The following is a 279173-nucleotide window of genomic DNA, read 5'->3' as shown; positions in this document are numbered from 1 at the left end:
TGTTATATTGTACCAATGATTTCAGGCCTTTTTCTGAGGGAAGGGAGGGTATTGCACCTTTTTATGCTTAGAATTCTCAATTTCAACTAGCCTGAATGCAAGTGAGCTACCTGAATGCTACCTGCATTCAATATATTTCTATGTCACAATGAATAAATATGCACAGCATTTACCATAACACATAGCTAGGCCAGTGTGATAGTACTGTATTATATAAGTTGAGGGGTCACCATATTTGAGTTTAACTTTAAAATGAGTATATTTTCCTATTTTATATCTGATAACTAAATTATGGTAGTTGTGTGGTAAACTTAATTGCTTTGACAGATGGAATCTTAATGGTGCTCCATCTGATTGAAGTAGATATATATATATATATATATTTAAAGAGACGGCTTTATTATCCCTTCTTTCAATACAACAATGGCTTAATGTTAGACACTGTTTCTGCAGGATGAAACAGAGATTATATGGGTATTAAAATGTATAACCTTTTCTATACAAAACCTTCATTGGTAGAATCCACATCACTGTAAACCTGACAGATGGGTAGCTCTTGCGTTTTACTTTTAAAAAACTGAATACATCTTATTCTCGTTCTAGACTGAAATGAGTAATGTGTAATTCTGGTGGGGTCCAAAGTAGAAAATAGTGGGCAAAGATAATATGAATGGGAAGTATTTTAAACGTTAAGTAAATGTTCTGCTCTGTGAATATGTAAGTTATAGTATAAAGATTCTTCCTCCCCATTTATTCCCCTTAAAATAGTTTACAATTGGTAGATCTATATATATATAAAAAGATATATATATATATATATCCAAAATCCACCTAAATCTGCTTTATTAGCGCATACTACTCACTTAATGCTTAAACTGGACCTGGCTTTACATTCTTAATGTATTTTACTTATTCTCTTGAAACCGAATCTCCTTTTGCTACTTAAATCATTTATGTATATCTGGTAAATTATGACCAAATTTGTTGTTAGATTGCATACAGTAAATTGAAATATACACTTGGTACACTACAGAATTGTTGTGCTTTTTGTTCGGGTTATATTTTTTGGACAAAATTTTACAGTAGACATATTTAAACTTATGTTGGCCTCAGATTAATTATTTGGATCTTTGGTCAAGTCTTTTAATAGCGTGTCTCAAAGTGTTGTCTTATGTTGTTGCTTGTTTCGAAATACGCTGTCTCTTTAGCATTGTCAGGATTATTTTATTGGAATAAGCAGCCAAAACCTGAGCATCTCAGACCTCTATGCTAGAATCTATAATTCTCTTGGTCAAGTGAAATGTTAATCAAAAAGTCATTTAGAATATGTCTAATCATTTGACTTCTGAAAAAGGTTTTCTTACTACTTTTAGAAACCAGCGCAGCAGTTCTCCTCACACTTTTGGTTTTGAAGTCAATTTTAATTTTTAAATTGCTTTCTGGAAAGTGATTATACATTTAGAGTAAGGTACAAATTCTCCAAATACTTTTGGCTCTGATCATGTATAGACATCTTGGTTTAACAATAGACAAGCTAAACACCTTTCAGTCATGTATGTCATTAGCACTTTTTGTTAGAGAAGTTTGTGTATCCAGAAATTCTATGCGTGTGCTTAAAACAGTGTTTCCCAACCTTGGGCCTCCAGATGTTTTTGGCCTACAACTCCCACCATCCCTAGCTAGCAAGACCAGTGGTCAGGGATGATGGAAATTGTAGTTCAAAAACAGCTGGAGGCCCAAGGTTGAGAAACACTGGCTTAAAACATAACCTAATGACCACTTTTTCTAAAACTTCTATGCTCTTGTACATGGTATTACACTCAAGTCTTGTATTTCTTTGTCCATGTTTATAAGCCATTTGAAGAAAATTTCTGATGGCCACTAAATGGTGGGTACATGTATACAATTCTTGCTTGTGCTGTTGAAAGATCATGTGTAGAATATAGTCTAGAACTAGCATTGCTAAAGGGGGTGCCATCCATGCTCCCCTCCCCTCAGTGCAGTTATATGTTAGCACATGCCACATAACCAAAGGCCTGGTTAAAACTAACCCTCTACAGCTTCTCTAGAAAATGAAAGAATTTGATTCAGCGTATAGATTAATTCCATTGAGTACCCTGACGAAATCTACCCTCTCCAGAGTCATTTGAAATTATTTGCAGAAGAGTTAGTGTCCCAAGAGCTGCAACTCCCCTTTACCCCATTTTACATGTTTTCCAGGAACTATTATGTGAAGACAACTTGGATATCTAACTTTTTGCTTCCTCCCTCTAGAGCAGGGTGTCATTAATTTATCAACTGCTGTCCCTTTGTCTAAGGCAATTCAGTGTGGAATCATAATCTGGATGAAGGAGGTTTCTAATTTTACAATGGTAATGGAAGTTCTTACTGCCAATAAGGATACAATGCAGATTCCATTTGTTCACTTAGGACTAATGAATTCATAAAACATTTCCTGTCCACTTGTTGAATGTTGGTCACTGAAAGGGCTTTAAAAAATACCTCGATGCCATTCTCTGATTAGCTGAGGATATGCTAATGACTACTTTCTTTCTTTTTAGACTGCAACTGAGGTCTATTTTTATTCATATCTGAATATTATCTTTGTAAGAATATGGCCTAAACAAAATTTATCAAGTGGCACAACATGCAGCTTTTCAATTTGAGCAAATCTTCTAGAAATATGAGTTAAAGTAATAGCAAAAAAGAATGACTGCTTCCCAGAGTTAGCTCATTGATGCTCTGTTTGCTGTTAATATATTGGAGAATTCTTTCCATTTTTCTTTCTGCAGAATAGATGCCGTATCGACTTGAGATTGCAAACTGTTGAGGTCACAGGACAAGCTGTTAACATGGCTGTGCAGAAAACTGAATTCCTTTTCCTTTTCAGCAATCTGGATAATGGGAAAAGACATGTTAATTTTGAAACAGCAATAAAACTCTGCTCAAAAATCAGTCTTCATCTTTGACTGCTGACTGCATATATAAATATGTATAAAATGGTTGATGAGTATTTGACTCACTGAAAAGTTTGCTTTTGCAAAAACAACAACAACATGCAGTAGTTCTAGCCCATAAGGTGGTGGTGGGGATGTTTACAGTCTTGCACTACACAATCATCTATATTGAGTGGTCAGTCCAAATGTAGTTCTTCCTAAAGCGTTCCGGGTAAGTAATTGGTGGTTCTACATAAGACACATGCCTTCCTCTCCACTAAGTATCTTGTCACTTACTACAATGTAGCACCTTAAACACAACATCAATTTGTGGCATACAATGTATCTGAAGAAGATTGCTCTCACCTTTGAAAACTTACGCTACAATAAATGTGTTCCTTTTTAAAACACTACCAGAGTTGTTGCTGACCAACATAGTTACTGTATAACTCTGGAATTTATTGCCACTGTTGTAGTTACGGACTTCAGATTTTCTTTTGGGGTGGGAGAGAACTTACCAACAATGGAGTTAGTAATTTGGACATATCTCCAAAGAACTTTTAGCCTCCCAACAACTTTGTGACATAAGGGTGTGAACCAGGGGGGAAAGAGACTTGTGTCAGACTTCTCATGTTGAGCAGAATTGTAGAGTTGGAAAGGACAATGAGGCACTTATCTAGTCCAATCCCCTGCAGTGCAGAAATCTTTGCCCAATGTGGGGCTAGAAGCCATCATCCTGGTGTTAAGGGTCTCATGCTCTACTGTGTAATGACATAGGTCTGGATTCCTTGCAAACAAGGCCAGTAAGACTAACCTAGGGAAAATGAGCCTTAACAGTCACTTCACAAAGGTAAATCTCTATTCTTTATCAAGGAATGCTGAATTCTGTGACTATATGTTATGCCAATTTTATCCGGATTTTCCTAATCATGGGGAGTGGAAAAGTTAGGTACAGCACTGATGTTGATACCTCTGACACCTGGATGTCCTGTTGATTATCTGGTTTCTGAGTTTTAACCAAGTGTTGCTTACATACTTCAAAACTGGTTCAGTTTGCAGGTCCATGTAATGCAGCATTGTTTCCCATAGTGGTGTACCAGATACCTTTGGGAAGCCCGCAGCATAACATTATTTTTATGATTTACTATATGTACCGCTCCCAGTGGTTTGACTTCACCCCCAAAGGTGCACTCCTCCATTGTCTCCCAAGACATACTGATGCCAACAGCTAGATATATTGGGCACTTTTTACAGTTAAGTGTCTCAAGGCAACTTACAGAATATTACAACTAAATAAAAAAGCAATAAAACAAGTCCTAAAGTGCTTATGAAAGGTATATATAAAAAGAATAAATGCCATCCAACCCACTTAAAAGGATCAGCCATAAAAGGATGAGCCACAATGTTCCCTGCCAAATTAATGGCCAAAGGCCTGGCTAATGTTTTTGCCTGGTGGCTTTAAAGTAGACAGCCATGTTGTCTGGGAGAGTATTCCAGAAGTGGGAAGCCACCATTGGAATGGCCACTCATGTGACATGAAGGCTTCTCCCAAGTCTTTCCCAATATCTGGTACTGAGTGGCATCCTTTCTGTGGAACTTCCAGGCTCAAAGAACCATCATGACTAAGTGGTTATTATAAACTTGATGTGATTCCCCAATTTGGGGCCAGAGAGCTATATGAATAGATGGCCACATTTTGCATGTTTTCTGTTGAACAGCCATTTGAGGGGTGTTGGGCTTTCTCTGAGTAAGGAAATACATACGCCTTTGTCTCCACTAAAGATAGTGAAGGGGAGCTAAAACTTTTGTGAGAGCTGAGAGAGTTCTGCAAATAGCAGGTTCTCTCAGTTGCCAATGATAGGGGGATCGAAACCTGTAAGTAGAAAGGAAGTAAGACAGCTCCTTCGAAAACAGACTTCTCCTACTCAATATGCTGATATATTGGAGTTTAGTTCAAGGGAGAAGGTGCAGTTCCCATTAGGGCTGTAAGGGACAGTGTGCTGTGGCAGTGCAGGAATGGCAAGTCCTACAACTCTACTGCCTCCACTTTCATCCTCTCTCCCAGCCTTGATAACTAGTGGCTCAACCGCAGTCCCTCTGGCCTTAAGATGCTGCTGGTGCATGCCAGGTTGGCCAATGGAAAGGTGATAAACCAACTGTAACGTAATCCTGGAAGAATTTGCCAAACCTATGGTTAACTGATCTGGTGGGATGAAGTGATCAGTGTAAAATCTCATCGATGTGGTCAGGTGCAGCTGAGAGCCGGGGAGTCAGAGTGGCTTCGGCCTGTGACAGTATGGGTAAACTTTTTGCTCCTCCAGGTGTCCCATCAGCGCTAGCAAACAGCCAACAGGCAGCGATAATGGAAGTTTTTGTTCAACATCTGGAAGGCCACAGGTTGCCCACATCCGTGGGATAGCGCTCGGTAGAGCATGAGACTTGTCATTTCAGGGTTGTTGGTTTAAGCCCCCTGTTGGGGAAAAAGATTTGGTCCTGTCCAACTCTACAGTTCTATGATTCTTTCGGGTCCATAAGGATTCCACTACCCTTGTCAGATGCCCTGTGCCAACAGTCAGTTTTGAACCTGGGATTGGGGGCCCTAGATAGGATGGGGATTTTCTTGGCGTACTGTCCATGCTACTATCAAGTTTTCCTGCCCAAACTGATGGGCATGGTCTTTGAGGTGGTGGTGGTGAGGACTTCCAAGGCTTTAGTCTTGGGACTTGGAACATACATGCTGAGGCTGCCTTGTCCTGTATGGCATAAGATGAATACCACACACCTCTCAATATATAGACCAGTGCATGCATTGGGACATGAACTGAACTTTTATCTTCTGTACTGGTTTAGGGGACAATTATGGGAGGAGCTAGAAACGGCTCAGTAGTCACAGATTATCTGAACATTTGACCTATTAGGCACTCCTAGCCCTTGCAGGGATTTAGATGGGTTTCCTGCAGTTTAGCTGGTAGTTCTACTGAAGCCTGACCTCTGGGAATGGTGAGGTGACCCAGGTGATCAACAATCACTCCTAAGTATATTCACCCAAATTGTAGTGTCGCCTTGTTCTGAGCAGCTGAGGGATATGAAGCAATTGGGTTGACAACTAGAGCACAGGTGGCAAAAAAATAAAAAGTGTGATTAAGCTCAGGTAAGAAACTTACTCTGTGATGGTGGCAAAGATATCTTACTTCCTGGCCACCAGGAAAGCCAGCAGAGGTTTTTCTGAGGGGTGAGAAGCCTGCTTTCTAGGCTTGTGGCATCAGCTAGAACCAGCAAAAGGCCAGCTGTGACCAATTGGCATAACATTTGGTAGGCAAGATCACTTGCATTCATTCTGACTTGGATGCCATACTTTTGATGGAGAAGGAGTTAAAGTGGTTGGAGCCCTTTAATTGATGCTGGTTTTATATGGCTAAAATAAATTGTCCTGGCAAGTGCACAAATACAAATGCAGTGCTTTAATAACAACAGCAAGCCGTGACTTGGCAAGTTCTTATTTGCTCTTTTGCTTGCACACAGTCTCACAATTTGGTCAAGGTCCTCCAAAGTGAATAAATTACAGCAGCTTCCTAACAAGCACTCACACCTGGAGGTTGTTACATTATCAGTAGGCTGGGAGAATCCTTGATAAAGTCACATGTCAGCTCCTTGCCTCTCCTCCACAATGAGATCGTTTTTGTCCTTTTATTTTCCACTTCCACCAAAGGTTCACTTACATTTTGCAACTGTAAGTATAAATTACATTAATATCCTATGGCTTTTTAAATGTGTGGGGGCGGTGGTTATTGGTTTGTTTTTGTTTTATGTATTGGGGGTTTTCATTTTGTATTTTTCTGTTGTGAACCACCCTGGGATCTTCTGATGAAGGGCAGTATACAAATTTAATATATAAAAAGAATGATGATGTTGGCAAATTCTATACTCAAAGCAAGGAGAGCTCTCACATGTCTCGTCTGCCTGCTAGTTTTATATTCCACACTTCAGTTTTAACTCTCACCTATATTTTTATTTAGAATGTACCTAATGCTGGTATATAGCACTGTTTCACATGGGTGTAGCCAAGGTGGGGGGGGGCAAGGAGCAGCTGCCCCCCATCAAGTAAAACAATAGAAATAACTAACTGACCAATCATGTTGGTTCTGTCCCCACAACAAAAGTCTGGGGCCCCCCTACGCCCATGCTGTTTTATATTTTTATTTTGTAAATTGCTTTGAAAAGTTTGGTACCTTCTTTAAAGGTGGTATACAAATGTGGATTTTTTAAAGGGACATAATAGATGCTCTCCCTGCCCCTGATATAATGCAGTTGCAATGGTATCGATAGTAGCTTTCCTTCCCTGGCAAAAAAAGCAGTTAGGTGGGAGATTTTGCCAGGAGTGCAGCAGAGAAAGCGTTATTAAACACTCTGTGATGCACCACAGTCTCAATTCTGATTCTACAACCCCCCCCCCCGGCCAGCTGCTAGGAAATACAATCACACGCCTCACAAAATGGTCTCAGTTGTGGCCTAAGGTCAATGGTCATTCCCATATTTTGTGCCGGTGCATGTGTTGCATGAAGAATTAGATGGAGGTGGAAGCTCACTTGTACTGGGAGTGCAGGCTAAAAAATAAACGCTGTTTGAGAAGTGCACAGATAAACTTACCTCTTTATGCAAGTGAGCAATGTGCTCTACCAAATGAGTCTTTTCTCTTTGCATCTTGGAATTTTCCAGTTGAACTTTGCCACGTCTCTTTTCCAAATCTATTATCTGCGACTGAAGCAGCTGCCCATTCTGATCCATAGATTTCCTTTCTTGCTGGAGGTGAAGTACCTATTTACCAATGGCTTCTATTAGCATTGGTTAATGTCTAGGCATTGCTCTAATTTTAATTCCCCCTGCCCCGATGACTCACTGTAGCATCACGGGCTTCGTGTGCATGGGATTAAGCAAGTGTGTTTAGAAGAGAGCTGGGGCTACTGCTATAATGCCAACCTTTTCCTTAGCAATGGGGTGTTCTTTCAGGCTATTGTAACATTAGGACAGTTGCTTTTCTCTTAGGGTTGTACTCAACTAAGTTTTACTTGGAGTAGATCCATGGAAACCAATGAACCTAAGTCATAACCATTAATTTCAATGCATCTACTCTTAAGTAGGGTTAACAGCGGATACAATCTTTAGTTTTGGAATATACAGCCCATTTAACTATGTAACCATTACTTAGTATGTAGAACCAATGAGCTGACCAGATACGCAGTTGCTGTAGAGGGATACGTGCATGTGGTCTGAAGCACTGTTTTCATGCATCTTCCGTTCTCCTTAAATTACCTTTCTGTAGTTAATGCAGGAAACATGCTAGGCACTGTTTGGAAATTAAGATGATGTTTCACGGCCTAAAGCGTATCTTCTGTGATGAGGCATTTTGGGCCACTTGCCTCCTGTTAGAAATCTGCATGGGATTTCAAGAACCAGGTTCCTTACCCAGCAAGGCACAAAGCAGGTGTTGCCAATCTATAGTCATTCACCAGAATTACTGATGCATAGCCAGTGGCGTAGCGTGGGTTGTCAGCACCCGGGGCAAGGCAAGTAATTTGCACCCCCCTAACCCGTGGATTTTAGCACTCGAGCAGAGAGCTGCGAGTGTGAGCGCGCCCCCCCAGATGTTGCACCCAGTGCGTCCGTCCCCCCGCACCTCCCACGCTACGCCACTGTGCACAGCTTTCTCTAGTAAGACTGCATCATCAACATCACCATGATTGTGAGATTTCTTGCCTGTCCTTCACCAGAGAGTCCCAGGCGGGGTTACAACAATTTAGAAAAACAGTATTAAAAACTGTGGCAGTAAGCCAGTGACTGTGTAGATACACAAAATTATATTTAAAAGGAGCGAAGTGGCCCTTTGGGATAAAAGGGAAATGACTGGTGCTGGATTCATTGCAAATTTTGTGTCAGATCAACACCATGAGCACAAAGTTTGATCCCTGGACAATATTTGGACAAATATTGTTCTAAATTGCTGCATCCAACACAATTCTGTTTGGAAAGTTGTTGTTATATCGATAGTCAGGTCCTTTATTTTCACCTTCAAAAATGTGTGAAGTGCTCTAATTGCAGCAAACTTTACATTCTACCAATGCAGTTGACTTAAAATATATATGAGTGCAGAGACCTGCTCCTGGACCTTGGAAACTCTCTGTCTTTCGTTCTGTAGTTGTGTCTTCAAGTAGGTAAGCTCCCTCTCTAAGTGCCATTCTCTGTCTCTCCCTGATGCTAGCTCAAACGCTCTTCTTGAATGGGAGGTGCTCTCATCCTCTCTCAGCTGTTTCTCCTATAGCATTGATATGAGTTAAGAGTGTACATTAGCCAAAACAGTCATGCAGGTAATAAACGAGGGACATGGTACACATCCTTTTGCCTGCTATTTCTCTCCCACCTTACAGGATTGCTTCAGTAAACATGTCACATTCTTGTTCCTTTTCCTAGCCTCAAAGACCTACTGATTCCTTAAAGCTAAGAGTGTGCCGCATCACACTGGTGAATATAGAAAAGCTCCATGGGCAGAGTGCAGAAATAGCTTTCCTTATAGTCTAACCCTGGGGTGGGGAGTCTGTGCCCCTCCAGATCTGTGACTACAACGCCCATCTGGCTGTTGGCCATGCTGCCTAGGACTTTTGGGAGTTAAGGGTTCAACGACATCTGGAGGACTGTAGGTGCCTGCCAGGGTTCCAGTCTAAAGGAGCTGCAAGCTCTTTAAGGCTAGAGTGCCACCCATGCAGGGGCATAATGCTTTATAGTAATGCCACAGGGGCTCCATTTTGCCATCTCCTGTGAGAAGGGGGAAGAGCATGCTGTATACAAAACAGATGCAGTTTGCTGTTGTTCAGTTCAGGGCAATTGTTAACCTCTCAGCGGCAAATTGCATGCCTGTGTAAATTGGTACAATCTGAAGATATATGGGACATATCATTTTGGGTGTTTTGTGCTGTAGTTGCATGTTATGGGAGAAGTCCCATGCTATCTGCTTTTAGCACTTACCAGTCTGGGCATACTTATGCCCTGTCTTTGGGAGTTGCAATAGGTTCTCTGGTTCTGCAGTATAAACTCATTGATCTGTTGATATAGAGACTTTGCATTCAAGAGGACTACAGCCATGCAACTGCTTTGTATATGACCAGCTTTGTCCTGTTTTCTGACATTCTCTCTGCTGCTGTGCAAGCAAGTTATCTGCTTCACTGCCATTGCAGAAGCATTGATTAGTTGCCAGGTCATGCTCTAGCCAACTTGTTGAAATATTTCTTTGCTATGAGAGAGAGCACAGAGTTCTGCTGCTATTTCCAGCTACTTGGCCATAATAAGATGTATAGCAGGCACCCCCAACCTTCAGCCCTCCAGATGTTTTGGACTACAATTCCCATCATCCCTGACCACTGGTCCTGTTAGCTAGGGATCATGGGAATTGTAGGCCAAAACATCTGGAGGGCTGCAGGTTGGGGGTGCCTGATGTATAGTAAGGGAAAGCTGCTACAATGCCAATCTTGGGCCATGGCAGAAATCCAGGTATAGGCTGCACTGGCCATGGGACTTGTACATCATGTTCAATGAGCTACTGCCTTGTTCTGGTTGTTTAGCTTCTGTAGTGAATGCATTCTAGCAAAACTATTCACATCTATTTTATTTGTTTTTGATCTGTGCCTTCCCCACCCAACCAAAAACAACAACATAAAAAGCTAATATTGAAAATCTTGTTAGCTTTTCAAATCTTTTTCTAGATAGAAATTGAAGACCAAGAACTAACACATTGGATACTAGAAAAATACTTACTCTGCTCAGCTGCCTAGTCGCTTTCAGCACTTGAGCTTGTAAGAGGCCATTTTCCCTTGTCAGATGCCCACAATCTTCTGACATCTTGTCACGTAAATATTTGTCCTCATCAGCTGAAAGCTCTTTTTCCTTGAGGACTTGCCTTAATTTTTCACTCTCCTCACTAAATGCACATAATTATAAATATTGGTTCATATGGGGTATTCTCAATACAATATATTTTTTAAAATTATATATGACAATCTTATACTGCCCTTGCTGAAGACAAATCTGGGGAGTTGTGTGGCCATTTCATGCACACCAGAACTGTAAGCGAAGTCTGCTTGTACTAAACAAAAATTGCCAGCCATTCATAGCTGTAGATTATTACGAACTTTAGGGAAAATCCCACCCTTCAGTTTAGTAGACCTTCAGCATCTAGTCCAGTGTTTCCCAACCACTGTTCCGCGGCACACTAGTGTGCCGCGAGATGTTGCCTGGTGTGCCGCGGGAAAAATTTAAAAATTGAAAGTTTTTTTTTTAAGTCAAATTTTCGATTGGGGCGCCGTCACTAGATGACCCCTGGGGTTCCCTCCCTCCCGCTCTGCGCCTCCCTCCTCCTCCTCCTCCTCCTCCTCCGGGGAGGCCCTTCCTGGCTCTCGGCCAAGGCTTGGCGGCTGCCACTCACTCACTCGCTCGCCCACCCGTCCCTCCATCCCTGCACCCGGCCTCTCCTCCTCTGTCCCCGGCGCGGGGGATCCGTAGTCCCCTCGCCCTTGGGCTCTGCGCCCGCGCGGGGTGCGCGAACTACGTTTCCCAGCGTGGCCTGGCGGGCCGGGCGTTTTATTTGAAGCGCTCTTCTCCCGGCCATGGAATGAGCGCAGCGGCGGCAGCCGGGCGGGCAGGGACTCTTCCGCGCAGACCCCGCACAGCCTGCCTGCGCCCTCCGGAGATCGGGCAGCAGGATGGAGCCCGGGGATCCCCGCGGAGGCGGAGCGGCGGAGGCTGAGGCTGCCCCCCAGGTAGGGCTGCGTCGGGGGTTTTTTATTTTTGCAATGCTGCATCCGCGCCGGAGGGGACGCATCGGACCGCGGGGAGACCCCTTGGCGGGCGTGCAAGGCAATGCATGCGTGCAGGCGTTGCATGGAGTGCAGCGCAATGCAATGGCAACGCGGTGCCCTGCATGCATGCATGCAACTTCCACCGGCGCTCCGGACTTGGCAGGTGAGGGGGGTGCCCAGTGGGCGGCAGAGAGAGCCGGGAGGGCGAAGGGGAGCCGCGGGGGGAGCACCGGTGCTCCCCGAGCCGAGCCCGGGGGGAAACTTCGGCGTCATTGCGCCGGGTGTTGGAAGCGGAGGCTGGCGGGGGCCCCTCACCTGCAAAACCTGGTCACCTCTCATATATTTCGTGCATTGCATTCATCGCCCGCTTTCTCCTCCAAGGAGCTCCCGGGGGCGCGCGTGGTTCTCCCCGTGTTATCCTCGCAACAACAGCCCTGCGAGGTGGGTCAGGCGAGTGGCCCAAGGGAGCACCCAGGGATTGTCCTGGCCAGGTGGGGTGATTTGAACCCTGCTCTCTGCCCGGTCTTCGTCCTCATTTAGCCCCCACATGTGCATGACTGTGCATGACTGAGGTTTTCCCCCCTCGTCTTGGCTATGGTGTGAGTCTGTGCTGTTAATTAATGGGGTTCTGCCTTCGGAGAAGATGAGCCAGCCCTCAAGGAGGTGATTATGTAATTTGCTAGCAATTCATGTCCCTCCCGGCGTGACGCTGCGCGCTGACGTCACGGGGCTGTAATGGTGGTGTGCCTCGAGATTTTTTTCATGAAATAAGTGTGCCTTTGCCCAAAAAAGGTTGGGAAACACTGATCTAGTCCTCCGATATATTAGCCAAAAGTTCTAATGGTTCACCATCTCAAGCACACTGGTAAATCCTACAAAGATGAACCACTCTTTAATAAGTTGCACAGCACGTTTTCATACACAAGTAATTGGTCACCCAAGTGAGAATTGCAGAGGCTCAATAGTTATGAAAATATTAAAAGACAGGGAGTTGTTGTCTGCCTACCTGAGTTCTTTTGCAATGTGCTGCTGTATGGACTGGGAGCCGATAAGTAATTTCTCCTCTAGTTGATGAAGTAATGCCTGCAGCTGTAGGCATTCTGATCTGCTTTCTGTGAGTTTTTGTTCTGTAGCTTGGTGCTGCTGAATCTGCAGCTGAAGCTGAATAAAGCAGATTGTGAAAGCAAACGCTGAACATTCTCTGCCCCCACCATGTTTTATTACTCTGATCATTAGAATTAATTACTACTTCTAGTGAGAAAAAGGTTCAAATACAGAAGGGTTTTCCAAGTGATCTGTTTATAGTACAGTAAATTCACAGTTGCTACCCACTGGTTACACAGCGTTGAGATGACTTCTTCCAAGCAACACGCTGGTAACTGGGATATTGTATTTTCCTAGCACTGGATTTGTTTATTTTGTGCCTTAAAGGTAAAGGGACCCCTGACCGTTAGGTCCAGTCATGACCGACTCTGGGGTTGCGGCGTTCATCTCGCTTACTGGCCGAGGGAGCCGGCATACAGCTTCTGGGTCATGTGGCCAGCATGACTAAGCCGCTTCTGGCGAACCAGAGCAGCGCACGGAAATGCTGTTTACCTTCCCGTCGGAGTGTTACCTATTTATCTACTTGCACTTTGACATACTTTCGAACTGCTAGGTTGGGCAGGAGCTGGGACCGAGCAATGGGAGCTCACCCCATCGCAGGGATTCGAACCACCAACCTCCTGATCGGCAAGTCCTGGGCTCATTGGTTTAACCCACAGCACCACCCGTGTCCCCCATCTTGTGCCTTGGGAGCATGCAATTCTTCATTAGCTTCCTGCTGGAGTGACAGGTAACAACTTGCAGCCTTGGATGTGGTTGCACATCTCTCCCTCCACACCAAAAGTCTCCTCTAGTGGGTCTTGGATGAGCAGAAGTTGAGCTGCATCTTGACTTGCATTAGCAACATACTTGAAAAGCTCTTTTCTTATGGGGATTTAGTGCACCTATTGACTAGTTGATGTGATGTGCCATTATAGTGATGGCACATAGGTATGTCCCCTCTATGCTTGCAGTAATTTTGAGCTCTTGGAATAAAAATAATGAGGATGCAGCTCTTCTGCTACATCAGTACAGTGCTCATCTGGCATTAATTTAGCGCTTTTGTTATCTGCAAGCTAAAAAGGTACGTATATGAAAAAGCCCTTGAAGTGAATACGGCTTTCAGAATACGGTTTGAGTGAGATCCAGCAATAGTACAAACAGGGGCCTGCTGGCATGACAACAGGGCTTCGGCTTGCTCTCCCCACCCCTTAGCACACCCACAAAACCTGCCCCAAAGGGCTGGAGGACTCTCTGAAGCAGAATTGGGGGGGGCATAGGGGACTGCAGTGAGGAGGAGAGAGACTGAAAGACCCATTGAACAAGCAAATTCCTTTTGTCCCAGTTGACGGACATCACTGGACGCCACTTTGCGTTGGAGTTTGTGGTAAAGAAAACAGGATGTGTTCAGGGGTGTCACTTGATTTAGCTGGGTCCAGTGTTTTATCTCTTGATCATTCAGATGAGGAGGAGGAGTTTGGACTTGATATCCTGCCTTTCACTCCGCTTAAGGAATCTCAAAGCAGCTAACAATCTCCTTTCCCTTCCTCCCCCCCAACAAACACTCTGTGAGGTGAGTGAGGCTGAGAGACTTCAGAGAGAAGTGTGACTGGCCCAAGGTCACCCGGCAGCTGCATGTGGAGGAGCGGGGAAGCGAACCCAGTTCACCAGACTATGAGTCCACCCCTCTTAACCACTACACTATGCTGGCTTAACAGCTTCATGTGGCAGCAATTCCTCATATCCAGAACATTTATGAAAGATGGGTTTATTATGAAGTTAGAATAGCTCACCTGAGATTCCAAAAGATGGGCCTCATGCTCTTTTTCCTTCACTGAATTTGCAGTGAGCTGTATGTTTCTCTGAATTTTTAGCAGTTCTTCTGCCTTGTGCGAAACATTCTGAGTGGAGATGTCAGCCAGTTGCTTCAGTTTTGTAGCATCCTCTATTAAGGCCAGCTTTTCTTTAGCATTTTCATCTGCAGGAAATTATCAGGTTCACTCTAGCATTTAAAATCTTTACAATCTTCCCATAAACTTCAGTTTCTTTTTGCAGATAACTTTTCATGTGATACATGTTTTAAAAGGCATCCAGATATTCCAAAGGTAGTTTTTCTAAGAACCATGCTCAGTGGGGTATGCCCCATTCTGTCACGAGGTGAAACAGGAAGTGCCCCCTTGCTTTGTCACCGCTGCCACTACCTATCTCCTCCTGCTACTGCCACTGCTTTCTCTGCCACTGCAATACACCCTGCCACAGGCAATTACAGGCAATATTGCACTGATTTTGGCCTCTGGTGGAGATGGACAGGGCAGGGCACCAAAGGGCATTCCATCTAGGGGTTTTCTGCCACCTGAGGCAGCAGTCTCTGCATAATGGCTGGGCTGGCTCTGACTATACTGAACAGGAAACATGTCCCTTTGAGCTAAGGGAGGCTTATTTCCAAATAAAGCATGCTTATGATTGGGCTGTGAGATACTCTGATGCACAGCCCAATCCACAGTTTGGCGTACAATGTCAGAACAAGCAGTATTTTAGGTTGTGGCAGCTGAAGAAGCCCAGCAAGAAGTTTACAGCCTGATAACAAGGAAGCCATATACAAGTTATGCCTATTCATATACATGCAAAACCTTAAATATTTGTGTAAGCTTTCAATATCCCTAGTTCTTGAAAGAGAGCTAGGAAGATTTAAGCCAGGACTGTAAGTCAGTGTTGGGGCATGTATCAGTTTCGTTGTCGAAAGGTATTGAGGGCAGTGGTGAATTTTGCAAGGGGGGCATATTCTAGAAACTCATTCTGGAGTGAAGTTACCAGTGAAAGAGACAGACATTTGTGCCTTGATCCAGCACAGGTTGCATGGGAAAAGGGTAGTGCCACACTGTGTTGGAAAGCAATGCAGCATCTGCGCTCAAGATGTGTACAGTAAGCCTGCAACTTGCACACATTTAACTTGTGCACATACAGTTTTACACGCTTGGCAACTTAAAAATAAAAATAAAAATGGAAAGGGAGCAGGCATCCTGCAAATAAGACTTTGTCCATTCCAACTGCCATTTTACCCAATGGTTAGTGCTTAAGGTGGATGAACTGAAGATCTATCCATCATTGGTATAGTTGGATGTTAGCCTCTTCCATAAGAGAGGTACCCTAGCTGTATACAAAAGCCAAGCTAGCATCAGTTCATTATTTATGAATGTATCTTGATGGTAAGAACAACAACTCATGGAACATTTCATTATTACCTGATAGTATTTTAAGTCGTCTGTATATTGCATGGATTTCAGCTTCAACTATCTTGGTGCTGTTTTCTTTCTGTACAGTTTCTATTTGGGCTGTGTTTATTGCAGTCTCTAGTTCCTTTAAAATATACACTGTAGGTTAGCATCATGCAAATACAAATGTGGAAGACAAATGTTGAAGCCAAATAACAAAAAAATATATAGTTAAGATATTACAATATCATTTGGGGCTCCACAATGAATCTACAAATGTACATATAGTCTAGAGAGCTAGATGCAAAGATTCAGCTCTGCCTTTAATACATTTGTTGTGCTTGTGACTTCCAGTCCGGCATATGCATTGCTCTGTCTGGACTGAGGTAATGAGGCTGGAAGTATTTATGTATTTTTAATGAATTTTTATGCACAGTGGTGCTCTGAAAGACTGAGATTGCACATCAGTGGACAAATGGTACATGTTCAAAGTAGTTCAAATGCTGTTGTGTTGAGCATACTGACTGCACTGAAACTTGCACCGCATCTAATCTGCAAGTAAACTTTTAAGTTTCAGTTATGTGATTTCTGATTGTCTCTCTGTCTAGTCAATATCTACTTGTTTTAAATACTGGTAGAAGTATTCTGCATTTTATTCCTAAGAGCCAGCTATGCTGCCTTGCCAAAGTGAAAATGGCTAGAAGCATTTAGAAGGTTTAACTGGAAGATGGGTTATGTCAAGACTGCCAGGTTTATTTTGAATAGGGTATTTGGTCCATAATGGGAGGTTTTATGCTTACATCTAACACCTCTGTATACTATTAAAGGTAAAGGTAAAGGTACCCCTGCCCGTACGGCCCAGTCGTGTCTGACTCTAGGGTTGTGCACCCATCTCACTTAAGAGGCCAGGAGCCAGCGCTGTCCAGAGACACTTCCAGGTCACGTGGCCAGCGTGACAAAGCTGCTCCGGCGAGCCGGCACCAGCGCAGCACACGGAAACGCTGTTTACCTTCCCGCTATAAAGCGGTACCTATTTATCTACTTGCACTTAGGGGTGCTTTTGAACTGCTAGGTGGGCAAGAGCTGGGACTGAAAGACGGGAGCTCACCCCGCCACGGGGATTCGAACCGCCGACCATGCGATCGGCAAGCCCTAGGCACTGAGGTTTTACCCACAGCGCCACCCGCGTATACTATTAGTGTACAGTTAATACCTATTCCTAAGTGACGTTTCCTATATAAATGCAGTGACTATGCAACTGAAACAAATGTGAGCCTGACCATGCATCAAAACTAATTACCATATTCTGTGTAGTAAAATGGACTGAAAAGACACTGATTCAAAGAACCATGTATGCATGCATGAAGTGCTTCTGTGCACACACAAAGACTTCTCATATCATTTTACTTGAGCTGGGCAGCCCCTCATGCCTTCCTAGATCTCACACTGGAAGGGTCTCTAAGTCTACATAAAGTGGCTTTCTGGAAGACACAGGGACCTTCTGTAGGAAGGCTGTTTCAAAAAAGCCCTGTTAAAGCTGTCCAGGCCTGTAGATTAGCTCCTTGAGTCCCGATGACAGTTGACAGATTACAAATTAGCAGTTGTTTACAAACAGAATTCATCCAAAGGCAAGAAAACTTTGGGAGTTACCTTTATTTTTTGCAGCATTTTTTCAGCTTCTCTGGTAACTTGGGGTTGGACGCTTGTAGCCTTTTTCGCTCTCTCCCTAGTTTACAATGGATAATTAAGGAGCATTTGTTTGAGATGTTGGAAGGTCAGTTCATATGTTTTGGAAATACCAATCACATTAACAATCCCACGCTGTATGCAAATTTGCTATTGGTTTGAGATGCCCTCTAACAATTTCTGCAGTGCTAATGAATGCACCCCCCCAAGAGAAAATAGCTGCTTTCCAATTCAGATTTTAAGAAATTTGAGGGGGGGTAGCTGAGGAATGGGTACAATCCTAAAGTAAGCTCCACGGAGCCCAATGGGAGAGTTAAACATCTCCCACTCTAATCACTCACATAAATGTCTTGCTATTTTCCTAGTTTACTTTATAGGTATTAAAAGTTACATATAACCCTGAGTGAAAGGAGAGTTGTGTATCGTGAAATAGATGTTAGTCATGACATGTGGCCTAGAATAAGTCAACAAAGTGTGAATCGTGGCTGTCCTGACTGGCAAAAGCAGGAGACTGCTTTTGTGCCTCAACTAGCATAATTGACATATTTATGTAAGAAGCCTTTCCTGGCTAGTGCCTACTTTAGCAGGTACGTAAAGGGTTAGCCTCAGAATAGCAGACACACATATAAAGGAGTATAGAAGACATAACTACTGACAATAACACTTCACGCTTATGATGTACTGGCATATTCCAGGCCTGTTCTGTGCCTAGTTTTCACTAGAGGAGGGGTTCCCAAATGGTGGTCTGTGAGCTTCATTCAGCTGGTCCACAGTATGTGGTAGTGGTGCCCTCCCTGTGGAACACCTTCTCTTCAGATATCAAGGAAGTAAACAACTATCTGACTTTTTTTTAGAAGACATCTGAACACAGCCCTGTATCGGGATGTTTTCAACATTTGATGTTTTAGTAAGTTCTGATATATGCTGTGAGCTGCCCAGAGTGGCTGGTGAAACCAGGGTAAAAATAATTATTATGTCTGCATTAAAAAAACAGTACATATTTTAAATCGTATTTTAGTGCTTCTTTTATACTGCATTTTGCTGCATTACAGTTTGAAAATAAATTATAAAACAATAAAAGAGCTACAATTTTCAAAGGGGGTGAATGGCCAATTCCTCTTCCCAGGGAGCTCTGGAAACTGTGGCTCTGTGAGGGGAACAGGGTTGTCTTAACTACTCTCGGCACCCTTCACAAGCTACAGTTCCCAGGAATGGCGCTTGAGAGGTGTGCAAATTTCCAGTCATTCTTTTATTAGGATAATGAAAAAGGTTCCCTGTAGGATAAAGTTAAACATAAAGGAACTGCCTTCTCTCTCCTTGCATGGCTTTCCAGTGGCACTGAAAATAATTCTGGCAGATACGTTGTGGCCTGTTCCTGAATAGGCAGACAGAGACCTGACTTCAAGCTGTCAGTATAAAGAACATAAAAGGAATGCAGTACTTTGCCCCTCAAAGGATGGCCCTTCCATATTCCTGAGGTAAAGTAGAGATGAAAGACTAAGCTCTGGTTGCCAGAGATTTAATATGCTGCCAGCTAAGCTTACAGCTAAATTTCTTGTCTGAGATAAACTGATGTTAAGAGAAAGGGTTTCACAGTCTCTGTGAAGCCAAAAGCACACACAGTTGGTTGCAATTTGCCTCTCACAGAGGGAAAAGTCTGTTACTACAGTCAACCCTGCATATGTTTTTGGATGCATTCACTTATGGGATCAAGGGCCCAAAAGCAGGGTCCATTTCACATGCATCATCAAATTGTGGTAGGCATTACTCCCTCCTCTAGTAATACGCTTTTAAATATGGTTAATGCCACCATTTACTGCTTGTGGCATTAACCATATTTAAAAGTGTATGTGAAATAACACTTTTAAATTTACCACGGGTTATTTAAGATGTGGATATTTATTTTGAATAATTTAGGCTGGAAACCTGTGCCAACTTACTTGGAACTCGGAGGGATTTACTTCTGAGTAGACATGTATAGGATTGCAGTGTCATAGAACTGTAGAGCTGGAAGGGACTCTGAGGATCATAGCTGGGTTTTTCCCTGCACACACATCCAGGGTGGATTTGATTTAAATCAAATCAGTTTAAATCACGATTCAAATCACTAGTCAGTAAGACTTGATTTAAATCATTTTTTTACAGAAAGACTCATTCTTGCTGATATAACCTTAATATTTACAACCAGATGAAGGTTTCATTTTTGGAATATTAAATTTTCAGAGTAGTTTTTACAGTTATATCAAAAGTTACTGATTTGGTTATACTATTAGAAATACATAGACAGATAACTTATTTCATAATTAACTGCTTATATTTGGACATCTTTTCTGCTGTACTTTATTGGAAGGAGAAAAATGATCACTTCCTTAATAACAATTTAAATGATTTATTTCACTAAAATGACAACATTATAGCATATGTATCCATGTTTGTTACTTGATGTGGTTAAACAATTAAAAAAACACACCTTAGACTGAATTTTAGCACACATGAAAAACTTGAAACAAATCCTTATTTCCTGATGAATAACCTTTGGACTATAATGTATCTTAAATAGAAAACTATCTTTAGAAAGATTTTCCCTTCAAAAGCATTTTATTTTTAAAATCTGATTTAAGGCTTCGTGAGGTCTGGCAACACCCGAGTAGGAGGCAGCTGAGTCACTGCTGAGTCGCCCCGTGTTTTCTGCCTTGTCAGCCTGGGCTCCGGCAACAAGATGAGTATTGGCGTCTTGGATCAGAATGAGGAGTTCTACCAGCAACTGTGGCTGCAGGAGCTGTACGGCAAGAAGAACGAGGAAGGCAGTAAGGACCCTTTCACATACATGGACCCAGCGGACGGGACGCAGTATGAGTGGGATTGTGACAAGAAGGCCTGGTTCCCAAAGGTTACTGAAGATTTCCTGGCAACGTATCATGCTAACTACGGCTTTCCCACTGAAAGTTCAGATAATTCACCTGTATCTCTTGCAAACACTGAATCTAAAACTCCTGCAGACTCAAAGACTACCAAGGTCCAGCAGCCAACAGATCCAAAAGCATCTCAGGCAACAGATCTTCAACCGAAAGGAAAGAGAATAAAACCTGACGCAGGATGGTTTCATGTTGAAGAACAGAGAAACACGAATGTCTATGTGACAGGTTTACCACCGGACATTACAAAAGATGAGTTTGTGCAGGTTATGTCAAAATGTGGTATTGTTATGCGTGATCCGCAAACGGAGGAGCCTAAAATTAAACTTTACAAAGACAAAGAAGGAAATCTGAAAGGAGATGGGCTCTGCTGCTACTTAAAGAGAGAATCTGTTGAACTAGCCTTACAACTTTTGGATGAAAATGAAATTAGAGGCTGCAAATTGCATGTGGAAGTTGCACAGTTTCAACTGAAGGGGGAGTACGATGCCAGCAGGAAGAAGAAGAAATGCAAAGACTACAAGAAGAAGCTGTCTCAACAACAAAAACTGCTGGATTGGAGACCGGAGAAGAAAGATGGCAGCGTTCGAATGCGGCACGAGCGTGTTATCATCATCAGGAACATGTTCCACCCAAGCGATTTTGAGGAAGATCCTTTAGTGCTAAATGAGATAAGAGAAGATCTTCGGACAGAATGTGAAAAGTTTGGACACGTAAAGAAAGTCATTCTATTTGATAGGCACCCAGATGGTGTTGCTTCTGTGTCATTTAAAAAAGCAGAAGAAGGAGATGTCTGCAAACAGGCACTCAATGAGCGATGGTTTGGTGGACGTCGGCTCTCTGTGGAGACCTGGGATGGTGTAACAGATTACCAGGTTGAGGAGACTTCAAGAGAAAGGGAAGAGAGACTGAAGGGTTGGCAGAAATTTTTAGGTGATCCAAATTTAGAAATGCCGAAAACAGCATGTGACACAGATTGTGGTGTCCAGCTTCCAGAAGGCGTTCAGCCATCTAAAGTTAACAGTGCATCTGAGGGTTGCCCAAAGGGAGAAGCAGCTGAGAGAGGAGATAATGGCAAGAGTACCAACGAAGATGTCACAGCATCCACAGACAGCAGCGTTGCAGGCAGTGACGAGGAAGCAGAGACATCTTTAACTCATTTGTAAAAGCATCTATGTAGGGTAACCTCTAAACCTCAGTTATCCTGTGCTTCAAAGTAACTGCAGGCAGCATTCAAATGAATATGTATGCATTAGCCTATTGAGATATCAGTGTGTTTTTGAGGTGTTTCATTAAAAGTTACATTTAAAGATCATCTTTAGAAACATATGTTCATATCTGCTGCTGTCCAAGCTGTGTGTATGTGTCCATAAGTTGCCAAGAGCCTGCTGAACTGACCAGCTGTCTTGCATTATATCTTTGCTTGCCAGTGTTCGAAGTCCGTAAGTGTACGCAGGTACAAACATGCGGTTCCTATTAACTACACATGGACCTTTAGAATTAGAGGTATGAATGCTTATAATTTTTAGCTCCCAATTTTCTAAATGCCCCAATCTTTGGGTGTTCCAGTACTTATTTGGATGAGCTGGATTTCCTGATACTACACACTTTTAAAATAGCAGATCACTGAGAATATATTACAGTATTGGCATCCTGTGCATGTAGCTGGGGAGTGGGAAAAATAATTATCACCTGCAATTAATAAAGATAAATGTTCTGAAAGTGCTCTCCTTGGATGCAAAGTTTTAGATGACTGAAGATCCCCATTCATTTTAAATCCTGATGAGATTAGATGACAAATAGGAAAAATGTGTAAATAAGACTAACTCTGATCTCTGTTTTTAAGTTTTTGATGATGACTTCATATTGGAAGCTAAGCAAGAGCTTGTGTGGTGGAAATGTGATATTTTTCAAATTACTGGTTTCAAATGTAGTTTGGTTTCAGGCATTTATCAAGGGTGATAAGCATATGGAACCTGTTCTTTTTGTATACTTGGTTTGATTACAGGAGACTACAAATGAAATTTTGAGATTCCCTCTCAAAATTGTTGCTCAATTTTTTAAAGGCAGGCCTTTGTTTACAGATACAAGCCATTCAGAACTAGCAAACATTTGTCTTCAGGTTTTAAATGTACAGTACCTGCCTTTCCAAATGTTGAATATAAAATTATTTTCCACTATCATTTTTAACAAGATCTATCAAATCAACTGCACTAAAAAGCACCAAACAGTTACTATTTTTAAGCTCAGATCAGACATAATGAGAAACCATGAACTTCCATGATGAGAATGAGCAGCAGTGGGCATCTTCCTCTTAATATTTTATATTTGGGAATATGGGATTGTGTTTAAAAAAATTAGAGAGATTAAATTTGCATCACACTCAAAAAAAAATCTGATTTAAATAAAAAAAGATTTAAATCAAAAAGATTTGATTTTTTTTATTTTTAAAATTTTCTTTGATTTTTATCCACCCTGCACACATCTCATTCAAAAGTAGTCAAAGCCTAAAAATGGAAGGATGGAGACTCAAGCTTTCCTCAAAGGTATTACTTCAGTGCTGTCCAAACTTTTTTCAAAGACGGCCAGATTTAATGAAGTGAAGGGCCGTGAGGGCCAACCAAAGGGCCGACCAAAGTTGTTGACTTTTTTTTTTGAATTGAAGTGTTGCGCTTTTTAATGATTTTACCCCAAAGTTGTTGAGGGTTTCTTAGGATTTCACCCCAGGAAATAAACTGCCACAGAGGCTGGATTGAACCAACCAGCGGGCCAAATTAAGCCCTCAGAACAGACTTTGGACATGCCTGTATTACTTAAAAACCCCACTTCCAAATTTCAGCAACCCAAGGCACTCTTCCGTTTTGCCACTTTACAACATCCACAATGAGGGATCTTGTATTCTCATCTGATTCTGAGCCCTGTTCAGCTTTCTTTTCATTTTCTGATTACTAGATTTCAGAGGATAGCATGCTTTCTGGAGTGGCTCTATATCAGGCTTCCTCAACCCCTCCAGATGTTTTTGCGCTACAACTCCCATGATCCCTAGCTAGCAGGACCAGTAGTCAGGGATGATGGGAAATGTAGTCCCAAAACATCTGGAGTGCCGAGGTTGAGGAAGCCTGCTCTATTGGGGCTGAACAAAGAACTGTGCTGCAATCTGTGCTGCTGTAGAAAGAACTTTCTACAATCCCACATACTACGTGAGTTACAATCTAGCAGGAAGTTGTCTTTTCCATTCCTCTCACAACAAATAGACACCATGGCTATTCATACACAAGAATGGATGGACCAATGTCTTAGTCTAAGACAGCTTCCAATATTCCTAACTCTACCTAGCTGAAGCTGCTGCCTCTCCAAACATACAACAAAAATCGCGTTCAGGTTACAGCAAGAAAAATTGCAAATTTGTATACTGTCCTATTAACAGAAGATATGACACGTGTTTTCAAAATAAAGGAACATGCAAATATTTTTGAACAAGTAAAAAAACAAAAAGGCTTACTGATGTATAAATAAAACCAATGAATGACAGTTTTCCAAAAAAAGAAAGACTGCGATTCACAATATTCCAATTTCCTAAATATTGTTTGTGGGGTGAGTGTGTGTGAACAGTTCAGAGTTTTCATAGCTACTTCTACTAAAACAGTATTACTTCAAAGGATATAGATATGACGTCTCACATTCCAGTAAGCAGACTTGTTTTTGCAAATTCTTTATGTACTCTGCTTCAATCGCGCCCAGAGAGTCCATTGTGCTGCTGGTGGGGGGTGTAAAGGTTAAACAAAGCATAATTTGAAACAGCACAGGTAAGGAAAAAACAATGGGTGGTATCATCCCATCAGTGCAAGAATTTCCATTTGAGTAATGAGACTCCTCCTCTCCCATGCTCCTCAAATCTGGTCCAGAGGTTTAAGGGAACTCCCAGAACAGATTTAGGGGGCACACAGGACAGCACATTTTTAACATACAAAGGGGGGGGGAGTTCCTCCCTAGTCCTCCTGAATTCCCCCTCTTCCCAGTTATGCCTTTTCGGTTCTGCTTGGTCCTGGCTTACATCTGGACAAAACAAAATGCAGATTTCAATTCTGTTTGTGTTCTCCTCTAGACTCTGTGATTTAGGATTTGTCCCTCGGTTTTAAGCAAATCCTGTGCCTGCGTAGCCCATATGGCATAAATGGGCCTGTTACTTTAAGAAGATTCAAGCATTCAAGCTCTTGGGTATGGACTTGGGTGGGAGGAGGGGAGGCTGGGCATTGGCTTTGAAGACCTGGTAAGGCAAATCAGAATCATTCTTCAATGAAGTATTTGTGTCCCTGCATTATCTTATACTGGATGACAGTTACAGCACAGCTAGTTAAAGCACAGCTAAACATCGCTCTGAATAGGATCGGTCCAGCCTATTATGATCCCTGGCCTGCTGTTGTCCACTTTTTTTCCAACCAGGGACAGGAGACAACGTCAGCCTGTTCCAGAGATTTATGTTAAGCAGGACTTTTGGAGTTCTTTATATTTTTAGTTAGATTTTAAATGCCAAGTTTATTTACGTTGCAATAATTCACTATTAAAGTACATGCTTCATGGCATTAATTTAATGAAGATTCAGAATCTTACGTTATTCTATAGTGTCCATGCTGAGAGCCAGCATGGTGTAGTGGTTAAGAGCAATAGATAATCTGGGGAACTGGGTTCGCTTCCCTGCTCCTCCAACATGCAGCTGCTGGGTGACCTTGGGCTAGTCACACTTCTCTGAAGTCTCTCAGCCCCACTCACCCCACAGAGTGTTTGTTGTGGCGGAGGAAGGGAAAGGAGAATGCTAGCCGCTTTGAGACTCCTTTGGGTAGTGATAAAGTGGGATATCAAATCCAAATTCTTCTTCTTCTTCTTCTTCTTCTTCTTCTTCTTCTTCTTCTTCTTCTTCTTCTTCTTCTTCTTCTTCTTCTTCTTCTTCTCCTCCTCCTCCTCCTCCTCCTCCTCCTCCTCCTCCTCCTCCTCCTCCTCCTCCTCCTCCTTTGGAGTTGATTCCTGCCAGTGAAATTTCAATTTATAAAGGCTTGAAATTGGGGGAATGCAGAGGGAGTCCCAGTGTGCAAGCAGAAGTCCTTGTGCTGACAGGAGGCTTCCTTTAGATGCAACCCGCTTTTTATTAATTTTTACACCTTCTGCAATCTTAGGAGTTTTGTAAAAGCTTCCAAATCAATTTATATTGCCTTTCTTCCCCCAGCCCCCAGTGTCACATTAAAAAATGGCAAGCCAAATGTCAAAGGTATTATTAATTAATTAATTAATTAAATTAAATTAAAATTTGTATACCACCTTGCATTATTGTCGGGGGGGGGGGGGGACTTACTTCCAGGAAGAAAGGTAACAAAATTCAAGGTGGGGTTTTTTTTTAATAAAAAAAAAAATTGAAGCCAAGACACAGGTCTGTTGTTTGTTTGATTTTATCTATTTTAGTAAGTTTACATCCCACTTTATCTTCAAAAAGAAACCAAAGTGGTTAACAATAAGGAGAGGATACCAAAGATCAATATACAAAAATTAATCAAACTAATGTGAAGAGGAGTGATGTGTATTTGTGTGTTTATTAAGCAAGCTGAAAGAGATGACTGCAGGGTCATGCAAGAAAACAATAACGACATGTTGCATATTGTATAATGAGGCCATCCCCATCTTCCAGTGTAGATTGGGATCCTGAAATTCAGCAGTTTTCCCATTCAGTGGCAACAACATGTGCTTGTTGTAGCAAAGCTGATATCGTAGTAATAGCCAGTAATTGTTTTCAGAGTGCTACAGTGGGCATTTTGCTGAACTCTAAATGAGCCAGATCAAAAATAGATTTGGGTAGAATTTTCATGTTATCTTGTTGAAGCGTTGTCTTATCTTTATATTCCAGGTAGGGTGGATAACAATCTTTAATGTATTAATGATGCTGCAAAATGCAGGGTTCCAGTCACTACTAGCCCGAGGCTTCCCTCATAGGTCTCAAGGTAACTGCTTTATTTTATACTCACATAGAATCAAGTAGAAATCAGCTTCTTTGCCAGAGACTGAAATGTTACAAGTATATTTAAGCATTTTCAATAGTAAATACAGATAAAATGTCTAACTCAAAGGAACCCCTGTTCTCACCTCCCATGTGTATATATTATTCACACTGAAGCAAGTTATTAGACCAATATTGTATAAATATTGAGATCAGTTGTAGGCATTAAGCGATATCATGTTCACTCTAATAGTCTTGATTATTTAAAGCTAGTCCAAGTCCTGTATAATGTAATGGGTAAAGTGTGTGTGTGTGTGTGTGTGTTTTGGGACACCTTTGCTTCTACCTGCTGTGCAAATTCTCCACTCAGCATGATTGGAGAACTGGTTAGAAGCAAATCCTATAATCTATATTTGGGGGGAAATGAAGGTATTATTATGACTGCATGACCATTCCTTTTGAATTTGCTCTTACCTTGCAATTAGGAAGCATTGTTGATGCGATTATAATTACTGTTGGGGTGAGAAGCTGAAATGACTGTTTTGTTTTAATTAAAAATATATTTAAAAACATGGTCCGCTAAAAAGACCAGCTGCATAAAAGTTTAATGTGTTAGGCAAGAACCACTGTGCCCACTTTCCCTGGTCCAACTGAACCCACTGGGACTCGTGGCTGAGTAGACAGGCATTGGATTGCACTATTCATCATTTATCCACAAGATGTGCCTTAAAAACCATTTCAGCTTTGCCAACAATGCTACTGGCTAGGTGGGTTGGTGATGTCACATTTACAGCTGGGAAACTGAGGCAGCAAGCTAAAGAAATGATTTAGAAGATTTCTCTGATGTCCGACTTGAGGGGGATGGGAAAACGACCCTCAAGAGTTAAAGAGGCGTGTCGTGTGGACCTTTCAGCTTCGCTTTCTGCTGGCCAGTCTCTGCAAAACCCATCCAAACTCCTTGCCCCGCGGGGAGGTCGCTCCCTTAGAGCCAACCCTCTCTATATGCAGAGCATTCAGATGCAGATCAGCCCTGCCAGATACACTTACCTGCTCACATCGACGACTCCTACGAGGGCGAAGCTACTAAACGCTGTGAAGCCCAACTCTTGGTCCAAGTTCAGCGCTGTTTGCTTGCTTGGCTTCTGTCGCTGCTATAGAAACCTTCCCTCCTCCTCCTCCTCCTCCTCCTCCTCCTCCTCCTCCTCCTTCTACGCAGACTCTTTGAGAGGCTCGTCAATGCAGACGCTGTCCTCTACTAACTCCCTGGTTCCCAAACTTTTCAAGCCACCCCGCTCCCCCAGTTACACAAACAGCCCGCAACCCTTCCCTATAAAGAAACCACCATTATTCAGAATAGCGGGTTGCACGACTCACTAAAGAAGATAATAATACAATGAAATGCAAAACAGGAACTATCAATTGCAAATTTATTCAAAATCCAGTTAAAACTAGTGTTATTCAACAGAACAGATGAACTTTACCTAGCGATACCAGCTTTTTTTTATAAAAAAAATTTAAGATAAGGATAGAAATATAACTGGAAAAGAGAGGGGGGTTATTGGTTAGTTTTTTTGTTCTTGTTTTTATCATGTATTTTGTGTTTTTATATTCTTACCTTGTGAACTGCCCTGATACCTGCTGATGAAGGATGGTATGCAAATTTAATAAATGATAATAATAATAATAATAATACATGCTTATGATTGCTGTAAAAAGACGCAATCATATGAACATTATCTGGAAATAAGCTTGCAAACATCTGGCTTGAGATTTCCATCATGTTTATCATTCTCTGTTTTCCCTTCCAGACTGGTTAAGAGCTTTGATGCACTTGACAGCTTGCATTAGTTCTTTGTGACTGTTTAATTACGCCAAATAAAAGCATTAACTGCTTTTATTACTAGAGTAATGTGCATATTTTAATTGTTAGAAATTATACTTATTAGTCATTTTAAAATGAAAAGTAAAAACAAAGAGACTTACAACGTAATACCAAAATGAAAGCCAATATTAAAGTGAAACAAAATAAAAGCCAAAAACATTCAAGAGGGCTCACTTTAGAATATGACAGTGGAATTTTATGCTATTTTAAAACTGTGATGTGCAACTCCATAACATTTTTCTATAAGAGGAACTTTCTTTTGGAGTTGGGAAAAGCAAGCCGCCCTACACAAAATTAGACCATTGGACTGCCCAAGTCAGTATTGTCTAAACTGATTGACAGCTCCTCTCCAGGGAACCGTTCCCTGCCCTGGGGATGGCAGGGATCAAACCTGGGGCCTTCTGCATGCAAAAGAGATGCTGAATTGCCCACTTAAGATCAGTGACAAAAGGCCTACAGGAACACAACTTGTTTCCAACTGATCAAGTTGTTTGCATGGTTTACATTGGCATTGGGTGGCAAGCAGGATTCTTGCACCTTCCACAGTTGTGTGGCAGGCAGAAATTCAACAGGTTAATCCTGTTTTGGTATGGAAACTCAATTAAGGGGAAAACCTCTATTTGTTGATACTCTGTCACACATATTATTATTTGTGTGTGACCCCTCCACCTCACTTGTAAAAGAGGCCATAAATTTGCACATGGTATGTCTTCTTTTTGCAAGTGGGGTGGAGTATGCCATCCACAATAGGGTTCCAGGCCCAGAAAACCCTGTTCCTACCCATTGTTCCCCAAGCTGTTGTTGTTTAGTCATTTAGTCATGTCCGACTGTTCACTCCTGTCTTCCACTGCCTCCCGCAGTTTGGTCAAACTCATGCTGGTAGCTTCAAGAACACTGTCCAGCCATCTCATCCTCTGTCGTCCCCTTCTTCTTGTGCCCTCAGTCCTTCCGAACATTAGGGTCTTTTCCGGGGAGTCTTCTCTTCTCATGAGGTGGCCAAAGTATTGGAGCCTCAGCTTCAGGATCTGTCCTTCCAGTGAGCACTCAGGGCTGATTTCCTTAAGAATGGATAGGTTTGATCTTCTTGCAGTCCATGGGACTCTCAAGAGTCTCCTCCAGCACCATAATTCAAAAGCATCAATTCTTTGGCGATCAGCCTTCTTTATGGTCCAGCTCTCACTTCCATACATCACTACTGGGAAACCATAACTTTAACTATATGGACCTTTGTCGGCAAGGTGATGTCTCTGCTTTTTAAGATGCTGTCTAGGTTTGTCATAAACGTAAGTAAACGCTTTGCTGTTGAAAAGCATTTTGAAAGTGCTGCATCTGTTTCCAGCTTCACATTCCTCTTCTGGTGAGCGTTTGTGTCGAAAGGTGCCCAGGGTATCTAAGAATAATGGAAGTAAAATGAAAAACCTTCTAATGTTGTGGAACATAGTGCCATGCGCCTCTCACTCCCTTCCTCTCCTGCTAGAAGGAAGCCCCAGAAGAAACCTGGGGCCAAGGCTTCAGCAAGTTTATTGTTCACAAGGCATTTGGCTGGCCTATAAAGGAGCTTTGTGGGTAGTAGAAAAAGGGGCCCCCGTTTCCCCTTTGTGTCAGCACAGCACAAGGAGATACAGCAACGTGGTTAAATATAGGTCTCAGCAGCAGGCAGGGCAGTGTTGATCTCACTCTGCTTTAGCTGCGGTAAAGCTCTAGATAGGATTGGTCTGCTAGGCTGCAGTGCAAACGGGAGCATGCTCTTCCACTTTTCTGAAGTGATTAGTGGTTTGAATTCCAGCCCAGGTTACCTAACCCCTCACATGACTTCAGGGGATTTTGGCTCCTTTTCTCCATTCTACTGTCTTTGCTGTTTTGGAGGCTGCTGTTGCAGCAGCGCTGAATTTCCCAGTGACATCTGCAGCTGTGACCCCTGCAGTGAGAATCCACTAATTCCTCCCATCTGTCTAGATGGGCCACTACAGCAATGGCTGCAATGTTTCAAGAGCTGAGTGCTGAGAATTTCCCCATTGGAGCCTCTACTTGAGCCATCCAGTCTAAGCAGGAATATGTGACCCGCCTTCAAAAAGTGGTGCATCTTTCTTTCTGCACCTTCCCCCTGTGGATCAATGCAGCCCCTGGGAGTTTTGCACGAGAATTGTGACCTGTTTTCTGTGCAAATGATTACAGGACAGAGCTAAAGGGCCAGTGGGGCAGGGTGGGAGGAGGAGACTTGACCTTTTGTTCTATTATTAACGTTTTCCCCTGCAAGCTTTTCCTTTTTTGTTTTCTGTTTTGCATTGGTTAGCAGCCTTTCCCAAGCTTCAAGGTGTTTTACATAATAAAACTATGCAGCCATCCTCATATGAAAAGATATGTGTTACACCCCATCTAAAAATCTTACCACAGGTGGGAAAATCTCAAAGGGGAAACCCATAGCCTTAGGGCAACAATTCTTTTAGGCTCCTCCTAAAATAGTGTTATTCAGGCAGGTCTTTGAAATGTTAATTTATTCTTGCCAACCAGTATTTATTGATGTTTTTACCAATGTTTTCATTGATCTTATTATAATTTTTGTATGTTGTGGGGTTTTTTATGACACTGTGGTTGATAAATATTTAAACAAAGAAATTACTTTTAGCTGCAGGGCTTCTAATCTCACAGGGAAAGTAGCACATAAAAGTTTCTGGGAAGGCAACTGTAGCAGGACAAGCAGAAAGGCACTGCCTTCCCACAAAGCGGGACAATTTGTTGTGATTTACATCTTCTCCTCACACCAGATATGTATATTGACCCCCTTAGAGGCAATGGCTGTCAGTGTGCAGCTGCCAGACTAGAAGAAGTCAAGATGTGAAACTCAAAAAACTGGAATCCGTGGTGGAATGCAAAAAAAGCTTGCTCACCCATTAGCTTGTATCTGTGCCCAGTGTAACATGTAAGTGTTATTGTGAATAAATGTTACTTACTGAGTTGTACAGCTCAAACATTTGGTGCACAAATTGTACATATGTTTTGCACGATGGATAAACTTGTTGCCACTAGTGTCTGACTTCAATAGGCCTTTTATCCTGATAGGCGTACTTATTCCCTCAAACCAAGACACAGTGGTACCTCGGGTTAAGTAATTTGTTCCAGAGGTCCGTTCTTAACCTGAAACTGTTCTTAACCTGAAGCACCACTTTAGCTAATGAGGCCTCCCACTGCTGCCGCGCCGCTGCAGCACGATTTCTGTTCTTATCCTGAAGCAAAGTTCTTAACCTGAAGCACTATTTCTGGGTTAGCGGAGTCTGTAACCTGAAGTGTATGTAACCTGAAGCGTATGTAACCCGAGGTCCACTGTATTAAGAACTGAGGTGTAAAAGCTATTGTTTCATGATTTTTTTTAAAAAAATTTCTGTACAGGTCTGTACAGCTGCCTATCCCTGTCATAAACAGGGACACATCCTTCTGTGGCCCCCAACCCAGGTGCTGGTAGGACAATTGGAGAGCTCTACATCACCTGTGCAATATCTTAACCCCCCTTGCATCATATTTCTTCATTATATTTTTCTTTTAATTTAGATTTTTATGTACTAGGAAGGGGAAAGGGAGAATAGGTCAGTTGATCCTGTTTTGTTAGGAAGAAATAACAGCATACAAATTAATTAAAAAGGATAGCTTTCCCTCTCTGAATCCCTTCCATCATTAAACTGCTGAACTGTTTCATTGCCTTAAAGCAGGCATGGCCAAACTTGGCCCTCCAGCTGTTTTGGGACTACAATTCCCATCATCCCTGACCACTGGTCTTGTTAGCTAGGGATGATGGGAGTTGTAGTCTGAAAACAGCTGGAGGGCCAAGTTTGGCCATGCCTACCTTAAACTGCCAACCTAGCAGTTCAAAAGCACATCAAAGTGCAAGTAGATAAATAGGTACCGCTCCAGCGGGAAGGTAAACGGCGTTTCTGTGCACTGCTGGCCACATGACCCGGAAGCTGTCTGCAGGCAAAAGCCAGCTCCCTCGGCCTATAGAGTGAGATGAGCGCGCAACCCTAGAGTCATCCGCAACTGGACCCTAACGGTCAGGGGTCCCTTTACCTTTACCTTAAAGAGAGAGAGGCACAATCTCAATCCTTTCTGGAATTGGCATCTTCTGATGTGGTAGTCCTCCTCCTACAGCCCAGAGGCATCAATATCTGAGACACTCGCTTTCATTATGACGTCACAGGCCCTGGAGCTGAGCTCTGACTGTCCAAACAGATTCTGAGGCAGAATCCTTCTGTGCTCTTGCTCCAATTAATTTAGTGAGAATGTGACATTTAATAACATTTAATTTATTGAGAATGGATGCAGATGTTACTAGGCTGCAGTTCCTATCAGCAGCACCAGCACTGCCAGTTGTATGACTGGAAAGACGACAGGCATTAGCTGCTTTGTAAATATCAGTTTTAGGGATTTTAAAGCTGCAAACACACTTTCTCACCACAAGAGGGCAACCTATGATAAAGATTTGCTCAACGAAGACACGTACGGTGTCTAATAAGATGGGTTTTCCAGCTGGTTTTGATGTCTTTCTGTTCTAGGTGCTGTTGAGCTGGATATAGAGACGCCAGTTGCAGGGAATCCATGCTGGTGTGTGAGGCGACAACCAGGACACTTAACACTGGGCTGACTCAAAGTCCCTCCTCTGGGGCAACACCAGCAGATGCCTGTGTGCAGTATCATGCCAGACTGGTAAAGGTGCAAAAGTCTTGTGTATGGAGAAGATTCTTGCAGGTATATTTTACTCCAATATATGGGTACCATTTTGAATAGGATACACAGGGCTTAGCATCTCATGGTGTCATAGGTGCCAGGCACCCACAAATTTAGGTGTCAGGGCCATGCAACCACAGCTGTGAGGCCAAGCTGGCACTCCTGCATGGTGTACACCACGGGTCAGCAAACTTTTTCAGCAGGGGGCCAGTCCACTGTCTCTCAGACCTTGTGGGGGGCCGGACTACATTTTGAAGAAAAAATTTGAATGAATTCCTATGCCCCACAAATAACCCAGAGATGCATTTTAAAGAAAAGGACACATTCTACTTCTGTAAAAACACGCTGATTCCTGGATCGGCTGCAGGCCGGATTTAGAAGGTGATTGGGCTGGATCCAGCCCCCGGGCCTTAGTTTGCCTACCCATGGTGCACATAGTTGAGCAAAGGGAGTTTTTATTACAATAGTGGTCTTCACTATAGCTGTACTTAGGCAAGAATTCCAGTTACAGATAGGTAGCCGTGTTGGTCTGCCATAGTCAAAACAAAAAAAATTCCTTCCAGTAGCACCTTAAAGACCAACTAAGTTAGTTCTTGGTATGAGCTTTCGTGTGCATGCACACTTCTTCAGATACACTGAGTGCTACTGGAAGGAATTTTTTTTGTTTAGGCAAGAATGTTTGCTTCTTAGGACTATCCGAACACGAAGGAAAAGTGTGTATCAAAATATTTAAGTCTTGCATCCCTTCCACTAGGGAAATGGGTCTAGTGTATATAAATTAGAGTTATCTCAAATCATTATAACAGATGGACAAACATTGGTGTTTAAAATTATTTAAACACTTTGGGGTTTGTTTGCTTTTTTGGTCTTGTCTTCATATCCATCCATCGTTTTGTAATCTGTTCCGAAGAAGAGCCATCACTTCAAAAATGTGTTGGACTTTTGAACCCTTTCAGTTGCTTAAATTCCATGTTTCCATAAGTGGATTAGTACATTAGATTTGGCTGCATGTTCCCCTGCCTTTGCTGGTGTCCTCCCCCAATCTTTTTGTTTCAACACAAAAAGAAGTAGCCTAAGGAAAACAGGACCCCCACGACAAAGTTTATACAACAAATGCCTTTATTACAGGAAACAGTTCAACATACTGCATGGTAGTAAATCAATTATAAGTGCATTTAAGTAATGTTTCTGGACATCATAACAGTCTCAATAGTTCCGCAAGACTTCTTCTGAGTCTTCTGACTCAGTTCAAGCAAGTGCAACTAATGGAATAGCCATTAACAGTAAAATACAATAAAACAATGATATTTAGACTAGATAAGCAACAGCATATTTGTCACAACCAAACATCACAAAGCAGAGCTCACATACTGAAGACTATCACTAAAATGATTTGTTTTTTAAAATCAACATACTAATCTATTCCAAACAATCCGTTCTTGAACAATGTTACTTCAGTAACTCAGATATTTGTTTGCTTCCCCCCCCTCCAAGAGGAAATATTTTATTTTTTTGCAATTATTATAAAGGAAGGGAGGAAGAGGAGGGCACAAGAAAAGATGTAAACATGTTGTGGTCTTTTGTTTTAAAGCCCATTGAGAGCAAAATACATTACATGCCACAAAGAAAGTGCATTTTATCTGGTGCCATCCATCAGAGCCAGCTTAAAAATCTCAAATTCCGCTTCTAAACTCAATGTTGTGAATTTACATAGGATTAGAGTTATTTATCAACTTCTGGTGTAAAATAGCTAGAAAACATTTTGATCAATGCATAAAGCCTTTTGTAATTAATTCATAAAGTAATACAAAACACATTTTATTTCCTTAGAGTACAGCGATAAAAACACAAAACATTGAACCTTACAGACCTATTTTTATATATCTTTATAATGTATATAGATATATTTATATACAAACACACAATATACCAAAAACTAGCAAAGCACTTCAAAACAGTCAGTTCCCCTGTCCTGTACCCCCTGGGTTTTGAAACCTGAACTAGTTTTTTGTTTTTTGCTTTTTTGCACTTACAGTCTGATAGGAATCCACAGAAGTAGTAATCAGAGTATATGTATCTGGCTAAAAATTATATAAAAAGACAGAACATTTTGCTTTTCAAATAACCTTCTAAATATATATTAAAAGTATCCAGTATTTCCATTAGTGCCAAAATTGGAAGCTCTCTTTTTCAAATATTTATAAAGTGAATTCCCCATATTAAAACAGACAATAAAAGAAACTCCTCCTGAAAACCAAAGGATGACTCACTCTCATTGCATTCTTTGGAAGGAGCTCCACTGATTCCAGTGGAAGTGAAACCGCAGGCATATGACATAGTCTTACAGGTTCTGAAACACATTAGTAATTTTTGCAGCATTCACCTAGGGATAAGTTGCCTCCTGTCCCCGTGTCAGACTAGAGGTAGGCTGCAGTTATTCCCCAGATAGATTCGTGCTAAATTTTGGTGGATGAAATTCCACTCCCTGCTCCGAGGTACGCTTGACTCTAATCTGAGGCTAACCTAAAGTCACCTCCTTGGCACAGGGAGCACAATATACTACTGTGAAAAAGCCCTCTAGTATTGTAGTAATTGTAGCTCTATCTGCGCATTGTCCAAGGCTCAGCCGTTCACTATGGTGTTTGCAGGCAGATTCCTCCAAATCTGCATAGTTGTAATAACATCATATTGTATAACTGGAGTCTTAGGAGACTAGCAAGAGACTTTCATCCTGTATTGGACGGATGCTAGTTTCCCTAAAATTCTATTGTTAATCAGGCAAAAGGAAATATTTGGCACTGTGTTTACAATAAAACATGGCAGGATTTTAACTCATTAGCACTACAGTAAAAAATAAAATTTAACAACGCCATTTTTACTCTGCAACTCTGCTCCGTTACAACTGCATATTCAGAATCTTGACTAGGTTTTCAAAAGTTACTTCTTAAATTGGCTGGTGGTATTTGAAAAGATCAAAACCACCTGATGACCTAACCCAGACTTCCTCAACTTCATGCCCATCCAGATATTTTGAACTATTACTCCCAAATCAATCCTACCCAGCACAGCAACACTAGCTGGAGTTGACAGAGGTGGTCATAGTCTAAAATATAATGAAGGCATCAGTGTGGGGAAGACTGGCCCAGTTTCAAGTAACCACTCACAGGGCTGAATGTACACAGTCACTGGTAGAGCAGGATGTAGAATGGACAACTCACTGCAAGCACCACTTAACCTGCTCACAGTTAAGGCCCACTGACAAACACCCACGTCTCCTGCCTAAAAATAAATGGGATGTGAAAGCAGTTCAATTGCTTTCCCTTTCTCTTAAAACTGCATTACCTACAGCAGGCTTCCTCAACCTTGGCTCTCCAGTTGTTTTTGGCCTACAACTCCCATGATCCCTAGCTAGCAGGACCAGTGTCAGGGATGATGGGAATTGTAGTCTCAAAACATCTGGAGGGCCGAGGTTGAGGAAGCCTGACTTAGAGGGAGAGAAATACACATTTCTTCCGCGACGCCATTCCTTTTCGTCCCTCTAAAGCAGAATTTGAAGTGTGCCAAGAATGGAAATTTGAGCAATTCACCATGGGCGGCATTTAACCATTTTAGTAGACCTTTAGGAAGATTTCTGAACAGGTACAATGTAACACATGTTCTTATGAAAAATGCATAGTTTTACAGTTACAGATACATTCATTAAAATCCATAGATTCTTCTGGGAGCAGACATAAATCAAAACACAGTTTTCCTGCAAACGTTAACTGTGGAAGCAGTAATTCTGGGGCAGGGAACCTCAGATGTGGGAGCCAAATGTGGCCCTCAGGACTTTCCACAGGCTACCCCCTGCCTGCCTTGAAATGCATCCTTGAACTCTGATAGTGATTCTTGTTTGCCTGGATTGAGACTATAGGATGTGGAGTGTCTGCGTAGAAACTAGCCTATTGTACAAAGGTAAAATTCACATTTGTTGCTCTGCCTGCTTTTTGCCTCAGATCCCATTCTCCCCTGGGAACTTTCCCAGAAGGGGACAGGGTCCTAGGTCTGGAAAAGGTTCCCCCACCCCTGCAGGAACTGAATAATATTAACTACATTTCCTTCTTGAAACCTTTTTTTGTTATCAGAATCCACTAGTTCAATTTAAAGTGATATTCCTCAAACTAATTAGGGGATTCCCAATGAGCCTTTTGTTAACAGGTTGTTTTTTTTCCTTTAGTATAAATATGCTGCAGTTTTATAGAACTCTGCAAGTAATCCCTAGAAAACCAAACTCAACACATGAATTAAATATTTAAGATTGACATATTAGGCTGCAATCCTAACCTGGGAATAGGCCCCATAGAATTCAGTAAGTTTTACTTCTGAGTAGACATGGTTAGGATTGTACTGTCCATTTCTTAAATATAAACTAGTGCTTTTGCGCTTACCAAGTGTGCTTGATAACATGTATTCCATGTACACTTTGGAACTTAGCTTTTCCCCCCAAAAAAGAAAGCTTATTATTGTACCATGTGCCTCTCCAACATTCACTAAAATTATACATTTTCAGCAGCAATACAATCTTGACAGGGAGAAAAAGGGTATGGAAATCTCTTACACTTCTCTTCTAGAAAGCTCTGAACCTGACGAACATGCATATTAAAACATAACTTCTCACATGTGAAGGCTAGGAGCATAATTCACAAATAAGTCAAAGCTTCTATAAGCTGCAACGGAGCTCAGAGATGGACACGAGACAGAAACGGGAGATAAAAGTTGAATTAGCATAGACATTCAACAGTGATTGCAGCTATAAAACTCTGCTAGATATCCTTTACTCCAGAAAATCTTAGAAAAGTTCAGCAAAAATCTGCAAGAGAGCTTCAGAAAATTAGTTCTGTAGACTACAGCCTAGGTTTCCAGGCAAACTTTCCCCTCATAGGCTAACCTTCTCACAAGCTGATTTGTTTAGTGAAGTTTACACACTGAGCTGGCCTTGAGAGAGGTTGAACATATGTACAGCTTGCAACTTTGCCATGTCTGTCAAAAACCAAAAAGTAGGTTGGATTCAGACAGGTTGCCCAGGGTTGTCTTCTGATTTAACACCTCTGTTAGTAAACTGATATTAAAGCAGTTTCCTGTTTTGGACACCACAAGGAGCTCTGATTTAAAAGCAAACCAAGATCTCCACATTGAAGCCAATGCTCAAGAGGAGGGGACAGGGAAGAGTATGCAGGCCTGACCCTTGTTCCTGTCTTCACAAACTATGGTTTGTAAAACAGGCGACGTTGCATTCAAACCGAGCCTATGCCACCTTAGTCAGAACCATGATATTTCCACAACATCAGAATCTGATTAAAACATCTACATCTAAACACAATCTTGATTAACTGTAAGAAAACGGAAATCTTGCAGTTCAGGTTCTTAGCCTCAACTTTCTAACAGTCTACAGTTTGTCTTGTTGACATTAAAGCATATATTTAAATACTTATTCCCAGCAAATGACAGGAGCTGCAGCCCTTACCAGTTTTGTCTGAAAATCAGCTCTACTATTTCATTTGAAACTTATTTCCAAATATGAACTTAGGATCCCAGACTTCAGATACATATTATTTTCTAAGAACAAAATAGTTTCTCCCCTACCCTCCACTTTTAAAAGAAAATGACCACCTTTCTGGAGCAAAACAAAGTTCCTTTTTTTTAGGATGGGGGGGGGGAATACGCTGTAAATTATAATTAGCCATGCTACTCTTTGTCAAGATGGACTGGTGCCATTATTGCAACCCGAGGAAGGTTTTATTAAAGTATATTCAAATATTTAATCAGAGCTTGGCAATTGCGACAGATCATGTTCATTAATTTACTCTACCTGTGTAATTAAGCCACAAGCTTGATTAGGGTGGTATTCAGCTAAATAGCTGTGCAACTGGAATGACTTCTTGTCTTCCCCCTCAATAATGGACCTTGGGGTCTCAAATTTAAGCGGATCCCTGTGCAACACCAATATTTGGTGCCCCCACCTCTCACCTTCCATTCTACATCATAGCTGTGGCACTGCCTCCAACTCTGCCTCCAATGTGACCGACCCAGTTGCTCTCCCCTAAACCCACCTCTGTCCCCCTGGTGTGACCTTCGTGCCATTCCCAAATCTGCTCCAGTGGGTTGGGGGAACTCCCCAAACAGATTTAGGGGGCCTGTGGGGAAGAAAGGGGGAAAGTCATCTTGTGCAAGTTGTTCTGCTTGTGCAGTTATTGAGTTGACCACCACCCATAGTGATTGGCATGAAAGATTTAGTGTTGTATTCAGTGGTGATTTTTCATTGACAGAAACCCCTTGGATCCAGCACTGGCTTCTATTAATGGAACAGGAGAGGGAGGTGGTTTTTGCCAAATACATCCAGCAGCTCCCAGGTGTCACCTCCCAGGCCGTTCTGAGGGGGGGGGGTGTGTGTCTCACAACCCCCAGGAGCAGATTTGGGGGTAGGTTGCAGGGGTGGAAAAGGAATTGTGAAAATATCCTTCCTTTCGGACGTGCTGAGGAAAACCTTTACTGGATCAAAGAGGCTTCTGTCAAAGTGTCTACTAGATCTAATATATACAACCCACAGAAGCTAAGAGTGAAATTAATTCAATGCATTTCTTCCAGGTTCTCATTTTATATCACATAAACACAAATCAACAAATACCACTAGGATCATTCAACAGTAGATAAAAAGTTCAATTATTTTGACATGAGAAGACATAGGGGAAGGCAGGAACAATCTGCCATCTACCACTGCTGTATTAATTTCAATGTTGGATTGTGTAGGACCCCTGCACAAGCCCCAATGAAATGAATGGAGACTGTGATAATACTAATGCTTTGCTAAATGTAGTGGATTTTTAATGTACGTTAGCCTCTGTTCTCCACCCCCACCAGAAATCTGTTCACCTGATGCAAAGTACTGCCACCTCTGTACAATTTGAGTGCATTTTAAGGTATATGATATTGATAGCCTGAATTGCATGACTACTGTATCCCTAAACAGGGCTTTCTGATATAGCTTGAATATTTGTCTTCACACTGACTTTCCTCCAGATCCGTAACAATAAAACATCAATGGTTAAAAAAGAAAAGAAAAAGCAAACGACAAGATAACCTGCTCCCTGGATCTTTTAATCTTTGGCTAACTTTGGGGGTTTTAGATAGCAATTTTTCTTTTGAAGAATGTAAGGGGGGGGGAGATCATTCCTTATGATGTTTGAAAAGCTTTCAGTCTTGTGGTTAAAAACAAATAATCATTATCTAGGACTGTGGGTCAATTCAAAGTATGTTTTGAAACTAGCAGATTTGAAACCAGCAAATTTTAAGCTACCTTAATGTTGTTTAAATGCTGGAACTAGGCAGAGACCAGTTTATGACATACAAGACAAGACTTTTTCAGGACTAGAATACTAGTTAACCTTCCTTTCCTGTGGGACATATGGCCCTGAGAATAGGATTCAAACTGACAATGACAAGAAAATCCCTCTCTGAAATGGATTTTCAAACTACATCCCTATTCAAATTTATGTACCCTCAACACATTTTGGAAACCTATTAGATTGGCTAAAAGTTCTGGCTATACAGACTTGCTAGTAAGATGCTGCAAAATTATTCTTCACAGTGGCTTATACTTTTTTCTTCAACAAGATAGCCCTTTGTTTAATAGAAAAGCAATATTGCACCATTCAGTAAGGCTGTTGTTGCTTTCCTTTTTTATTTTTTGCTATAACTACTGCATATCTCAGATACTAAGACCACCACGAGACAGGTTAATTTTACAACATTTTGTAAAGAGCCAATTAAGCTTGCTATTTCTTGGCATATCTTTAATTACTTCTCCCTTTTATATATAAATTGTGGGAGAAAAAAAAAGCTTTCTGGATCTATACAACAAATGGCATGGCACCTTAAAAAAATCCAGATTGTCGTGCAATGTAAATGTATAAATACAATATTAGAAATATAATGTCACATTCTAGCACCCTAATAGTGTAAGGGACTCAGCTTCATTGTTAAGTAGTCCTAATTCAAAAAACATAAGCAAGTTAAATTAAACATGAGCTTAAATGTTTTGCTGAACTAGGGACTCCTAAGACAGAAAATCACACAGAACGACGACGCTCAAAAACCTCTTTTCCTCAGACAATCCACCTGACTCTAATTTGTCTGCCAATCAACTCCTACTCTTTTGTCTGGTGCAATAGATTCTGGAACACCTGCAATGCCTAGCAGCTTCCTGGCCATTACTATATTCACACTGGGGCACCCCAAATTTCCAAGGAACTGATTATAATCAGTTTCTCATTGGCATCTGGTTGGCAATTTTTAATTATTTTTTTAAAAAAGACTCTGAATTGGATGGGTCATAGGCCTGATCCTGCAGGCTCTTTTTATGTTCTTAATATACAGAACAACACCTCTCTCTGTGTGTTTCTTTGGGCAGACTTTAACTTTTGCAAAAAGTTTTGTGGAAAATGAATACTAAAGTTCTCGCAAGATCAGCATCCCTATGGGAGCTCTGATCACGAAAAGGAATCATGCACTATATACTGGACTTGAGGGCCAGGTGTTTTGACAGAATGGGACTATACAAAAACAGTATTACATTATGCTCAGATAAAGGATTGGTGGCCCCTCATTCACATACAAAAGTACTGCCTTTTGTTGGGTTTCTTGTATGTGTAGCCACAAAAAGGCCAATTATGCCATATTTTCATATGCAGGAATATGAATAAATCTCATTTTTTATTTAAAATTCTATCTTGCTGACATGAAGTAAACACAGAGGGAGCTTCATTAAAACAAATCTATAAAGAAAAAATAAATAACAATTTTAAAAAGCTCTGGTAAGAAGATCCCATCTGAACACAGATCAGAAGGGAAACAAACCTCAACCTGTCTTACAGCTTCTTCCTTGCCTGTTTTCCCCCAGCACAATACTGAGTTTTCATGCACTTGGCACCCCCTTGAATCTGCTGCCTATTTTGGGACTGAAAAGATGCCTGAAAGTGGATTCTGCAACGCCTTGGGTACAGATAAGACCGGTATTGCCTGGGAAAGAATTTAATTTCTCCTTTGGGAGAGGATCACTGGGGAGCAAGTGGACGTCCAATGTTGATCCACTCTAATACAGGGCATAGGAATGACTGGCTTGACAATGTCCAAATACCTTTTTGTCTTTGAAAGACACACTATTTGCACATAATAAACTTACTTTTTTTAATGAATGGTCATTCTGTTGCTGACACTTGAGCAGTGTGATTGTAGAAAGAATGGTCAACTGCCAATTGAATTAGAGTCCACTGGAATTCAATTCCTAATATAAACACATGTCACCTTTCAAAACCCGCATTACTGAAGATACACAAGATTAAGATAAATGCTTGTTTCTATAAACAATTTCAAGGGACTAATTTTTCAAATTTTATTGAATAAATCTGGCTAGAAAACAAAAACTTTTTATACTTTACATCTCTCTCTGTGCTCAACCAATTCTATTTAAAACAAAACTATATTGCTATTCTTTTTGTTTTCCTTCCCTGAGGGAAATAATTTATTTACATAATTTTAAGAGTCAATAGGGCGGGGTGGGGAGATAACAATTAGGGGGCAAGCCTATGGTAAGATTCACAGTTTAGGATGGGGTGGATCTTTAGAATAGGGATCAGGTTGACAACAGCATATTCCACATTTCAACTAGAATCAGAGACAAAGAACCAAAGAACCAGAAACAATTGTGTGAGTTCAAGAAGCATCAGATTTGTTTTCTTCCACTGCATGCTCAACTTCTTTTGAAATGAAAGAGGCGGTTTTTCAAAGGGGCAGTAGAATAAAAACTTCCACTGAGCTACAAGTCCCGTGCATATTTTTTTTTGTGGTGGAGTAATTTTCATGTATAACACTAACCACAAGACAGTTATCAACGGGTTAATCCAAGAAATGGCTAACTCTGACATGGTCAGACATTCAAAACTGGGCTGTATCCAAATAAACTTCACTCAGAGTAGACCCACTGAAATGAATGGACTTCAGCAAGTTTTTTTTTTAAAAAAAAGCCTTTAAATAATTCACTGCAGCCACCTGTGGTTCAGTGTAGCCTTTTTCTCACCTGACGAGCTGGCATAATTACAATTCTAGCTAATGACCTACTTTCTGTGGTTTTCCAAACCCTATTGAAATTCTACAACAATAAAAAAATGTTATTTTGTAAGCAATTTTAGAACAAGCAGTTACTATGTACAACAAGGCAAGCTCAAGCAGTTCTATTGTAAAATTATGCTCTTCTCTTCCTATCAGAGATCTAGTAGAATCACTTATAAGGTGGTTCAGTCATTGAGTAAACAACCAAATCCTATCTTAGGGCAGCTTGGCCTTAAACCTAGCTATGGCAAACAGTAGTCCAAACAAACAAACAAACAAACAAACAAACAAACACTATCTCAGTGTTGCCACATGGAACACTCCCACCGTTCGAGACTTGAACCATACACAGTATAAGAAAGCTTTGCAGAGCAGAGAAATGGAGATGGGAGAAATAAGTTGTCAATGCTGATTAATTTTTATGAACGCTATCACATTAAGACAGAGTGTCATGGGCAATATTCAGCAGGCACTATCCTGGGAAGATCATGTTTCAGTGTTTCTAGCCCTCATGAATGCAGAGTTAAGTTGAAAATGCCTGACAAAAATGCTAAAACGTTCAAGGGTCAAACATTGGTTTTCAACTCTTGTGAATATTTAGATATGTCAAGGGCTGACTTCAGCTCTGAACATTTGAGAGCACCAATAATAATTTGGTACAGTCCCTATCATATGCAACCATCCTGAAACAGAATTTCCAATCATATCCATAAATACATGCAATGAAATACCAGCTATGGGTTTCTAGTTTATTATGTATTTCCAATACCTGCCCCGGCCCCGCCTGTCAACAGCCTAAATATTTACCATCCTCTGCCCTTACACTTTCTGGTTTTGTGACCTTGAGTCATATTAATGGTTTATTTGAATGTGAGTTATCATTCTGCAACTTGTATGGCAATATTGTCCTGTGAAAACGCCACAGAACTAGAACAGGACCATGTGAACTTCAGCTGGAACATTTAATTGATAAAGAATTTGTTCTTTAGTGCAAAATATTTCTGCGGTACTTCATTCTTCTTAAAACATGTGATTGCAAAGTCAAACTCTTGGTCTATTGATGCCAATAACATCTATTCCAAATGGTAGTGGCTCTCTAAGAAGGCCTCATGCAGAGGTCTTTCATAGTCCTGTTTAAGGTTTTTTAATGGAAATGCCAGGAATTGGACCTGGGTCTTTTAGCAAGCATGGCTTCTACAAACATTGCAACATTAGGAATGAAACTGTGCCTTACCTTTTCTCCCCCTGAACATTAAGGAAGTAGGTTAATGTTTGTACTCATCTCCAAGCAACAGGTCCAAACAGAGGTTATGGGTGATCCCTATTCAGTGAACCTCAAACAGATCATTGTGAACACTCAGAGATATATGGCAACACAAAAGTATGACTGCAACCTAACACATTACAAATTAAAGCATGAACACATGGAGGGACTGTTACATTACGTATACAACTCTGGAATTAGCAGTTAGCTTCCTGATCACATAAACACTATGCATTGCTGGTAGTCTTGTCAAACACCGCTTACATTTGAAGATGCAACTAAAAACAAGGCTTCACTCCTCTGCCTCTCAAATATTACTTTTTCTTTAACTTTAATGGTCAGGCTAGATCTAAACAGTTGCCATGTAGAGTAACAAGACTATTCATTGTTGTTTTTTTTAAATGTCATTTTGTATCAAACTCATGCCTTCTGTTATTTCACTGCCACATCTCCAGGAGGGCATGACCCTTATCCCGCAGCTGTTAAGACTGACTGCATCAGCTCAAGATCTGTAGGATTGTGTTCTTTGGAGGTGTTAGAGAAAACTGCTTGAATTTCTTTTGAGGCTGCTTACATGGGAGAACCCTATGGATGCAACTCAGTCGTTTCCCAAATACGCTTGTTTTGGAATCTTAGGCTTACCTGTACAGAACCCTACAAAGGAAGAGGCCTATTATTAAAGCTATTTTTTTTAAAAAAAGTTTGCATGAGGACCAACCCTAGCTATAGATTCTGTGCTCCAATTAAATGTTGTGCTGCCCCCCCATAGCCATCGGTAGACACCAGTATCTGTGGTCTTACAAAAAATAAAATTTGCCTATGACTTGTAGTCATGCAATAGTTGGACTGACATCCACATAGGCTTCCATTCTTGCTCTTGTTTTCCCAACTTGGGATACCATTCTTTTTCCACCTGAGTCAATATCACAGGACAAAATCCACCAGGACGTTTTAAGAACAAGCACCCCATTGTGCTATTGCGCCAGTCTCATTTTGTTTTAGTAGGGCCTGCCCAGGCAAACAATTTCTATCTACCTGTATGCATTTTCCCCACTGATTTTCAAAAGCTCGCTCAGCCACCACCCCACTAATATAATCTGTGCCTTCTAATGGACCCCAACCCGATACTAAATTACACTCAAGCACCAAGACCTATCAAAGTGCAAGGCAGCTTGAAGACCTTTTATTTCTGACCTTGAAACAACTTTACCCTCTAAGGATTTTTTTATATACACATATAACTGCTATGCTACACTCATATTTTACTTATTGGAAAGCATTTAAGTTGTTGTTGTTGAGCTGTTTTCCTCCATGTAGCCTTTACCCCCAGAAATAATGCCTTGTATTTTAACTGATCTGTAAATTTCAGAATGTCATATAAAAAGGCAGGGAAGGAAGCTGCTGGTTTGGATCGTCACATCCCTGAATAAATGCTGACAAAAGTCCACATGGCTGCCCAGGACCTTTAGCACAAAGAATTTTCCTGCAATCACTTCTAGGAAGATCATATTGGAACCCAAGTTCTTATTCTTATTTTAACCGAAGGTCGTTTAATGTTATTGACTCCCTTCCCACTTGTGGTTGTACTTTTTAGTTTGGGTGTGCTGGTGATTCCCCTGCCCTCTCCAGGTATCCTCCTTTAGCACAGAAACAAGACTCGTGCTTGGGCTTCAGGTTTGAGACCTCTCACAAAAGATTCTTCACAAGGATGCTTGTCTTTCCAGCAAAGCCGCATCCTAGTACCTCTAAAGGACACTTCCCACCTCTGAAGCAAGACTTGCTCTCATTATAATTATTCACCACTCCCGGGAGAGCTGCTCTTGAGAAAACTGTAGCTTATGTTATGCATTTGGGTGCATAAACATTTTAGGAAAAGAAGTATCACTTGATTCCCCACCCCCCCACCCCAAAGTTCACAACACAGACAATAATGCAGTGTGAAAAAACACATGGTCCCGGCAGGCAAATTGTTCAAGGTTATTAAAGAGTTCTTTTCTTTTTTTTCTTTTAAAGAAAAAAAAGACATATAGCTGCTCCTGCTTCAAAACTTTTTGAAGGTTTTGTTTTTGTTTGTTTCCCACTATATTGCTGCATGTTGGCTTCGAAGAAGTCCTTCTCTTGGGGTATAACTACTTCACCTTAGAGTGCAAAGTAGAAGCCAGCACTGAAGGAAGTGGACAGAAAAAGAAGAAGAAAATCACACAGCCTGGCTGTAGCGAGAAAATCCTGCCATAAATCACTCCATACCCCTCCATCGTTTTTTCCACACTTTAGTCAATGAACCTCTGGCAGGCCTTCTTCCATCGACAAGCTGTGCACCACATATCTCTGTTCTCCATCCCATACACTTTGCGACATTTCTTCCCCTCTCCTCTCGGTTTTCTGTCAGAATAATGAGAAGGAAAGCTGGTTTATGGTTATTTCATCTAAAATACTGACATGGAGAATTTGCTATAAGTATTACTGGAAATCCAAAGATTACTTTGAGCCCAGTTATCTCAGACTGGAGTTGAAAAAGGATGTAAAAGACAACCAAAATGGGAAAGTGCTTCAAGGAGCATAGAATCAGGAGAAGTCTATCCAATTGAGACTAGTTTTGTGGTGGTTGGGGTGAATGGAAGGAGGTTTTTTTTGTAAACCAATGAAAAATTTCGACAGAATGGAATACTTGGTTTTCTTTCCATAGCTATTTTAACATGAATAACCAGCTATTCTACTACTCCATAAATTTTCTTTGAAGGGTCAAATATGAGGCAACTATTCTGCTAGGAGTGCAATTCTATGAGTGTCTACACAGACGTAAATCCAATCAGTTCAGTGGGGCTTACTCCCACGGTAAGTGAATATAGGATGGCAGCATAAATCTTTACAAGTGAAGTTAGCAAGAATCCTTCATCCTCATTTGGTAAAACAAAAAGTCACTCCTTCAGACCCATTTCATTAAAAAAAACACACCCTCTTCACATGCCCTTTATCAATCTCCTTTCAACTCCAAGAAAGGAGCAAAGTTATATTCTCTGATATTTCAAGGATTCCCGCCCCCCCCTTTCCCCTCTCATTTCCTAGCCAAGGAGCAAATCAGTGGACACAAACTTTTCTTTAAGAAGAGATGGAAGATGGGCTTTGTACTTATTTTTCTGGACTGAGAAAGAATTTAATGGGATTTGTGAACAAAAAAAATGTTTCAATAATGATTTTAAAAACATTTTCAATATTATTTTGCTGTCTAGTTATATTGAAAAGAATTTCATCGAAACATATGTAATGGAGGGGAAGCAAATAATTTACAGTCATACCCTCAATTAATTTAGTGATTTGCTGTCAAAAGCAAAACGTCTCTTACCTTAGTCCAACTGACAGTCTAGGAGGGGATGACAGAATGGTCTGAATCTGCTGCTTCTGCTCTCCACTCCCTGCAGGACGTGTGTGAGTTGGTGAAATCTAGAAGCAGAGATGAAAATACAATTCTGATTACAGAATTTCAATGGGAAGGGACACAATGGATTATATGTACTGCATTTCCTAAAGGCTCCTCTACCCCATTGGCTCTCCAACAGCCAAGCCAAGCATTCAGCGGAGCACATGGCAGAACTGAATGCGTCTCATGTTAAAAAAAGAGAAAGATTCAGCCTCCCCGCCTCCATATGCATGGAAAGAAATGTTAAGTGACAGGGAACATCTGAACATGCAGTGTCCCTCGACAAATATCTGAACTAGCCTGGTTCCATGTAGGACTATACTACATTGCCCTGCTGAACATTTATTCCAATTCCTCTGCCTCATCCCTCTTCTACTGCATTTGTCTCAAATTCTCTGGCATATCCAACATCATAAAGAAATGAATGGTGGTGCGGGAGAAGAGATGGGGACTGGCATACCCACCAGAACCAGCAGCTATGGGGCCAAGGGGAAGTTTAATAGTAGACTTTGCAGTTTGAACGAGCCAGCACTACTGATCCCTAGCAGGTGACTATTTGGACTTCCCTTTAAAATGCTCAAGGAAGACTTCATGACTTATGCACAACTGTTATGTCTTCCCTAGGTTTAATCAGAACCTTCCTGTAATTCAAAGACGCTGCTTCCTGCACTCTCTTAGTACCAATATCTAGTTGCAACAGAAGCAAAACACACTTTAATCTTCCATCAGGGCACTGAATCTCTGGCACTTGGTCCTAAAGGTAAAGGACCCCTGACAGTTAAGTCCAGTTGCGAACGACTCTGGGATTGTGGTGCTCATCTCATTTTACAGGCCGAGGGAGCCGGCGTTTGTCCGCAGACAGTTTTTCTGGGTCATGTGGCCCACATGACTGAGCCGCTTCTGGCAAAACCAGAGCAGCACACGGAAACACCATTTACCTTCCTGCCAGAGCGGTACCTATCTACTTCCACTTTGACATGCTTTTGAACTGTTAGGTTGGCAGGAGCAGGGACCGAGCAATGGGAACTCACCCCGTCCCAGGAATTTGAACCGCCGACATTCTGATCGGCAAGCCCAAAAGGCTCAGTGATTTAGACCACAGTGCCACCCACGTCCCTTTGGCACTTGGTCCTATGACATTCCAAATCACAGGGTGAAAAAGACAAGACATTCAACACATAATAAACAAGGAGGCTGCTACTCAAGTGACAGACCATTAATGAGTCTGTTCCAAGAAAAGCCTACATAGCTTCATCAAGACTTCATCAATGTTTGGCCAATGCAGTGAAATTTTAATGCAAACTGCAAAGAGATTTCTGCCTGCAACCATCCTGGTATATAAAGTTAGGGCAAAAGAATCGACTGCTATCAGACACTCCAGAAAAGCCATTGGAGGCACACCTGTATATTCCAAGAGAAATTCAGGATTAATGCTTTCATTATTCAGCTTCAACATTTTATTAGCTTCTGGGATAATATATGGACTCATCTAGAGAACTACAGTGAAATGGGAAAATGCTCCAGACAATGATATTGATTCCTTATAATCTTTCATCCGTATTCAACTAAATTGTTATGCTAGTGGAAGCTACGGCACCTTCCCAGGAGTTAAGTGTAACACATGTCAAAATTACATAGCTGTGATTTTAAAAAGTACTTTGAAACAATACAAATTTGAAACACACGGAATTATGTTCATCTAAATATGCATTTCGGTATTGCTATGAAAACTGGAAAATCCTTTATATTAAACTGTTTTGTTGCATTTTTAATTTTAAAAATCATGCACTTTCTAATTCACTTGAACTATTTACTTGGTTTAATTTTGTTGGGAATAGTAAGTCATTATAGGCGAAAGATCACTGGCATTGCATGAAGCTCTGTGAATACCTACACACCTAATCCAGTTGCCTGCAATATCTGGTTTATAGAGTGACTAATAAGATTCTTGGATTTCTTGTGCTACTTCAGCCAATTTTCTACAGCGCCACAGAGAACAAGCCACCTTTATAATTATTCTAGATCAACCGTATTGTCATGAAATCAAATTTTGGGAGTATTTTATGCGCAGCATGTTCTGTTAAGAGTCTCTTGTTCAAATTGCTACCAGCATGATGCCTTTCACCGCTAGCTGTTCCTTGATAGAATTTAATAAATATTCATTGGCAGAAAGCAATGTAATTGATTCAGCTACTTTCATTTTTTATCAGCTCAGCAGGAGACCACAGACTCCACAGAAAACCTCCAAGACATGCCAAAGGTTGACAGTAAGAGGCTTTTGTGATTCACTTGGTGAAGAGAGGGAAGAAGCGGGCAGTACCTTATCGGTGCCTAATTCACACTGTCAGTAAGCAGAGGCTTTGTACAGCCAGCGTGCATTTGCAGGAAATGGAAAATTTGGAACGTGTGGCCTTAGGTAAAACACTTTGATATGGAAAAGGAGGGTTATGCTCTGATGGCAATCATTTAAATGGTGGAACAATCATTTTAATAAAAATTAGAACATAATTTACTTATAGGAGCCATTTGTGTTGGGGAAATGCAAGGCAGGGAGAAATGGCAAACAAAGAGGCTATAAGCAGCTGGGCAGAAGAATGATAGAAAGCAATATGGGATTACAATGGATCACATGTCAACAAAAATAATGCAGGGAAGGGAAGAGGAGAAACCATCAAGCCAGTGTCCTATGAGGCTTACAAATCCAATGGACTGGAGGACGTCAGAATTAACTGTTGTAACTTTAGGGAGTATCACCTATTCAGGATCGTGGTGCCAGAGGAGAAACACTTTGATACTGCATGTTACAGTAAGAAGCATCAATGTAAGGTCCAGAATGCAAGCAGTTGGCAGCGGGGACTAGTTGATTCACAGCTGGAATACTGTGTTCATTTGCCAGTCTTTCTACTCAGCTCCCACTAGACTCTCTTGATCTCAACAAGGCACCCACAAATTACAGATCTGGGCAGGGCAGGCGGAAGAGGACAGAGCACTGCTACAAAGGAATGTTCACCTGGACAAAGGACAACAGTGCCTGCTTCCAGGCATGTACCGCAATATAAAAGCAGGGATAGTGAACCTGTGGCCCTCCAGATGTTGCTGGACTGCAGCTCCCTTCTTCCACGACAATGGTCCATATGCTGGCTAGGGCTGTTGGGAGTTGGAGTCCAGCAACATCTGGAAGGACGATTCTGAATCCCTGGTATAAATAAAACCTCCCGTTGTTCTATTTTGTTGGTTTTCTACTTACTGGAATGCCAGTGAAGGTAACTGGGGGCGATTGCCAGGAGATGCTAAAGCTATTTCCATTGGGAGTGAACTTTGTTGTTCCTGGAATGTTCACAGGAGCTGTGGCCTGTTTCAAAAAACACCAGTCAGTTAAGGAGGAACATCTCTGTTCTACAGAATTATGTTGCAAACTGTCTTATACTAAGGACCGTAAATTGGGTATCAAGTTTTGGAAAGAGATTATTTTGAACATAGGAGTACAGTGTCACAGCACTGGTCTGCCTAGGTTAGTACTGCCAACAGTGACTGGAAGAGGGTTTCAGGTGGAGGTGTCTCCCAGTTAGCTGGGCACTAAACCTATGACCTTCTGCATGCCAAGCAGATGTTCTTGCTACTGAGCTATGGCCCTTCCCTGTCCACTGTACTTTTCATGCAGTTCTCTGAGGGATACAGGGAGGATGTCTAATGATATGTATTGCAAGCAGAAAGAAGAACTGCATTCACAATAATTCATGAGCAATGAACGGTTTTCCAATATATGCAGACCCAATAATGTTTTTTTAAAAAAATCAGATCTTACAGAAGCAGCACTTTAGGGGGCAACAAACACCAGAATGGGTGGGAGAGAAAATGACATTAGCTAGTTTCTCACAGAAACTATCATGAAATGGTGAAAAGAAGAGTTAATGAACATGAGCAAGCCCATGGTGCTATCTGTCACCATTTTGAAACAAGTCAAAAAGTCAGGGCTTATGCAGCAACTGCAAGGCAAGAATGGGGAGGGGAAAAGAGGGGAGGCAGTATGCAGCGATCTTTCAGAATTTAATTGCAATTGCTGAAAGAAAGGAAAAATGAAGTCAAAATAAATATCAGTAACACTATCGTCTTGTGTTTGACTTGCAGTTTAATTCTCTGAGAGGCTGCAGATCTTTCCTCTGCAAGACTTGCACAGGGATGGGAAGCACGTGTATAGGAGCAAACGGTGATGGACCGATTCTCTCATATATATATATATATATATATATATATATATATATATATATATATATATGTTTTGGTGTCCTCGGGTGTCTTCCCGTGTAAAAGTTGGGGTGTCTAGGCGACGTTTCGACGAGGTCTCACTCGTCATCTTCAGGCTGGTGCTTTCGGCTTCTTGTTACTGGAACAGAGCAGGATCTCAGTGTTTGAGTTCCTATAAATACTGTTGAGGGGGTGTGGTGTATAGCCTCCAATGTTCTGGGCAGAGAGGAAGTTCCCAGGCTAGTGTGCCTTTTCTTCTTTTGTTCCTTAATTACTTGAGGGATATCTTGAGTGATTTCTTGAGTGATATCCTGAGTACCACTTAGGTGGGTCATTAGGTGTGGATTAGTTGCTAAAATCTTTGTGTCTTGACCTCTTGAACTTTGTGAAGAGTTTTTCTGAGAAGATGGCTGTACTGCACTTAGTTGGGCTCTGGCTTGGCTTCGTGTATAGGGGCGAGCTGTGGTTTTGTGGCCTGTGTCAGCCAGATCTGTGTAGGGATTGCAGGGGGGTGCAGCATCCGGAGGTGCCACCATGGTTTGGCTACTGGATGGTGTCTGTAATTTATCTGTGGAGAGGGTCTGGGTTTGGGTCTGGTGTGGTTGATTGGTGATAGCGTTCTGTGTGCCTCTGGATCTGGTGTCAGTTTTTGTGGGGAGGGCTAATTTCCAGATGTCTGGCAAGCGGGATGTGTCGTCACGCTTGTTCATGTTGTGAGGGTGTTTCTCTTTCTCGATGGCTTCCATGATTATTCTCTTGTGGTGATGTTCCATGTTAAAGAGCAATTTGGAATCTGCAAAATTAATTTCGTGTCCTGTTTCTTTCATGTGTTGGATGTTGTATCTCTCTTCACACAAGTGCCCATTAATGAAGCCTTGACAGCCATTCAAAACAAATACAATCCCCCCGAATACATCTTGGACCTGACCAACCACTGCCTAACCAACACGTACTTCATCCACAATGGACAAAGATACAAACAGATAGAAGGAGCACCTATGGGATCACCCCTCTCACCGGTCATCGCAAACCTGTACATGGAACACTTTGAAACCAATGCTTTAGACAAGTCAGAACACAAACCCAAACTTTGGCTCAGATATGTTGACGACACCTTTGTAATTTGGCCACACGGGAAGGAAAAACTGGATAGCTTCCTCACACATCTCAACAGCCTACACCCCAAAATACAATTCACTATGGAAATAGAAGCCAACAACCAACTTCCCTTCCTTGACGTCCTAATCTACAAAAAACCTGATGGCTCCCTAGGACACACTATCTACCGGAAAAAAACACACACCAACCGCTACTTACATGCACAATCACACCACCACCCTGCACAAATAAACTCCGTAGCCAAGACTCTCATCTCCAGAACCAAACGCCTGGCTGACAAAGACCACTTGACAACTGAGTTACAGAATCTCTCAAATGTGTTAATTGCCAATGGATACCAGCAAAACAGGGTTACGAAGCTAATCCAAAAAGAAACACCCCCCAAAAACCAAGACACAGAAGAAAACAATGGCATGGCCCTCCTTCCTTATATCAAGGGCACTACAGATAAAATTAGCAAAATCCTCCATAAACACAATATCAAAACAGCCTTTTGCACCAACCAAAAAATAGCCAATATCCTCAGAAACCCCAAGGATAAAATCCAGTTGGAAAACCAAGGGGTCTATGAAATACCCTGCAAAGTCTGCCCAGCCACGTACATTGGACAAACAAACAGACGAATAAATGCACGTATCGCAGAACACAAGAATGCCGTCAAAAAAGAAGAAAAAACTTCCTCTCTTTTCCAACACATGAAAGAAACAGGACACGAAATTAATTTTGCAGATTCCAAATTGCTCTTTAACATGGAACATCACCACAAGAGAATAATCATGGAAGCCATCGAGAAAGAGAAACACCCTCACAACATGAACAAGCGTGACGACACATCCCGCTTGCCAGACATCTGGAAATTAGCCCTCCCCACAAAAACTGACACCAGATCCAGAGGCACACAGAACGCTATCACCAATCAACCACACCAGACCCAAACCCAGACCCTCTCCACAGATAAATTACAGACACCATCCAGTAGCCAAACCATGGTGGCACCTCCGGATGCTGCACCCCCCTGCAATCCCTACACAGATCTGGCTGACACAGGCCACAAAACCACAGCTCGCCCCTATACACGAAGCCAAGCCAGAGCACAACTAAGTGCAGTACAGCCATCTTCTCAGAAAAACTCTTCACAAAGTTCAAGAGGTCAAGACACAAAGATTTTAGCAACTAATCCACACCTAATGACCCACCTAAGTGGTACTCAGGATATCACTCAAGAAATCACTCAAGATATCCCTCAAGTAATTAAGGAACAAAAGAAGAAAAGGCACACTAGCCTGGGAACTTCCTCTCTGCCCAGAACATTGGAGGCTATACACCACACCCCCTCAACAGTATTTATAGGAACTCAAACACTGAGATCCTGCTCTGTTCCAGTAACAAGAAGCCGAAAGCACCAGCCTGAAGATGACGAGTGAGACCTCGTCGAAACGTCGCCTAGACACCCCAACTTTTACACGGGAAGACACCCGAGGACACCAAAACCTGCATTCCTGTACCCGTGAAAATCTACGAAAGCATATATATATATATATATATATATATATATATATATATATATATATATATATATATATAAATAACCTTGCATAGCTAGTATGCTACTCTGGGTGCCCTTGTAGACTGAGGTTTGGCAAGAGTATATCAGAAACAGGTCCTTCAATCATGGCGTAAAGTTTCTGAAATATTATCCTAGAGGGAGGGATACCTAGTTCCATTACTTTATGCCTTTTAGACCCCAGGCAACCCACCCACTTTTCAGACCAGCCTTTGTTCTTTTGTGTTGCTAGGTGCTTATATTTTCTCTCTGCTTGTTTCTGATGTTGTGTTTGTTTGGGGGTTGGTAGACTGTGTCATTGACAATTTGAATGTTTTAATTGATTTCAGCTGCCTTGAATTCATTTATAAAGAAAGGAATGGTAACATTAGAAAAGAATAGATTCTAATAAATATTCTGGATCCCCCCCCAAACAGATCAGTAGAAGGAAGCCACAGTTTGAACAAACCACAGTTCCTAAAATTCAGACATCACAATGAACTGTGGTTTGCTTAATAATCAAAAGCTTCTTGTCCGTGAAAGAATAGAAAAGGAGGGGAAGGGGAACACACAAGACTGATGTTTGCCATGGCTCATTCACATTAGAAACCATGGGGTTCCCATTACACTGAGCCAGTATCCCTTACGGAAAAAAGAATCTTACCTGGTAAGCATGGTCAGAGTGAACGAGGTAGAGATTGGTAGGAGCCGAGCGGCTTAGAGGTGTCATCCCTTTCACATCTGTTTTGGCACATGACAGGTCACATTTGCTCACATCTTGTGATGGAAAAGGAGGAGGAGATGCTAGAGACGGGGAGACGGGAGACAAGCTACTTAACCCATCAGCTACGGAATCAGTGTTGAGGCGTATCTCTGTGTAGTAAAAATCTTCCTCTCCATCACTGTAGTCAGACTCTCCCGCACGCCTAAATCAAGTGGAGACCAAGAAGTTATTTGTAGCATATTAAATTAACTGCAGCAAAGGAGAATTGTGATGTTAGTATATGGGCAGATGCAAAGAAGTTACATCTCCCAACTTTTATAACTGATGTGACATAAAACATTTATAACTGACAGTTGGACCAATATTAAGATACCTTCTTCATTTGGCTGTGGGCTTTTGGTGCCATTTTGTTGATGTGTGCATGCAAGACACATATGCCTCAGAGGCAGATAAAGGGGTCACGATAAATAGTGACTTATTATGAGTCACAGTGAGGCTCCACTAGACAAACCACAGATTTTAAACCATAGGACAAACTTCGGTTACAGCTCGTGGTTTTTCTGGAAAGAGCAAACCACGAGCACATTCAGATAGCACACACGGCTTAGCTCACATTTGCTTATTCATGTTAAGCCACTGTTTAGCTTTAGCATTATGCGAGTACTAGACCTGCATGTCATCTCCACAATCACTTTAGAAACAACTTTGATACAGGTGAAAATATATCCCGACATAATGTGGGAACCAGCCATAGAATTTTCTTCAAAATCTTTATCAACCTGAAAGCAGAGAACTGAGATACCACAGATCAGCGGTTGATTCTAAGCAAGCTCTGTTGCTTAGGGATATAAATCCTAGCGAAATCAATTAGGGTTATTTCTGAGTAAAATGGATTTGGGTATCTGTCTTTTCCCAGATAGAAGGAACAGTCGTTTTCTTACCCAAGGTGAATGGTCCGGATGTGTTTCTGAATACCGACGGCTGTGCTCAGTACTTTTCCGCAGTTTTTCCAAAGGCATTTAAACATCACCTTCATGGAATTCTGGAAAAACAAACAAACAAGAGAGAATACAGATTAATTAATTTGTTCACACATCTGCTTGACTTCTATGAATCATAAATTGGACCATTTTGTAAATTTCTGCTTAACGCTAATACAGCTTTAATTAGTATGGCATCTTTTTCCAAGTGATCCTCTGCAAGGGGGAAATACACTTTGTTTGAAGGAAGCCCCCACAGCTGCACTGGGGAGTTTACAGGAATGCAGCTAGAGATTGTTTAAAATAAGATGACATCCCTATTGGCATTACATGCAGTTACATATAAACACACACACACACACACACACAAATGTAACTTGCAAAGTGAAAAGGGAGAGATGTAATATTCCATTCCACTCCAGTGTGGAATCTCTGTTATTTCAAAAAGACAAGTTATTTTCTGTGCTCAAACTTTTCGCTGTAACTTAATTTAAATTTGATAGTGCCTTTGACTGCTTATCTTTGAACTAGATGGTAAGAGGCCTACGTTGATGTGGCAGAAGAGAGAGGATAAACTATGACAAGTTGGCACTTTGTCAATAAACCCCAGGGTTGGACACTTAAAAGCATGCCAACATCCTGGAGCAAACAGTGAATGTACTATCCCGTAAGAAACAATGCAGCCCTCAGGTTCGTAAATTAACCCCAAGAGACACAAACTTGAGTCTCCTATGAAGTCAATATTGGGCTCACCTTCCTCTTTCTAGGAATGGGCTCGTCAAAGAGGAGACTACTAGTTTCAGCTTCGTCGATGCCGTCGTCTGTCTGGGAGGGCAGTCGAAATGGTTTGAAGCTGTCGGCAGAAAGAGGGGGCGAAGGGGTGGATGGGTTTGACTGGTCGCTTGGAGCACTCCAGCTCCAATACCCGCTGCTGCTGGTACTCGAAGGCACGAATCCTCCTTCCTTCCAAGATCCATTTAAGGACTCTAGAAATTCGGAAGATCAAAAAGGAAAGTGAATTAAAGTTGAACAGCACTGGATAAAGCAGGGGCAGTCAACATGGTAGCACCCCCCCGATGTGTTGGGCAACAATTCAAGGATGATGGGAACTGTAGTTCAACAACATCTGGAGGAAAATACGCTGTTTACCCCTGGACCAAAGCAACTCAATACAGTGGTACCTCGGTTTTCGAGTGTCTCGGAAGCCTAATGTTTTGGTTTTCGAACACTGAAAACCCAGAAGTAAATGCTTCTGTTTTCAAACGTGCCTTGGAAGTTGAACAGCTTCTGCTGTGTGTTTTCAATTTTCTCAATTTAACTTGCACCCAGCCCTTTGTGCCTCGGTTTTTGAACGTTTTGGAAGTCAAATGGTCTTCTGGAATGGATTATGTACGAGAACTGAGGTACCACTATATCAGTTACTGTGTTTTTTAGAAGAGAATGTTGGCAACAGTCCTGCAGCTATAAATGTGCGAAGAGTTTCTACCTGGGAGTACTGCAGTACTTTCACTAATTTATAGACACATAGCACATCTGGTATCAGAGTTGTGTGGGTTTTTTTACAATCAAGCAGCATGTAAATTTTATGTAATAAATAAGTAAGTCAAGCATAGTTTTAAATGCTGTTTGTTCACAGGAGCTAAAGGGGTGAAAAAAGCACCTATCATTCAAATGTAATGTTCAGTCATAATTACGGCATTTCTGTGTTCTCTGGCTTTTTAACTTCTCTTTATCTTTCTTTTTTTAAAAAAGAAAAGATTTATACATGAACAAAATTTTGAAAAGAGAAGAAAGCCTGATAGAATGAGGCTGAAACAAACAAAGAGAGAGTAAGTCTGATTCTTGTTTTCCTGCCATCTTCCTTGTTATTCTTTGTCTTATTTAAAGAAGAATGTCAGTTTGATCTTATGTGCTACCTGTTACACACAGCAGCAAGTTTCATGCCCCCTTCTCTTTTTGTTGTTGTTTTTGTTTGTAAATCAAAAACTGCCTAGATGCTTCTGCCCAGGGAGGAAGAATCAGGGAGGAAAAGGAGTGCCTAAATTTCTCCCTCTCTGCTGTTTATCTGCTCAAAAGTACTCCCCCACCCCCTTGTTCAGAAAAAGTAACTCATGATCATTGATCACAAGGTCCAATAATGCACTGGTGGCAGGTCCCCTAATAGCATAATGGTTTATAGGATTTATTTTTCTGTATGTTCCCAGTGCAACAGATGGATACTTACTATAGTTAGACATACATGCTTCATGAATTGCAACCATTGATGAAATTTAAGTTCAAGATCCCTACTACTTTTCACAATCTCTTGTGATACAGTGCTTACCGTTGGGTCGGACAGGAGGGCTGCGGACCAAAGGGCTGGTGGATAAACTGGTTAGGACCATAGCTGCTGTGACTTTATCCATATCCAGTTCTTCCAAAGATTTTCTGAAATGGAAAGTGAAGGAAAAGAAAGATCTAAATCAGCAGCAAACGCAGGCTGGTGAGGGAAATAATAATGTTGATATTCCAAATTCTTCCTGCTCAGAAGCTCTGTAAAGAGCAGAAACCTAAACTTAAGGTTACAAAAAAGAATTCAATGAATTCAGGGACACTTTTCAACTTCAACTGATTTTGTATGGGGACTGATTTGTAAATCCGGGGACTGTAACCTTACCTAAACTGTTTTGACAAAAGTGGATAAAACAGATAAGCCAAGGCCTCATTAGCATCCACTTGATCCAGGGAATGCCGACTTGAATACACGGAAAGTCTTGCAATACCTTTGAAAGCGTCTCTTGACTCCGATTTAGATGTGTTTCCAGCGCAAAAGAGTACCAAAGATGTAGGACCATCACCAAGAACTTTTTGGGTGGCAATCCAACACAGTTAGGCATCAAAGGGACTTAGCAGACAAGCACTGAAGTTTTTATGCATTAACACAGTGAAGGATGCCTTTTATGTCTGCTTGAAGTCTCAAGGTGCTATGGTGTCTCTATGGTCATTGCTCAGTGGCAGAGCATATGTCTTGCATACAGAAAATTCCAAGGTTCAGTAATACTGGCATCTCCTGGTAGGGAAAGGCACCCACCTGAGACTTTGGAGATCAGCTGCCAGCCAGTGTTGACAGTACTAAGCTAAATAGAACAATAGTCTGGCTCACTGTAAGGCAACTTTCTATGTTACTGTGAACTGCTCAGAAGAAGAAAAAACAGGCAGCCTCTCAATCAAGACCAGATTACATGATGCACTGCAGATATGTGAATACATCACCTAATAATTTTGGGTTTTAATTGAAAAGGAGGAACAAAAAGCATCAGGTTTGATTAGAACAGAAGGAGGAGATTGTTAACAGACTTCCTGAATAGCACAGAGTTCAGTCCTGATTTCAGCATAAAGAACATTACAAATAGGCAGCAGGTTTTATCCTCAAGTATCTGTTAAAGCAGTAGCAGAATTTACTCTGTAGCTGAAGAGTTGTAACAACATGAAATTCATAGGGGGGAATGCAAAAAACACAACAGCACCTTCTTAATTTCCCATGAAGCTAATTAGACAAAGTAGCCTCAAGGCAAACATAGTGCCCTTTAACACAGAGTTGACTAATGAATGGTAATCATTTTAAGCATAGGGTAGAGAAAGGAAAAACTTGCTTCACTTGGTGTTACGATGTAGGGAAGCTTCTATCTTTCCAAAGCCCGAGAGTTTAAGAGAAGATCCCTACGGGACTAATGCCTTTCAGACACAATGTTTGATAATGTACTTAAGTCAAGGTTGATGGTTGCTTTCAGTATACCCTTCCCATTAACATTTACTGAATTATCAATACTGAGTTGGCTCACAATGTGGCAAACATTGTATGCAAATCTGCTGAGTGGCAGGAAAATTCATAGTGCACTGCTGGGAGTATTAAGACTAGGTTGGAAAAGCTGTTTACAATCTCAATAGGAGTTGGGATTAGGCTACTGCAATGTGTTGGGCATTGGGACTGCCTTTGAAGACTTGAAGTACTATTGGCTCAGATTACAAAGCAGAACTAGTCGGCCAGATAACATCTTTAGCACAGATTCACTGCTTCCCTGTCTGTTTCTGGGCACAGTTCAAAGCGCATAACATTCAAAGCCCTATATGGGATGGGATGTGGGTATATGAAGGACTATTGACTTCCACATGAACCTGCTTATCAACAGGAGGAGAGAAGTGTCTGTGTAAGAAAGAGGGAGAGGGGAGAGTGCCCCATCTTACTCTGGCCATGCAGCCCTCAACCACTTCACCCTGATCAAATGTGGAGCTTGACCCTAAAAAGTTTGCACACCCATAGGCGAAGAAAGACTGCTGCTTTTATATAATTTACTTTGAAAGATAACTAAAATCCAGACAGAACAGCAACAGAAGGTTGCAAACAGATTTTGTTTCTACTGTTTTTAAAAATTGTGGTTCACACTTTGAATCAAAACAAATATTAGTCTTCCTAGAAAAAGATGCCTTTAGCCCAGTAGTCCGGATTATAATTTTGCTCCAGAACATTAGCTTGTTATTTTTTTTTTAAGAATGGAGGGATGGATCATCTATAAAAAGCTGTTTTTTCCATTTAAAAATACTTATTTTTAAAATACTTGCCAACTGTTGAAAATGACAATAGTATTATAGCAATTAAAATGGATACTAGCGTAATGGCTTTGTTCTCCTTTCGCGGTGAGAGGCAGTGTGTCTTTGAGCGCCAGTTGATGAGAATTAGATATTATGAATAAAAAATGGGGTTCCCACCCTATCCTGAGCTTTCCTCAGAAAACAAATGCAGGGATGGGGAAGAAATACTTGCAAGGAGAACTGGTGGTGCTGAAGGAACAGGGCAGGAGAAGAGCGTTAGATGGGGCTTACTCCAAGGAAGGCTTTATATAAGATTGCAGCATTAATTCATGTTCTCCAGCTGAGCTGGGCTGGGTTGGGTTGGTGTTAAAAAGAGAGGCACATTTCAAAGGAGACTTGCACATGTTCAGGAAAGATTAAGCACCTCACCCTCTCACCCACTGCTTTTTCTCTAAAAACAAAAACAAAAAATAAATAAAGTAAAAACAGCATGGGCATGTGTGTATGTTCAACCCTTTCGTATCACTTTTCTGCACTCCAAATGACCCTGTCGTCAGCAGCTTACCCTATCCCAGGGTTCAAAATTCATTTTTCATGTTAGGAAGCATGGAAACAGCGGGGGGGGGGGGTTTAAGGTTAATAATCTCACCACAATTTCTCTGCTCCAAATTGCTTTTTCTCTTCCATATAACATGTACAATCAGGTTGCTGTTGTGTGTGTAATGTGTAGTTTGGCCTTCGTGAACATGCTTAAGAGTCTTACTGCTTTGTGGTAAATAAAAGAATGTGACACCACTAGTTCACTCAGGAAACATGCAAACTGTAACATACACTGTTTAGGCTAGATTCCAAGACAGGTGTATATGGTTGTTTAAGATGCAACTATGTCTGTCATTCACACTTTACAAGTTTGTTGAGGGAAGCCTAAGTGTACATAAAGCCATCATACATGTTTACTATCTAAAATGTGGAACCTCCCTCACTAACAGACTGGAAAAAGTCTACCTTCCTGACAGAGATATCTGAAAACTACAACGTTCTATCCCCCTGCCGATCCTAAAAAACCTCAATAGTTCCATTTCTATAAAGATTATAAATAAAACAAGCAAAGGGACAATTATTTGAAAAGTAAATTATGCTTGTTCTGGAAACAGTGTCTCTAGGATGAACGTATCTGCCCTCTAGGAGTTTATAAACAGCATCCCAATTTGTGAATAAATCAATTTTCACTGACTTCTGCTGCTCTGTGAACACCAGTTTCCTCTCTGTTTCTTTTGCTGTGGTACCTTTATAAGCTGAAGCTACTTCTCCAGATCCAGATTTACCCCGGACAACCCCCTGGACCCCCCAAACATCCTTTTTAATGTGCATTCTTGATGTTTCGTTTTCATGATGTTATCTGGGCAGTTATAAGTAATCCCACTTTGTTTGCAAAATTGGAGAAGCATTGCAGAACAACTACAAAGCAGAATGATGGTGCAGTGTAAATCCACCACGAATGCACTATTATTGCATCAGTGACATGTTGCAGAAGAAACCCCAACCCCCACCAGTCTAGAGGGGTCCTCAGCCTCTCCCAAAAGCCCTTACAGTCATCCTTCAATATAGTACTTCTCTGTCCATTTCAACTTCCCTTTCTTATTTCTAGTTCCTGATTCCCCCCTCTCCTACTTCCTTGAAACACTCCTCATTTTCAGATTCTGTTACCTCTCCCCCCCCCAATCCAAATCAGTTTTCTTTTTAATGCTCAACACACTATTACCTTCCATTACATAGCTTTTAACACTAAGCTATTTGGGGGATCTGAGACACCCATATTCACAGCACACACCATATTTCAGATGCACTGGGCTGGGAGCCAAGCTTCACTGGTTACGAAATCCAAAATGTAATCTATTTTTTCCTTCTAAAAGGGTGGGAAAGAAAGATAATTTTAAAAGTTCAGGATATCTATCCAGTAAGATTAGCATATCGATCCGGGGGGGGGGGAGGGGAGAGGGAAGAAGAGCAATATAAATGATAGGCCTCACTGTACCAAGAAAATCACGCATATCAGTAGTTGGGGCTGAAAGTTGGGTACAATATACAGGGCTCAGCTTTCTTCCTCTTAGTGACAGAACTCAATCCTTTCCAGCCTATAGTAACAAGAAAAAGAGTTGCTCGAATCATGTTCTTTTGATTGGAAATTTGAATCTGTTCTGGGTTTTATGATTACTTAAAAAACACACACACTTATCTGTAGGTTTTTAAATAATTTATAATGCAGTCTCCCTTTCCCTCCTCCTCCTCCTCTTTATTCTGTTCTGTTGGTGAGCGCAGAGAATGCTAATCACCACAGGCTGAACTGGCACAGCTGCGAATCACGGAGGCTCCTCCCCAATGAGCTCATCCTCAAGCAGTGCAAATGAGAATGACATAATGTTTCTCCGAAGCCTGACACGCGTAAAACTAATTTCTCAAGCCGCAGCCGCTCTCCCCTCCAATACAGCTTTCTCCCCTCCCAAGATCATTCATTATGAGGAGGACATCATTAAAGCTTCAGGGTGTAAGGGGATAGGAAAAACAAATGCAGTGCTTCAACATCATCAGATTAGCCTGTTTTCCCCCTCCTTTCACTCCCACCAATTTTTAGGTCAATAATACCACCAGCACTGCCATTTCTTCTTCTTCTTCTGTAAAATCAATGGAAGCTATGTGTTTCTGGAGAGGGCAGAAGAAAGGACGAGGAAACAGAATTATGGAGGACAAAGCCTTTGGACAGAGAATTTATCCTCATTCATTTTCCCCTATTGAAATCTGCCGGCCCCCTTCTACTTCCTATAACAGTTTTGTCTGTGTGATGTTTAAAAATCAGTACCGGTATCTTATTAGTCAGAATGTTTTCAATACAGACAACTCCCACTTAATGCAAGGGTTACGTTCTGGGTGAAATCGTGTAAAGTGGGGAGCACCCTCTAAACACCCTCCTTGCCACTCTCTCTCCAATCCAGACCAGAAATACTGTATCCCATTCAAGTTGTGGATATTTTCAAATGGGTGTTAAGAGTTGCCTGAACACAGAATCCCTTCAAGTTCCTTTACACAGAAGCACCTGAGTATGTGAGCACAGAGTGAGTGGGATCTCTTGTCGGGATCTACACATCTTTAATGCAGGAGCAAAACATTCAAGCCATCCCCACAGAGAAGCTGGCTTTCTTCAATGACCAACCAATCTGCCCTGGCTGAAGCTGCCAACGATACCTGATCGAAACAAACCGCTCAATACATAAGGACATTAGACAGGAAAGGAGCAGGATGTTCAGTCTTAACACCTTGAGAAAGTCACCAAAACACCTGCACAGTGAGACATGCACACACACACCTTTTGCAGTCCAAGGGGCACATTCCCTTCTGGGCAACCTTCCCTGATCAACAATCCTGGTAGCTTGGGATGATGGCTACTAAATGAAAAGGCTGCAGAGCTACTGGCTAGGAAGCTGGACCAGATTCCTGGCTCTGGGCCTGGTGTTACCTGATCAGGGGCCCAAGAGAGGCGCAGCACCTAGGCCCACAGAACCAGAGGCAGGACCCTCACAGGTGCTGTCCTTGGGCCTGATGAACGGAGTATTGCCCACGCCACTTTGCCAGTCCAATAGCTGAGGGAGCACACCAAGTGGAAAGGCACATAACAAAGGAAAAGCAGCCCAGTGAGCTGGTCCTTTAAGAATCTTTAGGGCTCCAGTAAAGGAGGACTGGACTGGATGCAGAGGCTCAAAAGCACTCTATTCATTTTAGGCCTCACTGAAGGATGTTGATCACAAGGACCTCTCCATGGTGCTGCGACATCTAACCAGACTGGCTCCATGGGCAGAAGCAGGAGTCCTACTCTCCTTGCATCCAGGGGAAGTCATACGGCAATTCATGGCCTCCTCTAAATTAACACAACACTGCAACACCAGCCAAAGCTAGCCTTAGCTGAAAACAGATATAAAGGATGCCTTAACTGCAGGTACTGTCAAAATCAAATAGCTAACATCCATAAACCCCCACCCCCTGCAAATGATTTATTTTAATTTTTGGGAAGACCAAACAAATTAAACACATACACAAAGATGCCAGCTTTTCTCAGCCTTGCTTTAGTAAGCACAGATGTCTGGCACTTCAACAGATATTTTTGTACATTACTTAACACAAGCTACAAAGCTGCTACTTTTACAGAGGATGCTGCCTGCTGGTTAACAGTTTCCTGAAATTTCACAGCTATTTCTTGAGCCCCTTGGCTAGAAAATAAGGCATATCCTCACTTCACGATCATTTACAATGGGTATGCAGTACTGCTCTTCAAGCAAAGGCTATTGGCTTAATCACTCTACAGTATATATAAGCTTTATTGGTGCCAATATCATATAAACATATGCTGATTTAATTGAGAATTTATGAGCTCTTAGTTTTGTTCCCACAAGGAAGGGGGCAGAACAAAAATTAACGGGATACAGAAAAGCTACGTACAAGCAACAACACTACCATTAGCATTTTCAACAGGTATGAGCCCAGCCACAATAATAATAGCATAAACCCAAAATGTCTAGCACCATGTTCTATGCACAACTGGGAACTTTCACATAGGACTTTCTTCTACCTCTTCACACTGCGGCCAAAACCATGGATTGGGGCACACATCATGTGGGTGGGAAGTTTTTAATGTCCTCCCCCCCCCCCCAGTTTTAATGTATCTATGTGTGTGTTTTTGTCTGGTTGCTTGGTTGGTTGTAAGCTACTTTGGGTTGCCCTGGGCAAGATAGGTAGGTAAGTGGCTCGCCACATGTTGAACTACAACTTCCATCATCCCTGACCAGTGACCCCATGCTGGCTGGATCTGATGGGGGTTGCAGTACAACAACATCTGGAGGGCACTGCATTGGCAACCCCTTTCCTAGAATAATGTGTGAATGTATTTCCTCTGCCCCCCACCGCCCCTGCTCAATTGTGATAATGTAAGGAACATATTAGGGATGCGGGTGGCGCTGTGGGTTAAACAACAGAGCCTAGGACTTGCTGATCAGAAGGTTAGCGGTTCGAATCCCTGTGATGGGGTGAGCTCCTGTTGCTCGGTCCCTGCTCCTGCCAACCTAGCAGTTCGAAAGCACGTCAAAGTGCAAGTAGATAAATAGGTACCGCTCCGACGGGAAGGTAAACAACGTTTCCATACGCTGCTCTGGTTCTCCAGAAGCAGCTTAGTCATGCTGGCCACATGACCCGGAAGCTGCACGCCGGCTGCCTCGGCCAATAAAGTGAGATGAGCACTGCAACCCCAGAGTCGGTCACGACTGGACCTAATGGTCAGGGGTCACTTTACCTTTACTTTTAAGGAACATATTACCAACTTATAATTAGCCACTTCACATACCTTAGAAGATACTGGCATTAATTCAGGCATTTGCTTGTGAAAGATGAATGCACACATGTCCCTTAGAGTCTTTGTAGGGAGCCCCTGTGTGTACGTCTGTACCTGTACTGTAAGCTTACATACAGATTTTCTAATGAATGTACAAGGGGGGAGGTGGAAGGGCCAGAGTCTGCTGCTGCAATACTGTCCCACCACATGCTAGCTGAATACTTATGAACACCTGAGAAAAGAGCAAGAGGCCTTACCAACGTTACCCAAATGATTTGATGGAGACTCTATACAGAGCACTCTATGCATCCAATTTCATTTAGAATGCCTATTATTTGCTTTATAACCCTGAGAGGCTCTTGAAGTGGCTTACAAAAAAACCCCGTCACAATCAAAAATGGTATCGAATAAATGCCCCTAGGGCAGGCATGGCCAAACTTGGCCCTCCAGATGTTTGGGGACTACAATTCCCATCATCCCTAGCTAACAGGACCAGTGGTCAAGGATGATGGGAATTGTAGTCCCCAAACATCTGGAGGGCCAAGTTTGGCCATGCCTGCAGCTGGATCTCATTCAGCCTAAGATGGAAGCAAGTCTCTTGCTGGAATTTGCCAGCTGCCGGGCAAAGAAGAGGGGCTGATCAGCTGTAGGTCGTTCAGCCCATAATGGAAACAGGCTTTTCCTTAATGGAAGCTGGTGCTAGAATCTGGAGTTGCATCTGTAACTGAATGACTTTCCTTGTTCACAACAACCAATGCTCACCCCTCTTTGCTCTGCCTCTCCCCTGCGTTTCTTAACATCTGGTTCCCTACTGCAAGAAACAGGGTGCTAGACTAGGTGGTCTGATTCAGCAAGGCTCTTCTTTCTCATTGTGCACATCCTTTTTACACAAGCGGCAAAAGGAGACAACAGCAGTACAAAGGAGACAACCTTTGCATGCAACTTTAAGAAAGCCGACTTCATAAAACTTAGGGAAGTGCTGGGTGAGATCCCATGGACAGTAATACTAAAAGGAAAGGGAGTTCATGATGGCTGGGAGTTTGTTAAGAGGGAGATAGTAAAAGTACAACTTCAGGCAATACCAATGAGATGGAAACATGGAAGGTGCCTAAAGAAGCCAGGGTGGCTATCTAAAGAACTTTTAACTGAGTTAAGATTAAAAAAGGATGTGTACAAAAAATGGAAAAGGGGGGAACCACCAAAGAGGAATTCAAACAAATAGCCAGCACGTGTAGACACAAAGTTAGAAAAGCTAAAGCACAGAATGAACTCAGGCTTGCTAGAGAGGTTAAAAGCAACAAAAAAGGCTTTTATGGGTATGTTCGTAGCAAAAGGAAGAACAAAGAAACAGTGGAGTCACTCAGAGGAGAAGATGGTGAAATGCAAACAGGGGACACAGAAAGGGCTGAACTCCTCAATGCCTTCTTTGCCTCAGTCTTCTCCGATAAAGAAAACAATGGCCAACCTGAAGAATTTGGAGCAAATGATTCAGCAGAGGAAACACAGCCCAGAATAACTAAGGAGATAGTACAAGAATACTTGGCTAGTTTAGATGTATTCAAGTCTCCAGGGCCAGATGAACTGCATCCAAGAGTATTAAAAGAACTGGCAGATGTGATCTCAGAACCACTGGCAGTCATCTTTGAGAATTCCTGGAGAACAGGCGAAGTCCCGGCAGACTGGAGGAGGGCAAATGTTGTCCCTATTTTCAAAAAGGGGAAAAGAGAGGACCCAAATAATTACCACCCAGTCAGTCTGACATCAATACCAGGGAAGATTCTGGAGCAGATCATTAAGCAAACAGTCTGTGAGCACCTAGAAAGGAATGCTGTGATCACCAATAGTCAGCATGGATTTCTGAAAAATAAGTCATGTCAGACTAACCTGATCTCGTTTTTTGACAGAATTACAAGCCTGGTAGATGAAGGGAACGCAGTGGATGTAGCCTACCTTGATTTCAGCAAGGCATTTGACAAGGCGCCCCATGATATTCTTGTAAAGAAGCTGGTAAAATGCAGTCTTGACTATGCTACCACTCAGTGGATTTGCAACTGGCTGACTGACCGAACCCAAAGGGTGCTCATCAATGGTTCCTCTTCATCCTGGAGAAGAGTGACTAGTGGGGTGCCACAGGGTTCTGTCTTGGGCCGGTCTTATTCAACATCTTTATCAACGACTTGGATGATGGACTCAAGGGCATCCTGATCAAATTTGCAGATGACACCAAACTGGGAGGGGTGGCTAACATCCCAGAGGACAGGATCACACTTCAAAACGACCTTGACAGATTAGAGAACTGGGCCAAAACAAACAAGATGAATTTTAAGAGGGAGAAATGTAAAGTATTGCATTTGGGCAAAAAAAATGAGAGGCACAAATACAAGATGGGTGACACCTGACTTGAGAGCAGTACATGTGAAAAGGATCTAGGAGTCTTGGTTGACCACAAACTTGACATGAGCCAACAGTGTGACGTGGCAGCTAAAAAAGCCAATGCAATTCTGGGCTGCATCAATAGGAGTATAGCATCTAGATCAAGGGAAGTAATAGTGCCACTGTATTCTGCTCTGGTCAGACCTCACCTGGAGTACTGTGTCCAGTTCTGGGCACCACAGTTCAAGAAGGACACTGACAAACTGGAACGTGTCCAGAGGAGGGCAACCAAAATGGTCAAAGGCCTGGAAACGATGCCTTATGAGGAACGGCTAAGGGAGCTGGGCATGTTTAGCCTGGAGAAGAGGAGGTTAAGGGGTGATATGATAACCATGTTCAAATATATAAAAGTATGTCATATAGAGGAGGGAGAAAGGTTGTTTTCTGCTGCTTCAGAGAAGCGGACACGGAGCAATGGATCCAAACTACAAGAAAGAAGATTCCACCTAAACATTAGGAAGAACTTCCTGACAGTAAGAGCTGTTCGACAGTGGAATTTGCTGACAAGGAGTGTGGTGGAGTCTCCTTCTTTGGAGGTCTTTAAGCAGAGGCTTGACAACCATATGTCAGGAGTGCTCTGATGGTTTCCTGCTTGGCAGGGGGTTGGACTCGATGGCCCTTGTGGTCTCTTCCAACTCTATGATTCTATGATTCTAATTACCATTTACACTTGCATGCCGGTGCAAGTAGATAAATAAGTACTGCTGTGGCAGGAAGATAAAACGTGTTTCCATGCGTTCTGGCTTCCATTACGGTGTCCCATTGCACCAGAAGTGGTTTAGTCATGCTGGCCACATGACCCAGAAAGCTGTCTGTGGACAAACGGCGGCTCCCTCAGCCTGAAAGCGAGATGAGCACCGCAACCCCATAGTTGCCTTTGACTGGTCTTGACCATTTACAACAGTGCATTCAGGCATTAACTTGAATAGAACTAGAACTGTTATCTGTTAATTAGCCATGCTAAGTGCTCCATGTTTGGCAGGATGCAAATCTCAAAATAACAGACATATTCTCTGAGGCTTTATGTATGCACATGCTAAGCACTCCATCTCCTTTAAAAGCAGTATATAGACTATTTTTCATTCAATCGCCCATTTAGAATGGTGTAAAGAAGACAGGAGAGTGAACACACACTACGAAAACGACCCATCTATTTGTTTCTCAGGCTAATAATTCACCTTTTTTAAAAAAATAATACAGTGGGGGGGGGGTTGGGTTCCATCATTGATTGAAGCCCTTTACTCTAGTCACTTTTCCATTTCTTACATTAGCAACGATCCAAAAACTTGACTGTTTTACAGTCTCCTGTCTCTTTGGTGCATCACACATGCAACTCTGAACATTCAGTATTCCGTTAAAAGGATGGTTGGGAATATACAGTGCCTTGAAACTAGAAGATGTTAACACATATTATTTGCTCCTTGTTAGCCTCACACCTTCCTCTCCTTTCTTTTGTCTGCTTGTTATCCTTGCTCCCTCTTTTCCTCAATTTCTTTTGTTGTATTCTCCTCTACTAAAATTTGATAGCAATTTTGGAAAAAAATCATGTCTCACTGCTCTGAGGGCATTATATAAACCAAATAAATAATACATTTAAAATAGAGCTGCAATTTCTGACCACTGGTCATGCTGCCCGGGGATGATGGGAACAGAGTCCAGCAGTAGCTTCTGGTTTAACTGTTCCCCACCCTTGACATACTGTATATGTACACATGTGGAGATTCAGTTTGTATTAATACATCTCTCTGATTTCCACTGAATTTGTAATTGCAAGAGACTACCTATGGAGACAGGGATGCAGGTGGTGCTGTGCGTTAAACCACAGAGCCTAGGACTTGCTGATCAGAAGGTTGGCGGTTCGAATCCCTGCGATGGGGTGAGCTCCCATTGCTCAGTCCCTGCTCCTGCCAACCTAGCAGTTCAAAAGCACGTCAAAGTGCAAGTAGATAAATAGGTACCGCTCTGGCGGGAAGGTAAACGGTGTTTCCGTGCGCTGCTCTAGTTCACCAGAAGTGGCTTAGTCATGCTGGCCACATGACCCGGAAGCTGTACACCGGCTCCCTCGGCCAATAAAGCAAGATGAGCACCGCAACCCCAGAGTCAGCCACGACTGGACCTAATGGTCAGGGGTCCCTTTACCTTTATCTTTACCTATGGAGACAGTATAAAAAGTTTAAAGATGTTCATACAAACTGGTGATCTGACAAACCCTAATTGAGCTAAATAGTTTTCTTTTTCTTTCTTTCCCCCGATTTTGGAGAAATCAGTGGGAGGCTACCTATTTATAAGCAACATATGTGAATTCACTATTTTTCTTAAACTACACACTTATCTGAAACAAGGATGAATTGCAACAAAGTCAGGCTGCAGACTTGGATAAAATCCAGCAACATGAATTGCAGCTGAACTACAGTCTTGAAGCAGATCTGAAGCTTTCAGTGTGAGTCGTGTTATGTATGTATTATACCTGCACTGTAGATATGGCGCCAGCACACAATTCATCGCTTTAGTTTTTCCACAAGCATGGTTCATGGGATACTAAGCATCTGACTTCTTTTAGATAGATTATTACACTTACACGTTTCTTATGTCCCTGAACAGCACCTGAATGTTTTGAAGGAAGAGGCTTGTGCATATTTAACACAGCATAGTATCTAATGGCATTAAGTGCTGTATTGTCATGAGTTAGTTTTGCTTCGGTAATTGCAGATATCATCAGCACTGTGCATAATTCATATCAGTTCCTTTCTACACAGGTGCTCACTCTTATTTCCATATCAGTAATTAGTGCTTGACAATGAATGTTATCTAACCTGTCTAGGTGAAACAGACAAATCTAGTCACAATACAACTCTCTAGGTGACTGATTTAACTGTGCAGACAATTGGGACCAACCGTTCTGAAAGTAAACTTAACAGCTCTGTTGTACATTGGCCAGCCAGAATGCACATTTCGTCTTGCAAACCTTACTCATATTTCTGTTGGGGACTCATAGCACTACTTCCTTGCCAATAAGCAGAACCATGTTCCATTGCATGGCTGCTCCAGAACCAGTCCCAGAAATAAAGGGTGGTATCCAACTAAGCTATATTGTACTCAGATTCGACTCACCTCAATCACCAAGATCCTTTGAGGGGGGCACCTCTGGTGGGTCTCATGCCTCTGAAGTTTGGCTGGCCTTCACAAGAGACGAAACCTTTAGTTTGACAGGCACTGCCCTGTGAAACTCCCTGCTAGCAGAACTTTGGGCAGGAAGTTCTCTCCCTCCCTTGAGATGTCTTTTGAAAACTATACTGTTTAGCCACACATTTGCAATTTGAATTTTCTCTTTTAAACCCACCAGCATTTATGGATTTTTAAAATTGATATTGTTATGGATATCTTTGTTCACTTTAATTTTATATGCTGCAAATCTACCTTCTTAATTAATATGCAGATTATAAACACACAGATAAATAGATTAAAGAGAGTTGGTGATATGCCTGCTCCTAATTGGAACTTAATGGGCCAGTCCCTTTGGGCTTCAGATCAAAGAGAAAGGACGGCCAACAACATAATCACTGAGGAATACAAGAATAAGCAGAATTTCATTCTGAGACAATTTGTCAAGTACAATTCATTTTTGAAATTGACTGACTCCTCTTTTTATATGGGGATTTGTATTGCTCTGAGCCAGGGGTCAGCAAACTTTTTCAGCAGGGGGCCGGTCCACTGTCCCTCAGACCTTGTGGGGGGCCAGACTATATTTTTTGGGGTGAAATGAACGAATTCCTATGCCCCACGAATAACCCAGAGATGCATTTTAAATAAAAGGACACATCCTACTCATGTAAAAACATGCTGATTCCTGGACCGTCCGTGGGCCGGATTTAGAAGGCGATTGGGCTGGGTCCGGCCCCCGGGGCTTAGTTTGCCTACCCATGCTCTGAGCCATGCAAGGAATTGAGACAAATGCATTTTTTGACAACTAATACATTTGATTTTCACCAAGGTGAGTATTTTGACCTACAACAAAGTGATCTCTACTTTAAAGTAATTCAAAAGTGCACAAGAAATAGTAGCATTAACCTTAACTATTGTCCAGAAGCGCTGATGCATTTTTAATATCAGTTAATAAAACTAAATAAAAATTAGGAGAGTTTGTTTTGCTGTGATGATGTTTGACAGGATCACCATCCTATTGTATGGAACACCCTTATTCTTATTCTTATTCATTTTCTTTGTAAAGAATTTTGAAACTCAAATTCAAACTCGTAAATAATACAATTACCTATAGTAAACAATATTTGGGGATTTTTTTTTAATCGCGAGGGACAATTCTCATCCATTTTCCTGTATCAAGGCTGCAAGAACTCTCTAGTGACACCTAGTGGCTGTGAAGCAAACATGCTCTTATGCTGTATTTTATGGTGACTGGATTGCGTTGCATAACCTCCGAGGTTATAGGCACAGTCTAGATAAATTTAGGGCCAATGGAATTAATAAAGTTAAGCACACAATTAAGCACTGCTGTGTCATTAGAATTAAACAAAGAATGTAAATAATAGTTATTTTTATTAATTGTGCATGTTAATATACTCAAGATGTTTTAATTAATTTTTATTAATTGTGCATGTTAATATGGTCCTAAGCTAACACCCGAATGAAGACAATGGATTGTATCCAACTAAGACATACCCTGTAGACTTGAGTTAATCATGGCTATCCTAAGATATTCCTAAAACATGCAATAATTTTAAAAATCTGTTTTTTAAAAAAACCCACTTGATGGATATTATTTTTATACTGCAGAATTTTCTATCAAGTTCTCTTATGTTCATATATTTCTAGATGAGAAAACTGTATTATTTTTATTCACCCACAAATATTTCACCTACATTTTAAGAAGCAAATACCCAAAGAGAAAAATAGGTTTTGTGTAGGAGTGTCAAAAAGCAAATTCAACAAGACACATCACAGATTCAAACAAATCCTTCTGTTCATGGGCTGATATGCAAAAAAAACGAAACAAACAAACAAAAAAAAACCCCCCACCATCAGGCAAGGCCTAGTGCATTGAGTCCTGGAGTGTTTGTGCCTTTGTACAAGACCACTGAGCTTCAACTGGTGGCTCACACAAGCTCAATTAAGGCATGCTGTGGCTACCACCATTTTGATAAAATTTCTATTCCCCCTTTTGCCAATGGAACTGGGGTGCAAAAAAATTTGTGGGGGGGACGCTGAAAAATGAAAGGGATGCCAGAGGGCATTTATGTAGCACAGGGGTCTGCAACCTTTAAGACAAAAAGAGCCACTTGGACCCGTTTCCGAAGAAAATAAAACTGGGAGCGGCAAAACCATTGCAACATTTAAAACAAATATATCTCCGGAGCCGCGATCTGACAGCAGGCGGGAAGGTGACGTCAGGACGGTGCGTGACTAACGCACGCACCGCCCCCATGCGACGTCACAGCCAGTACAGCGACCGCCACAGTGGGGAGTGTTGGGGCGCACAATGCGCCTCCTCCCCTCGCTAGTATCTGCCCCGGAGCTGCGGCAAAGGTGTAAAAGAGCCACATGCGGCTCCGGAGCCGCGGGTTGCCGACCCCTGGTGTAGCAAGAGCCAGCGTGCAAAAGTCTTGTGTTAGGCTGTAGAAGCAGCAGAAAAAGAGAGCAAAAATATAAATTCACTAAAAGTATAAAAAATACACTAATAGTAAATACCACATCAGAGTTAAACTTGAGTCCTATGTCTGAAAAGACTTTTATCGTGCTAAGCTACCAAGAATATTATTGGGCAATGTTAGCAAGGAGAATGTGAGCCATGATGTTGGCTGGTTATTACATCTGCTGCAATCTTTGATGAGGTTTAGGGTACAGCTTGATTCAAATTTAATAAGCCATGGCATACTAGCCTGAAAACGAGCACCTGGGGCACTTCAGCTTTGATGCTCCCTGTCATTGTATTAGACAACAGTGAATGCAGGTGTAATTGACTAGCTCAGGATTTACTGCTCTCAAGGTTCCCTTCTATTGTCAAGGGAGAAGAGGGGTAACTAGAGACTGGGCTGGCATTAAAAGTTGCCACAACTGAACCCTGATATGGCAGATCATACCAAACAGCTAGATTACGGTCTTGACCGTTTTAAAAACAAACAAACAAACAAATCTATCCCCTTTCAATAAACAACAACCATTTAGTGTATGTCCTTTGCTTTCTGTAATTTCCCACAAAATTGCAGTTGGGGCTCTTTAGTTGATACCCCATTTTTATTCAGCATCATTGTAGTTACGGTATGGAACTTGCCCTGAAGAAATAGCCATTACTACCCCTGTTCTTACGATGCCCATTCAACAGCACCACATATATAAATATAAAAAAAGAGTCTTACCTCCCTTCTTATACCTTCAGCTCCCTTTCTTCCTTTTGCTATTTCATTAAAAGCTCCCTAATGGCTGCAGCACCAAGCAATTAGTGAAGGGGTTCAGGATATCAAATTCTAAAGCTTTTCCAAGAGGTCTAACAAGCTGAGAGTGAATGGAGGCAGAATCAAAGCTACAACCCAGTGCCATAACGTCCAACAAATTTCCACAGGAAGTCCAGTAAGTGACCAGAACAAAATCATGGGTGCCAACTACCTCAAACTCTGGGGAAGGTTTGTATTACACAGGAGGTTTCCATAATAATGCAAGCACGCTTATGGTAAATATACTTTATGAGTCTTTTGTTAATGCCCCAAGGCAAGCACTGAGGGAAAGAAGGAGAAGGAAGGAGGGAAATGGGAGAAAACACACAGTCCTGCCATTGAGGATAAGGGAGGGAAAGGTAAGTCTCCTGAATGAAACTTGCAGCAGTCAGTACAGATGCGGGGGGGGGGGTGTCATCTGGGGAATCAAGAGGATTTAAGGTGTTGCTGAGCTCTGGGAGCTGTACTGCGCCTAAGATTTCAGATTAAAACTGCACAGTGGAAGGAAAGGAGGACCTTTTTCTGCCTCCTCACTTCCAACTACTCTCTGAAGACTGGAGAAGAGACCCTCTTAAGAATATTAGGGGGTGGGCAGGGGAAGGACTAGACCATGTGAAAAATGAACATAATACTTTAGCTGCAGTTCATTCATTTTCAGCTTTGTATTCTTGTTGTTAAAAAAGCACACCTAGCCATTCCATTGTTGCGCCCATAACCTAGGTTCAAGGTGCCATTTAGCTCCTAGCTTTCTAACACTGCCTAAGGGGTTGTGGGTTTGATTGCTCTGCCTCTTGGTTTTATACCCATCCTTCAAATTCAGTTTCTATTCTATTCCACTGCAGCATGACAAAGAAAGAAGAGAAGATGGAAGCAAAGTCACAATGCTCATTCTTGGTTTAATGAAATATTGGTTTATCAGACTAAACCAGACTGGAATTATTATAGCTGAATCAGGCCTCTGACTATAGTTTAGAGCAGCCTTACCTAACCTGGTGCCTTCCTGATGTTTTGGATCAGAACTTACACCAGCTATGAAATTGTCTCACCTGTCATATGTGTGGAAGGATCTCTGCTTTAGTATATTCCTTGCTGGCATTGCTCACATAAGTTTATATTTCATTTTAAACAATTTACTATTATTGATACCTATTTTACAATGATAGGACTGGAGTACTAGCAACTGGCCAAAGGCTGCCCAGTGAATCGTATAACCCAAGTGGTCCATATCAAACAATGACCACTAACCTCCACAACACACACACACACACACTCAACCTGTAGGAAGCGCCATATACCATCTTTTTTGCTCCATAAGACACACTTTTTTCCTCTTAAAATCTAAGGTGAAATGTCTGTGCGTCTTATGGAACAAATGTGTGGTCCCTGGGGCTGGGGGGGGACCCGGGCTTCCCCCACCAGCCCCACAAGCTCTGGGAGCAGCTCCCTGAGCTACTTTTGGGGGCTGGGGGGGGAACCCAGGCTTCCCCCACCAGCCCCGACAAGCTCCTGAGCAGCTCTGGGGTAGCCCGCGAAGCCTCCACAGGGCGGCTGGGATCAGTGACGGGCTGCCCTTCTCCCTCCTCGGGGAAAAGCCTGCAAGCGCCGCACACACACTCCACGGGGCTCATGAAAGGGAACGCTGAGCAGAGCCTGGGATGCATACAGGTTCTGCTCAGCACTCCCTTTAAATAATTTTTTCCCCCTTGAATTCCCCCCCCCCAAAAAAGTAGGTGCGCCTTATGGTCAGGTGCACCTTATGGAGCGAAAAATACGGTAGTTTATATCAGAAAAACCCAACTTGCTGAACTTGGAAATGACTATTTTGCCACCCTTTCCTGCTTTTCAGGTTTCCCTACCTTGCAGGAGGCACATCAATATTTGAAGACACAACTTTGCGTTTCTGCTCGAGAAGGCAGATGGAGCGGGTGCTTTCTTTCTCGTGCTCATGGACTCTGCCAGGTTTTTTGGTGTCTGCTGTTTTCGAATCCTCTTCCTTCATCGCCAACAGAAAAAAATGTTGGTCTGACAGTTTTTGATTCAGATCACTTTTTAGCTCCTCCTGCTGAAACGCTGCGAAGGTCATTTCACGCTTTATGCTGGTTGCCTGAAAAATTAAAAGGGATTATTAGATTTCTTGCAATTCATTTGCATCATTTTAAAAAGAGGGGGCAGACATAGCCTCTAGGCATCCAATTCTATTTAGCAGCTCCGACTCACATTACCAACCACTTTGCTTCACAGGCTTCAGACAGAAACCTCTTCATTTCCTTTACTACAGGTACCTGCAAATTGTCATGAGCACCCTATTGAGAGGGCCATCCACATATCAAATAAGAGCAGCAAGGGCAAACAGAAAGGTGCTCTTGGTGGGCAGCACCCAGCCTCAGTTCTAGAACTACCTTGCTCTGTGCGCCAGGGGAGGGGAACTTGTGGTCTTCCAGACGCTTATTGGACCTCAGCTTCCTTCATTCCTGACCACTGGGCATCCTGGCTGAAGCTGATGGGAACTGAGTTCAACAACCTCTGGAGGGCCACAGCTTCCCCACCCTTGACAAAGAGGAAGGAAGACCCAGCATGCTCTCACGGCAGGACCATCTTGGCTGTGAATCCTGGAAGACTTGCTCTCTGCCTTGCAGGCCTTTTCCCCCCTGGGCTAACTCCAGCTACAAAAGCTCTTGGGCTAGGGTATTGTTGAGAGGATTTTGTTGAGGGGGGATGGTTTGCGAATGTTACTTATTATTTTTTGTATCTTTATTTTATATCTCATTATGATTTATGTGGAAATTGTTCAATATGTGTACTTTCTGATGTTTCACTTATTGCCTACTATGACTTTTGTTAATCTTTGTAATTATGCATGTTGCAAGCCACCTTGAACATGACTTACACATTCTTAGATGGGCTTAAGTGTTCGAACTTATTTTAAATTGCAGTTGTCATGTTTTACTGCTTTGTCATGTTTTGCTACTTTGGCTTCTTGGGGAGGAAGGCTGGGACAGAAATTGAATTAATAAACAAACAACAAATATATTAGTGAAAATAGCATATAAAATGTGTTATATTAGGGGAAACTGCTCTCAGAAAATGTTGTATTAGGAACTAATTCTGTTATGTTTTTCTAATAAATAAAAAATCACAAACTGACGTGGAAATGTACTGAAATGAATTTAAAACTGGAAAAATGAGTAACTGAAACAGAAATGGGTAGCTTCGTACAACTTTGCTTGCATCTAGCCACACTATGACCATGTGTGTGTGTGTGTGTGTGTAAGGTAAAAGACCCCTGACTGTTAGGTCCAGTCACGGACGACTCTGGGGTTGCAGCGCTCATCTTGCTTTCTGGCCAAGGGAGCCGACATTTGTCCGCAGACAGTTTTTCTGGGTCATGTAGCCAGCATGACTAAGCTGCTTCTGGTTAAACCAGAGCAGCACATGGAAATGCCGTTTACCCTCCCACTGGAGCGGTACCTATTTATCTACTTGCACTTTGACATGCTTTCAAACTGCTAGGTTGGCAGGAGCAGGGACCCAGCAACGGGAGCTCATCCCATTGTGGGGATTCGAACCACTGACCTTCCAATCGGCAAGCCCAAGGCTCAGTGGTTTAGACCACAGCGCCACCCACTGTGAAAATAGTCCTGTGCAAAAAAAGGTGCAGCTTCAGTCCATGTGAAACATGAAGGTTTTGGTTAAAAGTTAAAATCTTGATGCTTCCAACAGAGTTTATCAATAATAAAAAAATAAAATAAATGCAACAGATGCATAGTAGTTTGAATACATGGATGGGGAAGGGAGTTCAACATGGGTATTATCGGGAAACACTGCTGGTTGTTGCCCAGCGCCAGTTTATTTTTTTTAAACTGTAAAACTAATTACGCTGGTATAAGGTTACTGTAAAATACAATGAAAAATTACAGTGCAAGCCCATGCACACACTTAAAATGATTAGAGGCAAAATATTTAAACACATTTCCCATTTTGTAGTTTCCTTGGAAAGCCTTCTGGCACTTGTTTCAAGAGAAAAACCAGAATGATTACTTTAAGAACACAAATGGTATCCAAGCTGAAAGCATTAGTCATATTATACTTCTCGACATGCAGCCAAATGACATATTGCCAAGAAAATATGTTTCCCCTGTGTTTTGCAAAGCAAAAAGCTCACAACACAACACAACCAACAATTGTAAACAAGTATACTTTTCACTTTAGTAATAAAGGTCATGCTTGAAAGACAGATGAGATTTCCTGTTTTGAAAGTTGATTTTTAACCAATTATCCTGAAGAAATCAAATACTAATTCTGGGACAATTCAGAGAACCACTGTGTGCATGGCACGTACCTGACATGTATGTGCATAGGTCAACTGTCCAACCATGGTGCAGAATTTGGTGGCCAGGATGCTTAATGGGGCATGACGGCTTGAGCATATTACACCAATCCTGGTCAGACTGCACTGGCTGCTAATTAGTTTCCAAGCCCAATTCAAAGTCCTGGGTTTTTTATACCTATAAAGCCTTAAATGGCTCAGGACCACAATACCTCAAGGGCAGCCTCTCCCCATATGAACCGACCCAGACCCTGCATTCATCATCTGAGGCCCTTCTTCGTGTGCCTACGCTACAAGAGATTTAGAGGGCAGCAACATCATAACGGGTCTTTTCTGCAGTGGCTCCCTGTTTGTAGAATGCTCTCCCCAGGGAGGTTTAGCTGGCCCCTTCATTATACACCTTTAGGTGCCAGGCAAAAATGTTCCCTCTTCAACCAGGCCTTTGGACGATTGACATCTTACACCCTTTTGAAAGTGTATGTGGGAGGGGGGTAAGGCGGTGTACTGAAAATCTCCCACAATGTCCCTTTCAATGGTACAAATGGATGGGTCTGCTAAGGAATGCAGAAGACTTCACATCTGCTGAATTCATGGGGAGTGATAATATGGGTAACAATAATGGGTAATATTGTATATGGCGAGTAAATAGGGATAAAGGCAGCAGAGAAAAGAGTGATGAAATGAAATGCAGCAGAAGTGATGGCCAGGAGTTTTTGTTATGTCTGTTGAAGCCTGTGTAGGCATTTGAGGAGATGCAGCAAGTTCTCACGGTCCAAGCTGCAGGCCTATGTGTGATGGAAATTTCCCCTTTGCAAGTTCAGTTTAAGAGAACAGACGCACAGCACTCCAAATCTGCACATGCAATAACATGTATGGGGTTCATGCAAAATTGGACTCAAATTCTAATCAACAGGTTCAATTAACTTTGTCTTACTATCCCCCCATCAAGTTACCATGTATCAAAGACCATTTTTTTTACACAGCCTTCAGATTTTGTCTGGCTAACCTGCTCTTTATAAAGGGTAAGGAAAGGGGATGGGTAATTATAATTTTAGACTTGGGTAAAGAATAGAAATGCAATGTTCCAAGTTTGACACATATTCTCTCTTAGCCTCATTGCTCTGCACAGACACCATTCCTAAGTCAAAAAAAATCAACAACTCTATCCTGCCATTGTGCTAGTTGCTTCTCCAGTCCATCACATGATGCCTCTGACTCTGCCGGCGGCTTACAAGGCAGAATGGTACAGATAAAGTAAGTTTGCTTTGCTGCAACCCACTATGACTCAACTCTACTTATCTGCTCTTCTTCACAGACCCGTGATAGGGATTTCCAGTAATTCAATAGCTATGCGGACAGAAGCCTAGTCTGTAGCAAAACTTGCTTTATTAGACCAAATTAAGTTTCAATCCATGACTTAATTTGAAGTGGTACTATTATGGGATGCACCTTCCCCCGCCCAGCTTCAGTGGAGAGATTAATGATTTGGGTAGAAGAGTTCTAGACATAAATGAAAGGACTAAGGTGCATAAAGGGAAGGATGGAAATTTGCAGTAGCCAAGACAAGAGATAACCAGAACATGACTTGTGGAGTCTGAAAAAACAGCTACTGGGTTTTTGTTGTTGTTGTTTTGGTTTTTGCTATGCTATGCAGAAGAAGAGGAGGAGTTTGGATTTGATATCCCGCTTTATCACTACCCTAAGGAGTCTCAAAGTGGCTAACAATCTCCTTTCCCTTCCTCCCTCACAACAAACACACTATGAGGTGAGTGAGGCTGAGAGACTTAAGAGAAGTGTGACTAGCCCTAGGTCACCCAGCAGCTGCATGTGGAGGAGTGGGGAATCGAACCTGGTTCACCAGATTACGAGTCCACTGCTCTTAACCACTACACCACACTGGCTCTCACTTGGTGACTGAGACTGTGTGTGTGGGAGATAGAGAGGAGATTCTGAAACAAAAACCTAGATTTTATTAAAATTATTTAAACACGGCTTCCCATACAGGGGTCCTGAAACAGCTTACAAAATAAAATTCAACACTAAAATGTTTTAAAAGTGACTATTAAAATATACATAAAATCTAAATAAAATCAGCAATGAGCAATGCCAATAATAGAGTGCTCCAAAGAGTGGGCACCACTATAAAGAAGGCCCTTCTTCATTCCCCCACCCCGAGTGACATGCTTAGATAATGTGGTACCACTAGCAAGGGTTTCTCTGATTATCTTAACACCCTAACATGTCTGCATAGGAAGGGGAAGGCAATCTTTTCAGTATTCTGGTCCCGAGTTGTTTAGGGCTTTATACACCAGAAACAAAACTCTGGACATTGCTTGGTAGCTAACAGCAGCCAGCCTGTTTGAGCACTTTTAGCTCTCCACTCAGTACCTTCGCTGCCATCTTCTGCACTAGCTGCAGCTTCTGAAATAATTCCAAGGGCAGCCCCACAAAGAGTGCATAAGGACTGCCCAATTCCAGGACATCATTGCTACACTAGCTGGTAATAGGTGCTCCTAATCACCAAGGTTATTTTAGCCTCTGGTGACATAAGAAGAATTAATGCCTGGTTAACAGGGAAGATAGTATCTATAGACCCTAGTCAATAGCCACATTAAGAAGTCTTCAGTTAAGCATAATTTTGCACTATGTGCAACTGGGAAGCTAGTTAATGGCTTCAGAAGAATCCAGGATATGAAGCCAACTTCAAACCATGGTTTGATATCCTACCTTATTCTCAAGCTGCTAACCATGGCTTCCCAGTTTGGATACAACATGAAACCATAGTTAACTGAAGACTTCTTGGTTTGTTTCCTGGCTTTCCTGCAGGGGCACAAGGCTCATTCATACCTCAGCTTATTAGGCCAAAATATTATTGTCTGAATGTAGCCAAAGAGAAGGAGGCTTAGGAGAAGCAGTTCAATCATGCATGTACCGCATTTAAGATGACAATGATACATCCATGAAAAAAATATATCAGGAAGCTACTTGGAGATGCAGGACAAGATATATGGAATGGGAGACTTCTGGATGTAGAAACATTACGCAAAACCTTTTTAGAAATACTTACAATGATAATAAAAGGAGACTTACAGGAATGCTTAGGGTGCAAATTCTTCCTCAAAGCTTTTACTAGCACCAATAAACCCTTTCCGTAAGTCTGAAATATGCTTAATAGCACACCATCACTGGAAGCAACAGGGGCCAGACTACACCTCATGCTGTTAAAATATCAAACATCTAAAAGACTATTTAAAAACAAATCTAATTGATTTGTATTCTTAACATACAACTCCAACCTCAAGTTCTCTTAAACATTTTTTTTGTGCTAGCCTGAGGATAAATCAATTTGAAAAAAGAAGAATTATATTGCACAATCTATTCAGCAAGAATAATATTCACGGAGGAGCACAATGAGGTAAGAAAGATTCTTCTATCAATATTTGGAAAGGTGCTGCTCTGAATCTTAATGTATCGTTACATTCTAGGCTACTCTTTGCATTTATTTACTCACTCACCTTGCCAATGCCTGCTTCTTATAAATAACCTATGCTAGTTAAGCCTAATCATTCAAAGTGTCTGGAAATAGCTGTGCTGAAGAACACTACCTGAAATAATGCATCAGGAATGCCATTACAAGCACCACTTCTTCTAAATCAGCATTATATTAAAAAAAAATAGTACAAAGAAAGAGAATTCATAGCTTTGCTATTCAACAGTTGAAGAACTAATATTCCACTCAAATATCAGTTTCTCCAGAACAAAAATGTGAATGGTTTTATTGTGGTCAAGAAATTACATGACTACTACTATATATTGCACAGTTTCATCCAAAAGGGCCAAAAAAAGGAACAGTTTTCCTGCATTACTCTTGACAATTCAAAGGCTAGCCAGTCAGCTCAACACAGAAACAAGTCACATTTAGCTATACTTAGCTTACCCTGCCTATTCTCCCTCCCTTCCATGTTGCATGAAATACAACATAACGGGATACTAATCTTCTGCTGCCCAAACAGTATACTATATTTAAAGTTACAAGAAGCAAAATGATAGTTTACACATGCAAAAACAAACAAACAGTGAAAGAATAAATGGAAGAGACTGGTGCACCTTTTTGGTACTTCTGTGCATATACAGCAGGGCTGGCCAACATGGCACCCCCAGGTGTTTGGACCACAGCTACTATTATTCCTGAATCATGCTGGAATGGGATGAGAGTTGTCATCCAAAACATCTGCAGGGCACCTCATTGGTTACCCCAGAATTGTGCACAGTCACCAAAAGGGAAGGATATACATTTTTCTATTAACAACACATATGGCTGTTAGTCCCAGTAACTGCATATTCTATTTGCCGATTGAAACTGGCATATTTATGTAAATTTGTGTACTTTTTATTTGATAGGACCAACACAGCAGCTCCTCTCTGCTCCATGCTTTTCTTAAAAAAAAAAAAAAGAAGCAATGGCTCAATTCGGGTAATTTTTCAAACCATAATTTTAAGAAGCAGGAACATGCCATTGCCCTTCAAATTATGACCCAGCATATCAGAAGAGAAGTACAGCATCCAAGCTGGGACATTGCCAGAGTAGTCTTTTTTTAAAGTTTCTCCATAGTTTTGGCCAGAGTTTCAAAAATGTGTAACATTAACTGATGGTGCAGCTCTTGGCTTCATAGCACAGTTACTTTTTAACCCTCAGACCAATGTGTTTATAGTACAACTACTTCCAGTATTAGTCATAGTACAGTACACCATTCTTGGTTTTACCAGCAGATTATTATTATTTACATTATATCAATGCATATCACCTGATGATAAAAAGTTAGGTTTTAAAAATCTCAAGTGTAAGCATTTTCCAGGCCCAAATGTTAACAATGCAAAACTGTACTCCTCAACAGCTTCCTTCCCCCATATAAAAGAAATATAATACTTCCCCTTATGCTGCATGTTTCTGAACAGAAGTGTTCTTGTCATACACAGCAAACGTCTTTGATGTTTCTTGTCTTAACCAAGCTGAGTTTATTTGTGGCATCAGCAACAGGTTAGATCTCTTTGCATTACAAGCCAACTATCGTGTGTCAAGTGTTTGTCAGCCTCCATTACAGTTATAAAAACATATCACATTAACCATCAACACAGTTGGATCTTTGAGAAAAGCCTTTCTGGAGTAGTCAGTACACAATGTGGTTTCAACTTGTCCATTCCACACCTTTAACAATGTTGTTAAGTAAGCATTATACAGTTTTAGATATGGGGCTGCATTCAGATGCAATGCTATTCCATGATTTAGCACTTCATGAAAGACTTGTCCTCCTGAGTTTGCAACCTCCCTAATTCTTTTCCTAGAGGTGTTTGAAATGCCCCCTCCCCCTTTTAGTTGTTTTGTTTTATCCAAACTAGAAACGGTGTTTGAATGCTAGCTGTAGTCATTTTCAAAACATTCCAATTTCAAACCACCAATTATGAAGCTGAATGGTTTGAACTAACTATAATGGCCGTTACTTATTTATTTAAAGTATTTACTATCTACTTTCCAAAGAATCCAACAGTATAGTACATTAAAACTAAGGCAACAATGTAACAAAAAGCAGAGCACTAAAATGGCTACAACTTAATCACCAGGAGGAAACATGATACAATATTAAGCCATCAAGATCAGGGACTAATAATGTTCTGTGAGAGTCTGAGTGAACAAATGAGTGTTCAGCTGAAGAGGGAACTCTTCTGGGTCAGTGTCAGCTGTACCTCAGTGGTGAGTGCGTTCCACAGTCAAGGTACAACCACTGAGAAGGCCCTTCCTCTGTATAGTGGTACCTTGGTTTACAACCATAATCTGTTCCAGAGGTCCATTTGTAAATCATAACAGGGTGTAAATAAGGCGTGAATTTGCCAATGGGGCCTCCCAATAAAAAATTGTTCATAATAAAAAGAAATGGGTCGTAATAATAATAATAATAATAATAATAATAATAATAATAAAAGGTTGTAAACCGGGACATGCACTTCCAGGTTTGACGTGTTTGTAATCCAAAACGTATGCAAACCAAGATGTACGCAAACCAAGGTAGCACTGTATTGACACGTGGTTTATATCAGCTGCCTGCAGGAGTGCCAGCTTGGCCCTGAGAATGTGGGTGCCCGGGGCCTTGGGTGCCATGCATTGTGCATGGCCTTGGTACTGAAATTTGTGGGTGCCCAGCCCCCACAATGGAGTTTTGTGGGTGCCAAGGCACCCCAGGAGCCAGCACTGCAGCACAGGCAGGAGGGTTTCCCTTAAAGATCTTAACACACAGGCAGGTCTATATGAGAAAAGATATTCCTGCAGGGAACCAGATCCTAAGTTGTTTAGGGCACCTTGAATTTGGCTCAGCAGCTAAAGTTCTTTACTATTAATCACATGGTTCACACTGTTTAAAAATATCTAAGGGCCACGGGTTCCCATTTCTACTTTACCCTATCAAACTCTCTTCTCTGGCAGATATTGGGTTAAACTAGCATGTATTCTTCACTGTACAGCCAAAAACATTTCCAAGCATGCAGCACAGTTCTTAGGCTGCCAAATTTCGACAGGGAACATGAAAAATGACAAATACATATACTTTTAAATAGGTTTAAACTGTAGGTCTCCAATCACCACTTATTATCCCACTGCCTACAAACACTCACAGCACTGCAGCCACTGGTTCCATCACTGGTACATCTACCAATTAATGAGCCAAAACACCAGTGTTGAAAATCTCAGTTTTCCATGTCAACCATAATCAAGAAAGAGAGACACCTGAGACACAAACATATTCTTGATCATGGCTTGCATTAGTGGTGGTGTTAAGACTGCAGAAGGAAAAATCCAAGCTAAGGTCACTTTTACAATACCTGTTTATCAGAGCATTCATCCCAATTTGTTTGCAGTGAGCTTATACAACATCATGTCAAGCAATTTCCACACTTTCCAGTGCATTTCCCCATCACTTTCCTTACCGCAAAAGTCCAAAAAATTGTTTACGTGGGTTTGTTGTACCAGAGTGCCAAATCCATTTAAATAGTGCCATCTGCATTTCATAGTACGAGACTCAATCCTACCTGCAAAATGGCAACAGTTTGGAAGTGGCCAAATACAATTTTAAGGGAGATGGTAGGACATCAGAAGATACATCCTCCCAGTGGCGTAGCGTGGGTTGTCAGCACCTGGGGCAAGGCAAGTAATTTGTGCCCCCTAACCCGTGGATTTGCGCCCCCTAACCTTAACCCCCAGATGTTGCGCCCGGTGCAGCCGGCCCCCCCCTGCACCCCTCACGCTACGCCACTGCATCCTCCTGTCAACCTGTTGGGCAATGCAACATTTCTCCATGCTTTCTCAGCCAAATGACAATTGGCTGTGGTGTTGTGTGGACATGGTAAATACTGATAATGATTAATAATAAGCCTTGCATACACTTCATACTGTATTCCACTGGGCAGCAGATAATACATTTACAGCATAGACTTCACAGGGTTAAATATGTCCCTGTTAACTCAGGGAATCTATCAGGTAGCTTTGTAATCTGGACAACTGCAAAATGTCATATAGGACAGCCCCACATAGAACCATTCAGATGTTTTAGCTTTACCAGAACAGGGACCTAGTTCTACAGCAGTGACAATGCTAAGGAGATTATGAAGCATAGAAAACTCTATGTAAACCTCTATGTGGGCAAGCAGAATAGAAGTATAAGAAATAAAACAGTGACAGACCACCTGGACTGATTTCCTATTTGTCTTCTGGGCAAAAGAGAGGAAGTGGGGCTACCAGGGAGGACTTCTTAGTGGTGGCACCCCAATTTATGGTTCCCTAAAAAGTACCTCCTTCAGTCAACTTTTATCCTTTGTTTTCCCAAAACCTTTTGTCTGATTTTTGCTCTGATTGTTAGCTTCCCTCTGACTCTTTAGATCTTGATGCAATTTCGTGTTTTTCTGTTTTAATTGTTTCTCTGTCACTTCTGTTACTATGTTTCTTTGTATACAATGCACCTTGCAAATTTTTTTAAAAAACTGATGGGCAATAGAAAAATATAAATTATGAAATGCCATGACCCTGCATTATGAACGTTCTTTGTAAAATTGAAACTTGTATATGAATGCATTGAAGATAAAGTAAATGCATAACAACAAAATAAAAGTTGACCTTTAAGATCCAAAATAGCCTTAGGTACATACTGCCTGCCTTCCCTAAATCCCACTGCAAACCTGAAGATCACATAAGAAGCATCCTGTAGTAGAGTCACAAATGCTTGTTTCAGAAATTTTAGAACCATTTCTTCACTGGTCACAGGGGACTCTGGTCACACACAGTGCAAAGATTGCAGTGCAGTCCTTTTGCTCATCTACTCAGAATTCAGTGGGGGTTACTCCCAAGAAAGTCTGTACAGGGATGCAGCCTTAATTGCTCCAACTACTTTCCCAATATACCTGCCCATTACCCATTCACACACACACCCCCCAAACACTTAATATCCCCATGGCTCTCTTCACTGCCTCATTATGTTTTACCATTATCTCCCGTTTCACTGTTGCTGCTAAGCCGGCTTCATCCTTTTGCAGCAGCGTGGTTCAGATGCATGCACTTCAAAGCCTACACGCACACCCTAGAACCCAACAACGCTGATCCCTATTATCAATGGTCATTCCAGCATTGCCCTCTACTGTCAGAGGGCACTTCCTTTCATGTTATTCATTCTAGCACAGCACACCATCCCTAACCCTGCAACAGCAAAAAGTTCTGCAACACAGCACAACAGAAAGGATCCTTGTTGATGCTTTTATTAAAAAAATGTAAACAACAGCCATCTTTATTTACACTATGAGCTAACTGTCTGAGATGGGTAACAGCAATCCCAAAGGGTCCTTGCAAGCCAGTAGATTATGCTACATTTGCTTGTTTAAATCCACAATGTTTTGGTTTTTTTAAATGCACTCTACCTCCCCACCCTTATACCTTTTCCACACAGAACGGTAGATGTACACCTGATGCCTTTGTCACACATTACATGCACCCAACCTCTTCCCTGCAGACAGCTAGATTTCCCTCGCAATAAACGGGGGGGGAAACAGTTATGCAGCGGGGATGGTATGCGGCGGTTCTCCCGTCCACTTTGGCAGGGAAGTCAGATGTGCAAGCCTGCCTTGCAATGGAGTCGGTGCCCCGTCCCTCCAGCCTCGTGCTGGGAAGGCACTCTGCATATGCCCCGATGCCCCCTTCCCCTTTCTCAACCGCCCATTCTCTTCCTACCCAGGGCTGGAATTCGGGGTTGCAAGCAAGTGGGGGCGCAAGCGAGGCCCGCCTCCCGCGCAACTTCCAAGAGGTCGCCCTACGAAGCCCCTCCGGAACGCAGCCCGGAGACTAGAGCAGCGACCACCCCGCCGGCCCAGGCAGGCGGCGGCTTCGACGGCGCTTTTCCCGCCCAGCGACGCCGACGCACCTTGAGGCTCCCGCGGGCGGCCGCGTGGCCCTTGCCCGGCCCGGCGTGCTCCAGCGCCGGCGGCGGCGGGCTGCCGCTGCCTGCCGCTTCTCCGCCGCCACTCGCCTCCGCCTCGTCGGCGTCGTCGTCCTCCTCCACGTCGACCACCACGTCTTCCTCTTCGTCCTCCTCCTCGAGGGCGGCCGCCGAGCCCTCCCGCCGGGGCGGCCTCCACGAGTTGTCGAGCTTGGGCAAAGGCTGCGCGGCCGACGGCGAGGCGCTGAGGCGCCGGCTCCCCAGGCTGGAGCGCTTGGCCAGGCGCCGCGCTTGCATGGCTGGCCGCGCCCAGCTCGCCTCAGCGCGGCGCGCGGGAAACAGCAGCAGCAGCGGGCTCGCTGGCTCGCTCGGCGGCGGGGCTCGGCTAGGGGGCGGCGGCTGAGGAGGCACTCACGGCGAGCAGGCGAGAGGGCAGCTGCTGCCGCCGCCGCCGCTCGGAAGGAAGGCCGGCCGCCGCGCTGCGGCCATGAGGGCGACCCGCGCCGAGGGCGAGCGGCTCCGGGGCCTCGGCTGCCTGCCTTCCCGCAGGCCCGGCGGTGGCGCTCCCCAGCTGCGGGGAGGGACGGGCCGAGGCTCTTTTGCTAGTCTCTCTCTCCGCGCGGCGCGCTCGCCCCAGCCTCAAAACCCGGACTGGAATCGCCTTCCCGCGCAGCACAGGCGGCCGGCGCCGAGGAGCTGCCGCTGCTGCTGCGGGGCTCGGGACGCTCTCTGCTCCCTCCTGCTTCACCTAGCAAGCAATAACTGGCGGTAGTCCGAGGTGAGGTGGGCAGGGCGGCAAAGCCAAGGCCCGGCGGGAAGGGGAGCTTTCCCCACCACGCCACCCCGTCCGGACCTGGCGCGAGGAAGAGACGCTGGAGGTGCAAAAACAAGCAGCAGGTGGAGGATGGCGCGCGCCTGATTGCTCTTTGGGAAGGGGCAAAAGCGAAGAGGTGGAGAGAGCATCCTCGGGGGAAGAGCCCATCTCGTCCCTCCTCCGGCAGTTCTCCGGATGATTATGGAAAACCCGTAAGCAGGTAGGGCTGCAAAGACTTCTTCCCGTCAGAATCCTATAATTGTAGAGTTGGAAGGGACAATCTTCTAGTCCAGGCACCCCCAAACTCGACCTTCCAGATGTTTTGGGACTACAATTCCCAGCATCCCTGACCACTGGTCCTGTTAGCGAGGGATGATGGGAGTTGTAGTCCCAAAACATCTGGAGGGCTGAGTTTGGGGGTGCCTGATCTAGTCTAACCACATGCAATGCAGGATTCCCACCCCCAAATCCACATTAGGAGAGCTGCTGTCAGTTAGTGTGGACGTTGCTGAACTAGGCAGAGCCACAGGGTAACTTGGTATAATGTCACTTCCTATGTTCCTAACCTTTTCAGCCCAAACCAATGCGGGTTTACATAGACTGTACTGTTAAATGGGGCTTATTCTGAAGTAAGTCTGTGTAGAATTGCATCTGAAGAGTCTAATCCTAGGAGCTGAGCTGCTCCTAAGCTTATTGAAATAAATGGGTTTAGGGAAACTTAGCTACATTGGATGTTGTTGGGTATTAATGCTGTTTGTCCTTATTTCAGCACCTGGTTTTTCACTGCCTTTTTCTGAAGCTTTGTTGTGCATTTGCCCAAACTTGCACCTTAGTGGTGGTTTTCCTGGGGGAAGGGCCCTCTGCTGCTTTCTCTTAGTTGTTGCTAAAGGTGATCCTTGTGTTACCGGTAATTGATGGAGCAGTTAATCAGTCTATGCCGCAGAGCCCTGAGGTCCACTAATCAATAAATAAGTATTAAGCACACCATAAAAAGTTCTGAGCAATGTATAACCATATAAATGAAAAATAACCAATATTTTTAAAAAACAAACAGACAGACAGACAAACCTGCTCTTCAGACTGATATCAGTGTGGTATTAGGGTAGAAGCCCACCATGTTGCAGCTAATTTTCAGATTAACCCTTCAGAACTTTTTTTTTTTTAAATCTCAGAGTCCATGTGTTCCAAACAGAAGAAGCATGGTCGAGAATGCAGGCCAGTGTGACAACAACCCAGAACAGAGACCAGAATAATCTCCTCTGTTACATAATTACCTTTTGTGCCAAGTGGAATGGATAAAGGAAGGAAAACAATGTAGCATGAATACAATAATTATTTATTTGTATGCCATGCAGATATATTCGCTACAAAACACACAGCCTGTTCAGTGTACTTACAGGGGCAGACCTGAGTTTCCAAAGTCGGATAAATGGAACAGCATTCAGTTTGCAATTCTGGGTTTTGGCAGAGGGTGTCCATGACACCCAGAAGCCAATGTTTAGGGACAAAATTCACCTGGCACCCATCATTAGCTCCTTCTAACCCTGTGCCCATTCGTAGCACAGAGGGAAATTTCTGCTGGCTCAGAGCCATCATCTCTGTACTTAATAGGAACAGCGTTGGCATGGTTATCCAAACCATATTGTTCTTACTCAAGGCTTCTTCCTGCCTGCTTTTGCTCAAGCACTAGAGCACCAAAACAAAACCTTGGGAAACAACCACACAGAAGCTTCCTTTGTTTTCAGATCATTGGGGCCTTCAGACCTTTATCAGCTCAGTAGCAGCATCAAGGCAACTTGTTTTCACAATGTTTTAGGAACTTGCCATTTGGGAATCGGTGACCTACAAATCAAAATGAGTTTAAGATTGTTCCCTTTAGCACTGTGCACAAAATCTCTTCCACCTGTTAAGAGGCTTGTCACTCTGAGATGCCTTCAAGGCCAAGCAAGTTTAACTCTATAACATCCTTAGTCATTTGTCATGTTTGACAAATTATCTACAAGATGAGCGATATTGCTGACAACCTTGGAGGATTGTTGGTTAAGATGGCACTGGATGTAAAGCTGAGGACTAATCTCTACCTGGAAGAAAGAGCGTAAGGGCTCCAGGTGCTTGAAATAAGATTTTAGCTTTATCTATTTTGGAACAAAATAAATCCTTCATTTTTAGCAGCATTTCTCAAATGCAAGTAATATAGAACACAGCTGCCAAAAAATGTTCCCCCAAGGAAGGATTTATTCCTAAACATGTTGGGTCTGGAATAAATCTTATTTCACACACCTGGAGCCCTCCACCCCTCCTGCTGTTGGTGCTTTCCTGATTTTGTGGTTGGTTATCCCAAAGGCAGCCCTATTCAGGGAAGTTTTTAGTGTGTAATGTTGTATTGCGCTTTTAGTATTTTTGGTTGGGAGACACTCAGAGTGTCTGGAGCAACCCAGTCAGATGGGCAGCATATAAATAATGAATTATTATGGTTATGATTGTCAAAATATCTAATTAGCCACACAGTCACCTTCCACTACTTTTCAGCCTATTTGTAAAAGGGAAGGGATGGGGTGGATCATCTTTGATGTGGCACACTGCTTTCAACATAGACAGAATGGATAAAGTATGTTTTTGAGCCAGCTAGCCTATCCCTGTAGGTGCAGCTTCCCATTAGAGTAGGGGCTGCAAAATGCACTCCTATTCCCAAAAAATCACCTCAAGGGAAGCAGTGCCTGTAAATATGGTCTACCACATCAGACTGCTTTCAGACTGTTGCCATTTTGCAGGTGGAATTCAGGCAAATTCTGGTTGCACAATTAAAGTGGATTTGGTACACTTGCATAATAACATAACAGTCCAGCTCTGGATTTGTGTGTGCGTGCGCCTGTGCATATGTGGCAAGAAAAGGGACAGGAAAATGCACTGGAAAGTGTGTGATAATGATTGCAGAGAGATTAAAAAGTATCATATCAACTAAACAAATAGACTTGAGGAGTTCCAACTGCCAGATGAACTCAAAGTCACCCACTTTATAGGATTGTTAGAAGGATGCACAAAGTATGAATTGTAAAACACTTTGCATTTGAAAGTATTAGAAGTAGAATAGAAATAATACTGTGGTTGTGAGAGAACACAGTGTACTAGGCAATGTCTAGAGCTGATGTGATACAAGGTCACAAAGTTTAATTCTTGTAGGCCTTGTAGTTTGTTATTTAGTCTACAAAAAGGTTCAGGGGCTAGGAGGAGCTAGAATCTCCTGCCCCCCAAATTGTCCTGCTTCATAATTTAACGGGACATAGCTGTTGCATTTCATGTGGTTTCAAGACTTCTGTTCTAGTGAATCTCTGTTTCAGTTAAACGCTAGCTCGCTCAATGGCTTGTGGGCCGATACCTTGAACTGAATTAATCTAAGCTTCTGCTGAAAAATCCATTACGGCTTTTCCATCAGACTCTTCCTCCTACCGGCGGAATGCAGTCTGTAAACATGTGTGGCTCTGTTAAAAAGTCAGCCTCTCATTGGTAGAACTACTCCAGGCCTCCACTAAGCTACACATCTGAGCTGTCAGTTACTTTTACAGTGTGCACTAGATTTTGGCGCCACAGCTGGAAGTGAGGTTTTTGTTCCATAACAAAAACATGAGCCTGAATGGCAGTGTGCAGAGGAGAGGAAGGCAGACGCTTGGAGGGAGCCTGAATGCTGTCAGGGGAGCTTTTGGGTTTTCAGAGAGAGCATTTGGATTAACTTAGTATGTTTTGTTTGTATTCTCAGTCATTAAATGTGTTAGGGTAAAAATGAAAAATAATGAGCCTCAGTGTTGCACAGTCTTATAACTAGTTCTGTAACCCCATGAAGGTGTTGAAGACAAGATCTTGTTCGTGATGAAAAATGCAGTCCTGTGCATGTGTGCTTAAATCCCACTGAGGTTGGTGAGACTTCCTCCCTAGTGTGTTTAGGGTTGCAACCTAAGGCTATGGGCTTATTTGGGAGTCCTGATGAAATCATTGAGACCTGTTTGTTAGTAAGCACCTGCACAGGATTGAATTGTAGGTGCCAATTCACATGACTGTTCTTATTCATTTATTTATTTATCTGGCTGAAATCAATACAATTTGTCCTTTTTATGTGTGTGAATTGGACTGGTATTGTTCCCTTTGATGCAAGTTTGCAGAGTTGCAACATACAGTCATACCTCGGAACGGGTTACTTTCGGGTTTCGGCGCATGCGCAGAAGTGCCGAATTGCAACCCGTGCGTGCGCAGACACGGCGCTGAGGGTTGTGGACGCTGCAGGTTGCAAACGTGCTTCCCGCATGGATCACGTTCGCAACCTGAGTGTGCACTGTAATACATTCTGGTTCAGCTATTTTTAGACTACAGTGGTACCTTGGGTTAAGTACCGGTACTTAATTCGTTCCGGAGGTCCGTTCTTAACCTGAAACTGTTCTTAACCTGAAGCACCACTTTAGCTAATGGGGCCTCCTGCAGCCACTGTGCCGCCGGAGCACGAAATCTGTTCTCATCCTGAAGCAAAGTTCTTAACCTGAAGCACTATTTCTGGGTTAGTGGAGTCTGTAACCTGAAGCGTATGTAACCTGAGGTACTACTGTATTTCCCAGTCAGTGTTAGGAATTGTTGCCACAAGAAAAAATATATTCCAAGCAACAATGTGTACTTAGTCCCTGGCAATAATACTTTATTAGACCCCTTTTCTGTACCCCATCTTTAGTCCTGCCAGATTACACCTGCTTTTCTACCTTGCTGTGCATACATTACTCACTGAGAAGTGAAAGCAATTCTCAGAATTGTGATGTGTTGCTACAGTATGTTTGTGGGTGCTATTTCTCCCTATGAGCCTTACTCCAGTTTGCTATATAGTAACTGAGGGTAGATGAAAACAAGGCAATTGTGTTGCTGTGATCTGGCTACTTTTTGCTTCCTTTGGTCTCTTGTTTGAATTAGTTGTCACTCACTGAATGAAAGGCTCCTAAACTGGAAGCTACAATTTCTAAACAAGCTTTGAGCTATGGCATTTGCTTGTTTATTATTTGTTTCATAAAATTTATATACCATTTGATTCTTTCTTGGTCTTGTTGTGGACACAATGGGAAATATTTTTATTCCACTAGGTATTTGGGAAGGGAATTTTTAATAATTGTTGTATAATTGTATATGTATTTAAAATACATGTTTTATGTAATCCACTTGGGAACATTAGTGTTGAAAGGCAATACTGAAATAAATAAACAGAGCCATGCAGTTTGTGAGCAGCGCATTCGTTACTTGAAGTAAACTCTGAGCTGGTTTGGACACCATGATAGTCATGGTTCATCATGACATGTCATAAACCATGGTTGCTGTGGTGGGAAGTAGCCACAGCAAGTGTCAAGCTTGTGTACTCCCTTAGCCTTTTCTTACGGCATGGCTGCAAAGAGAACAGATGCATTGTAGCTATTTTTAGACTGTACCAGACAATATGTGGTTAATTTTAACCCTGGCTTATTTGAAACAAGCCATCTTCAAAACATAGTTCATGAAGCCATCTTATTTCAACAAACCATAGTTAAGATTAACGGTTTGGGGTTTGAATGACACACTAAACTGCAGCTGATATGAAGCAGAAACTTTGGATATCAGCCACAAATAGGGAGAAAGGAAGTGTGCAAGTCTGAGCTTTGTTCCTGTCACAATGCACTATTGTTCCTTCCTGTCACAATAAACTGACCACAGGCCACAGTCAGCAGCTTTGTAGGGCGCAATGGGCCACTATTGGCTTCTTATATACGGTAATTTAATCCCACATGTCACTTAATCACTTAATTAAATACAGTCCCATCCTCTAACCTTTTAAAATGGCAATGCGGAGGTGCAGCAGAACTTTAGCCAGCAGTTTGCAAGTTGCCTTTATGGAACAAAGAACAAAATGTCCCATCTTCAGAGTACCTGGTTCGAATCGAGTCTCCTGCATCCTTCCAGAAGCTTAGAATGGTATTCTGCTTTAAAATCATCAAACTTTTCCAACAAATAAGGTGTTTCATTTCTTATAAATCTCACCTGATGGGTCACTCTTACTTTAATATTAATTCTGCTGGCAAACCTATGGCAGATCTCATCTCTCTTGCACATACTTCTGTGTATGCATAGGGGCAGGGTTGTTAAACATCCCTGTTTGAGTTTCTGTGAGATTTCCCAGGGAATGGCTTGTCTGTCCACCTTAAGGCCCACTTTGTGGGAGAGGATGGGTTCCTAATTAATTCTTTCAATTTAAATGGGAGAGGGAGAGCATCATAAGTTCTAATTTAGGCCAGTTAGCACAAAACCCATCACTTTGATTGGTTTAAGAGATGCGCTTTCTACAGGGATTTTGCCATTTTATGACACTAGGTTTTCCAGCTGGCATCTATTCGCTCTGGAACACTGGTAGCTCACTGGCATTCATCCACATAGCTGTAACTTTTTGAATACAGCAAATTCTTTATTGTGATTCACAGAGAGCAGCTCTCTGGTTGCCTTTTAATCTCAGCCTGGTCATGGAGATTAGTTGATTTCAGCAGTGCCAACTCACTAAGTATAGCTGCTCCACTCAACTCAGAAGTTATTTGTGAAATCGATGCATGCAGCATTCTTTATTTGGCTCCCCCTCCCTTAAAAAAAAGAAGTAGTAGTACTGTTTTAGTCATGGTTAGGATTTTAGTGGCTGTGCCACTTAGTATTGTTACAGATCTGGGGTAACAGAATTTGCAGGTGCAAGGGCAGCCAGTAGCTGCTAGAGCTAGAGAATGTTAAGGGGTTGAATTTAGCTGATTTTTGGAGTATTGAAGGGAAGATGCTAGGCCAGTGGAGAAATACAGGCTAAGCTCCCTTCCCAGGAGAGGGTCTTATCTGGGATAGCATGACAAAAAGTGTTGATGGCCCATCACACAAGAATCCTGGGGTCTGTGCCAATGGAGGTTGCCAAGCTTACGCTGACCGATGATGGTACGTTACAGGAAAATTTATATTTATTATTATTTCGGTCACAGACCAGTTCCAGCCCACATACAATATCAAGGAAGTCATAAAACACGGTAGGGATACATTTGAATTTTCAATTAGGTATAACAGGAACAATACAGATATAGCAACTGTTAAAAATATATATAAATGAAAACTTAGTCACTAAAATGTAACCTAAAATTATCATTTAAGGCCTTAATCATTATGATAGCACAGCTTGTTCCCTACGTTTTATGGCAATCACACAGAATTTGGCTACCCTTTATGTGATCTCAGGATCCTTGTCCTCTACCAGGGATTTTAGACATTGAAGTTCGGATTCATTTGGAGATTTTTGCATAGCAGGGGTAATAAATACCGAGTGTATATCCCCATAGAAACGGCAGCGTAACAAGGCATGAGAGACAGTTTCTACCTCCATCAAGCCGCAGGGGCAGACTAGTTTCATGTATGGTTTACCCTCGAATCTGCCCCGCAGTAAGGCAGATGGCAGCACGTTGAATCTAGTGAGGGTAAATGACGGGTTTTGGAATCTTGCTACCGGTTAGCAAAGATTATGGGTGGCATGCAACCTTAGTAACAATATTATCCTGCATGTCAGTAGGTACCATTTATACCTATTTTGAATTTAGGCACCTGTCCCTTTCTATTGGCTATAATCAGACATTTCTCTGCATCATATGGGGAATGATTTTATACATTGTATAAATCATTGTATCGTTTTTCCTCACTGTAGCAATTTTGCTGTGTAGTTTCCATGCTTCCTCCCCTGCCCCATAGTGAAACTGTTATAATCGGGGGAAAGTTCAAACATAGCTCAAACTCATACATAACTCAGTTTGCCCTCAGCAGATTACAGTGAAGTTGATGATTGGCAGCTCAAAGTATCAGCTGATTTCATTGAAAAGCACTGTTTTTTGAGGTGCTTGGAAACTTCTGTGAATGGGACTATTACTGTGGGTTGCTTTGAGGCAATTCCTGACCAGAGTCAAGATCTTGACACAGGAGCATTAATATCCTGGAATATTCTGGTCTGTCAGGTTGAATAATGTTGTGCAGACATCAAGCTTGTCGGACCTGCTTGGTTTTTTTAGTAGAACCCTAAGACTGTAGATACAGTGTGCCTCTGAGCACATGCTGAATCTAGGAATTTGTTTTTAGGACCAGAACTCAACTGAGCTCATGGTCCTTTCACACACACACACACACACACACACACACACACTTCGTGATGGCAAAAGTCTTTTTGTTGCTGCACTAAAACAACGAGGAGGCAGAAACCCTAGCTAATCTATTGCAAGCCACCCAAATAATCTACTTGTAGTGCCAAAAACTTATCTGAACTTTGTGATGCACTTCTCCAACCAACCAGTGTTTACATAAGTGCATATATTAGGGGAAAGTGTGCATAAAAATGAATGTATTATTGCATGTTTTCAAAACAGTTTAAAAACCCAGTTTATTAGGAGAAATCTGCACTAAAATGCTGATAAATGTTCATGAGGTGATTGCAAATTGCTGCAGAAATTTGGAGAGGTAGATTTTAGATTGGGGGAAAAAGAAATGGAGAGAACAGAGATTGACAGATCCTTCTAGCTCTAGTTAGGAACAATATTCTCTATACCTTGATCTGACTCTGAATTAAAATACCAGATTTGGTCTAGGTACTTTGTTGATAAATGTGAAAGTTCATAAAAGTTGTTGAAAGTTGCACAAAGGAAACCTCACTGCTTTGGTAATTTAGAGGCAGATGCACAGACATTACTGTTGTAGTAGGTTTCCATAATGGACCTGCTTGAAGTGTGACATGTGGAGAGGTTCTGAGATGACTCTGGTGGGGAAGCTTGTCTGATCAGATTTAAAACAACTGCTTAAACAGAAAGGAGTCACAAAATGCTTTCTATTTTGGGAGAAAACATGCAACTAACTTCTTAAGATGTAGCATTAATATTAAAAAAATACAAACACAGGTTAGCTCACTTGTTATCTCCAGAAATGAAATACAATAATTAAAATCTTCTGTTTTAAAAGCCCCAGGGGAAACTAGGATATCTGCTTAATAATGCAGAAACATTTCTCAAGTGTTTGAAGCTAAAGTTGGGCACACAGACATGCAAATTATCTGTTGTTGTCCCCTCTGTCTAAAGTTTAATGTACAGAAGGATTCAGAGTTCCATGGCCGCCAATTCAAATCAGAATTGACCATTTCCATTTTTGTTTTCCTTTCCAAGTAGATCTGAAGTAATATATTGAATTATTTATCCTGGTGTTGTGACTTTGCTGAACTGTTGTACTTGATGTTCTAAATGTAGATGTCTTCCATGGATGCCATGCTTACCTATACATATAATAAAGATACAAGATTGTCATCACAGTGTAGTTCGTATGGCCACCAACAGATGGTACTAGTTAGGCAAACTACAGCATGATGACTGTTAGAAGGAGGAGGAGGAGGAGGTAATGACAATGAAGCACCACTGTAGAAGAGGCTAGGAGGAGGAAGGGAGGCTGCACAGACCAAATGGCATGGCAGAAACTGCACCAGTGGATCCCTAAACTGGCCACAGCAGCTTCTGGCTTCTTTCCTACTCCCCACACTGCTTCTGCTTGGCTGTGGCAGCAGCAACACATGCAAGATGAAGAGTCAGTCTGAGTTAGGTGGCAGTGGCAGAAAGCGAGAGAGGTTATATGCAAGGATGGCACGGGGTATGTGGATAAGGGAGTTAAGGGAAGTTGTGGGTGGGGGAGAGGCATGCACCTGTATGTGTGAATGATAGTCTTAGTCATCTGGTGAAGGGAAGCAAAAGGAGAGAAAGAGAAGGTCCCGTGTGTTTGTGTGATCTCTGGGCTGGGAGCGCAGAAGGGTTGTGGGGGCAAAGGGGTTGGTGAGTGGAACTTTATCCTGGATCTGTATAGAACCACTTATTGCACTCACCATATAAGATAAAACCGTTCAACCCCCCTTGTTCTAGCAACAACAACATACGACGTCTGTACCATAAATGAATGGGGGGGGGATACAAACAATCCATGCCCGTTTAGTACAGTGTATTCCTGAGGATCAAAAGTGACATATGAAGCAACCCTTAGGTGTCAAGGTTTTATTCAGAAGGAGATGTTCTCTTCAGAAATCTCCAGAACCTTCAAACACAAACACTGCTTAATGCAGAGGAAGAGCCTGGGCCCCTTGCCCAGCTCCTTTCACCGAGCAAGCTCAAAGAATTTGCTGCTGTTCCCTTTTCCACAAAGTGCCAAGTGAATTCGTAAAAAAGGGAATAAAAGTTTAAAGCTCTGCCTGTACAATAAAACTTTTATTTGGAAGAGCCAAACAGATGGCAGGCACTTTGGCACAATATGAATGGGCACGATACAGGGCTCTTGATGGCAGGGTTGTTGCTGGCTCAGACTCTGGAGAAAGCTCTTTGGAGGATGATGGCCTAGGGCCCATGAAGAACCCTGCTTTCACTGGAGACATGGTGAAAAATGCATGAGCTTGAGGGCAGCCTCAAGAGCCCCATCCTGGGGATTTTGGCCTAAGCACTGCAATGACCCCATCCCAAGTCCTTTCTTGGTCCCCAATTCTCCCCATCCTCCCTCTTGGGCTTCAGGAGCCCAAAGCCGAGAGACACAGTCGGAACACCTCTTTGGTTCCCAGACAGCTCTGTTGGTAGGGATCTACATGGGTGTGGACTAAGTCTCAGCTTTAGAACAGTTACCCAGCAGAAGACCAGGTATGGGCAGTGACTGTGTAAGCCCCTGGTCTCTTCTGAGGAATTGGACTTTATATAGAAAGGGAAACTGCTGGAATAAAGGAGATCATGGAGATGCATAACCAACTTCCTACAGCCCCAGCAAGCATGGCCTATGGTCAGATATGATGGGAGTATGTGTATATATAAAGACACAATACAGTGGTACCTCGGGTTACAGACGCTTCAGGTTACATACGCTTTCGAAGTTGGAAACGGAATTCTTAGAGCCTAAGACTAAGATACTTTCAAGAATGTACAACTTGCTGTTAAAATGGAACACACAAGATGAAACGGTAAAATCGGCCATGATAAAGTGGGCACAGGACATTGGGCACAATATCATGTTTGAGGACTGGGAAAGGTTGTGGACTACTGGGTTGAATTTCACTGCATGTAATGCTTTGAAAGAAAATGTAATGAAAATGATATACAGATGGTACATGACCCCAGTCAAACTTGCAAAAATATACCACTTGTCTGATAATAAGTGTTGGAAATGTAGAGAAAATGAAGGAACATTCTTTCACCTCTGGAGGACCTGCCCTAAAGTGAAGGCTTTCTGGGAAATGATATATAATGAACTGAAAAAGGTATTCAAGTATACCTTCTCTAAGAAACCAGAGGCCTTCCTTTTGGGTATTGTCGGCCAAGGGGTGGTAAAGAAGGACCGAACATTCTTTATGTACGCAACAACAGCAGCAAGGATACTTCTCGCGAAGCATTGGAAAACTCAAGATTTACCCACACTGGAAGAATGACAGATGCAACTGATGGACTATATGCAACTGGCTGAGATGACCGGCAGAATCCGAGACCTGGGAGAGGAGACGGTAGAAGAGGATTGGAAAAAATTTAAGATTTATTTGCAAAAATATTGTAAGCTGTATGAATGTTAAGCAGGATGCTTGATTATAAACAATTTGGCACCATTAAAATAGATGAAGTGAAGTAGGAAGATAAGTCAAAATGTAAGAAAAAACAATTTTTTTGGATAACTATTTGGCTAAATTTAATTTTTTATGGAGTATAACCAAGGTACCTAAAATTTCAGATATAACATTGAAAACTAGACAGTAAGGATGGAAGCAAGGTGATAATTTGCTGGATTAATTTTTAAAGTGGAAGGTAGGGGCGGGAGACGTGAGGAGGTCCTAAGAAGATAAGAAAATATGTCATGTTATGTTATAACTTTGTTTGTTTTTTATATTGTAGCTTAAAAATTTCAATAAATATTTATTAAAAAACAACAACAGGTTGCATACGCTTCACGTTACAGACTCCGCTAACCCAGAAATAATACCTCAGGTTAAGAACTTTGCTTCAGGATGAGAACAGAAATCCTACTCCGGCGGCACGGCAGCAGCAGGAGGCCCCATTAGCTAAAGTGGTGCTTCAGGTTAAGAACAGTTTCAGGTTAAGAACGGACCTCCGGAATGAATTAAGTACTTAACCCGAAGTACCAGTGTTCTGTGGAATGTTGTGTCCATGTTTAACGATGAATATTTCAATCATGATTGTACAAGAATGTGATTGTACAAAAATGCATCTGAGAAACAGTGCCTATAATCATAATATACTTGCTGTTTATGGGTGCAGTTGTAATTCTATGTAAGCAAGTTAAGCATGTATTATAGACATAATTGATAGACAACACATAATTTTAGGATTGGGTTGACTTTGGTAAAATAGACATTGAAACTTTCATAATGTGCATTGACTTTTGAGAGCAAATATTGTTGATTGGTGTTGGAAATCATTTAAAATCTACGTTATAGGGAAAGGGCTACGCTGACTTCAGTTTGTACCAATGTACAGTAATAAGAAATGGAGTCATGTCTAAAATCCTACACAAAATTGACAAAATGGGAAGTCACTCTCAACACATTTTAAAATGTATCTGTTTATGTGCCATGACATCTGAAGGCTGTTTAGGGAAGCTTTTAACATTTGATGAATCATTGTATTTTAATATTCTGCTGGAAGCTGCCCAGAGTGGCTGGGGAAACCCAGCCAGATGGGCGGGGTATTAATAATAAAAATTACTGATGCCCACCATCAGACATATTTGGATTTTAGCCAGCAGAAAACCAAGCTGGTTTTACAGCCTGTGAAGTTTGATTTTGCTAGGCAGATTACTAGGCTGATTTTTAATGACCGAGCACCATCTTTGTTTTAGTTCACTTTTTGTCACTTTCCGTTCTGAAATGATTTTCCTCTGGGTGTCTTGGGTGCCATTTAAGAGGGGGGAAATAGCTTTGTCCCATTAAGTCTGTAATCCTACGCTAGGCTTGCCCTATTTCAAAAAGTGACACAAAAGTTGTGGAGCTTTTTTATTTTTTGGTTTTTTTGCCAAAGTTGTTGAGAAGTGCATGGGATTGCAGTGCATGTAATACAGTATGTGCTTCCCCACGCCTATGAAATGATAAACTTGAGCAGCCAACCCAGGTAGCTCCTATCTTTCCCCTTACTATAAGAAGTAGGCTGAAAGTTCTTCCCTACAAAAGAAGATCGCAATATATTCTCTCTGCTGTGTAGGTACTGGAGTGGGGGTGGGTGGGGGGAAAAGTCCCAATGGGATGCATTGTCCAAGCTTTATGTCCTCCTAAAATACATATGCTCAAGGCATTACAGTGCAGCGCAGCCCAGATATACTTGCATCCATCAACTGAGCTTAGGAACATAAGAACCCTGCTGAATTAGGCCAAAAGCCAATCTAGTCCAGCATCCCGTTGTCACAGGATGCCTGTAGGAAGCAGGCAGGACCCGAGTGCAATAATGAATCCCAGCAACTAGTGTTCAGAGGCACAATGGAGGGACAACATAAACATTATGATTAGCAGTCACTGATAGTTTTTATTTTCCATGAATTTGGGGCCATCGCTATGGCTTATGGGAGTGAATTCCAAAGTTTAACTATGCACTATGCAAAGAGGTACTTTTTTTTTGGCTGTCCTGAATTTTACGACATTCAGTTTCATTGGATGGCCCCGAGTTCTAATACTACATTGAATTGCATTTTCCATTTAACTCCCCATTCACCCAGTTCGGAGAGATCTTTTTGGAGTGCCTTACATCTCTTTTTTTTGCTATAACTACCCTGAACAATTTACAATCATCAGCAAACTTTGTTAACTCACCACTTACCTTTCGTTCTCGATTAAGAGCATAACACTTCTTGCTTTTATTAGTGCAGATGAAATATTAAACCTTTAAATAAACACACTCATGAAAATGTATTTATGAATCCTCTTATTCATGTTCTATAAAAAGGAGTCAGAAGAATTGTGAAAACTCCTAGCACACCAAGAAAAAGATGCATGCATTCCATTAAGCAATTTTTATTGTACTTTATTCCACACTATTAAGTGGGTTTTAAATATAGTTTCCATAGTGGGGTTTTGGATATGTGTTTCATCTCTGTACAAAACCTTTATCCCTTTAAACACTATTTACATAGATCTCTAACAATCCACAAGTCATATGCCTAGGGCTTTTTTCCCAGCTGGAACTCAGTGGAACTCAGTTCTGGCACCTCTCTGGTAGGCGCTATTGCAATTATAAGAGAACAAGACATTCACGGTGAGTTCCGGTGCCTCTTTTTCTGGAAAAATAGCACTCCATATGCCTTATGATCTGCCTTTTGAAATGGGAACACACAAAGACCTTTTGCAAAGTAAGAAAATGAAGGGATTTATCCACTGATACGATAGGGCGAGGGTACTGCAATACATAAATAAAGTGTTTTATATATATATATATCACTGAACTGTATTTCTTAAGCCACACTTTCTTGTTCCAATGCAGTTATACAGAAGTTTGTCCTTATTTACAGTCAATAAACATGATTGCCTACTGTGCTTTCAGCAGCCAAATGTTAAATTGGCTAGGAATACTAAATGAACAATATTAGGAAAACAGAATCGCTAAATTACATCAGACTGTACATACAATTACAAGAAATATTTAAGGGAACTTCATTGCATTTATCCACTGATATAACCATACCTTAGTCATGATGATGAATTATTTTAAAAGTAGAACAAGACCTAGAATTATTCCAAGCTGCAATTTGTGGTGTATAATTTCTGAAAATGAAACTACTTTACTGCCTGCTTGCTCAGTGTATAAAACTCTATAGATTATAAAACCATAACCAGACAGGCTGTGAAAAAAGCCTCACCTATTGTATAAGAAATTGCTACAGTAGTAAAAATGATTAGTGATTTCTATTCACAGCAGCTGCGATTTAGCACTTAACCCCCATTACAGTCAGTGATGCAAGTGGGCAATTGTTTGCAATCCCAAAAGCTCAGCTGTAAAACCACTTCTTGGGTTGTAAACCATTGTCCACCATTCATTTGAATGGAGGAAGCTGATAGTGAATGCATTCCTTTGGACATGCATTTCTATCCCATCCATCATAACGAAAGGTAGACTGCTCATTCAGCAACTCCTTGTGTGTATCAACATGCACAAAGAACTGTAGGCAAGACTGAGTTCATTGACCAGTTCAGGAGATTGCTGGAAAATTATTCTCAATAAAACTGGTTACCGAACTCTAAAGCATCACCTGTGGCTGTAAGTGCACAACACAATTTAAAATACATAAATGCACTATTTTTAAAAACTGTACCTTATGTGGCATAGTACCTTTCAAAAGCAAAGAACAGACAATTATTTCCATGCTATCTCACTGTAAGATAGTATTAAAAAGTCATAAAATACTGGGGACGAAATGTGTACGCACACAGACGACTTCTTGATGACTGCTAACATGATGAGATTCTTGAGTGATTAACTTAACATTAACTTTGTATGTAGCAACAAGTTGACCCTTCTGTATTTTTGCTAAGATAAATGTGGTACTTCTTATGAGACTATATATGTTAATTATACATATATATGTTAATTATACCCTCCAAGTGTCCCTGTTTTCCAGGGACAGTCCCAAGTTTACAGAAGCTGTCCCAGTTTCTGATTTGATCCTGGAATGTCTCAATTTCCCATAGGACACCCCTATTTTTATCAGATAAATATTAGAGGGTATGGTAGGATGTCCCTAATTTCAACGGAGAAAAGTTGGATAGTATGGAGTTATGCAACCCTCAAGCCAAGGAATAAGTAACTACACAACCTTTAGAAGACATCTGAAGGCAACCCTGTATAGTTTTATTATGTTTTTATCTATATTGGAAGTTTCCCAGAGCAGCTGGGACAACCCAGTCAGATGGGTGGGTATACATAATAAAATTATTATTATGGAATAGGATGTCTCTATTTTCATCAAAGAAATGTTGGCGGGTATGAGAGTCAAACTGTTCCTTCATCTAGCCTGGCACTCGCAGTGGTTCTCCCAGGTGTCAAGTCTTGCCCATTCATGCTAGAAGATACAACTTTAATGTTGTGTGTAAAAAGAGCTCTTTCAGAAATGTTTCTGTAGAGGAGCAAATTCCTGATATATTATGGAAAATGCAGCAAGTACTACATATACTGCTAAAGCTGGCTTTTGGCATGCAGCTGGCAAAACTAACATGGTCTCAATTCAGAGCATCAAATGGAATTGAGTAGATCTAATTCCTTGAAAAAACTTTCGCACAGATATCGCTAGTGTAAGTGTGTGTGTGTGTGTGTGTGTGTGTGTGCCTGCCTATTCAAAGGTTAGTTAGGTGGCTTGTTCTATCTTTCTCTTACACCAAAACATTACTCCACACAATTAATACAAACACAGAATGACACATTGGCAATATACAACTCAACATCAGGTGGAGAGAGATACAGTAGTCAGTTTTCAACACAAAAAAATCTGCCTCAATTGGTTCAAGTCAGTCATTCCAGCCTGTTGAGTCCATCTTGAGCATATGGGATTCCAAGCTTAAGCAAAGTAGAAATTTCTAGAGGAAACAAAGTGTTCCTTCTAGAAACATTAGCTTCCAGCAACATATACAAGGAAGTAGCTTTTCAGGATATTTAATTAAGCACCTTAGAAAAATTAAAGAGAAAGCACCTCGTATACTTTTGATGAAGAGAAACTGTCCAGGAAACCAGAAGACTTCATAGAAGGTGGATTTCTAAAGGCACAGTGTTTTATGTCCTGAGCAACACGGTGGCTGAAACACACCTACTTGCCACCAGAGAAGAGCTAGCCTTAACAAAAGAGAAGTTTGAATCCTGGAACCTGGTATTACAATCCCCACAGCAGGGATCTTCACTGTCACCTTTTTTGCACATACCTTACTAGGGCTTCCAGGAAAATATTGTTCTAATCATTCACAAACAAAGATTCCTAAATTCCAAATAGATAAACAGGCATATCTATCTGGAATGCCACAGTAATTGGTTGAGTGATGCTAATACCAGGCATTGGTATTCAAATAAATTTTACTCAGGGTAAACCCATAGAAATTAGGGGACCTAATTTACGGCTTACCCACACTTACCTTTCCTCTGCAATTTCCAGGCACAGTCCATGCTTTAAAGCTCCACATGAGTGCTCTGTTTCCTCCCACCCCCAGGGCTTTCCCTATGAAAACCTGCTCTCTAATGCTGAATCAGAGCAAACAGCAATCCACAGAAAACTCGAATTGCTGTTTGTGGCACTACAGCTTAAAAGAGCAGGTTTCCACAGGGAAAGCTCTGGAACGAGTGCTCAGTCTGGATAGCTCAATTGGTTAACAAGCCTGGATAGTGCAGTTGGTTAGAGCACAGTGCTGATTACGCCAAGGTTGCAGGTTTGATCCCCGTATGGGACAGCTGCATATTCCTGCATTGCAGGGGGTTGGACTAGATGATCCTCAGGGTCCCTTCCAACTCTACAGGTCTATTCTTATATGAAAAGCAGAGCTTTAAAGTGTGCCTGGAAAGGATAGGGCAAAAAGTAAGTGTGGATAAGTCATGTTCCTTAATTTCAGTGGGCCTCCTTTGAGTAAAACTTCACTGAATACCATCCTAAGGGCTTGTGTGCTTGTACTTCAAGTTTTGTTTAAAGGCTGGTATAAATATTATGACTGCCACATGAAACAGCCTCCACATAAGAGGTATTCTAGACAATAGTGATGACATGTAGTGTTGGCTTAGCACATAGATCACCACCAAAGCAGAGAAAGTCCACTTAATGGCATGCCACTGTAGCTGATACCAAAAATATGATAGCAATATGAAAACTCTTTACTTCATGGGGACAATTACTGCTGCTGCATAAAGCATTTGAAATGGCCTCTACTTGAATGGGTACCCAATTCATATGGCAACAACTTGTGATAGCAGGTTAATGTAGCTAAGCTATCACATGGCAATTGATGTTATAATTAGTGCTTACACAAAAACTTGAATGGGTGCTAAGGCTAAGGCTGCAAGTCAGCTACAAGGCATCTTCTGGAAATTTGAACCAGATGTCCCAAACAATCTAAATAATGGATATGCATTTTAAAAAAGCAAATCTTTCCAAGTGCCTGGAAACACTAATTACTTAGGGCTATTTCACCCAGTTGCAGCTGTCTAAACCAAGTCCACCACACGCGTCTGAATGTTTGGAGATGTGTGACTCACCTTAACGTTTTACAGCATAGCACCACAAATACTATTATAAATGCAACAATACATTTGCAGCTACTCCTTTTGCAAACTGAATGAATCAAGTGAACAAAGCATTAGGGAGGATGCTGTATGTATACAAAAGTTAAGCGTAGTGGTAAGGTAATAGAGAGGGGGTGGTAGAAAGAGGATCAGCAAGAAAGACATGCAACATTTTGGAAGTTGACCTCTGTTTGTTTATACAAAGCATGTTTTCTCATGGACAGACACTTCACACATTGTATTTTTCCTACATGGGTCTAGGGAAAAAAAAAACATAAGCAGCAACACATGTGAAAAACAAATGACTCTCAGCGGCCTGTTTAAAAAAAAAAAAACTTCTTGCCGTGTGCTCTGGTTGCTACTTCAAAACTTTCCAGTCTTGCCTGAATATAAAGAAGTTGGCTTCTGCTTTAAATTGGTTTAGCGAGTGTGAATGTTGTCCAGAGTAATTCTGAGAATAATGGAAACTGTAAATTAGTGAGAGTAATCTTGAATCTGTAAGGATTATTTTTCCTTGTGTGCATTAACATTCATCTTAATTAAACAACAGTGTTTACAGTTTGCTTTAAACTTTAGTATACTGAATACTCTGAAGTCATCTCTGAACCTGCTCATTAATTAACTCCATGTCTAATGTTTTACTTATCCCCTTTCATTTGTTAAAAAATGATATTTCTTAAGATTGCATCTAGTACCTTTCTATGTGGGATGCACACTTGATGCAAATGTTGCCACCTATTTGGGTAAACAATGAAATGCAGTACGTTTCAAAAGCAAAGTGATTGTGAGTGAAAGGTAGGATGTGTACGTGCATTAAATCCTAAACTTTAAAGCATTATAGTTGTATCTCCATTAAGAAAATGGAGGTTCTAAATGCAAATAAATCATAGTGTACTTTTACAGGGGATAAGAAATGGATTCTACAAGTTTTATTCAATCATTGTGGGAATAGATCACTTGTGAATGACAGTACCATACTATACTCCAGGGACACTCCCTACTTCCCAATGTTGTTGGACTCCAGCCAGCATGGAAAATGATTAGGGATGATGGGATTTTCCAGTCCATCACCATCTAAAGGGCCACATGCTGTCTGCAGTACAGCAAACGAAAAGTGCAAACCACCTTCAACAATATTTAACTGTAGTTCCTCAAAACGTGATGTGCAGATTCCCCAAAATACCATCTCCCTGCCCTCTCCTAGCATTTTCCCACCTCTGCAGAGCAAGACAAAAGCTGAAGCATAAGATTAAGGTCAGGCTTCCTTGTTGACTTACAATGACAAAAGTCTCCATGGTTGTATTAAGCATGTTGCTGCAAATTAGCTGTTTGGAAGCTGGCATGTATACACGGTGAAACAATACGATGCATGCCAAACACTTCAAATGGTGCATGTGTGAAAATATCCTAAGAGAATTTACAACTTGTCCACTCCCCCCTCCCATAGATGACAAAATACCCTTTTAAAGAAAATTAAAACCTTGTGTGTGTTTGTGTGCTCACGTGTGTGCATATAACACAGGCATGGGGACATACACACACACACACACACGGCAAGTGGCAAACATTAAACTCTTTTTACCAAATGCTAGCTCTCTCTATGGAAGCCTTTCCAGTACCGTCAGCTTTGATTATATCTATACTTTATGGTGGTAACCAGTACCTACAAGAGCAGTCAAATGGCATCACATATCTTGGCAAAACATTCTATGGGTTGTGTTTTTAGTTTGTTTTTTTAAAAAAACTTTTTTCTTCCCCTTTGCCTTTCTCTGATTTTCAGAAGGAGCAATATCCCTTGCTTTCCCCCCATAGTGAGGCTACATCTAGAAGGTGATTTCCATGTGTAAAGCAGACAATAGCTTATCAAACATTTCAGGCAGAGCTTTCATTTCATTTGACATGAAATACTTTTTTTTGTTTTCAGTGGAGATAATTTTGTATGCTAAGCTGTCAGTCAAGCTTGTAAGTGATAAAATGTTGACTGTGAATCCACCTTGGGTCTTCTGAAATACAGCCAATCACCAGTTCCCAGAGTCTTGCATCTTACACAGTTAAAGCCTAGTGATGTCCTTGGTCTGTTGCAAATCCCCAATACTCTCGTAGTCATTCTCTTGTGGGATGATTGATTGGCTGTTGTTCAGTACCAAAACATTTCTGTCTTCCTCACGGTTTATAGTCTGAATCGCTTCATAGTCTGGCTCTAATTCCCCATTTAGTCTGTCTGTTGACTGAGGCATGGCGGTAAGGTTTGGGGTGTTTTCCAAGTCCTTCACACTGGCATAAAGACCACTGCAAATAGATGGCGACTTCTGAGGTACAATTTCAGGAATGCAGGTGTATGTAGACTCCAGCGCTCTGGTGGCCTGGCCTGGTTTATTTACAGAAGAGTACATTGCTGAAATCTAGAGGAGGGTGGGAAAGGGGAAGAATTAAATCCATGAAAATAGCAAATCGATTGTTCATACTATGGCTTCATTATTCACTGAGAAATATGCTATGGCATATAGGCTGAATCAGTCATAAACATTTATGGGCCAATAAACCATGGTTTGTTGGATTAAGGATGAGTACCATGTTTGTGGGCTTCCTCCAAGTTTTGATATCATGGTTTGAGGTCAAGAGATTAAACCACAGTTTCCTGGTAAAGTGGTAGACTCTTTCATCGGAGGTTTGTAAACAGGGGGTGCATGGCCATCTGTCAGGGATGCTGTAGTTGTGATTCCTGCATTGCAGGGGGGTGGATTAGATGTCCCTTGGGGTCCTTTCCAACTTTCCAATTCTATCATTCTGTATCAGGCTGATGCTTCTTAAATTGCGAGAGGTGAGTCCCTCTTACAGAGAATGCCTTGCTTCACTATAAAACACAGTAAATGCTACAGCTTTCAGATTTCCATGTGCGCCCAACAAAAATAATCCTTTACATTGGAGGGGGGGCATCTTTTACTGCACAGATTTGCCCACCATTCTCAGACCTTCTTAATGATACAGCACTTATGCAGAATTATTAAATTTCATGCAAAAAGAATCTCACCTCGTCTTCTGTAAGAGATGGGTCTTCTTCTCGAGATTTGTAGGACAGTGAACTAAGCCTCTGAAAGAGACAGGAAAATAAGCTTTATTAACAGATAGCAGTGATAGGCACCCTGCCTCTAGGAATTAGTACATAATAAATGGTCACTTTCATACTCACGCATTTCAACATTAGCTAAAACCCACACTGCAGTTTCAGAGATAAACAGCCTTAAGGTAAGTAGAGCTTTTAGATGCGACAAAACGTTAGTTATGAGCTTGAGTGGCATAAGGAGGGGTGAATGATCAGCAACATTATAGACTCCAGTCCAGTTCTACTATATTTTTTTAAAATTTTACTGAAATATGTCTATGTCAGTAGAAGTCCATGTATGTACACAATTAAAATGAAGCTGATTGGCCAATCAGAATATTTTCCTTTGGATTTTTCAATGCATCATACCAATACACCTACATTCCATAACTGGGTAATTAATATATATTTTATAGTTTTAGAAAGATTGGTAGGTTCGGTTCAGTTACTGAGGCCTACAAGGCAACACATAAAAAACTCTGAAGAAACAATTAGTTGTTTACTGCAACAACTAATTTATCTCACCATAATTTGCCACAATTTTTCTTTAGGATTTCTACCTTGTGCAGCATAAAAATAAAACCAGCTGTTCAAAATAGGCCTTAAAAATATGTTGTCACTTAAAAACTATTATAAATGTTCAGTTAAAACTTTGAGGATGGGTCAACATAATTTAAATTTCAGTACTGTATGTCAGGCAACATACAATACTCAAAACTGGCAAATTTGGAAAAACAACAATAACCAAGGGCATTTTTACATAAAGAGAGTGATTACCTACCACATCTTAGCCTCATGAGATATATATTCCAGGGATGGGGAAGAGCTGGTAGGTCAGAGCCCCAATTAATTCCCCCAACCCTGTGGGCAAACTTTGACTGGTGGGTGTGAGCACTCATCTGGGAATCACCTGACAGCAGATGGTTGATGGCTGTCAAAGTTCAAAGAAAGTAACCTCATTTGAATGCACACCTTCACTGCCAGTCAGCTGACAGGCACCCAGAGAGTGCAGCTTCAAAAGTGCTGTGTAACTGCCATTCAGAGGTTACAGGAAGCCCCGTTGAAGTCAGTTTCAAGGAAGTGGTTTTTTGGACAACATCTGAAAGGAACACAGGCTGACAGGCCTGAGAGAAGATTTGGAAGATGGGAAAATAAAAAAATCTATTTAATTTGAAACGATGTCATAAAATGCAGCTGGGCTTTTCTGGGTGGAAGTGGAGAAAAACCTTTGGTTTGTCTCAAAATCAGAATGAAGCCAGGACTTTCTTGGATCAGGGGTTTGGAGGCCAGGATTGTTGTTGTTTTTATTCTACTTTTTGTGTAGAATAATGCATCGGATGTAGCAGACGTTGATGAAAAATAACCATTTACATTTCTGCAAACACATTTACGAATGGTTGTTTTCATACTAGCAAAATAACAGTAAAATGCATACAGTCACCTACATTACAGCACTATCTCACTCTTGTGTACATGCATGAACATCCATGCATGCGCACAAACACAATATTGAATCAAAAGTTACAGTAAATGCCAGAAATTTATTGAATGGTCCTGTTTGCTGGGAAGTCTGATTAGAAGGTCAGCAGGAAACACCTGAAAACTCCTATGACTCCTATGACTAATGAACATATTTCACCCTTATTTCCATTATTTATTAATATAGGACAGCATGTCCTATGACAAACACATAGGCATCATGAGCAGGTCTCAATACAGTGGCATGCTCTTCTGCAAATGATTAAGCAACATAAGGTATACCTTGTCAGGTTCACTAGGCCCTTCTGCCACCTCTTCCTCCTCCTTGGCTCCTTTCTCCTGCTCATTCTCATTCTCATCAAGGAGTTTCGCAGGCACTGGAGGCGGAGCTTCATCTTCCAGGTCTGGAGTGTTGCTAAGAGGACTCTCCGAATTAACACTCTGGCGGCTTTTTTTATTCCTGTCCACGGAGGCATACTCAGCTGATTCGACTTTACGCTCGGCAACATGATCAAGGTTCCCGTTAACCACCACAGCAGCTTTGGGCTTGCTGTTACAGCTCTTCTCTGTGCTGGCTGTTGCTGCCAGCTCCTTTATCTCCTTCACAGTCTCATACAAACAGTCCTCAACTATATTTTCTTGGGAGGAGCTGTCTTTCAGCACTTCGTAGGGGCCCTCCATACCTAGACCCTGATCGTTTTCTGTATTTCTTGTAGACAGAATAGTTCCTATGGCATTGTTGGGAGGAATTCTGGGTAGCTCCCTGCTTTGATGACATTTTAAGGATCTTCCCTGACTGTCCTGTTGATCCAGGAGGTCAGTAGCAGAGGTTTGCACTTCTTCATAAGGCTGGATGCAAGCAGTTGTGCTATCTTCTGAGAGAACTAAGGAGGGGGGAATATACATAATATGAGCAACATGAGCCTTTAATGTAAGTGCAGAATATAACATCCATTGTAGAAACCAGAAGGGTCACACCTGAAAAAAGAATAACCTGTTCCAATAAAAAAAATATCCACCAAGGTCCTCAGATACACTGGATTATGTCTACTAACCAGCAGTGACTGGTGCTCACTGGGGCTGCTAGGGTGGAAGGGAAGGAGACTAACAGGACCTGGAATCAACTGATTCTAGTTGTTGTTGTTGTTTATTAGATTTATATACTGCCTTTCATGTTAGGGGACGCAGGTGGCGCTGTGGGTTAAAGCCTCAGCGCCTAGGACTTGCCGATCGAAAGGTTGGCGGTTCGAATCCCTGCGGCGGGGTGCGCTCCCGCTGCTTGGTCCCAGCGCCTGCCAACCTAGCAGTTCGAAAGCACCTCCGGGTGCAAGTAGATAAATAGGGACCGCTTACCAGCGGGAAGGTAAACGGCGTTTCCATGTGCGGCTCTGGCTCGCCAGAGCAGCGATGTCACGCTGGCCACGTGACCCGGAAGTGTCTCCGGACAGCGCTGGCCCCATGCCTCTTAAGTGAGATGGGTGCACAACCCCAGAGTCTGTCAAGACTGGCCCGTACGGGCAGGGGTACCTTTACCTTTACCTTTTCATGTAAAGCTCTCAGGGCAGTTCACAAGATAAAAATACAAGATAAAAGCACAAAAAATAGTTACAACAGAAACAACAAAACAATACCTCTCACAAACACATTTAAAAGGCTGTAGAATATTAATCAGCCCAAGGGCTGGTTGAAGAGGAACATTTTCGCCTGGCTCCAAAAGGTGTATAATGAAGGCACCAGATGAACCTCCCTGGGGAGAGCATTCCACAAACAGGGAGCCACTGCAGAAAAGGCCCGTTATGATGTTGCCGCCCTCTAAACCTCTCGTAGAGGAGGCACACGAAGACGGGCCTCAGATGATGATAGTAGGGTCTGGGTTGGTTCATATGGGGAGAGGTGGTCCTTGAGGTACTACGGTCCTGAGCCATTGAAGGCTTTATAGGACAAAACCAGCACTTTGAATTGGGCCCAGAAACTAATTGGCAGCCAGTACAAGTCAGGCCAGGATTGGTATAATATACTCAAACTGTCTTGTGCAACCTGGCTGCCAAATTCTGCACCAGCTGCACTCCATCTTCCTCCCTGCTGAGTTCCAGAAGTACAAAGCTAAGATCTGGCTATATATTAGAAGGGAGGCAGATGGGGACTGGCTGAGAGCAGGCTAAAGTTGGTGGGCTGGTGCCCCATTTGCCCTAATGGGCCTGCCTCCACTGGTGCTTAACCTTTCAGTCTAGTATTTAAGTCAAGCAAAGATGAAAGCAACAACTATACAAGATCCTCTCTTACTCCTACCTACAACAAAGTAAGCCCCTTTAATAGGGGTTATGCACAGAAAGTTTGATCTCTTTGAAGCATGTATTAGATAATGTCTTGATTAACTAAAGGTGGTGATTTTCTCGTCAAAAAGAACCCTCAGGAAAGAGAAGAGGCAAGGCTGAAGAAACACCCCTTCCTAGACATCTTAATCGTCTTTAGGCTTTGCAATTTAGATACAGCATCACTTGGCAAGAAATGTGCATAAAATTGTCAGAAGACAATGGTTTATTACCTAAATAAAGGAACCTTTTGTGTTCAGATATTATAGAATTCGAAGTTATTGTGACTTCTATGCAACTACCATCACCTAGTTGGCCATGCTACTGCAATTAACAAGTGTACCACTTGTACATTTGGGAATTGTAGCTCTGTGAGGGGAATAGGGGTTTCCTAACAACTCTCAGCACGCTTAACAAACTACAGGTCCCGAGATTATTTGAGGGAAGCCATGATTGTTTAAAGTGGTATGATACTACTTTAAATGTATAGTGCAAATGTAACCTCAAATCAGGGGTGACTTTGTTTTCTCAAGGCAATTTTATTCTCTTAGGCATATATTTAATGTTTTAATTGCTACTTCTGTTTTTATTTGCTGTTTGGCCTGAACTTTGTTGTTAATGTATTATTATTTTTAGTTGCCTTGTATTGTTTTGTGAACTGCATTGGCAGGAAGGTCGTGTGTTTGAGAGCTGAGGAACGAGCCCTTGAAATGAATACAATGTGAAGAAATAATCACACAATCACATCACTTGTTGAGTCACATTTTGAAAGTAGCAATGAGTCTCCCTGGCTCCCTACCCCAATATCCTGAGAATATGCACCAAGTATAGTTATCTAAGCTGGGGATACCCACAAATGTAGGCTTCCACAAAATCTGAAACTCTTGATTGTACAGCTCCCATGGAAGCCTACGAAGACATCCATTTCAGCTTGTATACATAAGGGGTCTAGTGCTGTGTGAGCTCAGAGGTGGGGCCAGTTGCTCAGCTCCACTGTCCCTTTCAATTTGTGGAGCTCATTCATGTGATTAATTACTAGTGCAGAGGGAGAATATCCTTCTACAAGAGATCTTCAATGGCATGGAAGTGTTGAGTTTCCAGCAATGGTTGTGGAACCTGAGAAGACAACAAGTAACTAAAAAGAGTTACCAGTGTGCAGTTCCTTTTCTGAAAAACAAAGTCTTGGCAGGCCTTGTGCATGGCACTGATTTCACTGTCTGGCACCTGTTCCTCCTTTCTTTCAAGCTATCATGTATCTTTAAAATTTAATAGTTAGAGGGAGGTCAGTCCAATATACCAGGCTGTGGAAGACACAGAATATGAATGTATTTATTTTGTGTTTCTAGTTTATAAAAGCTTTCAGCATTTTTTTTTAAGTTACACTCATTTCAAATGTTTAGCCAAGCAGGAAGACTCACTCACTTTTCAATTACCTTCACAATGATTGAACTGAATCATTAAGGATTTTTATAGCTATCTAGTTCACCAAGAATATAATGTGTTAATTTTACCTCAGGATAGCACTGCAATTATAATTTAGTAGTATGTTTCAGAGACTGAAATGTAAGAGCACTTGTGTACGCTGGCATTTCTTATCTTAAAACATATGACCTAGAGGTACTAATTTAAAAAGCATATGATAAATTACTACAATTGCCAGTGAAATGTATACAGGTTATGCAAACAAATAGATGTCTCCCTGAATATTGTTTTCCCATACCCAATCACAACACAATTACCAACAAAATCCCTATCTTTTTAAGCATAGTTGGTTCATTTATTTATTTCAACTATCTGTTACTCTCTCTTGGCTAATTCACATATTCATGTTTCTTGATTGATAATGGAAGCACCAAATGATAACCTAAATAAAAGACTGAACAACACAGATAGAACTTTAATGTTACCTCCACATTATCTCTCACTAAGCATGGTGCCCGTTTGCTGTTGTGAGTGCTGTGAAATCAAATAAATGATAAGTCAGTTCTTACCATCACCATTACTGAGTCCTCCATTTTGTTCACTGCTGGCAAGTGGATCTGTAGCCAGACTTGTGACGGAGTGGCTAAATGCCTCCTTATCTGAAGGCTGCAAAGCAAAATGAATGGATTAGCATATCATTTGAACCAGCTATGGGAAGAGTTATTGTTCAGCAATTACTGTTATGGATCACTGTTAAAACTGTGTTTATGGAAGACAATCTTACTTGGCTACGAAGGATCGCTGAAGAAGAAGACTGTTATGGAATAAATTCTAATTCTCATGCCTTCTATACTGTTTTAGACACCTGTGAAAAATTTAGTTGGCTACATTTCTTTGTAATGGTTGTGGTTTTAGGTATATTTGTTTTTAATTGGTTTGTGGATTTTAGCAGTGTTTTATTTACAATTTTATTTATACACTGCTTGGAGATTTCTTTGATCAAGAGGTTTATAAATTTTCTGAGGTAAGTACCGTATTGGCCAGAATATAAACCACACCGCAAATAAGCCGCACCTTTAAAAACCAAGGCTTATTTGTGGATGCGGCCCGCCTCCCGGCACTACGGCATTCCTGGCACTACCACTCCAAGCCGGCGTCGGGGGAGGCTTGGGAGTGGAGGGCAGGCTGTGTGCCATTGCCCCACACACCCGGGCTGCTTCCTGAGGGGGGGGGGGAGCCACACCACTTTGCCAGCGGCGTCCTCCCCTTTCTCCTTCTTTCTGGTGGCTGGGAGCGGCAGGCGGGCAGCACACTGCTGCCCTGTGCTCCCAGCATGCTTCCGGGGGGGGGGGGGAGCCACACCGCTTTGCTGCACTTTAACTTTTCACAGCCCGAATTTAGAAAAAAGTGTGGCTTATATTCAGGCCAATACGGCAAATAAGGTTCACATATGCTGTAACGCTAAACTATTGTTTGTTCAAACAATGATAAGCAAATGAATAGATTATTAGTCTTAAGGTTCACTGTTATTATAGCTAATAGTATAGACTATGCTAGCCTTCCTCTTATATGTTATGAACTACAGAAAAAGCACTTTCAATAATAAGTGACGGATTCATTTTTACCACATTCATCAGATTCTCATGGTCCCCATTCTGGTGTTTGGGTCTCTTCTCCCTTTAATGTAAACAGAGATTTAGGTGCATTGTTAAAATAAAATAGCAGTTCAAACAATAGTATTGGTGATGACTACTTGCTGGTCCCAATCCAACTAACACCTTCCTGAAATCAACCGGACATGTATATAAATACCAAAGGAAGTTGTTGCAAACATACAGGGCACCAAGTTCCCTTCCATGAGAGTTTCAGAAGCAAGATATTTACATTTCACCACCCTTCTGAACTCAGCGGCAAATCCCACCTCAACTGTAGCTGCACTTCTAAAAATTTATTTCGCTGAAAGCAGACTAATTATGCCATTTAAAATCCACGATGCTGCCCATGCAATGCACAATATGATTCATGTACGCAGTAACTAATTTGCTCCCCGAAGCTTTTCTGACAAAGCATCTGCTTTTAATGTCACCCATTATTATATCAATAGCATCAGTGTAACTTTTCTAGGAAGGAAGGGATTTAGTTTAATTGCACTTCTCAGCAAGTACCTGCTCCACAAATATCCTGGCACCAAATCCAGCCTAACAACATGCTAAATTATTAAAGTATGATTGCCAGATAATGTCTGGCATTAGAATTTGCATAGCTTGTTAGAAATACCCAGCAGACCGATTCTTACAAGAATGTCTTTAGTTTTCATCCTCTTGGAAGTGTCTTAGAGACTTCAGGGATAGAGCATGCAAATGAGGGCAGGAGTTATCAGTCACAAACTTTGGTAAGCATTCTTCGGGGTTATTTTAGTCAGTTCCAATTCAACAGCAGCTTCAGAGTCTTTCCCCCCTCTTGCTATTTTATGTAAACAACAAGGGAAAGGGCAAAGCTATTTATTTTAATGGATATTTCTAGTTGAACATAGCCTCTGTTGTTTGAATAATCAGCAATGCAAAGTGGGCAGCCATAATTAATATGCATGATGAACTATATGCTGGTCTCATTAACAGGCAAAATTGATTGATATTAATTCTGGTTCCAATTCAAACGTACAGCAAAACTGAACTTTGTCTCTTGGATTTGTTCACGAAAACATAATCATTCCTTGATTTTAAGACACTCATTTTAGACCCCCAGCATCCAATATTAAACACATACACTTGTGTCTTATGAAATTATAACCACAATCTTTATTTGGTGTGGTTGCTGCCTGAGCCCAAGCTGAGGGTTTCCATCCTTTTTTGGGGGGGGGTACATTTTGAATTTGGAGTGTGTGCTGAAACAGCCAGTCACAAAACAGCTGCTGTTGGGGGCAGAAGGAGGATGGCAGAACACGAAATGGCTGCCATGGGGTTTGTGGCATAACACAACATTAGACAGCCACCCCTGACAATCTTACATTTACCATGGGAGGTTAGCTATGTTCCGCTGGTCCTGATTTTGTGTAGGTCACACGCTATTGATTTTACACACACACACACACACACACACACACACACACACGCTGTCACTGTCTAAGGGGTCCAACATCACAGTTCCTGTTCATGTCTTTACTGCACCCTGACATTGTATCCTGAGCAAGACCTTACCTATCACAGCTAGAGCATAGGAAGAGCAGGAAACTGAAGACCAGGAGCATTGCCATGGCTGCCAGGCTTCCCCATATGATGATGTGAAGCAGCCCTGTACTTAAGAAGCTATCACCAGGCCCCATGATACAGAAGGGGGGCGCCTTTGGATGGAGGGCAGCTAGTCCTCACAAGACCTTGGCATTTGCGCAGATAAGAGTTCTTCTTTCTGTGGAGCAAAAAAGGGAGGAGAGACATTACAAAGAAGTCCAGTTTAAAGGCTGGGTGTGTTCAAACTCCACATTTATAGCACATTACATTCCCCAAAGAATCTGTTGTTTATCCCTCTCCGAGCTACAGTTCCCAGCATCCTTATCAAGTTACATTTCCTAGGGGGGAAATCATGTGTTTGAAATATATGGCGTGACGGAAGTTACAATTTTAATCCTGCTTTTTTATATTTTCAGAACTACTAACATTTCAGCTACGTTAACCGTCATGAGGTAATCGGAGGCACCATTCTGAATCTAATAGAAAAATGGGAGAGTTTGTTTAAGGTTGCACAGGTGTGTTGCTGTCGGATTGAACTGGCAGCTATCTTGGCCACTATTTCTCCTCACCGATGTGCCTGGAATGATGCTGTATCACAACATAGCACCTGATGAGTTCATGGCAGAGTCAATAAGCAAAACCAGTCACTTCCTGATTAGTAGCTACGTCTTTTAGCCCACTATACTACCCCTAGCAAGGGAGAATGTCTGCATGTGAACAAATTTAGAGAGGGAAATGATGGTATTTCATAGCAATGAATCCAGACTAAATTTGTTGAATTTAAGCCCCAGTGGGAACCAAGCCTGCCAACCATGTTTTCCATGTGGATTTCGGTGGGACCCTAGTGCAGCTAACTTAACAGTGCAATCCTATGCATATCTACTTAAAAGTAAGCCTCCGTAATTTCAGTGGGACTTATTTCTAGGTATGTTGTAGAGGACTGCAACCACAGTCTGGATCCCCCTCTTTAATCAAAAAGAGGGAAACCAATAGGATTATGGGGCTTGAATCAAACAGTAGTTCTACTTATAGGAGGCCCATTGAAATTAATGGGTATGACCAACTTAGACCCATTAATTTCAGTGCATTTAATCTGGGGAGGACTTAGTTGGCTACAACCCTAGAACTGGAAATAAATATATTTTAACAACTCTGGATAAAAGCTAGAAAAGGAAAAGTTGTAAGTATAACATCAATGAAGATGAATTGACACATCTATTTGTCTACTAATTTGCATTAATTGTCTATACAACAGCCAATTTTTTAAGGTTCAGATGTACCAGTTGGATAGTCATACTCAGAAATACTCATTTTAAAAAGCCAAATTGTGCTGCAGTACTGTATTTATCCAGCAAAGGAGCTTTAAAAGCAGATATTCAGGTTGGGTGCTGAACCACACCATGGAAAAATGAGATATACCCATTTGAAATAGCTGCATGTTAGCCAGGGGCATCTGTGGTGATCCTGAAAAGCTTGGCAGCATTTTCATACAACGGTAGTGAAACAAATGTTCTGTTCTGTTCTGTTTTTTAAAAATACAATACCTGTTTCATGTCAGTAAAAGTTCAAGAGTGCCGGCACAATATGATCTCACTCAAAGCTTTTAGGAATAAGACAAAAGTAACAGACTACTGCACAAGTTTACAATACTACACAAGTGATTCATTTGTCCAAAATCACTATGTATCGCCTGGATTTGCCTTCATTTGCCACATGCATGAAGGGATTCTATGCAGTTAAAGTGGCAGAAAGAATGTGCTGCTGTCTGCATCCCAAGGTCTTGTGGTTACCTGAGCCCTGACACCCGTGCATTAGGCAATAACATGGATGACTTCCAAAGAGACAAATTCATGGAGGATAAAAGCTATCAGTGGCTTCCAGCCACAATGGCTACATTGTACCTTCACTGTCGGAAACAGCATGCCTCTCAATTCCAGGTGCTGGAATCACAAGTGGGGAAAGTGCTATAATGCTCATGTCCTGCTTTCAGGCCTCTTATACAGGCATTTGGTTGGCTACTCTAAGAACACGTTGCTGAACTGGATGGGCCTTTTGTAGGCTCTTACATTCTTCATATGGCAGAGAGTAACCTTATGACCCCACACCGTAATGAGCAGTTCTGCTCCTGTGGAAGCAGGCTCTCGCCTTGCAGATGTCCATTCTGAATGCATGGGGGTGGGGGTGGGGGACAAAGATGGCTCAGAAGTTCTGAATAACCAAGGGAACTGAAAATTCTCCATCTTTGCTATTGAAAAAAAACAAGCCTCTCAGAATAAATATTAATTTGCACCAAGCTCTACCTATTTGAAATTAACTGATCTGAAATTCATGAAGAAACAGGGATACAGTGGTACCTCGGGTTACAGATGCTTCAGGTTACATACACTTCAGGTTACAGACTCCGCTAACCCAGAAATATTACCTCCGGTTGAGAACTTTGCTTCAGGATGAGAACAGAAATCGTGCTCCGGCAGCGCGGCAGCAGCAGGAGGCCCCATTAGCTAAAGTGGTGCTTCAGGTTAAGAACAGTTTCAGGTTAAGAACAGACCTCCAGAATGAATTACCGTATTTTTTGCACCATAACACTCACTTTTTTCCTCCTAAAAAGTAAGGGGAAATGTCTGTGCGTGTTATGGAGGGAATGCCTACGGGTGGCATGCCTACGGATTTTCCTCCTCTAAAAACTATGTGCGTGTTATGGTCGGGTGCGTGTTATAGAGCGAAAAATACGGTAATTACTTAACATGAGGTACCACTGTATTTGATTTACAGTGAGCTTCACTCCTAAGTAATTATTTTGAGCTCAAGCATACAGAATTTTCTACTCTCATAGGTAACAAAAGTTTTTAATAGTTCACAAGCTTGTTAAATTTTAAAACTAGAAGTGTGAGCTTAAAGAACAATTCTGGTTGTGATGTTGGAGCAGTTATTGCCTGTAGATGTGCTTGTTCAACTCTTGGGCACAAGGTGGCAGCATTAAACCACTGTTCCCTTTGAGTGCTCCAAAGCAATCACATTTTTGTAGACTCCCAATGCATTGTAACACAAGCCACTTTTTGCACCTCTGATTAACATTTCACAGACATTTTAGTACAATTTAATTGTGGTCTTTTGCACAGAGTTCTGCATGTGATATTAACAAGCACATATTTGTGTCTTGAATGCAACTTCTGCACACGTAAATGCTGTTAACGCGAGAAAATCTATGTGTGAAAATGCCAGAGCTTAGCTTAACCTAGTTGACTTACAGTGGAGTCCCAGTCCAGCACTTCTACACAGGAAGGGGAGTTTGGTATTGTGTTATAAAACCAATATTATCTACATTTTAGTGGATTATTGTCCATATCTGACGCTTTATCCCCCCCTCCTCCCCGGCATTTGTCATATAAGTGGACGGATTATGATAAGATGGCTAACTTGCAGATTCTGGATCTGCAGTTTTTAACACCGATGCTTACTTATCTAAAATTTCATTTCACTACCAGTAACTACCCTACAGGAATGTATTGACAACTTTTAATGCTATCCAGTCTGCTCACAAATGCATATTGTTGCATGCCACCCCAATCTATGAGAAGTGCAAGATTCTAGTGGTTCCCAGCACTTACCCAGGATTCCTTTTGGAATGAGGCATAGCAGAGACTGTGGTATCTTCATGATATATGGCTTATTTACACATATATACATCCTGAGCCTACAATGGAGGGCCTCACAGCATTAGTACCTCAAAAGGGTCTTGTTTTTCTCGTAGCCGCAGCCTTGGATTCAGACAGAAATCAAACATTGCTCTCTAATGTTTTACAGTCGTACATCGGCTCCCAAATGCCTTAGGAGTCAAAAGTTCCGGCTCCCGAACAATCGAAAACTGGAAGTGAGTGTTCTGGTTTCCGAACGTTCCTTTGGAAGCCGAACATCTGACAGGGCTTCCATGGCTTCTGATTGGCTACAGGAGCTTCCTGAATCCAGTCAGAAGCTGCGCTTTGGAAGTCGAACATTTTAGAAGATGAACGGACTTACAGAATGGATTCTGTTCGACTTACGAGGTATGACTGTATTTCTAAGTAGCATCAATTCCCTGCTCTCCACTCTGGCTTTATCTGTTGAGGAAGAGGGGCTCCGTCTGGCACTGAGTTCTTTAATCCCCATCACTTCACCAAGGCTATTTCTTGGAATTAGAAAGCTTGATTAGCTTTTAACACTTCCTGGATCCAGGGAATGGAGAAGGCCGGCACCCTCTCCTCAAACACATAAAAATATATAGAGAGATTGCTTGCATATTAATTGCCACAGCAAAGTTTTAGAGCCATGATAAAAATCCTAAATATAACGAAAAGGCATAAATATACAAGCTTACAGAGAGATCTAGAAGGTGGCTGTGTGAGTCTTGGGTATCTGATTTTAATCCATTCCTGATACCCTACAAGGGAAAGGGAATTTTTTCCCCAGAAGGAGTGTTTAGAGCTTGTCAAAAGGTCCACATGAGAATGTGAACTTATCTTAAGGAATGGAATTTTGCTGGCTGTTTTGCTTATTATTATTTTGGACTAACTTAACAATAATACTTCACTCCAGTGGAAGCTGCGAAGTCATGAGAATTCCACACTTACATCTTTCAAAGCTAGTGTCATTCTGATTATCTGATCTTGAGAGAAGCTTGCTCTCACCACTGTTTCTGCCCTGTCAAAATATGGAAACACTGTACTGCAAAAGGATAATATTTTTTTAATATGTGTCAGGAAAATCCATACAAAGGAAGGACTCCACCATAAAGCCACGGATAAGCACAAGAGATGTGCTAAAACAGGATCAGTCAGTCCAAAAGATTATTGCAAAAAGCATGCATGAGATAATCAGAGATGCAGATGCACTCAAGCTGTCAAAGCTCAGTTTTAACACCTTTTCTGTTTATTAGGGTGTTGCCGTTATTTCTAATCCAATTTACAATGTTCAGTGAACATGTGTGAACTGTAGCTACAAAGATGCTATAAATTCCATCTTTTTAAACACCCCCTTGCTTGATACCAAGGTAAATGAGGCGCGTATGCATAGCCAATTACATTGAATATGGGTATGTGAACACATATGCACACATATATTTTTCAAATGCAAACATGCTGGTAGGTTACGATCCTTTCATTTTTATCTTTTTCAAGGAACACACAATCAGAGAGCTGCTTTTTATTTCTTTTTAAATATGCAATTGGGTCTCCAGGAAAAATAAAGCTGATCATTAATAGTCATTTAAATAAGAACAAATGGTGCCCTTTTCTTATTTTGCCTCTTTACTTATTTTATCATCCAACAATCTGTTTCAGACAAGGAATTTCCTCTTGTTTCCTCAAATTCCTAAATTATCCCTTTGACCTCTGCAACCTGGTACATATTCTTATCATTCCATTGGATTTGCTCTCCCCTCTTGAAGATTTCTGGCAGCTAAGCTCAGAGCTCTTTCCGGTGCCCATTTGTCACGGATGAACTTTGTTCCACCTTTGACAGTGTCAATCAGCCCCTTCTCATGCTCTGAGACATTTTGCTTTTGGAGAATTGTTTGATTTCTTCCCCATTCTCCTCCCTTTCCTCTTGCTTCTCTGGGTGCTGTTTGGCAGGACTTCTGGTCCTTGTTGCACCCCAAGAGTTCTCTTTTTAGGACTCCCCCCCCCCCATATCCCTCTGCTTCTCCTTCAGGACAGCCGCTTTCTTGTCTACACTGGAAATCCAGTCTCATGACTGCCAGGCATACACTTCTGCACTGGAAGTACAAAATGTCCTCATCAGATTCCATTAGTCCTGAGAGAGCACTTCAAATGCCACCCATTTTACCACCATCTCCTTATAGCTCAACTGAAAATCCCAACCTTTGCCCCTCAAATATCCTCCAACTGTTGCATTGCCTGACGGACCCACCGTGGATGGTGCAAGATTTACTGCCGCCTGAAAGAGAATTGCCACTGCTTTTTCTCCAAATCCTGCCTCTGTGTACTGACCTCCCCCTCATTTGCTTTTGCCCCCCCCCCCCATACAGAAGTGTCTTAAGTCCTGGGTCTCCAAACCGACAGTCCCCCACTCTGAGGAAAGACCCTAGGAAATGCAGGGTCCCTAAAGAGTTGAGATGTTCTGGGAGAGATTTCAGCCACCCTACCCAGACAGAATACAGTGGTACCTCGGGTTACATACGCTTCAGCTTACATACACTTCAGGTTACAGACTCTGCTAACCCAGAAATAGTACCTCGGGTTAAGAACTTTGCTTCAGGATAAGAACAGAAATCGCGCTGCGGTGGCAGCAGGAGGCCCCATTAGCTAAAGTGGTGCTTCAGGTTAAGAACAGTTTCAGGTTAAGAATGGACCTCTGGAACGAATTAAGTACTTAACCCAAGGTACCACTGTATATATAAAGTTGTGCAGATCGTAACCTGCATTTTATTACATACATTGCTTAAAGAGAGTTTTCTGATGAAGGTGTCTACGACTTTTTGCCAAATAAAAAGAAACCTATTGTGACCATATTTCAACACAGAAAAGAAAGGCCATGGGTCCACGCAAGGTCTCCTGTGCTCTGAAAACTAGACCTTATGTTTCATTCTGAGCTCATCATGACTTCAAAACTATTGACCTGCAAAGCTGTAGACAGAAAAATCCAAACTGCTTGCTGCCCCCGCTGAGGGTCTCTGAAGCAGCAGAGCTGCCCGCTCACCCACAAACGTGGTTGCAGAAAGTTGGAGGTAGGCAGACTGGGCCTAATCCCTGGGACACCTGCAGTTTAAATAAGGAAATAAATAATTGAGCCCCACTCAGGCCTGATGATGGCTGTGAGAGCCATCATTGGCCACCTTAGCCCCACCATTGGAGCAACCTAATTTGGGAACTTTCATCAGGCTCTACTGGCAGGTATGTCCCATTTGGTGGGTGGAAGGGGGGAGGTCTACAGTCCAGCAGAGGGATGCAAGTGTTACTCTGACAGCAGCCAAGAGGAGGCTGCAAAGTGAGTGGAGGGATGTGCCCGCACAATTGAAACCCCCCACAGTCTGGCATAAGGCGAGCTTGGATTACAGCCTGAGTTAGCCACGCTTCAGATGGAAATTAAATGGAACAGTAGTTCAAATTGCACAGCACCTATCTTGCATGCCAAGGGAACCCAAAAATTGATAGCAGAGGCATCACGGAAGTGTTCATGAATAGTAATAAGGTGATGCGTTGTTTCCTATGGGCTTCACTAACTACTTAATTAATGTCTATAGTGTAGTACTTAGGGAATGCAGCCTTACCTAATAAATGACCACAGCATACATTATTGCCTAATTATGGTATATCATTCTCTCTCTCTCTCTCTCTCTCTCTCTCACACACACACACACACACACACACACACACACACACGAGTTTCAGGAATGTAATTACAGTGTTTATGCATTAAGAGCTTACTGATGCAATCCCTGCCTCCCCTAGTTCCAAATTCTCAATGGTTTCCTGGATATAATATACAGCCATGATCACTTACACTTAAAGAATTCAATTGTTTAGACCTCCACCAGGATTAGAAAAGGGTGATCCGAGTTTGGAATATGTGAGCTTTGGCATCTGCCTGTCAAAAAGAGAAAAAGAAGAAAAAAAACCATATAATTTTTAACATGCAACAATAATTTTAACATTGCATATGTCATGTACTTTGTGAATTTGTGTGCAATGACTTTTGACATACTATATTTGGTTTTTTAGTTTGTTTTTATTGGAGTGATGTAATTCCAAAATGTATCTGCAAGCGGTATATGGCGAAATTTCAATTAAAATGGTTTCAAACAAGAAAAAGAAAAGAAACAGCTGAGGATTGATTTCCTAGCAAGAAGGTAAACTGTATTCTGGAGTCCGGCAACCAAACCAGTCATAAAAGCAGAATGAATTTGGATGCATTTTTTTCACCCTCACATTTACTTATTTTTTGACACATGGTGTAAGGCCAGTGCCACTTAGGCAGGGAAAATGCACGCTGATAGCTTTTTAGCTTGATGTATGTGTGGAGAAGCAATAAAAAGCCCAGAAATTAAAGCTCTCCTCATGAAATGCGTTTTTCAGTTGTGACACCATAAATTTGTGACAGCTGACAGTTCCAGGAGAGGCAGAGCTAATTCAATTTTAAAAACGTTGTTTGCAGAAGCACTTTGACTGTACATAATTTTACCTTGCTAATTAAAGCAGTTGAAAAGGCTTTTAATGTGTCAGTGCTCCAGCCCTTGCTGTCCTTGACAATATTTTTCACTTCATCTTGACTACACATGCCATCCATTCTCAAGATTGCATCTGTTTCTCTGACCAATTTCTCCATTTTCCCCTTGGGACATCTCATGCCAGTAGACACACCATAGTCTTGGGCAGTTTCCTTGAGGAAACTGAGTAATACCTGTAGCTTCCTTAAGCTGTAGAATACTTTTGCGGAAAGTGTCTGTATATGAGCAGAACTGAAACCATGATCACCACACCAGGCATCTTAGAATAATAATAGAATTGTAGACTTGGAAGGGACCCTGAGGGTCATTTAGTCCAACCCCAATGCAGGAATTGCAGCTAAAGAATCCATGACAGATGGCCATGCAACCACTGCTTAAAAACCTCCAAGGAAGGAGAGTCCACAACCTTCAGAAGGAGTCTGATCTACTGTCAAACAGCTCTTACTGTCGGAAAGTTCTTCCTGATGTTTAGTCAGAATCTCCTTTCTTGTATCTTGAAGCCATTGCTTCAAGTCCTCCCCTTCAGCTCAGGAAAAAACATTCTTGTTCACTCTTCCATGTGACAGCCCTTGAGATATTTGAAGATGGATATTGTATCTCCTCTCAGATTCCTCTTTTCTAAGCTAAACATACCCTGCTCCTTCAACTGCTCTTCATAAGGTTTGGTTTCCAGACCCTTTATCACCTTAGTTGCCCTCCTCTGAACACATCTTGTCAACATGCTTCTTAAGTTGTGGTGTCCAGAATTGGACATAGTATTCCAGGTGTGGTCTGGCCAAGGCAGAATAGAGTGGTACTATTCCTATTACTGACCTGAAGACCATACTTTTGTTGATGCAGCCTAGAATAGCATTAGCTTTTTTTTTGCTGCTGCATCACACTGTTGACTCATGTTAAGCTTATGGTGTACTAAGACCCCTAGATCCTTTTCACATGTACTACTAGTAAATCAGGTGTCCTCCATCTTATATTTGTGCATCTAGTTCTTCCTGCCTAAGTGTAGAACCTTACATTTGTCCCTATTTAAACTCATTTTGTTAGTTTGTGCAGAATTCTCCAATCTGTTAAGGTCCTCTTGAATCTCGATTCTGTCTTTAGTGGCATTAGCTATCCCTCCCACTTTGGTGTCTTCTGCAAATGTGATGAGCATCCCCTCAATTCCTTCATCAAAGTCGTTTATAAATATGTTGAACATCTGAATTACAAACAGATGGAATTTAAAGAAACAAAAGACTCAGAAATTTCATTTAATCCCTCCATATGTTGCTGAACTACAGCTTCATTCATCCCTGATAGTTGGCCAGAATGACAGGGTGTGAGCTTTCCAATATTTAGAAAAACAAACAACTGAAGATTTCACTTCTTATGAACTCAGCACAACTGAAAGCAGCAGTTTACAATCACTTTAGGTAATCTTCCAGATGCATTTTGAAACACACTGCTTTCCGCTAGCATATGCATGCCACAGGTACATTATGACTTGTTTTACTTCTGGAACACCCATTTATAATAAATAAAACACAAACTGAATTTGTGTTAAATTGTTTATATTTGCACTATGTTCAGTTTACTGGCCTCCCTCCCTCCTGCACAAGCAGAAATATAAAATCACACATTCTGCCCAAGGCATTGAAGCAACGAGAGCTATCCCATGGCCCTGGGAGAACCATTTAAAAATTAGTAGGTTTCCTTTCCCTTTAATCTGGCAGGATAAATATAATTATAAGATCTAATAATCTGCTACTAATATAATATTGGAAATCTTCACAGCTAAAGCATCACTCCTTCCAAACATAACTGGGTTAATTTTCTTAATAATTATGAAGAGGGGACATGGAGAGACTTTTCATAACATTTTGCATGGCGAGTGAGTTTCCAAATCTGATAAACCCAAAATAGCAGCCACACACATATCCTGTCATACTTTCTTAGAAGCTGATTGAATCTTACATGGAACTGCACTTAAGACTTCTGTTTGGATAAGGTCTCCTGATAAGTATGCACATCACCAAGTAACATATCATATGCTAGCTCACAGTCAGACTCACATGGCCCAAAATGAGAAGGGTCTGGAATTTTGCAATCAAACATTTAAGAGAGATCCCCACAAAACTTGAGGGAGGAAAAAGGAATAAGCATGAACAAATGTTATAAACACTCAAGACACAATAGCCCCCTGACTTGGGTAGCTGCAGCCAGTTAATACTCAGTTTCAAACTCATCATTGCTAAGGCCCTCAGTTCTTTTCTGTTCAGACTGGCTAAATTTCTACATATTCCAACTTTTCAAGTAAGCTAGCCAAAAATAAGCGCTGCATTTTAAAAAAAATAAGGAAGGGAAACATAGAGCTTGATAAATGGCAGATGCTCCTACAGAACAGGATGAGCAGGGTTCCGCAAGACACTATTAGCAATCGTGTCCTGACCCATAGTTAGATGCCCTGGAAGATGCTGGTTTACACAGAATGTATAAAGAACTACTTGAACTACTAGGCACAGTGGCTTTGTTCTACCTCCACTATACCAGTTGCTGAATCACAGGTGGACAGAGTGCTGCTTAGCTCATGTCCTGCTTGCCGACATTGGCTACTGTGAAAACAGAATGCTGGATGAGATGAGCCATTGGCCTGATTCAGCAGGCTCTTCTTATTATGGTCTTACCTTCTTATGTTAACCTTTTCTCAGTATGGTTGAGAAGCTCTACCAAGCTTGGTCCTTTTAGACTAGCTCAGGGAGTGCACAGCTTGCATTATACAGATCTTTTTCGACTGCCTAGTACCCAATATTTTGACAAAAGTTAGAGGACACTCTCTCAAGTGTATAGCAACTCGCATAACCTGCTAGCCTCCCCAAAGTCTGAGATGCAACAGGAAACTTACAGAAATTTGGCTCATCTTTATTAAATAATGTGCATGCAAGGCTTGGAATCTACACTGACACTATATAGCTAGAACATTACTTGTCATTTTGCAAGCGACACTTCAAACATCATCTTGACAGTTAAAATATCCTTCTGTCTGCTGTGATTAGTTTCAAGGCCATTTTACTTTATGGTACTTGCAAGGTACCTTTATGGTACATTTGCTTCTCTTGAAGTATTTTAATTGGATGGCAAGCTGGCTCCACTGTAGTGACTTTAGCTATCTAAAGCAGTCCAGCAACCTGAACTGTATGTCAAAGATGCTCAGGACTGAATCACTAGTTGCTTCTGCAGGTGCCTGGAGACATGACTTGTTCGCAGTGTTTTAATTATGGATGTTTCTGTTTTAATCTTTGTGTAACTGACTTTTAAATTTTGTTAACCAACTTAGAAGCCTCTTGTGCCATTAAGTGGCACACAAACCCACCCTGTAATAAAAGGGAGGCGGTAGTCTCCCCCCCATTTGCCTGAGCGCTTATGTGCTGCTTTCAGACATTTTCAGTACAACTCAGCAGACTCGTCATGTGATAAGCAACAAGTATCACTATTTTGTGTGGGATAAATGGAAGTGCAGTTTGACCTTAGGGCTTAGTCGTATTATTAGAGCAAACAATCTGCTATGCTCTTGTACAGCAGCTTCTGTAAACAGACAGGCGGCAAACAAAGGGGGAGCTTTACAGAGTTTAAAATAGAAAATTGCCTTTGCATTAACAGGCTTATGGCAAGGTTACTTATGGCACATTTGCCTTTAGGACTCAGCAGGCGTGCAGTGCAGCATATTGTGTCAAGCCATCTGCTGAACAGGCAGAATCGATCTCAGAGTCTGTGTGTCCTGCTTCGCTTGCAGATTTACCCACTGTGACTAAATACACCCACAGAACTCAAGTTTTTTTTGGGAGGGGGGGAGGAACTCCTCCAAACAGTTGGATTTGACCTTTCCAGGGCTGGGTGGCAGAAACTTAACATTTTCTATTTTCAAGGGAGAAAAGAGATAAGCTCTGAACACATTTCAAGGAAAATGCAGTTTGAAAGCTTTGCTCTTTTCCAAATCTGAGCTTCAAACAAATTTCACATGGTAATTATAATAATTGAGATGTCAAAAGCATTTTATATTTACATGGTGCTGTATAAATACTGACTAATTAAGGTTCACCATGGTTTTGCTGGGAGAATAAAAGACTGCATCTTTTTTTTGGATCTGAATGAGAAGGTTGAAACAGAGACAACACTAGTTGCACACATGAAACTGGGATTAGAGGTGGGTCCTGAAGGGTTTTCTTTTCTATTTTTTAACACCTCAAGCAAAAAATATATATAAATTACACTCCTCTGCTCTAGACTGGAATTCTTTTTACAAATTACACCCACATACATCCCATATAAAGAAAACACACACACATATTGCTTAGAATTTGCCACCTGAGGTAGACTGCTTCACATTACATCGTGGTGAGGTCAACCCTGAATTTGTCACTCCTAGTCCGTTTCAGTCTGCTGAAGAAAGCTGGGAAGAACTTGGCAGCCACACAATGTTCCTGTTCCAAATACTGAGTGACAAGAAATCTGCTTTCTGAGAAACCCTTTGCCAAACGTCTATTACTCAGGAAGAATCATGCTGACTTCTTGTCAGAGTCAAATCTGCCTCAGATGCTCATCTAGCTCTTGCTACATTGCTGCACCCATCTTTGGACTACTGTAATGTGTTCTTCATTGGGATACCTTTTAAGGTGACTCAGAATCTCAACTAATCTAGAATGTGGCTGCTAGACTGCTGGCTGTGAGTGACCGCTGGAACCATATGACACCAGTCCTAAGGGATCTACTCTGGCTCCCAGTACATTTCCGAGCACAATTCAAAGTGTCAGTGCTGTCCTTTAAAGCCCTAAACGGCATCGGCCCTGTATACCTGAAGAAGCGTATTCAACCCCATTGTTGAGTCTGGACACTGAGGTCCACCTCTGAGGGCCTTCTGGAGGTTTCCTGCGAGAAATGAAGTTACAGGGAACCAGGCAGTGAGGGTCTTCTTGGTAGTGAAGCCTGCACTGTGGAACACCCTCCAGTCAGATGTAAAACAGATAAACTACTATAAGACACTTAGAAGACATCTGAAGGTACCCTGTATAGGGAAGTTTTAAATGTTTGATGTCTCGTTGTGTTTTTATATTATGCTGGAAGCCGCCCAGAGTGGCTGGGGCAACCCAGATATAAATAATAAATGATTGCTATTATTTGTTGGTGCTACAGAATGTGGGGAAACCCAGTCAGGAAGACTCTGCCAGGAATAATGCTAAGGCAGGCTTTCCTAAGGGGAAGGGATGCAGCTCAGTGGTAGAACAGCTGCTTTGCATGCAGAAGGTCCCAGGTTCAGTCCCAGGCACCTCTAGGTAGGGCTGGGAAAGAATTCCGTCTGAAACCCTGGAGTGCCATTACCAGTCAATGTAGACAATGTTAAGCTAGGTGAATCAATGGCTTGATTCAGTGTTAGGAAACATCCAGTGTTTTTAGATTCCTGCTAAGTTTCTGATCCTAAACCTCTGATGGATCTGATGGATTCCTGAAAGCTCTAAGGGGTTTTCTAGTGGTTAGAATTGGTGATTCTGCTCAGGTTCTGATCTCATTGTGCAATGATGAGACACAACAGGCCACTGACAGCCCCATCAACTCGGACTGGTTATACAGTGGTGCCTCGCAAGACGAAATTAATCCGTTCCGTGAGGCTCTTCGTATAGCGGTTTTTTCGTCTTGCGAAGCAAGCCCATTGACAGCTTAGCGGATTAGCGCTACAGCTGTCAAGCGGCTTCCAGCGATCAGCTGTTAAGTGGCTTATCAGCGGAACAGCTGATAAGCGGCTTAGCGGCTTAAGAAAAGGGCGGAAAAAGCGGAAAAAACCCGCGGGGGGATGCAAGATTTTTTTCGTCTTGCAAAGCAACCCCATAGGGGAATTCGTTTTACGAAGTGCCTCCAAAACGGAAAACCCTTTCGTCTAGCGGGTTTTTCGTCTTGCGAGGCGTTCGTCTTGCGGGGCACCACTGTATACCCTACTATATATGTTTCATCCCAATGCTTGCGGTTTTACAAGTGCTGCAAAACTGGCCAAAGACTGCAGCATACTCAAGTAACTTGCACTAAGATTAGAGCAACCTGGTTGCCAAGCAACCTTTTTGTTTAGCAGAACGTAATACACAGCAGCAGCTTGTCAACTGGGGAAGTTGTAATCAGGTACAAGGACTGGCTTAATGGCTCGTGAACACTTAAGTCATCATGCAATTTGCTGTGCTTTTCTCCTCAGGAGTTCCCATGGGGAAGAAGCACTTGGTGGAGCTTCTTAGATGAAAAACTTGTAGATGGACCAAATCAGGCCATTAGACTCTCCACCACTTGACCTTTGAGAGTACCTTTCCCACCAAGAGCAGGCGAAGGTGAAAGTGAACACCCAAGCTTACAAACATGGATCCATTATATTGGAAAGGGTCACAGCTCAGCGGTAGAGTATTTGCCTTGCAAGATCCCCAGGAAGTGATCTCAAGGAAGGGCTGTGAAAATGCCTACCCGAAAAACCCTGGAGAGTCACTGCCAGTCAATGTAGACAATTCTCAGCTAGATGCATAGCTGTCAACTTTACCCTTTTCTTGCGAGGAATCCTATTCAGAATAAGGGAATTTCCCTTTTAAAAAGGGAAACATTGACAGCTATGACTAGATGGCCCAATGGTCTGACTTTAATAGAACTGTAATAGAACCCCTGCATGCAAAGTGCTTTACTATCCACAGTCATATGAATAAATCAATTTGTGGAGTGGGTGAAAAGGGGAAGCGAACCTGCCTTGCAGTCATAGCTGTTACGGGGTTTGAATTCCATCACTGGAGCTCTGAAACAAACACTCTCCACTGATCCACTTCCATAAGCGAAAACATATGGTTAGTCAAAGGCCTTCATTCAAGAGTCCCTTACTTCAGGATTAGGGGCTTAGAACTGAGGCACTCCTAAGGCACTAGAAGACCTGCAGTAAAGTTTCTGTCGGATAACATTCACCCTAAGAAACCTCAGCCCTGTATACTTGCACGAGATAGCTAGCAGCCTTCTGAATGCTGCTTTTTCAGGATGAGCAAACCCAAAGCACTAACTTCAAAGCCTGAGGCACTGGCAGCTGCTTTAGCTAGAGGTTTCTGCGTATCCCTAAATAACCTCACAGATAACAACCATACTTCTGTGGTTGTAAATCTCACCATTATTGTGATCTGTGTATTGAAGAATGCCTATGAAGTATGAATATTTTAGAAAGAGAGATCTCTTCACTTATAACTATGCTGCCAGTTATTCAAAATATTGTTAAATCCCTGTCTAGACCTCCCATTACCATGTCTTGAGCCTCAGACATGCATAAAATGGATTATGAATTTAAATGAAGTCTAGCAGTACTCCTAACGCTGGACAAAATAAATATAAAATGCACACTTGATTCCTGCCTTTAGAATACTTCTGTGCGGTTAGTAATCCAAACAACACTGTCAAAGGCCTCTATAAAAATACCAACAGTGTTTTTAAGTCTTCCAAGAGCAAATATTTGGAGAGATTGCTATCCCATTTCTATTATTCTACTGTAAGGTATAATAAAAGCAACTCACAGGAATAAGAGGATTATCCTTTTAGAGTCTCAGTTTGTGGCTTTATTTATTTATTTATTTATTTATTTATTTTTAAAGCTCACCAACTGTTCTATTCCCTGACTTTGTAATTAACTATATCTGCACACACAAAAATAAATAAATAATAAAGACTGTCTGCTTATTGTCAGGTAGCTTACAATGTGACTCATGTAACACACATGATTTAACTGTGTGCAAAATATGCAGGGTGATGGCTTCACATCTGTTTGTGGTTATTTTGCTACTACTTCTACCCTCCTCCACCCTTCCTGCTTTCAGTTGCATTTTTTTAAAAAACCCAAACCCTCTATCATAATTTCTGAACGGAATATCTTCCATTAATCTTCTTAAACACACAGTACAGTCCATCCAATACACTTAAGTCACAGTGATCATAATAGAGTTTAAGCATGCGCAATTGTTTCTGGACTGCAACAAAACAAGAAAGAGTAGTCAAAAGATGGGGGGGGGGACCTTCCCTGCATCACTACTGAGCAGCACCTCTTTCTTGAACAGGAGATTGTAATTTATTTACTGCAAAGTGAGAAGCCTTTCAAAATTAAAAGAAGACCTTGTGAATAAATCGGTATGTTTCCTCAGTGGCGGAGGAAGGGAGTGTGTGTGTGTGTGGGGGGGTGCGGTCCACCCTGGGGGTCATCCCGGAGGGGGCTGACAAAATGACAAAAATGTGAGTTTTTTTTTTAAAAAAATGGGCTCACGAAACTTTTTAGTTCAGTCAACAAATGTAACAAAATGCGGCTGGCACTGGGCACCACACTGCAGAGGCCAGTACTTACCGTGTGACCTGCAGCGTGCCTGAACCACGTGTCTCTCCTGGGAGTGATGTGGTGGCTTGGGCGCCTGCAGGCTCCACACTGCTTAAAATAGCAATGTGGGACTTGCATCTGCCTTCCACCACAGCTGAGGGGGAGGCTCCACACAGCACGCCCTGCCCCCATGGGAAGCTCGCCCCACCCCGGCTGCAGGACGCGTTGCTGTACCCGGCACCCGAGCGGCTAGCTACACTGCTACACTTCATCAAATCATAGAAACAGGAGGACCTGTCTTATGCCAAGTCAGAAGATTAGTCCATCTAGCTGTGTACTGTGTGCACTAACTGGTAGTGTGATGGCCTGGGATTCGGATGCTGAACCTGAAGAATCCCAGCCTGCACAGGATTCCCCACCTCCAGAACCAGTTGAGCCGGGGCTGGGACATGAGCCTGAAGGGTCCTCACCTCTGCTGGATCCTCCGGTGCAGGCACCAGCTGAGTCTGCTCTGGCCCCTGAGGCGATGGAGGACCCATTGCCTGCAGGTGCTCCACTCTGAGCCCTGGCAGAGGAAGCTGAGGTTGCCTCTGGGCCCAGTAACCCTCCAGTCTCTCCTAAGCTGCAGAGGCTCAGGGCAGAGAGGCGGAGGGAACTAAGTTCCCGCAGGAGGAGTGCTCACCTCCAGGCCAGGAGAGGTGAGTCACCTGAGGATCAGGGCCGCCCTGTGCCTCAGGGCAGATAAAAGCCAGCCAGCCCCAGTCCCAAGTTGCGGGAGCAACTTCATTGGTTGACAGTTCCTGCCTGAACCCTGTCCTGCCGGAGCTCCTGACCTCACCCAACTACCTGCCCTGCATCCAGCTTCAACTTTTACAGACTGCCTCCATACTGCACCTTCAACCTCGGACTGGACTCGGACCTCGCCTCTCGGTTAGCCCACGGGACCAGCACAGGTAGTGATTTGCCAGGGTTCATGAAAAGAGTCATTTTCAGCCCAGGAATTGAACTTGGGGCATTCTGCATGCAAAGCAGGTGCTATGGCCCTTGCAAGTCAGCAGTGCGTCATGTTAGATTGTAAGTCACCTTTGAAGCACAAGAGAGATTCCAAAGCAGCTCATGCAGCACATAAGGGAGCAGCTGTTCCATGGGTAAAAAAACAACAAGCAAATAAATGGTGCAAGTTCAGCTGAGTTCATGGCCGCTCCTACATGTACCTGAATTTATCCTCTGGATCACTTATTTGCATCACAAAACTTACTGTCTTTCCAATTTGGCCAAATTTATCAGCTGGAATTTGTACTTGAATTACACTGGACAAAACGGGTTTTCATGAAGCTAATCATGTTTCTCAGAGGAAATGAAGGTTCACATTTGTTTTGCAATGATATTTCCTGGCAACCTTTCTAAAGATTAATATAATACCCCTGGGACCCATAACAAAGTGCTCACTGCTAAGTGTTCCTGTTCAAGTTCCAGCCAGCCAGCTAGCCGGCCGTACCTTCTTCCAGAATACTCCAACTCATTCCCCCTGTATCTCTGTTTTTCTGTCCCCGCCCCCTGCCCCCTGCCCCACAAAGTCATTCCACACCCAATGAGCATGCTTAGTACACATTGGGCTGGCTTGGGTACAGTGGTATCTCGGGTTAAGAACTTAATTCGTTCTGGAAGTCCGTTCTTAACCTGAAACTGTTCTTAACCTGAAGTACCACTTTAGCTAAGGGGGCCTCCTGCTGCCACCGTGCCGCCACCGCCGCCGCATGGTTTCTGTTGTCATCCTGAAGCAAAGTTCTCAACCCGAGGTACTATTTCTGGGTTAGCAGAGTCTGTAACCTGAAGCACCTGTAACCTAAGGTACCACTGTATTGCCCCTCACCTTAGGGTTTTCTTACCCTAAAATTGCTTGTTACTCCTGAAAACCTTGGGACTCTCCTCTAGCATGCCTGCAAATACCTCTCTTTTGCATGGATGGCACCATTTTGACTATACAGGCTGCCTTGCTCCATCTATCACAGTATTTCCTATATGATGTACTAATAGAATTTCAAAGCCGCTAAATTTACAGATTGTGTCATCAATTGTGCAATTTTATGTTATTTTAGAATCAGATCTCTCTGAAACTTCCTTTAAAACTTTCCATTGTGTAAAATAGAGGAAGGATTGTTTCAAAAGTTTCCCTTTTCCCCATCTTTGCTTTACATTACTATCCCCTGGGGTAAATAAGACATCGGAGTAAACCAGGGCACAGAATTATCAGAGGTTAAGCAATCCTTTTAGTTCAATGTAGCTCCCCCCCCACACACACACATTAGCAATCATGTTCATTTAAAAGAAGATCATGAGTCATGGGGATGGGGAAAATGTGCGCATGAATTCAACAGTGCTTAGTTTATTTATTGGTTGCTATTTTGTTAATGTTGTTAATGTTGTTTTATAAATTATGGCTGCTGCAGTACTTTGTGAATTGTAATTGTGCTGTTTAGCTTATTTGTTTTGTTAATAGTGTTTTGTAGACTTTAATTGTTTTACTAATGATTTGTTACTTATTCTATACAATTTATGTTGTATTTGTGATGTTCTATTGAGATGGTCGGACAATGTTCTCAAAACTATGAACATGAGTTTGACCAAACTGTGGGAGGCAGTGGAAGACAGGAGTACCTGGCGTGCTCTGGTCCATGGGGTCATGAAGAGTCAGACACAACTAAACAACAACAATTATGTTATTGTTATTTATTGTTTGTAATCCACTTTGCAATTTGTGTGAATGAAAAGAGGCATAGAAATATAATAAATAAAATCAATCAATCATTTTAAAACTGGCTGTATGAAAAACCTGACATTTATCAAAGAAGACTAATCTTTCTTTTGTCCCATGTTCCCCAATTTTAACTCTTCTCTTCTCCTACAAGGAGAATGACAAAATCTGGTATTTCTTTTCCCTGGGAATTTCTTGTTTTTGATTAAGTGAATACAAACAACTACAGCTATCAAAACCCAGGCAGACGGCAGTGTCTCTCTTGGGTAATAAGAGCAAGATCTCCATTCCGATTTCCCTTAGTTATTTCAGCCAAGTTATATGTACTTGGCAATAAATTTGAGAAGCATGGCAGAAATGAAATTGCTCTACAGTATTTATATATTAACGGGGGGGGGGATATATCCCGATGCCATTTTCTTTACTACCACTTATATATGGGGAAGATTTTCAATTAAGTTTTCATTTAAAGGTAGACCTACCTATTCAATATTTTCCAAAACAATAGGTGGACGAAAACACACCCATCCTTTGAAATTTGTATCTCTTTGACTTTTGCAGTACAGTTCTGTTTCCAAGCAATGGGTATAACATTGTGTATAAAAATGTATATTCTAGAGCAAAGTGTAAAAATGGCTTTGCAAAAATAGGCATATTAGGCAAAACTACATACAAGAAAATTAGGAGAAATTTCATAATGATTTTTTTTTAATTACAAACTGCTGTGGACAATTGAACTTAAGTGTAGAAAATTGACAAGTTTGTCCATTCCTGCTCTTTTGTAATGAAATTCTAACCAGATAATAGAGATATTCCAGTAACCTCTGGATAAGTTTCAACAACTGAGGTGCAATTCTATTAAAGTATAATGGAATCCACCCCCATCGTCTCCACCCCCATCGTTCAGCCCGGACACTGAGATCCAGCGCCGAGGGCCTTTTGGCGGTTCCCTCATTGCGAGAAGTGAGGCTACAGGGAACCAGACAGAGGGCCTTCTCGGTAGTGGCACCCGCCCTGTGGAACGCCCTCCCATCAGATGTCAAAGAGATAAAGAATTACCTGACATTCAGAAGACATCTTAAGACATGTTCAGGGAAGTTTTTAATATGTAATGCTGTACTGTTTTTAACACTGATTGGGAGCCGCCCAGAGTGGCTGGGGAAACTCAGCCAGATGGGCGGGGTATAAATAATAAATTATTATTATTATTATTATTATTATTATTATTATTATTATTATTATTATTATTATTATTATTATCGCAAACACAGCAAAACCAGAACACCCTATGAATAAAACTCTAACCACATTTACTAGAGAGTATGCCTGACTGGACACAGTGGGACTTTCAAGAAAACATTCATAGGCTTTCTTTGTAAGTTTAATTTCTTCGGAACAAGGAGATTAATAGCAAACACCTTAAAGTTCTTGTTCTTAACAAAATCTTGGAATATGTATTTATTTAATTTTTATCTTCCAAGTTGCTCAGAGTGGCATGTCTGTTATCTCTCATCAATTTTATCTTTATAACAAATATGTGAGGGAAGCTATGATGGAACTGATGTAAGATCACTCAGCAAATTATATGACTGACCACTGATCTGAACTTGGATTTCCCTGATCCAAGTCCACCACACTCCTTGGCAGCAAATTCCACTGTCGAACAGCTCTTACTGTCAGGAAGTTCTTCCTAATGTTTAGGTGGAATCTTCTTTCTTGTAGTTTGGATCCATTGCTCTGTGTCCGCTTCTCTAGAGCAGCAGAAAACAACCTTTCTCCCTCCTCTATGTGACATCCTTTTATATATTTGAACATGGCTATCATATCACCCCTTAACCTCCTCTTCTCCAGGCTAAACATGCCCAGCTCCCTTAGCCGTTCCTCATAAGGCATCGTTTCTGGGCCTTTGACCATTTTGGTTGCCCTCCTCTGGACACGTTCCAGTTTGTCAGTGTCCTTCTTGAACTGTGGTGCCCAGAACTGGACACAGTACTCCAGGTGAGGTCTGACCAGAGCAGAATACAGTGGCACTATTACTTCCCTTGATCTAGATGCTATACTCCTATTGATGCAGCCCAGAATTGCATTGGCTTTTTTAGCTGCCGCGTCACACTGTTGTGACATAAAAGGCAAAGATCAGAGCCACATTAATTTGGGTAAGCTTGTGTAAATAGAAGTGCTTTAAGCTGTCATCTAAAACTAAACACAAAGAGTGCCTGCCTATGAATTTCAGAATACAAATCAATGAATTTCAGAATACAAATCAAGTCAATGACACACACACACACACACACACACACACACACACACACACATTTTGGGTCATAGGTTATTCCTTTGGATTACCTAGAATTTCAGCCCAGGGTAAGTGTGATGGTTATGGCATAGATTTAGGTAGGTAGCCGTGTTGGTCTGACACAGTCGAAATAAATTTAAAAATTGTGAGGTTGATGGACTTCCATTTCATGCGGCTCTGAAGAGGTGTGCATGCACACGAAAGCTTATACCCAGAACAAACTTAGTTGGTCTCTAAGGTGCTACTTGACATTTTTTAAAAATTTATTTCGGTTATGGCATAGATGTCTATACAAATTAATAATAATGAGCATGATGTGTGGGTCATCTTAGGCCCTTGTAGGGAGACAGAGGGTCTTAGCCAAGAGTGTTCTCACTAACCAGACACTGAAATAAACAACCCAAAGTTTTTGAACCCCTTCTTTGCTTTCTTATTTAGAGCACTTGAAGTCACCCAGCCTAGAACTACTACTGCGGAAATTTCATATGTTTGTACATACTGTAATAGTGAATAGAAAATCAACTTAGAAATCCCCATTAGCTTTGACAATTCAAAACTTGTCACATAATTTAATCCTAAAAATGTGCAGTAGTATATCCACTTGTATCAATGGCATCACAGACCGTGCATATTTATGTTTGTCACACAGTGTTAATGCAGCTGTCAGGGTGCGGCCAGTTCTAAGCATTCATTTGTGAGCCCAGCAAACTGAGGAATCAAGATGTTGATTCTGGTGCAATGAATGTTCTCTTACATTTGATTATCCTCTGTGAATACTTTGAGCTACACTGATACAACACTGAAAACTAGGCAGAGCAAGCATGGTTTAAATAAAGAAATGAAAGCTTTGCAACCCCTGGAGTCTTTGGGGAGTGTGTTTTAGTTCTAACATTTTGTAAGTTAATTGCTTTAAAAGTGGTATAGAAGAATTGACTTAGCAGCTCTCATGACTCTGAATGGAGTTAAGTAGGAAAGTTGGAAAAGTGGAAAATGCAGACATTCCACAGTATATCTGGTGTTCTTTACAATCTGCCAAAGTGGGTGATCAGGTAACAGGGGACTTGGAGGAAAACTACACTATCTGAACCATGCTTCTTTCTGCAAATGAAGAGATTCTAGCATGCCAACTGGCTGGAGGACAGTGGGGAAAAGAATGATGAGTGCAGCTAAAGTTATTTAATGTTGTTGCCTTGCAGTTCGCTGAGCACCGAAATATACCAGCATTAGAGGACAAGGTCAAAGCAACAGCAAAAGAGTATTTTCAGGAAGCTACCGGTATTTGTTTTGAGTTCTCCTGCTTTCAAGACTGTAATAATAAGATGGACCAACCTATTTGGAAATGAAAGGACAGAAAACCTGGAGAATCAATTAACACTGCTGAGAATTTAAAGATCCATCAAAGTGGAAGAGAGAGAAGCAAGTGAGAAACTGATGGGATCCAAACACACCGACTTGGACATTTCCAAAATAGAACTCTTTGAAGGTTAGGGAACCTTCCCAAGCAGCATCTGATACAGGATGATACACTGCAGCCAGAAGGAAAGATCAGCAGAGCCTATCAATGGACAAAAGAACGTTAGTCCTATGCAAGGAGTCCTTCGGATCACAGCCATATGTAGCAGTTGATGAAACACAAAAACATCACCTGTGGTCTTTAGTTATTTTTCTTTTCTTTTTAATAGCTACTTGCAAAAATAGAGTGATGTCACAATAGCCATAGACAATGCTACTGTATGGAAATGTTTAGGGAAATATTGCATAGAAGTGGCATTCTATGCAAATGGCAGGTCAATTGCTTTCAAAATGCAAAACTGCACCCAAATGTGTATATTATGAGAAATGTGTACAAAAAGAATTTTCAAGAGGATGTGGCAAATGTGGAAAGTGTATGGGAAATCGAGAAACTGGAACAGACAGATTTGTCCTTCTCTATAAATCAAAATTGCATTGTTTTTGCACACAGAGCAGCTTTGGATGTAACTGTTCGCCTGGTACCCATAGGCAAAAAGGGACTGCATGCAGGTGAGTGCATGGAATTCCATATCAGTGAATGAGTGGGATTGCAGAAGACAGATGGATATACCTGACCAGAAAACAAGCTGGTTTCCAGGGGAGATAAGCACCTTCCTCCACATCCAGAACATAAATGCAGCAGGGTGCTGCAGGGAGGAAAGAGCTCTTTGTCTTTCTACAGCATGGTCAGCCCAAGACATTTTGCTGTCTGAGGTGAAGTACAAGATAGCTCCATGAACAAAAGTGTCCAGACTGCCATCTGAATCTTACCTTGACACAGGTAATAGAAGAGAGATTTCCATTGCACTCGAGAGTTACCTTTCTCAATCTGTGCGTCCCCAGATGTTGTTGAACTACAACTCCCATCACCCCTAGCTAGCAACGCCAGAGCTCAGGGATGATGGGAGTTGTAGTCCAACAACATCTGGGGACCCACAGGTTGAGAACCGCTTGCTTAGAGGGAACAGGACCTGTTGCATTATAGCTCCCCTCACTCTACTTCATTGTATGGCCAGCTGTGCTCCACTGCCAGCCCTCAGGAAGCTAAGAAACACTTTTGCTGGTAATAATGTTCACAGACTTTTTACAAGGCTGACCCAGAGATTCCACTCCGTTTATTTAGCTGAGTCTTAATCTACTCTTTTGTAAAGCTAAAGGAGTGGTCATCAGCGCATCTTGAGTTTCCATTAGTTAATTACTCATTAGGAAATATTTAATGGGCAATACTAGCTGTAGTACAACATCATTTCATGTGAGCATTCGAGAAAAGTAACAGAACAGATATTATATACCTGTGCCGGGTGTTAACCAGAAAGTTGGTGGTTGGAGCAGGCTCCTGCATTGCAGAGGGTTGTACTAAATGACACTCAGGGTCCCTTCCAATTCTATGATTCTATGATGTGGAATTAGGAGCTACTGTTTTGCACACCATAAATGAATTGCAAACTTAAATATGAAAGAGGCTTCCTTCTTTACCCATTAGCTGATGTCATGCACTTTCAGTGAGGAAGCAGCAAGATGCATGCATTTTTAAAAAGGGAACATGGACGATGGGCAAATAACATGTGTTTCCTAACATAAATAATGCCAGAGACACACATTTTGCACCTGATGTATCAGTGTAAACCACTAATTTTACAAGGAAATGCCCTCTATTTTATAACCTCAGAAAGCACCATTCATCAAAACTTTAATGTAACATATATGAATGTGGCAGATCCAGCATCTAGCAATTAGATTTAACATAACACATTTTAAAACTGAACTATGCTATTTACCAAAAAGTAGTAAAGAAAAGTATATATGCATTTGATTGACCAAATTGAAGCAGTGTATTGGAACAATTTTATGAATGAAATAGGATCAAGAGGGTTTCCCGCTTTCCACCTCAGTTGTGCCATAAATACACAGAAGATGTGAAAGCAGGATAAAATTAAGCAGACCTTGTGATGAGAAAGGCAGCCTGGTAACTTCAAAGCAGAAGATTAAGGTGTAGCTACAGGTTACTTTGCAAATAGTAGTGTGGTATTTGGAAGTCATGGGACGCGGGTTGCGCTGTGGTGTAAAAGACTGAGCCTTGGACTTGCCGATTGGAAGGTTGGCGGTTTGAATACCCATGACAGGGTGAGCTCCCATTGTTCGGTCCCAGCTCCTGCCAACCTAGCAGTTCAATAGGTACCACTCTGGCAGGAAGGTAAACAGCATTTCTGCACGCTGCTCTGGTTTTGCTAGAAGCGGCTTAGTCATGCTGGCCACATGACCGGGAAAACCATGTGCGAACAAACGCCGGCTCCCTCGGCCAGTAAAGTGAGATGAGCGCCACAACCCCAGAGTCGTTCGCGACTGGACTTAACTGTCAGGGGTCCTTTACCATTACCTATTTGGAAGTCATTTGCAGAGCTGAACAATAGCTGGGAGGCAGCAAGCTTAACCTTGACCCAGGTTCCTGATAGCCTTTTTATGATATGTATTTTATTGATATTTATATGTAACAAAACAAATACAACAAAGGAAATACGCAACCGAGGAAAGGTCTGTTTTTCAAGACTCTGTATTTGACATGAGGATACCAGTTCTGATGAATATCTTATTTCAGTGCCCTGCCATAAAAATCCATGTGTGGAGGGAGATTGGTAATTGCGTTCCTTTGTAGCTCTCTATATAATAAAACTATACCAAACCTCATTAACATTGTCTGTTTGAGCATTATATATTTGTACGGTTCTTTGTGCAATCAACTGTCCCATTAGGGCCAAGAACCAATTTTTTGCTACCAGTTTTCAAACATATTGGAAGTTGGGGCTTCCCAAAACTTGGCAATAATCAATCTTACAGCTGTAAGTAGAAACAGAAGAAGAAGAAGAGTTCGGATTTGATATCCTGTTTTATCACTACCCGAAGGAGTCTCAAAACGGTTAACATTCTCCCTTCCTCCCCCACAACAAACACTCTGTGAGGTGAGTGGGGGTGAGAGACTTCAAAGAAGTGTGACTAGCCCAAGGTCACCCAGCAGCTGCATGTGGAGGAGCGGAGACGCGAACCCGGTTCACCAGATTATGAGTCCACCGTTCTTAACCACTACACCACACTGGCTCCCTATGAAGCAGATCCCTATGAGTTAATTCAAGTCCTTCTCCACTAAAAATGGAAAGTAATGCCATTTGAGAGTTCATAGGAATTTGAAGAAGCTAATGTAGCAACAGCCCAACAAACATATTTTTTGCCCAAATGGTTTAAGAACTGAATTGTGGGCCCTTCATTGCTGTCACCAGTGTTAGAAGTTAGTGTCTGGTGTCAAAATATTTATTAAATGATAGCTTTTCTTAATCCACGAGGGCTCTGGGTCACATCCCACTCATTGTTTGGGGGGGGGAGTTCAAATGTAGACATAAAAATGAGTGGTTGTGTGTGGGAGAATTATCTAGGTTAAGGGGCAAGATCAAATTAGGCATCCATCTTGGGTGATTACATCACTGCCCCCAATGGTCTTTTATCCCCTAAATGTCCTGCTGACACCCCCCCCGCAGTTGATTGCTCCCCCCACCACTTTAGTATTGAGTAGCAAAGCAGGATTTTAGAATTCCACCTCTGCTGCATATAATATATTTCTGCTTTTACATCACAACCTGCACACCCAATTCTTCCAATTATTTTGGACATCAGAACATGCGTAGTCCAACTGTTAACAGCTAAAATACATATTGTAGGTCATAAGGCTTGCAATCCCTCCTACAGTTGCCCTTGTAGAAGTTACATTAATTTCAGTGGAGCTTCTGCGGAAACAGCTGTATGCCGAATTGCAGCCCATGTGTTTTAATAAATAAAGCAGCATAATATCTATGGGAATGTTTAATCAGGCATTCGGGGTATTTCCAGGACACCTCACCCTTAGGGTACAAGAGCTTACATGAAACACACGTAGCATCTTAACAACTCACATTTTTAAATCTTCTTAAGCACAGGGAAGTTGACTGAGTCAGTGAGACTCTTATTACATTTCAAGTAAACATAGAGAGAAAGATACAAGAAGGAAGTGGTTTTGTAATCTCAGATAATCAGATGTGCGCTTAGTGAGTTTACTAGAAACTGACTAGCTGAACATATATCTAGGGCATGTGAACAGCTACTCTCAACTTACATTAGTATATTTTGATCACTTCTCCCCATATGAATGCAAAGGCAATTAAGTCTTGGGGAGGTTCCTATTTCACCTTCACCAGCTCTCAAAAGGCAACAAGCTCTTGCTTTAATTCAAAATGAAGGTGCTGTATTAGACACAATTCAGATAGCTTAGAAGCCATATGTGTCCCACTGTGTATATGCCCCATAATACCCCTCCCCTGTTTTGAGAGCTAACAGGGGGCTGAATTTAATACAATTTAGAATTTGCTGCTCTGAAATTCACAGGTGGGGATGGGATAAAGCCAGTGGGTTTGATGCCTCTAACTCAGCCTTCTAAAAAAGTGATGCATGCTGAAACAAAAATTTTACTTTCACATATATACCCATGGTGTATGAATTGTTGGTGACTGACCTGGAAAAAGACCTTGGGGTTGTACTGGATAGCTTGATGAAGATGTAGACCCAGCTGTGAAAAAGGCATGTTCCTAGAGATCAGTAGGAAAGGAATTGAAAATAAAACTGCTGGTATCAGAATGCCATTGTATACAAATCTATGGTGCAACCACATTTGGAATACTGTGTATAGTTCTGGTCACCTCAAACAAGTTGGAAAACGCTCGGAAAAGGGCAATGAAAATAATCAAGGGAATGGATCAACCGTCCTGTGAGGAAACATCACAGAATTCGGGACTTCTTAGTTTAGAGAAACGGCAAGTTAAGAAGTGAAACAATAAAACGGTGCAAACATTTTATTCCCTCTTCTGTAACACTAGAACTAGTGTACCGTGGTACCTCAGGTTAAGAACTTAATTTGTTCTGGAGGTCCGTTCTTAACCTGAAGCACCACTTTAGCTAATGGGGCCTCCTGCTGCCACCGGCGCACAATTTCTGTTCTCATCCTGAGGTAAAATTCTTAAACCGAGGTACTATTTCTGGGTTAGCGGAGTCTGTAACCTGAAGCATCTGTAACCTGAAGCGTCTGTAACCCGAGGTACCATTGTACATCCAATTGAAGCTGAATGTTTGCAAATTCGGGACAGATAAAAGAAGCTTGCTCCCACAGAAGACAGTGATGGCTGCTAACTTGGTTGGCTTTTAAAGAGGATCGGACAAATTCATGGAGGGCAAGGCTATCAATGGCTATTAGCCACAATGGCTACCGTATGTTCTGCCTCCACTGTTATGCCTCTGAACACCAGTTGCTGGGGAAATACTGCTGCAACTCATCTCCAGCTTGCAGGCTTCCCCATGGCATCTGGTTGGTCACTGTGAGAACTGGAGGCTTTAGCATTTAGGTGAATTTAAAAAACAACAATGCACATCTCATGTAATACTACAAAGGTACCATGTAAATAGGCTTTAAGTGTCTTCTGGCACAAAGTAATCTCTAAGCAGCCCATAACACAGATTTGAACCGATTGATTTAGGCCAGGAAACATCTTTTAGTTGTTCACCAACAATGACAGTTGAAATGCAGCTGGACAGCTTGCTGCTGCTCTTAATCAGATAGCAGTTTCCAAATGAGATAGGCAAGAGCTGCTGTTGTCATGCAGCATGTTTCCAGAGTCACATACACAACACAGTGTGTTTTGCTTCTTAGAGCAGTTGCTCCCTGGGGATTAAGACACCTCAGGAGTACAAAGTAGCAAAGCCCCACAAGATCAGAACTTGTGAGCAGATCCAAAGGAAGCATGAGCAGGGTTCTCTGGAATAAAAGCCTGGATGCTACTTTGATGCTATGTATCACTCCAATTTCTGCTTCCCTTTAGGTAAATTGTGAGCATGGTTTCTAAAACGTTCCATTTTCAGCCCCCCCCCCCCAAACCACAACTTGGGAGAAGTTAAACAAGCAAAGCCACTCAGCTCCCTCCTCAAAAGATTAGATATTTTTAGACTACTTCTCAGAAAAAACCCCCCTCTTGTTTACAGTTCACTAATGATGGCTGTTGAACCCTGAATATTTTTCAGAGCACAGCAGCAATTAAAACAGCCAGAAGACTGATAAGCACTCAAATGTGTGCCTGTTTGTGCATGTGTGAAACATTCGTGATTTTCTTTTTTAAAAAAGAAAAGAAAAAAAGAAAAGAGACAAAATAGAGGAGATCGATGTTACGAAGGAATAATCACTGAGATGACCAGGGCAAACACACGAATTACTACTTAAATGTCAGCTTTGACACAGTTTGCAATCCATTACTCATAGTGCTTTAATAAATATTGCTTAATAATATTTAATAATGCATGCTTGTTTCCATTTTGTTGTATGATGTGGAAATAATATTAGCTTCACAATATTGTTCACAGCAGCTTTTGCTACAGGAAGTGACCAAGAGGCAAGGAACTATATAAGTGTGCAAAGCTATTTAACCTCATCTAGTGGCTTTGCAGAAATGCATTCCTATTAGCAAGATCCCCAAACCACACTGCATATAAACATTAGCTGCTGGCTAGAATGCAACAGCTAAAGCAGCCTAAATGGCCTTTTCTTCTTCACACAAGTTCTCTCATTAAATGTTAATCCAGTCGACATAAACACAGTGGGGAGGCACCAGCGCTGAACTTAAATGATCCTCAGAGTCAAAATAAGGCTGCAGATGTTCAATGTTTAAATTTCTGTGTTAAGGTGATGGCTTATTAGCAGTTTTAATTAATCACTATAAAAGCAAAACAATTTTTTAAAAAAATTACCTTTATTCTTACATGCTTCTTCATTCAGAACTGTACAGATTGTCATGCAAAGGCAATACCAAACAAGCTATATGCACAGCATGCTATGAAGTCCTTCCCAGTGATCTGGTTCTTGGAATTTTCAGATTCTTGCCCGCTCTGCTACTTTCTGAATCTGTATGCGCAGCACAGATCCCTACCTTATTTGGCTGCCAAGCCTATTACAGTGAGCAAACAATGCCTTCTCTGTCAGAACAGAGAATGAATAGTATCACAAAGACACTCCTCTCATGTACAGCTCTGGACTTTTCCCTCCTCCTCCTTTCAAAGCAATCTAACTAGGGTGAGAACGGATGACAGGAAATCGCTAGTATATTTTAGTGTGTCCCCTTCCTCAGTGCCAGTCATCATTATTAAAATGACAGCAAAAGAATATGATTTTTTAATTATTATTCAATAGCATAGATTTAACAATGGAATGCATCAACTGGCTTTATACTTTCTATGTGACTGGATGTGAAAGCAAACATCTGGAACATCCATTTTCTGGGTATGGAAAGTCTGCTTCAAGCCATCAAGAGCAAAACAAAAGAGCAAGAAGAAAATCTCACAGATTGTCAGCTGAGTGTGGATAAATCTTCCGGCTACTCTCTGTTTCGAAACAGATTTGGTCTTTGAACAGAGACCGGGCTTCGGGAATTGAGAACTTGTATTATGAATGATAGAGCAAGAGTTTGAAGTGGGATTTGTGTGATGATAGTGGATGAATAAATCTTTGGGTGACTGGGGGCTCACTTTGCTCCTTCAAGGCAAGGAGACTAATTTCAAGAAAATGCAAAATGATTCTGCGGATACTGAATGCCTGCTGTGCAGTGATCATATTGGTGCAATGATCTTTCGTGCATTAGAGCACCTAAATGATAAAAATATTAAAATGATATAAACTTGTGGTTTATAGGCTAAGCAGTTCCTCTGCTATCAATAACATTTCACTATAGAGCCATATAGTACACTATTAAATTAAGTATCCTTCCAGACAGTGCTGGAAAGATACCAGTGTGTCTTGCAATGAAAGGAATGTTTTTTAAAAACCAAACCTTTCTGTACATAGCCCATTCTGATTTTATGCTGTCTGGTAGCACATGTATTTGATTAAACCCATGCAGTGGCGGCTACTTGACCATATCTGGACCATCCTCCTACATTTTCCTTCAAAGACTGCCAGAGGCTGATTGAGAGTCACCAGATGCTACAGATAAATAGACGATGGCTATTCGCCATCATGCCCTACTTGAGTGTTTCCCAGGGGCATTTGGCTAGCCACTTGTATAGACAGAATGTTGTATCAGGTGGACCATTGGCTGTATCCAGCAAGGGTCACAGGAAATCAGGCAAAGTTCTTCCAAGTGTAACTTCAGACAACTGAATGCACCCTTAATATGAAACAGATGAGTTGAGTGCCATATACATTAATTTTGCAGGATCCCCACAACTGCACAAGTCTGACACAACAACACAGTCAATACAATTTCCAGATGACACGTCCCAATGCAGTAATTATGTAATTAAATGGCAACTCACTCACAAGCTAAATGGAGGCCCTTTTATTTTCCCCAAGTGAGTTTTGAACAGATTGAGGCTGACAATGTCCATGATGAAATTTTGTCATGTTCCTACTCATTATAACAACATATTAACTATATAAAAATGAAGAGCTGTGGCCTAGAGGAAATGGCCTGTGCTGCCTGACTGATAGAAGATTGTGGGTCTTTTTACTCCTTTAAAAGCCTGCTTCAATATTTATTCTAAAAATGAATAAAACCAAGTAATGCTACAAGGCCAGCACTGTATGTACATTCAGTACTTGTAATGCTACTTGTACGATCCAATAAATGGCAAAAGGGAAATAACACATAAATCTTATGGAGGTTTTTAAAAACATTTATTGCTTGAGGCAAAGCAGAGCTAGTTTTTCTTTTTTTAAGGTCAAACTGCATCAAGGTAGTGCAGCACTTTATTCTCAAATGTAGCTCAAGGTTTAATGTGCCAGAGCAGCTGACGTGGTCTTGGAGACTGCAGAACACCAGCTGTTTTGGATCCATCTTATTGCAGTTAATAACATAAAAATGAAAGATTACCTATCAAAATGAAATCTTACTTCACGTAGGAACAGTGAACTACCATGAGTCCAGACCCAGAATAACCTTTAATTCAACTAAGCATTATTGAATATATCCATATGGACACAGAAGTGGCCCAGATGAGGAACAATAAAGTGGAGCTGAATTCTCCTAAGACAGACACACTACTGACAAGTAGCTCCCAATTCTGAGAACTGGAGATTTTGCCTGTATCTAGCAGGGGGCTACCCTGCCTCTCAAAGAAGTATGCTGTTTAGGAACAATTATGGTCGTACCTCAGAAACAGAACGGAATGCGTTCCAGAAGTCTGTTCGACTTCCAAAACATTCGGAAACCAAGGCGTGGCTTCCGATTGACTGCAGGAAGCTCTTGCAGCCAAGCAGAATCCGTGTCGGACCATTCGGGTTCCAAAGAACGTTTGCAAACTGTAACACTCACTTCTGGGTTTGCGGCATTCGGGAGCCAAAGCGTTCAACTCGCAAGGCATTCGACTTCTGAGGTATGACTGTACTGGAATGTTCATGGAGGCCCAGGTAGCAATAAAAGTCTTGCCCAAGTTGACTCTCAGTCTTTTCAACCCAAATATTTTTTTTCAGATATTGATAGTAACAGGCCAAGAGCAAACTCAGTGGATAGAGTAGATTCATACAACCACCCTGCTGTAGCTCTAAAGCCAATACCAGTGATTCCTTTCCCTGCAACATCAGGTGCAGAGGTGGTTGCATGAGGAAGTCTCATGCAAATTACAATTGTCTTCTCTTGAGCAGAGCTCTAACCTGAAAGCAATAAAACTCTCAATGGTTTTACATACATTCAGCTAAGCTTGTAGACTCTTGAACACATGTCCTGATCATGCAAACGACTATGTGCCCTGAAATAGCTTTGATAATTTGGTTGACTATAGAGGTGTTGTGATGTGGACACAAGAATACATGGAGCTCAACTGAAAAAGTGTCAACCCAGAAACCAAATTAGAGTATTGTATCCTCAATCCTAGGCCTTTATTTTATTCCTTGCTTTGATATGCATGCCTCTTGTGATTTGCATGAAGCAATTTGTAGCTGATGAAAGTCTCAACAGAATGATAGCCATTGTTAAGTTTTGACTCGCAGTGATGATAGCCAGCAAAATATTGTAAATCTTATAATACGCTTGATGTTTCATTGATAGCAAGCTCTGATTAACCTAATAGCAATATTGTGTGTCCTCCACACTCATTTCAGTATTACCCCTCACAACTTCATCCAAGATAAATTGAGGGGTCCCACCTATGGCACCCACTGCCCACCCGAAGCATGCATGAAATCCTATTGCTTGTGCATATTCTGAATAGGCATTTGAAGGAAGGCTTCAAAACTGGAGCCTAGCAGGCCACTGAAGAAAAAATTCCAAGTGCATACTTATTGAAAATAGTCTTTTAAACATTTGCTTTCCTTTTTTATGAAAGGGACAAATAAATTGCATATTATTTATTACATTTATTTTATGTCCTCCGTCCCATAGAAGCCAAAGGTGGCAATTCAACAGAGCCTTAGACGCACCACTGACTATTGCTCCTCTAGCTGTATTCACCCCACACCACTTGTTAATGTCTACATATGGGGGGAAATGCAATGAAAAGTAGAATAATAATGCACGTTTCTAGTAAGTATTTCAGTTGTTGGACATCTTGAACTGCCTGTCATACCATTTCATGAGTGCTATTCTGTGCCTCATTTAAGAAGATGAAATAACTGACAGGCTTAGTGGTCTTTCATGCTGTTATTTTCATTTCTTAATTAGATTTCCAATCATGCCTTCCCCCCCCCCTCCATACTTGCGACTTTCACATGCATTTAAAGTAATATGGCTAGGAAAATGACAAAAACCAATCATTTTACCATGTTGTCATGACCGAGTAATAAGAAATCCCTAGATATAGTTTGAATTATGCAGAATATTTCATTTAGCTAAATGAAATTGCTAAGCTCTCAAAACACAAGGGAATCGTAATAAAAACACTTTTCTGACATGCCAAATCTGATTAAAAAGCATGTCAAATAATATGCCAAGTCACTGGATGTCAGCATAATGGAGGACTTTGGAAATTAAATATTCATGAAACTAAAATTATGCCCATCCACCAGAAAGGGAAACCATGCAATATGACTGCACATTAACAGATAATTAATCTTAAGATTTCCCCTATAAAAATACAAAGAGGAAAGACTGACATCTTGTTGCCATTCGAGTGACAACACTAGGCAAAGTAATTAGGAAAAAGAGCTTTTTTTAAAAAAAAAATCACCAATCTGGTGTTCTTTTTGTGAAACAGCAGCACTGTTTTCTGTCCACCTTTTGAAAGTGGCCTGTGTTCCATTAATGTCTGGAAACTGCTGAATTTCAAAATATGCTTGCTGTAGAAAACCTTAGCTCTTGAACTTCAAAGGTGTTGACATCTGCTTCGGAACTGATTAATGAAATATTCAGCATTAGACTAGGGATGCGGAACCTATGGCTCTCCAGATGTTGTTGTCTCACAACTCCCTCTATTGCAAGTCGAGGACCCGCACCCGCGTAATGGTGAATAAGGACACAAGTATTTAGGTTAACGGGCTGAAAAGGCCACAACTTTTATTGATTACAGCATGTGAGTGGTATTGGCTTAGGCATTGGATAACACAACCTATAGAGTGGTACCTCAGGTTACATACGCTTCAGGTTACATATGCTTCTGGTTACAGACTCCGCTAACCCAGAAATATTACCTCGGGTTAAGAACTTTGCTTCAGGATGCGAACAGAAATTGTGCTTTGGCGGTGCAGCGGCAGCAGGAGGCCACATTAGCTAAAGTGGTGCTTCAGGTTAAGAACAGTTTCAGGATAAGAACAGACCTCCGGAACGAATTAAGTACTTAACTCGAGGTACCACTGTAGGTATAAAATAAATGTATCTAAGTTTTGAAAAAACAACAACTTGGTACGACTTTGTTACAGTATGAACAATGAGACAGGACCTGCTATGAAATATGGACAAATGAGGAAAGCTTAATCTTACAATTGGATTGTTTACTGAAACAATGAGATTTTATTTATCATTTTGGACGCTCAACACAAACTGCCTCTGCTCTTTAATTAAAACTATGACTGAAGAGAAATATCACGTATTCAGGGATAAATACTAATACGGTATTCATTTCTATGTATGGTGTAGTTTGATCATTTGTTGGAATATATTACTGTAATGAATAAAGTGAAAATTGCAGTGGCGGGGGGGGGGAGGGAGAGGGAAGGAGACCAATATTTTAATCAGTTGCCTGTAATGCTTTTCATCACTACAGCCATGCACAAAAGACAGAGTTAACATTATTTCCTGAAGTTTCTTTCCTTTCTCGCATTGGATTCTTATGAGAGAAATTTACCGCAGCAGCTGCAGACAGCTGTGAACTTTCCCAAGGGGCATGCAGCTGCCTCTGCTTCTGATAAATCAATGATAGTTCTATGATGATGGTGAAAAGAACTTAGCTACCCCTGAAATAAGATCATTTGCTGGTATTGTGGGAACTCAGGCAGCAAAACTGCTATTACATGTATTCAATGCAAAGAGTGTAAATTAATATCGGAAAAGCAATTGACTAGAAACAATGTGGGGGGAGGGAAATAAGATGAATTATGCAAAATATTTCTGGCTCTTGAAATGGAAAGTCTCGAAAGAATCTGTGGGTCCTTGTACTAGTCATCTCATCCTTTCTTCCTAGTCAAACAATTAAGCAGATGAATATAAAATACTGAATATTGTGAAATGTTCCTAAATATATATCAAGTTTCATAATTACTTGTGGTGAAGGATTTGCTGTGACATCAAGCACTATGAAAAGGAATGCATTCAATTCTGCACTTACACCTAAAGTGAATTTTCAGTCTTCAGGACCAACAGAAACCTAGACATCTTCAGAACCTTTGCAGTATGATATGCAATGCTCTGGAGTCTACTTACTTCATTGCAAATATATTTTATTCATCAGCATTTTGGTGGGAATTTCTCCTAATAGACACATTTTTTGGTATGCAATTTTGCTTAATATAGTCATTTTTGCAAAGCAATTTCCTCTAATATAATGCATCTGTTCTAGACTCGGGTAGGTAGCCGTGTTGGTCTGACACAGTCAAAACATATAAAAAAATTGTCCAGTAGCACCTTAGAGACCAACTAAGTTTGTTCTTGGTATAAGCTTTTCATGTGCATGCTTATAGCAAGAACAAACTTATATTAAAAAACTTGTTTTTTAATATATTTTTTATATAATACATTTGTGTATGTTGTTTTCACTAATACATGCATTTGAATAAAATAAAATAAAAATACTACTAGCTGCCATGGTAAACAACCCCCTCAACTTTAAACTGTTAGGACAATTTCAGGTACCACATTTAAGAAGAAAACCACCACCACCCATTTCCCATGCAAATAAGGATAGTAAATTGGATTAGAACCTAAGTTATTAAAAATATAGAACTCCAAATATAGAATTCTGCAACATGCTGGTTCTGTCAAGTTTCTTTTTAGCAAGACTCGGTCAACCTAAGGAGCTAAAAAGGCCACTTGTTTTTCTTTGGCACCCTTACTATTACAAGAGACCTGACTTTGCAAGCTGTTGGTTACAAGCAAGGCTGTGGGGGAGAAGAATAGACCTCTCATGTACAGGACACTCATTCTTCCTCCTCCTCCTCTTACAATGGCAAATGGTAGAAGTTGGAGGAGAAAATGTAGAGACAGTAAAAGGGCCAGGCAGAGCAAAATAAGAATTGGGGTAGAGGGGGGAAAGCAGTGGCAGATGGGAAGCACCAGAGCCCATGCATGCCTCTTCCTAATTATTTTGTGTGCTTTTCAAGCCATACTAATTCTGAAGCTGTGGAGAAGAAGCCAGGAAATAAAAGGCCTTTTTTTTTAATGGGCTAAACTAAATCAATACAAGAGCTTCCAAACACCACCACTATATTAGGACCATCAAACAAACATACTCAATAATAGCCCAAGACATAATTTATGACCTCATAAACGTCTCCCATGAATGAGCACCCTTCACTGCTTGGGTCCCCCATCCATTTACAGCTCTGTATCCAACTTCCTCCTCCCTTCAGCCTCTTATTTATATATATATTCCAGCTGCGTCTCACCAACATTTCCTCTCCAAGAGCTGATCCCGTTTTTTCATTCAACGTTCCCAGTAAGTGAAGTGTTAATATGACCCATGCATATCAGCTGATCATATCTCCTCTGTTTGAAGCACCACTGAATTAAAACAGCACAAATCCCCTCTGCCAACTATCAAAAAAGGGAGAGAATGCATTAGCAGAAACCCCTGGTTTTTGAAAAATGGCTTTTAAACTGATTCAGCTGAGCCACAGTTTTGCCCTCCATTAGGGAAAGGCCAAAATGCTGATACTGCTTTTCTAAACCATTAGCAAAGCTACACCTCTGTTGTCATAACCATACAGGGCCATCTCTTACTAGCATAAATCTAAAAGCATTTAAGTATCAGCACAAGAGTACATATAGTAAGTCAACTAACTTTTACTCAAAGTAGACCCTTTGGGTGGAATTCAAAGTTGTGCTATGCCAGATGAAATGATTCCCCTTCCTTTGTGTGCTGTTCTGAGGGTTCGCTCACTGAAATTAACAGACCTAAGTAACAGTCAGTTGAACACAATAATAAAGCCCTTTGATTTCAATGATTACGAGTTAGTCGGCTACCACCCCAACAGAGCATGCCATAGGATGTTTTAAAGTTTGAGCTGAGACTTCATTAGATTTTAATTTTAGTGCTTTCCATAATACTGCTTTGGTAACTGCCGTTGCCCAAGAAGCATTTCCACGACAGTGTCAATAATGTACCGGTATTTGTTTTCATTTGTCATAGTTTGCTCTTTAACACAGTGTTATTGATGAGCAAACAAACAAACACAAAACCAAATGCCTATAGGATTTGCCTTTTGTCAGTGGCATTTCCCTCTCCATTTAAAACAAAAGTTGCCATATTGCCGTTATTAGGACTCAGGTCTTAACAATAGGCACACACAGGCCTGGAAGTAAATTCACAAAAGGAAAAAAAACCACAGTTATTTCTAAGCGAAATACACAGCCTAATCATGCTTTGATTTCCCGCCCTCCCCCACCTTCCTTGGTGCCAGCTCATAAGAACACAGAGCTGAAAGGCTTCAGGAACAGGAATTATATCCAAAGCTATCCGAGTTGAATATTATGCTCCCTCATAATGCAGTTTGATACAGAGCTGTAAGCAATGCTTCTCTTAACCCTTATTGCCTCAGGGGCTGAATCCACCAAATTGCTTCTGAACTGTGAAATCATCTAGCTGCCTTACATAGATTATCTATTGGCTTTATATACCTGCTCAAACCTTGAGATCATGACTGAAGGACCTTCTCCAGGCTCTTCTGCCTAGAGAGGTGAGGTGGGTGCTGGGGGGGGGAGCACCCCCTTGCCCCCTCCTATTTCTGAACTCTTGCCATTAACATAGGCTACTTTTCTTTCTCACCAACCTATAAATATACAGTGGTGGTGGTGGTGGTGTTTAGTCGTTTAGTCGTGTCCGACTCTTCGTGACCCCATGGACCAGAGCATGCCAGTGGTACCTCGGGTTAAGAACTTAATTCGTTCTGGAGGTCCATTCTTAACCTGAAACTGTTCTTAACCTGAGGTACCACTAGCTAATGGGGCCTCCCGCTGCTGCCACGCCACCGCCGCGCAATTTCTGTTCTCATCCTGAAGCAAAGTTCTTAACCTGAGATACTATTTCTGGATTAGCGGAGTCTGTAACCTGAAGTGTCTGTAACCCGAGCTACCACTGTATTTTGCTTTTTCTGTGCCCTCCCTGATTCCCACCCCTTGGTATTGCCACCAGGTGTGTGGTTATTAACAAGAAGGGTAGAATGCCCTCCCCAGTGAGACATTCCAGAACTTTTCCACACCTGGTGAGGACTTTGCAAAGTCTTAGACCTTTTAGAATGTTTGCCCTTGAAATACATTATTTATGCTGTGGCTTCAATGCTCCTTGTTCTGGTCCTTAGGCAGGAAATGGATTGATTAATGTAAATGTTCCAATTATGTATTTTAATGTTTTAATTGTTTGAACTGTGTGAACTGCCCAGAGGACTTTTATTGATTGGCTAGTGAACATATGGTCTAAATAAATTAATTACAGAGATAAAAAGCCACTTTATAATGGTTTGGACCACTGGTCTATCTACCCCAAACTCTGGCAGCAGCTCTCCAGAGTTTCAGCAAAGGCCCTTTCCTGTTGCTGAAGGTATTCCCTAGTATTTCGAGTTAAAACTAAATCTGAAAAACCAAGTATTCCAGGACCAATAGATATAAAAAAGCAGAATGGTACTTTAATGTGTGTGCACTTTTTAAAGAGTTAGCTAACCAATGCAAGACTGTTGGAGATCAACTGTTAGATCAGGCATAGGCAACTTTCAGCCCTCCAGATGTTTTGGACTACAATTCCCATCATCTCTGACCACTGGTCTTGTTAGCTAGGGAGCATGGGAATTGTAGGCCAAAACATCTGGAGGGCCAAAGGTTGCCTTTGCCTGTGTTAGATTATCAGTTCTGGGGGCCAAGGGCTATAGGAATCACACTTGACATTTATGGTCTTTTCAGCCAGGTTGCTTTGATTGACAGGTTAACTGGCAAATCATAAGCAGGAGAGCATTTGTTAACACCATTTGGGAGCAAAAAGATGGGGCAATCAAGGGGCAATCAGAATTCAAAAGGAGGTCTCAGAGATTCAGAAGTGGCAAGTGCTACATGACCTGGCTGCTTTGGCAGAATGGTGGACTTGAGAAAGTGTGAATCTAAAGGAGCTATATGATTGCAGGGTAGGTCGTGTCACATTATATACACTCTAGTTTACTAGCTTCTAGGGGACACATCATGTGTGGCTGGGGTCCGCAAACTTTTTCAGCAGGGGGCCGGTCCACTGTCCCTCAGACCTTGTGGGGGGCCAGACTATATTTTTTGGGGGGGGGAATTAACGAATTCCTATGCCCCACAAAGAACCCAGAGATGCATTTTAAATAAAAGCACACATTCTACTCATGTAAAAACACGCTGATTCCTGGACTATCCGTGGGCCGGATTTAGAAGGCGATTGGGCCGGATCCATCCCCCAGGCCCTAGTTTGCCTACCCGTGGGCTGGACTCTCTTCTTAGGAAAACGCTAAGTGGTTTGTTGAGGTCAGAACATGCAGCATTCTAAATTAATGAGTGATAATCCAGTGGTGACAGTCTGCCGATGGAAAAGAATCGATCAATAGAACGCAGAGCAATGCAACTTTTGATGACTCTCTTCTGAACCCTCTGCACAACACCTCCCATATTTGAATCAGCTCTTGGGGTGGCGTCCCCTAACCCTCTGGATCAGATACAAAATAGGATAACTGAAAACTGTCCCCCTCCCTATTTCATTCCATCAGAATTCCCTTCCATCAGTGGACAGTCACTACAATGGCTAGGTGGGATATGTTTAAGTACACTAAATAATTTTGAAATATTTTTATAAAAAGATATATGTTTTATGGCTTCTGGTTACAGATTATATTTCCCCCTCAAACTACTGACCTCTAAAAAACAGCCTTGGCTATGATTATATGGTGTTGTTTTCCTAATTAGTCTCTGTATAAAACATTGATGTAGACATTGCTTGAAGTTGTGAAAGAACAGACTTTTATCTTACAAACCTTATTCTCTTAGATTATTTTGAAATCAATATATTGGACAGCTTACACAGGCCTTTAGCGATATGAAAGTAAGTATTCAAGTCTCCTTTGAAGGCCATTAAGAGTTTGAAATTACTGTGGCCTGAAGCAACTGTTATAAACGCAAACTCATTAAAAAGAAGAAAATGTATTAGTATCTTATGCCCTAATCATAAAGAATGGTCTCTGTGTCACAATCCAAGAGCTTCTTTCAACTTCTGATGTGAAAGGGCAAAAATTCCATTATTTTCTGCAATAAAAAAGAAGCATTTATTTAACAATCCATTAAAAAGTTGCCAAAAAATGAGAACTGAGCTTTTTATTTAGCTGCTTCTTAGTATGAGTTCAATTTAAAAGGATAAGCATCACTCTCCATCAAACATTAGTATGTCTGAAAAATGTTTTCCTGGCCTTTATGAATAAAGGAAAAGAACTTTATCGTTTCCTTTTTGATGTTCTGAAAAAATGTGGCTAAATTAGCGAAAAGTGATATCTAAGCAAGCTCTTAAGACTTTCTTCTCATTTTTGGCAAAGGAAGTTCACAGCAAGTTACATAATTCAAAACAAATGCTTAGAAGTAGCTACTGCTGCTGCATTTTGAATTACAAAATGGGTAAAGAAATATATTTCAGTGGACTAACTTTTATTGGTGCAAGGTTAGGCAAACTGTTCACTTAGTTCCCTCTATAGTTAAGTGGGAACTAGTGGGAACTTTAGGGTGGTATCCAACTAAATAGTTACATTAGAGCAATGACTTTTAGCTGTGCAATATAGCTTCCCCATTCTCTCTTCTTCCACTTTGCCCCCCAAATCTGCTCTGTAGATAACTCTTCAGCCTTGTATTCAAAGTCTCGCTGCCATAAAACTCACCGGATGGCCCTGGACCCAATCACTATCTCCTGGCATAACCTACCTCACAGCTAGGGATGGACAAATCAGTTTTGGTTCCCCTCAGTTTCTCATTCTTCCAGTCTTAAAATCAGTTTGTCACATTTCTCCATCTGTTTATTTTTTAAAAAATAGTGCGCACACATGCTTGCAAGCAATCCTGCCTAATATGCACATCTTAGGAAGCAATTTCTCCTAACAAAATGCGGTTGAATGCTATTTTCATATGCATTTTAATGCACACATTTATCTAATACATGTGTTCTGTTACACATCTTTCGGTTGTGAAACTACCTTCTGCCTTTGCAGAAGGCTATAGCAGTGGTTCCCAATTAGCTAAGTACTGCAAAACCCCCCATTTTTCAAAAGCCAAGCCATGGACTCCCTACTTTTGAAAATTTTGATAGATATATGGTAGTTTTTGTTACGTGAGTGGTGGCACAGACCCCCGGGATGGGTTATGTGGACCCCCTGGGGTCCACGGACCATCACTTGGGAACCACTGGGCTAAAGTATTATTTCTGACCAAGTTGATTCCTCATGGCTCTGCAAGTTCTCCTTAGCACCCAATAATGTTGCATTGCAGACAACACACAAATTAGACCTAACTTTTCTAGTGCAACATTGATCTTGTAGGGGAGTAACGAGGGGACAGAAAACATGCTCAAATTGCTGTAGAATTCAGCACAATTAACTGCATACAGTGGTACCTTGAGTTACAAATGCTTCAGGTTACAAACTCTGCTAACCTGGAAGGGTTACTTCGAGTTGAGAACTTTGCCCCAGGATGAGAACGGAAATCGTGTGACAGCTGTGCAGCGGCAGCAAGAGGCCCCATTAGCGAAAGCACGCTTCTATTTAAGAACAGTTTCAGGTTAAGAACGGACCTCCAGAACGAATTAAATTCATAACTAGAGGTACCACTGTATTATATTCAGAAGCACAGAAACACATCCCAACCCAATTTTAAAGCAATGAGGAGGGGGGTTATTTGGGGTGTTTTTCTTCTCAAAATATCCCTCAGTCCCCCGCCATACAGGATTCAAAATGCAAATTTTGAACCTTCCATGGGGAGAAGCTGCTTGTGGCAATGTTTTACAGGAGAAGAGTTATTCCCTTTCCCTTCAGAAACTGCTTTTCTTTTTTCTTTTTCTAAAAAAGAGACATCATGGGTCCATTAAAGACATCCTCATGTAAATACAATTTGCCTCCCACCCTCCAGCATCAAGAAATATGTCACACCTCATTAGAAATACAAACATTGCTATGGATTAAGTATCTATTACTCTTTGGTGCCTGTGTTTACATTTCAGTGACTGTGGAGTGGACTTTCAATGAGCTATACATGTGTAAAGCCTTCAGCTTCACAATTATCCTTTGGTTCTCTACGGAGGTAATCCACTTTCACAGACTGCTTCTTTCTTGAATTACTTTAAGAACAAAAAACATTCAGGTCCAACCAAAATGTCACAAAATAGTGTTTCAAGTTATCAAGACCTCTGTATCAAGTGAAATGTTCTGTAAAGCAGGATGGGGTGGAGGGGGAAAATAGGCTGGATCTCCAAACCTTGAGGTCTGCATTTGGACTTATTCTGATGAAGGAGATTGTGAACTAATTTAGGATGCTTCTGGGTGGGGGCTTTATGCTGTTTATTATCCCCCCTCCCCTGCCTCATATGAACACAACTGTCCACACAATCCTTTTCATCTTAATTTTTCATAGGGCATTCTTCACCTTCCCATCTATGCCAGAGGGCAGTTCTCAACAGAATATAGTATTTGTGCTGCATCATTTTATCCTTCCCCTTACCCACTCTCCTCAATTACTCTGCTACCCTTTTCCACTCTAGGATGCTGTTTTTGTACTTCTGTTTGTGAACCTTTAATTTATTTTCCTCCCAAGTGTGCAAGAGCAAATAGGAGTGATCCCTAGTTATACTGATATTTAGCTGTGATGAAATTCTAATAAATTGGTCTTGGGCAAGACTTTTCAGTTCTATTTTTAAAGTACTGATTTATGTGTGGCAATTACAGGTATTGCCCCCATGTGAGCAGATCTTGAGCGAACAGTTTCTCTAAACTTGGTTGCTGAAATTACTTCGTACCTTCAAGCACGAGGCAATCAGTGCAATTCCTAAATATGGTGTCAGAAACCACCAAATTTCACCGTCACAAAAGGATCTGCAGATATAATTCAGCCTCAACTATTTGTAGCAGTGCTTTTTTTCTGGGGTTACTTAAGGGTACACAGTACAGGCCCAGCCCCCTCAAATATTTTAGGGGGCGGGGAGAAGCGACTTCGACCCTTGGGAAATGGCTCCTATGCTTGGCATAAACCTTAGCAAAGATCTCATTTCAGCCATTTATGGATTATGGTTGCTGGACTGTTTCTTTTACCTTTCTTGAAATTAAGAACAATATCTGGTATGCATCCAGAATAATTCACAGAAGCCAGTTTGCAGGAACCAGTCATTGAATGTTGTTTTTGAATAATTCAATTTAGATCCCATCTTGTCCTGGGGCTAGATCAGGGGTCGGCAAGGTGTGGCCCATGGGCTGGATGCGGGCCCATGAGCCGCCCATGAACTGACCTGCCTGCTTGATGAGTCCCCCACATGCTGCGCTAAACCAGCACAGTGCGGTGCGGGGAGTCGCCAAGCGGTGCTGGAACTTGTGTCTGCACATGCGCAGATACCAGAAATCGCATCTGTGCATGTCCAGACGTCTAAAATCGCTTCTGCGCAGGTGCGATTTTCAGCATCTGGGCTTGCACAGAAGCAATTTCCGGTGCCGCAGACATGCACAGATACAATTTCCGGCATCACGCTGCACCAGTCTGGCTGACGGACATAGGCGCCGACTCCATGGGGCTTGAGGGGGCCCGAGCCCCCTCAAAAATTCGTTTGGGGGGCTCCGCCCCCCCAATAATCTCCGGCGCCCCTCCAGCAGAGCGCCATCGCCACCCCTCCCCCAGCCCAAAATGCACAGGGAGGGGCGGGCTGCATGCCTCCTGCCCTCCCTCCCGAGCAAAAGCTCCACCCAATTTCCTTTGGAGCTGATTAATAGGCGCAGCACGCTCTCCCCTATTCGCTCACGAGGAGGCGGCGCCACTTTATTTGCATATTCATGAGCTTATTTATTATTCATGAGCTTTCCCGGGCCCCCCCAATATTTTTTATAAGTCCGCGTCCCTGCTGACGGACGATCTCCGTGGGAGTGATCCGGCCCATTGCCGGTAAACCTTGCCGACCCCTGGGATAGACAGTATTAACCATAAACTGCAGAATTAAGATCAGTATTTCTCTACTATCCTAGCTATTTGGGGGATTGACAGTGACAATCTTCCCATGTATTTGTCAATACATGTTTTGACAAGATTCATGTTCATTGCACATCTACTATTAATTAATCTCCAAAATGTTTTAGGGCAAATATCCAAACAAGTAATATTCTTATTACATTTTTTATTCAGAGTAGTCCCATTAAAATCAATGGAGTTCACCTATAAAATCTCTTATCTTAGCGTTTTCAGTTGAAGTCCAAACAGATTTCTGATTAGAGTATTTTTTCCTACCATTAGCATTTTATACTTATTTTTCATTAAGGCTTCAATAACTTTCCACAAACCACAGTTTCTAACTGCCTTTCAGCTTGCTTAATTGCTCTGTGGCAATGTTACATTCCATGTCAAACCATATTGCACTTTCCCCAAGAGCTTTAAAGGATCTAAAAATAGGCATCAAGAGTGGTTTAACAAGATTAATAATTTGGAAGAATGCACAACTTCTGTTGGAATTGCTATTAGCTGCTTTAAAAAAGAAAAGAAAAGAAAGCTCACTAATGAGCTCATTTTGATTATTGAAGTTTATCTGCACTAGCACAACAACCTTTAATTCCTAGCAGTTTTGTGGCTACCAGTCATGCTATACAATCAATCTAGAGTTAGATAATGGAACCATAAAACTAGCCTTAATGGACTTGGTGGTCACTACTACCAAATGAAAGCACCTCTTTAAAACAAACAAATGAAAAACAATTAAGTGGAAGAAATGCATATGTAATCTACCACACTTACTTGAACAGAAATAAAAGTCAAATTACCCTTATAAGCAAACAGAAATTACCTTATAAAATCTGAGAAGATGCAGATAGCAAATATTACAAAATGCAAGCCTGCAGACTTATCTGAACCAAGCAATGTTTTTAAAGAGCCTTGACTTTTTCATATTAAACACCCATGGATAGGCAAAAAAAGGAGTTGGATTCGAATCAGAATACGAATTATTCATATAATTTTCTTTCATGTTTCCACCATGTTCCCAAGTTTGCCTATACCCTCCATGTGGCAGGTGGAGGGCTTGAGTCTCCAGGTAGGAGAAAGCACCCTTACGTGTTTCTATTTTTTATTAAGAATATTGTGTATGCAGCTTGCAAGCTTCAGCTCAGCAGGAGCCAGGTGTAAATTATTGCATAGACACTCAGGCAGGGCCTGCCCTTCTCTATTCCCTTCATCTATCTACCAATTAACCTCCATCACTGCAAATTATTGTATAGACTTTCAACATAATCTGCCCTCTTCTCCTCTCCCCATTAACCTCTGTCTCCAAGACTGAGTGGTGGGAGGGAACGCAGAGTAAGTAAAAGAACTGGGCTGGGCTCAAAAGGAGGAGGATGGGACTATGACGGGGTTTGGAAAGTCGGCAAAATGTCCTGGAATTTGAGGCTGATTGCCTAAAAAAAAGCTCAACAATTTCCGTATCCTGAATTTCACTTCTAGAAATATGGCAACCCAAGGAGTATGCATGCACCCCTGGCACAAGGTGTAGGGCTGCAGAAACAAGCAGAACATGTGAAGGAGGAGCCAAGTCCTGGTGTCTTCATGGCCTGCAGCAAGTCCTGGATGGCCTTTTGATCTTCTTGAGGAGACAAGGAGGAAAATGGATTGAAGGAGACTGGAGTGCTGAGAGACAGGAATGGAGACTGGAGAGTCTAAAGGAGGTGTTTTATTATTTTCATTTGAAGTGGAGTGGGGAAGTGGTTGGAGTGTGGCAGGGCTGCTTCTGAGACAGAAGAAAATAAATGCTAGATTGAGACGTTCCCAATCCCATTTCAGGTGTGTTATTTCCTTCTACTTCTAGAGCAGTCACCCCACTGCTCTCCCCTAAAAGTGGGGGAACCAACTGGTAATCCTAGGAACGGGCATAAGACTCTGGATATGGAAAGGAATGGAGTGATGGCTGTGGAGTAAACTCTCCAAACTAAAACCTGAATTGGAGACAAGAGCTATGTTGATTCACAACAGGGGCCTCTGCTAGCCCAGTAGTATTTTTTTGGCTTCCCCTCTCCCTGCCCCATGAATTAAACACAGAACTTGGGGCATAAGTGTTATGTTTGAGTGTAATACAGAAGTTTGAAAAGGCCTGTTCTTGGTGTGAAAAGAGGATCTTTGGTGGACTAGAAATCCCATCACATCCTGTGTCTTACACAAAGAACTTGGGGAATAAAGTGTGTGTGTGTGTGTGTGTGTGTGTGTGTGTGTAAAACAAAGGCTGGGAATGTAAATCTGCTTTGTGCTAGTGGCCCCACTCGTGCCAGATTGCTTCTGCCAAATTGCCTTATATGCCAGACAGGTGGACCTATATGGGTGATGTTGTATGTTATGTGTTCCTATGCACTGTTAGATATGGGTATGTGGGTGTGTTCTGAACAAGGAAGGATGCCTTGTGGCACCTTAAAGAGTAACACATTGTATAATAGCATACGTGTTGGAGAAGGGAGTGTAGATAATGAGATCAGAAGGAAATTAAATGCATATAGTACTAACTGGTGATTGCACCATTAACCCTGGCTGTTCACAATAGCAGTTCACAATGAGCATAGTAACAAACCCTTTACCTAAGGTGTCCTCCTTAATTTACAACCAGTACCATATTCACTCATATGTTGTCCTTGTTTTTTATTTGAATGGCACGCCCTCAGTGACTGTGGTTAATGCTCAATGTGCTTTGCTTAATGACATCTCAGGAGCCTGGCCCCTAGGTCTCAGATTTCAGTCCTGAAATCAAGGTCTGAGAAGTTTCTGACCTGGCAACTGTATCACCAATAGAGTCAACATTGTGAACCTTTTTTGGGGGGGGGGACCTGGAATTTAAATAAATATACCTCAAAGCTTTTTCAGTATTTAAAGTTGTAGCCCTCAATATACTTTCTTTAACAGACTATAGAAATTTAAGATGCACACTAATAAAATAGTACTACAGAGAAATGATGAAAAATGATTTCATTGATGGAATTGGAAGAGCTCTGGAGAAACAGTTGTGTGTTTTGAAATTAATATGAATTATAACAGCAGCTGTTTCTCCTGGCACTCATGATGTAATTGATGTTAAGATTTTTAGCCTCTCTCATCTTGAGAACTTCTGGATAGCTGATGAATAACAACATTTAAAACAAACAACCAAGAGCCCCAATGAGATAAAATAAAGGGCATTCAAAAAGTAAAATTACCATATCGGTTTTAACAAGAGCAGCTAAAAGCTGATCTAAATGGGAACATTTTACAGAAAGCTTTAGAAAAACGTTCAAGCTTGGAAGTTTGTACATCTGCAAGAGGGCCTCCCAGTTGTGAAGCAGCCAACATATGTTTTAATAATTTAAAAATAGTTTTGCAAGCCTAAATCCATCACCCTGTCAAATAAATTCTTCCCCTATAGTGCAATTTATTTAGTGGCCCTGAAATCTTCCTGCTTAATATATGCTGGGTATATAGATACAGCACAAAGACAGAAAACAAACTTGTAGTTCCAAGATATATCTTTATTAACTCATACACGTGGTTGGGTATCTCCTGAAGGGTTAGCAGAATGTCAGTGCATACCCTATACTACAACCTTCTCACCACATTTAATTGCATAGTTCCCACAGATAAAGCACATAAGGCACAAACTGATTGTTTTCATTCTTGCTCAAAGATCACAAGAGTTCACAACAGCAAAACTTCCCCGTTAAATGTACAGCACAGCTGAGAATTTCAGGATAAACACACAAATCTGTTTTCTAAACCAGCTATATTAAAACCACAAATTGTTGGCAAATTGCTACATTTTTAATGTTAAGTTATTTTGAAACAATCCAGCCTGCTATTTCTAAGGAGTAAAAGAACCCCATTCTGCACAAACTGTTTGAATGTATCCCCGTGTATTTAGTTTCCTTTGCAGATCAAAGGATGTCACTCATAGCTGCCCTGGGCTCTGGTTCATTTTCTCCACTTCCACCACCCTTCCATGGAGTTGAGACCAAGGCTGGGAGGATAGATGAAATTGGAGGAAGCAAGAAGACATTAGACACACAAAGGGGTGCATGCATGGAGGCTGCCTAGGTGGAATTTTGAGATGTTGATGAGGCTGGCAGAAGCTCTGCTCTGTTCTGATTCCTTCCCCACATTTTATATAAGGAACAACAGCTGCCTCTCCAAAAAAATGTAGTTATTCATAAAAAGGAATAAAAAACGGGTAACTCAAATGGGGTACTAAATGTAAAATAGTAAATACTGAATTTTGTACTGTTCTGTTTCATTTGGAACAATTTGCTTGTTTGATACTTGTAACGGGTTTATCTTTTTTACAATTGTATATTGTTGTAACCCATCCTGAGACCTTATGGTGGAAGGGCAGGCAAGAAATCTTATAAATAAAATTGTTTCTGTATCTATCGTATCATCTGTCATTCTGTCTATCTCTATCTAAACAATGGACTTTGTGGACATGGGTGTTGAGAGTGGACTTTGAATCTACAAAATTAGAGAAAAAATAGAGAAAAAGCAAGCTTATCTTACTTGACTACTTGTTTAAAACATTTATATCTGCTTCATCCTACACTCATAGCAGCTCACAACTATAATGAAAACCGCAACAAGGCTAACACTTACTTCGATAAAAACCAACAACATCCCAAACCAGCAGCATCAATAGGACTTTATCCAAGAAGGCATTTGGGAACTGATGGAATTAAGTCTTTCAGGCAGTGCTCAAGGACACCCACAAAAGTGAACATCCTTCATAAAGCCATTTAACAATTCTGGGCTGGTTACCAGAGAGGCCATGATCCTTTCTGAGGCTGCCTTGACCTCCCTGACTGATGTAACTTGGAGCAGGTCATCTGAAGCATATCTTAATTGCGGAGATGAGAGCCAGTCTCATGGGAAGGTGGCCCTCAGGCCTTGACAGACTTTTTGTTGTTGCTGCTGAATGAGAAAACGTCGTCCATCTAGCTTAGCTGTTACTCTTCACCAGTTGCCTCAAGGAGGTTTTTAAATCAGGCCACAATGTGGTAATACATTAACGTGGTTTTCAAAACCCTCCACCTTTCAGGGAATGTTTTCTACATCAGCATCTTTGCTTTTAGACCACACAATCCCTCCTCATGTGCACAGACACTACTTCAGGGATGTAGAACTTATGGCCCTCCAGATGTTGTTGGGCTACAACTCCCATCATCCCTGACCATTATTCACATTGGATGGAGCTGGTGAGAACTGGGAGTCCAGCAAAATCTGGAGGGCCACAAGTTTTCTGTCTGTGCATTCGATCATCAGGCACCTACAATTTCAATTTTTAGCATGCCAAGGGGAAATATTCATGTTCTCCCTCACTTACACAGCACTTTTGAGGTAAGAAATAGTGAAAATATTGTCACCATTATCTGTCTCAGTTCCCCAGACTCCTTTCCTGCCAAAGTTAGTTCAGGCACAGGGATCTGCCTTATATCATCTGCTGTGAAGACAATTGCAAGGAATTTCTCCAGCTTCTCTGTAATCTCTTTTTCCTCCTTTAGCACACCTTTGGGTCCCTTGTCATCCAACCACTTCCCTGGACTATTGCCACCAGCCAGAGTCCACTGCGCATTAGAAGACATGGGATAGGAGAGTGGCTAGTATGCTAAGCTGATATTTGCGGATCTCTAAATAACATACATTTGAGCTGAGCATTATACAGCAAAGGACCTTTCCTGCCATTACTGATTTTCTTATTAAAGAAGACACCCTGGATAAGCTTAGGAGAAACTGAATCCAGTATATTGGGTGGTAGCCAACAATGTTTTACTCACAATAGACCCACTGAAATTAATGGATCTAACGTAATCATGTTCATTAATTTCAATGGGTCTGCTCTCAATAAAACTTTGTAGAATACCACCCAGTGACTCAGATTCAACTAACCTGGTGTTTGCAGAAGCCATCTCAAGGGATCCTATTAGCACAACAGGGTTTTCTCCCGTCTCCTCCCCACATACCTCCCTCAAACCTGCTCCAGAGAGTCAGGAGAAACCTTGAAACTGTACACAGGGGGGAGCAAAGGGAGTGGGACTGTTCCATTTAGCAAGGGGAATGCTTCATCTAATGGAACAGTCAGAAGAATATGCCACTGAAATCTTCCCGCTATTTCAGAAAAATGGGAATTGCTGTCTTGGCTTTCACTAATGGGCACTGAAAGACTCTTTGACATAATGGTACATACTAACCAGAGATAATCAATACCAGAAGTATCTAATAGCTTTATGCTGAATATAATCAACATCCTTGCTACCTTCCTTTCTTATTCTGTAATGGTGTTAGGAATAAGAATGTGTCTTAAAAGATAAAAATAAGAATTTACAAAGTACACAACAATTACTTGCTCACACCACTTCCACACTAGAAAATATTGAGAAAATAAGCAACCAAGCTTCAAAAATGAAGCTGTCAGTAAGATGCTGCAAATGCAGAAAATCATTACCATCTTACACAATTGGATTTCAAACAGTGAAATGTTATTCTTCAGAATTATAAACAATTATGACCGCAGGAGTGTTTCAAGTTAATTTCTAATCTAATCTTGTTTTAGCACCACTGTCAAGGTACAGTTGCGGGCACAGAGATTATTATATAACAGGAATGGAATTCCAGTTGCTAGTGACAACGGAAGAGAGTTAATAATGATTTTTTTTTTAAAAAAAACCCAGCAGCTACAAAAATATAGACAGCATCTGCAACAATCAATCATTAACATATCTAGAAATCAGAGGTCATTTTCTGCAAAGTGTAGCAAATTAGGAATATGAATGCAATAATTTTGAAGTGCTTTTTCTTTATTTCTATGGCAATTTTCTAGGCTTACGCTTCATTTTCATTGCACTTCCATTAAGCATTTTCATCTTTGTGTGATTTATGTGCATTTTCTTAGGTAAATAAGGAAGAGTTGCATTGAATCACAAATGCTTTAAAACCAGGAGACCACCCATCAACAGCATTTCATTATTTGATCAAAAATCCTATTGTGCCAGCTGCCACAAAGCTAACTAATTCTCCAGGTCCTACTAGAATTCATACTAACAGTAGTCCACAGAGACACAGAAATGGGCCATAAAAAATAGAACAATTAAATAAAATGCCTTTAAGAAATGGATATATCATCACATTAAGGGTGATGTATAGGATTAAGGTGGAAATTTAATTAGCTTATATACTTCCAATTATATTTGGAGGAACAGAAGGGGGTATGCTTTCATTTCCTTCTCTTTATTTTGCATGGGTTAGTGTTGTACTTTCAGAGATTTCTTTTCCTGATGCCAAGGTCAGCTGAAAAAGAATCATTCCAGCACCCGCCTATAATCAAAAGGTAAACTGAGCAAGCTCTCTTTTTAAGGCGTGAAATCTACAGGATGTCCCTTTGGAATATAGTTCAGTGGGACTGTAAATGTACTGAATTCCAAGAGAGCCAAAACTTGTACAGTACAGTCATAGCTTGGTTTTCGAACAGCTTAGTTCTCAAACGTTTTGGCTTCCGAACGCTGCAAACCCAGGAGTGTGTGTTCCGGTTTGTGAACTATTTTTGGAAGCCAAACATCTGACGGGGCTTCCGATTGGCTGCAGGAGCTTCATGCAGCCAATCAGAAGTCACGCTTTGGTTTCCTAATGTTTTGGAAGTCAAACAGACTTCCAGAACAGATTCCATTCGACTTCCAAGGTACGACTGTATTTGCAATTTCCCATTTGCAAAAGAAGAAAAGAAAAGAAAGTACATGTGTGGACATTTCCACTGCATTGCAAAGAACAGTTTACAGTATAGTAATAAGATGAACAATGTAATTAAAATGAAGTCATAACTGTTACTATATCATACTACCCACATATGCTGAAGTGGAAAATAACTAGTAAAGGTAAAGGGACCCCGACAGTTAAGTCCAGTCACAAACGACTCTGGGGTTGCAGTGCTCATCTCACTTTACAGGCCAAGGGAGCCAGCGTTTGTCCACAGAGAGTTTTTCCGGGTTATGTGGCCAGCACGACTAAGCCGCTTCTGGTGAAGCCAGAGCAGCGCACGGAAACGCTGTTTACTTTCCCGCCAGAGCAGAACCTACTTATCTACCTGTACTCTGATGTGCTTTCAAACTGCTAGGTTGGCAGGAGCTGGGACCGAATAAAGGGAGATCACCCCGTCATGGGGCCTCGAACCGCCGACCTTCCGACTGCAAGTCCAAGTGGCACAGTGGTTTAAACCACAGCGCCACCCGCGTCCCGCTTGGAAAATAACTACATTACAACAGATAAACAATCAATTGTTCTACTACAGGTAGTATCCACATATGTAGTCATTTATATATCTTTCAGATATCGTTGGCACATCAGGAATTCTAAGCCATAACCAAAGACTTACACTCACAAATGCATGTAGTGACAGCATTGGAATAGCACTTTCCAAAGGCTGCTCTCCGAACAATCAAATGTAAAGCTGTGCAGATAAATTCCATTAGACAAAAATAAGGAAGACGTTTTCAGCCTAGCTAACAGTGGTGGAAAGTAATCATGCCTATATGGTTTTAAATAAGGGGTGAAAGTGTGCTGTTACCATTGCAATGACACTGGACAAACATAAATAAGTAAATTCTTGAAGAGTTACTATGCTTCAGTTTACATTTTTTAAATAATATTTTTTTACAAATGTCAACAAGAGTAATACAGTTTAGACAGTGTTTAAAATATCCAGGGTGATGGATAGGCTATGATTTAAAAATTTAAAACCCCTTTGATTAATCAATTAATAGTATTTACAAACAAGGTATCGCACACTATTCTGCTTTTTGAACCAAACAGGCAGCTTACAGCATTGGCTTGGATCCTGACTTAGTCATGCTTAGTCTGTTCTAAACATGACTATGTCTGGATCCAATCCACTGCAGTTGCTGCCATTGTTAACTCACCTCTCTCCATATGAACTGCTCCAAGCTCTGAAAACATCATCTGATACCCTTCTTTCTTTCCCCCTGTCCACAAGAGCTCCAGAGGGTTGCAACATGAGGCCTTTTCTGTTGTGGCTCCCATTTGTGGAATGTTTTCCCCAGGGAGGCCCACCTAATGCCTTCATTACGTATCCTTAGTTGCAGGGGGGTTGTTCTTTTGTTTGTTGTTATGGGATGTATATTTGGGTTTTTATATTGTAAATTGCCTTGTGATCCTTAAATTCAGCTGTTTTAAGAGCAAATTTAGTACGGTAGGGGGCTAGGATGTACAAATAGATCAACACGGATTGCATTACTCCCCTTGTGGAATGTTTGATCCAGCACTGTAAAGCCCTTAACTACCCTCCAATATATGAAAATATTCTGCACCAATCTTTTAGAATATTAATTCTATTTTCTACTAGTTACCACTTACTTAAGGAGATGTGGCATCTTCAAGTCTGAAGTCTAATATTGTTATCGAAATGCTGGATAATTTGAAGAGCTGGGGACCCCTGCTCATTCAAATGAATAATGTGATGCTAATGTCATCACCCATGCATTCTGTCAGGAGTAACTATGCAACAAGCACGCTGCGCTAAAATCCTACTGCATAACACAAGTTTTCACTCATTTTATGCATGCACACATGAAACATTTACATCCATAAGATATCTTAATGATCCTCTCCTCCTCCTCTTCTCTGTATTGTCCAAAGGAAGAGATCTATTTAATGAAATGCATGAAGTCATCTTTCTGTGTTTAATTTCAAATCCCAGAGCACTGTTATCTCGGTAGTTCATTTTCATGAACTAATTATTCTTTAATAACTCTTCAAGCATGTATTTACAATAAATTAAGCTTGAAATAGAAAAGACTAATATAGATAAAGTCGTTATCAACCATGCTAGTATACGAGTTTTGTTTCTTCTTCTCTGTATCCTGCCCTGAAGCCTAACATTCTTCCATGTATATCCAAAGCCATATATAAGATTTCTGCGTGACAATGAAGACAAATAAAATGTGCCATTTGATGCATGCCAAATGGAGGAAGCAAACTTTCAGATTGTCCTGTGACCATTCAATGTACAATTGTACCTTGGTTGTCGAATGCCTTGGTACTCAGACGTTTTGGCTCCCGAAGGCCGCAAACCCAGAAGTGAGTGTCCCAGTTTGCGAATGTTTTTTGGAAGCCAAACATCCAAAGCAGCTTCCAATTTAGTGCAGGAAGTTCCTGAAGACAATTGGAAGCCGTGCCGGAAGTCGAACAATGCCGGACGTTTGACAACCAAGGTACCACTATAGTTTGCATACTGTGTTTTATAAGAGTTTTGAGGAAGGAGGGACATGGCTGATGCCACCCCAGTTCCAGCGATCATGCATTCAGGAAGATGTAGCCATGGGAAGCTAATAAGTTAAAATGGAAGTTCAGAACAATGCTATTTACAACTTGTTCCTAACTCCCACCCCTAGCATTTCTCTTTGAGAGATACAGGGTCAAATTCTAATTTCCCACCCCCAGGGCAAAATCATATGCCCTATCTTTGCACCCATGTGCGAGAAAGCATATTGGGAAGCAGACGAAAAGGCAGGAGGGTCTAAGTAGCACCTCCTACCATACTGTGGGGAGGGGGGATGTGGAATGGCTCCCAGTTGCAAAAATCAAGCCCTATACATTATCCTCTCAGCTTACCCAGGCTCAGTTCAGTAATTAGTAATATAATAAGATAATCATAACTAATGTGTGTCTGGGGTAGAGACAACACAGGTAAACTATGATGTGTGGGTCTGCTGCCAAGCAATCTGATTTATTCATAGGATGGAGGCAGCCCCTTCTTTTGCAATTGCAAATGTACCTATCAGTGGGGGCAGTGGAGATGTCAGCGCAAGATGTGTTCTTGTTACCAAGTACTATAGAGGAAATAAGGCTGTCACTGTCTTGCTACAGTCAAGAAAGCAGTATTCAAATTTCTAAGTGGGGATAGAGCAGAGAAAATTACTGTAATCAGGAAGAGAGGAGATAATGGTTAGAATATAAGTTTTAAGTAGGCAAATGTCTGAACTAAACTTGGATTAAGGCAATTTTTCAAGTGCTAATGGAAAGAGATTTCCACATTCTCCACATGAAAGATTCTATTTGTAAGGAAAAATTGCTGCTGAAAGAGCTGCATTTGTATACTTTATAGCAGTCACAGGGTGATCAGTGAGAATACGTTTGAGGAAGGATGCAGAAATCATCAGTTTCCATCAATTAGTAGAGCACAGAGTATTAAACGAATAAATGAATGCTGCAGATAAGTACAGCTTAGCAGTTCAGAAAATACATGTGTTAATAAGAATTATACTTAATTCTCAGCAAGCAAATACACTTAATGCTGTAACTGGCTATAAATTAAATGATCTCTAAATAAATTCCTTTTGCTATTACTAATTTTTTTATTTTACCACTGATTTTCTACCAAACTGCTGCTTCCACCGCATAACACATGACAAGCTAAAAGTACATTTTGTGAGCGGAAACATTTTCGCTGACTGTTAAGGTCCTGATTTTTATCAAGGGCTTAGCTATACAGATCAACCAGCATCAATGGAGACTGTGAAAGTATGTCTGGAGCAGCGTATCTGGACTCTGCTAACTCCCATGCCGCTGCAATAACATTCAAAGGAGACCTCAGACATGTACTAATCAGAGCACAGATACTAGTACATCTAATTGCACATGGATGGGCAACAATCATGCAAACCTATATGTGGGTATGTCGTACAAACAGGCACCATGATAGCACTCTGAAGAAACTACTCAAGATGGTTAACAATATATTCTGCATACCTTGATGCATCTTGCAGAATGACCAAGTCCTCAAAAACACTTCTGCTTACATGGTGTACAGTCAGTAGACACTGTGCTAATAGTGTGAATATATGCACAGACATTAGCGTGAAATGAAATATTCTTATGGTCAAGAGAAGTACTCAGCATGCATACTGAAAATGTGTTTAGGCTGACTGAACGACGACGGAGAAAGTTTAAAAATTTGATTTGCAGAAAACAATTTCCCCCCTTAAGGGGGTCATGAACACGATTATCCTATTAGAAATAAAAGAGAAGCTGTCTCAGAAACTGAGAGGGGGATGGGAAACTCTTGCTTCACCTGAATACCAATAAGAAAAACGAGCTAAAAATGTTACAATTCAAGCTTTAATAATAGCTGGTTCTTTCTCCAAATGAATGAATGATTGCAGAAGGGAGTGTATGTTTAGAGTGAAGCAGGTAGGGAGGCTTGCCTGCACAGATTTCTTGGGGTTCTGGAATAAACCTTCTACAATGTTATCTGGATTACAGATTTACACCTCTGTAAAAGCCTCTCAGGCATCTGTTCTGTCTTATGAATAAATAATATGGTGCCCTGGAAAGCATTGATCTAATGGGGGAAATCAATGTGTGTCTGGCATGTGATAGACTTTCATTCAGCTGAAGTCTGTCTAAAATTTATAGACCAATTTTAATGACAAAACAAGAAAAAAACCCAACACTTTAAAAGGGATGCTTTAAAAGCCTGCTGCTGGGGCTGCGCTATCTGCAAGAATAATTATTATTTTCAAAGTGAATAGATACACTGATTGCAGAGTAGTCTGTGAATAACTGGTGGATAGATTTCTAATACTTAGCACAGAGTAAGTGATAGTAAATGGATAGTAAATTCTCTTGACTCTTGGATTTGTTTCAGCGAACATCAATGTAATAAGCTGATTGTCACTGCATATGGCTCGGATGAAAACTAAATCTGCCAGCTAATGCTAAAATGGTGTAATTTTTCAGTGAAAGGTCTGTCCCTTCAATAAAGTGAAACAAGCCCACCTGAGATGGCAGAAAGTGAAGGGTATCAGATTCATATTTTTAAATATATATATATATATTTAAACTTACATGTACTTCAGCGTTTCTAAAATTCTTCACCAGCAGCAAATACTGCCTCTTTCAAGATGGCTCTCTGGATGCCACTATATTATGCTTGCAAGCATCATCTTAGGAAATGAATTACCCAATTATCTTTCTCCCTTCCTTCCACATGCTGCACATACAGGTGTTGTGTTAATGATGCAGCACCTGGAACAGCCTTCCAGATGCATCTCTTCTTGCCAATCTCGACGGCTATTCTAACAGCACAAGCACTGACTCTGGCAGAGAGGGATAAAGAGATGGGCTTTAACTAGGCAGCACACATGTGTGCAACTAAAGCTGGAGCAAGGTTGTAAATGAATATGGCAATGGTAGTGGGTAAGGGGGAGGGGGAGAGATGTGCTTGCGAGAACATGTGGCAGAACTACTTCTAATGCATGCACCATAGCAACTCTTTAGAGCAAGAGTGGAGAACCTGTGGCCCTCTAGATATTGCACTAGAATTCCCATCATCCATGGCTGTTAGCAATGCTGGCTGGGGCTAATGAGCGATATATAACATGATCACTAAGATTGCACTAAGTGCAATCTTTCCAAAGAACAGGTAAAACACAAAGCACAGAAACAGTCCTATGATTACAACTAGAACATGTCACAGTACTCCCATCCCAAAATATATGTACTGCCATAGAGCTCCCTGACAAGCGCCTCTAACGTAAAGCCTTACACCCTAGAAAAAAAGTGTTATCAAGAAGCAGGCAGAAAACAGCCGCTGACATGCTACAGCAGCTCAGGCAAACAGACTGTAAGAGATCGGGGAGATTTTTTTCCATTACTGAAGCAGTTCTGCTGATGTGGCAATGATTGCTTAGATCTACTTGGCAAGATCAGGCAACTGATATGATAACACGTGAGACTTGTTTCTAAACAAAGAAAACTGAATGATTACAACGGGACAAACTTTTCCATCGTGTCCAGAACTTAGATGTTGACGTTATTAGCCAGAGCCTGACCCCAGACCAACTAACAACTGGGAATGGCTGGACCTTATTTCCAGGGGGTGGATCCTGATCTGCTGGACCCAGTCCAGGAGGTACCGCCTCCAAAGTGGAAGCACCAAAGGGGAGCCACTTCAGGACGCTGACTCAAAGGCCACCCTTCCAACATTTTTGCTGGGATTGGATGTTTTGAGGTTTGCCTGGATTTGTGTTTTATTGGAGGGGGCGTGGAATATCTGGAGACAGGCTTTGGTAGGTTATCCCCTGCTCTGATTGAGTATATGGCAGGCATCCCCAACCTGCAGCCCTCCAGATGTTTTGCCTACAACTCCCATGGTCCCTAGCTAACAGGACCAGTGGTCAGGGATGATGGGAATTGTAGTCCAAAACATCTGGAGAGCCGAAGGCCTGGGATATGGGATCAAATGGGGGAAGCTGGTGGGTCTGAATTAGTGTGGTCATGAATAGGGGAGTATTGATAGAAAGTAGTCCAGGAAAGGGACCCTGGCTCAGATGGTTAATGTCTATATGCCATGTTTCAAAGTTTCTCCCACTCTCGGGTTTACTGGCTGCCCTACCAGTCTCTGGGTGCCGCTTTTGAATTCCAGGTTAATGCAGAATAACATATCTCTTACTGATGATTTAACTGAGGCTGTGGAAGCTAACCTGGCATGTATAATCAAGATGTGAGTGGAGAAGACAGTAGCTGCCTACATCCATAATCCAACCTGCCTCCAATGCCCTATCATTCCTCACCTATGTGGCATCCCGACATCTTAGGGACAGGCACAGAACAATCCCTGTTGTCTTCTCTCAACCAACTTCAGAACCTCTTTATTAAGTCCCAGCCACCACCTTAAAGGCAAAACCTGTAAAAATAAAATCAATGCACATTGACCTTTCGTGTGTGGAGGGGAAGCTGTCATGCTGTGCTCACTGTATATAAGAGACACAAGTACTGTACCAACAAATTTGATTTTCAGCCATTTCATATATTTTGAATAATGAAGTACACACATCTTTTCAAAATCTGGTCATTTCTTCTTTTCCCCACTTCCAGACAGATGCTATTGCAGCTTCGCCCCATAACAACTTCCTTCCTGCCTTGCTATTTACTCCTCCTTCACGTTTATTGAAAGATGTGAAGTACAAGGCAATTTCTCTACAGCTATGTGTCACTTTGATAAAGGTGGCTGGTTTCAACCAGCTCCGAAGTCAGAACCCAATATCTATATCACAAAATGAAATGATCTTTGCCATTCTTACACTCAGCACATTTCACTGAAATCCTGCCCAAAATCTCAACAGAAAATAAGAGGCATTCATTTCTTCTTGGTTGTAATGCGATTTCTGTTAAGCTCCTTGTGGGAGACAAAAAAGCTCCTTTCATCAACAATGCTTTTTAGTTTCTGATAACAAAACCATGCGCTAATTTCATTTTTTTTCAATTAGCAAACCAAGAGCTTTACTTGAGCCTCAGATCAAAACCCAGAGAAAAGCGTAGGTCGTGGTCTCCTCCATGGGTAAATGATGTACTAATGCAGAGGTCAACACCTTTCTATATTTCTCCCCAGAGGAAGGGGGGGAACATGATTAAAATGCAAATGCAGAATATTGATACCCCTAGGACTAATGTTTGCTAGCTAAACACGTTAATTGTTTAAATGTGATGCAAATAGTGAAAGTACTGAGGAATACTGAGTGGTAAGGAAATGACCTCATCCACATATCCTTACCCTGTTCTTCTCTAACTCTCATACCAAGGGTGGCTAACCTGACACCATCCAGGACATTGGGAAGAGAGGAGTGTCTGAAATCCCCTCAGACCCATATTAATACTTGTGTGATTCTTTCAATTTAAGCTTTTTTTGTGGAAATGTGTTCTATTGTTTCCAATGTGACACCATGTAATACTTGTGAAGATCAAGACAACTATGGAACAACTTTGCATGGAACAACTTTGAGCTACTCCACCAAAACGTTTTGCTCAGTACCGTGCTGCACTGCATACTGTTTTTGATTATAACTGGTCAGACTTTTTGACCTGATTTATGATGTGTGTGATATGTCCAATTTCTTGCAAGCACATGTATCATTTTCATTGCACTACCACCAAAATATTTAGGATTAAAGTGTTTGTGAAAGGGCTTGGTGGTGGTGTTCAAAGGCTGATGTTAAGCTTTCGTGGTGTTTTTTCTTTCTTTCTTTCCTTCTTTCTTTCTTTCTTTTTAGTGTAAGTTAACACAGCACATGAAGGAATATTAAATCATAAGATAGGTTCGATAAAAGCCACAGGTAATTTTGTTGCTGCATTTAATTGCTCAGAATAGGAGCCTCCATAAATTGTAAATGTCTATATAACAGACCCCCAGGTTGACCTCCAGAGAAAGTAAAAAAGCAATTATATAAATAATCACAGAGCAGTCTCTGTAAGTTGTTGTGATGTTGAAATTGATCTATAATACTGAAAAATGTTTCTTCCTGGCAAGAGAATGGGAGGTTCTTACAAACCTTGTCACGTGAATTAGTAGAAATGGGGAAAGTGGGAGTGGGAAAGAAGAAGGGGAGAAACAGTAAGTCATTTTTTTTTCAAAATCCAAATCAAGGCAATACCTTTATTAGGTCAACCAAGATATAACACAATAGTGGGTAAGCGTTCAAGTTCTCTAGGAGCCAAGCAGTCTGCATCTGATCAAGATGGAATGTAGAAGAGCCGCAGCACTTAATGGAGTCTCATTTAAATGTAAGTTGTATCGCCCCACATTCCATCCTGAGACTCCATCAGTGAAGTTTTTTTCTCCCACAAGGTTTTTTTTAATAATCATCCAAAAACTAAGCACCTTTAAAGTCCTAGTGATTTCAATAGAAAATATTTAAGGGCAAGTGTAGCCTTCCTTTAGAAATCAATGGAATTTTATAGTGCCCTCCATGTTTTTAGAAAACAAAAACTCCCTAGCTTGCATTAGCACAAGTTCATAAAACTTGCAATTAATGCACCTTCTGTATTGATGAAATATAGTACTCTAGACAGATTGGAGTGTTATCTTCAGTCCCATATGAAAATTACATTTCTCTTCTACTTACATTTGCTATGCACTGCAATAAAACATGAACAACTCTGCAAAATTAAATCAAATTTTAAAATAAACCCACTTGAAATGGTTCCAAATAGTGTAGATGGAACAGGCTCAGCCTTCCCTGTGAAAAGGGCTACAAATAGACTACCCTCCTAGAGGCTCTAGTACTTAGCTCAGCATCTGGGGTGAGGGATGAGTCCTGCTTTCAACTCTGGCCCAGGTTAAAGCTGATTGTAAAGTTCTAATATTTCATCGGAATCAGGACAGCCCCATACTGTCACATTAATGCATTCTGGGCTTTTCCAGAGAGTATCCATATTTTTGGTTATACAATATTGCATGTCAAGGTCCCATGACCATCCCGTTCCTTGAGGATTACATAACTAGAGAGTACACAGTACGCTGGGTTTATGGGATCAAATAAGGCCACAACTTTATTGGTTAAAGATACGTAGGCTTTGGCCATAGGCCATAGGATAAGCCACTGCATATTTCATTCCAGCCCATCTACTGGCAGTATCTCTAAGGGTGAACCCATCTGACGGGGAACGCCCTATGACCTATGTCAAATTGGGGCATCCCCCAGGTGGTTCCTATCAGAGAGGTGGAATGGCCCTGGCCCCTATCTGGGACAGGAGCCAGTCCTCATGGATCCTTTCAACAGGATACCCTTACCCATGGAGGGGAATGTGAAGGCTACAACCTCCCCTCCACTCAAGATCTCAGCTTACCCAATGCCTATCCACCAATCGAGCCGTCAGCAGCTTGCCGCTCATTGGGCAGTTGACCCGCACCCAGGGGAACGCCCAGAAGGCCCTGCCACCATTGGTCAATTTGGCAGCGGGGAATGAATTGGCCTAAAATACGCAAGAGCAGCTATGGGCCTGCTTACAAAGCTGCCTGTCGGGGAAGGGCAAATGGAACTGCCCTTCATCTGAGGATCACAGGATGGTTTAGTGTTAGGAATGAGAGTGGTCAATTACAGCACACAGGTTTCTTCTAAGTCCATCGGGTATAGGCTCCCGCACGTCAGATACAGCATTAGAACTCCGTTCTGGTGACACTATCTAAATAAGACATCCCGAATGCTTTCAAGCCCAATTCAAAGTGCTGGCTTTGACTCACCAAAACTCTTTATGGCTCAGAACCCCAATATCTTCTGAACACCACTCCCAGTATAAGAACTAAGGGTCAAGTTGGTTCATACTGGGAGTGGTGTTCGGAAGATATTGGGGTTCTGAGCCATAAAGAGTTTGGTGAGTCTAAGGCCCTTCTCCAGGTCCCTTCTTTGAGGGAAGCTTGGAGGGGGACTCTTTAGTTGTGGCTCCTCATCTGTGGAATGTTTTTGCACTGAAGTCCTCTGGCACCTTCACTGACATCTTTCTGGCACCAGGTAAAAGCCTATTTCTCCCCCTCTCCCCCGTCAAGCTTTTGATGGACCGAGACAATTATTTTTGCAGACAGTATGGTACCAAAACTCCCTAATGCTGTCATTGGAGGCAGGTTGATTTACAGTGTATACTTTTATGAATTTTCTGTATTACAATGCTAATATTACAAGGTATCTGTGTTTCCTTTTCAGTTTTTAAGTATGTTGTAAGTTGCTTGGAGACCTCTGCATGACCAAGCAACTAGCAAGTCTAATAAATAATAATAACCCCGACTTGATCTATGTAATAGGAAAATTTTCAAGTACTGCTTCAATTCTGCAATATGTCAGAATAAACAGGGGAAGTGTGTCTGTGTTTAGATCTTTAATGGCATCTATTCTGATCACATCCTAGGAGACAGATGAGGCTTCGGAAGTACAGGTTCTGCTCTTTCAGTGAGCTTTGAAAGCACAGCAGCTCTTCAGCTAGACTCATCTTACATGTGTATATTATATTTTAACAATTCTCTCTTTTATACTGAGATTACCACTGGTTTAAAGAACCATGGTTTTTAATCACTCACTGAGATGCTTTTCCTATCAACATTTCCTTCAGGATCTCTCCCACCCCACCCCCCATTATTTTAAATAACTTAAGTGAAGAAGCAGTAAATCCTTCTAAACAATAGCATCTCAACAGGACATGCATCTTTTATTCCAACATCTAGTTTCTATGGTCTAGGAATTGCATTATAAAATAGAGCAATACTGCCAACACCACAACTGATTACCTTATATTTCCTTACCATGAGACATGTATATACAGATCAGTTCTCTGTTTGTAGCTGAAAAAGCATACTTAGTAACAATTATTCGCGTGGAGTGTGAGACCACATAAGTGCATATATTGGGGATGTGTGACACAAATGCTATGCTATTTTATTAAGGAAGCACAGATTGCTTTTGCCCTTTTGTATCAACATATTGGGGGCAGGGGAAGGTGGATCACATCTAAACAGCAAAGAAAACCTGGCATGAGTGTTTTGATTAGAGCTGGGGAAGTCAGCTGTTTCACACATATCAACATCATCACCTGCCATTCTGAAAGGAATAGGTGTTTGAGCAATAGCTCACTGTAATTATTTCAGGCCTTTTACATTCAGAGGCGTCTCATAACTCCTCCTAGAGTGACTCTCCATCTGTTGCAAAACAGATCACACAGAACTAATATAAAAACTCCTGAGCCAGATGGGAGCACCATGAACATTCCCCTTCTACTGTTTGTTGCTTAGATGTAGTTCAAACACATATCTTAGATGCGTATTAAACTGCCATTTTGTGCTTTTCCCTCCAGCAAATATAAAAGGCAAGACATTGGAGACAAGTCATTCCAGTACATTCCAAAGAGCTAAAAAAAAACCCTGCAAATTTTTAACTTAACAAGCAGTTTCTGACATACACGAAAGATCACTTGTGTTGTTTCAGTAGGACTCACGCGTCCTTGCTCTACAATATTTTGGCTCAAGAAAAACAATTCCTCCATGAAAATGACAGGATTTTCTTAAACCTCCCCTTTAAGCAAAATCATACATGAGTGATTTGAACGCAGAAAGTACACCACTCTCTTTTGGAAAACTTGCTTGGAGTCAGAAATAACTTCCTTTCCTTTCCATACACCAGATTACAGACAGAATTAAGAACAGTACATCATTAAATATTTTCACAGTATCCCACATCCATTGGGCAGCTACAGGGTAACTACACCCTAGAACTTTGACTGTCACATCAGTAGAAGTGTCATTAGGTAAAGGGACCCCTGACAGTTAAGTCCATTCGCGAACAACTCTGGGGTTGCGGTGCTCATCTCGCTTTACAGGCCAAGGGAGCCGGCGTTTGTCCACCTCCGCAGGCAGATTTTCTGGGTCATGTGGCCAGCATCACTAAGCCACTTCTGGCGAAGCCAGAGCAGCGCAGGAAATGCCATTTACCAGTACCTATTTATCTACTTGCACTGCGTGCTTTTGAACTGCTAGGTTGGCAGGAGCTGGGACCAAACAACGGGAGCTCACCCCATCGCGGGGCCTCGAACCGCCGACCTTTTGATCGGCAAGTCCAAGTGGCACAGTGGTTTAAACCACCACACCACCCACGTCCCTTAGAAGTGCCTTTACTTCATTATATACCAGGCTTCACCAAAGTAGGGCCTTCCAAATGTTTTCCCATCAGCACCAGCCGGTTTGTTCTTATTTGCCCTTCCTCCACTACTAATCACAGCTACAAAAGCCACTTTCTGCTAAAATAATATGCTAGGGGGTCAGCTACATGTAACTCTGATCCCTAGACACCTGCACTACAAATGAGCACAACAGAAGAATGATGCCCCTTATATTTATCAACTGAATGAACTCAAGAAGACACAACATTTAGGAGATATTGCAACCCTCAGGCTGGTAGTTGTTACTACTTTTTAATCCTCCTGACAGAGTCCCCATTCCTCCCCCATACCTTCTCAAACTAATGGATGAGGGAAAGCTGTTTGGCATTGTGAAACAGAATCCGCATTAAAATTCTCTGAAAATGAAATGTGGCAACACACAATATTCCCATTAGACCAGTTTTGGATTTAACAGATAAGCTACTCCATGTAATCAGCAGGGATGGATGCAATATACCATTGCTCTAGTTTTTCATGGTATAGAAATAATAAAAACAGTTGCTAGAATGTTAAGAAAGAAAGAAAAACACCACAATGTAACAGATTAATGCATCATCAACCAGAAAGAGTAGGAAAAACAAAGTTGCTTTAGCAAAATCAAGTTGCTTAGCTCACAGGCAATTTCTTTAAGGCATCACAAGAATAAAATGAACTATATCCCCAGCTACATAAAGCTTAGCAAAAGCAAATGGACAAATATGGCAAAAGAATGCAGCAACAGCAAAAGGAATGAAGTTGGACAGTAAGTGAATATTTACATTTCATCCAGGAATGATACATGGAGCACCCCAACTACCATGTGTCAGGGAACATAAAATACACCATCTATTATTGATAACATTTCATTCCTAAGCTATCTATAGTTGTCTCAGCTGTGCTGAGGTAAAGCTAGCTTGAATTATTATCTGTTACAAAGGAGCAGCGATAGCTTTATAAATGTTTCTCAATGCAGCTTATCTGACTTGCATCACTATAACAGACTCTTACAGAGACAAAGCTACTCTATAATTTCTGTCTTTCTGAGACCTAGAAAGTAGTCATTAAAATAGCTGACTTGGCAATTGTGTGTGTGGGGGGGGGGGAATCCAGGAATGTTTGCATTTTATCACCAGTATAAGATGTGTCTCATCAAAACACTGTCATCATCACATAGAACACATAAGGATTCCGGGACACAGTGGAATTTTTTGGCATGCACTGAGAGCAGCCATTTTACCACTGAATGTTGTTCTGTCGCACAAACTTGTGTTGCTCTTATGTTTGCTGTAAATATACTATCGCCATGAAAGGCCAAAAAAGCATTGAAAATTATAATTAGGATTTCACCTAACAAAGGTAGGGTTAAAGAGAGGGAGGAAATTATGCTTAAATGTGAAAGTGTTTAAGTTACATATGTGTACACAGAGAGAAAAATGTACAGTGGTACCGCAGGTTAAGTACTTAATTCGTTCCGGAGGTCTGTACTTAACCTGAAACTGTTCTTAACCTGAAGACCACTTTAGCTAATGGGGCCTCCCGCTGCTGCTGCGCCGCCGGAGCCCAATTTCTGTTCTCATCCTGAAGCAAAGTTCTTAACCTGAAGCACCATTTCTGGGTTAGCAGAGTCTGTAACCTGAAGCGTATGTAACCCGAGGTACCACTGAAAGTACAGATGAGGAGAGAGAGAGAGAAGAGAGGAGGAGGAGGAAGAGGAGAAGCCCTCACTTGAGTACTTACAGAACTATGTAAATCTTACAAAAACTGCACTTGAAAACACTATGCTGAATGCTAAGATAAAGTTTCTGTGATACCTATTTAAATAACAGAATGAAAAATCACTGCAACCTTTCCAGCACTTTGCACATGTTTGGGAGCAAATACAAAAGTTCTGACTATCCCAGGAGCTATGGAGATATTTTGTTCCTAGATTAGATTGTCAGCATGATATTTCATTCCTAGGGCAGATTTCTGTCATTCTTTAAAATTTTCATTTAGAGAAAGGGAATAATCCAATCTACAGACACATGGGATTTCATCACAGTAATTTTCCTTAGGTATCGTCATCTTGAAGAGAAGGGCTAGTGGGAAATAGCCTTTTCTAATCAACATCTGCTGCTTTGCTCTCACATGTTTATTTATAATACAGATAGTGGGTGAACAGTGTGTACCCTAAAGTCAAGATTTCTGAAGCGTTCGTTTTAGTGGCAGTTTTAAAGGACATAATGGGTTTAAAAGGGTGAAAATACCACAGCTGTTCATTCCAGAGAGGTAGTTATATCAGTCTCTTGCAACAGGAAAACAAAGACAAACAAAAAGAACATAGTACTGCAGCATCTCCAAAATCAACAGGTATTTCTACACATGCTTTTGTCCACTTGAACTCTGATCTACACAAGTTTATGTTACAATAAATCTGTTGGTCTTGAAGGCTTATGTAGATGACAGGGGATTTATTCATTATCCCAAGTAGGTACTGTATAAGACGGATTTCCAAATTTGGAACCAATTGCAAGCAGAAAACTGTCCTACTCTTGAAGATGCCACAACACTGTGCCATAATCAATAGTGTGACAGAATGCCTGCTCTGGAACATTTCCAGAAGATATAACATTTATTTTCCCCAGCTCGAACATATGCGTATGCACAAATAAGTCTCTGCAAACAATCACATTTATCAGCAAGGTCCAAACCAAAGGATAGAAACGGGAATTTGCACAGCGACTCATGAGACAACTCATATGGGTAATTTAAGGTAACTCACGCTCTTCAGTTCCACAAGATAGGGAAGGAAGGAAACATGCCTCAAATCAAAAGTCATGAATATTTTATAAATACCATCATGAAATATCCAGAAGAGCAATTCCCATTTTTTCCACCACTCTCTATCACTCAAGTCAGACTGCAGCAACCACCAGACTGCTGTCTGCAACCATGACATATGACAGATCATATTATGCCAGTTTTGTGCAAGCTTCAATAGGTTTTCTGGGTTCAGTTCTGGGCAGGTTTTAGCCTTTAAAGCACTAAATGGTATGGGATGCGGGTTTCTTAAGGAAATTCACTTCTGGGATCCCTCACAAGACTTCACCAATTCAGTTGAATTATTTCCCCCCACTTTTGTGCTGATGTAGTAACTGAGGTTCTCAGGAGGGCTGGTGAGAATAAGACAGATGCCTTGCCAAGGTGGCTTACAATGATTTTACAGCATTAAAATCAGTTAAAACAGATTATGGTCAAAAGTATAAAGTGGGTCCCAAATTATAGCTATATATCATTGATATCAAAGGTCAAGGTAAAGAAGTGTGCCTTCAGCATACAAGGAAGACTACATGATGAAGATGCTAGATGCATCTTCTCTCACTCTGTGGGGAGAGATGTTCATAGTTTAGGGGATGCCACAAATAATGTTTTGTCCTGAGCTGTTAGCTCTCAAGTTTCTAGGAGCAGTGAAACTATCAAGAAGGCCTCCTCTGTCCTAGAGGGTCCATAAAGAAGGAGACAGTCTTTCGGATATTTGTGGCCTATGTTATCTAAAGCTTTAAACACTAACATGAGCACCTTGAACTGGGCACAGAAGCAAACTAGCAAACAATGCTGCTGTTATAACTCAGGGGTTATGCGTGTCCTAAATGGATCATCTAGTAGATATGGCTCAGAAGAGAAAGAGGCAGATCTACATTCAGTACAGTAGCATTTCTTGCTAAATGTGGAATATATATTGGATGCAAGCATATGAGAATCTGTCCAAGTACTAAATTTCTCTTTTATCAAAGAATGGGAAAGTTTGTTGTTTTGCAAAAAAAAATTATTTAAAAGGTTATATACCCCATACTTTACATCCTATATGGATGCTAGATTGCAGCAGTTATCAATAAGATTCTAAAGCAATAAAAACCAGCAAACCATAAAACAAATCAGCAGGACAGCAGTATAGTAATAAATACAAGCAGCCATGTAAACAGACATTAAACCTGTAGATAACTCAATTCAGAAAGCTTTTCTAAACAATGTCTTCTTTGATGCTTTAAATGTGTTTAGAGAAGTAGTCTGTGAGACCTCATGGGACAGAGAATGCTGTAGTCCAAGCACACAGTGGAGGCACATGGAGCAAGACCATCCCCAAGGACCATAACAAGAGGGTACAGGTTCATGTGACGGGAGGTGGTTCTGGAGGTATCCAAATTGCAAATCTTTTAGAGCTTTGAAAGGTGAGAATCAGAACTGGTTCCAGAATCAAACTGGGAGCCAATGGAATTGGTGTCATATAAATGTAACGAGATCAAATAGAAGGTATCCCATAAAAACAGCCTATGGTGTTGTCTCTATTTTCTTCTGTGTTCCCCAAGATTTCTCTAAAATGCACATTTCACTTTAGAGGCTATTCCAGTTGCCAAAGTAGCTTCGAGTTCTTTTCAAATGCTGCTGCATTTGGGGTTAAACTCATTAACTCATCCCCCCCCTTTTTTACACACACATGGTTTCCTCCTCCTCCCCAGTTCCAGCCTTTTGCAGACATACACACAAGCACCACAATCCACTTGCTAGGGGATCATAGGTTCTGCAACCACTGCCATACTACAATGGTCCAACTATAAGCCTTGACTGACTGTGAAGTGTGACATGTTCCCATTACCATTACAGTGCCATCATCATCTACAAGCATTTATGCCCAAATAGTCCCACTGAAATTAATGGTACCCAAGGCGCTTACAAGTAAGCACTTAAACTAAATGGATGGCAGGCTGTGGTCTATGCATTTTGTTACAAATATCTGTATTCCCTTTGTCACAAACAAATGGGTTTTTAAATCATGTTTGTATCTTTATTCCAGGAAGTCAGATTATATTTAAAGCTATCATTGGCTGACACTGAGGATGGAGATTTGAAAGCTTATCTACACAAAAGAGAAACATGAAAGGCTGAAGGATCACCATATACAAGTGTCATTTTATATACAGTCTCAGGCTGTCAGGAAAGCCTATATAGGATTTGACAATGCCACCGACACTAAAAATTCTTATCTGTATCACAAAGTTATCGGGATCCAAGTCTTTTCTAGCCCTTATCTGACAAGGCAAAGCACCCAAGGCAACCTGAGTTTTTCCTTGGGGAAAAAAATAATAGACCATACATAATTTAGAAGCTCACATTCTGAATAGAGCTGTAAGTGCTTTCTCCATTTCTAAACTGGCTAATGTGTGCATAATTGGAATTACTGACACATACAGACTTTTAACAAGCTTTCGTAAGAAGCTTCCTTAGTTAATACTCAGGATAGTTGATCAGAAGATAGAATCATCTGCTACTAGTTATTTTATAATAAAACAAATTTGGCATTGAGAATTGTTGCAGTAATGGTAAAAGGTTTTATGATGTGTAGGGTTTTTTTTTTTGCAAAACCTTTATGAAATTCTTCTAATTTTTAAAAATAAAGTTAGAAGTAAATAAAATTAATTTGTTATATCTCATCCATCTATCAAAAAGATGCCCAGATTGGCATACAGCAAAATCAATAAAAATGCAAGTACAGCAACCAGCTTCTAAAAACAAATAACATAATACAACCAAAACACACACACATACCCTTCCAGCAGTAAGGGTAAGAAAAAACCAGTAAGAATAAAAGTTCATTAAAAGTGTGCTACTTTCTGGTGAAAGACACATAAAGAGGCAACCTGGCAAATTTCATTTGGGAGACCATTCCAGTGTCACACCGCTGCCAGAAATAAAGGGCTCGTCCTTCACGTTTATATAGGAGAAAGAGGTCTCAAAAGTAACGCCGTCCTAAACTGTTTAGGGCTTTAAATCAGCATTTTGAACTGGGCCTGGAAGCAAATAGTGGAGCTGATGTATGACTGGATATAAAATTGGAGTTATATTCTCTGACCTGCAAGCACCAAACAAAAGTATAACAACTATCTTTGGGACCAACAGAAGCTTCCATGCCATCTTCGAAAGCAGACCCACATAGAGTGCATTATAGTAATCAAGCATGGATATAACTAAAGCATGGATGCTTTGCTCAAGCAAAGTCTGCCTTCTCCAAAGGCTGCAGCTGGCATATCAGCTAAAGTTAATAAAATGCACTCCTAACCACGGCAGCTATCTAAGCATTCGGGGAACATGATGAATCAATGAGTATTCTTCTGCTTTTTTGGAGATGTACTACCTCACCTAGATCGACAGCATTCTTGTATGGACCTCCATCTTGTCTGGATTAAGTATCAGTTTGTAACCCCCATTCACTCCTGATCTGAGGCACCAATTCCTAGAGTTAAGAATAGAAAGAGTGGTTTGTAAAATATCTATACTTGGAACAAGGAGTTTGCACGAACTGCCTTGTAGTACAGATCACCAGGCCTCCAAACCTCAGTCAGTTTAATTAATTGACTGAAGTTTTAATCACAGATTAAAATTTGCATCCCAATTAATCAGTGGAGCTGACTACAAGTAAGGTCTGAGACTTGAGACTCTTGAAGAACACACAGGCCCTGCAATACACAGAATGAAGAAGTGGAGAAAGCTTAAAATAAAACAAACAGATTTTCTTCCAGTATATACAAATAGCCTGACAGGAAAACAATGTGCTTTCCTGCATCATTCTGTTACAACAATATAAATCCCGGGCAACTTTTAAAGCAGCATCTTCTGCCCAGTTGGTGAGAGGGAGGGAAGCTCTTACAATAAAGCAATAATTACACCCATATTTACACTGAACCTCTAGCCTTCATGGATTTTCACCTGAAGTTACCCAAGTGGCCACCAGTCTGGTCAACCACCTCTGATAGCTTTAATCAGCCCAGAAGGGCAAGGGTCCAGAACATAGCTGTCAACTTTTCCTTTTTCTTGCGAGGAATCCTATTCGGAATAAGGGAATTTCCCTTTAAAAAAGGGAACAGTTGACAGCTATGGTCCAGAGGGCATACAGTCAGAAACATTCTGGCCCAGCTTGCCACCAGTCTGCATCACCTATAAGTGGGATTTGCACTCAAAATATCAAGGTCTGCAGAGAGATGAATGATTTTATCTTCAAAGCACTTCCCAAGAGCCAAGCACAGGGCTAGCAAAGCCTCTTGCGCAATACTTCCCAAGCACCCACAACTAGCTTTGACAGGTGTCGATCACCTGACATCATCATAATATCAGATGATTGACCAGTGTGTACCCCTGCCTACCCATCAAAGCAGGCCTGCAGAGTTGATGGGAGATGAAGGTCTGGGTTGCTGAGTGAAAAATATTCCCTAGCCCTGTTGCATATTCACAGACTTCTGAGGGTGATAAGTATAGGAAGCCATACTGAGAAACCTCTGGACCATGACAGTAACATTTGCTTATGTTTAAAATGCAAGTTTCCCACAGACATCTGGTTGGCTGCTATGAGAACAGGATTCTGGACTAGCTAGGTCATTGGCCTGATCCAGCAGTCTCTTTTTATTTGTGCCTTTTTTCAGATCCTCAGGAAAGAAAACTTGACTGAGAATTTGCATTGTGTGCACTTATTTTACTAATTTATCATCCGAAAGGTACTCAACAGATCAAACACATTTTCTACAGGCTGCACTCCTATATGTCAATGAAGGAATTTCAATTCTAAACAATGTATTTAAAAAGAAACACTTGTGGCAATGACTTTCAGTTAATGTAAACTTACGGGGATACAAGTGACCAAAAGTTATCTCAGTTTATTATCATGTTGTCCTGAAGTGCATGGACTCATAAACAAACAAACAAAAGGATTACTGTGACTTCACATGCAAAATATTTTCCTCTCTTTTCTCCAAACTTTTATTTTGTTATTGACTAAAATAAATCATACACCAATTATCATAAGCATATTGCCAAGTAAAAAGAACACTCAGAAAAAATGCCTGCAATGATAGCTATGCGGACTTCAAGGAAACTTGACTACTGATCATCAGCTATGGTCCTAAATTCACCAAGTTTTAACCAACTTCCCCTGAAATGATCAAAATGATGCACTGGCTCATTTAAAATGTGGCCTAAAGAAACTGTTGTCTGCCGCTTCTAATTGAAAAATTCAAGAAATAAAATTTCCCCTTGCAATTTTCCAATCGTTCTAGTGTCCAGGTTTTCTTAACACTCTGATGTGTGAATGGTGTGATTTCCTGGGAACAAACAGCACCTGAATACCACCCACAGCCAATAAAGAGATTTCAGTGGAAGCCTCTTGTTTGAGCAAAACAAAATCACAACTCTCTTAATATTTTCTCCTTACATTATGAATTGTTTTCCCCTTAAAAGGCAGACTCCAGATGGTGCCGTCTACCAAATTAAAATCATTTTAATGGCTGGTTAAATGTGGAGCTTAGGTTACTTAATGGAGTCCTTGGGAAACTGATGCAGGAACTAACCCTGCCCCTGCCCCCACATTGTCATTAAAACGCCTTGCAATTAGATTTATGCAGAGCACTGGGTTTTGAGATGCATTAAGAACTAGGCTGCAGATTAATTTTTCATTATATGATTTTTTTTTAACAAAAGGAATTAGAGAAAACCATTTATGTGCATTTTTTGGATTAAAAAGATCTTTCTAGCTTTTTAGTCATGCAAGCAGTTCTTGTGACTTACTTTGGCTCACATTCTTTGCAAGATCTATTGACAGCTGGTTGCACAGCAATGCTCTGATGGGAACATTTAGGTGTTTAAATTCTAGAACTTCAGGTGTAGCCAATTCTGCTTACAGAGCTGAAAGTAACCAAGACTTTTATCACTTTAATATTGTGTTTTCCTGAAGTGCGTGGACTTGTAAACCATAGGAATAATTGGCTTCACATGGGAAATGTTTCCTTTCCTCCATTTTTAGTTCTATTTCATTACTGACTAGAACTAAGTATGTATGGTTTTATACTGTTAGAATAAAAATCTTCTGGGACAGCTTTTTGTAATACACATATTAATCGTAATGACAAACACTAATTAAATAAATAAAATGGAGAGTTGTTAATGGCATTGGACATTCTCCAAAATATATCCTTGCCTAGGCAAGAGAAGCTTTAAAAGGTATTGCTAGAACACTATGGCAACAACAAAAACGCAGCAGAATTTGATACAGCATGTCTACGGCTGATTACAGTAATACCTCTGGTTACGAACCGTCCTCCTTGCGAATGCTTACGAGCTCCGCTAACCCGGAAGTAGATGCTCCTGGTTGCGAACTTTGCCCTGGGATGCAAGCGGAAATCGCGTGCCAGAGGCGCGGGCACAGAGGGAGGCCCCATTAGCGAAAGCGCGCCTCAGGTTAATAACAGTTTCAAGTTGAGAACGGACCTCTGGAACGAATTAAGTTCATAACCAGAGGTACCACTGTACAGTAAAGGGGAACACTGTCTTGATCCTAAGAACAGTTGCTTGAAATGCTATGAAACCATTATTTCGAGTGTGATGTTTTGAATTGCTTGACCACATAAGTCGCTGCAAAAGACTAGGCTGCAGGAGGTACACATGAAAGGAACCCTTGTGCATCCTTAGAGGTACAGTTTCGTGATAGTATTATACCACTACTTCACCGCTGTGTTTGCTTGGTCCCAGGGCTGTTATCCCTGCATTGGCAGAATCCCAATGTGATACAAGGTTATTAAGGTGTACTCATAAGAATTTCACCATTATCAAGTGGAAATAGCAAATAATATTCCGTAAGATAAAAAAAACAAAACACAGAGAAAGCCCAAGCAGATCAAAATGATACTATGGCATTAACTACAAAATGTATTTTTTTAAATTAAATATATATATAACAAGAAACAAGTGTTTTCCTGCTTTTGTTGTTCAGTTGCTCAGTGTTACATATTTAATCAGTTCAAGTATTCAGCATCACTGCTGATATATTACTGTGCTTAAAGCCAGATCCCTGGGTGACAGATCAGAATGAAAGGTCAAAGAGCTCTACTATTCAAAGCATTACAGTTCAACCACTTATAAATCACTGGCTGTGTGTATAGATAATTAGGTCTATTAGTGCTGTGCAGCTGAAAAGCTTTTCCGTTGCATGAGTTGCTAAGGGTTTGCCACTCAAATAACAGTGGGATTATTTACCATGGAGGCCTCCACATGCACACATATGCCTCCACATCGGAAGCGGAAGTGGCTCTACTCGTGTGCACACAGAGAGGAGCAACATTCTTCCAGTGGCAATCCCCAGTGCCTCATGGAACTTAACCTTGGAAAAAAGCATGTGAGGGATTGTAGCTGAGAGGGAAAGTGAAAATTCTCTCTAGCAGCAACTGTATGTGCTGGTTAGATACAAACAGATAATGGTCAATACATGGCAAATGTGTCTTTCCGTCAACTCACTGGCTCAGTGCATACAACACACACACAACCACGGTTAGAAGTGCAAGCCATGATGTGATGCTTTAATCTGTGTCAAGTTCCAAGTCTGCACACTAATTTGGCTTGAGTAGGAAATGAAAATCCTAATTAGGGAGGGACAAAACAGATCAATTTCTGTTTCTCTCAGATTCTCATTTTTCCAGTCTTTAGGTCCAGTTCTCCAGATTTCTTCATTAGCTTCAATTTTTTTTAAAAAAAACTTTTAATGAAAATTTCTCTGCATTTTTGCGATTTTTTAAAAACTATATATATTTGTATATGCATTTTTCCCTAACATAATGCATTACATTTTTTTTCATTAATATATTGTTGCATGCTGCCCCAATCTCCAAGTGGTGTGAGATTCCTGAGGTTCCAGGCACTTACCTAGGGTTTGGTTTCCTCAGAATGAGGGACAGCAGAGACTTCTCCCATAGTCACAACTGTGGATTCAAGCAGAAACCAGGCATGGCTCTGTCTCTCAGTTGCCCAGCCTGCAGCTTCTAGTTCACACACACAACTCAGTTCTTTCATTTGAACTAACAGACGTTTGAGGGATTGGAGTCCCCCCATTTGTCGTTTGGCACAGAGCCACTTCCTTTGTTACCTTAATGACCCATGCTTGGGCCATTACCAATAAACTTACTTGGCAATTAGAATCCCTGCTGAATCCAGAAACTGGACAGACATACAGCCTATCCCCAACACTCAAACTCACAATGCTGTGCATTTATTTGCACACTGTAGTTTACACGTTTTTGTGCATATGGCTGGAGAGATGCATTGCAAAATTTAAAGTAGTACAAATTGTCCTTGCTGAAGAATGAAGGCTCAAAGGAGGATTCTGTGTAATGTTCAGACTGCTGCAGTACATATGCAAATCACTAGCTTACGGCACTTCAGGCAATACACATAATTGATTTCAACAACAAATATCTAACTCCCAGAGTTTCAGATGTTTATCCAGCACTGAAACACACCCTTGCTATCCCATATAGAGAAATGGGGCAGGCTCAACTTAGTGCAGCAAGTCTTACTACAATTTCTCACTATGCCTAGTAGGTGGAACCATCTGTTCTCTCCTCCTTTGGTACCTCTTGGTGTCTCTGCCCCTTGAGAAATGGGTGGGCATCTGACAGCACCAAGGCAGGTGGCACAACAGGTACCTAAACGCTGACAGCTGTGAAGAGGAAGACGGGGATGGAGAAGGAGGTGGGGTTCATGGCTCTCATCATGGAGTCAGGTAAGGTGAGAGACCAAGTTGAAGGGACTCCCCCCCCCAAAAAAAACCTCACTATCAAGTTGCCCCAATTCCAGCAGATCTCTGGTCCCTGCTGGAGCCCTCCCCTGGGTCCTCGGCAAACTCCCCACCCTAACTCTGCATCATCCAAACTCGGCCAGCCCACAACAGAAATGACACAAATCTGGAAGGTCTGTAGTGTTTCAGTTTTTATATTGTTTTAGAAATTGGGCAAATTTGCCTTTGAAGGAGCGTCTCCACCCCCATCGTTCTACCCGGACACTGAGGTCCAGCACAGAGGGCCTTCTGGCAGTTCCCTCACTGCGAGAAGCCAAGTTACAGGGAACCAGGCAGAGGGCCTTCTCGGTAGTGGCACCTTCCCTGTGGAACACCCTCCCACCAGATGTCAAAGAGAACAACAACTACCAGGCTTTTCGAAGACATCTGAAGGCAGCCCTGTTTCGGGAAGCTTTTAATGTTTGATGTATTATAGTATTTTAATATTCTTTTGGAAGCCGCCCAGAGTGGCTGGGGAAGCCCAGCCAGATGGGCGGGGTATAAATAAATAATAATAATAATAATAATAATAATAATAATTTGAATGCAAACTGAATCAAATTTCTCCACCATCCCAAAATCCTGAGCACACTTAGGATTAGTTAACAAAAATGTAAAATGGGAGACTGGTATAGAAAACACCCGAACAAGGAGAGCTCCTTTGCAACTGGTTATTCAGACTTGGCAGCAATCCATTAGGTGCCACATGATCTATGATCAGATAATCTGGAAGTGAATAATCCCACAGTGCTAGAGTAAATTGCACAGGCTGGCTATGTACACCCACTTATTCTCATCACATGCTCCCTTTCTCGCTTCAGTATGGATTTTCGTCCTTACTAATGAAGTCTCCGCCCCATCCCAACTTCCCAGTTTAAATGTCACTACAGACCCCAGCTGCTTGTACCGCAACCGACAAACTACTCAGAGATAGTTCCATTGAAGCTGATTGCATTGCATGAGATCACAGACAAAAACTGCTATCAAACAGCTGACACCCCAATGCATAACCACTACTGCTACACCTCTCATGTTGCTACTTCCAAGTAAGAATGCAAACTTGGAAAGCTTAAAGGATGCAATCTGATTTTAGAATTTTGATACTAATTTTTGGCACCTAAACAAAAACAGAGACTATGAGACCAAGCAATCTGAGGTTGGTCAGCTAGTTTCTGTAGATATTGTGCCATGCATGCCTCTCATCCAGTGGAATCCTGTACATGCCTACTCAAAAGTAAGCCTCCCTGAGTTGAATTCCTGGTAAATGAAAATAGCTTTGCAGCCTGTTTCTCTCCCCTTGACTACAGTCACCCCTCTCACTGCAATATTATTATTCCACATTCCAAAGTGCCTCTCAGCCACAAGTATGTTTACAATTCTTATCTCATTTATCCCTTCCTTCACTTTAATTTAAACTGAGATTTGCCCTAGACCACCCAGCGAGCTGAGATGGAACATAAAACCACTACACATAGTCACACACAGCCTGCTGCTACCACAAACGCTAGCTGATGTCGATTACCCAGCACCACAATCCTAAAACACTTCTAACTTGCAAGCTGTCACAGTTATTTCCATGGAACTTTCTTCAGTCCAAGTAATGCTGCTACAGTCCTAGGCAGGCTGACTTGGGACCGCAAATGCCGCTTCATATCATGGGAGAGGCTTCTCAAAAAGTATAACTAGGATAAGGCTGCACCTGCTCTTTGAATCACAGCCTAAAAGCTGCAGTCCCCTAAACACTGGTTTAGAAACATTATCACGCAGCAGAAATGGCAAATCCGTGAGATTCCTTAGGAATGAAGTACACTGTGGATCTTTTATCAGTCTGTTATTCCCAGGCTATTTGTGCTCTCCTCCTGCCTCTCAGAGTACTGCTCTTTATCCCTTCCACCCTCCATTTAGGAGCTCAGCTCACCCTTGAAAGTTGACTATCTCCCCTTCCACCTGTTTTAGGGCTTTAATTTCAGCAGAGATCCATTCCTGGGTCCCTATATTCACCGACAGAGTCACGTCTGCCAAACCATCGTAAGGGGGGAAAAGCAGTGCCTCTGAGCATCTGCAGAGTGCATTGTCCACACTGCTAGGCACCAGCACCACCTCCTCTCTCCCCTACACTTTCGGCTTTTCACGAAGAGTTCAGCGTTGCAGTTTCTCCCGCATCACACAATCAAGGCTGCGACCCTTTTTTTCTCCACTTACCAGAGAGGCAGGTCCCCCGGGCAGTGGCGGCAGAGTCTTCCCTCTCTTTGGAGCTGGGGAGCTTTTTCTGATCCTTCCAGGTGCCGCGCCCCCGCCGGCGGCTTCGCGCACTGCAGCTCTAAGGCTGAGTGAGGACCCCACGCTCCGAAAGGCAGCCGGCTGAGGCGCCGAGTCCAAACGAGCCGGTCCTGGCAGCAGCGTCGAGCCCACAGCGCCCCACTTTCCTTCTCCTCAGCTTGGCTGAGAAGAGAAGAGAAGAATGGGGAGCGCGGGCGGGGAGGTGGTGCGCGTGGGAAAGCGCAATGGAGGGAGGGAGGGGGGGAAGCAATACGTCGCAAAGAACAAACACAAAAAAGGCTTCCCGTGGCAAGGGAGGCGCAGGGCTGAGGGAGAAAGAGGCAGCCCCAGAGCGAGCAGCTTCTAGTTCAGGGAGTCCCTCACACAGGCGAGGAGGAGAGAGAGAGAGAAACAGCAGCGGCAGCAGCGAGAGGAGGAGCAGAAGTGGCGCCGGAGAGGGCAGCGCGCGAGCATCGCCGGCAATGCGCATGAGCCCAGCAGCTCGGCGAGGCTCAACACCACAGGCGCTGCTGGCGGCGGCCAAATGGCGAGGGAGGAGGCATTCCAGCCGAGGCTGCAGGCACCTTTCTGGCCCCCCCGAGAGGATTCTGTCCGATTCCCTGGCCCGCAGCTTAGCCGGCCCCTGCTCTCTCGCTCGCTCGCTCTCTCTCGCCGGTGTCCTGCCTGCTTTCCTCTCCCTCTTCACTCAACGGCCCCCTCACGCTGCACCGTGTCGCCTTCGATAACGCGAGTCGCCGCGTTCAGACGTGCGCGGAGGAGGAGGAGCGCTGACCCTCTCCTCAACTTTCAGTCGGGTCAACGTTCACAATGCCCGACGCCTGCCAGAGACGGCTGCTGTTGCTGTGGGAGGGCGGTGGGCGAATGGAGCTCGTCTGACGAGAGCGAGGCAGGTACACGCACACACACGCACACCGAAGGGATTGCCAGGTCCTCAGCCTGGCAGACAAGAGCGGCGACGGCATTTAGTGGGTCAGTGGGGCGAGACGTCGGAGGAGTCGTGGTGACCTGCGGATAATCCAGGGTCACGTGCTTTTAGGCATTATTCTCTTTATACTGTACATTTAGGTGATTAAATAGAGCAGGGGCGATCCCAGCCAGGCAGTGCTGCTGCGTCCCCGAGTGACGTGAAGTCAATGGAGATCTAGATTGCACCGTGCCTCGAGAGAACATATGGATTACTGCAGTCTCCCTAAATGCAGTCTACCTAAATTGCTTTTGAATTATGGTGCTGGAGGAGACTCTTGAGAGTCCCATGGACTGAAGAAGATCAAAACTATCCATTCTTAAGGAAATCAGCCCTGAGTGCTCACTGGAAGGACAGATCCTGAAGCTGAGGCTCCAGTACTTTGGCCACCTCATGAGAAGAGAAGACTCCCTGGAAAAGACCCTGATGTTGGGAAAGATGGAGGGCACAAGGAGAAGGGGACGACAGAAGACGAGATGGTTGGACAGTGTTCTTGAAGCTACCAGCATGAGTTTGACCAAACTGCGGGAGGCAGTGGAAGACAGGAGTGCCTGGCGTGCTGTAATGTGACACGACTAAACAACAACAACAACTTCAATGGAAAAGGCACTGCCTGTCATTCCTCAAGCAGTGGAGAGGCCCTGTTCCCCAACTGGGAGATGGTTTAACTCGCTGTGAAAAGAAAAAGTTCAAACTCTGTCCCCAGCAAGCTTTCTCATAGTTATGGACAAACCTCCTGATGCATTTATTCGTATTGTCATCACAAAGCACCTACCATTTTGGAAGTGTTGCACCTATGTTAAAAACGAGTAGAGAGAGTAGAAGAAAGCAAGCATTACAGCAGTTGTTCCTCCCATAGCCTATAGCTTGGGGCCATGTTGCTCTATCCCCTTGCCATGATGGGAAGCAGAAGGTGCCTCCTCCCAGAGTAATTACTACAGCGTTTCAGTACTGGCTACAGGAGGAACATGGTGGTGTCCCTGTTGATCATTGATAGGTGAGGCTGGAAAATAAGAAAATCATCAGCTCAGAGTAGCAGAGTTCAGAAGACTGATGTGCAAAAAATGTGCCTCTGCCACTAGCTGATTTCCCTTTCTTCTAGTACATTTTTCTTCTCGGTCTCCAGTATAGTACCATGGGACTACGCCAGCCATGTTACACTGCATATTTGCTACTTGATCTTGCAGCCATCAAACAGCAGATGTGGATTTAAGAACTTGCCATGAGCCTTTCTCAAAAGTGAATTCACAAGGGTGTGAGAGAGTTATACACAGATACAATCTGTAGGCAGATGTGAGAGTGATTCCCAGACCAGCAAAATGAATCATATAAATAATGTGTAATTAATAGCCTTTAATAAGTAACATTTTAATAAAGCTAGATGGACAGTTGGATCAGCAGCCATACAACTCGGAGGTGCTTAGTAATTCTGAGTAATCATGCTAAGGATTTCTGTGTTAAACCTCTTTTGGCTCTAATTCAGAAGAAAAGCCAGGCGGCAAAATGAAAGAGACCTGTTATTTTCTAGCTTAACTGAGGCTACGATTTGAAAATGCTACTGGGCTGCTTTTTGTTGGCAAGGTATTCCAAGGTGTGTGGCTAAAAATAGAACTGGATATTTTCTTTCCCTTAGGCAATTCTGTGCATGGCAGAGAGCACCACCAGGGAGAAAATGAGCCCCCAACACTGAATGCAAAATTGCCCTGTTTCACAAGCCAACTGTCAAATGTTTGGAATTCTGCCTCAATAAAAATAATGAGTTATCTAAAGTACATGCACTTTGGTAGAATTTGTTTCAAGTTTATTACATTCCAATTTTTAAATACATTTCCAATAAAATGCAAGCAACTATACAGAATTAAAGAAGCCATCCATCCATCCTGTACCCTAAAATTAATCCTGCATGCACATTTGCACAATTAAAATGGTTATTGAATTTCCACATGTGTTTTCTTAAAGCAATTGCATCACTATGCTCTTCAGCATTGCAAGTCTATACATTGCAAGCATCAGAAGTAAGCCTGGTTTAGTTCAATGTGGATCACTTCCCCCCTGGTAAGTAGGCATAGGGTTGCAGATCTAATGACTTTTTTGCCTGACACTGCAACTACACCAGCAGCCGCACTGGGACTCACTTAAATGCACAAAGCTTTTCTCCAACTAGCTTTAGCTCAGCCTGCAATTTGTCACTCCCAGTGGTGTAACAGTAAATGTTGAAGTGCAGGACTCATCGTGACAGCTCCCACAGTCATACCCCCAAAGAGAATCCAAAAATGCAGACGTCTGTGTTGATCCATTATTATATCATCAACAGCAGCAGCATGTGGCATAATGCCCAACTTATTAAGATAATCATGACTGCAATCTTATGCATATAGTTTCCTGGAAGCAAGCAAGCAAAATAAATTCACCTTTGAATCGACTGCATAGGTTCAACTTGCAAAACATACTGAGATTTAACAAAAAATATTCAGCCAGATGAAATGCAAGTTCAGTTTTTTAATTAGAAATGCAAACAAAACAAATGCAAGTGTTATCGTTTAAACAGCGTAAAGCAGGAACGCCTTAAAAGAAAAGACATATGCAGCCTCTGCTTGCTTTTCTTACTCATTCTCCAGTTTCCTCTGTGCTCAGGGTGTGGAAGCTTTGGCCTCCAGATTTTGCTAAACTACAATGCCCATTATCCTGGGCCATTGCCCAGGCTTGCTGGGATGGGTGGGAGTTGTAGTTTAGCAACATCTGGAGGACCAAAGGTTCCCCACTCCTGCTCTCAGCTTCATTTTCACCTCCCTCATCTGCCAGATCAAGGAGGGCTGATCAATCATCACCCCAATGCTTCAGCAGCTGACACCATCATGTCTCCTCTGAAAAGCATCCCAGAGCAGCACTTTCCTGTGCCTTGCCTTCCAGGACACTGGTCATTCCACTCCCTTGGAGGTTTCCCCATTGCTCCTAGATGAAAGCCTGAGAAGAAACAATACAGTGGCACCTCTGTTTACAAACTTAATTCATTCCGGAGGTCCATTCTTAACCTGAAACTATTCTTAACCTGAGGTACCACTTTAGCTTATGGGGCCTCCCGCTGCTGCCGCTCTGCCAGCACGTGATTTCTGTTCTCAGCCTGAGGTAAAGTTCTTAACCAGTGAACAAAGGATAGCAATGTTAGACTAAACTGCAAATATGGGATCAGCCTGTCCTCTCTGCTTACCCTGACTCACTTCATACCATTGAATTATATCATTATTGCTTATAAGCAATCTCCCGGCAGTATGGCATAGTGGTTGGACTAGGACTTGGGAGTTGTTGTTTAGTCATTTAGTCGTGACTGACTCTTTGTGAGCCTATGGCCCAGAGCACGCCAGGCACTTCTGCCTTCCACTGCCTCCCGCCGTCTAGTGAAACTCATGCTGGTAGCTTCGAGAACACTGTCCAACCATCTCGTCCTCTGTCGTCCCCTTCTCCTTGTGCCCTCCATCTTTCCCAACATCAGGGTCTTTTCTAGGGAGTCTTCTCTTCTCATGAGGTGGCCAAAGTATTGGAGTCTCAGCTTCAGGATCTGTCCTTCCAGTGAGCACTCAGGGCTGATTTCCTTAAGAATGGAGAGGTTTGATCTTCTTGCAGTCCATGGGACTCTTTCAAGAGTCTCCTCCAGCACCATAATTCAAAAGCATCAATTCTTCAGCGATCAGCCTTCTTTATGGTCGAGCTCTCACTTCCATACATCACTACTGGGAAAACCATAGCTTTAACTATACGGACCTTTGTTGGCAAGGTGATGTCTCTGACTTGGGAGACCAGGGTTCAAATCCCCGCTCAGCCATGAAGTTCACTGGGTGACCTTGGGCTAGTCACTGCCTCTAAGCCTAAACTACCTCACAGGGTTGTTGTGCGGATAACTTGAGGAGGGAGAGAACCATGTACACCACCTTGAACTTGGAGAAAAAAGGTGGTATATGGATGCAATAAATAAATATTATAATATGCATACAGTGGATAAGATAAATTAAATTTGCATGCTGGTGTGTTCCATTGGGCATGTGCTTCTTGTACCCATCAGATGCTCAAGGCTCTCTGTGACAATCAGTGCGCCGGAAACATGCCTGAAGTGGCAAAGTTCCCTTGTATGGCATTAGCTCACATACTATTGTGCTATGTAAGGCTTTGCAAGCACTTGGCCAGCACCTCACCCTTGCCAAAATAAACAAAAACAAAAAGCCTCCCTATGAGGGAAGGTGAAATCTTTGCTTCCCAGTTCTGAGTTCCATGGACAACTTAGGGATAAAATAAACACTACTTGGAGGTGTGTGGGTGTGTTTTTTTACACCATCCATCAAGGGTCACTACCATTGTGTCTCCCAGATGTTGCTGGATGACAGCTACCATCTGCAACATACTCTAATAGGTATTAAACTCCAGCGACATCTAGAAGATAGCACAATGGCAAGGGTGGTAGTCAACGGAGTTCCATTCAGAGTAGACACAATGAAATGAATGGACCTTAGTCATAATCATTAAATTCAGTGGGTCTACCCTGAGTGGGTCTACCCTTAGTTGACTCCCATCTACAAGCTACCAAATGACACAGTGCAGGGACAGATTTGTGCAGTTCTCTGAGGTTCTTTTGCTGGAAAGCGACCGACAACACGTGCTTGCTTATGAGGTTGGAAATGTGTGTTTATATCTGTAGAAGGTGCAGAAGCCTACCATATGGCCCATCTTGCATAAAAGCTGTTCAATGTTCTTATGAATATTCTAGCAGCCCAGCTATTCTCAATTTGTGGTTAATTCCCAAACGACTTGCTAGCACAACAATGAAGTAGCACGTGTGCTTCTGTCTGTGCTGCAGAGGCTTATTCCAGAGCAGTGTTCCTGTTTTAGCTGTTCTTCTGTGGTTGTTGTGAAACATATCAAGGACTGGGACATCAGATTAAGGATTCTTTTCAGAGTTATGGCCTGGTTTGCACATCACGCTAAGCTAAATCCATTGCTTAGCATCAACATGTAGGCTCCTAGAGAGGAAGTTGCAGTCACTTTCCCCCCTCCCTAGTTGTTCTGCTGTTGAGCTAATCTAAGCCATAGTTTGGTTTAGCCCGTCATTCATACCTGGTTTTGTGGTTTAGCTCTCTCCAGGATAGCCATGGGCTGTAGCCAAGATCTGTCCTGTGGTTTACAGCTAATGGTAAATCAATTCTGTGAGGAACCAAAAGATTTTCACATCCCTTTGCACGAAGGGCTCTAATCTGGGGAGCAAGGGTGCACATTTTGATCACATTTTTGTTTACACACAAGGAGATGTCCAATGTTCCTCTGCAGAAGAAGGGTTATTCATAGAGCTGGAAACTGGTATGTGGTGAAGGGTTATGAAATTTTCTATCAAAGTATGGGTCTAGCAGAGCAATAGCATTCTAGCTGTAAAAAGTCCCATGATCACAATTGAGGAGTTTACTGAAAGACCAAACCATGAGTGTTTTTTCAGCTTATGGCTTAAATGTCTTAAGGTCTTATTTAAGTGTGTTCATAGGCCAAAGATTTTTAAACCTTTGTGGCTTAGTGAAGTGATACAGGATGGAATGGTCTCTTATGCATTATTTTTTTAATAAAAAAAGAGGTAAAGGAATAGGAGATCTGAGGCTTAGGACAAAAGTCCCTAACAGAACTCCTGACAGGAATCATTGGGGAAGAGAGATCCCTTTTCTGCAGCTTGCTAAGGACAGAGTTGTATAAGCATACAGTGGTACCTCGGGTTCAGTATTTAATTCGTTCCGGAGGTCCGTTCTTAACCTGAAACTGTTCTTAACCTGAAGCACCACTTTAGCTAATGGGGTCTCCTGCTGCTGCCGCACCGCTGGAACACGATTTCTGTTCTCATCCTGAAGCAAAGTTCTTAACCCGAGGTACTATTTCTGGGTTAGCGGAGTCTGTAACCTGAAGCGTATGTAACCCGAGGTACCACTGTACTTAGAACAAGGCACTCAGTGCATGTACAGAATGGAATTCAGTTGATAAAACACAGGGCACTCACCTACATACACTTGCCCTCAAAATCTGCTCTGGAGGCTTGAGGGACCCCCCAAGCAGATTGTGGGCATGCATTTTGGCAGGGTGGGGAGAGGAAGGTGAAGCCCCGTTGTGCAAGCGAAAGTCAGCTCACACAATGTTAGATTCCTTCCAGAATAAAAGACCTTCCATCCAACATAAAGTCTGCAACTGCTTTATCTTACTGAGCTTTATACACTGTGACCAAAGGTGAATGCATGATTGGTGATTGATTATTTATTAATAATATCCATGATGAAATTGTTGTTGTATCAGGATGCAATTTTCCATCATCACCAAAGCCAGAGTTCTATTATTTTTAAAAACTCTTTAAAGCAGGTGTGGAAATCCTTTGGCATTTTGGATGTTGCTGAACTATAAATCTCATCATCTCTGGCCATGGGCCATGCTTGACAGGGCTGATGGAGTTGTAGTTCTGCAACAACTGGAAGGTCAAAGGTTCTCCCACATCTGCTTTAAAGGTTGGTCTTTAACACATAAGTGCTCAGATACTCCTTTAAAAGTGACCAGCATGAGCATCTTGCTATTTCCAAAATCAACAAATATTTTCAAAGGTCAACGGCCTTTGCTTTCTCTAGCAAGGTTCCCACCAAATCTATTATGTCTGGACAGCTGATGCCATAATGCTACTGCTGCAAGATTAGAGCTAGAGAAATAGGGGAAAACTCTTGGCCATTTTTATTAAAGCTTATCCATACAAGTGATTGGTGAATTCAATGGGCCTTGGCAAAGACGTGCAAGTTGTTAGGAGGGACCTGCTTCATTGTACCAGAATGAAATTGCCACTGGCAAATATATCTTATACTGTATAGCTTTCTTGCAGCCTTAAACAAAGGAAAAGAGAAAGAACTTCAGAAAAACTGGATAGCTTCATGCAGGGCAATTCATTTCTCAAATCAATGACAAAGTGCATTATGGCTGATATGTGCAAAATAAATTCTGCCAGACAAGACTGGCAATCTAAATGAACCAATCACTGTTGGCTCTTTGTCTTCTTTAATGCCAAGTGCTTATGGATTGCTAAATTTAGTATTTCCATTTGAAAACTGGCCTGCCTTGAGGCCAAGCCCTTCAACTGTCAAGATTTATCTTGAGAGCTTCTAGCATCAAAGTTAAGTTTCAGAGAAGCCTCACTATTGAATAGAATACCCTAAGCAGCTTGGGACCGAGTTACCTGAAGTTATGAGAGCCCATCTTTTCATTAAACATCAGCTGTTGGGACAGCTATTTTTTACTGGTATATAAAGGTATGGGAAGCAGCCCTACTACAAAAAGTAACGTATAAATTGAGATCTTCTGGAAGTCGAAAGAGTAAAGACAAATTTCTGTCAGTCTAGGACAACTTTATTGCTTATGAATATGGTAATGATTGCCTCCCACAGCCTTTATAATGTTGTGGTTAATAGAATAAGGAGAAACTCACGGAGCTCCATAAGCTTCTGTCTGTTGACTAAACACTTCCCCTGCAAAATGAATAAAGGGTATTTGCGTTAGCATTGTCTTTTAATTCTTTACAGGTTTGATGTGACTCCTTTTTATGCTAACTATACAGAATGTACTGTCTGTGCTTATTTACTAATGTTGTTTATTTTAAATTATTGTTTATATTATTCTTTACTGTTCCTAATTATAAAACTTTATAACAATTATACATACATACATGCATGCATGCATGCATACATACATACATTCATCTGCTGCACCCCTCTTGTATGCACCTTCTGAGGCACGGTTTGATGACAATGGGCAAGAGGGTCCTCTCAGTGGTGGCACCCCATATCACTTGCCCAAGACATTAGATCATCTTCCTCTTTATTTGCATATTGACAGCAATTCCATAAAAAATTGAACGTAGGTGCTACTATTTGTGTTTTGCTTTTGTATTTAGTGCTTTAATGGTTTGATTATTTCTGTTTGTAAACCACTTTGACCAGCTCCTTTGTTGGAGGGGAAAAGCAGGGTATACATTTTTAAAATAAATAATAAACATTCCAGATCCACTAAGTTGAAAGCAGCCTACCAACTATCTCCTGTGATCTACCAGTTTCTGGGTAACACCTTGTTTTTAAAACTGTCAGAAGGGAAGCAAAAACATTAGTTTTATTAAAGTTTGATGGGCCACCACACTTGGCTTGTGGTGGCATGTGGCATGCAAGCTGTAAAAGTCTATCCTAACCTGCAGGCTGAATTATCTGAAGGCTTGTCCAGACTGGAGTTTATTGTGTGATTGTATCTGTTTGACTTCCTATTTAACTTGCATGATCCACATGACATCACTCTCAAAAAACACCAGTTTCACTTCTCCCCCACTGTAAATTTGGGTTAAACTAATACAGAGATAAACCAGAAAATTGGGGGGAAATGGGTTCCAAACTACTCCACTCAGGGTCAGTGTTTCTGAGTGAGTGGCTCAATCTTTAGCAGTACAGTGGTACCTCGGGTTAAGTACTTAATTCGTTCCAGAGGTCCGTTCTTAACCTGAAACTGTTCTTAACCTGATGCACCACTTTAGCTAATGGGCCTCCTGTTGCTGCTGTGCCGCCGGAGCCCGATTTCTGTTCTTATCCTGAAGCAAAGTTCTTAAGCTGAAGCACTATTTCTGGGTTAGCGGAGTGTGTAACCTGAAGCGTATGTAACCCGAGGTACCACTGTACATTGAGAACATACATAAATTTTATAAAACTACTCAGAAAAACCTAGAAACTTGAATTAGGATTTAAGTGAAAGATGCAATTCTGTACACACTTAGGAATAAGTCCACTCAGCTTGGTGCAGCTTGCTTCTGTGTAGACCCACACAAGATCATGCTGCAAGGATATAATCCTATAACAAACTCACCTGAATAGAAATCTTACTGATATCAGCGTTACTTCTAAGGAAATATTTTTAGGCTATGAATATTATTGTGATGTATTAATATTTGAGAGGCTTTAAAATAAGAGATTCTGAGAGGATGAGCTCTACCTTTCCTTTCCCATTTGCCTTCCATTCCCTCAATATTTTTCTATGGAGCCATCACTGGCATTCACTTTGTATGAAGGATTTCATTTGTTCCTTCCCTTTATCCCTCCAAATGTTTCCTTCTTTTGACAACACCCTTTTTCCAGAGATGTTGCATGGGCTAATAAACTAAGCCTATCTATAGTTATACATTTTCTGCTGTCATTTAAGGCAAATTAAAAATAAACGACAGAATTACCTTGTGTAGAGAATGCTGAATTGCTGACAAGTTGTGTGCCTGTTTTGTTTTTGTGTCTGTTTATGTGTGTGTGTGGTTTTTGTGTTTGTTTGTGTGTGCCTTTGAACAGAGGAAAATGGCTGTGATGCGAGTCCATTATAGCAGTCTAGCCAGAATACTTGGAAACACATCAAAGTCTGCCTGAGGGGCAGATTAAAAATAGATCTTCAGAATTCCTATTTCATATTTCAATTAATGGCCCACCTGCCAAGTGAAATGAACCCAAACTGATTGTGGCCATTAATGTTCAGATGTAGCTTTCTGTGGAGAAAGACAAGAAAGAAAGAAAGCATTAAAAAGGGGAGAAAGCAGTAATGCTGCCATCTATCCCACTCCTGGGTCTCTCATTTGCTGAGCCTAAAGAGCTGGTTCTTATCAAACAATGGAAAGAAACAACCTTGCTTACAGACTGGGTAAGAGTGGAGTGGTTTTTTTTATTATCAGAGAATGATAAATAGTAATCCATTAAAACCAGACAGCCTGCTCACAAACATCTGATCTGTCAAGCAGTAAAAAAAATGCTGGAGCAAACTTACCAACGCTCCTAGTCACCTGCTGTGCTACTAATCACAGACTAGGTATAATTCTAAAGGGATTTGCACCCAACTATTTAAAACAGCTTTATGGTGCCCTCCAGATATTGTGGACTAGCTCCCTTTAGCTCCAGTCCGCTTGGTCAATAGTCAGGGATGATGGAAGCTGCAGCACAATTGCATCTGGAAGGCATCAAGATGGGATGGCTGTTTAAAACCCAACAGGTGGGGAAAGGCATTGCAACCTATTCTTTCCTACAGATTAAATTGGAGGCTCCATCCCTTCATGTAACAAAATGCCTTTTGTCTAAGTGCTTGACAAGACAAAAGAGGGAGATGTAGCCGGATTACCTTGCCCTCTCTGTTCCTGTCCCAAAAACGACCCAGTTCAGTGGACTGCATGTTACTGGTTTGTATGTCTACATATTTCACAGCTCAGCTTACATATACACACTCGGCTTCAAAGTTCACAATGACATAATGACCTTCTTTCATAGAAATAAAGTATTTAAATGTATCTAAGGAACAGGAAATGTATCTACATTTAAATGTATCTAAGGCACTAAATGCGGTGATTGGATTGCTTAAAAACAGTCTAACTGTGGGTTTTATTGTTTTGATGCCATTACTGTTGAATTTTAAAGGTTAGGTCCAGCCTTAGTCATGCTTACTTAATCCACTGAAATTTACTGGGTTTACTCAGCCAGGTTGTGTATCCTCAGCAATGATCAGCAGAGGAATGGCCACCTGGAGAAGCTCAGAAAGAAGAAGTGCCATGGTACATTTGCATCAGCACAACCATACTCCTTCATCTGTCCCAGCATTTTCAGTCTCTACAGCCACAGCAGGTGCTGTAACTCCCCAATGGCTTGACTTCACCCCTGAAGGCACACTCTTCATCTCCTGAGACAGACGGGTGCCAACAGCAATTCTAATCATGACTTAGTCTCAAGCCAACCCCAAAGCTGCCTGATTTTTACTTTCATTAGTCATCTTGAATGTTTTTCCTTTTTTGGAAACACAGAAATGAAATAATGAAAATAATACTTTTAAAGGGGGGGAAAACTAGTGTCAAGGCTTTCTACTGGAATCCCAAGCGAAGAAGATAGTGGTAGTCTTTTAAAACTGAGAATGTCTATATGGATTTGCAAAGCTCTATGAAAACAAATTATGAAAACACAATTTTAATTTGTGTTTTTTTAAAAGGTAAATAAATAAATACACCCAATATTAACACCTAGCCAACCTTTTCCTTCAAATAAATAAAAACTAGTTTTGCCTATCACTTGGGGGGGGGGGGAGAATGAAAAACTCAACAACTTTTGTGTCTGGATCTTCACTTTTTGAAGTGAAGTGATCTTTCCGGCAAGATCTTGTTGCATTTTCACAAGGTATCACCAGAAGCTGCCACCACCACTGCTTTTCCAGCAGAAGAAGAAGAAGAAGAAGAAGAAGAAGAAGAAGAAGAAGAAGAAGAAGAAGGGGCAAACAGTGTGCCTGCAGGAGAGCTGCCCATGGGATACTGCCACCTGAGGCAGCTGCATCAGTTTGCCTCATGGGCAGGCATGATGTTAAGGTTTGTGACTTCAGCATGTCTGTCAAAACCTCACTCTACTTAGGATACATTCTTCTTTAGTGACTAGGCAGAAATTCCATGTTAGCCCAGCATGTTATCTGATCATGTCCTAAAAGGGGTAGTAGTCACACACTTCTAACCAGGACCAATGTCATCCAGTGGAATAAAGCATTGCCCGTGATGTTCAGCAGGCCCAGGGGAAACACACTGGGTTCAAATACTCAAATACTATTGCAGCTCCACAGCAATATGTTTGGATGGCAACTGTGTGGTTCCAGGCATGTGACACCAGGCTTGTGAAGGTTCTGGGTCTGTTTAGTGCCTTGAGGGTGGCAAATTGGCCACTCCATGTATTCCCCCTTCAGTTCTGTCGAAGAAACACAGGCTTTGAATGAAAGAAATAAACATGTCCCTAGTTCGATACACAGGGAAGCGGGTGGCGCTGTGGTCTAAACCACAGAGCCTAGGGCTTGTCGATCATAAGGTCAGCAGTTCAACAGTGAGCTCCTGTTGCTCGGTCCCAGCTCCTGCCAACCTAGCAGTTCAAAAGCATGCTAGTGCAAGTAGATAAATAGGTACTTCTCTGGCGGGAAGGAAAACGGCATTTCCGTGGGCCGCTTTGGTTCACTAGAAGCATCTTAGTCATGCTGGCCACATGACCCAGAAGCTGTCTGCGGACAAATGCCGGCTCCCTTGGCCTATAAAGCAAGATGAGCACCGCAACCCCAGAGTCGTCCGTGACTGGACCTAACGGTCAGGGGTACCTTTACCTTTAGTTCCATACACACAAGTGCTTAATAATACATATGCATATGCCCTTTGTCACACTTTATGTGTTTGCTGCAAGAAACACTTCTCCACTGTTGGGAAGACAGCAGATGTGTTTGTTGCATAATATGCGGCCGTTGCTCTCCTCAGCCTGGCTTGTGCATAAAGATAAATCACAGTCAGAAATAAACAGTCACTTCCCACAATTGGTGCACATTGATCCACTGCCCTGCTCTGCCTCCAGGAGAAACGAACGGCGAGTGTTACCTGTCAGCTGCTGCTCATGCTTTCTTCCTCTCTTCAACAAACCACAAGAGCAAGCCAGCAAGGTTTGTTCTTGGCTTTAACTGTTTGTGGTTGTCTGGGAGGAACAAGCCACCAAGACTGCTCTGCATGTGATGCTAAGTCTGGCATTGTGGCAGACAGCACAGACAAAAGACAGCACGTCTTCACACAGTAGACCTGCTGCCACTAGAGGCAGTGATGGCCGCCATGTTGGATGGCTTTAACAGAGGTTTAGACAAATTTACGAATCAGGTGATCAGTGGCTGCAGTGTTTGGTGGCTATATGCTGTCAGAGGCTGTATGCTTCTGAATACCAGCTGATGGAAAACATAGGAGGGGAGAGTGCTATTGTGCTCAGATCCTGACTGTAGGCTTCCCGTAGGCTTCTTGTTGCCTATTGTGAGAGCAGAGTGCTGGACTAAATGGGCCATTGACCTGGTCCAGAAGGCTCTTCTTATGTTTCTTCAGGAGACATTTTGGGTCTGTAGTGCAGTCACCTCACTTTGCCTAATGGTAGGGCTGGTCCTAGCAGAGCAGGAGCAATTGAGCAGCATACACACTGCTTATTAACAGTACGTCACGGTTTATTTCTGAGCACGGCTTACTGCTCAAAAGGCCACTGTGTGATCTTCAGCAAGTCATGCACTCTCAATCTTCCCCTCCCTATTTGGAGTATAGGAATAATATAAGTGAACTGCCACATGAGTTTGCCGTGAAGGCGACAGCACTAAAAAGACCGAAAAGCACTTTGCATGTCTTAATATGCTTATTTCAAAATGTATATCCTTTCTCATCTCATCATGCCTAAGCAGCTTACAAAACATTAAAACAGAAAATGCTATAGAGAAATAATTAGTACTAATTAGCCACCTGCCAGTGAATAAGCCTGTGAAAGAAAAAAAATATTGGCAAGCTGTACAATTTTTTTTGGAAGAATATTCTATTTTTGGTGTGCACGGCAAATAAAATACTTTAAAGGACCCGGTTTGCATACATAATTGTGTGGTAGTAAGGCTCTAAACTTACAAGGAGAAATTTGAGGACTTTTTTATACAGCAAGCATTGTTGTGCGCTATCAGAGCCCATGAAATACAAGCCATTAAATGTTATTAAGGATCAGCCTGAATAATGAGCCTAGCCTTACATTAGAGCCTCTCCCAAATGCATAGGCTATGATTACTCTTACATTTATCAATATTTTTTTCTAATCTAATGTATTGATAATCTCCAAGCTGGCAAAGAAAAGATCTCAGCAAGGATTAGGATGCAATGTTTAAAGGAACACTGGTGGTCACATTGACAAGAGGCTAAGGAGGATAGAATTATTATGAACTTTGTCAGCCTACTAGAGTAAATACATTATACTGCTGGCTAGCAACCTCTACATCTTCAGGAAACCCTTCTGCACTGAACCCCTACATAGCTATAATGTAACTCTTGCACATTGCAGGAAAATTCTGGTGCATGTTCCAGGGTGTGCAGAGTTCATTTGACACCCTGATGAGGTGCACTAGACCTTATTTTGGCCATACATTAACTAAAGGTTGAACCTTAGAACATGCACAACCAGAAATGGCTTGCCAGATGGGGCAGAGTATGGTAATATAGGAAGCTGACTTATACTGAGACCCTTGGGCTATCTAGCTCATTATTGTTGACACTGACATATAGTGGCTCTCCAGGGTTTCAGACCTGGAGTCTTTCTCTGTCTTACCTGGAGATGCCAAGGATTGACTTTGGAACCTTCTACATGCAAAGCTGATGCTCTGTTCCTGAGCTATGGCTCCCGTCCCAACAGGTGGATTGCTGTTCCATACCAGGAGAGGGAAGCAGTGAGGAGGTTGGCATGGGGCAAACACACTGGCAGAGCCAATCTGGCACCTAGATTGGGGATGGAGGGACCTTTTCAGCCTGGCAGGCCAAGTTCCTTATCTCCACAAGCTCCGTTGACCAAGCTGGACATTTGCAAGATGGGACTTCCACTGCTTGCAGGGAGTCCATTCTGTGCAGAAAAAGAAACATACAAGTTGTACAAGAAAGCAGCTATATTTTTGCCATGGTTCATTGAATTAAGATGCAAATGCAGCCTGTAGATCATGCTCTGTTAGGCATATAGGATAGTGTGTCTAAAAGAAAACCACTGATTATCCAGGTTTACCACCAACGTTCCATTCACATAAATTGAATTTCAAGAAGTACATAGCAAATATTCTGAGGTTTCAAACAATCAAACACCAGACTAGAAAATGACAGAGGCTCCACAATTCAAACACAATTGTCAGTATCTCAGAGCATTTGAGATCATTAAGTAGTCTCTCCCTTTATTTGGGAGCCATTGTGAAGATCAATCTCATTGTCAGTTAATTGCTACACTGTTTGGTGCCTGTACTCACACCATATGGAAAGCCCCATTTAAATGTGCAAAGAAATGCTATAAATAAGTCAAAGCTGTTGTTAAATGGGGTCTCAAGCTGCAGCCAAGGCAGCATAAAGAAAGGGTGGGGAAAGGAAGCAATTTCTTTCAAGATCAGATGCTTTAAATACCCAGTTTCTCTTCTGCAAATAGAACAGCACTAACCACTTGGAACGGAAACGTTTTTGACTGCTGATTAGTAATAATGAAACCCTAAAAGTTGCCTTTTCATAGCAATCAGTATTATAAGTGGCATTGCAGCAGGAAGTGTCAATGCTCTTGTTTCAGTGCTTTCTGCAGCACATAACAAAGGTACATTGGCAGGAGTGTCATGGACTTCCTTGGTCCTTTCAGCCCATTAGAGATGCAGGGACCCTGTAACCCAACCTTACATAGGGGACAACCTGTGGTTCTAGCATGGGTAGTCCAGCATTTGTATGTTGCTCTGTAAACCCAAGAATGTGTACCAAAATATCAGGCAGAGGGAGGAGAGATGGGTAACTTCAGAATTGGGGTTCTATGGAAGCCTATACAGTAATACTCTTTTCAGACAGTGTTCAGTCACCTTTTATATCAGCTAATGAAATGCGACTTCTGCATTACAGTACTTGATTTTTTTAACTGTACCAGCAGAACTGCACATTTAGGCCTGCTTGCACATTAAAATGGACTGGACTTTCTCTGAGGTGAACCTGTCCACATGCATTGAGGAGAGATAGAAGTAAGTCAAGAACATTTTGAGTTCTGTAACATTTATGACAAATTAATAACATTTCCTACAGTTTTCTTATTTTTCCTTGCTGGTGTGCACACAGGTGGAGAAATATAATCTCCTATATATATTGTTACTTCCTTAATTCATAATTTTCAAACAGCCTAAGGGCTGTGTGATTAAAATGCACCTAACCTCAATAGTGCACTTAGCTCATTTTTTACTCTGAAATTAGTACGTTTTATCCAGTGTTAGCCCTACCTAGAGCAGACTCAATAAAATTAATGGGCATGACTAAACTAGGTGCATTGATTTAAATGGGTCTGCTCTCAGAAAAACTTAGCTGGGTGCATCCCAATTGTTCTTCTCAGCAGATAGTAGTGTGTATTATTTAACTCACTTAAAGATGTGATATACAACATTTGAGGGACTCCTCCACATTATACTGAGTGGGGCCAAAGACTTCTGCCCTAAAGTTCTGTTCTAATGGCCAATATTGTCAATTGTTCTCAGTTATACAAACTTTCTCATATCTTAAGGAAATGTAGCTTGAGGACTATTCTCTCCCTCCCTCTCTCCCTCTCTCCAACAGATTGGTTTTTGGCAGACATTTGAAAAATGCTCCTGCCAAACTCTCTCGTTGGCAGATGGTAACAGCTGGGTTGTGACTGACTTGGAAAAAGTGCTAAAAGAGCTCTTCTCAAGGGCCCATTGTGCTCTCCCAATGGCTGTTTCTTGCTTGGGACATCTCATTGTATCAATGCATAATTTACTCACGCAACTGGCAAGGGGTGGAGACAGCAAGAGTGGAAAGACCTCCATTTGTTATAATTTGGGAGTTAAACTGAAGTTCTCTAAATGCATCTTATGGGAACAGATTTTTTTTTTTTAATAACATGGGAAAGCCACCATGATGCATGGGACAGTTAGTTATTATTGGGGACTTGGGTCTGATTTGTGAGAATGAACACCTTACTCTGAAAGTGATCAGAGCAGTTAGCAGTTATGAAAACTGTACTGTCATGGCTTTGTGAAATTATTTTCAAAAACCACCTTGTTCCAGGTTTCCCCTTTATAGAACTGGTGAGCAAAGGTCAGCAATGAATTAAAACATCTTTATAGATGGATCACTTTTGGGTGCTATAGTGCTTGTCTTTTAGAACATATGGTGGCGGGGACAGCCATCGACCCATAAAAGCATTTCACTTCAGCATTAAGATTAATTTTCAGCATATGTGCAATATAGACTCCGGCCTTATATTTAAATACCACAAACATGTTGTGGATCAAGTATGATCACATCAGATTTAAACTGCAGGACTTTGTTGATTCTTCAAGACGTCACTTCTGTATGTGATCATCAGCCTGCTAAGATGAGGTCACTTGGCCTAGTGCATTTTTAAGAAGGTTGCTCTTCATCTTCCTTTTTCAGCTAGGTAACTCCTAAATTATATCGAAATACCAGTGTGATCGCCCTAAAACTGTGCCTGTATGGTAACATGATGTGTCTTAAAAACAAGGGAGTAGAATAGTTCAGTTGGTTAGAGTGTGGTGCTGATAATGTCCAGGTTGTAGGTTTGATTCCCATATGGGCCAACTGCATATTCCTGTATTGCAGGGGGTTGGGTTAGCCAGGCTTCCTCAACCTCGGCCCTCCAAATGTTTTGAGACTACAATTCCCATCATCCCTGACCACTGGTCCTGCTAGCTAGGGATCATGGGAGTTGTAGGCCAAAAACATCTGGAGGGCCGAGGTTGCGGAAGCCTGGATCGGATGATCCTCAATGTCCCTCCCCACTCTACAATACTATGATTCCTGAAGATTTAGAAAGATTTTAAATCTTAGATATACGGTATTTGTTTAAAACACTCTGTTTAAAAACTCCCCTAAAGTGTTAACCCTCAAGAAGCAAGGCCAGCCTTTGTCTGCAGACAGCCTGTCATACCATACTGAGCAGATCTGAAATCTATTTAATCCCAAGGGAGAGAAAAGAGGATTTAACCTAAAAACAACTAAATACTACAACTTTGATATAAAAAAATGGTTAACTGCTTCACTGCTGATCCAGAGAAGAAGAAGAAGAAGAAGAAGAAGAAGAAGAAGAAGAAGAAGAAGAAGAAGAAGAGGAGGAGTAGTAGTAGTAGTAGTAGTAGTAGTAGTAGTAGTTTGGATTTGATATCCCGCCTTTCACTCCCTTTAAGGAGTCTCAAAGCGGCTAACATTCTCCTTTCCCTTCCTCCCCCACAACAAACACTCTGTGAGGTGAGTGAGGCTGAGAGACTTCAGAGAAGTGTGACTAGCTCAAGGTCACCCAGCAGCTGCATGTGGAGGAGCGGAGACGCGAACCCGGTTCTCCAAATTATGAGACTACTGCTCTTAACCACTACACCACACTGGCTCTCAAGGATGGATGACTTGAAGAAGGATGACTTGAAGTCACAGGGTGCTGCTCTACTGCTGAAGCAAAGCAGGTCAGGCTTTGAAAGTTACCTGGATGGAAGCAGGACCTCTTGGAAACCATCCGTGAGCCGCTCTGAGCTCTTCCTGAGGAATGTGGGGAAGGTGTCACAAAATACTGATCCAAACTACATTACAAGTTCAAGTTGCAAAATCAGGGATTTCCCACCTTGCCCCAAGCCATAACATCTGTTATTTTTGAGTGGTGGCTACATCAGGACTGAAACCCTTCTAGCCCAGCAGCCTTGACTGGTAGTCTAATAAACAGGATGCAATAGGATAGCAGAACTGAAGTCTAGTAAGAAATAGCAGAGCTGTTCTATTTCTCTGAATCCTGTTTGTAGAAGACAAATGCATCATCTTCCTAACATAGGAAGCCGCTTCTTCACAGAGCCAGATGGTTGGTCCATGTACCCTCAGCAGCAGGAACTCTCTAGGATTTCAGACAGGGTCTATCCAAGCTCTACCTGGAGTTGCTAGGGATTGAACCTAGGACCTTCTGCATGCAAAGCAGATGCTCTACCATTTGCCTTCCTACAGCTGCTGAAGATGCAAGCTGTCATTGTTTACTACACTAACAGCATTTCCCTCATAGAACCTACACTAACAGCATTTCCCACATTGAACCTTTTTCTAAAGAAGACAGCAATTTATCTAAAATCTTTCTTTCTTTCTTTCTTTCTTTCTTTCTTTCTTTCTTTCTTTCTTTCTTTCTTTCTTTCTTTCTTTCTTTCTTTCTTTCTTTCTTTCTTTCTTTCTTTCCTATCTGCCTGCCTGCCTACCTACCTACCTAACTACCTACATTGGAAAATGCCCATGACAGATTTCAGATGAGGAAGAGCATCTTTCCAAAAGCATAAGCCAGGAATAACTTTATCTGTGTCTGACTGTTGTTCTAGACACTCAGCAACATAGCTGAGATTAAGATTTGACCTTGGGGTTTTACAGTGAACATAGCATTAACTTGCTTTATTCCAAGAACATCTATTCTTGATAATTGTCCAAAAGAACAGTACAAAGGAGGGATGTAATAATCACCCTTCCCTTCATTACTGTTCAGCAAGCTCCAACATCTGCCAGCTAGGGATTTGTCATTATCCAGACAGCAACTGGGATTTCTCCATTTGCCACTGTCCATATTCCCTCCAGGCCTCTAATCTAGCCATTGGGAGGCTCTCTGCAGTAGCAGTTTCTCCTTTTTGGGAGATATCCTTGAACTGCATAAATCTCGACCCAAATAATTCTGCTCTGAAATATGCACTGCGTTTATTTAACAGCCTCTTGGGGGTTTCCTCTCCCAGTTTCAGTTGATGGTTTCTTGCTTTTAATCTACTTGGAATTTCTTTCATATCCCGAAACCTACCTCTTTGGGCAAAGATGGATAAATACAGAATGACAGCCTGCCTGGTTTAGACACAGCTCCCTTTCAACCACAGCTGCACAAGACACTTATGCCATCCTGCTCAAGCACCAGATGAGAAAAGGAAGATCTGCACTGGCCATCTATGCAGATCGCATGAGAGTTTGATTTAATTACAGGTTGTGATGTAATTAAGTACATGAAGCTCAGGAACAGATGGTATCAGGAAAGGATCACAGAACAGACTCACGGCTTCCCAGCAGCAATTTTTGTTCAAGTGTGCTTATTATCAGGAGCAATAATGGAGATGGAGAATAGTCTACATACAATGGTTTCAATACCAGTTAGTCTTGTGACTCACTTTCCATAGATTAAATCAAAAATTTGTAGGTAGTAAACAAAAGGTAGCCAGAACCCTTTTTGCTACTCAAAACAATGGAGCAAAGCATCCAGCTTCATCATGAGATGATAAGCAAATCCCATTTCATTCGAAGTAAGCATGCACAGGATAAATTTGGTTGATTTTAATTGTACTGGAGCACAACCCTAATCACTCTACTGTTGGTTGTGGAGATGCGGCTTAGGATGGTGAATGGTCGTTCACTTTTCCATTGACCTCTACCAGCAGAGAAGACTACTCTGAGATTCATCCTGGCAGGTAGGAAGCCACTGTCAGCTGGTAGCCACTGCTAGTAGCCAGGAGAAAGTCCTGAAATGGACTGCTTTGGGGCAGGGGGGCAGGAAACATGGACTGCACTAGAGCCAAAGCCCTATGGGGCTCAATTTTCAGGGCAGTCAGGTAGGCCACCATGGAGCTAGCACAATGGGGGGGGGGGAGCCCCAACAACTCTACCTTCTTCCCTAGCCAGCACCAGCAAAAGGGCTTGGAATGCAGGGCTTTGCCCTGTTCCTCCAGGTTAGGGCTAACCTCTAACCTGTCCTCATCATGCTGTCCTCATCATGACCAGCCTTTGCTAGATTGTGTCCACTGTGTGCAATCTAGAGGAAGTGCACCATAGAGCCTCTTTGTGCAGCCTTGAAATCAATGGGAATTAAGCATGAAACAATATTTAATCCCCTTTGAATCCCTCCCAATGGTTGCAAGAGTGCATAATTTTAGAGCGTACTCACTATTCTAAGCCACTTTAAATACTCAACCAGGCACATGAATTAGTATTGATTAAATCCAGAGCTTCTTTTCAGCCAATGCTGCAGAACCTGGCATCAGTGTATGGCAGTCGTGTGGCTGCTTGACAGAGGACAACCCTCTCTTTGAAGCGCTGTCCAATTTGAAAATAAAGACACATAAGGAGAGAGAGAACAGGAGCCTTAAAGTTGCCCATCAATGGTTAGCCCCTAGACAACAGACTGAGCACACACCCAGATGATGTGGTGTGATATCTTTGGGCTAGCAACATCCTAGCCGCGGTTGTGGCATACATAAAGAGTCTCTTCTTCTCTTTTGGCAAATCTTGTCCTGAAATGCCTAGTAAGAAAGCTTCTTGTCTCTTAACAAAAGTTATCTTAAACATTTTTTTCATTTCATTATAAATCATTTCCCACTAATATTTAATTATTTTGCAATTCCACCACATATGAAAAAATGTGCCCTCTTCTTCTTTACATTTCCAGCACATATTGGAGCCTGTTCTGTACATCTTTGCTATTTTTACAGTCTATACATCATTTTCATAGAATTCTCCTTTAACAATATGCAATCAGTAAATTTTAAATTCACTTTTCATGATTTTCCCCAGTCTTCCATTTGGATATTATGTCCTAAATCTTTGCCAAGTGGGTAAAATTTGGGCTTAGCTTTAACAAGTCCTCTCCACCTTCCAGAGGGGAGGGGTTGTGAGTGGGAGCCGGCTCCCGCATCAGCGGGGGGGGGGGCGTATTCGGCCCCCCTGCATCAACCTCTCCCTGCTGCTGCGCCAAGCCCTTCAGTCAGCCAATAGGGCTGGCTTGGGGGCAGGGGGCAGCGGCACTGGGGCCCCATTCGGCTTCCTGTTTTCATCGGATCACCCGCCCACCCACCCTTTAAGTCAATTTTATGCTTTTGACCTTACTAAGGACTTCGGTTGGTTGCCTTGGTTGCCCAAGGGGCCTGGTAGGAATTTTTATCCATTGGGCGAATTGGCACCTGCTTCTTGGTTTTTTGCCTACCTGGTAGCAAGTCGTCTCAACTTCCAGGTATTGGTTAGGCATTGGAATATGCGTTGTGTGTTGGAGGGCAGGTTGTGGCCATCACCTACCCTTCCCCTTTTGGGTATTCCATTAAGGGAATCCGGCAGTCGTGGATCCTGTCCGATGCCCTGCTGGTGGCTAGGGTCATGGCACGACCCCCGGTGACATCAGGAGAAGCTTCCAGCTGTATTTGCACCAACAAGCTCCTCCCACTGGCTATTTAGCCTCAAATGACCCCCCCCCCGCAGAGCTGGGTGGGGTCATGCATAGATTGTTTGATCCAATGCCTAAGCCAATACCTCTCACATGATGTAACAAATAAAGTTGTGGCCTTATTTAGCCCCTTAACCTAAATACATGTGTCGGTGTGTCTTATTTATCCCTATGCGGGTGGCAGGTCCTCAACTCACAATGATAATTGCCTAATGTGGCAGCCCACATTTTCAGTATTATCTATAGAAGGAAAAGTGCAACCCTGAAGAAGTGCCATGCCTAGCCTTGACGTGGTACCAGACATGTTCACAGAGGATGAACTGGACACTCCACTGGTTGAGGAACTTGAGGTGCAGGCAGGTCCCTTGAAACCAGGGCTGAGAGTCCCCTTGAAGGGCCCTCTGGAGAAAAACCTGCTGAAGAACCCTTGGAGCTGTCAGAGGAGGGGGCGGAGCCACCACCACCCAGTCCATGGGGACCCTGGAACCAAAGAGCAATAACCTAGCTTTTTAAAAGTGTGCTAAAAAAGGAGAACCCCCCCCAAACCACAAACCGTCCCTCCCCTCTCATTATGCCAAGCTGCAGTTCCTCAAATGGGCCTGTTAGCCGAATGACCACCCAAAAATCATATGATAAGATATTGTGTCATTCTGAGTTTGTTCCTGATTCCCAGACTTCATTGAGTGGCTGTAAGCTTCTGGGTGGAACTTCATTACAGCAAAAATAATGAAGTAGGCAGTTCACACTTCATTTTTCTTTTTCTTGCGGAGAGTTCAACTTTATAGTATTTTGGGGTGGTTTTTGTTACTGATTTCTTCTTTGTGGTGCAATGACTGCACTTTACAGTAATTAAGGCAACTTCTCATTTTGTACATTGCTCCGAGTAATACATACTTCTCTCTATCTTTTTCATTTCCTAAAACAAACACAACCAAAGAAAGAATGTGCATCTGGAGCAGCCATCTGAAAGCAGCTACTGCTTTTGAGCGAGCCACCGATGGTGCATAAACCAAGGTGAAATCTACACACATATAAAAAAATGCTTTTTAAAAAAAAAGTTTTGAAAAAGATATTGAATTTGCCATAGCTCACCACTGCCATATAGTGTCACATATGTATACTGCACTTTACAACACACTTAAAACATTTTATTTGCAGCGGTATAGCTGAGTCCTAAACAGTTGCCTAGGGTGCTTCCAGTCTGTCACTATTTTCAGGCAGAATTCAATCACATCCCAGCATATTCAGTTTGTACAATCAAAGCTCTTGTACAACAAAATCACCTCCCACAAAGCTCCAGACTTTTGCAATAAGGAAAGTGACGGGGAAAAGCATTGGGAAGTGTAGGCTAGCACTTGCTTGACATAACAGTCATCAACTGCCCCCCCCCCCAAGAAAGGATGAATGCTTATTAAACAATGATGCTCTTCAAGTTTCTTTCGGTTTCTCTTTTTTCCAAATGTAAGTTCAGTTCTCCAAATTTCCAAGTCGGTTTTTAAAATCTTCAGGAAAGTTCACCAGTGAATATTTTTACTATACACATTTTGGTATACAATTTCCCCTAATATGATGCATTTTTTATGTTCTTTTTAATAATGTATGCATTTTATGCACCCTTTGCCCTCACACGTGTGCTTTTGTACACATTACTTGACTGGAGGACTTTAGAGAAGAGCACATTTCAAAGGATAGCAGGGTCTCAAGTTGTTTGTTTCAGAAAATGTGTAGTGCCTTTAAATATAAAACGAATCACAGTTCTCCTCCTGTCTCTACTTTGTACAGCTCTTTTAAGAGAAGTGTACACAACGCTTGCTAGCACAGGTGAAATTAGCTGCTTTGTTTATGTCTGGAAGTCCTGCTCATAACAGCGTATGTTTACTTTTTCTGCATCTGGGCTTATTATTAAATGCTAATACTTACAGAAGATTTGGATGTCTTTACATTTATTTAACTGCATGCTCAAACAGCAGACAATACAGTAGTAATTATAGGCTATGCTCCAAAGAACAATGCAACCAACCAGCTCTGTGTGCGTGAATTTTTCAAAACAGCAGATCTCTGTGCCACATGGCAAAGAACTTTCAAATTAAGCGAGTTCTTAAAAAACAGTTTTTTGATGGGTTATAGGAACATGTACAAAAGGTGGTGGGGAGCAAAATAGAAACTACCAGGACAATGTAATACATTGGGTGCAGCTAACATACTGTAGCTCTTTAAATCCCAGTCGTAATCTTGTTCATATTTTAGCACATCTCAGAGATGTTTCTATGTTTCCAGTGGAGCATCAATGATGTGAAAACATTTTCTTTAGAAAGGCTTGTTGTGGTCCAGCATAATTACTATGTTGCAATTGTATTTATCAGTGTGATTACTTGTTGTATCATTGTGCCTGGGATATTTGCTTTACTGAAGGGTTTTAAATACACAAGCATTCGAAAAAGCGGAAGAAAAACCACAACATATACATTAGAGGTGGCACCACTGAAATTGCACACACCCCACCCCAAGAAAATATCCTGGCACCTGTTTACCCATCACAGAGCTACAATTCCCAGCACCCTTAATAAACTGCAGTTTCCAGGATTCTTTTTGTTGGCCAGGTGAGAGATGTCCTTTAAATGTATGGTATGCACACAGTCATAATCTAGGGAATGAAGGTGTTATAAAATGATGGAAGTAGTGCAGTCGTAGAAAGAAGTGTGGAAAGAAAGCAAAATATGGATAACATTCAGAGACATTTGGGCTTACACTGGACTTGATTAGACAAGCTCTTAAGCCGCACAGTATTTCATCCAGGCCACAGTTCTATTAAAAGCTAGACACAACAGTGGTCACAAATTAAACATCAGAAGAAGGGAGACTACAGAATCCCCATTTGCAGGGACTTCTATTAAGACCAGGTTTCCTGTCAGTTGTAAAATTTATGGATATTGACTGAGCCCTGAAAGGTCCAGGAGGACAGCCGGCAGAAAGAACTTATTAAGGTAATGAGAAACACCTGAATTAGACCTACCATAACCAAACAGCAGGAATTGATAAATCGAAGCGAATCCATTTGTATACTCCATTTGTATCTGAATATCATTGGCAAAGGGGACTTGACCTTTGACCTGGCAATGCCCCCTTGCCCCCCTTGATTGCAGCACACTGTGTGAATTACAAGATGGAACAGAGCGACTGATCAGGCACACAGTTGGTCTTTGTTACATCGCCCCTCTGGGTTTGATTCCTCCTAATAGCATCTGCCAAGTTCCATAAGCATCAAATTTTTACTGAGCTAAAAATTGCGCTCTCCTGCTCTGCATAGTTTGGTGCATTTTGTTTATTCCCCCCCTCAGATCTGATTTATTCATCTGCAGAAGCTTAAACCTGTTCTATGAATAAAGGAATAAACACTTTGCTTTGGAGACAAATCTCCAAAGTTTTGTAAGCAGTTATTGAAATAAATGAGTTTGCCATGCTGGCAGGATACTCTGTGAAATATGACCCAACAGCCTGGCCCTAAAACACAGTTGCTTGGAAGAACATCCCATTGATTTGCAGTTGATCTGCCTGAGGTCCCAATAGACTGAGCCACCATTATTTATTCTGATGCTTAAGAGGAACCTAGGAGCCACACTGTAGGGATCCTTCAGAAATATAATACTCATTCAGAGAAGTTTACAACTGTGGATGTATAATTGTTTGCAATTAGGAAAATCCTACCTGTCGGAAGTGATTTGTATGTTTTCTTCCTGTGTATTTTATGTTCAGGCTGCAAAAGACAATTCAGAGCAGGGTGCTTCCCAAAGGGGGCCTTATATCACAAACATTCAGGAAGGTATATTTTTCCCCCTGTATTTTCGCTCCCACACATTCCTCCTCTTTCAGTCATGAATATTCATTGCTATTCTGCTGCTTGCTGTCCACATCAATGGGCAGAGCTTGACTGAATGTATCTTGGCAGTGAATTTTGTCCCTCCCCACATCAACCCCTTCCTTGATCTCCGCTATTTTTTTCTGTTCTGGACACGCTCACAGGTATTTCTGTACCTGTTTCTGTGTGCACCTTAAAAAAGAAATCCCATGGAGTGTGCAAGAGCAAAAGTGATCAACCTCATAATGAACAAAATGAAGGCTTGCATTTTATTTTGTGGGGGGAATATCCATTTTCATCTGGTAAATGTTTTGTATGTTGATGCAGGAGAAGATAGGTAGAAAAGGAGAATTCCTGGATGCTAAGATTCAAGTTTAGGCAAGAACTCTTTGGTGAGAGAACCCCAGCAAAGATTTAATATCACAAAATACGCCGCAATGTAAAGCATGGAAATATAGACTGTTAGAACTTTAAAATATACCCTTCTAAGTTCCTTTCAAAGTTCCCTTCTTCTCCCAGCCTAGGAAAATGAACTTACATGTTTGGTAAGTTTTTAAAAAATGGCTTACTTGCAAACTTTTCAAAGGTCTGGTTCATACGCTTTTCCATACGTAAGTCAGAAAAACTGCAGAGACAATGAAACTTGACTTACTTACAGAGTGGTAAAGGTAAAGGGACCCCTGACCGTTAGGTCCAGTCGTGACCGACTCTGGGGTTGCGGCGTTCATCTTCCTTTATTGGCCGAGGGAGCTGGCGTACAGCTTCCAGGTCATGTGGCCAGCATGACTAAGCCGCTTCTGGAAAAGCTAGAGCAGCACACAGAAACACCGTTTACCTTCCCGCCGGAATGGTACCTATTTATCTACTTGCAGTTTGACGTGCTTTTGAACTGCTAGGTTGGCAGGCGCAGGGACCGAGCAACGGGAGCTCACCCCCTCACGGGGATTCGAACTGCCAAGCTTCCGATTGGCAAGCCCTAGGCTCAGTGGTTTAGACCACACTGCCACCCACGTCCCTGGTCTGTACCAAGCCCTAAATGAATCAGCACTAATGCAATGGTGGGTATTCATAGGGGAAATTACAAGTATGACCAGATTCCTTACAATCTCATTCAGTGGTTAGACCCCCACCCTCAAATTGTGTTTCTCTAAGGAAATGACCTCACACAAACAAAAGCATTGCACCACAAAAACTGTTAAATTGGTTTCTTAAAATTGCAAAATGGTAAATGTGCTTAATTGGTATTGATTTTCTATGGCTTCAGTAAGACTTTTGAAATACTGTATAGTCACCTTCAATAAATCAGAAAGCAGGGAGCTCAGCACTATCAACATCTTTCCAAGGCTTTTAGTAGCTAGAAAACAAAGTATGAAAGTCTTTTGAAATATGCTACTGATCTCTCTCTCTATATATAAATGTATGTTATATATCAGGGTGGTTTGTTTTATTATTGCAGCTTGCAGTATTGAAGTCATGGCACATTTTCCTCATGAGCATTAACTAAAACCATTAAGGCCTTCATTTATTTAATGCAACTGAAAATTCTTCTACTGTATTTCAAGGGGAATTTATTCAACCAATTAATACACCATTTAGGTTTCCTGCAGTTTCTTATAATGCCGCACAATGCAGCAATTCTACATTTTCCCCCTTCAGTTATATCAGCATAAGAGCTAGAGGAGACGGGATGCTTATTTTGTTAATTTCATTTGTGAATCGCTTCCCATAAAAGCGATTTAGCAATAAAAGCATATATAAAAACAATTTCAAGTCCAATACAGATACGGAGAAAAACCTTCACTTAAAAGTCCTGTTGGGACAGGAAGGTATTCAATGGGCATCCCGAAAACAGTAAACGTGAAGCCTGTAACTGACATATAATGAGAGAGTATTCCATAGGGTAGATGCCACCACAGTAAAAGCCCAAACACCGGCTCCCTCGGCCAGTAAAGCAAGATGAGCGGCGCAACCCCAGAGCCGTTCACGACGTAACTGTCAGGGGTCCTTTACCTTTTTATAGACCATGGGTAGGCAAACTAAGGCCCGGAGGCCAGATCCGGCCCAATTGCCTTCTAAATCCGGCCCACGGATGGTCCAGGAATTAGCGTGTTTTTACATGAGTAGAATGTGTCCTTTTATTTAAAATGCATCTCTGGGTTATTTGTGGGGCATAGGAATTCATTCATTCCCCCCCCCTAAAAAAAATATAGTCTGGCCCCCACAAGGTCTGAGGGACAGTGGACCCGCCCCCTGCTCAAGAAGTTTGCTGACCCCTGGTATAGACAGTGGTTGCCACATCCATTCTAAATTTAGCAAGTAGAACCAAGTGTTATGATACTTACTTTACAGGGCTGTTGTGAGAATTCCAACTTGGTAATTCAGCTGAAATGCTTTGAACATGCAAAAGCACAACAAAACATTGGGTTTTTAAAAAAAATTCTACTCCAACCACAACTACATTTATTTACTGCTTTCCACAAGATGTCTCAAAGCCACTTAGAAGCCCATGAAATACAAAACAACTTGATAATCAATTAAAAACCAAGACACATAAAAATACAATAAAACTAAGTTCCTGAATATTCTCATCCAACAATCTCTATAAAAAGCACAAATCCTACCCCACACCACTGAATGATAACCGCCACCATACGGTTAAGTTAAAACATAGCAGGACCCAGGTTAATGGTTCAAAGTTGTGGGTAAACAAAAACGTTTAAGCCTGGCACCTAAAAGCTGACAATGTTTCCCTGGAGAGAACACCCCACAAGTAGGGAGCCGCCAATGAAAAAGGGTGTTCTTGCATTGCCACCTGCCGCAGCTCCCTTCACATGCAGAAGCCACTGCTGCTGCTGATCACAGAAATATTACAGTGGGAAGGCCGGGTGGCTGGGAGAAGGGGAGACAGCCCGTCAGCAATGTGCAGAGCTGGTATCTGCTTCAAACTGACAAAACTGTTGTCCTCTTCTGTACAGTGGTACCTCGGGTCACAGACGCTTCAGGTTACAGACGCTTCAGGTTACAGACTCCACTAACCCAGAAACAGTACCTCAGGTTAAGAACTTTGCTTCAGGATGAGAACAAGAAATCACACGGTGGCAGTGGGAGGCCCCATTAGCTAAAGTGGTACCTCAGGTTAAGAACAGTTTCAGGTTAAGAACGGGCCTCCAGAACGAATTAAGTTCTTAACCCGAGGTACCACTGGACAGGAAATCCTGTACACATCTGCATAGATGTACACAAAATCCTGGACAGGATTTTGGTTAAATGCAAAGTGGCCTCAGTACAGTGGCACCTCAGGTTAAGTACTTAATTCGTTCCGGAGGTCCGTACTTAACCTGAAACTGTTCTTAACCTGAAGCACCACTTTGGCTAATGGGGCCTCCTGCTGCCGCCGCACCGCCGGATCACGATTTCTGTTCTCATCCTGAAGCAAAGTTCTTAACCTGAAGCACTATTTCTGGGTTAGCGGAGTCTGTAACCTGAAGCGTATGTAAACCGAGGTACCACTGTACTCTGAAACTTGGGTCTTCAAATGGGATCACTCTCCTTACCGTCTGTGAACGCAGGAAGCTGGCTTTATCGTTGTCCTATCTTGCTTGTGTTTGCTACACTGATTAGGATGGGCTTTATTGGGCTTTCGCACAGGAGTCTCTTACAGCCCTACCTGGAGATGGTGTGGATTGAACCTGCATTCAAAGATGATGCTCTGCCATGGAGGTACGGCCCTGGGCCCATTAATCAAGTGCACATAGAAAGACTTGCTTGGAGTGTGTAACACAGCTGTGGCATTTTCCCTGAAATCACGCGAAAAGGAGGAAAGGAAGAAAATCAATTATCGTAAGAATTCAGAAGCATTTTAAAGCTCTTGTATTCTGGAAAACACCATGGAGTGAATTTATTGGTCACTTCCCAACATTCCATGGACCAAAGACTTTGGAATCCATGCTCATGCCAGGAGCACATTTTTGAAAGTGCTGCATACCAAAAAGAAAGTCACCATCATTTCCAGAATTTCTCTGCCATTATGCCTTTTGAAATCCTGCACTCGCAGACCACAGAATACTGGAACAGGCAGCCTGATCCTCTGCACATTGATTTGCAAGCAAGTCCGCCTGAGTTCAGTGGCGCAACAGCTCACCATTCAATGTGCCTAGCACTGAAGCCTCACAACTTTGCTGACTGCAACTTCCTTAATGCAATCATTGCTCACAAAAGTGCTTTCTTCTAAAGTCCCAAAGTCCAATTCCTTGATTTAGAGCAGTCCATATATCTAAATATATAACATTTAGCAGCACTGATACCAAAGTACAGCTTAAGGGGATGAAAACCAACAAAAATAAGGCAATATTCTTCTTACTTTGTTGTAGAATCTATGATTAGGAAATCTTTTGCCCGACTGTGATGCGGAGAATTTCTAGAACTCAGGGGAAAGGGCAAATAAGACACATTGGCATTTCTAACTGATGAGAATACGTGAAGCTGCCCATATACCAAGTGAGAGCTTTGATCTAGCTCAGTATTATTCTCACTGACTTGTTTTCTGATGCCATCAGGAGATCTCACCTGAATTCATAACTTTTGGGCCATGTCTCACCTCGCCTCTTTGCAGTATTGATAGTCCCAAGGTGACATATATCTTATTCAGAGAAGGGCCAAGCAAGGTCATAAATAAGTAATATCAAATGATACATCTCAGGCCAGAGAGACACACTTGTAACACAACTCGTCATCAACAGAACCAGCAACAAGCAGCAGGGCAGCAATTTAGTGAAATGAAAAATGGGAGACTGGAAGCAAGCATAAGGCAAAATCAATTGTCAGTGTTGCAGGAACACAAAAGCGTTCCCAAACACGTCAGCTGAGAAGTCTCACTCTTCTTAAGCGTAGTAGATTAATTAACCAGACCTGAGAGAAAAGTAAAGCAGCAATGCCAAGAAAAGATGTTCCCAAAGATATAATAAGACAGGCTGGGATTTAATATATAAAAAGTCCTGGCTCTTTACCTGACATGGGCGTGTGAAACAATTATGAAGATTTGCTAATTGCAGCATCACACTTCACCTGTGGAGTTCTGAAAGAAAAAGAAAGTGCAAAACCAGGAAAGAGGACCACAGGTCTTCAGTGGGACACACCTGCACTCACAAGCAAGATTGCCAGTGGAACACAAACTCTCCATGAAAAGGGATGGAGGAAATGTAGTCTGAGAACTGTTCTATTTCATAAATGGGAACCTTAAGGCCTACACCAGGGGCGCTATCCCAATGTTGTTAGACTACAACTTCCCATAATCCTTGCTCATTGTCCAATGCTGACTGGGGCTGATTGGAGTTCAGCAGCATCTTTATTTTTTATTTATTCAAACAATTTATATGCCACTTAGCTACAATAGTCTCTAAGCAGTTTACAAAGGGACAATAAAGAAAACAGTCAAAACTTTTAACAAAATCAAGCATCAATTAAAATATCTGCTGGAATAAAAAAGTATTCAGTAGGTGTCCGAAGTTCAGGAGGGAAGGGGGGTCTGTCTGACAAACTGGGAATTCCTTAAAATAGGGTCCACAACACTATATGCACAGCTTCTGGAGAATTTTGTGGCCATCCCTGTTTTACTTGTATGCTGGCTATCCTGCCCCAGACACCTCAGAACCAGGTTATCTGATTAACAGGTTAATTTATTAACAGACCACCTTCTCTCATCTAAGTCCTCCAGGTCACTGCAATCTACTGGTGATGCAGTAAATGCTCTAGACAGATTACAGCTTCCCATCTCAGATGCATATTTTATCTATTTAATTATTCGTCCTCCTTAAAAATAATAATTCTGCCTTTCAGAATAAAATCTCAGAAAGCTGCTATTTTTATGTATTGTGGCGATCGATTGTATTATTTTTTTATTCTACAATACCTAGTACAACATCCACTTTTTTGGGAGGGGGGAATGACAATAATTGCAATAGGTCATATACAATATTCAGGAAGGAAAGTCTGTAAAGCTTTTCTCACTCAGAAATGCCCCCTGCTCCAATAAACAAAAACTACTGAAGTACATTGAGCCATTGTTTTAATAACTTGTGGAGGAATAGCCATGTTAATCTGTTATAGCAAGAAAAGCCAATAGATTTAATGTGGCCTAAGCTATCATGATCTAGAGTCACTTCATACACCTGATTAAGTAGGCTCTAACGCCAAGGCTGCAAGTTCGATCCCCATAAGGGACAGCTGCATATTCCTGAATTTCAGGGCGTTGGACTAGATGATTCTCAGGGTCCCTTCCAACTCTATGTTTCTATGATACAGTCCAAGGAAGTTTATGTCACAATAAAGCTATGCATCATAAGAGCCTTCATCATTTAGCAAATACATGTAGAGTGGGTCTTCTGCCATCTTGTGGCAGAAGGGTTACATGTGTTCAATAGATGCTCATCTATTTCAACTGGAGCCATTATTTAGTAAGTTCAGAGTGCAAGGGTTTGTTTTTTTGGTGGTACAAGCAGCTGTGGTACATGATTCCAAAGCTGACCCCGGGATCCTTTGCAGTGAAATAAACCATTGGTCTTTCACTGGTGGGTCAGGACTCCCTATTGGGCTGTGGCCTTGTCTAAGGCAGGTTGAAGCAAGCCACACTGCCACCATACAACATATATTGTAGAAAATGAAGAAATGAGTCCACAATTGCACATAGGGGTTAAAGGTGGGTCCCAGGTCTTTAGAAGTTGAAGACTGCTATAATATAGGATGATGGAGCACAGCTCACAATCCAACAGTTGCCCAACTTGCACATTTCCTCACACAGTCCAAGCGCTGCTCAGACTGGTTTACTCTGGGACTTTGGAGGGAGTCCTGGCATCCATCACTTGCAATGTGTGCTGCTACCTCAAGTGACTGCTTACATACAATTAGAAGGGCCCTGATTTTTATTTTATTTTTTACAAAAAGCTTTCTGGAAAAATGGTAGCATACATATTATTATTTTTTAAAAAACTCACTCAAGTATCCATGTTCTCATTCATCAAAGCCTGTCTATCCTCCCTTTTCTATAGAAATGTACTGACTCCCCCCCCCCCTCGTATATTAGCTATTTTCCAAATCCTTAAAAACCAGTTCTGTTTTCTAGGCATTTATGACTATGACTATGCACAGTTTTGATGCTACAATAACAATAAACACTGTACAAATCCCAGTTTGGTTATTTAATTTTCTTCTCTATTATAATCCTCAATGTGACTCCTGGGGATTAATTCTCATGGAACTCAGTGGATTTACGTTTGAGTAAACCTGTTTAGGAATGCACATAAGCTTCAATAACACTACCATTAGGTCTAGAAGAAACCTGATAAGTAGACAGGTTTGCCCTGAAGAACGCCACCCTCCATACTAGTCCACAAAAGTTTACATATTGATGAAATTGTCAGATTTCAACAATTCTTTGTTGGTTTTTGCTGCAATGGACAAACAAATTACCCCTCTGGAAATGCCAACGTATTAGGTGTCTGTGGGTTTTGTTTTTTAAATGAAGAGTTATTCATGGCCCCTCTTCCCAGGGGAAGAGCTGATTCGGCTGATTGAGGCGAAGAAAAAGACGCCCCACTACCCCTCCCATTTGATGTACAAGTTGGCTAGAATAGCTGAAACTTATCGATGCTGGAGGGCATCCTGCTCTCACAGTGGCCAACCAGATGCCTGTGGGAAACTGCAAAAGCAGGATTCGAGCACAAGAGCACTCACCTCTCCCATGGCTTCCAGAAACTGGTATTAATATTGTTTTATTTTATTTATTAATTTTGTATCCCACCCGTCATTCGGAGATCTCAAGCATGGGGTTGGCCACTGCGAGAGCAAGATGCCGGGCTAGATGGGCCAGCACGTTTTTATTTTCTTAGCTTCACAGGTGAGAAACTCTGCAGTGTATGGTCTTCGCTCACCTGCTGACTCCAGGTGAGAGAACTCTAAGAAGTAAGGATCACGGCGTGCGAAAACTCCTGATCCAGCAGGGCTTTCCTTTTGTCATGATGCTCCCTTGACCCCGCTCTTTAAAGTTATTCTCAAAGAACCGAAATGCCAATTCTGGGCTATCCCGGCGCAACAAAGAGCGAAGTTCAACAGAATTCCCACGGAATGGAACAAACTGTAAAGCCCAGAGCTGCTTGACTACATTTCCCGGCAGGCCGCGCGCGCGGGGAGGAGCCCTCGTGCTGAACGCGGCGAGAGGGTTTCTGGGAACTGTAGTCCTTCCGGTCGCTCAGAGGGCAAGGCGCTTGCTCTTACCGATCCTACCGGAGGGAGGGAGGAAAATGTCGTTCGTGGTGCCGAAAAGGGCAGGGGTGACGCTCAAGCAGGTGAAGAGCGTCTTGGTCGCCTTCTGCCCCTTCGAGTCCAACGTGGAGAGCACCAGGTGAGGAGATGCCAGGGGGTTGGGATCCACTGGATCCGAAACAGGACTCCCCCACCCCCGGAGCCATTCATCCCAGGGCACTGATGGGCAAGCCATGCACACAACCTGCACGAAATACACGTGGCATCGTAGGCACGTTTTGCCCATTCTGATGGTAGAATCTGGCTCCCAATGCTGGGCTGCGGTTCCTTAGTACTGGGGGTGCAAAGTACTTTTATATACTTTTATAGGCTGAGAATCGGCCCTAGCCTGATTTTTTTAAATAAACGATTAGCAGGACTCATATATTTCTGACCGTTTTGCTGCTGTGCCTTTGCCCTGCTGCATGGCAGGCAGTAATTCAGCTGGTGTAGGATAGGGCCTTTTCTCCTAAGCAATGCAGGAAGGAGAGAAAGAGAACTTCTGTTGAATTTCTACCTGAGATCATGCATAGCTTATACAAAAAACAAACAAAACAAAACCCTGCCATGCCACTCCTAAATTATTGTTAGACCTAACAGAAGTATGATGTTGGGCATAGAAGGTAAACTTTTGTACCCTGTGCTACTCACACCTTGTTTAAGTTGCTGCTTCTGCAGTGTTGGCATGCTAGCATTCCACTCCTCTACTCCATGCCCCAGTCCAGGCTCTTAATGCCTGGTATGTTGACTCTGAACATGCATTTTTAACAAGGTGCGTGCTTGATATGCTATACAGATATGTTTCCTTATATGGCTTGCATCCTGATTAAGTCATGTCCAGTACTAATAATCACACTCTGTCTTAATCCAAAATGACTGAGTTAGATATTTGCCTCCTTCACCCTGAGCTCTTTCAAGAAGGAGGGCAGGATATAAATTCAATAAATAAAATGTAAATAATTCTACACCGGAGTGCTTTGAGCAATTGGTATGGCAAGCTACTAAACTGCAAGGATTTTTTTGTTTTTATTTGTTTTTGTAACTTGTAAGACTGTATTGTCTGTCTTATGTTTCAGAGCTTTGCTGTATGTATATTTTTGATTTTGGCAGCTGATATTATTACATTGTTCCACTCTTATTCTTCCTATGAAGTGTTTTGTGGATTGTTGAGATAAAATCTTTAGACTAAAAAAATTGTTCATTGTATTGTATACTTCTAACTGCTATGTTGTTGATAAAATATGCTATGATCTATATTTCTGAACCTTTTCAGAAATTTCCTACAGTGTCTGTATACAAAGAAAGCCTTTTTATCCAACAGCAACTGTGAGGTGAAAACAGATGTAAAACACGATGGGTCTGAACCAGTAATTGACGTCGTATTTGGTAAGGAAGCATTCCTGTTTTGTAAACCAAAGCCGAGATGGTCAGCTGGTAGCCTTTTGGCCAGATGAACCCCCTCTAAATAATTTTCTGCTCCCTGGAAGCCTCCCTATTCAAAAAGCTGTAAAGCTGTAAAAAGTTTCCGCTATTAATGTGGCGTCTCCTTTTTGGATTTTGCATATACAAGCAGGTCCCCCTTTACAAACCCAATGCCTTCCCTGGAAATCGTTTGTCAGGCAAGTGTTTGCATAACCGAGTCCATGGTTTCCAGTGTTTCCCATGGAAACTTGTCTAATGTCTGCTCCCTTTCCCCGCACTCTCCATAATTTGTTCCTGAAATGGCTGTAACCAATCAGCAGAAGAGAGGCAAAGGAAAAAAAATGGATTTGCCCGATCTCTCTCACTGTCTGATTTATCAGATTTTTCCTGCACTCTGACTTGTCTGCGTTCACTCCCCTGTCCAAAAGTGGCTACAGCTGACCAAGCAGGGGAAAAACCAAGGAAGTCGGATGTTCAGATAAGTGAATCTGTGGAGCGTTTAGCAAGGTTTTGGCATAATTCTGCAAACATTATTATGGAACTGACCACTCTCAGTTCCTAAAACTACAGAGGCTAGCCATCCCTGTCCTAAAGAAGTTGGGGATCTTCTGTGGCTTTCAAATTCAGAAAAATGGGTCCAAACTTATTTTACTTGTGGGATCTTAATGGAGGAAGAGCTCAACATTTTACCCAGTGTTTCGGACCATTTATGCCTCTTGCCTCAAATGCCTTTACTTGAAAACCTTTTTATTTTATTTTAACCATCTTTGTTGCTATTCTAGGAAGTACCTCTGATGTGTAAATACATTGGCTTGGTGATCAGAGTATTACTTTCTTTCCCTTGGTTTCTGCAAATTCCCACCTCACTCCTGAAGCAGTGCTAGATGGCAAGAACTCAGTTCTGCAGGTTGCTTCTGGCAGCAAGGTTGTAACAAAGTTTGGAACTACTATCTGCCGTATCTGTGCATTGTCAGTTAAGCCAGGAAGATAAAAGGAACTGAGAAAAGTATACTTCCAATGGCAGTGTGCTTTGACTCCACTAGATGGCTCATGGTAGCTTTTGGAAAAAACCAGTAGCCTCACTGGATGCTGTTCATTCATGATGAACCACAGTAAGCTAGCACATCCACACCATACAGTTAAAGCACATGGCTTCCTTCCAATAATCGTGGGAACTGTAGCTTACTCCTCTCATAGATCAATTCTCAGCACCCTTAACAACCTGCATTTCTCAGGCATCTTTGGGGGAAGCTGTAGGCGCCAAATGTATGGCGATGATGTGATAAAAGCCTGGTTTGCCATCGCATTCAAACCTGAGCAGAGTTCTATTACAAATTAAGCTGCTCTAATGGGAAGGTTAGTGTGCAACAACACACCATAAAAAACCACGTCACTGACAGATAGGCATGCAAGGTTAGTGAGGGAGGAGGAGGATTTGACACAGGGTTGTAGTTTGCACATTACTAATCTTTGAAATGTGAAGTTCTGCCCTTATATATAATACATGTCTATTCGAAAGTCCGTTGAGTTCAGTGGGGCTTACTCGTAGAAAATTATGTTTGCTCTTCACCCCTTTCCAAGACCCTTAATTCATGAGCTGTGTGGTCACTGTAGCTGGCCATCTGTAACTTCCATTATCAGAAACAGTGAGAATAGCTTTCAGATAATGGAATATTGGGGCAGCCGATTTCTGTCATTAACTGTCTCACGTTATATTTTCAATAAGTATATTTTATTGTTCCAGCCAAAGGCCATGACAAGTACATACTGCAACAAATCAGTAATATAATACTAAGATATACAGTGTGAAAGGAGGCACCTAAAATATGGGGGGGGGGCAGGAACATAATTAATGAATAAGCTCTACCTCCCCCCCTTTAGTTCTATCTCTGTTCTATTCGCAAAGTTAGTAGCCCTTAAAACCTAAGCACCAGTTTTTCATATGTCCATGATCTTACTTGCAAATTTAGACTGTTTTCATGTCAAACACTTGATGCAGACCCAGGCAAGATCCAGAGAACTGCAAGGTTGTTTCCATATAGACCATTTGGAAGGGATCCACATTCCTAAAGCATCTTCACCCCAGATAAATCACTCAGGAGAGTCTGTGCACTTCTGGTGAACAAATGTCAAAAAGCAGGAGAGCGCCAATGTTTGCTGTTTTTGAGTCCTGTCAAGGTTCTTTAGGTGTAGACTTGGGAGTTCTGTGGTGCCAGCCAAGTTCTCTCACTACTCCGTTTTGAAGGGCATGGTACAAAGAATGATCTGCAGCCATATATATGTACACACACAGTATACATATGTAGTGCTTGTGGCGTTTTAATACACCTGTAATGTTGCTTTCTAAAAATCTGGAACATTTAACCAAGAACATTCATCTGATGTTGTCATGTAGAACTTGGTTGATTGCTTTTTGTTTTCCTTCTGTTCTAAACTATGTTACTTCTTTTGCAGCCGACGGTGACAGACTGATCATGAAAGGAGCCAACTTAACTATTAGAGAAATGTTAAATGCCTTCAACTCTAGGTGTGAAGCCAAAGAGAATATGGCACAAGAGAAAGCTCAGAAAAAGAGTGCCTGAAAGTCAACCACGGAATAGTTAAGATGTTTCATGTGAACTCGTGAAAACTGTGGTGCAACTTCTTCCCTTGGAATGACAGCCAGGACTTTACCAAGGTGGATGCAGTCAGAATGCAGATTGGTCCTGACAAATTGCTGAATGATGTCTTTGACCTTTTCTTTAAAGATAAAACTCCATGCAAAAGAATTGATTATGCAGTAGTCTCATGTGTTGTTCGTGTTATTCAGACTTCTTGGAGCAAGGGGTTTAAGAATGATAACATTAGCTATGAGACAGTAGACATCTGCTGTGGCACATAGGAATTGTAGTAGCCTTTTCCCGACAATTTGTTGTCGCTAAGAAAATTAGTTTCCTTCAAGACTCCTACAGCTATAGCAGAGAATGTATGTTGTTTCCATTGAGCGAAATCTCTTTCAGGACCAAAAGGGAGTAATTGCACAATTTGCAGAGTGATTAATTTTAGGTAAAGCAATAAAGGTATGCAGAGCAATCAAGCGCCAGGCTGGGCAGCAGTACGACCTGACAGGGTAGCGGAGCCACCAACACACACACACACCCCAGCCCAATCGTTCATGCCAACCAGGGCAGAAGGCAGGGAAACAGGAAGAAACCTGAACCTGGCGAAGCAATCAGACTCAGATTGGGCCCAATTCTGTCAAGGGGCAGCAACGGAGCTGGATCAGGACTTTCTGCAGGCTGCTGACAGCGTTACCTCCACCTACCTGAACCTTTGGACAGGATGGGGTGCTTCACACTTGCAGAGCTGCTGTGGGCTGGAAAAAGGTAGATTTACCCCATTCTCCCCACCCACCCAGTGTGACAATTTTGGAGCCTGGATTGTGCCCTAATTATTCTTTCTGCATACATCACAACCAATTTTGCTAGAGCGACTGTCCACAAAGCCAAGAGTCGCTGCTTATTTAGGGTATTTTGAAAACACTGTATAGGCACAATTCTGCAGCTTCAGAAAATTCGGTCACATGGAAGTGTTTGGTGTTTGACCATACCAAAATAATAATAATGGTGAGTTCTTTGCTTGTTTTTCTTTTCTTTTAAGGATTACAATATAAAGCTAAATTGATTCATACAGTTTTCACAGCATTATACAGCTCAGTGGAAAAATATTTAGAGGAAGAAAATTGTATGGAATTGGAGGACTGCCAAACTCAGGTTCAGAATACTACCTGGCCTGGTAATCTCTGCCCCACAGTGTGTGCATGCATGAGAATGTTTTGGCTTCTGCCAAGAGCAGGAGTGGGGAGCTGTTTTCTGTCAGAGGGTTGTAGTTTCCCTCTGGACAATTCCCCTTCTAGGTGCCATGGGCCAGTGGTGGGTGGGGCCAGAAGCAAAAGTGGGGGGAGCAACAAATGTAAACACTGCTTTTCGTTCTGTCAGCTAACTTCTACACAGACACCTCCCTCTCTCCTCCATCCAGGCAAGCAAAAGGCATTATTGGTATTCAAGGACACATTCCAGCTAAGGAGAAACACTCAAGGAGGGTGTGAAGCAAGGCTGGTGAAGACGGTTGCCTTTGCAGAGTGTAATTTGTGGAGAGAATGTAGAGGGTCAGAGAGAGGGAGAGAGAAGCTTAGAGGGTCACATTTGACCCCTGGACCTCCTGATTTCCTTTGATAGCCTACAGGTAAAATACAGGAAATGGTTGGTACCTGAGATTTGAGCCTGTGTATATGCCCCTTGAAAAATTGCAAGCATACGGGGTTCAAGTGCTTCCCACTCTCTTCCCCCGATTCTGTTATAGTAGGGCAAATATCTTACTTGCACCTCCCTTTTGTAGGCTTGTCCCCCCTCTGATCACTTGTGCTCACCTGGCCTTAGTATCCTCTTTCTGTTAATTTGCTTTCCCTACACTAGTAAATTAGGACAAAGAAATGATGTTGTGTTTCTGAAAGACGAGGTTTGCTCAACTTCTTAAAAGTTATTTATAAAGCTTGACAGTTGACTTTTATACATCAGCTTTAAATGACTGCAAAGTGTTGCAGCAAACTCATTGTGCAATACGTAACTAAATAGGGCAAGAATTTTTGGGATTTGGCAAGCACACCCTGACAAACCCCAGTGACTGGGTTTGGGGGCAAGAAAAAAAAATAAGCAACAAAGCAGAGAAATTAGACTAGGTATTACAGCCATGAGGTCTGCTTTACAGAGAGCTGAGAGGGATCTTGCCATATGAAATGCTTTCATAAGATTTTCATTGACCTGCTATATATAATTATAACAGGTTATGGTGGATTCCAAACCTACCCCTATCCATACAGACAAACTACCTGCCAGTTGCCAATACCCCTTTTGGGGGAAGTTGAGAGGGTAGTGGCAGCAGAACTGCTGGCACTCTTGAATAACACCAATGTTCCTGACCCTTTTCAATTGGGGTTGAGGCCTGGTTTGGAGACCAAATCGGCTCTGGACTGATAACTTTCATTGGGAGGGAGATGGAAGGGGGAGTTGATTCTCCCACACGGTGTCCTATTGGATCGGCTTTGAGAGCTGAGAGTGAACAGGGCAATGTGTTATACCTACATGGAGGAGCAACTGGGTGACTGATTGCCTTTTGACCCTCTGTGAGTTGCAGGGCACCACTTTGTCCCCAATGCTATCCAATAGCTGTATGAAACTGCTGGGTTCGCAGCTTTGGAGCAGAGTGTCATCAGTATGCAGTTTACACAGCTCTATTCTCTGTAGCATCTGAAGCAAAAGGTGATGTGCAGATCCTGCACTAGTGCCTAAACTCAGTAATGAGCTGGATGACAGCCAAAAAGCTGAAGCTGAATCCCAGCAAGACAGAGACCCTGTGGGTGAGAGGTTCCCTGTTCCAGAAAATGGGTCAGTTGTCTGTTTTGCATGAGGTTCAGGCCCTCTGAAAAAGCAAGTGTGTAGCTTAGAGGTACAGTCCTTACAGACTTAAGGGTGACCTGCTGCCAGTCAATACTGAAAGAGTGTCATGTGAGTTTGTATAAAGCAGTTTCCAATACTCCTAACCAATGCCAGCTGTTGGGACACCTCCAGTTTTCTGGTAAACAGCATTGTGAAGACAAGGGACTGGTTCTGTTGCTCCACCACACTACTGAATCCGAGCTGAGTTATTATCGCAATAGTATGTTTCTTGGATTAGCAGCCTCTCTGGAGGAATGGCAGAGGTCGAAGATTTCTTGGGAAACTTGTGACATTCATGTCAAACTGGCAAGGAAGATTTGGGAAAACACAGTAAAAGATTCAAGTGTACAGTAACTATATTTGCAATGACAAATATAGTTGCAAATATAGTATTGCAACTATATATTGCAATGACAAAAACTCCAGTCTTTAAATAAATTGAATTTTCAAAAGTACAGAAATACGAATACAACCCACCCCGCCCCCAGAAATGAGAAAGCAAAAGGTAAAGCTACAAAGCAAAATAAAAAAATATTTATGAATCTGATCTTTCTACAGGTTCATAGTTTACTGCTTATGACATTTATTGTTTCAATTTCCAACAAACCGTCTAGGATAAGGAACTGCCTCTACTCTCAACTCCACAAAAAGCAGGAGAAAACATGCTTGCTTCATGTGACAGCCCTTGAGATATTTGAAGATGGTTATCATATCTCCTCCCAGTCTCTTCCTTTTCCAGGCTAAACATACCCAAATCCCTCAATATCATGCTGGGAGTTTTCAAAACACCTATTGGCTGAGGTAAACTTGATAAAATTAAACGCATTTTAAAATTAAAACAAACAGAATGTTTTTTGGGGAGCTTTGTACATAAAAAAGTGGACTCTGTGCCAGCTTCTCTGACATTCCTAAGAACTCCTGGACCTCATAGAATCATAGAATCATAGAGTTGGAAGAGACCACAAGGGCCATCAAGTCCAACCCCCTGCTATTGCTTGAGGTTCTGGTGGCACCAGAGGTGCAAGTATGCTTTAAAAATGCAAGAGATTTTTACTGGTTTGTAATGCCACCTATAGATAGCTTTTAGCATTGCTCCCCAGATCTGGGCAGATACGAAGAGTGTTGGTTAGGGATGTTTGAATATATCCATTTTGGTTTCTCATTTTTCCAATTTTAAGGTCAGTTCTCCACATTTCCACAGCAATGTATTGGTTTTTTAAGCCCTCCTGAAAATGCATCAGCATTATACTCTGAATGTCTCCTCATATAACGTTGTTAGGGAATTTCCCCTAGTATACACATTTTTACATAGCAATTTCCCCATATAGCACAAATAGCAGACTTTAATATGCTGTTTTCATTAATATATGTAGTTATATGCACACTGTACCCTAGTATATGCATTTTTTTGTACACAGGTCTTGGCTGGAGAACTGCAAAATTGTGAATTTTGTGTTTCAGTTTGCACCTTATTCTGGAACACTTGCATCAGGGAAGCTAGTATTTAAATATAAACTGAATTTAATTTATTTCCATCATGTTATGTTGCTCTGCCGTCCCAAAGCTTGTTCATTGAAGTGGCAACTTCAATAAATGTCTTTGTAAGCCCTTTCCCCCATACTGTTACATGCCCTGTCATTTCCCCATATCCATTGCTAACCATAGCTAACTTGGCCTCAATATCTTATATAAAAGTTCATTAACTTTAGTTCAAATTCAGTGAGGCCTCTCGTGGTTTGCTCTTTCACTTTTGGCTTCATTGTGAAGGAAGTAAAAAACTTCAGTCTTTGAAGTGCCATAAATAAAGGGTCAGCTCCACACACTTTATAGACCTTTCTGGGTGCATAAATCTCTCCCCCCTCATTTGCCACCTGTTGAGATGGGTATCTTGCCATTGCTTACAACTAGCTTTTATTTCCATAGCCTTCAATGCATTATCTTTTAAAAGCATGTCTTCCTTTGAAACAGGCTGATGCTCATGCATGTTTATTCAGAAGGAAGTCCTACTGAGTTCTCTGGGATGTCTTAGAAGTGTGTATTTAGAACTGCAAACCCAAATAGTTTTAAATCTAAGTAATTTGACTTAACTGGGTAGAAAACTGAGCACATATTTTCTCAGTAAGATGTAATATTTTTTGAATGCAGCTGTGTAAACTCCTTCCTACTTACTGAGAAAACAAAGAATAATTTAAGAGGTCCAAGTTTAATATTTTGAAGATGCCCTGGTAATAATAAATGGGCCAAAGGATAGCATTTCATCACAAAGGACATCAAAGCCTTTGTTACAGTAATCTGAAGTGAACCTATCAAGAGGACCACCTAGAATGTGTAGCCTGGCTTTCTTCCTGGGCATCTCCCTCTCATAAGGGGACAGGTAAGGCTTTCTGGAAACCAGGTATTATGAGGACCAGTTGGCAGAACTTGGTGTGTTTTAGCATGGAGGAGAATTGGAGATGCAATGACTGTCTTCCAACATCTAAAGGGTGGTCATGTTGTTGGAGCAGACTTATTCTTGCTTGTCTCAGAGGACAAAATTAGACCCAATGAGTGGGAAATGCAAGGAAGCAAATATAGGCAAAGCATTAGTTCAAGTAAGAGCTGTTCAAAACCTGTAAGAAAGCACATCTTATATTATCACTAGGAATCTGACATTTGAATCTAATAATCTGTCATGTGTTCAGTGCTTTACATGCAGTATTTAGCTGCGATCCTTACAACAATCCTGTAAGTCAGTATTACTATGCCCATAGTTCAGAGGCAGAGAGATACTGACTTGCCCAAGAGCACCTACCAGATTTGTGGCAGAGGCAAGGTTTGAGCGGAGGACACCTTGATTCATAGCTCAGCCTCACTGCCACCATGCCAAACCTGCTCCTATCAGATTGGAAGGGCACCCAAGTGCCTCCCACATGCAATGCAGAGGCATTTTTAATAACTGTTTTGAATGCACTAATAACAGGGATCACCAGCCATTATGTTGAAAGCATTCCCACCCTTGATGTAGCCAGACTGGCAAGAAATGTCCCAGTGTCCACATTTGGACTGATCTTGTTGCCAGTTCGCCCTGCTTCATGGACCTTCTTCATGACCCAATTGCATGTGAAATGTGCAATGTAAGGGAAAGTCTTTTCACTCAATGATAAGCGAGCTCGCAGAACGAGTACGGTCATAGTACGTGACGTGTTGTTGGGATTTGTGGACCTCTTATCTTGCCTTGTTTGTGCTCAGCTGTTACTCCCTAGGTTTCTAAACTGCAGGGAAGGGCCACCTGGGGAGTAGGAGGGATGGGTGCAAGGAGATTGTTAGTGCCAGGATTTGGGGGTAACCTGCCATGGCAAGATGGATAGGTATTGCCCTCTCCCCATACTCCCCCAGGAGCAGGAGGCCATGTTTGCAAGCAATGGGTTGAGGAAGAAGCTTCTTGGCTAATATCTTAAGAGATTGCTGCATTTGTAGGGGGTCGGACTAGATGAGCCTTGGGGTCCCTTCCAACTCTACAAGTCTATGATGTAGGCCTGGGTGATATATCCAGATATGTGGGGGCAGACCGTGATGACAGCTTCACTCAGCAGTGTATCGCTGGTGAAACCATCACCAATCTTGACAAGCAGAGCCAGGCCAGGGAGCCCCATGTCTCCTGCGTGCGAGTGGCAGAGGACTCAGGGCTGGATTTGCTGGCCAGCGGCGCCTGGCCAAGGGGCCTTGGGGCTCGCTCAACTGGGGGCAGGAGCAGGCCCAGACAGGCATATGGGCCACTTGGCCTGGGCCTCCGATTCCAAAGGGGGCCTCGGTCAGCATGCATTCCCTATGTATTTTTTTTTTTAAAGCACTATTGTATATCTATATTTTCCATTTTGTCTTTATATGCAGATAAGGTTCAAGCAGGTGGCGCTGTGGGTTAAAGCCTCAGCGCCTAGGACTTGCCGATTGAAAGGTCGGCGGTTCGAATCCCTGCGGCGGGGTGCGCTCCCGCTGCTCGGTCCCAGCGCCTGCCAACCTAGCAGTTCGAAAGCACCTCCGGGTGCAAGTAGATAAATAGGGACCGCTTACCAGCGGGAAGGTAAACAGCGTTTCCGTGTGCGGCTCTGGCTCGCCAGAGCAGCGATGTCACGCTGGCCACGTGACCCGGAAGTGTCTCCGGACAGCGCTGGCCCCTGGCCTCTTAAGTGAGATGGGCGCACAACCCCAGAGTCTGTCAAGACTGGCCTGTACGGGCAGGGGTACCTTTACCTTTTACCTTTTAAGGTTCAAGCCTTGAAATAAAATTATTTGTCAGCATAACTTTTGTGAAAATTATTTATATACTTACTTATAAGACTTCAGTTATCCCCAGGGTAAAAAAAGGGGGGGCACATTATCTACCTGGCCCGGGCCTGTGCCTGGCTCTGCAAGGCCCTGGGCAGGAGCCTTTCTGCTTGCCCCCCAGCTGTATTGGCCACAGCCAATGAGGCGCTGGGGTAAAAATGTCTCAACTCACAATATGAGAGCTGTGGCAATTTCACCCGACATCTGGCCGGCTGGGGTCCATGCAGCTTTTTTCAACAATATGGTACATCCAGGAACACGTCCAAGCTACCGACCTGTTGTTTCCAGGGGTGTTCACTCCCACTGAGAACAGTCTGTCTCTGTAACTTCTAGATTTGAGAACTCAGAGCACATTATACCTCTGTCCTCAAAGGATAAAGATTCAATTTCCTGGTCAACAACCAGCCTTTCACCACTTCTAAGCACTGGTCCAGCACATGAATTGTGCTCTCCCAATTAAGATAGAATGGGGGGGGGGTACAATTTACACATAGGTGACACTTCATTCCAGCTTTCCTGATGAGAGCTCCTAGTGGTTTCAGAGGCATGTTAACACACATAGCAGACAGGTATTTAATTGATTGCCATTTCTACAAATGGATTCAAGTGCAGTGTCTACACTTCAAATGTCTATCATATTAACCATTGTGGCTTCTCTAAAGGAAACCTTGGAATTGTAGTGAAAGGCCTGGGATTTTTGTTTAATTTGATTTTTATTGTACTTCATGTGCATCCCTTTTCCTGAAATAATTTACAGGTTCCTAGGGCAGAAACCATGACTGTTGTACTGGTTCAGATTTAGGGTTCATCCACACTTCTTCTTGTCCCGTGTCTAGAAAGCATGGGTCCGAATGGTTTTACCTTTGCCCCACCACTTTGCCCCAATTTAGCACTAAATTGGAACAATGCACAGAAAACCCAATTGCCATTTGTGTCAATTTAGTGCTAAACCACAGGTTCCGCCGGGGAGAAAGTGACAGAGCAAACAGAGGTGTGGATAAGCCCTCTGCTTAAATTTGTACTTAACATAATGGAATAACCACCCTGTTATAATGATGGTAAGAGTGCATAATTTCTGTGCTCCAACTCCAGCATTGTAATTAGACCAGCCTTTCCTAATCTGGTGCCTTCCAGATGTTTTAGACTATAAATCCCATCATTCCTGACCATTAGTCATGTTTCCTGGGGCTGCAATCCAGCAGTATTTGCTGGATGTCAATACCAAGCTTTTAGCTGCTGTGGATACTGCATGTTTTATGGTTTTAATGCACTGACTTCTATGTAAATTGAATTACACTGTCTGTAAAGCACCCTGGAAGTTTTAATGAAGGGAGACATTTTTTAAAAGGTCTTAAATAAAACAGGTTCATTTGTTTTCATCAATGCACTTTGCTTTGTTTGTTTTGTTCTGAACGGTTTTTGGTTGCCACAATTTAACTCTAGCATTGCTGATCACTTTGTTTGGCACTGCATGCATGCTCAGTTCTCAGTCCAATTGAGAGCTGTGCAGACCTGTTTTCTGGTGCAGCAGTGGATGTACACCCCCTTAATATGACAAGATATTGTGCGACTGGCAGCAGATCAGGACAACTGTGAGCACTGTGCTAAGGATAAAACACATTTTGATAGAGCCGAATGCCCTTGGGATTATGTTAACCAACCTTTATAATGTACATTTTATCTTGAAGAGAAGGTTTTGTTGCAATAGGTAAACCCCGAGTGATTTTACAGCAAGACGGCCTAGCACAGTCATGTCTTATATTTTGCAGTCTAAATATGCCTCTTGATTTTGAAGTCAATGGACTAATATTAGCACTCTGCTAGGAGCTATTTCACAGAACAAAGCATCAAAAAGGGAAGTTAGTGTGACTTGTAGTCCCTCTTGTCATGTGACAGGCATTGTGTGCACTTTGTAAAGAGTAGTATGTTCCTGAACCAAAAGCCTGAAGGACACCAGCAACCCACACAGAACCCTCAAGACAACGGAAGGGTGCAGTTAATAAGATTCATCAGTGCAATTTACCAGAGTGCTGTAGCCTTGCTCTGAGGCACTGTGGATAACTGCACTAATGGTTGATTATATTTACTGGAGTACCAGAAAAGGGGTCCAGGGCGGTTAGCAGTGGTGGACTATCAGCAGCTGTCTGAGGGATGGTGCCCTGCTGTCACCATATGAGATGCTGCTGCATATTATTCCTCCCACCAGAATAAAAGGGAGGTGCTCTTGAGATCAAGGAATCAGGGAGGCAGCCCTAGGGGAAAGTGTAGTAATGATGGACAGTGTCAATTGCTTATACCACTTGGGCAAATAAATATGTGGGCAAATAAATATGTGGGTCATAGCAAACAAAACATGTTGTTCTCAGTATCGTAATTGCCTTAGAATAATTGGGTCATGGAAGTGCCTAGAGGAGAATTAATCCTGAATAGTTCCCTGGCCCTGGATAAAGATATGAGGGTTGTTGAACCAAACAAGAATGATCACAGTGCTATTGAATTCAATGTACACACAAGAGGATTTTTTTCCAAGAAAGTGCAATACAGTGGTACCTCAGGTTACAGACTCCGCTAACCCAGAAATAGTGCTTCAGGTTAAGAACTTTGCTTCAGGATGAGAACAGAAATCGTGATCCGGCGGCGTGGCGGCGGCAGGAGGCCCCATTAGCTAAAGTGGTGCTTCAGGTTAAGAACAGTTTCAGGTTAAGTATGGACCTCCGGAACGAATTAAGTATTTAACCCGAGGTACCACTGTAATACTGATTTCAAAAAAGGAAACTTCTCAATAATACAAGGAGATGAAAATAGGAGTCAACAGGCTGAAATCTCTCAAAGAAGTTTGGAGTGTCGGGTTCGTTTGTTTGAAAACAGATTAATAAAGGTTTGGCTATAATATCACAGCTCAGGAAAGGTACCAAAGTGATACTATAGTAGTTAACGAGAAGAGTCATGGAAGCTATAAAAGGCAAGGAGTTTCCTTTAAAAACATCAAAGCCTTGCCCAAATGAGGTCTGCACACACACCATACATTCAAAGCACATAGCTTTCTCCCAGAGAATCCTGGGAAGTTTAATTTATGTAGGTGCTGAGAATTGTAGCTCTGTGAGGGGTAAACTACAGTGTGACGGAAAGTACATAGAGACAAAACCCATGAACTTCACATATACTGATTAGTGTGGCTAGCAATGGTGGTGATTTCCTAGAAAAGAAAGAAGTCTTGGAAGTTGTGGTGGACTGCTCAAAGGAAATGTCAGTTCAGAGTATAGCAGTTATGAAGAAGGCAATTCCGTGCTGTGGATCATTAGGAAGTTTATCCTAGTGCTTATTTGAAATATGCTTCCTTGCAATTTCCAGCCATTGGTTCTTATCCTGCCCTGGAGCAATGGAGATCTGGCCTTCCATCTTCCATATGACATTCAGACATTTGAAGATCACTACCATGTCCATCCGGGACGCGGGTGGTGCTGTGGGTTAAACCACAGAGCCTAGGACTTGCCGATCAGAAGGTCAGCGGTTTGAATCCCCGTGACGGGGTGAGCTCCCGTTGCTCAGTCCCTGTTCCTGCCAACCTAGCAGTTCGAAAGCACGTCAAAGTGCAAGTAGATAAATAGGTACCGCTCTGGCGGGAAGGTAAACGGCATTTCCGTGCACTGCTCTAGTTTCACCAGAAGCGGCTTAGTCATGCTGGCCACATGACCTGGAAGCTGTACGCCGGCTCCCTCAGCCAATAAAGTGAGATGAGCGCTGCAACCCCAGAGTCGGTCACGACTGGATCTAGTGGTCAGGGGTCCATTAGACCCCTTTACCTTTTTACCATGTCCATCCACAACATTTTCTTCTCCAAGCTAACAATACCTAGCTCTGTCCGTTTTCCTCACTGGGCTGCTGATTACATTTACAGTGAATCAAAAGTAGCTGTTGCAAGAATACCTTGTTTCTAATATTTTTGCCATTTCTGCCAGTTGAAACACAGTGTGGCTGTAAAGGAGTGACGCAATCTGTGAGATGAATGGTTGCCACATATAGCCAAGGCCTTTTCTTTCTGAATAGCTGCCTTGGTCCAGTCAAGTGAAGATGATTGCACATCCAGAAGATTCTGAAGAAGCCTGACTAATTTCCATTGAGTCATTAGGGCAGGGCAAGGAACAAAGCTCTGATGCAAGTTTATTGTAGCTTTGAACAGTGCAATTCCCCCTCTCCCCTTTTAGCGTCTTTAAAGAAAACATTTTCAGTTGCCTTTTATCACATTAGCAAACTACTTTCTGTGACTACAGGTGGAACTGTAGGTGACAATAGCAGTTCAAGAGAAAAGCAAGGGTGATCCCTAATCTGGAGTTTATTGCACTTTGTAGTGTTTTGTAAATTAACATAAAATACCAGAAAGTTTATGTTCACCTTGTTGGTAGGAGTGACCCAGAAATTACAGGGAAAGCACAGCACAAGTGCAGCAGGCACAGGATCCAACCACAAATCTCTAGAACTCTGTGGAATTTTCTCAAAGCAACAATAGTACTTCTTCCTTTTACATTTTTAATCTCTACTCCCTTTGGAACAATTAGAAGGAACCACATGCCTGTTACTTTACTTCAGCAATGGTGGAGCAAGGCAGAGGTGCTTATAAAAACATACAGTTTCAGCAAAACAATCCGATCTGGATTCATAATTGCACAGGAGCTGGCAGCAGCAGACTATGGCCACATTCACACCATACATTTAAAGCCCTATAATACGACTTTCCCCCCAAAGGACTCTGGGAGCTGTAGTTTGTTAAGAGTGGTGAGAATTGTTAGGAGACCCCTATTCTCCTCACAGAGCTTAACAATCAACCCCTCTTCACAGAAAACTCTCCTTAGAACTTTCAGGACCTTTAACAAGCTACAACTTCAAGAATTTGGTGGGGGGGGGAGGAGGAGCAATGACTTTAAATGACTTTATCATAGTGCTTTAAATGTATCGTGTGAATGTGGCCTTGATTTATACAAAGTACCACACACAACTCATAATGGGATTCACTGCCACAACAAACAGTGACTATTGGATTAAGCTTGTTGTTCAGGAGCAGGAATTGAACAGGGCTGCTGCCTCTATGCATTGCTGGAGTACCCCAACCAGCAGTGGAAAACCTCTAGTTCACAAGCCTCAATAGGCCCAGCCCATGAGGCCGTTTATTTTATTTTATTTTATTTTATTATTTTATTTTTATTCCACCCTTCATTCAAAGATCTCAATGCAGTTCACAGCATTAAAAATACAAGATAAAAATAATAATACATAATTAAAAACGAGAGCAAGAACAAAACAAACCAATAACCCCCCCTCCCTTTGTGGTCTCCAAGCCATGACTACCTGCATGGCAGGTAAAAACATGGGTCCCTGCTGAAAGCAGGATTGGCAGGCACCACCGATCAGCTGGTTGGTGGCAGCTGCAAGATCCTGTTCCTTTGCCCATGTGGGATGTTTGTCAGAATCCCAGACATTTCTTTCACTGTATTTCTCCATCACATGGTAGTTATTCAATTTCCTGTATGAAAATTCATGGGGCTGCTTCCCATTTTATAGGAAATCAGTGATGGGCCTAGAGATGGTTTGGGGAGTTTATTCTGATAAGACACTAGCCATCTTGAGCAGCAGCCCATGTGAGAGGTCACATGAGCTGTGTGCTGTCAGCTCTGCACATTTGTGCAAGATCAACACTCCTCACGCTCATGCTCTTTTAGCATGTTTTAAAGGTGAACTGAAAGTTGCTTATTTGGTCTCTGTGTTGTTATTTGGTATCATTCATCACGGTGGGTCCTTAGAGCAGGATAGAGGGTAGCCCACTCAGCTGCATTCATACTCTTCCACTTCCCCATGTTAAGTACTTGTGCGCTTCTGACTTAAGACTGCTAAAACACCCTGATAGGGATACTCCCCTAGTAAACAGAAGAACTAACGTTGGATGGGGGAAGTACAGTAAAGAGTGTTTACAGTGAACAAATACCATGCAGATGGCTATAGGCTGAGAATATTGCATAATCAGTACACAGAAAGAGCCCTGCTGGATAAGGGAGCATTCAGATGTGGGGAATATTGTGTTAGTTATTCCTGATAAAGATAGGACTCGTGTCACATTTTCCAACATTCCTTTCTCACTGCAGTGCCTGCTGTGTTATTGGAATGGTGGCTTTTTGAGCAATGCATGCCATGCTAAATTTCATTCCTATCAGGAAGTGTGGTGTGACACAGCACTACTTCCCCACCCGTGCTTTTGTTCCCCCATGAAAACTGTGCAAAATAACTGTATGTCGGTATACAGCCCCAAATTTCATCACTTTACTACCACGATTTTCCATGTTAAGAGAGCTGCAAACTGATTTATTTATTTTTAATTAACAAAGAGCATGGAAATCTATCATGCCATCTATTCCAGTAAAAAGTCTGGAAGTGGCTTTTACGCTGTGTAAAAGCTCAAATAAAATGCGGAAATTAACAGTTTGGGAAACCTCAGAGAAACGAACCGTCATGTGAATGCAGACCAAGGTCCATCTAGCCTAGTATCCTGCCTCAGACAATGGCCAGTAAGATGGTCTGCGGAGTCCACAGGAAGACCCGAAGGCAATGCCTTTCCTGTTTCCCCCACACCTGGCAGGCCTAGTTCCATTTCCAACACATTTAAAGTGGTGACTATGGCAACATCTTGCAGCAATGGGTTCCATATATCCATTACAAGACGTGAGGGGAAAGCACATCCTTCTCTCTGCTGAGAAAAAAAAGGTCTCCATCTTTTCTTTAATCCAGTGATGGGACAAACTAAAAAGAATGTCCCTGGATAGTCATTGGAAGGCTCATTACTCAGAAACACATAAGAATAATAGGTGGCTGCATTGGTAATCATGAGACAAACTCCCAAAGGTTGCAGTAGGGCAGCAGTAAAGGTAAAGGACCCCTGGACAGTTAAGTCTAGTCAAAGGCAACTATGAGGTTGTGGTGCTCATCTAACTCTCAGAGCGAGAAAGCCTGTGTTTGTCCAAAGACAGCTTTTCGTGTCAAGTGGCTAGCATGACTAAACCACTTCTGGTGCAACGGAACACCGTGATGGAAACCAGAGCGCACGGAAATGCCGTTTACCTTCCCGCCACAGCAGTACCTATTTATCTGCTTGCACTGGCGTGCTTTCGAACTGCTGGACTGGCAGGAGCTGGCACAGTGCAACGGGAGCTCACTCCGTCGTGGGGATTCGAACCACTGACCTTCCAATCGGCAAACCCAAGAGGCTCAGTGGTTTAGACCACAGTGCCATCAGTGTCCCTGGGGCGGCACTATCAGGACCAATTAAAAATGTCACATTCTCAGGGTGGTGTAGTGGTTAGAATGCTGGACGGGGGAACCTGGGAGGGGAGCCCAGGGTTCAAATCTCCACAGCAGCTTACCTGAGTAGCCTTGGGCCCTCTCTCAGCCTGACCTACTTTACAGGGTTGTTGCAAGGCCAAAACGAGGAGACGGGGAACCCTAAAGTTCAGCTTCAGCTTCTTGGAGGACAAGTGGGGTGCAAATGAAAGAGTGAAGGAACAAAACGAGGAAGGAGTTGAGGCAACAGCGGCGTGGGCGTTCAACGCGGTCCTGAGGGAGTTGCTGGGCTGAGGAGACTCGCCCTGCCCGCCCCCGCGGACACGTGCCCCGGCCCCCCTGCAGTTGCCCAGACCTGGAAAGGCGCTCCACGCCCGCCCCCTTGCGCACAATGCTCCTCCACCTGAGGGGACCCTCCTAAGGAGAGGCGTCACCCCACTGTGGCTTTGGGGGTCGCGACTCCTTCAGGGCGCTTTGCTGCCTATTTGCAAGCAGCCTTGGCGCGCGGGGGTTCCTGCTTCTGGCGCGCGCCATCCGGGCACCGCGCTGTGCTGCGAGACGAGGGTGAGAGAAACGCAGGTAGAGGCGTCTGGCGTCCCGGCTTTCCCGCCGCGAGGGCCTTGCCCCGCAGCGCGAGGGCTGAAGCACTGGACCCTCCGCCTCGCGCCCTTGGGCCGCGCAGCCCAATCATTCGGCGAGGAGCTGGAGCGCATCGCCGGCAGCGTCCTCGCGGTTGGGAGCCGGCACCCGTGACGTCAGCCCTCCCGATTGGTCCCCTGGCGGCAGCACATGCTCAGGACATCTATATAAAGACGTCCCCGGCCTCCCCCCCCCTGCAGCTGCTCTTCCCAAAGCCTCTCTCTCTTGGTCGTCAGCCGGGACAGCTCCATCCAAACGCAGCGCAATGGCGAACCCAGAGGCTTTCTTGGGCAGGTGGCGCTTGGTCTCCAGCGACGGCTTTGAGGAGTATATGAAGCAGTTGGGTAAGGAGCAGGGAATGGATGGGGAGAACGGGCGGGGGGGGGGGAGTGGAGTAAGAATTTAAGGGGATTCCGTTTAAAATGATGATATTTTATGACAACAGAGAAGCAGAACTAGAGATTCCCTCCTTTCATTGGGCAGAACTTGGGGGAAAAGAAATGGGGCGGGAGGGCAGATAGTAGGACTGAAAAGTAAGCCAATCCATAAATGAGTTGGGCAAACCCTATCACAAGAACAGTAGTGCTAGTAGTGTGTGCATTTTTTATTTTTGCATCCAATTTGCCCACTGCAATCTAGCTATTTACATGGACGTAGCCTTCCTGGATGCAGTGACTTTGTGCATCTGTAATAAAATAAATGTAGCATTGCAGCCTGAAGCTTTTTAAAAAAAAACACCCCAAAAAGCACTGCTTAAATAGTGTCATTGTCTTTAAAATGGCTGCTTTGGATTAAGTGATTTACTTAAAAGTTCTTCTCTATGATTTGTGTAAGGGAAACAGTGTTTGCGGGATGCACATTTTGTGCACTGCAATTCTTTGGGTTTTTTGAATGGTCATGCCTTTCTCGTATTCTGTCATACTGGAGTAGACACAGTCCTATTTCTTTCTACTATGTGCACATGTGGTGTGTCTGGCTTGATTAGGAGTGGAGGATTATGAAGAGGGAACAGGAATTAATTAATTTTTCCTTTCCTGGAAGCGCATATCGGTCTCTCCTGTGGGGAGCTGGGATTAGGAGCTTTTGTGTGTCTCATTTTCTCAGCTCCTGAGAGGCTGAATGCTCTGTCCAAGGTCTGTGGAAGCATTCTCAGGCTTGCCTTTAGTAACAGGCACACAAATACAAATGGATATTGTTTCAAACATGATACTGAGCTGCAGTGTGTGTGCGTGTGTGTGTGTGTGTGTATACATATACCAAACCATCTGCTTAAAACAACATATGAAAAACTTGGAGTGGGGTGGGGGGACAGAAGAATGGCTGGGGGTGATGGGAAGGAGAGGGAGATCTCTCATATAAGCAGAATGGCACTTTCCCAGGGATTTCACCTGAGTCAGAAAGGAGGGGAGATGGCAGAAACCTTCAGAACTCCTGTAACACAGCTTACACTTCTTATTACAATGCATTTGGACATCGCTGGTGCAAGAAGAAACCATACAGTGGGGATGAATGCTCATTATAACAGAATATGACGCTCTTAATGAAATTTAATTTGATTTTCTTTTTTTAGACAAGCTGGTCATTCTTGCAATTATATAGTATTGTTTTTATGATATTTAATGTTGTGCACTGCCTTGATCTTTTATGTGAAATCTAAATGTTTGGCTTTGGTTGTCTCACTGCACGGACTGGAAAAAATGCCAGGATGAGCAAACTTCCTGTGACCGTGCACAGGAGGATAAAATGTACCACAGTGATCTCATATTCAGTATTATTATTTTACCAGACAAATTGAATGGAACACTAACCTAATTAGGGGTGAATAGTTTGGGGCTGCATTGATAGATCTGCCAAGTTACAGTGTATTTAAAGGGTCCAGCTGAGGCTGAAACTGGAAAGAATAACAGATATCTGAATTAACATCCGGCTGTTATGTTAGAACCTTTCTTCTTTCTATCCTTGTGGATTAATTTCACTAAAATGCTATCCAAGTCCACAGATGACTCTTGAATAGGGCTGTGTATATTCTGCTCTAAACTCGGTGTTAGTATCCAAGTTTTTGCAGAACAAGCAGAATCCTGTGATCCATTTAAACGATGCAGATAAAACACAACTTACTTGTATTTACATATTGTATGTAAAAAAAAATTCAGCTTCTGATCTAGGTAGTGGCAAAGAGTTATGAACAGTGCATAAATCCCATTCCTAACCTGTATGGCACCCCATATCTATTTTTGCATCCTTAAGGACTAGCTCCTTGCTTTTTGAAGATGTAAATGTAATTGCACAAGAAAGAATAGGGGAAATGTATCATTGGGGCATGCTATGGCTTGTTTGGGGAATTGTTAAGCACGGGTGTGTTGCATTTTGCTTGTGGAGCTGCATTTGGCAGGCCTGAACTAGCCCCACAGTTGACACACTCGTTATTTCACACATGGGGTTAACTAAGTTCTTGTGCCCAGTGAATGGAGACAATCATGGTGTTCGTCCATTATATGTTCTAGTTGGCATGGGGCTGTTATGCACTACATTGAATCTAAAGAGTATTCCAAATGTTTCAGTGTCAACCCAGAAGATAGAGACTCCCCCTTCAATATACTAGTAGTGTCTGGGAGAGAGAGAGTATGTGTGCATGGATTTCCTGCACCTCTTGATTTCTCATTGCCCATTTACTCGGTTCACGAAGGTTTGCTGACTGTTGAAAAGCATTGTGCTTCGAGTTACTATGCAACCTTTCTGTGAAGTTATCAATCAAGTGGTGAATAAGCATGTGTAAAGCAGTTTTTATAGTCTTTGCAGTAAAGGCTTAAGGATTACAGTACTAGTGCAGGAAACCTTTTATTTCTCTGTTCTGGGCTCAATTCACCTAATGGTTCCTGCTAGCAGAAGCTCAATGCAATAACTTCCACTAGTGCAATGCAGTCCACTCCCCTCTTGTGGTTTCCCAGTTTGGCTCAGGAGAGTCAGGAAAAACCCCAGAACCGTGTGTGGCAAGAGAAGAGGGGGATTGTTTCATGTGGTGAGCTGAAATACTTGTGGTAATGGAACAATTGCCATGACACTACACTGATATATATCCCACTTTAAAATATATGTATAGCCTAGTCCCCATTTCAGAAACATAACATGAATTGAGTCTTAAACTGCACAACAAAAATCTAGATGAGGTCCAAGTCTATCTCCAGAGAATGGAAATGTGAGCTCTGCAGTTCGGCTATCCACTCATTAAGAGAATACAAGCTTCTCCTTAATGATCGTACGTCCTGCAAAATGTTATTGCTGTTGTTGTTATATTTCTGGTGATTTCAGAAGTTAGGCTAAAGCAGTGCGGGAGAAGCTGGGCTCCTTCAGATGTTGCATTGCAGGGGGTTGGACTAGATTAACCTTTGGGTCCTTTCCAACTCAACAGTTCTGTGATTCTATATTTCCAGACTGCAACTCCACCATCCCTAACCATTGGTCATGCTGGCTGGGGCTGATGGAAGCTGAAGTCCAGTGACATCTGGAGGGTCACAGTTTCCACCCCAGTGGCCTACAGGAATGACTGTATTTGTACACATAGTGTTTTGGGTTGTTGTTGTGGTTGTTTACTTCTCTCCAGAAAGTCTCAGATAGATAGCACTGGAGGAGGAGCAAGGCGAGAGTTGTGACATGACACAATTTATTTCTCATTTTTCTGTAGAGCAATGGGTACTTTTTTGCCTGATTTCATTGATTTCCCTTTCTAAATGCCAATGCGATATAATTTAGTTATTTGTATCTGGGGCAGAAGTCATTTGGTAATATGCTGAAGTCTTACAAAAAGACCTGTTACTCCTGTAAGGCAGAATGAAAGTGGAATAGTTATAATAAGCTTCTGATTAACCTGAGATGCTTCAACACTTCACCTGAGTCACTGGAGTTCTCCTTCCCTACACTGGGTAATTTAAACAGTTAGGTAATCTTTTGTGTGCATGTGTGTATGTGTGTTATTGCGTAATGACTCTGCTTGGCTGAATCAATCTGACAAGTCCCTTGCCTTTCCCTTTTCTGCAGGTGTGGGCGTGGCCATGAGGAAGATGGGGAGCATGGCAAAGCCAGACGTTATCATCACTAAAGATGGAGACACATTCCATGTGAAAACAGAAAGCACGTTCAAAACATCAGAATTCAGTTTCAAATTGGGCGAGAAGTTCAATGAGGAGACGCTAGATGGCCGAAAAACTCAGGTAAATGAAGCGATCGTCCAGAGAGGGCATGTACTGAACAGTCACATGTTCACACTGCTCACAAGTACAAACCGTCTCTTCACATGTGCACATTTATGTGTGAAAGAGTGTGTGTTTGTTGATTTGTTGATTTGTACAGCTCGGCCGTTGGGTACACAGGTACACATACTGTACTTTGTTGAACATTCACGGTCACTAACTGTACAAGTGTTTAGCCACACATATTGGACCCGCGTTGAATATAGCATGTGAACATCCCTACAGGAAGAAGCTGATGCAACTCCCTGAACTCTTCTGATTTCTGTTAGGTGAACAAGTTACTCCCATCAGTGCGTGTTGTAACACTGTGAATGATACCAATCACTGTGGTTCAAGTGGTGCACGGTTGCATCACGGCTGAGGTAAATTTCCTCATGAATCAGCATGGTATTGCGTTTGGTTTGTCAGTCATTGCCTTTGGTTCCCGTAGTGCTGTTTGGGAATTTTTTGCTTCTGTTGTAGATTAGCCACCGTTAATGATGCAAACTCATCTTGGGGGAATGCTGGAAGTGTGTGAGCTTTCTGTGGTTATTTGCCTTCTCTTCCTTTTTTCTTTTCTGTACCTCGCCCTTCAAACCTGTTCTCAGAGCAGCTTACAAAGTTTCAAGATAAAGCAAAAAAAAATCCAGCTGCAAACATAAAGCAGAAATTTGAAAATAATAACCAAACTAACAGTAGTTTCCTGTACATGTCTGCCCAGATGTAGGCCCCGCTGGGGCTTACTCCTAGGTAAGTAGATACAGGATTGGAACCTTACCTTTGAAAATCAAAAAAGTGTTTGATACCTAAAATGGCATCAAGCTAGGTGAGCCTGGCATCAAGCCTTCCTGTGAAGGGATGTACAGCATAGTGGCTAGAGTGTCAGACTAAACCTGGAAGTCTAGAGTTCCCACTTAGCAATGAAGAGGATCACTGGGTGACCTTGGGCCAGTCACTGCCTAATCTACCTCACAGGTCTCTTGTGGGGATTAAATTTGGGGGAGAACTATGTGCACCACATTGAGTTCATTGGAGGTGGAATATAAGTGCAGTGAATAAATAAACAGTTCCAGAGTCAGGATGCCACAACTGAGAAGGCCTTTCTGTGGCAAGAGGGATAACTGCCAAATGGCAAAGGCAGGTCTGTGCTGCAGAACTTAACTTTAGGAAGGCACATGTCAACACAGGCAGGTAGGCCAGTCCTAAGCCATGGAGGGCTTTCAGGGTCAAAACTAGCCGCTTTGGATTGAGCCCCTTTGAAGTCACTGCAGTCAGCAAAGCACTGCTGTGATGTGGTAGTTCATAACTTGACATCCCAGCCAGTAGATGGAACTGAACACCACAAGCAGGTAAAGAACCCCCACAAAGACAACAAGAGAGTGAAAGCCAGATCAACACATTTAACAAAACCCTAAACTGTGGCAAATCTTAATTACAGTTGGATGAACCAAGCCATCTTCATAAACTATGTTTTGAAGATGGATTGTTTCAGCTAGCCTATAGCTAAGATTAACTGCAGCTTAATTGTATTTTTATGACATGCTAAACAGTAGTTAATATCAAATAAAAGCAATTAAATAATCTATGGCCTTTCAAGCTGGGGGGGGGGAATATTGGTTTTGTTTGTTGTTATGGTATGAATTTTGTGTTTTATGTTGTAAGCTAGTTTGTGATTATGGGATGAAGGATAGTATAGAAATTTAACTAATAATAATAAGGCACAACAGTACTCAAAGGTGCCTTTAATGGAAAATGCCTATGCTTTTTACACACCAAAATGCATGGTACCCTATTAAACAATGCTAATCAGCCAACACAGTTCTCAGCTGAAGTAGTACAATCCCTACTAAAATGTCAAAGCAAGCTGGATTTGTTCCCTAATGGATTCAAATGGCTACCTGTAACTTTTTACTGTTCTTAGTGCAGCTCCTTTTTAATTTTGGAAAATCCCTGCAATCTTAATGATGGTCCCATTTTGTGAGTTCTGGCAGCAAAAGAATGTGTTGCAATGGAATAGTGGGATTTGATTCATATCTGCACACCTCAGAAGAGTCAGGTCAAAAGCCCTGCCTGAATGATTCAGTGGCTTTTTCTTGGGAGTGTCATGTCTGTGGTTAATGCTAAGGAGCTCTCCCTTTTGGATGCTTGCCAGCTGATGATCCCTTCAATAGGCTTCTTCGCCAAACAGGCACAACAGGTTCCTGAAGCTCTTTTCATGGCCATATGCGTTAAGGTGTCACGTTGTGTGATTTCTGACAAGCATCTTGCTTCTGCACGTTCTGGAGCATGGGAATTCCCCTCAGATTACAGTAACAGGAGTATAATCTAATGCAAATAACCTATAAGAATAATGGTGATTTGCCAGGACTTTTCCTTAATCTCCAATTGCAATACTACAATTACAGTATCGTCTCTCAAACTGGTTCTGCACATCCCTTTGTGAAAGTGCTACGTGAAAGGGGATTCCAGGAGACAGTCTTAATTGCATGTTGCACCCTACAAAGCTTTTTACCATATGCAAATCATCATACATCCCATTCTGTTACAGTGGTACCTCAGTTCTCAAACAAAATCCATTCCAGAAGCCCATTTGGCTTCCAAAACATTAAAAAACCAAGTGGGGGGGGGTTCCATTGATTGCAAGAGCTTATTGCACTCCGCAGAAGCCATGTCGCGTTCTGGAAAACCTTCAAAAACAGAAGTATTTGCTTCCGGGTTTTCGGCATTCGAGAACCGAAACATATGACAGGAGTTCGGGAACTGAGGTTCCACTGTACTGCTTATTTAAAGCAAGAGAAAAGGGGGGCAAAAATATTCCTCTCCCAGACCCATGGGATACTGAGAGCATAAATAGTGTGATGCTCTGAGGGGTCTTTTTCATTAGGTTAAGTAAGGAATGTGTCAAATTTGGGGGTTCATAAGGGTGGCAGAGTAGGAGGCACCAGCTTCATTCACACGTCATGGTAAGCCAAACTTTGACTTACTGGGAGTGCATGAATGTACACAGCATCCAGACAGGACCTTGTGTAGCCACTTTGCTCCTTCCCAGTTTCTCTTCCTTCCTCACTTCACTAAGCCAAAGTTTCTCTTAGTATGCTGTCCGAACCCAGGCTTATGGTTAAGCTTTCTCCTTGCTAACCACAGTTTAGTGTACGAGTAACAGAGACTCCCAAGGAGCATAGTGGCTGTGAGTTCCTTTCTGGGAGCCAGCACATTCACATGGTGTTGCTAAGCCATAGTTTGACTTACTGTGTCGTGCAAACCAGGTAATGGACTAGTCTTTTTCAACTAGGAAGCTCCATTCAAATGGTTAGAAGTTGTGCAAGCATTTCATTTAACATGTCTGTCAGGCGTCATTTTCATTTTCTGTCTGGAGGACAAAACTAGGCGTGTCTTGATCCTTCTTGGCAGTATCAAACTTCAGACAAAAATTTACAGAGAAAAGTACATGACAGCATAGAGAATCCACACTTCATTCTTTATCTTCCACAGACTCTTTGGCGTACTAAGAGTCTAAAAGTTACTGCTTTTTAATTGGCTGCACAATTAGAATTTGTGCAAATGCCTGTGTTTCTGATAGCTGTTTATTGTTCTTGCCTTCATGGCGGAAATAACTTGTCAGCCATTGGGGAAGGGGTTTGTTGGATGAAGGCAGCGCTTCAGCTTTCTGGAGATTTTGTGCTGAGGAATTTGGAGTGGGTGGGGATCTGGCGGGTGGACATACTGTTTAAAAAAAAGATACATAAAGTGGGAGAGCTCTAGGGTTCCTGGACATGCTTAATTTGGCATGTGTATATATAATATTTGAATTCTGTCTCCTTTGTTTTGGTAAGACACTTTCCACACCCAGTTATAAATCTGGCAAAGCAGGAGCATGATAATTTCCCCTTTGGTGCACAGGCCTATGCTGAACGTAATCAGACTATCCATGTAATTGCATGCCCTCTGCAAAATATCTTATCACTCAGACAAAATGGGGCAAGTATTTCTCTGGTAGCATTTGCATGAGTTTGCTCCTTAGGACATAACTAGACATAGCACCCTTTACACAATTGCTAATTGCATTAATGACTTTTATAAATAATAATAAAAAGTCAGCATGGGGGGCTGATTCCAGATTGGGACTCTGGCAGAGGAAATCTTCAGGCCTTGCTGTGACCCTAATCTGGATTGGTATTCTGTACCTGCTGGCACTGGGAGAGGGCAAGCACCCATTGGAAAGAACTATAGCTAAGGTGAAAGACTTTAACGCCTCCCTACCTGGTTCCCAATCAGGAGTTCCCTCTTCCCTCCCTGTGCTTTCATTTACTTTTGAAAAGCTACTCATGCAGTTCTAATTCAAAATATTCTACTTTCATGAACACATCACATCTATTTTGTCCCTTAGTTATGCATACCAATGCAAGATCAGAAGCACATTAACTATTACTGCACTCTCTTGGGACAGAGCAGTTTTGGAATAAATTCACTAAGATGCTAAGTACCAGATTTCTGTATTCTTTTTCAGACTCTTATCACCTTAGATGATAATAATGTATTGACCCAGCACCAGGAGTGGGATGGCAAAGAAACCACGATAACCAGAAAGATAGTAGATGGGAAACTCATTGTGGTAAGTGGAATTTTCCCCTGGTTTCCTAGCCAAAATTGTACACAATAGCTGGAATGCAACGTAATTCAGGCATACTAAGTGTCTATCTACATTGCTCTATTCCCTAGTGATCTGGAGAGAGAGACTGATGAATGAACGTTCTTTGTTTTGCAGGAATGTGTCATGAATAGTGCCAAATGTACTCGCGTCTACCAGAAAGCATGAAGATGCTGGCTTCTATTTTGGATGCGGAGCTTTATGATGGACAGCTTAGTTCCAGGAACATAGCTGATCTACACTCCATATTTCTCATCTGTATTCCTTCTCCCTGCCCCCAGGTTTTTTTTAAGCATCTTGGAAGAATCTGTACTGTACACAATTAAATTTAAAGTCCTTGATGTAACTACTGAGAGCTATTAAATTTGAAAATTTCATGAGTTTTTACTTATTTTCAAATATTTTTAATCCGCTTTGCTATTACGAAAAATAAATATCAAACATAAAACATAGTTCAAAAACATTTCAGAAAAGAGCAAATATCAGAAGATCAAGAAATAGCTGATGGTAGAATCTAGTGCTGGTGATCAGCAAACATCTGGATATAGAGGCGTGTTTACAGTAATGTTTTGGAAGCATGCTACTGTTGATTCTTCTGAATAATGGCACCCCAGAGCGTAGGTGCCACCACAGTGAAGTAGGAAATAGTAGCAATATTGTAACTGTATTGTAATTTTTCGAATTCTCCTCAGTTGAAGAAATTCTGGAAACTGTAGTTAGATTAGCTGTGAGAAGAAGTGATTAGTTACTAGTTAAGGTGTATTCTGTCTAGGCACATTTATAGCATGGTTTCTTTGAACTCGGTGCAACTTCTATGATTCTTAGGTCTTAGCAAGTGTGTTTACACATGCAGTCTTAAAGGAAAATAGCATGGCACTGCAAGACCAGCTCCTTCAGATGTTGGGATACAACTCCCATAATCCCTGACCATTGGTTGGGTTAGCTGAGCCAATGGGAGTTGCAGTCCGAGAACATCTGCAGGGCTGTGGGTTCCTCATTCCTGTTATAGTCTGTAGAAGGTTTTCTTAGCTGCTAGACAATATATAGATAATTTCTTTTTATACTATAATTTGCCAAACTCATTTCCTTTGAAGTCATTTTTATCCCAGGGCAAAACAAACTCTAGATAATAAGCTGTAACTGAAAAAGCTCACCCTAAATGAGCTTTCCCAAACTTGCTGCCTCCAAATGTTTTAGACTACTACAACTTGCAACATTTCTACCTAGCACAACCAATTTTAAGGGATGGTGAGAGATGCAGTCCAACAACATTTGAATGGCACCTGACTGGGGAAGGCTGCCCTAAGTGAAATATCCATATGTCACCCTTTATCTTGACTCAAGGATTTTATGGGCCTCAAGAGTTCCAAGAAGGATTCCAGTAAAACATCCTCTATGATGAAGCTTCATGATGAAGCTATGTTGGGGACATTGGTCTTTCAAATTTCAGCAGCGCCCTGTGTGAACCCAAGATTTAGCACCCCCACCTTTTGCCTTCCATTCCACTCAATTCATGATGTCATAGTTGTGAGACCCCCAAGGCTCAGCATCCAGCGCAGCGGAACCAGTTATGCTGCCCTAAATCTGCCTCTCACATGGATCCTATAAACTGCCATTCATGGTGTCTGTGTGTAGGTCTCCAACTCCCCATCCCAGGATTCTTGTGTTCCATACCTATCTCCTTGCCTCCTTGCACTTCCTTAATATCCTTTAGCATCATCCCTGCCCCATTTTTCTCTACACGTACTGTCCATAAGGAAAAGAATTGTTGTGTGCCAAGGCATTCCATCTTTTGCAAGGCACTGTTGCAAAAGATGCAAGAGACGACATAAAGCCTATATGTTACATTCAGTTTGCATGTGTTTTCCCCCAACCTATGGTCATGGAAGCTTTGCCATGTGCTGGAATAAAGTTCAAAGGGATAAGATGCAGCTCACAAGCTAAGACATAAGTGCCAATAGTAAAGGTACCCCTGCCCGTATAGGCCAGTCGTGTCCGACTCTAGGGTTGCGCGTTCATCTCACTTAAGAGGCTGGGAGCCGGCGCCGTCTGAAGACACTTCCGGGTCATGTGGCCAGCGTGACAAGCTGCAGCTGGCGAGCCAGCACCAGCGCCGCACATGGAAATGCCGTTTACCTTCCCGCTATAAAGCGGTACCTATTTATCTACTTGCACTTAGAGGTGCTTTCAAACTGCTAGGTGGGCAGGAGCTGGGACCGAACGACGGGAGCTCACTCCGTCATGGGGATTCGAACCGCCAACCTTACGATCAGCAAGTCCTAGGCACTGAGGTTTTACCCACAGCGCCACCCGCGTCCCCCATAAGTGCCAATACTTTGTGTTGAATGTAGGTTTTGCGGGTTCTAGTGAAATAGATCACAACACCAACTCTCAAATTCAAAACCTTCCTATGGTTTTTTGAAGTGCTAAAAATATCTACCCAAATGGTATATTTGCTTCTAAATCCTCCCACTGCCATATGGTATTATCAGATAACTGAGTCCTTTAGGAGTACTTTACATTTGTTTGACATAACTGACGTGCTCTTGGTGAGCTATAGCTGAATGAATTGCTAGCAGCTGATTCAGAAGATACCTTAGTTTGACATTAAATAATGTATCCTGCTATTATAGTTATGCTTTAGGGAAACTGACTTCAACAAGTTTAAAGACAAGCTATTGCAATCCTTTGAGCAGAAATATTTGAGGGGAAGGAACTGCAAGATGGATGGGAGTCTCTTAAAGGCATGTGCTTTCTGTGCCAACTTTTAAACGCTTGCTGAATAATTTTCTGTTCAGCCAGGCAATTAAGAACACACCCACCCACAATGGTTAATTGATGCCTATTGCTAACCTTCCCATGGTTTTCATTGTCTAGTTTTCTGTTTTATTGCTGAAAACCACTTCAATATTTTGAATGACATACTGGTATATAAAAGAAGAAGAAAAGAAAAAGTGAAACCTGCATAACACTTAATAGACGTAAATGCAACATTTTGATTTTAGGTAGGAAGAATCCGATAAACTAATATAGGACCAGTGACTCCTGTCTTGACTTGCAGTATTTGTGAAATGGCTCTAGGAACAACTATTGCATTTCTTAGCACCCTTTCTTCTGATGGAAGTTGATCAGGGGCAAAAAGACATACGAGGGGATCCCCCCCCAACCTACAGTTGCACTGCTCCTATGTGTAGCACAGCTTTATGGGATGGGGAATTGGTTTCCATGAGTCTGGGCATGTGTGCCAAGAGTGCTTCAAGCAACCCAAAAGCTCAATTTACAAGGCTGTTTTATCTGAGCCAGTTGGACTGTCCATCTCTAAGGGCTGATGAGTAAAGCAGATAGTTTAGTTTATTTTAGACATGCATCAATGGATTCCAGCTGCCTTGATTTATTTGTAAAGTTTTATTTATCTCTTGAGAAAGAGTTACTCTTGAAACCTGTAGGGAATAAAAGAAATAGTTTCTCTCCGCATTTACACAGCTGTTGTCTTGAGGTCCACCTTCAGCCACACACATGGGATTGGACTACTTAAGAGTTCTGTTCAAGACCTGCATACATTCTTTAACTTTTTGGTTTAGAATTGTTCATCAATGATCACATGACTGTTTCCCTGTATTGAAAGCAATGCCCGAGATTTTCAGCTTATGAAAGCTTCAGTGTTACCTCTGAGAACAATTTTCAGCAGATGGGCATGATTCAGCTAATGCTACAGTTCATATCTCGTCAGTTTATAAAGGAGAGATTTAGGCTGCAATCCTACGCACAGTCTCCCGGGAGTAAGTCACACTGAATTTTTGAATTAATTTTTGAAAACATACACCACTTTTCATTCATACATATATATATATAACTCTCAAAGTAGTTCACAACAGAAATAAATAGTGACAGTGAAGATAACCAAATACTCCTATAATTTCAACAGCAAAAATAGAAGTGGTGTCAGAAAGCACCCCATTAGTGCTCAGCTGATCACCATAGAGAATTCCTTCTGCAAAATGAGCACCACACTCATGGGCATAGCCAGGAATTTCATTTGGGAGGCAGGCTTTTGTTTGGGGGGCCAGAACCTCAGATTTGCATTGATTTTGGGGGGCAGCTACCCCCCTGCCCTCCTTGGCTATGCCCACAGTGGAAAAACCTACTTCTAAGCAGTGCTGGATTAGCCAATAGGCTGACTAAGCACATCGTTAGAGGACCAGCAATGCAGAAGCACCCACCATTTGATGGTTTGGGGTGGGGAAACAATATGACATTTCATAAAAGTATCATGGGGAAAATCAGAACTCTGCTAGAATTTCTTCCCCTATATTTCTGTCCCCGCCTAAATCGGGGTGTCTAATAATAATAATAATAATAATAAAATTTATTATTTATATCCTGATCATCTGGCTGGGTCTCCCCAGTCACTCTGGGTGGCTGCCAACAGAATATTAAAAACGCGATAAAACATCAAACATTAAAAACTTCCCTAAACTAACGTAGATCAAAATAATGCGAGGAACTCAGATCCTGCAGTGTGCTGCAATAAATCTATGTTTTGTTTTAAATTTTTATTTTACAGTTTAGTATTGTTTTTGTTTTGAATTACATATGAGGGGCACAATAATCTTTTTTCTGCTTCTTAGTCAGTATGTGAAAATACACACCATTGAGCATGTGCTTCAGTCCAGTTCAAATCAACTGAATAAACAGCACAATCCCATGCATGCTTACACAGATGTAAGTCTCACCGTTGACTAGAACTGGCATGTTAGTTTACTTAGAAATAGCACCTCAGGGTGTAAATTTCAGGTGCGCTTCAGTCACGTCTCAACGAATTTAGGTCGTACAATTAAAGTTGATTTGGTGCTCTTGTGCAACAATTACACACACAGCCATCAAACATTTTGCAGTAAGGAGAACGATGAGAAAAAAGCGCTGGAAAAGTGTGGGAAAACACTTGATTTAACCTCACATAACCTCTTCACAAACAAATCAGGATGAATGCTCAGTAAGTAAGTCAGCTGGACTTGACCTCAGAAAGTATGGAGATACAGTACTTGGATACTTGATCTGAGTGCTTGTAGTGTGTCTTACATTCTATACATTTGATTATGTTTTTTATATTATTATTATTATTACAGCTCCTTCCCAGTGTGTGATTTATATTTGGACTCCTCTGTGTTCTTTCATCTATCTCCAGACAGGCACTATTGTAGAGGGGTTCATTTCTGAGTAGATATATGAGGTAATGTGAACTTCAAAGGCGGTATACTGTCCCTGGCATAACTGATCTTCACTGTTTCCTTAGGAAAGTTTTGATGACCCGCTGTGATGTGCAATTGTCAGGGGTAGAAGAATCTCCTTTCCATGCAGGAAGTCCCAGGTTCAGTCCCCAAAATCTCCAGGATGAAAGCTGGATGAGAATGCTCTCTGAAATACTGGAGGGTCACTGCCAGTCGAGGTAGACAATGCTGAGCTAGATGGACCAGCGTTCTGACTAAGTGCAGTGGTACCTCGGGTTAAGTACTTAATTCGTTCCGGAGGTCCGTTCTTAACCTGAAACTTTTCTTAACCTGAAGCACCACTTTAGCTAATGGGGCCTCCTGCTGCTGCCATGCTGCTGGAGCACGATTTCTGTTCTCATCCTGAAGCAAAGTTCTTAACCCGAGGTACTATTTCTGGGTTAGCGGAGTCTGTAACCTGAAGCGTATGTAACCTGAAGCGTATGTAACCTGAGGTACCATTGTATAAGACAGCTTCCTCTGTTTTTGTGTTCCTAACTGAGAAAAGGTGTACATGTGTTTCATAGGGTGAATACAATAAAACCTCAAAAGCTAACCAACTGCATTGTGAGCAGTGTCTGGCTGTACTAAAAGACCTGTGAATTTTGTTCTAATGGATCGACCAAGTCTTTGATGTGCAGTGTGACTCTGATGTGATGAAGTTAGGATACAGAAGGGCGGGGGACAGAATTCTTCCTGCACATTCTTCCTGCGCATACATCAAAGTCTTGATCGCCGGAATACACATGGCTGCTATGGGCTGCAGTTTATTCAAGTGTACGCTGTGCTCCAGTTTCACATGAACGTGAGTGAACCTAATTTGGTATTTTTTCTAGGAATTATTAGAGAGGGTGTGCCTTCTCTATTGTTCACACATATTTCAAAGAACATATGAAAATAATACCGCTTCCTCCAGGACGACTTAATAAGATGAAGTCATGTAGGGACAGCTCAGAGCTGTTCTTGGCTCTGCTTCCTATGGAGCAAGTACCTGCAATCTCTGTGATGGAAGGAGGTGAAGGCCTGTAACATTCACTTGACTGCAGACACCCCAATTCATTTAAACTCCTCTCTAACATAATATTATGGCACTTACTGGGGGGAGAGGGAGAGAGGCAAGGCATGAGGAGCTTGGTGCTGTGTAGGCACCATAGAAGCCAACTCCTATGGTTGGCTCTCTTTTGTTGTTGTTGTTGTTTAGTCATTTAGTTGTGTCCGACTCTTTGTGACCCCATGGACCAGAGCACGCCAGGCACTCCTGTCTTCCACTGTCTTCCGCAGTTTGGTGAAACTCATGCTGGTAGCTTCGAGAACACTATCTAACCATCTCGTCCTCTGTCGTCCCCTTCTCCTTGTGCCCTCCATCTTTCCCAACATCAGGGTCTTTCCCAGGGAGTATTCTCTTCTCATGAGGTGGCCAAAGTATTGGAGCCTCAGCTTCAGGATTTGTCCTTCCAGTGAGCACTCAGGGCTGATTTCCTTAAGAATGGATAGGTTTGATCTTCTTGCAGTCCTTGGGACTCTCAAGAGTCTCCTCCAGACCATAATTCAAAAGCATCAATTCTTCGGCGATCAGCCTTCTTTATGATCCAGCATTCACTTCCATACATCACTACTGGGTCACTTTGGGCCCCCCCAAAAAATATTTTGATGGGCATTGCTGTGTGCACATCTTGTGATTGATTATGCATGGCAGAGCTTACATGCTCCCTGCATTTTATTCAAGTTGGCACACCTGGCAGGCACATAATAGCAAGACCAGAGGATTGATTCCACCAGGCTGAAAAGCACTGAGTTTTCCATGCCTTGGCTCTCCCCTGGTAAGTACTAGTGACACACTGTGTTTGGAAATGTGGAGAGATGTGGTGTCCCACCTGCACTGCCACACCAGTCACTACTGTGAATACCAGCACACCGATCCCTCTTTTACTGTCTGGCTTAGGGTGAGGCTGGGGCTGTTTGCCATCATGAAGATATTCGGCAGTTGCAGGTTGTTGTTTTTAAATAAATTGAATTCCATTTTCCATTCCTCACACATTATCTCAAAGTGCTTTTGCAATTAAACCATCAACAATAAACAGATGCTGAAATTTCCTGTATAAAAACAATGATGATAACACATTCATATGTAAAAACCATTCAAAACAATTTCATAAGTAATTTCAAGTGCTATATAGATGCAGAGTGGGATAAAAACTTCCACTGAAAAGGGTTGTTGTGTACGAAGGATAGGTGTCACCACAATAAAGACTTGATCCCTATATCATATAGAAGAGACCTCCTGATAAGATGGTTGGATAAATAAGGGGTTAGGTGATCTTTTGTGTAATATTTTTTTTTTTGTCAGACTCTCGGAAATGCGAAGCGTCCCAAGATAGGGTTATCCACTCCAATCCATGCATCATAATTCCTGTTCAGAATAGAAGTCCACCATTCCAATTGCTTTTTAAAATGACACTTCCATCAATGCTATAATACATTTAACACAATGCAAAGTTTGCCCAGAAGGACTTGAAATGGACAGCACTCTTATTCTATTTAAAAGGAGTCAGTTAGAAAGAGTTTCGATTTGGCACCTGGTTCATGCTTGCAGTTTGTTACAGGTGAAATCTGGAACGTGGTTGCTGTTCCATGCTTGTATCTCTTCATCTTTCATGTTCGGTGCTTTAGAACTGGAAGCAAAGAACTTATTCTGCGCCAGAAATGCCTCGCCTGAAGCTTCCTGGGCAAGTGTGGCCAAGTGCTGCCTCTGAAGCATGCGGGGATGGGTTTTCCTGTTAGCCAGCCTCCCAGATTTAAAAAAATATTTGAGAGAAAGCACTGTTATATTTTCACAGCACATTGCCACAGGTCACAAAGTTCTTAACTTACCTGTGCTCTGCCTACATCTCAAAATACAACCCTCCTCAAAGCAGATGTATCACACTTACTCTGGACTTTCAGCTGTAAAACAGAGAAGACTTACATTGAGGCCCCATTCAGACCAAACATACTGTTTAAAGTGCAGTGGTACCTTGGTTCTCAAAAGTCTTGGTACTCAAATAACTTGGAACCCAAACACTGCAAACTCAGAAGTAAGTGTTCCAGTTTGCAAACTTTTCTTGGAAGCTGAACGTGCTCCGTTTGAGTGTTACGCTTCCGGTTTGAGTGCCACACTTCCGTTTTGAGTGTTATGCTGAAGTCTGTCTGTTTTTGCTATTTATTTTGCATTTTTGTTTTTGTTTTTCTGTGGAACCCAGTTCAGCTACTGATTGATTGATTGTGTGACTGCAACTGCAGTAAGTGGTACCTCTGGTTACAAACTTAATTCATTCCGGAGGTCCGTTCTTAACCTGAAATGGTTCTGAGGCACCACTTTAACTAATGGGGCCTCCCGCTGCCACTGTGCCACTGCCACATGATTTCTGTTCTTATTCTGGGGCAAAGTACTTAACCAGAGGTACTACTTCCAGGTTAGCAGAGTCTGTAACCCGAAGTGTTTGTAACCCGAGGTACCACTGTACATTGTTTATTGCTTTCAATTTTTGGATCAATGGTCTCGTTAATAAAATTAGTAAAATTCATGTTAAATTGCTGTTTTAGAGGTTGTTTTTAAAAGTTTGGGACAGATTAATCCATTTTGCATTACTTTCTATGCGAAAGTGTGCCTTGGTTTTGGAATGCTTTGGTTTTGGAATGGAATTCTGGAACGGATTAAGTTTGAGAACCAAGGTACCACTGTATGTTAAATGTATGGTGTGAATGTGGTCTGAGTCAAGCCATTGGCCCACCCAGCTCAGTACTGTCTACACAGACTGGCAGCAGGTCTACAAAGTTTAAGGCAGGTGTCTCTCCCAGTCCTAACTGGAGATGCTGTGGATTGAAACTGGGGTTGTTGTTTTTTTGGCATGCAAAACAGATGTTCTATCACTGAGCTACAAGCCTTCCTCTCAAAGGGGGGAAATTACAAGATGGAAGAGCCCCCAAATTGTAACTCTTTATGATAAAAAAGGGCAGGATGCTCAGAGGAAGATTCGTCATCCTTAAGTGGTGGAATCTCCTGTTGCAGGGAACTCTGAGTAGGGATTAGTCAATCTGTCAATTTCGGTTTCTTTCCATTTCTCCTTTGTTTACTGTTAAGTTCAGCTCCCCACATTTCAGTTTCTTTTAAAATTCCTCATAAGAATTCAGTAGTGTGAATTTATCCTAATCCACACAGCTTTGTATCCAATTTAGCCCAACATACATACTTTTGCCTGTTGTTTTTGTGCATGGAGTTTTCTTGGCAGGGATACTGGAGTGGCTTGCCAGGGAAAGATTGGGAAAGATGGAGTGCACAAGGAGAAGGGGACGAGGATGAGATGGTTGGACAATGTTCTCAAAGCTTGACCAAACTGCGGGAGGCAGTGGAAGACAGAAGTGCCTGGCGTGCTCTGGTCCATCGGGTCACAAAGAGTCAGATAAGACTAAATGACTAAACAACAAACAACAACATACTTTTGCAAGATTCCCCTTACATAATGCATTTTTGGGACGCTAATTTCATGAGCATGCACGCTTATGTGGTATGTGCATTTTTGTACGCATTACCTTTCTGAAGAATTTGCAATGCACAATTCAGAGACATGCAAATCTCAAAGGATTCTCAAAGGAACATATCGTTTTGGAAAGTGTGAATTATATGAATTCGCCTTTAAATGTGGACAGTATCAAATTTCTCCCTCATCCCTAATTGTGAGCATGTGAAGTTTATTCCTGCTTCACAGGAATGGATATAAAGACCAAAGCAAAGAAGATGGAGCAAAAGGGGAGCCTGGTTTGCTCACCAACTGATGTGGCGACTATTGGAGCAACACTTTTTCTTCACATATTGTTGCTTAAGTTTCAGTGGGAAAATTTAATACAAGCAAGCACAGTCCTTATCATGCAATGTCAACCCAAAGCATTGCAGTGTCTTGATGGAGTCCTTTTCCTGAGTTGGAATTCTAGTAGAAAGAAAAACAACGGCTTGGAACAGTGTCCCTGTGATCACGGAAGCTGAACATGATAATCTAATTGGCACATTATGTTATTCATTGTTCAGGCAAGAATACACTCCGGGTGGCCAAAGTAGGTTATTAGGAAAAGAACAGCAATGCTGGAACTGGCATTCATCAGGTACAAAATTAGACAGGACCAGCTAATGCAAGTTATTGCTCAGAACCTTCCTGAATATTGAAAATTACTCTGGGCTTTCTTGAATAAGATACTTTGCGGACACAGTGGAGTGGGTCTATAGCTCAATGTTACCGCTACACGTTTTGCAAGCAGAAGGTCTCAGATTCAATCCCTGGAACCCCTAGAAAAGGCTAGGATAGATCCCTGTCTGAACCCTGAAGAGCTAATGTCAGTCAGTATACATCTGAGGCTGCTTTCACAAGGCAGGCACTGCGTTACAGCCGCATCTGTTCCAATTCTACAGACAGAGACTCTCACCTAAGAGATCTACAGCAAACCTTTTTAGAACTAAAATACCCAGCAGATGAAGTTAGACAACAGATCAACAGAGCCAGACTGATACCCAGAGAGAACTTACTGCAAGACAGACCCAAAAAAGAAAATAACAGAACACCTCTAGTCATCACATATAGCTCCCAAGTTAAAACAGTACAACGCATCATCAGAGATCTACAACCTCTCCTGGACAATGACAGTTCTCTTTCTCAAGCTCTGGGAGGAAGACCTTTCATTGCCTACAGACAGCCACCCAATCTTAAACAACTCCTAACCCACAATAATACTACAACCAGACCTAACACGGACACTGGCACCAGAGCCTGCAATAAACCCAGATGCCAACTTTGCTGCCACATACACCCGGACAACACCATTACTGGCCCCAACAACATCACACATACCATCTCGGGACTATTTAATTGCTCATCGTCTAACATTGTGTATGCCATCAAATGCCAACAGTGTCCTTCAGCTCTCTCTGTATTGGACAAACAGGCCAGACCTTACGCCAAAGAATAAACGGACATAAATCGGACATCAGGAATGACAAGACAGAGAAACCAGTAGGAGAATACTTCAATCTCCCAGGACATTCTATATAGGATCTCAAAGTAGCTGTTTTACTACAAAGGAATTTCAGAAATAGACTGGAAAGAGAAGCTGCTGAATTGCAACTTATCACCAAACTTAAAACCATGGAGACACCTGGTCTGAACAAAGACCTTGGATTCTTATCTCATTATACATGACAAAGCCATTTTTCACCTTCTCACCCCTTGCTTTTTCCTGTAAGACCTATTGCAGTCGTTAAGAGTCGTCAACAGGCTCATCACAGCTATCTGCCAATCACCCATTCCCACCACCCTTCTGAGTAATACCCCTCCCCACCTTCTCACTATATAGAAGGGTCTGGTAACTTCTGTTTCAGTGTATCTGAAGAAGTGTGCATGCACACGAAAGCTCATACCAAGAACTAACTTAGTTGGTCTTTAAGGTGCTACTGGAAGGGAAAAAAATTTTGTTTTGACTATGGCAGACCAACACGGCTACCTATCTGTAACTTCACAAGGCAGTTTATTCTTTTTCCACACTGTATTTGAGCTTTCACACAATGTCAATCCTGCTTCCAGAAATCTAGCAAAATATAGTGGAAGGTTAACATTCATTTCCATATTAATTGCTTCAAAATGTATAAATCTGTTTGCAGCCCTTTGGAATTTGTCTAATGACCATTGCTGCCTTCTGTGGGAGTGAGTTTAGCTATGCACTGCATGAAGAAATACTTTCTTCTATTTGTCCTGAATCTTTTGACATTCAGCTGCATGGGATGTCCACAGGTTCTAGTTATGAGAACCTTCATCCTGGAGGTTACTAGAGGATGGATAATTTTAGCCAAGCTGTCCTTACGCAGTCAAAGCCGTCCAATAGGAGTTCTTTATTGCCCACGACTCTGTCCTTCCCTCTTCCTTCCCCTTCCCAGCACTTAGCTGGGATAACTCATCGTTCCTTGTTTTAAATATTTACTCTTGTAGCATCTATACAGCATTTTTCTATTTTAAAAAGAAATGCATAAAGTGGCGCCGAAGTTAAAAATAAACAGATTTTATTTTTCATGCATATTCCAGCCAACAGTTAACAATGTGGGACACCTTCACTTAAAATGCAGACTTTGTTTATTAGAAAATGGATCTGTTGACGCATTTCCACTGCGGTGTTATTGTTGGGGCTAGATCATGCTATAAGAATAGAACCCAGTGGTGGCAGCTGCCCATCTCTTCTCAGTATTTTGTGGATGCTTGTTTGATATGTTAGCCAAGGAATGGCTGCCAAGGCTAATAAATCACTCATCCCAGCACTCACTTCCTCCAGTAGTTTCTTTGCACGGTATGACTCTCCATTCACCTTTCTAGATTTTTTTACTTTGTTGTTACAGTGAAAACAATGAGTCTTGCTCAGAGTAGACCCACTGAAATAACTAAATGAGTTCCATTGCTTTCAATGGATCTCCCTTGAGTAACATTTAGTTGAATATAACCCAATGTCTTTTGCAGGGCTAGGTTCTCCATGGCAAGATGGCACTAATATTAGCTGGACCCAGGGAAACTCATTCAAAACACATACAGTTATACAATAATAATAATTAGGGATGCATTGCAGTGATTAACATGGATCTCCATTGTTGCCTTTCAGCTAGAGAAACTATTTTCTGTGTGCATACAAAGTCAAAGGATTTGGAGTACAGTGGTACCTCCGGTTACAAACTTAATTTTTTCCGGAGGCCCGTTCTTAACCTGAAACCATTCTGCCGCTGTGTGATTTCTGTTCTCATCTTGAGGCAAAGTTCTTAACCTGAGGTACTACTTCCAGGTTAGCAGAGCCTGTAACCTGAAGTGTTTGTAACCTAAGATGTTTATAACCCGAGGTACCACTGTACTTCAATATCTTCTTCTGGAGTGACAGGAGTTATACATAACAGAATTTGCACACCATTCTGTTGCAGTTGAAGCACCTGGTATTTTCCATGTTCCTAAATGCATAGTCTGGGAGCATATAGTGGCTAAAAATTTCCCCTTTCATGATAATTGGGCAGCTCTAGGATGCTGGAGAAAAGGTCCCTGCAGGGACCTGTTGAGAAATAGCAACATTTTCCCAACCTTCCCACAACACTGGGCCACTACATCACTGGAAGAAAGCTGCAGTCATTTAGACGAGCAATGATCAGCACTTGTGGTGGAGGTAGAAAGGGAGAGGGGTACTTTTCAAAACAACCCTCCACCTTTGTCTATTCTTGGCTCCTAGGGAAAGGTACATCACTTCTGCTGCTTCAGATGTGACAGAGTGTTCCAGGGAAGGAAGTCATGCTAAGAGTTGTTTTGTTCTTACACTTAACACATCGTTGCCATATTTACATCAGGTTTTTCATTAATGCTCACTATGGCTTTGCCCAGGAAAAGCACTTAAGAAAAAGGACAAAAATACTTATTGGACCAAAGCCAGGGCCATTTCAGAGGTTTTCCAATATTTACACAGCCCTCATTTGTTATATCTATTGCCCAGGGTCTCCTCATAATGACACAGGTGTAGTTTTTCAAGAGTTCTATATAAACAGCAAGGTTCCTCATTTCTGATACACAGCCAATTTTTTTTAAAAGAACTTGGTACTGTTTATTGTGTACAGTCCAAATCATTCCCACATCCACTCTAAACTATGCTGTTTTTCTTTTGCTATTTGCCATGTGATTGCGTGCACCAGCAATCTCATCCTCTTCTACTTTTTTTTTTGCTGCACTTCATTCAAAGGAGAACTGCCTTGGCAAAGAGCCATGGAAAGCGGCTGGTATTTATACTTTTAGTTGTGTATGCCACACGCAAATGCCACATACTTCTTGCCCACGCTGTTCACATGTGTGTATAAGATAGGATGGGCCCATGTTGCTGGCACTTACTTTAATGCCAGGTGTGTCTCTGAGCTCACCTCCTTGATATCTGCGTGGTTAGCATGGCATGCAAATGTTGTAAACTGCTTTGATTTTTCTTAATGAACTAGTGGTATCGGAATATTTTTATTAAATAAATAAAATATCCAAAGGTGTATTCAGTTGGATATGTACAGTATGTGTGATTGGGACCCCACCTTTGCAAGACTGGGGTCCCTGAACACAAGGAGTGCCTATGATCCTTCAGCTGAATGTGCACACCTGTATGATGTGTTTTTTCCCCACCCTTGTCTATCCAGAGCTGCATTGGGGGAAGGCATGGGCAAATCTAACAGTTTGGGCATGCCTCAATTTCTCTTTGAATCTTAAGTTCAATTCTCCCCATTTCCTCATCAGTTTGCATTTTTCAAAGAAGTGCTCATGGAAACCCATTGTCATTTTAGCACGAATTTCTCTGAATATGCAGTCTCACAAAATATACACATTTTCACAAAGCTGTTTTCCATTTTGGATTAGAATGTTGGCATTTTGGAATGTTATTTTCCCTGGCGTGTGTATTTTTATGCACACTTTATAACAGCATGTGCATTTTTGTACACATTACTTGGCTGAGAAATTCTATTGCAAAATTCACAGAGGTGAGAATTTTGAAGGCTGGCTGTGTTTTGGTTCTCATACCGTTTCAGAAAGTGCAAATTAGGTATAGTAGTAGTAGTAATAATAATAATAATAATAGTTAATAATAATAATATATTACTTATACAGCACCCCACCTATCTGGCTGGGCCTCCCCAGCCATGCTGGGCAGCTTCCAACAGGATAGTAAAAGCACAATAAAAGTTGAAACATTAAAAATTTCCCTAAACAGGACTGTAGAATAATATTTAAGTGCAAAGTGAATTGAATTCTACCCACGATCCCTAACTGAAGCATCAAAATTATTACAATATTCATCATTTTCTAGTGGACTCAAAAATACCGAGCAAAGTACCGACAGCTGTAAAGATAGAGCAATGAAGAATGTCAATTTCTCAACAACATAATACAGCAATTGGAAAAACAGTGTGGAATTTCACCTATGTAGAATTGTTCCAAGATCCTAAACCCAGCTTCACTCCCTGATAAGATAAATATTCTTTGTAACACTATAGCTCTAAAGAATAGACAGAAAGAAGGCAGCCGTGCTTCTGAATACCAGTTGCTAGAAATCACAGGAGAAGAGGTTGGTCTTGTGTCGAATCCTGCCTGTAGTTTTCCCACAGGCATCTGGTTGGCCACACTGGGGACAAACTGCTAGACTAGATAAATCATTAGTCTGATCCAGCAGGCTCTTCTTACATTCTTAAGATACATAAAAATACAAGAATCTTGGGGACTTCCATCCTAACTTAGTAATTAAAAAATATGACCTTTTTTTCAACAACAACCAAAGGGGGGTGGAATTGTGTTCAACAGGGATTGTGTTAAATGTTTAGATTCCAAAAACTTTCCTATGTAAGGTTGGCAATGGAGAATGTTGCAACTGAATTTTTAATAATACACACAAAGCCTCAAATCATCTGCAAATTAAATATATGGAAATTGCATTGCTGTAGAGCTTTAACCAAGTTCTGTGCATTCCAGTGGCTGGGAGGTGTGTCCAGAATGAGATTATTGGAAAGCTCAGAATTCTTCTTTTCTCACTGAGGATGAATGGTTCTGTCTCTCAAAATATGATATGTTCAAGAATACTGAATGTCATTTTGACTTTAGCAATCCTTATTATGAACAAACTCACATACTTTTAAAATGGGTACTTCAGTTTATTCCGTTCAGTGAAGTATGCCCCCAAATCCAGACTTAGCATAGGGCTTCTGACAGAAATCAGTTATTAGCCACCAATACTAGTGATGCAGATATGAAGTTTGGCTATGAATGATTGAAGCAAACTGCATGTTTCTAGCTAATATTCCTCTGGTTTTATTCAGTTAGCACCTCCTGTTTCCAGAAGGGTTATGTAACAGTACAGTGTAATGTAAATTTAAGCAGCACTCCAATGCCTGCTTACCTGGGAGTAAGTCCCACTGAAGTTTGTGTTTATGTAAGTGTGAAATTCTTAGATAAAATGCTAAGCATGATTATTTGTAGAAATGTATGGACTTAATAATAATAATTCTGGGTTCGAAAGCATGCAGGAAACCCCTATGAACTCTTGCAGCTTTCCACTCCAATTGAAGGCTCTTTAACTCATGTAGAGCTGAAAAGTCAGGGACTGTGACATGCTGGAGGGTGGGCAACTTGTTTGTATGCCCCCAACTCTCCTTTGTGTGTGAGCTCCTATCTAGCATCCATCTGTCAAGTCCACCCACTGGCAGGGAAGGGACGACATCATATCCAACAGCAGAGGCACCGCTAGGAACTTCAGTGATCTAGGGGTTGAAGCCCGCAGGAACAAATTTGCATATGCTAATTCATGTAAACGTAGGAAATCATTACTAGACCTGAAATTTCACAGAAGGGAAGCCAAATTAAACCACCATCCAAATAAAGGCAAACAATTTTTAAAATTTATTTTGCATCCCATCGAATATATCACCCAAATTGGCTTGGAGACCCAGGGTTGGGCTGCAAAGACATGGAGCTCCAGTCCAGGCCTGGGGGTAATTAGGGGGTAATGATGTCACCAGTCCCAATGGTAAAAGG

At 41.9% G+C, this 279173-nt stretch overlaps 6 protein-coding genes and 1 long non-coding RNA gene across 14 annotated transcripts; 3 read left to right on the top strand and 4 right to left on the bottom strand.

Moving 5' to 3' along the window:
• Window positions 1-2726: 2726 nt before the first annotated feature.
• On the bottom strand, window positions 2727-17851 carry LOC309374802 (uncharacterized protein; the record flags this gene model as incomplete). Its single annotated transcript, XM_081919982.1, has 8 exons — window positions 17725-17851; window positions 16105-16219; window positions 14656-14840; window positions 12786-12940; window positions 10740-10902; window positions 9088-9246; window positions 7584-7751; window positions 2727-2894 (listed from the first exon to the last, which is right to left on the bottom strand). The coding sequence occupies exons 1-8, from the start codon at window positions 17740-17742 to the stop codon at window positions 2727-2729; spliced, it is 1131 nt and encodes a 376-aa protein (XP_081776108.1). The 5' UTR covers window positions 17743-17851.
• Window positions 17852-45360: 27509 nt separating this feature from the next.
• On the bottom strand, window positions 45361-89665 carry ZNF704 (zinc finger protein 704). 2 transcript variants are annotated; one of them, XM_081919778.1, is made up of 9 exons: window positions 89294-89660; window positions 77371-77618; window positions 59016-59119; window positions 57446-57678; window positions 56654-56754; window positions 55653-55914; window positions 51329-51433; window positions 48007-48104; window positions 45361-47045 (listed from the first exon to the last, which is right to left on the bottom strand). In XM_081919778.1, exons 1-9 carry the CDS (start codon window positions 89603-89605, stop codon window positions 46934-46936), a joined length of 1575 nt encoding a protein of 524 aa, XP_081775904.1. In that variant the 5' UTR covers window positions 89606-89660; the 3' UTR covers window positions 45361-46933. The 2 variants fall into 2 exon arrangements, with proteins under 2 accessions (XP_081775904.1, XP_081775905.1); XM_081919779.1 differs by lacking the exon at window positions 51329-51433 and having other exon boundaries at window positions 89294-89665.
• Window positions 52387-55397, top strand: LOC309374783 (uncharacterized protein; the record flags this gene model as incomplete). Its single annotated transcript, XM_081919966.1, has 4 exons — window positions 52387-52718; window positions 52752-52805; window positions 53317-54267; window positions 55339-55397. The coding sequence occupies exons 3-4, from the start codon at window positions 53325-53327 to the stop codon at window positions 55395-55397; spliced, it is 1002 nt and encodes a 333-aa protein (XP_081776092.1). The 5' UTR covers window positions 52387-52718; window positions 52752-52805; window positions 53317-53324.
• A 14514-nt stretch (window positions 89666-104179) lies between the features above and the next one.
• Window positions 104180-200593, bottom strand: PAG1 (phosphoprotein membrane anchor with glycosphingolipid microdomains 1). 7 transcript variants are annotated; one of them, XM_081919804.1, is made up of 9 exons: window positions 199283-200593; window positions 147618-147690; window positions 127465-127548; window positions 119938-120145; window positions 118366-118417; window positions 117310-117406; window positions 113289-113890; window positions 111456-111515; window positions 104180-110826 (listed from the first exon to the last, which is right to left on the bottom strand). In XM_081919804.1, the coding sequence occupies exons 4-9, from the start codon at window positions 120060-120062 to the stop codon at window positions 110476-110478; spliced, it is 1287 nt and encodes a 428-aa protein (XP_081775930.1). In that variant the 5' UTR covers window positions 120063-120145; window positions 127465-127548; window positions 147618-147690; window positions 199283-200593; the 3' UTR covers window positions 104180-110475. The 7 variants fall into 7 exon arrangements, with proteins under 7 accessions (XP_081775930.1, XP_081775933.1, XP_081775932.1 ...); XM_081919807.1 differs by having other exon boundaries at window positions 127465-127544; XM_081919806.1 differs by lacking the exon at window positions 199283-200593 and adding an exon at window positions 149894-150100.
• Window positions 200594-211979: 11386 nt separating this feature from the next.
• Window positions 211980-251196, bottom strand: LOC309374744. Its single transcript, XR_014170707.1, has 3 exons — window positions 250820-251196; window positions 214496-214783; window positions 211980-212095 (listed from the first exon to the last, which is right to left on the bottom strand). It is a non-coding gene; the product is annotated as an uncharacterized lncRNA (long non-coding RNA).
• On the top strand, window positions 234203-238465 carry MRPL53 (mitochondrial ribosomal protein L53). Its single transcript, XM_081919917.1, has 3 exons — window positions 234203-234375; window positions 235549-235661; window positions 238152-238465. The coding sequence occupies exons 1-3, from the start codon at window positions 234275-234277 to the stop codon at window positions 238277-238279; spliced, it is 342 nt and encodes a 113-aa protein (XP_081776043.1). The 5' UTR covers window positions 234203-234274; the 3' UTR covers window positions 238280-238465.
• A 2425-nt stretch (window positions 251197-253621) lies between the features above and the next one.
• On the top strand, window positions 253622-262689 carry LOC309374706 (fatty acid-binding protein 5-like). The gene is made up of 4 exons (XM_081919911.1): window positions 253622-253782; window positions 257474-257646; window positions 262172-262276; window positions 262430-262689. The coding sequence occupies exons 1-4, from the start codon at window positions 253704-253706 to the stop codon at window positions 262478-262480; spliced, it is 408 nt and encodes a 135-aa protein (XP_081776037.1). The 5' UTR covers window positions 253622-253703; the 3' UTR covers window positions 262481-262689.
• Window positions 262690-279173: the final 16484 nt, after the last annotated feature.

The sequence above is a fragment of the Podarcis melisellensis genome, assembly GCF_964234715.1.
Source record: "Podarcis melisellensis genome assembly, chromosome: 7".
Lineage (NCBI taxonomy): Eukaryota > Metazoa > Chordata > Lepidosauria > Squamata > Lacertidae > Podarcis > Podarcis melisellensis.
Note: the sequence above shows the minus strand (reverse complement) of the source record. Positions and strands in the feature narration are given on the sequence as shown.

Coding starts and splice junctions, on each gene's coding strand:
- ZNF704 (XM_081919778.1), bottom strand. CDS start 89,605: ATGCAAGCGCGGCGCCTGGCCAAGCGCTCCAGCCTGGGGAGCCGGCGC. Junction 77,619..89,293: donor CCGCCCGCGGGAGCCTCAAG/GTGCGTCGGCGT, acceptor TTAATTTTTCAG/GCAACCAGCATAAAGCGTGA. Junction 48,105..51,328: donor TTACCTTCACTGGCATTCCA/GTAAGTAGAAAA, acceptor CTCTGCTTCTAG/ATTTCACCAACTCACACACG.
- PAG1 (XM_081919804.1), bottom strand. CDS start 120,062: ATGGGGCCTGGTGATAGCTTCTTAAGTACAGGGCTGCTTCACATCATC. Junction 117,407..118,365: donor ATGAGAATCTGATGAATGTG/GTAAAAATGAAT, acceptor TTTGCTTTGCAG/CCTTCAGATAAGGAGGCATT. Junction 111,516..113,288: donor GGCCTAGTGAACCTGACAAG/GTATACCTTATG, acceptor TGTCTCTTTCAG/AGGCTTAGTTCACTGTCCTA.
- MRPL53 (XM_081919917.1), top strand. CDS start 234,275: ATGTCGTTCGTGGTGCCGAAAAGGGCAGGGGTGACGCTCAAGCAGGTG. Junction 234,376..235,548: donor TCCAACGTGGAGAGCACCAG/GTGAGGAGATGC, acceptor GAACCTTTTCAG/AAATTTCCTACAGTGTCTGT. Junction 235,662..238,151: donor AGTAATTGACGTCGTATTTG/GTAAGGAAGCAT, acceptor CTTCTTTTGCAG/CCGACGGTGACAGACTGATC.
- LOC309374706 (XM_081919911.1), top strand. CDS start 253,704: ATGGCGAACCCAGAGGCTTTCTTGGGCAGGTGGCGCTTGGTCTCCAGC. Junction 253,783..257,473: donor GGAGTATATGAAGCAGTTGG/GTAAGGAGCAGG, acceptor CCTTTTCTGCAG/GTGTGGGCGTGGCCATGAGG. Junction 257,647..262,171: donor TAGATGGCCGAAAAACTCAG/GTAAATGAAGCG, acceptor ATTCTTTTTCAG/ACTCTTATCACCTTAGATGA.